Genomic DNA, 256397 nt, shown 5'->3' on the forward strand with positions numbered 1-256397 from the left:
AGCCCGGGGGGATCTCCCCCCCGCGCACCCCTGCCTCCTCCTCGCCGCTGGTCCCTTCTGCGCAGCGGGAGGTTGGTCCCGGCGAGCTTTTCCCAAGGCTGGGGATGTTCTCGAGATCTTCGGGTCCACCCCGGGTGCCCTGTTTCCCTCCCTGCATCCCTGTCCGTCCACCAGAACCTGAAGTCCTGTGGGATGAGTTTTCCACTTTCTTTCAACCAAGCTCTGCCTCGGAGCTCACCCCTCCTTCATCCTTCCCACCGACAAAAGCCACCCTGCAGCGTCTGAGAAGGGGCTTTGCTGTAGGTTTTCTTCCTCCTGCGTTCCTCCTTCTGCCACGACCTTAAAAACTGACCTACGACAGGGCAAACGGACGCAGTCACCCATCACAAGGATGCTGCTACTCCTCTGTGCTTACGAGTTGCATCTCTGCTTCCCTGCCGCCAAGGAAAAGCTGCCCGGTCTCCTGGTGGCATCAACCCGGCAGCCGTCGGGTGGTGAGAAGGAGGCAACGGAGGCAGATGCTCCCTCGCTCCCGTCTGCTGGTTTGGAAAAGGCGGGTACAGGCTGTGCTTGCTTTTTATAGCGGCTACATGCCTCTAACTGCCTAAAATATCTTCAGACCATCTCAGTATATTTTTTTTCAGTATTAAAGATAACTGTATCGAAAATCTTGGGTATTTTAAGGCTGCACTCAACTGTAAGGACCAGTATCTAAATGAGGGAGCTGGTTTGTCCTCCGGGTTTAGGACGGTCTCTGGGGTGTCTCAGTAGGCAGTTTCGATCCACGCTGCCGTGGCGGATTCAGAAGCCCGCCACGAGCTCTGCCTGCCTCTTGCCAGCCCTGAATGAGGCCAAGCGAGCATCCTCCGGCGGGCGAGCAGGTCACAGCGGAGCCTCTGGAGAGCACAAGGGCACTCGCCTGTTTTCTAGCTGTGCTGGCCTGGGGTTTTCCTCAGCTCTTACTCCTTCCACACCCAACCACCAGCGAATGCCGACACCTCGGTGGCTCCAGCAGCGAGGCGATACGGGCAAGCTTCTCTCCTCCGGCTTTCCTAGTGAGTTTTCAAGTCGAGCGGTCGGTGTCTGGGCAGCACTACAACACGCTCCCGCGACCGACAGCTGCAGCACGCATCGCCGCTCAGCCCCGCGCTGAGTAATTCCAGCGCCAACAGCGAGCGAGTGAAGAGGTCCTCAGCCCTTAAAAGCCATCTCGCAGCTTGTGACGGGAACAGATACTGGAACGTCAACCAGAACCCTTTGCCTGGCGACCGTGGGCTGTGCTGGGAGCCCTTTGATCTCTCCAGCAGAGCAGAGAAAGGCATTCACCACCCCTTGCCGTTGTGGATGGGGACAGTATTCCCTCGCAGCGTTTTGATTTCATAGAAGAGAATTATAGAATCATTTAGGTTGGAAAAGACCCTCAAGATCGTTGAGTCCAACAGTAAACCTAATGGTTTATCTGCCAGGGGAGTGTGACCCCTTCCCTCTCTGGATTTAACCCCTCAGGCAGCTCCTCTGGTCTCAAAATCACAAATAAAGCAATGATTTGCTTAAAACTGGGGGAACTTGGTTTGAGTCATTTATGTTCTTTCAGTTTACCATGGAAACTTGAGTTCATAAAGTGTTACATGGTGCCATTCGCTATGTTCACGCGCGTGTGGATCCTGATCAGCAGTACGAGGGAGACGTGGGTTAAAAAAAAGAAGAAAAAGGATCCTGCTTTCTTTGCTCTTAGCTATAAAATCACTCACTTGCTCATGGATCTGAGTAACTGATCCTACCGCTGCAAGATACTCCCTGTTGTACCCTTCTTAAGGTACGTTCAGGTCTAAGCTCAATTCTAGCTGTAATAACCCCTCCAGGGCTGAGTGGCCCAAGACATTTTTGGTTGTGTTGGTGCTGAGAACCAGCCAGCAACAACCCCAACAGCAACCCACCCCCGTGCTGGCGCTGCGGGTCTCAAAACATCAAGACAGAAAGTTTCAGATTGTTTCAAAAGGTGAAATCACAGAGGCGTGCAGATCCAGCCAGGGGAGGAGGGGAAAAGCGCCCAGTGATAACTAAACCTGAAGCATCAGAAAAGCTAACCAGCTTTTTCAGAGCTGGTCCAGAGCGATGCTAATGCTCCGTGAATGACAGTGCTTTGCAACCGATTTGTAAAGCAGGGCTTATTTTGTGAGGCTGAAATAAACCAAGTCATCAGCAAATACTTGTGCACGCCAGGCAGTGACGGCCGGTGCGCTTTTGAGGGAGAAAAAGTTCTGTGTAATGCGCAGAGGAGGCAATTGCTGGGCAGAAAGCAGTGACGGCCGGTGCTGGGCTGCCCTCCAGAGGAGTTTTTAGCAATATCCCATTGGCAGCGACAGCCGGTACCGTGCAGTTTTCAAGTCTTGCGATGTGGTGGTAGAAAAACCTCACAGTGATTTTGATATTCTCTGCAGTAAGCGGAGGAAGACGGCTTCCTTCCCAGCGAGCCCCCGGTGCCCTCTTCTGCCCGCCCTTACGGCGCTGGGAAAGTAAACTTCAAAGAGATTTCTCTTGCAAAGCAAAGCAAACGGCTGCCTGGCATTTCAGCATCCCTGTCCCGTTCAGATTATCATAAGCTGGATGGTGATCCTGTCCTGTAGTGGGGTTTCTGAAACCGGCTCTGCAGTGCCTTGCACTGCTTCCCATCGCCCAGTGGGAGCGGTGTAAAATACAGGGTGTAAAATCTGAGGGCAGCCAAAGCGATGCTGGTGGCATCAATCTACGTCGCAGCCACCCTCCGAGTGACTTGCTGAGGTGACGGGGCATGAGGAAATGTTCGCTCTGCGTGGGTTCTTCTTTTTTGATACTGAAAAATGTGATCAAAAGCATATGATGGAGGCTGCGTGGACTGCTCACCATTGACCTCAGTGCCAGATCCGTGGCTCTGGGTAATAACGACAAGTCAAAGCTACACCTAGAAGCGGTGGCATCAGGTTGAGCTCTGGCCACGACAAGGCATGAAGCACCTTGCTGGTTCTGTGCTCTGCTCGAGGCCTTAATGTCAGCCTTGAGGCTTCTGGCTTCCCCCTTCATGAGCAGCCCAACGGCTGCAGCTGCTGAAACGTTTGGGCAGCGAAGGGCCTGTGATGTTCTCACGATGAAGTAAAGGTGAGGGAAGGTCTGTGCCCTCTCCACCCGATGTCCGTGGCTGCCAGCCTTGCCACCACCGCCGCCAGGCAGCGGGCGCCGCGTCGCCTCCAGCGCTGCCAGCAGCGGCGCGCCGTCCTGCTCGGCGCTCCCGCCTCGCGCACTACAGCTTTCCAGACTTCCATCGCTGCGACTGCACAACTGTGCCTTTCCCGTCCCTCTTCCGTTAGAACATGTCCCTGTTTGGTTTCCAAGGAATCCAACGTACAACACGCATGCAGGGACGCTCCCCCCGGGATGGCCCATCGCCCACTGCACCGAGAGAGCTTTATCTGCCCGTTCCCCGTGCTCCGAGGACCCCGGCACTTCATATTCCCCCACAGTGACAAAGAAGCTGATCTGCAGTCCGGGTTTCAGGTTGCCAAAATTATTTGAGTGCCCTTTTGTCAAACTGAAGATATAAAGATGACCTGCTTTTTCTTGGATTCAAAGCTCTTGGTGAATATTTGTAACAACTCCCCCCAACCTGAGGGTCTGCCCCCTTCCCAGTGCTCCCCCTCAGCAGGGACACAGAGAGATCCACCATCAAGTCATGGCCAAATAGTTACTGGAACACCTTATCCTCATCAGTGACTTACTGTTAACGGCCTCAAGCTGTTACGACTAACAGGAGATAACTAGTCACCACGTGGGAGCAGTGAGTCCAACGGCAGCTGTTGACTGAGGAGCGGAGGGTCACGCTGACATGCCAGAGGCTTCTAGGAAGAAATTTGGAAGGTCCCCCAGAGGCCCTGCTCTCGCAGCAGGTACAGTCCTGTAGTCTGTCGCACAGAGCAGCCGCTGCTTCCTCGGATATGGTGTTGGTTACACCGTATGCTCGAGTGTGCTGGTGACTTGAGAAGCCTTCAGCAGTCTCACGGTGTCCGGAGTTTATCCGCTCCTGCAGACTCAACAGCGCTGCTCGTCTCTGGAGCTTATCAGCTCTTGGGAGGCTTTCACCAGCTATCTCTCAGCACACACACCTCTCTTGAGCCAGCTGCTCTCCGGGAACTACTTCACCCGTCCCAGCAGTACCCATCCGCAGGGAAGGCACCTTTACAAAATAAGAGCTCAGCGCTGAGCGGGCGCCGCACCGTGAGACAGGTACCACCCCGGGACAGATGCATCGGGGGGTATGGTGCAACCCCTCGTCCCCTCTCAGGCTAGGGGCGCAGAAAGCCCGTTCGTTAGCGATCCTCTTGACGCTGCAAGGCGTAGCGTCTGTTACGCAGTGAGGCGCACGAGCCGAGCCACGGGCTCCCCGCTTGCAAACAGAGCAAGACACCAGCATTGCTGGAGCACACGCCCGCTCCCAGGTGCCAAGCATCTCCCCACCCCTCAGCGCGGCAAACCAGCCCAGCCCACCTCCGACTGGTCCAGAGAGGAGACCCCGAGGAACGGGGCCGCCGAAGGGCAAGTCCTGACACAGGGAACTGTGGCCGGGCCCCGCCTGCCTTGATGGTGGCTTCTCTTGAACCTTTGCTCCGCACGCTCACGCCCAGCTGCCTTCGCTCGGTTTGGTGCGGGGCCGTTTCTTTTCAAGAGGCCCCTGCGGGCTGCAGGAGCTGTTTGCCTGGGCCAGGGCGACCCCCTGCCCATGGTGGGGAAACCAGAGCATCCTTAGGAGATCGCAAGGCAGCGGCATAAAGCTCAACAGGTGAGCCCTCCAGCCCCAGCTCCATAAAACTTGCTGCCAGCTCAGCAACGTGCAGAGCTAGACTGGAACACCAAGGCCTCACACTCGGACCCAAACCACAAGGCTTGGGGAGGGAGGGATAGGCTGTTCCATTTCTCTCCTTTTCCTGGAGGTATTTAAAAGACATGTAGACGTGGCATTTCAGGGCATGGTGTAGGAGACATGTTATTGTTGGGTGGACGACTGGACTTGATGATCCTATAGGTCTTTTCCAACCTTAATGATTCTGTGATCCTCGTAGGAACTGCTGTCACCTCCCCTGTTAGAGGCGGCAGCGGGAGCAAAGGGCAGGCACTGGTCCATGGCCTGAGCTCAGCCTGTCCCAGTCCCTCCATCGCCTACTGCGCCATGGAGCCAGGGCTCCCCCGGGGTGCATCAAACACACCCCTGGGGCACGTCAGGTGAGGTCCATGTGATGGAGCCATTCCTGTGAGGCCACAGGGGAAGGCTGCTTCAACACTGTGCTGGGGTACTTTTCTACCAAGCAACCAAGGACCAAGCCCAGTATGTTTTCTTCACCCCTTTCCTCCTCTTCCCTGCACCCACCACAGGCCCCAGGGGAACCCAGGCTCCTCTGGGGACATATTTCTTGCCTTCGGGGCAAAGCAGCAGTTCCTCAGGGTCAGTGCCACAAGCATGGGGCTGCCCCACGGGAGGGAAGGAGGCAGCCATGGGGCCTTGGAGCCCTTAGCAGCCTGGGAGGTGCAGGACCACCCTGGGCCCAGCTCCCCTATGGGACCAGTTTGGCGCATTGGTGCATCATTCCACCATGGGGCCCCCCTGGTCCTTCACTGGCATCAGGAAGCCAGAGGCTGTGGCCACACATGGCAACCCATGCCCTGGGGTGTCACCCCACAGTCGCTCCCAGCTCCCTGTTCCCTCCTGCATCCTCTCACCAGGTCCCTCCTGCTGGAATATTGTCCTTGTCTCTTCAAGGTATGTCCCCTTTATCCCACAATAAAGCCAGTCCTAGTCAGGCTTGAAGGGTTTTAGTTGAAGAGCATCCAGCTGACGGGAGGTGGCTCCTGGGGTCAGTGGGTGATGAGTTTACGGTGCGCATGGGTCACATTGGTCCCCTGAGGCCCTCAGGTAGAGCACTGGTGGTGCAACTGTTTTTGCATGTGACTGGATCCCAGATGATGCTCGGCCTCTTCCCAGCTGTCTAGGCAGAGCAGGGCTCCTGGGAATCCCACTCTGGAGGCCACAGAACCTCACCCAAACCCTGGCCCAACCCCAGCCAGAGCAAAGCACAAACCCTCTCAGCTCCCAGCGCATATCTCTGCTGGGAGGGCTTCCACCCTCACCCTAAACCTAGCCCCAAGGGTCTCCCTCACCCCAGTGTAAACTTCTTGTAACCCTGGACCTAACTAGACCTCATTTTCCTGTCTGAAACACTTCTCCAGCATCACAGCATTGCCCTGAGGTTTACCTCTGTCCAACCAGAAGAGGAACGTAACTTAACTACAGCATCAAAAGTGTCCCTGGTCTGAGCGGCTCAAGACTTTCCCTGGCTCCCAAGGTCACGTGAACTCCAATGGTTATAGATCAGGCAAGCCCTAGCCTTACCCCAACCCTAAGCAAAGCCCTAAACCTATTCTTGAACCTTACTCATAAACCAAAACTTAAACCAACCCCTAATGGAAACCTACTTCGGTGTTTTACATGACCGCAAACCGTTTCCCCACGGTCACCAACTTCATCCAAGCATGCTGAGGACACCCAACCTGCTTCCAGCAGAGAGGACCCAAATACTTACTCTATCACAGCCTTTATAGTCACCCTAATCTTATTGCCAACCCCACCCCTAGTCCTAAACTAAAACTAACCCTAGCTCTAATCCTACCTCCATCATAATTCCTAACCACTTGCCAAATCTGCACTCCCAAACCTCAACCTACCGAAAATCCTAGCAAAATAATTTTACCATGGAAACTAATAGGGGTGGGGGGTGGTATCGACCCTAAAAAACTTCCCTAAAGCAAATCAATTGACCCGAGAAAGCTCCAGCTAAAAATGATACGACTATAACCTTACATGGAAAATCAACGTTAACCCCCACCTAAATGACAAACCTCACGTGGGGGGGCCTGGGCATGGCCGAAAGGTTCTCACGGCCGCCAAGTCACCCCCAGTGGTGTGAGCACCGCCTGGAGCTTCCAGGAGGAGCCGGGCTGTGAGGACCCGAACCGCCAACACTCAGTCTGCAGAGGCGCTCCCACCCTACGCCGAAGCCCCCGGGGCCGTCCGTCGGCAGCAGCAGCCCCAGCCCCGCTCCGACTGCCCGGCCGCCACGCACCGTCAGAACCTGCATCTCAGGCCAGACTCTGACCCGCACCCCCCCGGCCCCAGGACTGAGCTGGTGCCCCGGCCCCGGCCAGCACCCGCCGCTCCCCCACGCGGGAGCATCCCGCCAGCCCGAAGGCCCCGGCCACATTTCCCCGTACCTCCCATCCGTGGACCGGCTCTGGATGCAAAGCGCTGATGGAGCTTCGGTCCTCCTTTGAACATCCCCATCCCTCCTTGCCCTCCCTGAGCCACGGTTCTGCCAAACACTCCAGCCCGGTTTTCTTTTCAAAAGCACTTTTTTTTATTTTTCAGCCACTTTTGGAGGGGAAGTGCTGCCAAGCCCTTCAGCTTCTACCCAACGTGCCAGTGTAAACAGAAACATTTTAAACCACAACAAGAAATAAAAAGCAACTCTGCCCGCACGTCAGCGTACGGCAGCTGTGGCGAGGAGCTTGTAGCAATGGGCCGGGAACATCTACGGAGATAAATTTCAATCCGGTCTCTGCAAAGGTTGAGTCTGGGGGAGTTTCAGAGTCATACATGAAACCAGACAATTAAATCCATCGTGGAACAGCGATTTCTGTCACGTGAGAAACTCTGCTGTCTAAATACAACCCAAGATGACAGACAGATGGAGACCAATGGAGCAACAAAAGGAAGCAACTGCAAAGCTAAACTCTCCGTGCCCTGAGTTTTTTGCCAGACATTTTTGCCACAATTCACAGAGAATAAGCAACTCTCTAATCATCAGAGTGTATTTCTTGGCTTCTCCAGAACAAAAGCGATGGATTTGCAGCTGATTTCAGGTGGTCCAAACAAGAGGAGCTGCGACACCAGATCCATCTGCCCCCAACACTAAAAAACCCTGGCATAGCTCATTCCTGTCTTCTTTCCGCCCCGCTGCTCTCCAGCACTACCCGCCTTCCTCCCCTACTTGTCTGCCCTAGTTTTCTACACCAGCACTCTTCTGGGCACCAGTTCATCCCCCATGACGTCCCCCACCAGCTTCCCACCTGCCTGCCCTCTTCTCGGCACTCTTCAACTGCATTTCCTTGGAGGTAAGAGCCAAACTGTGAACATGCCAATTGGCATTTCAAGCCAAGGGATTATAAAATACACGATCTCTTTTGCTGTCTCTTCGTCTTTGACTTCCCCTTCCACGCACACTGACTTTTCGGCCTCCGTCACGCTGGCTGCGGCTCCGCGTGCTGGACCAGCCCGCCCGAAGCTGAGCTTTCTCCAGAGCATCCCTCCCTGCACCACTGTTTCACCCAGGGGCAACCCAGGCCACGGCGGCTACTGGGTAAGGGGCCGCCAGCCCACGTCCGGCAGAGTAAACGGAAAGAAAACAACAGAAAATATTTGCTGATAACTTTCATTCTGCCATCCCGGCTAGCAATGCACATCTGCACATAACTGGCAGTGACTTCCAGTGCCTGAGCAGTAGGAACAAGCCAAACCAGGCATTTCTCAGCCAAAGATCATGAAAAGACACCATAATCCGTCAAATACATTAGAAGATCTACTTAGTAATTATTAACTCCAGGAAAATTGAAGTTTATAACCCTCAGAGTATATTGTTCCCTCCTGCTACACCAGCCATACATTTTGGGGTTGATACAGCGGTTTCTGTCTATAAAATGAGCAGTTTGAAGCCTGGGTTCAGAGAAGAAAGCTGTGATTCATTCTGAGCCCGGCAGGCCAGGTGTCTTTGCCTTGCAAGGATGGTGAGGTTGCCTTAGCTCCACGGGCGTTCCTGTAGGTCCAAGAGAGCTTTCTCTCAACACACGCCTGCGATGCAACTACACACGGTAAACGGGATCCCAAAGCACCAGCTGCACCAAGTTGAAGCCCATTCCCCATCCTCACCGCCCTGCTAACAGTCCCCATCCACTTGTGCCTCCCAGTCTGTGCCGGGGGTCTCAGCCCCAGGGCGCTGCTCCCCGCCGGCCCCACCAGAGCCCAGCGAATGCCTGGAGGCACACCGCATGGGGTCTATTTTGGACCTCCGAGTCCCGTCCACCGAGCACGGCACGAGGTGTCAGACACCTGCGTGCTGCTCCACAGCTCGCACCAGTTCGCTGCCCCAGTGCACGGGGCTGGTGGTCATTCGGAAGGGAGAGGTCGTCCTCGCCGGGCAGGGATGCCACGAAGCCAGTCCCCGCCTGCGCTGCCACGCAGCGTGCTGCGAACCCGGAGCCGTGAGCTCACGCACGGCTCTGGGGGCAGAAATCTCACGCCCCGATCTCCTGCGAAGCCGCGGACCGCGGAGGCAGCGCTGCGCGGAGGACACTGCAGCCCTTGCGCCCTGCGAGCGGGCTACAGCACGCGCCAGCGGCTGCCCGGCTCGCTCCCCGAGCACGCTCCCCTTGGCGCAGCGCTGCCTACGCAACCACACGCGCACAGCCGCTGCACGAGCACGCGGGCTTCTTGGTTGCCATCTGGCCACAAGCCCCTGCGTGGAAAGCCTTTCTGTCGGCAACCTGCAGCGCCTCTCCTGCTGTGGGTCTGCCTACACCAGAACGACGCGCCGTGCCTCCTGGCAGCAAAGATGCTCCCACAGGCACTCACGCTCCCTTCACCTCTTCGCTCCTCCAAAGTGGGGCAGAAGACTTAGTTTTGCTGGGGAAAGGTGGCCCAGTTTCATCTACAGAAGGCAGTGCGGAGGGCCTGGCCCAGGCTTGCTAGATGCTGACGTGCAGGTTTAGGAACGAGATGCTGCTGTACAGCTCTGACGAGAGCGAGCCGCTCTCCAGGATGCTGGTCCGACCCGGCTGCGGGGACGGCGCATGCTCCTCTGTTGAATCCTCACTCTCTGCGCTCCTAGGAAAGCAACAAAACAGAGAGAGGTGCTGTTTGCAAAGTGCTTCTGTTGCCAGCTTACGTCCGAATGGCCTCTAGCAGCGGCCCCGAAGGTTTGCTATCTCTTTGGACAGTCCCAAAAGGAACATGAAGACAGACAAGGAGCCGTAGCAAAGAAGGCTCCTGAGGTCTGTGCTCCAGGAAACCACGTCGCACAGTGCAGCCTGTGTCTGCTGAAGGAATCACCAGCCCCACAAGGAGACCAAAGGCTGCCGAGCCCACCCTGCTACAGACCACAGGGGAGCGAAATACCCGTGTTACATGCCATGATCATGGGGCCAGATCACGGGGCACAAGGCCCTTTCACCCCACCTTCTTTAATCACAGGGAAAGGCATGTGCTCAAACTCTGAGCCTCTATGGCTCTATCCTATCCTGCAGCCAGAAAGCCAGAAAGCAGATGCACAGACATAGCTGGCAGCCACATGCACACACAGGCGCACACGGATGCACACGGGACAGGCAAAAAAAATGCAGAGACATGCAAACAATGCCAAGGGTGAAGAAAATTTGGAGGAGGCTAGCGATGGAGCTGAAAACGGAGCAGGCATCAGCGTGTGATCCCGAGAGGCTGGAGCAGTGGAGGGCTCTGGGGGTGCGGGAGGACACGGGCTGTGTAGGTGCGCACAAAGAAAGGAGGGGAGTTCTGGTGTGGGGCAGGTGTGGGGAAAGGAGAGAGCATGGCACAGGCTGGGGTGGGAAAAAGGAGAATAGGGAGCTTCAAGGGACAGAAAAAGCTGGGATGCTTCAGCTAAGCGTTAGCACGGAAAGTGAAGAGTTTTAGCTGGGGAGTTCACGACAAAGTGGTGGAAGGAAGAGGAAAGATGGGCAGGAAGATCAGCAGGATTTGCCCGTCACTTGCCAGCTGCGTGGCGAGTGCTGCCGCAGGAGGCTTTGCCCCCCGTGCAGCGAGGTGCCCTCCAGCAGCACCGCGCCTCGCGGGGACTTACGGCACGGCGTTGAACTTCCTGCGCAAAAGGTAGTCGATGACATCGGGGTCTGTCTGAAATAGCCTCCGTAGGATGTTGTGTTGCATTTCTGGAGAGACCTGGGCGGGACACACAGACACACTCGCTCGTGGCATCTCCTCCTCTCTGGAGGAAGATGAGCCGAGGCAGCCAAGGAGAGCAAAAGGACTCAACGTCAATAGTGCTCACAGACCCACTGTGTTGGTGTCGTGTCCCACACAGCTCCCGGGGTTCTGAGCAGGATCTCAGCCGCTGCTTTCCTCGCACTAACCCCCGTCCTTTGGTTCCCTGGAGACCTGACAATTGCTACCAGGCTTTTGGGGGACCTGAATCGTCACATTCCCATAGTCCCATAGGAAAGGGATGACACTGGTCCTTCTCGGGAATTTCCCAGGTCCTCTCCTAAAGCCAGGGCCAGGAGCACCGCTCAGCGTATGCTCTTGCTGATCCAGGGAGTTTCTGCCAGTGTCCCAAAAGAGCTGCACAGCCTCCACGGGGTTGTCCCTGTGGAGAGCAGCTATGTGACTGCCTGGCACCCCCCTACATCGCATCCCTTGGGGACTGCTTCAGAGCGCCCAAGTCCGCACGAAGCACCCGTGGGCGCTCGGAACGGCACCTCGCTGCATACCCGCAGGGCTCTCCTGCTCAACCACCATGCTCACCTCCAAGCCTGCACTGAGCAACCCCGCCTCGTCACACATTGCACCGCTCTCATCCTTCTCCACCAGCACCTCCCACAGTGGTAAAGAGAAGCACAGAGCCTGGAGAGGCATCCCCAGCCTGTCATGCTTCCCTGGCACCTGTGCTGCACAAGGGCAGAGCGGAGAATGCAACGGTGAAGGCTTGAAGTCCACCTGGGCAACCCTGCAGAGCAGGATCCAGCCAGGAGAAGATGCAAGAGGCTCCTAGTGCTGCCTCCAGGTGCCCCGTGGGAGGGTGGAGGAGGATGGAGCCAGGCTCTTCCTAGAGGTGCCTCGGCACAGACCGAGGCGCAGCAGGGATGAGCTGCAGCAGGGCACTTCTGACAAGGAGAAGATTCTTCCCCTGAGGGTGGTGCAGCCCTGGGACAGGACCCAGAGAGGTCAGAGCTCGCCGTCCCTGGACACAGACCTGATCTAGCTTTGAAGTGCGCCCTGATCTGGCTGGTCTGGACGCCCCAGAGGTCTCTTCCCATATGAACCTTTATGTGACTCTAAAAGACACTTCTGGGAACCCCAGGTCGATGCATCCTCTAGGACAGGTTGAGCACTCCCTGTCTCACACTGATGGTCCAAATCATCCGCTGAAGAGCAGATCTGAAGTGATGCCATCCTCCACTGCCCTCACCAGCTCTCCCCACTGTTACAGCCTCCCCACATCTGCCTGAAGCTGTGGCACCTCTACCCCAACCCACCGCTTCCAGCTCCTTCCCTCTTCTAGGGTCTCCCATTTTTTCCTCCTCTTTCCCCCCTCACTGGGACTTTAGGGGAGAAACAGTACGGAGGTGCCACTCCTGCCGTTGCTGTTGGCCAGTTGCTTCCCGCCCCAAATGCGCTCGGTCAGACGTCACCGGGCTGGAAAGTGACAGAGAAGACGGGACCTGTTCATGGCATGACCCTCAGCTCTGCCTTTACGATGCCACTAACAACCCACCCCGAATTAATATTTACACTTGCCCCAAGGAATGATTCACATTTTCACAAGCCGCTGCTAAGCGGGGCTGTGAATACATCCTTCCTCCTGCTGCCATTAGAAGAGTTCAGAGGGGAAGGAACGGCCTAGAGAAGCTGCCCTGAGAAAGCCTCACCTACCATGAACAAGGTCTGGTGGTGCTCTATCAGCCTCTGGAGCACCAGTATGATGGCAGCGCTGTCTTCAAAATTCACGGCACCAGCGTCTTTCTCCCCAGGCTTCTCCTTCTGAAGGATGTTGGGACCAAAGATGGTGGCCAAGTTTGAAACTGTCATTTTATTCCCAGGAATCTAGCAAGCAAGCGCAAAAGGAAACGGCAGGTTACAGAGGCACCGGCATGAGATGTCCCAGGACAGCCTCACTGCCCCCAGGATGGGAACACGAGCCGCTGAGTGAGGCCAGGGTTTGATCCAGTCTGGTCCTCCCTGAGCCAGTGGCAGGGCCAGCGTGAAGGGTTTGTGGTGCTGGAGCACGTGCTCATCCCCTCCTTCCATCAGGCCTTCCATCCCCATCTACCTCTCTTTCACAACGCCTACCAGAAGGTAACAACCAGTATTTCTCTATGATCTTACAATATGGGCAAAACCAGTCTCTCTGAATCACAGAGAGACTTAGAGCTTGGATTGTCCAGAGAAACCAAAATCAACCTCAATGCACGATGAAAAGTCCTTCATGAAAGTCGGAGGTGGAAAACCAGAATTAGTCCACAAGAAACGCCCCCTGCGCTGCCTACAGACACACAGCCAGGGCTCCCTGGGGTTCCTGCAACCCAGAAAACCACTTCGCTGGGCTGAGAGCAGCCCAGACCTGCCACGGGCAGGGGGAGTTACCAACGCTTCGGTTTAGCCAAAGGATTCACCCAGGCTTGCTTGCAAGAAGCTCTGCTTGGTTTTAACCAACGAAGCTTGAGCAACCCTTTCCTCACGCCGTCGACCCGCTGGGGCCAGCCTTACCTCCTGGCCGTCGGGGCCCCAGGAGCTCTCGGCGTGCCGGGCCACCTCGCTGAGGAACCGCAGGAGCCGGTGCAGCGTGTCGCTGTGGCAGGGGGGCAGCAGGAAGAGCAGCAGCTGGAGGGTGGCCAGCTGCGCCGGGCCCTCCATGGCTAGGCAGAGAGCAGCCCGTTAATTAGTGCGGTTCCCAGCCCGCCAGGCACTTCCACCTTCATTTACTTCATTTACACCCGCGGTAATGAGCTCCGGAGGCGGCCAGACTGGTGTCTTACCCTTCACCCCATCCACGCAGGGATAAGCGCTCTGGGAAACCCCAGCAGGAGCTGCGATGTGATTGCATTTGGTATTGTACAGCCCCATAGTCAAAGACTGTCCTAGACCAGAGGGTTTATAATCCAATTATTTAAAAAAAAAAAAAAAGCCCAGGCTGCAGCAGCTGCGCGTGGCGGTGCCGGGCAGCACACCGCTAATCCCTCTGCTGCCGAGCAAAGGGGGGGTTCACGTGCACACCGGGGCCGTTCGGCCTTTTTATTAACAGTGTCAGCAAGGGGAAAGGAAGTCTCCTCGCCGCAGAGAGAGATGCTGAGCTGGCAAGGGAGGACAGGGGGACAGCAAGCACTGAGCCAGCCAAGGCTAGAGAGGGCGCCTGAAAAAAGAAGAGGAGGGTGTGATGCAAGAGGGACGTTCAAGGCTCTGTGTGATGGGTGACAGGTGAGGGAGGAGCGGCGGATGGGGGACCGCGTGGTCCCGTACCCCGCTCTGCCGCTGGCGGCGAGGGGAGGCTCCTTAGATCTTATATTGGGAGAACCGGCAAGTTCTTCTCGTTCAGGTGTGAGTGTCACAAGGCCAGCGTGAGCTGAAGATCCACTCCGATCACACGCCCCAGCCGTGACAAGAAAACAGGCAACGACAGCGGCCTTACTGTATATGGGTCTTACAAAACACTGAAGGAGCTGGGAGCTCAAATTATTGTTGATTTGCAAAATAGCTGATGTGGAAGCTCATATCAAACTTAATGCAGATTCCACCTCTAGGACTCTCAGTAAAAGACACCAAAGTGAAGACAGCACAGCCACTTCCAGCTGGATGCAGTACTGGCCTGCTTTTCACCTGGGAGGCCATCTTCTGTTTCTCCCCTTTGACCCAGGTCTCTCCTGCCCCTGCAGAGATGCAGGTCCATTGCACAGCTAGAGAAGACGGGCGCTGCAGCCTGCCTTCCACCTCCACCGGCTCCCCGTAAGGTTTTCCTGCTCCCCCTAAGGAGACCAGATGCTGAGACGTGCCCCAGCGTCAGGATATCTTTATCCCCAAGAAACTCAGTGCTCCATGCCCACAGCTAGATGACACACCTGTAGCCCCATGCCTTTGCTCTGGGGTGATTCCAGCAGGGACAGGTTGCTTTACTCGCCTGCTTTACAGTGCACGTGTGCTGTGTGCTCCAATAGCTGAGCTGGAGGGCAGGAGATTGCCTCGTACGTCCCCCAGGTCCCTGTACACCTCCGTTCCCCCCAGCACAGGCCCTCCCTTGCTCCCCGCCACGGCACAGCCTCATTGCAAGCCCACCGGTGTGTAGCTGCTCGTTTTTGATGTGGAAGCAGGGATTCGGGGACTTGGTATTGGAGAATCAAATCTGAGGAGAGAAGGATGGCAAAAGGGAAGCAAAGAGATGGTGAAGGAGGCCAAGAAAGAGTGATGCCGGAAGCAGTAGAGGCTGCCTAAAACCTCAGTCACCCAGAATGCGGTGGGTTGGGGGACCTGGGCAGAGGGTTCGCAAAGACACCCTTACGGGCCGCGCCAACTGCTGGGCTGAGCTCCCGCGCAGCGCGCTGGCTCGTGCTGGGACCCGCTGCTGAGCCAGCCCATTGCACAGGAAGAAAACTCCCTTTTTTTCCTTACAAAAGCAGAGGCGGTGGGTGGACTGCGCAGAGCGGGAACAAGGCACCCCAGGTACTCACAGGCGGTGCCGAGGAAGGCTGCATAGAGCTCTCTGGGAATCAGTGAGTCCGGCATGTCCCGAAGAAACTCTTTGAGCAGAGCAGCCACATCATGAACGCTTTGATGCTCATCCAGGAAAACATCCAGTCCTCGGTCAAACTCTTCCCTCAGCTTAAAGATGGAAGAAAAGAGAATAAAAGCAACAGTCAGTTCTTCCTCTTTATGAGAGTCATGCTGACAGGAACTGTGCCTGTACCGAGCTACTGCAATGGCAGGACAGGAGGGCTGGCTGCTCCCAGCGTCCCCCTGACGCAGGCACCCCCGGAGAAGGCACGCAGAGCCCAGGAGCCTGCTGCTGCCCACAGGATGGCCCGCAGGACCAGAAGCAGCTGCCGGCTGGTGATGGGAGCCTGGGGGAGGTTCTGAAGTGCCAGCCAGGGGAGGGAGGCTCATCTGTCAAAGGCAGCTTGGAGGGACGAAGCCTGCTCTCCATGGCTGGGAGAAGGCCCCAGCAGCAGGTTACAAGCTGTGTGTGATCCAGCATGTGCCTGTGATATTTTAGACATCTCCACGTCAACGTCTGCTTTATTCCTTCCCCACCCGTGCAGGCGTCTGTCCTCTGGATGCAGTACTGCTACCAAGGATGCAGTAAATGTCTCACTTTACCTGCTGAACTCTTTTCTTGGAGCTCCCAACCCGGAAGATGCCCACCGTTCGGAGACCTGGGAGACGGGCAGGTTAGTGCTCTGCATTTCCACAGCCCCCTGCCACCCCACCTGGTCCTTGGAGCACCTCAACCCCATGGAAGTGGTTCTCTTGCACTGCATGCGAGGCAGTGCATCCTTCCTTAAAAAGAAGGGTTTTGGAGCCATAAGATTTTCCGGGGTTGACTGTCTGTGGGTCAGGGAGGAGAGCTCACCTGTACAGCCACTCTGAGCTAGACGCTGGATTTGCAGGGGGAGTCAAGGCCAGAGCGCACCAGGGGATGGGTCACTGATATGCACAGTGACATTCACTTCTCAGCCAGATGCTACGCCCAGCCCAGAGGACTCTCCCCGGGCAGCTTTTTGGGAGCATGCCCTGCCCCGGGAGTCAGCTGCCTCCTCCCGTCTTGGGGAACGGTCAGGCCAGACTGCCCCAGCCCACCACATATGATGGGTTTTACCAACCTACTGCGGGAGCTGCCATTTGCCCGGAGAGACGTGCGTATTTACCGTGTGTTTCAATGTGTTTGCAACATCTGTCCACAATCCGCGGGACCTGCTGGGTGATGGGGTTGAGGCTCAACATCTTTTTCTTGCCCAGGCTTCTCCGTGCATCCAGCTCGTGGGGGTGTGACAACTGCAGTGCCTCCAGCAGCCTGGAAGTGTTGTCGCTCAGGTCGGTGATGCAGTCCACGGACATTGCCCCCTGAGATGGAGCAGAGGTGATTCACAGGGTGGCAGGAACTACCCCACAAGATCCCAGTACACCGTCATCGCTGTGACCTCAGAAGTTTGTGGGAAAGGGAGGCATCACCTCCAAAGGAACACAGAGGTCTACAGAGCCCATCTGGGGTTGCAAGAGAACCGCAGAGAGGCCTTTCATCTCCCATGCACTCGTTTATGTGCACTGCTCCTAGCGAGAGGTGTTTCTAAACACAGCCATCTACTGGGGCAGACCCTAGACTGCACACAGGCATGGGGGAAGGGGAAACATCCCTGCGTCTTTCACCTTTGACCATGCAATATACTGGCTTTAGTCACCTGTATTGGAGCTGCTTTACACCAGGGGTTACAGGCACTTAACAAGAGGCAGGCGTGGGTCTCTACTCCAGAGAGATGAGGCAAACCAAACCCAGCCTCACACCCACCTCCCCTTGCAGGAATCAGGACTAAAGCCAAGGCGGTGGCCAAGGCTGACCGGCCACACCATCTTCCCTGCCCTTTGATGCAAGGGTAGTCAATACCGAAAGCAGACTCGCTCGGCGGCACAGCCGATGCCCCCACAGCAGCGAGGGGCCTCTCCCTGCCGCGTGGCCAGGGAGCCAGCACGACCGGCCACCGATGGCCACAACTTCTGGTGGGAACTTCGCAAGCGTGAGGCTCGGTCTCCAACCGCGACATTGCCAAAAAGGAGACGCTCTTTCACGAAGTCATGTCTGCTCACAGTGCTGCTCAGCAAGATGCGATCAATGGAGGAGCAGAGAAATCCCCACCGCTAATGATGAATCTCCTCCTACCCCTACGGACCCCTATGGGCCTGGCCATGTCCTTCTGGTAACCTTGGCTGAGCTAGTAAAGCTAGTAGAGCTGAGCTAGTAAAGCCTGTCCCACCCCTCACAGCCCATCTCTTGGGAGAAGTAGGGGCATCCCATTTCCCTAGGGGCGGACCGGGACCGACCCAGCCTGCAGCACGAATAACTCGCATCAAGAAAAGACCCTGGGAAACCGTACGTATTGCTGAAGTCAGAGCCTCCCCCAGCCTGCCGCACCATCACAGCGCAGCCCGTGTTTGCAGTCGTACCCTTCGCTGGCTCCAGGAGCTGTTGCAGACGAAAGCTGGGGAAAGCGGCTCCTCCGGGAAGACCCAGCAGAGTCCCAGCCCGAAGGTCCTGCTCATCGGGCACCTCTTCTGCCTCTGAGCCCGAAATCTTGTCACTGTCGCTTCCACCTCCAGGCAGAGCCGGCGGCTCTTCTTCACTGCTTCCTGCAGCTGCTTGTAGGCGCGGTCATTGGCGATGACTTGGAAGAGCGGGATCCCGAAAGTCTGCGGAGAGCAGTCTGGGGAAGAACATGGGAGAAACGGAAAAGCATCACTAGCAGGAAAACCAAGAGGGAGCTGCACTAGCACAGCCCAGCTGCCGGGGGCACACGTGCCCACCTGGATAAAATAATTAACCAACAGAAGGGACTACGAGGGTACTGTAAAGGAAACCGCCAGCAGGAGAGTGAAGAGGACAATGTGTAAATCCGTTGACAAGGAGACCTGTAGCTTGAACCCAGGACGGCACTCCTGTAACTATCAGAGCCGTCGCATGCCCTGTCCCCTCCTGCTCCTGCTCCTCCTCCAGCTCCCCAGGCGCCACGAAGGCCTGGGCTGGGTGGGAAGAGCATGACCCTCGGCAAACCCAAAGGGGAGCTGCTGCTCCAGGAAAGCCCCGGGGCATTGCGTGGTGGGAGCCAGGGTGCCGGGCAGTCAGGGAGCTGAGCCGGGAGGGCGCAGCGTGGGAGCTGGAGGAAGAGGCAAGGAGACGCAAGGGTGCTGGGAAGAAGGCAGGAAAACTGGCCTCCATCAACGTGCTTGTTGCAGCCTGTCCCAGCTTTTTCTTCCTGAACTTTCCTTCCTTTTATTGGTTACAGCCTCATGAAGATGCCATAGCGTCTATGGAGACTTCATAAATCACCAGAAGTATTTGATAGAAAAGATTCTTACCAAATGATGAACTCCAGTTTTCCACAGGGTTTGTGTCAGCTATGTCTGTTCAAGAGTACCTGTCCTGGTATTAGTGGCATTTTTCCCAAATAACCCTCCCCCTCCACAGCGCCTTGCAGATGCAGGGAGAGCTCTCCTTACTTCCAGCCTCCACACCGCCCTGGGCCAAGGGGCTTGGCAACCGGAGTCCCAGGCACAAACCCATTTTGTAAAATATCAGGCTGCAGCTCAATAATTTCCCTGAGCGGACTTTGTACTGGTGTGAAGAAAATTAAGAAGTGCTCGTTCCCAGCTGGCTGTGCTCCTCACTCTGGCTGCCCCAGGTTTGTGGCTGACGTCCTTCAAGGGACAGTGAAACAGAACTCGCAGCAGCGAGACCCAGAGTAGAATGGGCAGATAGAAATATCCGTATGTGTGCATCCTTACAAAAGCCGTTCGCGCGCGCACACGTACGCGGCCCTTCCAGGCTCGCTCACGGTTTTGCACGTATCGTTACACCCCCCTCCGGAGAACAGCAAAACAACACGGGACAAAGCACCTTGCTGAATTCGGGCACCTCCCAGCTCAGCCCCATCAAAAATCACCAACTCCGTTTGAGAGCAGGGACCAAACCCTGGGTAAAAGGGAGGCTGCTCACCTTTCTTCTCCTTCGAAAAGCTCTCCAGTTTCTGGCGGATAGATTTACTGCCTTTAGGTCCAACTACGAGGAGGAAAGAAAGCAAAGGTTCTGCATCATTAGGCTGTTTTAGCACAGTCTCCCCTTACAGAGGTTGGCCTTTCGGCACCCTCGCGGGCAGAGCACGGCTGCGGGCACCTCCCGCGGGCAGAGGGACGCCGGGGACCGTGGCCCAGAGACGATGCGTGAGGCCGCGTGGGGTGGCATGGTGGGCATCAACCGGGGGGAAACAGCCCCAGAGATGGGCCGCCATCCTCCCCAGGTGGAGGAAGGCACCCCTCCACACCCAGGCACCTGGGCTGGGGGGGTCCCATGGCACCAAACCAGAGCTGTGGGTTAAAGACAGCCCAGCTGCGGGATTCGCCCCACGCGGCTCAGACCGCAGCCCTACAAACCTCCCTCCATCAGGGCTTACTGATGCCTTACTCTCCAGGCGTGTAATCCTGCAACGCACAAAACTGCAGGTGAGAGCCTGTGAGCCGTCAGGCAGCCAGCAAACGAACTGCTGCCACAAAGCAGAGTCAAAATGAGCCGCAGCTGGTCTTTCTGGCGGCATCCTCGCTTGCCGTGCCCCGCCAAAGGAAACGCCTGATGCTGCAGGAGCTACCAAGTGTGGTCTGTGCTTGGGGCGTGCGGGGAGGCTGTGCTGAGTGGCCAAGACCAGCCGCCAGCAAACGGATTCTCACACACAAAAAAGCAGTGGAAAAAGCCTTAGCTGTCCAAACGCTGTAGCTTAAAACTGTTCTGGCCACGTTTAAATTCTGTGTCCATGACTCTGGATTAATGATGATGTCCTAGCAATTACTTAATGGCTCAGAAAACGACCCTAACTTGTCCTCAGAGGTCTGGTCTCGACACTGGAAAAACAAATACAGCCCCAGAAAAGGTTTTGTGGCAGTTTTACAGAGCATAGACGAAGTTAGACAAAACACATACCACCAGAAACCCCGTACCGGTCCCAGAGAGGCAAGCCCCGCTCCTAAGCACTCCCCACGCTGCACACCCAGGGACAGCAGTCAGCAGCAAGCAACTGAAAGCTCGCTCACTGCCTGCCCTAAATCCTTCCAGGACACATCACCCTGTTCTGGCTTGTGCTCCTTATTCCTGAGGAATTCTCTTCCTAGAAGCATCTTATTTAATTGTTTGGGTTATTCTGTAAGATTTAGAAGAAAGCTATGAGAGTCGGTATGAGCAACATATGCATCAAAGAGTAGCCTACATTAGCTATTCTGCAGCACCATACGGGTCGTTTCAAATGACCAGACGGCAGGAAGATGAACAACAACCTGGAGACAAAACCCACGCAGCTAAGGAGACGAAAGGCCAGCAGATCTCCCCTGTTTCAGCACAGAGGCAGGAGGGGTGACAACGTGCTGAGGCTGAGCGTCAGCATAACTCTCCACTCTTAAAGCTGTGCAGATGGTCTTCAGGGAAGCAAACCACGAGGCAGCGGATGGTAAAGAAACCACCAGGATCCCCCTGCCCAGAAAGCCTGAGCCGGTACCTCGATGACAGAGTAATGCATGTCATCCACTACCAACCCAGGAGATGAGGACAACTTCTCTTCACTGAGATGCATTATGGCAAGCCCGACGCTGTGCATCCTTCAAAGCTTTCATCTTTCACGGTCATCTCCTGCTCGAACCACAGACTCAGACAAAATGAGATGTCGTGCCCAGGACGTGTTTGCTCTGTAGCCCAGAGCATCGCCCTGAAGGAGGGCGTTTGCTGTAAGGTCCAGGGTGCTGCAGAGGTTTGTTGGGATTGAGTGAGGTAAGGACTCTGGGAAGGAAAACTGCAGCCCAGAGGGTATCGAAGCTGAAGGTTACCCCAAAGGATGGTTCACGAGGGGACACACACCCCGTGATCCTCCTCATCTAAGTATCTGGGATTATGAGGATTACAAGAGGTGCCGAACACCTTCTCCTTGAGGACAATAACAACTGCGCGATGGCTGTTTATTAAGGAAGGCAGGAATTTCACGTGGGTAGCTGTTGGGGAGCACGTACAGACGGGGGGGTGGGCCCAAATGGAGGCCGTGCAGCCCACACGTAGGCATTTCCAAACATCACAAACTTCCTTTTAAAATGCTGGGATAGGAAAACGATGTTGCAAGCGCAGTAGTTTCATAGCTAATCCTCAGCGTCTTACATTGTCTCCCAGCCAACTAACCGCAAAAAATGCAATTAGCAGGTAGAAATCTAAAGGGTACAAAGACGGACAAAAGGAAGGAGGGATTCCCCGACAGCAGCTGCTTCCTTTGAAAACCAGGTGAGCACGAGAGCGATAGCCAAAATACACTCAAGGATGAGACCAGGACGCTGCAGACCCCTGCACTTACCCCGCAGCAAGAGAGGAGCCCAGCGGACAAAATGCAACACTTAACAGCAAGGAAGGAAAAACTTCCGTGGGTTTTTTGCACTGCACTGTTCCCTAGAGAAGCTACTGCTGCGGGGTATCACTGAAACTGGGATCACAACAGCTCAAAATAAGAAAGAAAAGGAGCCAGGATGTTTGTGGTTGTTGTCGCCCAGGGACTTAGAGGCAGTCTGTGGCGGCTGATGCTGTAGCCCTGGGGCAACTTGGAGTTCTGGGAGTGAGAGGGGGCTTTCTCTCTTTTATTCTTCTTGAAGCCATTTCGCTGCATGAAATCTTCCAAGCATTAACTAAGAGAGGAAACCAAACTTGGATGTCACCCCGAGTAAGTACTTGCTGTCCAGTACAAGGTTGAGCATCAGGAAACGCTCCCTCCCTGGGAGAGGTCCCCAGAGGTGTGTGAGGCTCCATCCTTGGGAGGTCCCAGCCCCAGCCGCCCCAGGTTGGTGCTGGCGACAGCCCTGCTGCAAGCGGGTGGTGGGGCTGGAGACCCCCGAGCTCCCTGAGCCCCCGCACTGCTGGTACCACGCGACCCGAGGGCTGGTGAGCTGTAGGCATCTCCTGCCCTACTGGGATGCCAAAATCCAGCCCAGGGCAGAGGAGGCATTTCAAGGTGGTCTGTCCACTCTTGAGTAACGGGTACATTTGGGATCCCCAACTCACTGCGCTTGCCTGTTAGATGTGTAGATGAGGGGGGACGCAGGCAGCTGTGGGAACCCAGACAACGCCTGTATGTCTACGTAGGCCAAGACAGAGGAGCTCAGTCCCTGTAGAGCTTCTATACTTATTTGCTCATTAATGTCATAGCATGCCGTCTAGCCTTGCATAACCCCCATCCCAGCAGCAGGGCTCTGTGCCGGACATTAATCCAAAAAGCAAAGCCTGTCCCATCCCAATGGCATTAAGATAGTCCCAGTGGAAGACCTTGCCAAGTCATTTTGCAGCTGGTTTGGATTAGAGGGATCAAATGCAGACAACAGGCAAGGTCATATTCTCACACTCTTATGGACACACAAGCCCTCCTCAAAAGGCTGATTACCCCTTCGAGGCTCAGACCAAAGCAGGAAAGAAAGAATAAAAGGGACCAATATGTGTCATAAATGTCTTTCCATAACCATCACCCTGTGTTACGAAGTGCAGGTGTGGGGTGAGTAGCAATAACGGCTCAGACCTCTGCCCTCCCTCAGAGGAGCCCTCCTCTCCCATCCCCTACCTTTAGCCAGGCTGAGGTCTCCAACGAGCAGCTTCTCCTGCAGCTGGTAGAGAGCAATCTCTTGCAGAGTGGCTCTTTCCAGCTCCGAAAGGCTGTGCAGGGGCAGGGGCTGCATTTTGGTGCTTTATCCTGGCAGAAGAGCTGAGATAAAGGTCCTCTGAAAAACATATATATATATATATATATATATAAATAGAGTCAGGAGCACATCGCAGAGACGGCTGTTTAGGAGAGAAGCTGCTGAAAATGCCACAGGGTGTCTTTGCCAGTGCCGGAGAGGTGCAGGACTTGGCTCTCTTTCACCCCTCCGAAGCGCCAGCTGATCTGTAGGCGTCCCCGCCACACCATCTCGCTTTGACCTTCCAAACAAAGGCCTTGGGGGCATCAGGGAGCACGTGAGAGACCTCAGCCCTGGCTCCCAAGACCCCGCAGGCTCCCTGAGGCACCTCTGTGCTTGGCAGAGAGCTCCCTGCCCAGTTCTAGTGCCATCTGTTTCCACATGAAGCCCAACACCATCAGGCTCACGTACACAAGACCGGGCACATCCTGGCTAGCCAGAGCAGGCGCTGTGGTCCTGGTGCTGGGACTTGGCCATTCTTCACCATGGGAATATAGTTCCTGGCTGGCATCAGCCTCCAGACCACGCTCCATGTGAGCAAAGTCAGGGTGGAGGCAAGTCCGGCCACCTCCTTACCAAGCCTAGAAGGCACAACGTGTTCCAAAGCGCCCCAAAAGTGCATGTGAAGGAAACCGCAGTAAGCAGCGCTTCGCCCCGCTTGGCCCGACACCTTATCTAAGATGCTTCACTTTGCACCTGGGAGCTGCTCCGCAACAACAAACACATGGAGCCAAGGGCTCCATCGCGGCGCATCCTCACGTTGCGCCCACAGACCTAACCCTCAGCTGCAGGAACTGGCGGCTACGTTGGGATCAACGCTGGAGACATTCACACCTGGACTTTCTTCATGCTCCTGCCCCCCCAGAAGTGGCACCCAACAAAAACCTCCTCCTGGCTGCTGTGGCAGCCTGAGCCCGTCCCAGCCCCCTCCAGACACCTGCCTTACTTCCCCCCCGCCTCCAACAAACTCCACCAAGTCAGGGGTCCTGAAGCTTTTGGCATGACGTTAGCAGGTCCCAGCACCCATCCTCATACAAATCAGCTGAACGCTGCTCCCAGCCAGCCCCCGGTGGCAGCTCATCCCGAGCAAAACCATCGGCTCTGGGTGGAAAGGGCTCGGGATGAGATCCCAGCCTCAGCCTGGTCTTTGGAGGGTGCTGCGCAGATGCACTCCCCTCCTCTCCTTCACCCACATCCCGCCACGTGCTGGATGCCAATGTAACAAGGAGTAACCAAGGAGCGGTGACTCCTGAGAGAGCCCCGAATGGCTCTGACTCAGGCTGGTTTATGGGGCTGTTCAGTGTCGGGATGCTGGGGCTGGACAGATGCTTCCTATGGCAGAACGGAGGGTGTAGCAGTTTCCCTCCAGGGCGGGTGAAGAGAAGAGCTTTGGGGTTTGGGTTTTTTTAGTCCTGTAAACCTTCTAAAACCTGAGAGGCAGCGCACGTCCCACTAAATAAGATGTACGCCATTCACAAGCTCTTCCCCCCTACCTTTTTCCCCCATTTTAAACTGATTTATTCTTAATTTAATACTTAACACCAAGCTTCATCTCTTGTAAATCAGACGCTTCCAGCACCGACCAGTGCTGCCAAACCCTCGCCAATGCCTTTATCCCCAGCACAGGCTGGGCTGCAGCCCACAGCCCCCCGCAGGTCATGGCCAAACGCCCCATCCCCTCTCCCGCATCTTTGGCGAGCTCTCCCTGTCGTTTGCAGCCTCCTGGAGAGGCCGTGCCGGGACCCGCGCCGGCTCCCGGCCCCTCGCCCCGCACTAACCTGGGTGCCCGCTCCGGCGCCGAGGGGCTGCGGCCGCTCCTCCTGCCCCCAGCCCACCGCAGCCTGCGCCCCGCAACGCCTCCCCGGCACCCGGCGAACCCCGCCACGGTCCAAAGAGCAAAAAGCAGCAGTATATGAAAAAGAGGAGCAAGGTTATGGGCATGCACACAGAAAAGATGTGGTCAGAGTACAGGCTCTGAAAGGAGCACTCCCAAGGAGGGCTTTAAGGCAACAGTGAAAAATAAATGCCTGGAAATCGCCTAGAGCCGGTGATAAGGGTGAGAACACCCCGGAGTGCGACAAGGCAGCCCACGCAGGCTCTTGTATCAGCCTCAGCACAGCACTGACTGCCCACCTCTGTCTTTTGGCCAGGTTTTCAATTTCTAAAGATATTTAGAAAGTTACAGAAATTTAAAAAAAAAAAAAAAAAAGAGTTGTTATGAAGTCCCCAGAAGGGCCCACCAAAAAAGGAATTCAGCTAACGGCAAAGATATTCTTGAAACATTGGGCATTTATTACAAAAACCACGTGCCTCAGCACGGACGTGGTGCCAGACGTGGGATGCAGCATAGCCTGGCACAGCTCAACACCTTGGGACGACTAAAACCGGGGTACCCAGGTGCCCACGACTGTCTCGCACACTGGACTTGGGGGTAAATCACCCAGGAGGGGCTGGTGCAACCCTGCTTGCCTGGCAGCTAATCCTGCAGGCAGCCAGGCGTAGCACTGACCCCCCCGGGGTTTGGAGCTCGGGGGGACGCGCCAGCGAAGGGGCCAGAGAATCACAATACCCACTTAAATTTTAGGCGAGGCACAGCCCACGGAGGCATTCATGTCTTGCGTGAAAAGGGGCTTCTTCATTATTAAATTATTAAACAACTTCAGAAGCTTTTCTTTAGGCTCTGCAGCTCGCTTTGGCCGCCCCTCAGCTTTCTGCCCCTCCACGCGCTCCCTCCCAAGCCAGGCTCCGCCATCAGCCCCGAACGCAATACAGGGCTTTTTATAACTTTCAACCTGCAGGAAAAAAAATTCTACGGAAGGAAGAAGCAGCCCTTCAGGACCATATTTCATTTACTGTCTCAGCGGTGCTGAATGCAAGAGGTCGGTCTTAAACTAAAATAACTAACTGGTCCTACGAAGCTTTGCAAGCAGAGATCCTGGGCCAGGAGCGCCCCGGGACAGCCTGGGTGGGGAAGGGCACAAGTAAAATGCTGGTTTAGAGAGGCAGGAACGCCTCCACTCGCCAGCGACACCTCACGCGTTTCTGCCAGACCAGAAAGGAGGGACGAGCAGATGCAGTGCCTGAGCAGGACCCTCCCAGCAGGATGGGCGCAGCTCCGCTGCCAGCCGATGCTGCCGATGGACAGACAAGCCCCTGGGACAGACACACCGAAGGAAGTTACCCTTCTGCAGGCGAAGCTCACAGCTCTGGGCAGAGCCCACATTCACAGCCCCTGCCTGAGCGGGAGGGATGGTCAGAGTGGAGTCGCGGAGGATGCGGCTGCTTTGGGGCGAGGAGGAAACCTGGTTAGGAGAGGAGGCAGAACAGAGGGAAAGCAGGGAGAAGCCAGGGCAAGCCGCTGCTTACCTGGCCCTGCTGTAAGCGCTACGAGAACAGCCCTACAAAACGCCACCGTTGTTAGCTTTCCCATCAACTCGTGCTTCAGCTGTCAACCCTGAAAAACCTGGCCTCATTTCCCACAAGAAGCATGTGTTTATGCTCGTGGGAGCAAGCTGGGTGGGGACCACCACCCACAGCTCCAGACCCCCTGATGGGAGCGCGGCGGCGCGGCGGGCATCCCTGCCCTGAGACGGGCGATGCCCTGCAGAGCCCCAGACGGCAGCGGGGCGGGCAGAGCGCGGGCAGAGCGTGGGCAGAGCACGGGCAGAGCTCGCTCCAGCCTGGGCAGGCACCAGTGCTCCCCACGAGGAGGAAAGCGCCCATTCGCAGCGGGGGCAAAAGCAAATCCAAAAGTAGCGCAAACCCTCCTTCGGAGGGGGATGCCGTAGAAGGAATCTGCTCAAAGACAGAAATAAAATGCCTTTTTCTGGGAGCGTTAACATGGCACTTCCTCTCTGCAATGACTTTCCCCGCTTATTTTTAGGACTAGGGCTTATTTAAGGAAATCTCATGAGGAAGGTTCAGCTCAGCCACCCCTTCTATTCCCAAGGAGCTGCAGTTGCTCCCGTTTTCAGCAGCAAAGCCACCCTCTTCCCAGACAGAACGAAGGGCTGGCATTTACCTTCCTCGTGTTCTCTCGCAGCACAGCCAGTGGCAGCCTGGGCTCCCTTCTCTTCCCTCAAGGGGATGGTTTTCAAGCAGCTTCTCCACCGTGTCTCGCGCAGCCCCGTAGGGCGGCTGGGAGAACCTTCCCTGCCTGCTGGCGGGAGGAGAAGCAGAGAAGTGACGGAGAGGAGACGCTGCAGCCGAACACGGCCGAGGGGAGGAGAGGGGTGATGAGAACATGAGTTTTCTGCCAAAAGAAATGAGAGCCAGAAACACTGTGCGGAGAGAGAGGGCAAGGTTAGATGGAAGGAAGAGCGCTTCCCACGCATGACAGTGCTCGTGCCTTGGCAGGGGATCGATCATTGCTCAATCTACCCTCCGTCCCCATGCTTGTCCCACAGTCTTACCCGGCAGTAACTAGGACACCTCCCGAAGCATCAGCTCTTCTGGCAGATGGAACCTGAACGGGGAATCTGCTGCCTGGGTGCTGGTCGATGGGGGCCAGGGGATGGTTCTCACCTCGCCTCAGCACGCAGACCTCTCAACCACTCCATCGCAGCTTCTTTACACTGACCAGACCTTCAGCGCGGTTGGGCATGGGCAGGCTGGGCCAGGCACGTGGCGGCCCTCCGCACCCACGATGGGTCTGGGGGGGGCCACAGGGGCGCCCTGCAAAGCTCTGGCGTTGAAGACCTGGCGGCATAGATGGACACCCAGCATCTTGTACGACGTGCTGAGTTACAGACCCAACAGAGCCCTACAAATCTACAGCAACCCGCAAGACATCTGTTAACACCCAAAACTGGCATCTCCTGGCATGTTAACATGCCCAGAGCACCTCGGGGAGCGCAGCTGAGCTCCTGGTCCGTGACACGGTGATGCCCGGGGTGCAACAGCGCATTCCCTGGGCAGAGCCACACTGCCCCGGCTCTGCCCAGCCCCGCTGCAGCCTTGGCCACAGCTGGGGGAGAAGCTGAGCTGAGGACGTGGTGCAGAGCCCTGTTGGTTTCGGACCCGGCTCTGCCGCTGCCTGCTGCCCGAGGGATCTCTGCCTCTCCTGAGCCAGCGGGCACCGGTTGCCACCACCCGACCTGCTTCCTTCCCCGCAGCAGCTGAGTTTGGAGAGACCACAGCCAGGCTTGCAGCTTCCTCCGACACGTGCAGCCATTGCACGGGAACCCCCTTTGCAGGCTGTTGCACCTTTGTGGGGGCTGCCCAGGCCCCGTTTTCTCCGTGCCTCGCCTCACTGCCCGTCTTTGTCACCAAGTATAAACTGGTGCTGCCGTGCTGCGCTAGACATCCACGTCAAACACTGCCATAATTAGCAAACTCCATCTGCTCTGAAGAAGGAAGGAGGAGGTCACGGACCTTGAATTCATTGCCTATTGAGTAAAACATCAGAAGAGGCTGGAGAGGAAGCACGGAGCGTTTCGTAGCTGTTTGCTGCTGAGCCCTTGCTGCCATGGTATTTGTGAACGTTCTAGAAACTTACTACAAGGGCAGCGAAGTCCCACGTGGGCACGGGACCTGGGGTGGAGCACCCCCTTTTCTCTAGCAGGCAACACAAGCTAGGTGAGAAAACAAAGCAGCAGGGCCAAGATTTGCCCATTAAAAAAAAAAAAGTTTATTCCTTAAAAATACAACGTCCACCCGCAGTGACACAACTATTTAGAACATTTCTTTGGAAGAGTTCTCATCTGCTTCCAGCGGAGCAAGCCTTCAGTGTCAGGAGCAAGGGGGGCAGGCAGCCCAGTCCCAACAGGAAGGTTCCTTTCACCCGTTCCCACTGCCTGCACCCAAGCGAGCTGCTCCTGCTCCAGGAGGCACCCGCTCCCAGGGCTCCCTCTGGAGCCAGAGGGGGTTCGGTACCTGCAGCGGCGCCTCACTTCCATCCTCGCTGTCCAGGGAGCCCATCTGCAGAACCGATTTCTCCTGGTGGCAAAGAGCACACAAGGTTTCAGGGAAACCTCAGTCCCGCTGGAAGGGCCTTGGTAAAGAAAGCCTGGAGGGGGAAAGAAGCAGGACCCAGGACTCATCTGGCCCTTCCTTGCTTTCCCAGCACAGAGCCATCGCTCCGCAGGTCCCAGCTCCACTCCCTCCTGCCGCCCCACAGAACAACCTGCCTGGCCCACCGTGAAACCGCACCAGAGCCTCCGCCGCACCCCAGAGGGCTCCCCCCAGCCACACCAGCTCCCCCAGGATGGGTCTCTGGCCGGCCAAGACGGCCTGTCCAAATCACAGCTCCCACCCTGCACCCCACGGGACTGGAGCTACGAGTCCTTCTGCTGCATTAGCTCCCACATTTTAGGTTAAATCCAGCAGATCTCTGGCTGCAGAGCCAATGACGTGCCTTTCCTGACTCCAGTTTCTAAAGTTTCTTTCCTCGTTTTCCTAGGGAGAGGTCCCTGCTGTACAGACCCTGTCCTCTCTCCACCTGGCTGAATGCGGTGACCGATGGGATGGGGGCAGCGGCGACAGGTTCCTGCCCGGCCCAGCAGGCGCGTCTCCCCCGTGCCCACCCCGCCTTCCCGGGTGCCCTTGCACCATAGGTACAAGGCTCTGCAAGCGGAACCGAACAGTAATGAGGATGGTTCACGTCGCTTGGAGGTGTTGCTGAGGTTAAGTCGGTCTGTGCCTGGCCTCAGAAATGCCTCCAAAAAGAAAAAACGATGGGTCATTGTCATGCGAGACTCTCTCCCAAGGGGAACAGGAGGCCCAATATGCAGACTGGACCCACTTATCAGGGAGGTCTCCTGCCTCCCCAGGGCCCGGGTTAAAGATGTGAAGAGAAAGCTTCCAACCCTGGTACGGCCCTCAGATTACTGTCCATTATGGATTTTTCAGGTAGGCAGTGATGAAGCTGCAAGAACAAGTCCAAGGGCAATCAAGAGAGACTTCAGGACCTTGGGACGGCTGGTTAAGGGAACAGCAGTGATCTCCACCCTTCCAGTTGCAGGGAATGATGAGGGGAGAAAGAGGAAGACCCAGCAGATCAATACCTGGCTCCGAGCCTGGTGTCACCAGCAGAATTCTGGGTTTTTTGATCATGGGTCAGTCTACACAACACCAGGCCTGCTGGCAACAGTTGGGGTACGCCTGTCTCAAAGGGGGAAAAGGATCGTTGCACAGGAGTTAGCAGGACTCATTGAAAGAGCTTTAAACTAGGTTTGAAAGGGGAAAGGGATAAAACCAGGCTCACTAGAGATAAGCCTGGGGGTGGCATGCCAACATATGAGGGACGGTGTGCTAGCAGGGTCCTTCCGTCTGCCCCACACTGTGCTGAGTACACTGGAGTGCATTTGAAATGCCCCTGTACTGATCTGCGCAGCACCGTAGCCATCTCTGTGGGGGCAGGGGATGGAGACCCACACGGCAGCAAAGACGCAAAGGTTGTCGATGTGTTAGAAGCCACAGCAGTGCCTGAGGACAGTCGCATGGGAATCAGGGCTTCTCCCTGAAAAAAAGGTGGCAGGGTCAATAGCCCAACTGAAGTGCACCTGCAGCAACGCACGCAGCACGGGCAACGAGGAGGAGCTGAAGCCGTTGTGCAGCTGGAGAACTATGAAAGAGCTGCAGTCACGGAAACCTGGTGGGCTGACTCAGTGCTGCAGAGGATGGCTGTAAACCCTTCCGAAGGGACAGGCAAGGAAGGAGGCGGTGGAGTGGCTCTGTGCATCAGGGAGTGTTTTGACCACCTAGAGCTTGGCAATCCGGCTGGCGGCCGGTCACGAGCGGGTTCCCCAGGGCTCAGTGTTGGGGCCGGTTCTGCCTAATACCTTTATCAACGATCTGGATGAGGGGATGGAGCGTGCCCTCAGTGAGTTTGCAGGTGACACCGAGCTGGGCGGCAGCAGGAAGGCTCTGCAGAGAGATCTGGGCAGGCTGCCATCGATGGGCCGAGGCATTTTACCCCACATCTTACTAACCTTCCGCAGAGGGGTGGGGAGGAGCCTGGCATTTACTGAGAACAAGAGGAACAGCCTTTGGGAAGATTTGGGAGGAGAAAAGTCTGTGCTGCTTGTAGCACTTCCAGAAGCTCAGGCTCTGAAGCAGGTGGGTAAAGAAATTTGGCGGTATGCCATTACTAAAACAGAGGCCTGATGTAGGCTCTCTGCTCCGCCCAGATCAACAGAAAATTAAAATACCCTTCCCATGTAAAAAAATTATTTACAGACTGAGTCTGCAATGCAGAGACCACCAGTGGCACTGCCAGAATCACACGCGGCTCCTAGTGATGCTGCCTTCATCTTGGCTTAACCACTAAACCATTAGTAGAGAAAATAGCATGAAAAAGAACCAATTGTTTGGCTCAGAGAACTCTGAGCCATCTAAATCTTCTGTTTAAACATACCTCAGTTTTTAATCATAGAAATGTCTTTAAAAAACACCTTTTTTTCCCCTTTTGGTGGTTCTAGCAACCAGAAAACGTCTCTTTGTTGTTGCTTTGGAGGACAGTCTACGGCTGTTCCTACCGGTAAAAACAAGGTACAGGATGAGAGATTTGGGCACACAAAACACGTACAACATTGGCGAAACATACAGTCAACACGCTGTGCTTAAAAATATCAGACATGAGCTTTTTCCACAAAATATATTGAACAGCACTTGCCTATTAACAAATAACTGATCAAAGAAGCTACAGAACTTGAAGTTTCTTCCAGTGCTGCTCTGGACTTACACGTTATACCACCCGAGTCCGTGACATGGGCAAGATAATCATCAAGAACAGAGGTAAGAGGCATCCCAGGTTTCCTTGGCGTATATACCCTGCTGTTGTTTTCAGCATTAAGTCAAAGCTCAAGTCATTTTCAATCCATCAAAGCCACAAAACTTCCACCTTTTCTCTAGGCTGGCCCCAACCCCACTCAGCTCCTGCCTGAACGTGTTCTGGAGTCGAGTCATGAGAACTTCCACTTCCGCGGTGCAAATCTGCGAAGACAGAAGGAAAATGTCACCAGAAATGAAGACGCTTTTGGTTACAGAAGCCCTGTAACGACTGGCAGTATTCAAACTCAAACACGTTTAATTGCTAAAGCACACCTAGGCCTTCCCTAGACGTCCTGTCCAAACACTCGTGGCGATCATCTTGGGAGGGTGAGGGTTGTGCTACCGTCACACCTCGGGGCGAGATGGCTGCAGATGTGACAAACACTAGAAATAAGGCTAAAAGGATCGTCCTAATTTTTTCCACTGTGAAATGCAAGAAAATGAATTAAAAACTTGCCAGCATTTAAGTAACTGAACAGTAAGTGCTTTTACCGCCGCTTCAGGAACAGCACTCTCAGTTACTGGGTACAGAAATTAGGGACATGGGGAATTCATGCCCACATTCTGAACAGTCACCAGCATTCACCTACAGTGCAGCTACGTGTCCCCCACAGCACAGGAGCTGCTCAAACAGAGCTAAGATACAAGATCTGGAGGTTACGCCGCTGCAGGAAACAAACCTAAATACATAAGGTGGACAGGTTTGCTAGAGCAGGTCAGACCAAAGGCTTGTGAAGGCAGGCTCCTGTTTCAGGTGGGTGACCCATGGGGGAGAATGAGCCCCCCAGCTCCTGCCCCTAAGCAGACCAGAGCGCTGGCACAGCCCCAGGGCATCGCCCTGCTGCCTTTCAAGATGACTGGTGGCACCTTTCTTCAGGAAGCACCCTCCACGGTAGCTTCTTAGGCTTTTGTAACATGCCCAGTGGCAGGAAGAATAACGTGTTACATGGTTTTCTCATACAGCCAAATCTTACTTCTAAAAACACTGGCAAAGTTGAACCTTTTCTCAACGCTGTGCCCTGTAAGAGATGAAACTAAAGCGTCTGTAGTGTTTTCGTGGGCTTGAAGCAGTGCACGTACCCGCCAGCATCGTTACCCAGTCACACACCAGCTATACAATTTGCATCAGAAGTCAATCACACATCGGCGGGCAAGCCCATAAATTTGACTGCTCAGGCATTCAGTAGATACAATTAAAGTTCAGCAAGTGAAAAAATCCTTAAGATGCTGCAAGTTAACAGTTTCAGGCCATATAAAGAGCACAAAGGCCATGTCCATCTTATATTCAATTGCCCGCGCTGGTTTTCTTATGGCAGCAGAAAAATTAAAGCCTTATTTGTTATATTCAAAAGAATTCCAGATTGCTTCTGCTGTGCATTTGGGACTGCTGTGACACATGTTCAGAGCTGTCTCTGCACAATAACCTCACCCACCTGCTGGTTAGGCAGAGCATTAGGATGTATTTTTGGATGAAAATATGGATCTTTTCCAACAGCGCAGCGCAATGTGACATCCTTCAGATACGTTCCACTGACCTGCCACGGTCACAGCCTCTGTTTAGCTCCCCTTACCGTCTGCAGGGTTTGCAGCTCTATAGCCGCAGCGCTGGGAGTTTCCAGGGGATGCGCTTTAAGCCAGGTGCGTATCGACCACGCGCCTCAGCGCCGCTCCCTCCTGCTGAAGTTTCGTCTTCACCCCTGCCACACTGGACTCGGTTTGACTGTTTGGTGATGTCAAGCCTGACCCCACTGCATGGTCTCCAGCACAATGCGTAACTGGATTTTCCAGGAGATAATCTTGAGTCACTTCCCCTACCGTCCTTCTGAACTCGTGTTCGACTCTGACCGTCTCAAGGAGGCGTTACGTTGTTCTTTTGATGCACATATGTTCTGTGTACGGCAGCATGAACTAGAGCTTTCAGCTAGCACCTCGCTAGGGAGAAAAGGCTTTTACTTCCAAGAGCGCACTTAGCACTTCCAAGGGTGCCGCTTACCGCTGGGAAGACCACATACACAGGAAGTCTGTTCGCTTTTAAGCCTGCATTAGTGCACGAGTGAAATCCCTTTGGCGGGAATGGCAGGGCCGCGGTTTTCAAAACGCGCCCAACACGCGAAAAAGATCAAGAGCACCTCCTTTGCAAGGTGGATTTTTCATTTGGTCAATGCGCTTTTGTCACCGTGCTGTTTCGCAATCAGGCAGAAACAACAGTCCAAATTTTGGGAGAGACACAGAAACCGCACAAGCTCAGGATGGCAACGGGTTTGGTAAGGCAGAGGTCCAACCCGAGACATGAAGCAGAGAGCAGACGCCCCGGGAGGAGCATCACCTACACTCCCCAGCACCTGCGATGCTCACAGTGCGACAGAGGGTTTCTGTAAGGACCATTTCATGGCTTCAAATGACCCTTGATCTTAATTTCTGCCCCCTCTGCTGACCTGCTGGCCACCCTGACTGACGGGCAGGGAGCAGGAGAAAGACATTGCTCTTCCTTTCCTGCTGGAAGCTTCATTTCTTGAACGAAGGTTTTCAAGGTTCTGCTCTCAAGCGCTCCCCCACTCCTATCCCACCTTAAGCCCAAAGATCTGTTAGATGCTAAAAGCAACACCCCCAGCTAATACCTAGCTCCTGCAATAGTGAAGAGGGAGACAAAGGAGCTAAGATGTAACGTGAAGACCAAATGAGAAGACCTCCTTTCAAGAGACCAGGCCCAAGAGACCTGTGCAAGTCAGCAGGCTGATGCATTTACCTGAGTGTTGCGAACAATAAAGACGACAGATGCCATTGCAAAGGTCAGAGGATACACTTTTCACAGGGCTTTTCTGCTCAGCTGGTTGTAGAAACTTCCAGTAGCCCTTTTCTACACTGTAGATTCCAAAGAGGAAGGGCCAGAAGTCAGGTGAATTTTATGATGGCATTTTTTAGCAGCCCCAAACAAAAATAAAGGCAGCTGTTCACCTTATAGACAAGTTCAGAACTGGAATGAGAAGATAAATTACTAGATGTGTCCTAAAAGGGCTGCAGCAAGCCTCAAAAGAGGCCAGCGAGCTGTGCTTTCTCAGAGTGGGGAAAATTAAACAGTAAGTTACAAACAGAAGCAGCTGAAAAAGTCCCAGTCATAAGAGATGACTCCCATGCTGGCAAGTCTCCTGTTCCTGGGGCGCTTTAAGACAGCCGAAGAACGGTATGGTAGAGGAGCAAGATGTAATTTCCTTGAACATTCAAAAGCCTTTGCGCAGTCCCTCGGAAGCCTGCGACACACAGAGATACTGCAGGAAGCAGCAGCTTCTTGTTGTACTGAGGAACCTGCGCCTTATCTTGACCCCTACACCCAGGACGTGATCCCTCCACTTAGCACAGGCCCCTCTAGCAGGGACTGTGACCCAGTGCTGATGCTTTTGTAGCAGAAGGCCCTGGCACAGCACCTTCCTAAGGATGACTTCACTGACAGTATCAAAACAGAGACAGAAAAGGCTCAGCGAAGGGCTGCAAGATCCAAAACATGGAAAAACTTTGCTCAGAGACACAAAACCAGTATGACTGTTCAGTTTGGAGAGAATGTATATAAACAGTGGCATGGCAGATGTTAGAAGATAATAAACAGTGTGCAAGAGGCGGATTTTTTGTTCTTTTCCTTAGACGTCATAAGGATGATGGAAACAAAGGCAGGAAACTTAAACAGAATAAACAAAAATACATTTCAGATGGAGATTTTAAAGATGGGATTCACTGCTGCAAAACACAGCTACCATCAAAGTGCGTTCTTGAATTACGAGCAGGATTACACATGAACATCTGCAGTAAGACCACCATCTTCAGCTCTGTATTTATGTTAACATGAAGCTGTGTAAGGGCTAAGCCAGAAGCTGGGTCGCTTTGAGCAACCTGACCTAGTGAAAGCTGTCCCTGCCCTTGGCAGGGGGCTGGACGAGATGGTCTTTAAATGCCCCTCCCAACCCAAACCGTTCTGTGATCCTAAGAAAGCTCACCCCTTCCCTCGTTCGCTTCCGGCAAATTATTCCCGTCAATGCACAGTTCTTACTGTCCAACCCCTGCACCGTTCCCAGGGAGCGGGTGAAGCTCTCTACCAGCCCCACAGAGCAAACACACTCGGGGCACAGACACACCGCCCGGGCTGGCTCAGGGAACACCTACTTTGCTGTCCAGACGCTGCAGGTAGGAACAGATGTACTCTATGCTTGCTCCAAATGGGTGCACGTGAAGAAACGTTGAAATTATTCCTGGAGGAAGGAACACCACAAAAGTCATTCTCGTGAGTCAAGAACCAGCTGAGAAGACCAGCTCTCTGTTACTACCAGCACAGCATGTGCTCCTTTCCAGCTCATGGCCAGGACTGCATATCAAAAAGACTGACTTGCATTTCTGACCATCACCTGCAGAAAAAGGCCATGCCTTTGGTTTTCCCCAAAGTCCCTTCCCTCTCCATGCAGAAACCACCACGTGATCTGGCACAAACAGATCCATCTGGGTAAAAATACATGATTTATTGATGCAGAGGGTTGGCTAAGGAGAGCTTGGCTGAGTGACAATAAACTAAAGAAATTGCCTTGTCCCATCAAGACAAGGACTTCTGTTCCTCCTTTTCAAGACTCCAGAAAATCCCCAACTACCCAGTGCTTTGGGCTGAAAGGCCGTAGCATGCCGTGTTAGGTTATTTTTCAATATTACTAGGAATGGCAAGGGGAAAGGAAATAAAAAGGGTAGCAGATGCACCTGCCCTGCAAATCAGTGCTCACCAATCCCTTTGCGAGCATCCCTTGAAAACGCTGGCAATATTTCTCAACCCGTTGAGCCTAGCCTTCTCTCCCTGCCACTTTTCTCCAGCCTTCCTTCCTCTCTGGCTACAGCTTCTAAATCTAGAAGAGCCTGTCTGCTCGGGGTCCACGGCACAGCATGCCTGACCTAACGGTGTGCCTTACTGCTGTGAGAGTCCACAAGGGTCATCCACACCGTGAGGCACTGCAGTGCTCAAGCTGACTAAAGTCTCGGAGCCTCCGACACCGCTTAGGATCCTGTCAGGTTGATCAGGCTCTAACCGAATGACGACAGACCCTCCTCTGTAACTCACTACCTTCAGCGATGCCTCCCAGAAGAGCAACTTGCACTCCTGTATGTGCCGACCTGGACTGTCACTGCGCACAAGCCCCCTCTACACACGTGTGGTTTTGACTGAAAGGTGCACGGCACAAGATTTCCACACCAGCACAAAGTGAAACCCTGACCCCACCAAAGCTCGAGGCTCTCCTTGGTTCCAGGACTCCCACCTCCACCGGCATAACCAAGAGGCGGCCAGCGGGAGCTGCGAGGCCACCCTGAAGTATGTCCCGCTCAGTTCAGGTCTCCAGCACCGTCACCGAGCCCACCAGAAGAGCTTACCGACTAACAGAACTTCTCGTTCAGATTTCACAGGGCTATTGCTCAGTGTCTTCTCAGCTGGACATTCCTTCTCCTGGCTGCACGCACAAACTCTGGCGGTACTGCTCTCCTGCAAAAAAACCACAGGGCCGGTTCCGCACCCCAGCAGCACAGCAGGCACGCTGACACATCAAGCGGCCGCTCGGTCAGGCTCGACAGAGCCTGTATTTTTGTTTTCCTGTTTCTGTGAGTCATTCCATTCATCGCATTGCTGTATGTACTGTTTATTTCGCAAAACGCTTCCAAAGTACAGCTATGTTCATGCCGCTGTGTCTGAATTCGCAAGTCAGACCAAAAGCCCGCGAAGTTAAGCGGGATGCCACAACGCGCACTTTATCAGACCTGTTCGCCGGTTGACGTCTGCTCTAGAAGGGCCTTATTTTAAATAATAAAAAACAGACTAGAAAGAAAGCCTTGCAGTGACTAATGCAGATGCAGATGTTTATTTTTGAGATGCCTAAACTGAGGCAAAACAATTAACCAAGAGCCCAACGGCTGCAAAGCGTTTAGGATCTGACTGTCCTTGACTGGAGTTTGTGGTATGGAAGTAAAACACAATTTTGCATAATTTATTATCCCCAAAAATAAACAAAAGACTGCCGGTGATGCAAAGACTTAGTGGGCGCACTAAAAGCAGGATTTTCTTTTTTTTCCAAAGTTTTATGCGGAATTCCAGTGGTCTGAGAGCTACTGACAGCTATAATTGGAAACAGCCTCCAGTCATTAGTGAAGTTGACTGGACTTGGGCCAGTAACAGAGACAGAATTAAACGGTCCCTCGGGTTTGCTTTGCTGCCTATGCCAGTGCAATTATCAGCCACGCAGGACTGAAACTGTGCAGTCCTGGCCTAAGCAGGTTATAATTTGCTTTTGCAGGAGAAAGTAAAGGTCTGCACTGTGGTAAGGGAGCTAGCCTCAGGCTGGCACAGGGACAGCAGCTCAGCCAGCAGTGTTACGCTGGGAACGCACCGCCCGGTTTCTCTCGGAGAGCCACCAGATGATTTTGAAGGCCAGTTGAAAGAACGGCACAACAAATTATCCTGCACACCAAAACCCATCTCTACACCACGGCGCTGCGACTACCTGCTGTTCTTCCAGCCAGAAGCTGCTGGCAATGGACGACTCGAGGATTTTAATTTGTACATAGAGACAGTCTGTCCGTACACACTTACACGCTTCACAACAAACAGGCTTTAAAAAATTGCTCATTTTACAGCAAAGCATCATTACTGCCCTCAGTAAGATATTCTGACTGAAGTAGCAGAAAAGAAACTCTTGAGACTTACGTTGCCTTGACAATCAACCGCATCTCTCTCCTTGTCCTCTTCATCTGCTATGCTTTGCTACACAGAGGTAAAGAAAAGGAAAGATTACTGAAGATAGTCCGTTATTTCTGTTCTTTGATATCAGGCACTGAAGCTCCTGCACTGAGGATTACTGGGACACAGACATTCTTAATTACTAGAAAGACGTTTATTATCCTCCCAGCTCATGGCACAAAAAGGTGGTGCTAAAGGTTGAAAATCTGAGACAAGAGGTAGGATTCGGCTCCATGGGCCTCAGTGAGAAGTGCTGCGTAACATTTCTTGTCTACCCTGTACAACTGTGACTGTGCTACAGAGGAGAGGACCAAGCAAGTTTAAATTCATGCATGGGTCCGCAATCAAAAGACAGAGTGGATCACACCTGAGAAGAAACGGTATGTATTTATCTTTAGAATAAATCCAGCAAGCACAAGAATATTATAACACTGACAAAAACTTCCAATTCAATAGTGTTTTATGGAGGTCCGATCAAACACATCCCTAAAATGAAAATCTAAAAATCAATGTTTGATAATTGAATCCATTTTTCCTTATCTTTTAAAGCTCAGGTTGCAGAAAAACACATTTCAGCTGCAATACCGCTGTACGCTATAAAATGAAAGTTCATCTTTTATTTATACAGCTGCTTATGTAGGTTGTCTCGCTGGCACATGAAGCAATCAGCAAGTTCATTACCGACAAACATCCTCCAATTTGGCAGGTAATTTCTTCTAGCTTTCCAAAGACAACTGCTCCTAAGCCAGGGTTAGGCATCTTCTACACTCTGTCCTTCACTGCACTCGTGATGGACCATGAAATCCAAGGACCGCATTTACTTCTGAGCATAAGGAAGCCCTGGGATGGCACATACCTGCTCCTTCAGGTTTTCTAATAACGTTTCTATTTTTAGTTTGTCTTCTCTCACTTTTTCTAGCTCAGCTTCTCTCTTTTTGTATTCATCTTGTACTTTCAAAAGATGCTGGAAGAGAAAAGATAAGCTCAGTTCTTAACCTGCCTTTCACCTCCTGCTATTTAAAAATTATACAATGAATAAGGGCTTTTCCATGAAAACCAGACAGATCATACTCACAACAATTAAAAGGTTAAGTATACAATGAGAAGAAATCTTTTCTACAATGTACCTTAGAAACCCCTTTGCCTATTAGCATACAAAAAAAGCATGACTTTGTAAACATGGGGCAGTAATTCCGTCATCAACAAACCTTCACTGTCCCTGAAATAAAGCATGTGGTGTGCGCTAGCCTGCGGGCCTGACCCACGTTAAAGCTCACCCCTCCTTGCCACCAGTCCGGCTCACGCTGTGGCCGTACAAGCAGCCAGCGCATGGGAAAGAGCAGCACAGAAACCAGTGACCTGGGGAAGTCACCTTAAAGTCTTCCTGGATCTCCAGCCCCACGTTAATACAGAGGCATCTTGCAATTTAAGAAAATACTCTGAAACAGCTGCTACGTAAGGAGATTTGCACCTATTATTTGCACAATTCCACGTGGCAGAAAAACACGATGACGGCTCCCCACACTGGGCACCAGCCCAGAGGTGCAGGGCGCTTCCAGCAAACACCACAGCAAGCTGGGCACCCCCCAGCTAGCAAGGCTCGGGGGAAAGGCTGGCTAGTGAGCCACAACCCGCACCTCAGAGGTAAGCGGAATGACATTTTCAAGCGTGACCTGGTATCTATCAAGGAGAACCGAGCTGCGGTTGTGGGTATAACCGTCCGCTTTCAGAGCAAATTTGCACTCCTGAATGCGCCCACAGGGAAAGCATAAACTTAGCTGAACAAAGCAACACAGGCGACAGAGGAAAGGTGTGACTGATCTCCCGTTAGAGCCAGAGAAAACAGTGCTCAGCAAACTGGTAACAGCACTGGGCCTCCCAGTGCTCGAGTCACCCTGGGCCTCCCTCAGATCACAAGAAGGAGAAAAACTTAAACCCTAATATGGCAAAGGCACTGGCCTAGCAGCTTTCCTCAGTCACCAGGATACATAAACATATATCTATTTCAGTGAATGTTTTCTTCCATGCTTAAAACACCCCCAATCAGTTGTTTAATATTTTTCTCCCTCAACTAGAAGGAAAAAAAAATTCATAATCCTATTCATTAATAGTTACAAAAAACCAGCATCTTTTTTCATCAGGAGTATTCTCCCAGCACCATTCACCCTGGCAGCGGCGTAAAGAGAAACTTGACCTGCCCGACACCTGCAAAAAGGGAAATCTTGTGTCCCGCAATTCCTGCCATTTCCTCCCATGCTGAAGGCGGACAGTGACCACAGAAGGCTTTTCCTGCCAGCCCCCACATCACACACACCAGCGCTGCCAGTTCATATGTCAGGTTCATCCAGAGTACGACCACAGCCTTCAAGGCACTGCTGGTTCTTGCTTTAACAAAGCGCTTACCTGAACTGTTAGATGCTCTATACGCTTGGTTATCAGTCTGCTTTAATATCCCAAGGGCTGCTGTTAAGGTTTACGAGGACCCAAACCACTTGATATTCAGCCCAGGGAAATGCCAAAGAACAAGACGTGCCCTACACATTTCCGTGAGAACGAAAGCCCAGTAATGTCAAAGCAAGCTTGGGGTTTCCCACTGTCTTGCTCATGCCAGTAACCAGGATGTCACACGGTTACGGAGCGGGTAAGCACAGACTCGGTACTTCAGAAGTCACAGTGCAGTCGAGCAAAGAGCACACAAGGAATCCATAAACTATGTGACTGATCAGTTCATACACATACTATCACTGTTTGGAATGTTTGGATGTTTGGCATTTTTTTGGCCACACTGGAAGTGACAGCAAGCTGCTCCCATTTGCCAGTTTTGATCCCACTGAACAACAAAATGCGTTTGCTTGTGTTTCTGCTCCACATCACAGCCCCCTTGCCTGTGTAGCGAGGCCATAGCTATAGAAAAGTCTGGGCCCACCTTCTGCATCCCCTGCAGAGCCTGCTGGAGAAGCTTCATCTGCTGCTCCTTGGTGGTGTCTTCATCCCTGCTCGCTTTGCCTTGCTCCTGCTTTAGCAGCTCCACCTCATTCCGGTAGGCGTCCAGCTGCCAGCGCAGACTGTCGTTTTCTTCTTTCAGGGCTTCCACCTGTGATACCAGCGCTGGAGAACAAGGCAGGCAGGGATCAAAAGTCAAAGAACCAGGGGCAAGAAGTCCTTGGGTGCTCTCCCCCGGCGCACAGTGGCTCCGTAGCTCCCACTGCCCAGCTACAAATCAAGAGCACCAAAATGAATTTCTCCCAAGCACCCTTTGCAGCGTCTGTTTAGAAAAACAAGCTGCTCTGGACAAAGAGCAACTCTCAGTGGTGAATGCAGTATTTCGGTTGGACGGGAAAAAAAGAGAAAAGAAAAAGCAGCAAAAGAACATACTGGGGTGAAGTGGCCATGCTGGCAAGGAAACAGGTTTGCTGACCAACACCACCAAAAGTCTTTGCGACAGGCTCCACTGGCACCTTCAGCCAGAAGAACGTCCCCATCAAGTCACAGGATGAAACACCTGCATCAGTCTAGTGCCCACACAGGGCTTGATAAATTCAGGAAGGGGTTAGGTTTTATAACATCGTGGCTGCAAAGACAGCTTCGGCAGGTTCCAAAACACACCCACGATGTGGGGGGCACAGCCTGACATCCCATAGCCCTGTTAGTATCCTCCCGTACTTGGGCCATGGCCAGAGCACGGGGAGGTACCTTTGCCTGGGACTCACACACTGTATCAGAAGACAGGGAAGCCAGACAAACCACGCTGCGTGGGCAAAGGGTGGGCTTTGGGGGGCTTTATCTAATTGCCCCGACTCATTCTCCCAGCCAGGGAATATGTGTTGGACACCACAGCTACACATTTCAAAAGGAAGGACAGCAGGCAATATTCAGTAGATCAAAACCTGCTTTCCTTGTATCAGAAAACCAAGGTGGAAATGAATTAACTCCCTAAAATGGATCTGGACAAAAAAGGCAGTTTCCAGGGTAAGCCCTTGCTCTTTAGGAAGGCAAAGAACAGACAGATTTTGCCTGGTCATTTGGCTGTCAGGTCTACTCATGGCTCCCACTCACCATCTGGCCACACAGCAGGGCCAGGAGAGGAGACTCTCTAAGCTTCCACTACAGCTGAAAGAGAGACACACGTAAACAAGCCTGTATGCTGCTCTGGCAGGTTTAGGAACAACGAGGGAGAGGTGAGACCACCGTCAGGCAAGAAAAGCCTTCCAATGACAGCCTATAAATAGCCTCCCTAGCACAGCCCAGGCCATGCGTGCCTGAACATCACTGAAACACTCGGGGTAGTCAACGAGATCGGTGCCCGCTTGCCAGTGAAACGCTCAGTACCAGCAGGAAAAAGTTGCTGTGTTTCTGAGAGTGCAGGTGTCTCAGCAAGGCACCTTTTGAGACAGTGGAGGTGTCCGAGCAGATGCCCTGCTGCTTATTCCAGCAAAGCAAATTCAGAAGGAAGAAAAGACTAGATGTTTTTAGCAGAAATGTTTGGAGGGAGGGGCCTTTCACAGTTCGCTGAGGCAGAAGACAGCTTACGGATAAACTACATTGCTTAAGACAAACATAAGGACCCTGCTGCTTCTCCTCAGGTGATCTAAGCAAAGCATGATGAGCAAGTCAGAGCATTTAGAGTCTGGTAAAATAGACCACAGAAAAATTTTGCTTAGATGGAGTCAGGGGCTGGTGGAAAAGGGCACCTGGAAAATGCCTTGAAGGCATGAAAATGTTAGTTCAGCTTGAACAGAAAGGTCGCTACAGCAGGCTCACCCCAGGTTCTCATCCTCTGAGAATAAACTGGAAGCAACCTTGACCAAAGACTTTTCTAACTCCACTGGCGGCATGTGAGAAGCAACAGTTGGAAGCAGCCCTGGAACAGCTCACCGACCGCGGCACGCAGCGTTGCCAGCCTCTGTCCCCTCAGACGGACAGCATGGCCCTCAGCGGGGTGCTTACCAGAGTCACAGCCAGGGCCGCCCACTGATGGCCTAGAGACCAGATTCAAGTCTTTTAAGAAATTATAGCAGGAAGAGAGAGAGAATGGGAAAGTGAATAAATCTAAACAATTCACAGAGGGGAACAGAACGGAGAGGCAGAAGATCCTAACAGGTACCACAAGGCAGAGCCCAAACCAGTAGAGGCTCACCAACCTAGAAGGGACCCAGAGGGCATCAGGAGGACTCAAAAGCTGGTGTCCCTTGTCCTCCATGACACCCGAAGGCATCCCGGACAGATACAAGTGTCTTGGCGCCTGCATGCTGGGCAGACCATTTGGAGACACATCCTGGTGTGTCTCCAGACATCCTGACACATCCCGACTACTGCACAGGCTGCTCGGGGACGCGTCTTAATGCTTGTGAGTGTACGGCTGCATGGCATTTGTGTGAACCAGTACAACCAGTTTGGCTCCACTTTTCTTCCTCCCCTTTATAACGAGTTGGCATTGACACTGGCTATGTTGTTGTTACTGGAACGTAAGATTTCCCAGACAACCTTCACGATGGCTTTTCCTAAGCTGCATGTTTGACTTTGTAACCTCAATATCCAGGAAAGACCTCCAACGCATTTCTGTACTACTCATCTTTTATTTCCTGCAGACGAAGGGAGAAGAGGCATTTGGCCAGTTCTTATGTTAGTCCCAGCCACGGGCACGGGCATTCCAAGCTGTACGACACAGGAGCACTCAGCTCACCGCACAGCCCCGCGCTAAGGCTACAGCCACATCTACCACCGCCCACCCCTGCTGCTCCCTCACCCGGCGCTGCTGTTGGCCCAGCTGCCGCTCAGAGTACCACCGAAACCCAGCGCCTCGGGACGGGGATCTGCTGCTGGGTAAACGTGCCTCCAGTGCTGGGCAGGCATCGGCGGTGCAGTGAAACGGGAGAGCTCGGGTCAACGGCGGTGTAGCTGCAAAAGCAGGGTGCTCCGCGCAGAGCGGCTGTGCAGAGGACCTCACGCCAGGCACCGAGGGGAAAACAACTTAGGTAACTGCAGTTGGTTTTACTCTGCCTGTGACAATTCTGGGCTACAAAACAGTCAGAATGGGGCTCCTGAAAGATACCACTGAAGAGACAAGTACTTCGTTTATGAGCTGTAAAAAGTGATTTTACCTGATTCTTCCGTTTCTTTCATCTCTGATGGATCTTCTATTTCTTCATCAGACATTTCCATTTCCTCCTCTCTTCGAATACCCATTAGTTCATCATTATGAATGTTACGAATTTCCTAAGGTTCAGAAAGTAGAGGGTTTTTTAAAATACAGATTACAAGGATCAGAGTGGTTGGATAAAAAGATGCTGAAATCTAAGTCTGCAAAATGCAACGCCATGACACAAGAAAGGGGAAATGATAAAAAGAACTCGGCACAGACTATTAGGTCAAGGACAATATCTAGCACCAGCCAATCTGTCAGTGCTATTGGTACTACTAACCCTTTGGTCTCCCTCCTGCTCTTTGCCCCCGGGCAGGCAGCTAGCCTTGCCCACGGTGCAGTTTCTCGGTGAACCCTCTTCCCCGCATCTGCCCTGCCTCTCCTACGTTCAGCGCTGCCCAACCTCGTAACCTCCGCTGGGTCACCACCTCACGTCTTCTTGCTTGCAGCACCCTTCTAGACTAGACCAAACTAAAGCCGCCACAGCTGCACGCCCGCACATACACCAAAGCGGGGTTTGACTACGCGCCCAGCACTTGACACTATAAATACCTGCAGCCCCCTGAGCTCACTGAGCTCTCCGCTACGGCAGCAGGCTGCACAGCGGTGGTCTCCCTTGAACGGGTACACCTCTCAAGGTTACTCAAGGCTGAGACACCCAGCATCTCATATCTACGATGAGTTAAGTGACATTTTACGTTACGCCTAAAAGTATATTGTGTGCTAGCAACATTATTTTTATATAGGTGTACAGTTAAAGCTTAATTATTAGAAGCGTAGTAAGCAGTAGAGTGTTTGACTGCCATCTAATCGCTGTCAAATCACCACCGCTGTCAAATCACCGTTTAATTACCATTCAATTATTGCTTAATCACCATTTGATTACCATTTAATTATAAATCAATCATCAGTTAATTATCATTCAATCATAGTTTAATCATCAATAAAACCCTCTTAATTAACCTCACAACAATGACTTCTCTTAATAATTAACTCCGAGAGCGCCTCCACCGGTGACGTCCCCTCCTGGCGCACGCCGCCTGGCTGCTAGCTGACTCACCTCCCTGGCATTTCTTTCTCCTGCCATCCAACATATCCTGCCCGGCGCCCGCTGCTACCTCGCCGCGTGCCTCCTTGCCCTGCCGCAGCCTGGCCGTACCCATCACCCGTAGCGCTGCCCGCTCCGTTCCTTCCCGCTCCACGTCTCCTCCGTGCAGCTGCACAGCTACAGCAACAAAACCTACCTGCGACAGAGGCCGTGCCAGTTAGAAGCAGGAATTGCAAGTACACAGACAGAGGCCAGAGTCTGCCCAGGCACCTCCTGACCCTTATCAACCCTGGCATGTTTTGAAGCTTCTCTCCCCGTGCCAGCGCCCGGCGCTCAGCCTGCACTACTGCGAGTCTCCCTCCAGCTGCCGGGATCCTCTCCACTCTCCGTCACAGCCTTCGTGTACGTCAGGGATCAGAAAGGAACGGAGATGCTACCTCCTACGCTGGTCCCTGAGCCACCTCAGCTCCCGCTTGTGCGTGTCCTTTCCGCTCCGTTTGCCTTGCCCAGGCAGAACCAGCCAACCCCACCTGCTCCCCCAGACAAGATCCCCTGCTCCGGCCAGCTCGGTCTGGGCAGACAGAGCTCTGCACAGACACGCATCAGCCCGTCTGCAAGGCCAGGAAACACCTAGAGAGCTCAGCCTCTCCATCCCCTCTGCAGGGCAGGACAAGCAACATTAGAAAACAACATCCAGTTATTCAAGGAGATGGAGATGTCAATACTTACTAGAGGCTAGCACAGGCAGCAAGTGTCCCTACCCAATGCCAATTTACCACACCTTCACTTGGATTACACACCCCAGAAACAGCCACAGGAGAAAAGATATAGAAGATTTGCTTATGCAATAAAATCAATGCCCAGCTTTTTGTAGATTTTACTCTAGTGGCCTGAAACTTTCAAAAACTCTGCCTGCCAGCACTGGCACACCTCCACCAAGAGCAGCCAACAGGGAAACCAGCCATGCTTTCAGCTTGAACGAACAGACACCCTGGGGACAGCAATGGGGAAAGGGCAAGAACAAGGCAGGTCCCAGTGCGATGGGCAGCACTGGCTACACTTCCAAAGCAGCTGCTGCCTACGCTAGGGACCACCCATAAAAAGGCAACTGGGTTGAAGATCAGAAGAAAATCTTCCCACCATCTTTATCTGACTCTGCTCAACAGCTGAAAGCCTAAAGTGGACTCGAAGCTGGAGAAGGCTGCGCACAGTATGGCACGCAGAGGGGCCAGGCTTGGCTGGGCTGCACAGCAGGATATGCCATGGTTCACCAGTGCCCTGACTGCGTCCAAGGGGGAGCCCTTGATGGGAGAGGAAAAAGCATCAGAGAAGCCAAACTCTTGAGTTAGGCCCTTCCTAAACAAAGGAATATGCTGGCTAGTAGCTACCATAGCATGGTGGCTCACCAGGTCTCAAGCTTTCGTGCCTTCTTAACGAGCTTCCTGCAGCTACAGGACCTGCCAACACCGCCTGGGAAAACCACCTTAAGTCACCATTGATAAAAGTAAAACCCTGGCCTAGCCTAATGACTCGCCAACACACACCCATGCCCTGAGCTGCCCGCCAGGCTCTCCTCCAATGCGGTGATCCACAGGATTAACTTCTGCCAAAAGCTGTACCAAGAAGATGCATCTTGCGGGTCCACCTTCCTTTAAGAGAAGGCCCTAAAGCTGGGGGAGCCCAGCAGGCTGTCCTCCTGCAGCAAGTACTCCTGGAAGAGGCCTCACCAGTGCTCTCACAGCCTCTTCCCACCGGGAGAACTTACCTTGGAACAAAAGACAGCTCCAAACGGAGAGAGTGCTCCCACCCCAGCCATAGTAAGAGATCCGAGTAAGCAGGAAAGAACAGGAGCACTAGGACTCAAAGTAGAGGCATAATCTGAATCAGACTCTCCACCTGGCTTATCAGGTATGAAACTAAATGTTAAGTCCTCTAACTACTATGAAAGGTTTGACTCAGTGGGATTTGGAAGGGAAGTCCCAGAAGTGCAGTCTCATGGGGAGATCACAGCTGGAAACGTCCCAGGAACACAGTGTCATTTAGAGTTTTCCAACATTGTGGAGGATCAATCACCAGAACGCCCCTGGCTGGGTATTACCCACCGCTACAGATTTTTCTCAGGCAGCGATGCGGGAGGGTGGCCTGCGTGTACCCAACATAGCGGCAGTCACAGATCACCAGCCTGTCAACTTTTTCCAGATTTACTTTTGATGTTAAATTATCTTAAAGGTGAAAGACGACTTCTGGCTTTGCTGGGATAGACTTGTTTTCCAAGTTTGTTATAAGGAACTTGATACTTTAGAAAAACTCAGAACCACAGGAAGATTTACGCTAGAGGGAAGGCATGCCAACCAGAGGGACCTCGGCAGGCTGGAGGAGGTGGGCGCATGTGAAGCTCATGAGGTTTAACAAGGCCCAGTGCAAGGTCCTGCATCTAGGTCAGGGCAACCCCCAGTACAGGCTGGGGGATGAAGGGACTGGGAGCAGCCTGGCTGAGAAGGACCTGGGGGTAACTGGTGGATGAAAAGCTGGACATGAGCTGACAATGTGCACTCGCAGCCCAGGCCAGCCATGTCCTGGGTGCATCACCTGCAGGGCGGCCAGCAGGTGGAGGGAGGGGATTCTGCCCTTCCACTCTGCTCTGGTGAGACCCCCCTGGAGCCCTGCGTCCAGCTCTGGGGTCCCCAGCACAAGGAGGACATGGACCTGTTGGAGCGGGTCCAGAGGAGGCCACAGAAATGGTCCAAGGGCTAGAACCCCTCTGCTATAAAGAAAGGCTGAGGGAGTTGGGGTTGTTCAGCCTGGAGGAGCCTCCAGGGGGACCTTACTGCACCCTTTCAATATGTAATATGCAGAGAGGATAATGTGTTACTGAATTTGTACTCCTCACAGTGGCCTTTCAATATATAAATGGAGCTTACAAGAAAGACGGAGAGAGACTTTTTATCAAGGCCTGTAGCGACAGGACAAGGGGCAACAATGGGCTTAAACTAAAAGCGGGCAAGTTTACGTTGGACATAAGGAAGAAATGCTTTTCCACGAGGGTGGTGAGACGCTGGAGCAGGCTGCCCAGAGAAGCTGTGGACGACCCAACCCTGGAAGTGTCCAAGGTCAGGGTGGACGGTGCTTTGAGCAACCTCACCCAGTGAAAGCTGTCCCTGCCCACGGCACAGGGGTTGGACGGGGTGGTCTGCAAAGGTCCCTCCCAACCCAAACTGTTCTGTGGTTCTGTGCATAAGCAGCCTGGAAGACAAATCTTGTAAGAGGCCGTATGAAACTCCTAACATAAATAACCTAACAGAAAACTTTATCCTGTTTCTGCTTTGCAGACAAAGGTCAATGCTCTTTATTACTATATCATGAAGGTTAAGAAAGCAAAGCCCATATAGCTCTTACACGTGACCTCTTTCTCTATAGAAACAAGAATGACACATGTACAATCTCGTTCCAGAAAAGCTATTTCTCCTGCCTATAAATCACGTTCTTCCTTCAAATCTTGTCATTTATGCCTTTGCAGATGAGATCTATGGAGAGAGGCTTAAATCAGCTGCTTGACACACTTTTTTTCTCTTGGTTAATGTTACATATACACAAGAATATCAATGGGTCACCATTTCATTGAAGATTAATGTTGACACGTACATGAAAGTAAGGATAACCTACATCTTGCTGGATTAATTACCATTTCACCAAAAGCAACCCTGTAAGATCCCTCCTATATGCAAGCATATAGTGACCTGCTTCTTTCATTCCCATACCCTGGCTGAGACAATCCTGTGTCTTTCACAGAAAGTAACATGCCTCAGAGAGTAAGAGGTTTCTTTTCAGACGCTCACTATTACAGACTCAGTAAAAAAAAAAAAATAAAAGATGGTATTTTAACACAGTTAAGACTAACAACCCAGACTAAGGCTCTCACGGGTTGTTTAAGCAAACCTGTTCTGTTTCACACTGGGACAAGACCAGGGGGATCCCGTGGAGCTGAGACCTGTGCCTAGTACTGCATGAGGAAAAGGGGATAGCTTACAGAGCACCTCGGAGATATGGCTGGTGATGTTCTGTGAGCCTGGTGTTCTTGCAGAGTTGTAGCTACCTAGTGAAATCACTAAACTCTTTTAACACTGTAATGTTCAATACAAAGGTATCGGAAACATAATATTTTAAAACATTTGCGTGCCATTTCTTTCCTGTCTGAGCACTGTCAGGAAAGAAGTAATCACAAAAGTAATTTCTTCCAGGCGCATCAGAATACCCCGCCTGGCACTAACGTGCTGCACAGGCGACTTTAACGTAGCCTGGCCTTCAAACCCCTCACAGAAATCAGCGTACATGCCTGATGGACCGGCATGCTGCAAGGATTTGGGTAGAATATGTGTGTTCTTGGCTTCAGCCTCTAGTTTTGAGACAGACACCTAAATATTGCAGAAGAGATCTGAGAAGGAGTAGCTGAACAGGACTTCAGCATCGTACCGAAAGTGAGTGAACAAGACGCTGTGGTTGCAGGTTAACCTTGCTCTTCATTTGCTACTCTACGGCTTGCCCACGAGAGTCCTCTTTCCTAGGAGTAAACAAGCACGTCAGAATACACTTGTCTTTTACCACTGCCTTCACCTGGGTAGGTGTCATGAAGCATCTCCACTCTCAGCTCTGCCTAATCTACACAGACGCAGGCACGCTCCCGCAGGATGGCTGCGTGCTGGAAGTACTGAGGGCAATCCACGACTGGGAACCAAAAAACCTGGTGTTCCAGAGAATTACCGGGCAGCATTAGGCAAACACTTCTTCACGCTGTGCCTTCCCCATCTCAAGAGGGTACATTCACGACTGGCTGCACAGAGCTCTGGAAAGCGACACGATGAAGTCCAGCAGTCAGCAACCTTTGCTTTCCAAACAAGGGAGCCAAAACAGATCAAAATGAAAATCCGAAGCTATCAGGCAGAGTAGGATTTCTCGCCCAAACCTGACTAATCAGCAGTGCGCGCAGGCAATAACCTCTTGGATGTTTACACGTCTGTCATGGGAACGCTTAGGCAACAGTGCCAAATGCCCAACTCCTTTCCGGTCCCTAAAACAAGTGCCACGTTATGCATCTGGACCGGTATTCCCAGCTTGGCTTTGCTGAACACCAGCGACCCACTGGGCTGGAAACCTTAAGGTTATGCTGAGATGAGAAAGCATCTGTTTGCTTTATTTCTGACACATAAATGACAAGATCAGCTCCAAACTGCTAGCGCTTCTGCAGTGGATAAAGAATATTTCCAAACACAGCAGAGTTTCCCTAGATTAGGATAAAAGGCAGGTATTTTTCATAGCAGCTCTCTTCTGCACTGCAGATCTGGGTCCTCTACTTCAAAGATGTCTTTATTGCCAGTGGTAAAAACGGATTCAAACTCCACCCTACTTCAAAAGCTTGATGAGCAAGATACAATTTCTTGCTCTTTCCTTCAAAACTATTCATACCCCAGGGTGACAATACTCCTGTAACCACTTTGAGCATTAACCTTTCCAGGGAAGGGGCACAGAAGTGAGACTCCAGGGGAGGCAAGCTCTGACCAGGAGACCCCCACGGGGCTCATCCGCCACTCCTGGTAGCCCTCCACGTTCCCAGGAGCACAGCTATCTCCTCCTGTCTTCCTCAGGCCAGACAAACAGGCTCCACTGCCAGATGCAGCCAAGCAACGTGACATCCCTACCATGCAGGTGGCATGTACTTCATCACAGAATCTGGAACAAACATCTCCCAAAACCATCACTTCCCAAGAGACAGCCTCTCTCCACCTTAGCTTTACTTTTTCCGACGTGCCTGACTCCAATAAGATTTGATAAGACCAGATAGGGGACTGAGAACTGTTCTTCCTCTTGCAGGAGGAGCGGTTTGAGTGACATGCCTTCTTCCATCAGCCCCATCCTTGTCACCGCCTTTAAACCCCGTATTTCACTAGCAATGTTGCTGCATGGGATAAAGACATAAACATGAGAACATCCTGCCTCAATTTTCCAGACTGTCCAGCTGTGATTGTTATCGACAGACTTGAGAGGTGGAAATAATGCGATAAAACAGAGCTCTGATGATGCTTAGGGTTTGTTTGGGGTTTTTTTAACATCTCTCTAGAAATCCCTCTTTTTAACATGAAAACCAGCAGAAAACGGATCAACAGTTACTATTGTTCTTGTGCACAACTTCAGTCAGCATACAGATCTCAATGTACTGCTGCTAGTAACACAAATACCAAGAGAAAATTTATTACCTGTAACACAAGAGACGACTGAGTAATCCCCATCTCATACTGTGAATTAAGGTGTTGTTATCCACGCGAGCATTGTGCAAACTTAACATCAATAGCCTGACAAGAAAGAGACTGAGCTGGAGGATCTAACACAATAAAAAATTACCAACCTCTGCTTGTTTGCACCACACGCTGATGTTCTTACGCTGAGCTTTCGTGAAATGGTCCCAAGCCTTTTGTTTGGAGGCAGAATGGTACACGGCCACTATCTGCTCGACTGTAGTATCAAATCAGCAGTCAAATCAGGGCAGAATATCATCCAGAGAGGGCGAACAAGAGGAGTAAAGGAGTAAAAAAGTGGAATCAGGCAGGTGGTTTGGCTAACCTTTTCTTATAACACTGTACTGTGCTGAAGCTATGCTCAGGAAAGGGACTCTGTGCCTGGAAAGAAAAGGGTGGACTTCACCAGGCCAGCGTCAAATGCTCACAGAGTAACAATCAACCGGGAAAACGGCATCTGCTCTCAAGCGAAAAAAAGGAAGGCACACGCTGTGCTGAAAAATATTCGAATACGCAGCGCAACGCTGCCTACGAGTGTCGCAAGTACAGCTGGGCAGCACTCGCCCTCTAAAATGGGAAGATTAAGTACACCCATGAAAGCTGGCACTTCGGAGGCTCCTCCGTCCTGTGGGTGCAGGCCCAAGGAACTGTGCCACGGCCAGAGCTCGGCCGCATCCCGCCCCTGCACGCTACAGAGAAAGGGTCCTGGCATCAGCCACCAACTTCTTCCGCTCCTGAGATCTATTCCTTCTATTTCTCTAGAAAATTTGCAGCGGGTTTTGGAAATACAAAGCGCCGCTCCTCAGATGAGAGCTCACCCAACAGCAGAAAGCACGTCTACCTGAGGTTTTTTTTATGCTTGTGATGTTATAGTAGGCATAATTCTCACAAAATAAGATCAGCTCTCTGCTACTTAGATTAACCAAAGAGTGGCTGAGATATCAGTGGGTGTTTTATTGAGCGGAGTTGCATGCTGCTGTCTATTACTACTGACTCTGCAGTGCTTACTGTATTTCCCTCTGGACCGTGTGCCCGTGTTTTTTACCACGAACAGAATTTAAAAAAAAAAAATTTCAAAAATCAAGTATCAAACAAGTAACAGCCAAAATTACTGAATATAAAACCAAAAATTAAAGAATGTTTACAACCTAGCCAAGGGACTCAGGGAGACTTAGTACAATTGTGGAGAAGGTCCTCTTAAAAGTAAAAAATTCAGACTTACTAAAGAAAGGATGTGTAAAAGGCAACGAAAGGTTTGAGGGACTGTTAAAGGTCACATCTTGGAGCTAATATAGCCCACGCTTCTCCCTTGATTTCGTGGTTTAACGAAGTACGGGGATTTGAAAGACCCAGATGTGAAAAAGGTTAAAAATGCTGTTCTGCAACAGGTTTTCAGTTGTGACCGAGAACAGGCCGTTGGGAACACTCTGCTGCATCCTACCTTTGGTATCCTGTACACTTCGCTGAGGCACCAGATTACCAGGAACTTACCTTGACTGTGCACAGAAGTGGAGTTGAAAAGATGACAGAACTACTAATAGACTATAATTAAAAGAGGAAGAAAATTAAGAATTCATTCTCTCCTCCCCCCGAGCTGGGGACTCTTACTCCAATAAAAAGTACCACAAGAAACTTTTGCCAAGTTAATGATACGTGCTTATAAATTAACTGTAGCTGCACAGAAGCAATTGCTACTTCTTTTCCCGGAGCCCTTGTAGGGTGGCCCCTCCAGACTCTGGAAACTAAGCGTCTTCCCTACAGCAACAGACAACCAACGCGGAAACACTACTCACACTGAACCAGAATCCCTGAGAGAGCAAGCTTGAATTTCTCTTTAGCTTCTTCCATCTCTTTCTCATGAGCGGCTTTCTCGTTCACTAGTCTGCGAATGTGGCTGTTGGCCGACTGGATCATGGAGTAGAAGTTGTTGGCAGTCCTCCTGTTCACTTCTCCACGCTCTATCCAGGTCAGCAAGGTCTGGATGGCTTCCAAGAACTTTGTGTCATCTGCAGCAAGAAAGGATGCCTTTACACCACACAAGTACGGGGTCCCCTGCGCAGCTTTTAGATCCTTTACACCCTTCTACATGAACAAGGATGGTTTGGAAGAAACTGTTGTACTCAGGTATGGGCTTGTTTTTACAAAAAGGCAAACAATTCTGAAAAAGAGATGGTTAGGAGAGCCGCCAGGCACGGGGCTGAGGGCTCAGTCTGAAGGGGCTCTGCAAGGTTCAGATGGCACCATCGTTTCAGTTCAGCAAGACGATCACTGGAGAATACAGATCTCTGGCCCAGGATCTGCCCAGGAGGGTGGCCGCCACCTGCAGAACCACTTACCTTTCAGCTTCTCAGCGACAATGCTGCACTCGTGGTCGGAGTAATGGACGACGGGAGGCGGGGAGGGCGGGCGGAAGCGCTCCTCTTCCAGCCTCCTACGATGGCGCTCCTCTCTCGCCAGCATCCGCTGCTTACATTCCCACTCGTACAGATCATCCCGAGCCTGAGCAAAATCCACATGTAGGCGCCCGGTATCCTTCTTGTCAGTGCTGGAGCCCAGCCTGATGCGATAGCCTGGCAGCGATGACAACAGCGATCAGACAGGACAGGTGACTTACCTTCGGCTCCAACCACCCACCAGAGCCCGTGTCTCATTCCTGCAGGGCAGAAAGCCCCTCAATGGAAGAGTTGACTGAAGAGCATAGTGCACAGAGAGTGATGCTGGAGAAGGAAACATTGTTAGGGGGTTTGCTGCTTTCTGCCTGTGTTTCGCACATGCCAGGCGAGACCTTACATGGGCTGTTCCTCCTCTAAACATTAGCAGGTACTGGGTCTCGAATAGCAACTGTAATTGGACACAACCTCTCAGGCAGTGGGACTAAGCCCAGCTGTTCACACGGGGGAGGCAGAACTGCCTTGGCTCCACACGTTCGCAGGCTCCAGAAGTTGGGGATGGGAAGGGAGGAAATTAGAGGTGAGACACGGCAAAGAGGGCAGCAGCTGGATGGTGGTAATCTTTGGAACAGCCCCCATCACCCGGTGGGAGCAGGAATAACGTGAGCAGATGTGCACGTCTGCTGCATGGGAAGTCTTCTCACCACCACAGTTTGCAGGACTCTCTCTGGAGTTTCACAACAAACATGCTGGAAGGCTCTCCTCCATGGCTGAGAAAAGCACAGGTGGGATGTACGGAAGGAAATCTGAACTACGTACGAAGAGCAAACCCAGGAACAACGCTTGTGTGGGGAGGACACTGATGGCTCTGCACATGACCATGGCTTGGGGCAGGAGGAACTACAAGCAGAGAAAGCCTGCAGCTAGAGGCTGGTTTGGCTATGTAGGAGGGGTGACTGCAAAGAGACGCTGCTCTCACTAATGGGGCACTGCAAGTCTAACCCGATTCAACAGCCTCTGGAATGAGACACAATGCTTACAATCAGTCAGAACAGGCTACAGAAAAGTTTCCATTATTTTAAATAGCAAAGATCGCTTCCCACACTTATCTTGACAATCTCATCTCTCTGGAGAGAGTACGGGCTTCGGAGGCTGTGCACTGGTTTGTTAATGTACTGAAAGAATGAATTTGGAAGGGATTTTAGCATGGAAATAGAAAGTATTTCTGTATTTTTCTAGAATGGTAACGGGTCAGGTGGAGAGCCCAGGCTGCTCAGGGCAGGCGTAACCAGCTCTGCAAACATGGGCTTGGCTGGGAACACACGCTCTGCCAGCCAGGCAGAGTCTGCAAACACCAACCACGAGGTGCCTGTCCACCACAAAACAAACCTCTTAAAACTCCACGGATGCAGAACAGGGGCTCCTTAGGCAAAAGGAGGCCAGCCCAGCTCTGACGACTGACAGAGAAAAACATATCGATGCAAGCCAAGCACACCATCCAATTAACAAGTGATTGAGAGCACCTGCAAAATTTTATAGCACCCTAAAGCATTATCTGCAGAATCAGCTGGACATTCTTCCAGGTACCTCATCCCAATATTTTGTAGAGGTCTGCAGTACTCAAAGTAAAAACTATTGCTATCTTTCCTATCAGGAGCTGCTTTCAGAAATTGAATTAGACAGCAGAAAAAGAGGAGAACTGACACTTGCAACAAAGCCTATCATTGTAACTATAAAGAAGTCTCTGTCCCAGAATTCTAAGCTACCACCTGAGACAGAGATACACCTACCAGAAAGGTAGAGCGCCTTGTCCACCATGAACTCCTCAGCAAAGCGGATATGACAGAAATTCTTCTTACTCTTTCGAATAGCTATGACTTCCCCACACTGTTCAAACACTTCCATGATGATCTGCTCGGTTCCGTTTTCCGGCAGCCCTCCAACAAACACCGTCTTACACCCTGGGGGCCTCTGTCTTGTTGCTGGAGGGGGAAGGTCTGAAGAGAGCAAGAGAGAGCAGAGCGGGTTAATTTTTGGTTTGTCAGCACAGGTTCCTTTCCTCTGCCCACCGCTCCCGAGAGATGACCATACCCTCCTGGCTTCCTTCAGATGTACACCTAGCTCCGCCGCATTCGACCTTACCAAGCAGACGTATAGCACAGCTGAGCTGCTACATGCAAATAAGCACATTTACCGGCCTCTTTCCAAACACGAGCACTCAGGAGCCTGAAGCCCTCCAAACCCTCTCCCTAGCACAAGCAAAGGCTCACTGAGCTCCTGTCGTAGAACATAAGCAGCACCAGGACCTCAAAACTTTAGCATGAGAGCTGCTATACAAGCACAGCTTAAAGGACTGTCCTAACGTAAAGAATATGTAGAAAACATATACGAGGATCCTAAAGGGCAAAAAGCTATACAGCATCTGTAAAGGGTACAAAAGTATTAACATTAAGGGAAGGTCATGAACCAAATTTAGACTAAAAGGATATTATGGAAGGAAGAGATGAAGGAAATGGGTATAGCCAAGAGGTGTAGAAGGAATTAGTAGGGTGTTTTTTTTTTCCACATGTATGGCTGAAATGAACCACAGAACATAACACGGGCTGGAAGTTAAGTCTGGTTTGCCAGAAGCAGGCTGCTGAGTAGGCTCGCTCACCCACCTGTACCGCTGCAGCACACAAAAAAGACTCCGTGAGGCTGCTGTGACTTGGAGAAGTGTTTCTCCAGCACTGAACTCGTTTCCATGCTCAGGTGCCCACCTGGCAAGTGCAATGAGACCCTCCCAACTCAGTACATGAAGGCTGAGAAGGATTATGCGCTTGTTACCCGGTGTTTCTTAACTGGGTTTCTTAGCTGGGAAATCCTAAATGAATTTCCATGCTGAGATGCATTGCTCATGGTTAAGTTCACAGAATTACACTACTTACATATTTATTTAATAAAATCGTTGTTCCACATTCTTTTAATTCTTTGGCATGTCTCCAGGAAAGTTCTTCCAAAAGCAATTATTAGGATTATTTATTTTTTTTTTTTGAAAGAACTCCTTTTCGTTCCCACATCGAGCCTGACCACTGACTTGGTACAGCCTTACAAAACAGCATCCTTAACGTTCTTTTCTGTAAACCCAAGTTCTGCACCAACAGTTCCTTTTAACGCCCTACTCCTACTCCCCAGGAACAGAAGCTGCAAGCCAGCGCCTGGCCAGGAGCTCGCCCAGCCCAGTGCAGCTCGTGGCAAGGGCCCCCAGGAAGGGCTCAGAAGCGCTACGAGATGCTGAGGTTGCCCTCTCAGGATAACACTGACCACAACTGTTAGGTTCTCCCTGAAAACCAAGTCTAATCCCCTTTCCAGTACACCTCCGTAACCTTATCAGACCTTCCCTCTGCCTACTTCGCTATCAATACCAATTTTTCTTGGAAACTTCCTAAATTGCCAGCCCTGATCACATCTCGACAGCAACCTCCACAGTCTAACGTTTGTATCGAACAAAGTTTTGCACCGACTGTATCTCAGATTAAAAGACAGGTGTTAGGTCTGTGGTAAGGACACGAAACACAAGGTAACAGCTGTAACAGAGGATGTTCAACCCACCCTATCCGCATTTTGCAAAAAATATGTTTTTAAGTCTTTAGGTAAATAATGGCAATAGGAGTTCCCTTAAAATGTTCTGCTAGACTAGCTCAGAGGAAGAGAAATTGCCTCCCTGGCAAATATCCCAGGCAGATGTTTGGCAGGAATTAACATTTCAGCTGGCATCTGTTCGCAAGGCCACACTAAAGGAGGGATTAATGCAGTGGGGGAACCAGAAGAGGACCAAAGTCCCAGGGAAACAGCACTCAGCACGTCTCACACAACTGAGAACAGAAACGCCCGGGTCTGGATGAAGTCAAGAGCCAGCTCGTTACAAGAAGGGAAGGGAAAGGTCTTCAAAGCAGCTGAACCATCACTGGAAGTCACCCGCAGCACCAAGAAATGCCAGCAGCTCTGATGGATGAGAAAGGGGGAGCACAGAGAGCACAAACACGGGAGAAGGGGAGCAGGAGGAGGCGTGCATGCAGCAGCACCCCGGAGGGAGATCGGTCTGCACCACGCACACAGACCTTAGGTTGAAAAGCCACTGGGAACGTGGCTAGAAGAAACCTGGGAGGAGCACATACCTTGAAAGCAGTGTCTGAGTGGTTCTGTGACTGTTAACTTGTTTGCCAGGATAAAGATGCACTATTTTGTTACACGTCCAGAGCTAGAAAGGGACTAACAGTGCACCTCCCTTCTAACACAGCGTTTGAAATTCTTGAACTCATCAATGAGTATTTAAGCTAAAAACACCCACCACCACCCCCCAAAAAAAACCAACACCCCCCCCCCCAAAAAAACCCAACCCAAAACTGTTTCCATGACAGCGAGACAGGTTTTCTTCTGGGGATGGTGAACCAAGAGATAAATCATCAGTCCGGGCATGGCAAGAGTTTTATTTAAAATGCTGGGCATGGGAGCACGACATCTCCCGCTGCTGGAGCCCATCAGGCTTGGGTGCCATCTGCTGGCACCTCTGCATGAATTATATACAGACACGCAGTTACAAACATCTCCCGCAACTTCTCTGCGTTCTGAAAAAAATGAAGTCCCTGTTTTTCCAGGGGCCCCGACACCACGGCTGGGCTGCGCAGGCACTGCAAGGAGAAGCATGCCGAAGACTGCACTTACGCTCCTACCTTCCCCAGTCTGTGCTTTCTGTCAGTTTTACACTTTAGCGTTTATCATTAGTGCCTGATGGGGTAGAACACTTCTCACCCCCTTGTCTGGCAATAAGCACAGCTCATGGGATCTGACTACTGCTTCATCTCTGACGATAACAAGCCAAGGAGAGCCCTGTTTGCAGGCAGAGCTCTGGAGAAAAATGGAGAAACAACTGCACTTGCTTCAGTTACAAACCTAAATGGGAGTATTTAAACCTGCTAAAGTAGGACATAGAACAAAATTGTTGTTGGAAGGAAAACAGGCGAGCTTCAAATGAAGTGAGGCCAGGGTATGCGCAGGAAGGACTGAAATCAGGGGTATGGCTTTGCAGTTCAGCTGTGAGATACAGAGAAAAAAGAATACCACGGATAAAATCAGAAGTGACTTGGACCACAGTGTGCCGTGCCTAAGGAGAGGATTTGGATAACACTAGAAACGTTTAAATGTTTTTTAATATTCTAAAAAGACATCATGCTATGAAGAGCTCTGCGACTACGACATCGAATTTCTCAGACAAAAGCTGAAGAACAAATGTGTCAATAATGATATTGCAAATGACCAGTCAATACATTTCATCAGGTAGTTCTTGAGCCCATAAGAAGTGACACCTGAAATCCACAGGGCAGCAGTCTGTAAGTATTAAGGACATTAGAGATCAGCTAGTGCTAAAACAAATAATCTTGCTGGAGCAACCACAAGATGATCCACTTTAATTGACATTAAAAGCTAAAAAAGCAACGTTTTTGCTGCGGGTTTTGTAACTGAAGGGGCCTTTATTTCATAGCAGCAACTTTAAGAAATTAAAAGGAACTGGTCTGAAAAGTTCTAAGGACTTGAATGTAATTGAAGCTTCCAATAAATGAACGAGAACCTGTATGGCAAAGCAAGGGAAAATAAAGCGCCTCGCCCTGCGAGCCTGGCGGGATGAGTAATGACTCCGAACCAGACTTCGGAAATACAGAGCCTGCAACAAACGGGAAAGGAATCGATTACCACAGAAATGTGCACCTTAGAAGCAGAAAGAGTAAGATTTGACCAAAAAAAGTAATCAAGCTGATGCAGAATCTTTTAATGGAAATTAATACAAGTACCAAGAAGTCCCTCAGCCAGAAAAATCCCAGAAGTCCAGAAAACGAAGAACTGGGACAGACCGGGCGCTAAGATGTAACCGATACAGTCCCTCCTAACAGCAATAGCTAAGGATATCCTCCAGTGCCAAGAAGTGAAATCTCCTACTTATCTCCACCACATCTACATCTTGTTGGCTATTTCATTGCCTTCCTCCTCCACTGCACAAGCCCAGCCAACTGGCAGGTAACGATGTATATTCCCCCCTCTGGTTTTTATTATAAAAGTGAGAAGAAAGGGTCAGCCAGCTAGTTTGAAGAGGAACCTTGTTTCCTGCCATAACCTGGTGAGCCCTGACTGTTTCTTAAAGTTTTCTGTCTTATTTTCAACTGCCTCTACTCACCTTCCATCACATTCTGCAAAACCCAGGGCACAGACTCAGCACGGACCACGCTGGCTGACCCAGTCCCCTTACCTCCAGGAGCCTGCTGTCTTCGAAGGCTTAGATGATACATGCAGGAATCACGCCATGAAGATTAGAGTTCAAATATCCAGGGACTGGAACGCTCTCTTTCCCAGCCCTTATCAGTCTGACAACCGAAAAGGCTATTTACTGAAAGGGCACACACTCAGTGACAGGAATAGGCTTTTCCTATTGCTCTGCCACCTGCTGCCAGCACCTAGTCATAGTGACTCACCCCAGAGCAATGTAATGGCTCTTCTCTTGTATACAAATATATATATACACACACACAGACACACGTATTCCTGTACAGACAGACAGAAACAGGAGAAAACACAAACAGACGGTTACGTGGGTTAGGCGGGAAGAGAGTGCAGCTTTTGCAGTGAATGATCTCCTTCACGGCAGGCATGTCCGGAGGGATGGGAGGTGGGACTATCCCCAAGCCTGGCATCATGGGGTTGATCGGGGGGATTCCAGTCATCATCCCAAGAGCAGGATCGAAATCTAAATGGGGGAGAGAATAAGGGAGTCAGGTAGTGGTTTGGACCCATACAGTGACTGTTCGCTCAGACAGCAAACTGAGTACTCTCCCCACACGTGCCAGTGAAAATGAACGAATAAACAACGAGAGAGGGAACATCACAGTACAACTCACCAGGACTTTAGATTTGTGTCCTTAAAACAACTTTTTAAAAGCTATTTTATTGTTGATTGCCTCAGCCAAATACATTTTCTCTATTCAAATAAACCACTTCCTTTTCTACTCTGCAGACACCATCTCCCATCTAGTGTCAGAACCTTCCTCAGTAAGGTTCAGCCACATGAAGAAATCTGGCGTATGGGAACAGTGTAGAACCTAACCCAGTCGGGTTTCATTACGTAGTTTAGCAGCGCAGAGCGCCTGTGACACGGGGTGAAGGGCATCACCTTGCAAACTAGACAAGTCCCAGTTTTCCTTTGATCCTAAGCTGGCATCACTGCAGATGCTACTCATACCCCCGAGGCAGGCACACAGGTTTGTGTTCCTCTCTTCAGAACTGCTACTTACAGCGATGCGGATGCAAGGTAACTTTTAGTGCCCGGATTGGATGTTTGAGTTTGGTAGCTCAATTTTGTTTTCCTTTGTATTTTGAAATATTTTGCCTGGGGCTACATTTCTACACAGCTCAGTATGTCGCTTTGCTTGCCTAACTTTGATTCCCTTGCACTTGGTACAAGTGTTGCTGTTCCTTTTGCGTCACACGTGAACGGTCACAGTAAAAGCACAGATCTGAGGCAAATCCTCTGCCATGAAACAGGCCTTTCAGAGGAAGGCACGAGAAATCTTCCCATAGCCAGCTGTGAAACATGGGTGTAGGAATACATGTGAACTGTACCCTTTTCCATGCCCGGCTGACGCCTGGTCTATGACACCTGGCTTGGAATGCATTACATTAAAGTTGCAGAATTTTAATATTTAAGCTTTCATTAGTAGATTTCAGAGGTGATACCATCAAAAAGGTCAGGCAGACAGCACTGTTTTCAGCTATTTCAAGCAGCATTTTTACCTGTCTTAAAAAATAAATAAAAATTACGCAAGTCTATCTTTAGGCAGAGCCCCGTTCCACAGCACAGGCAGCCTCACTGCTCCCTGTGATGGTGCTACCCGGCCCCCCAGACCACACTGCATACACATTTTCAAGGAAATGCGCTGTAAGGAATGACGAGGGTTGGCCTGAATGATCGAGGCGATACCTGTACGACTGCTATCTCAGGGCACAGAGGTCTTTGAGCCGGGCTTGGCTCATAGGCTCGGACCAGTCAAAAGAGGATGGGGAGAGGCTACCCCATCCCAGATCTCTGCGGTTTAAATTCACGTGTTGCTAAGCTGAAGTCTGAGATGAAGGTCACCTCGTGAGTGGCTGTGACAAAGCCCAGTGAAGACATGAAGCAGCTGGAGAAAAACTGCAGGACATAACCCTGAGCAAGTAACATCCTGATCCACCCTGCGGCAAAGGTACAGCCACTGGAGGCAAACCGAAGCGCAATGAGCACAGCACAGCCCCTTTCCTGAAGGCCTGGAAGAACGCTTTGATACTGTGAGTCAGCAAATATAAGAACCCTCTAAAACTCAATTGGTAGTTCTAGAAAGCAGGCCTTCTTTATTACAGCGCCAGGCACACAGGGGATCGCTCCACCTAGTGTGTGCCCGGAGTTGCCCTGCTACAGGGGTTACATGCAATCAAAATAGACATATTCATTACATTTCTATGAAATAATTACCATATTCATGCTATTCTTTGACCTTATTAATATATGCAAATGTCCTTAATGCATGCACTTTCACATTCATTGGTGGTCTTCCAGGGTCCGCTGGTGGTCGTCAGTCTTCCTCACCGTGTCCGCTGGTTGAGCTCAGTCTCTGGACGTGGTCAGTTCATTTTCGGCTTGGTTACACAATTCTTACTGATACTAAACTGGCTTATTCTAGTACATTTCCCTTATTTATTCTTTTCAAGGATACAGTGCCTCCAGACTCCCTTCTGTCTAATCACATTTAGCAACTTCGAAGACTATCTTATTCACAAAGCATTCCAAGTATGTCAGACTTAGCTGTGTTGCTCCAATTACAGGGGACTGTGTGTTCTTTTTGAAGCCGTTATCAGGGGTCAGCTTGCCAAAACCAGCATCCTGGCCTCCCACTTAACAATACATCTTTCAGATTGCCTAGGTTTAGGCTGGGATGCTCATTACTTCCCTCCCTTTCAGCAACATCTGTGCCAGTGAGCTCCAAACCCAGCTGTGAAGCATTAGACCAGACTCACAAACACTACTGGTCTGGGCCAGCCAGCCGTTGGGCACACAGCAGGTACTGGAGCAGGCCCTGAAGTGCCCCCCTAAGCAGCACAGAAGCCACCCCAGGACACCGGCTCTCCACATCCCGTTATCCTCCTGCTAAAGCACCCTGGAGATGGTAAAGAAATCCTTTGTATTCCTGGAGCTGTACTCCAAAATGTCAGCAGGAGGGATCTGGACCTTGCCCTACTGCTGCCTATCGAGAGCAACTGGAAGGAAGAGGAATCGCCAAAGCTCTCACTCTGAGACAGCAGAGGATGGGAGACACACGGAACACACAGTGATCTGCTGGAAAATGCAGAGACCATTCCACACGTCCCTGTGTTAGAGTCCAAGACCCCATTTGTCTTCCCAGCACAGTATGACATAAGTACACCCAAGAGGTCAAGAGCACAACCTCAGTGCTGGCAGCAAGAGGGGCAGAACAAGGAGCATCTCGGCCACCTCCCCGCTATCCTTGGCAGGGTGGTGGCTGTTCTTCCCAGCCCTAAGCCAGAGGTGCCAGGGGTCACGCTGGGCTACCTGCCACATGTCAAGGAACAGTGAACCCACTGCTACAACTTTTTCAAGCCTCTAAATTCAGTCCCTTCACATTTTATAATTCTTCATGCCAGTGAGAGCAGTCTCACCTTGCCCTGGTAATTTGTTACTGCTGCGAGGTTAGCTGACAGCCACGGGTGTGGATGCCAGTCAGAGAAAATCCTTAATGCAGGAACGGAGGAGCTTGGGGAATCCGAGGGAGGAGAAAGCCAAGATGGGTGTTTCTTTGATTAAGCAAGACTTACAGCTTTCTAAAAGCATGAAGGGATGCAATTATCAGAAGGAAAAGAACTAGCAGGGTAGTGAACTATCCCATTGTAATGAAAAGTAGAAAGTGTGTGTGCAAGGGCAAACAGAGCCGTGGTTTTTCCATTTGTGGTGAGCCCCACTGTTTGTTGCTCAACCAGCAATGCGTAAGACAACTTGCCAGCCTGTGCAGAGACCTGCTTCTTCCGTTAAGAAGCTGAGCCCATGGCTGCAGGCCAGCATCCAAGAGGCTTAGGAAACAGATTCAAAAGAGCCAGTCTCCATTTTTAAGAACAGGAAAGAAGAAAAAAGTCCTCAGGGACTCTAAAGAGTTCAAAAACAACACGTCTGGCCATACTTCTCGGTGAAAGCTGTAATAACCTTTTCTATACAAAGCTGGCAGTGGTTGGATGGAGGGAAAGGTGCTGCACATTCATTTGAGACATTGAGGTCCTTGTAAAGCATCTCACAACTATATGCTTTACTTCATCTGTAGGAACAGAAATTGGCTGGTAAATTCTTAAGCATTTTTAGACAGTTTTTCTGTGACCTACAACTTTAGTCCCACCCAGCTTTCAGCAAAGATGGCCCAAAGCACGTCAGGCTTCCACTGCCACTCATCTTTAACAGATACTATAAATATGGCTGGTCTAAACTTCAAACCATCACTGTGCTTGGGAACTGATCCATATTCACCAGAGCATCCTGCTTGCTTGCAGCCAGATCAGAAGAAAATATTTTGCCCCTTCTAAAGCATTGAGTCATGTGTGTTGGGTGTAGACCTCCTGATCTCAAAAGGATCAAAAGAAACATCACTCGGAAGTCTTCCACTATTCTTACAGCAGGGAATAGGAGACTGGCTTCAAACTTGTGTGCTCTCCTAAGACAGACTTCTACTGATTTTTACTCAGCAGAAGCATGGGAGCAGGAGAATGACATGAAAACACCACCCCTACAGCAAAGACAAATGTGGAACAAGGCCTAGGGGACAGAAGAGTACAGGCTGCGTGCAAAACTTACAGCAAGTTAAGTGAGGTTCTTAAATACACTATCAGCTGCACAGCAAACTACCTGCTCTATGCCACAAGAGCAGAAATAGGATTGTAGAGCACTGCCAGCACAGACACTCCCTCCCCAGGTGAGCAGGCAATTATTCAGGCAGGAGACGGCATCCTTCTCAAGTGCTTACTGCAGTAAAGCACTGAGACAGTAATTTCATTTCAGGATTCTGATGCACAGGCAGCCTGCACTGCCGAGAAATCAGGTACAGCACAGCCCTCTTCCTCCAGGAGCTCTTTAACAAATCCTGGGTAGGACGACTCACCCATGCACACGCACTCCAGACTACAAGGTGGCCATTTCTGGAGCAGAAGCCTCCATAAACTTCTGCCATATCCATTTCGCTGCCTTATTGCTTTCCTCTCCATCTCCCTCCCACCCTTCCTTTTAAGCAGTCCCAGTTCAGCTTAGAATAATATATTACTTGATGTCACTGATTTCCTGAGCTCTGCATGGGACCCTCCTCCTGCTGGCCCACTGCACAGTATCTAGAGGTACTCCACAATAACCACGGTTTGCATCAAAAAACATGTATTCTCATTTCCACCAAAACCAGTTTTAAAACACTGACTTCTAAATAAATCACTTGCAGACGTTAATGCATTTCAAACACAGCTTATTAATGGTTCTAGTACGCGACAGACATTTCTCTAACTCAACTGAAATAGGCTCTTCCCAAAGACACGTTTGAAAGAAAAGGTGGGCACAGCCTGGCTACGCTCACATACCGGGCAGGAGGGGCTGTCCTGTCATCCCCATGGGAGCCATCCCTAGGTTGTTCATCGCAGTGGTCCAGGCAGTTGGGTCTGACATTGGCAAGCCCATCGGAATGGAGTCGAGGCTTAGATTTCTGCCACCATCTGCTGAGAGGAAAAAAAAGAAAAAGACGTGAGGAAGAGCTTAGTGCATACCTTAACTCTTCCTCGCTGGGCACATGTTGCCCAGCAAGGCTCTGCAGTGTCAGCATCCAAACCCAAACTGGAACCTAACACATAGGAAAGAGCCAAATAACAAAAAAAAAAAAAAAAAAAAAACCACCACAAAACAAACCAAAATCCAGTCCTGTCCCTCTCAAGTAGATGACATTTATAAATTATGCTTTATCCACTACAGTCAACAGCTCTAAGGGGCTCTAAAGGAACACTGATTAAAGGTGCAGGGTACACTGATTCCTCCCAAGAGATTTATGAACGAAGGACAAACTTTCACAGGTATAAATTGTCATAATTGCCCTGGATGTGACAGAGATGGCCAGTCTGTTCCAGCAGAGGGTACTTCCACTGCCATTTGAAGACATTCATCCTCCATCCTAGAAGGGGAAATAATGCAAAGAACAACGCCATGCTGCTCCCAGCAGTGTTAATTACTCAAGGTCTATCAGAGGTTTCTGGCAACCCAGGTGGAACTATCAACACACAAACATGTAGACTAATTAAGCATTCAAATCTTCTTCAGTGATTTGGCTGGGTCAGCCATGCCTTTAGCTGGTTACTTCCATGCACCATGAAGACATATGCTTTTTCTTTTGTTTGCACAGGTTTTAATTAGAGGTGCCCAAATGCAAAATATCTCATTTGAAAAAGGAAAAAAAAAAATGCTTAGCACAAGGTTGAGTCTGCACAGGGGAAAAACACAAAACCAAAAAACAATCCCCACACTAACTTTTTTTTTCTTGTGGAAAAAAACACAGAAGGAGCTATCCAGATGAAAAGAAAGCCAACAGCCACTGCCCAGGGCACTCTTCTGCTGAGGAGGAAAGCCAGCGCTTGAGGCAGTTGCCCAAATCAGAGCAGGGACACCAGACGTGGCCACCTGCAGCCACAGAGCAGTCTCACATGCCGTCTTCCTGATGAAGCTTTCATAAAACAAATGCTCGTTTGAAAGAAAATCTGACTTCAGCAACAGAGAGGTGGGGAGAATGTCATCAGCGGTACTGACACGAGCTGTATGAACAACTTCCTGGCTCTAAGCTGAAACTCAGCAGAGTTGATATTCTCCTATCTCTTATAACCCAGGACACAACGCAGTGCACAGATTCCCAAAGCTCTCCTGAAGCTCTCCATAACATGCCAGCAGGAGGAAATTTATTGACCATTTATCTCACCCTGTGATTTAAAGGTTCAGCATTTCCATTCCCCACCCTGTTCTACCACACGTCTCTTCTTGGCCTCAGAGAGGGGCCAAGAGATCAGTTCGCCTTCCCAAGATGCCACCTCTGTGCCCCTGGTGAGAGGTCTCCCACCGCACTGACCCATCTCCTGCCACCCACCCACCCCATGTATCGCTGGGGCCATCTCCAAAATCCTCATCTCCCACGCCCAACTTAAATGAAGCCCTGCCAAGGTCGAACATCTAGCCTTGGCTTCATCTTCCCTCCTGCCACTGCCCGTCCCACCACCCTTCGCAGCACAGTCACCCGCCTCACTTTTTACATTAGCCAAGCTCTACGCGCTAGCCCAGTGCCTACACCGGAGGTAACCTACGCACAAAATGCCACCTGCACACCTCTTTTTTCCTTATCTGACACACCTTATTGATTGGGGGAAAACAGAACATCCTTCGAATAGCTCAGACTTGACGCTCACTAGTCAGCAGACTTAGTCAAATCAAACGTGAATTAAAGCAGCACGAATAGAACAACATCGTACCACAGCCCCCAGGAAGGAAAACTCAGCTCTCCAGCTGTCAGTGATGAAATCTAACATCAAGCACGGTTTCTGGAATAAGACTGTTCTAGATTCATAGCAATGTGTTGCAATATGGTTAGAGAGATGGCAACACGACAGGCAGGACCTACGGCACATCGCAGCCCGCGAGCGAAGGAGACGGGTCCTCAATTACAGTATTTGTTCACCAGTTAGGGGCAGTGAACTCAACATTATCTTGCATTTTATTATGACAACATGCTCAACCACTGCTTTTTAAGTGGAAAGAACCTGCACAAGAACATCCATTTTGCCTCAACATAAGAGCACTAATGAATCTACTCCTTTCAGACTTGTGTAACTCTAATCCTCGGCACTATCTACCTACTTAAAGGGGGCTGATAAAGATGGGGACAGACTTTTTAGTAGGGCCCGTAGCGGTAGGACAGGGGTGACGGTTTTAAACTAAAAGAGGGTAGATTTAGACCAGGTATAAGGAAGACTTTTTTTACTCTGAGGGTTACACTGGTGCAGGCTGCCCAGAGAGGTGGTCGATGCCCCATCCCTGGAAACATCCAAGGCCAGGCTGGACGGGGCTCTGAACAACCTGATCTAGCTTAAGACATCCCTGCTCACTGCAGGGGGGTTGGACTAGATGGCCTCTAAAGGTCCCTTCCAACCCAAACTATTCTATAAATCTATAATCTCCCTCAGTGTGTTTCAAACCATCGGCTCTTGTGGCCTGTGGCCCATGTCTCCTGGGCAGGGGGGACAGAATCGATGCTGAGCTGACCCAGTTTTGTAAGTCCTTTGTCTCAGGAGATCTGGGACAAGCCCAGACTTTAGTTATCACCATTCATCTGTCAACATGACAGTGCTCAGGCTACCAGGTCAGGCACAAAGAGAGAGAAACAAAGGATACTGGGGAAGAGAAATGGGATTACCAAGTTGGCAGTTGCTAGTTTAAAAGAAAGAAATGAAATTAAAAATTAAGAAAGGAAGCACAAACATGAAATCCAAAATACCCTGGAGAAGGCAGCAATGCAGTGAGATCACGGATCATCCCACTGCACAAGGGTGAAAACCTGACAGTAAGTGTCTGTCCAGAAGAGACACGCAAAACAGTGCTTCGCCTACCTATCCCAAGCATACCTGTCCCAGCCCAGAACCGTATGTGTTATTCAACAAAGAGAATCACCACATGTTATTCAAGGTGCACAAGGTCCTGGTCTCACATCTCAGTGCCTAGCTGCCCAAATGAAAACCACATTTTGATTTCGTGATCACAACGTGGGCGGCTGAAGGTTGGGCCAGAGCAACCCACAGGCCTGCTCCTGCAGCTGCGTGCCTTGCACATCGCCTTCCCTCAGCGAGACGGCCTTCTGCTGCTAAACGGCACCTCTGCTTCCAGCCCAGCCGAGCCCTTCCCCTCCTGCCCCTGGCATCCCTCTATGGAAACGCCGCACAACTAAGTCCCACAGACCACTTCTTACATGATGTAACACCTTGTCTTTGTGGCATGAGCAGGTGCCACGTTTCCCCAGTCACACTGGTGGGATTGCAGTTTTCAACCACAATTTAATCTGCAAATACATGCTTTCGCCTGGTTTTTTTCCAGTCACTCTGTGAGAAATACAATAAAAATTTCTTAGATACCAGCTTCAGTAAGACTCCTAGATCTGATATTACAACATCATAACCGATTATGGTCCATTTAGCAATTTGCTTTTATTACATTATCTTAAAAACAAATGTCTCCAGTCATTCAGGCTGATCTGCCTTATTACGCTGTTCATTATGGTTGTGATTTTAATATTGATATATCATCCAATTAGAAAGAAAGGATAAACCTACTGGGACAGGTACAGAGATCCTACAATGCTTGACAAAAACATATACACAACAGTTGCTTTCGTTATGCACAGAAACTGCAGCGAGCACTCGCCCGAAGCCAGGCAAGCACGGAGCCACGGACACTGGTCTGACCGCAAGCGGCGGCAGACCACGACTTCATTTCCACCTCCACCCTCCGCATTAACACCTTAGCACAGCAGCTGGTTTCGGTCTATGCTTAGGTGGATGCCTTCCCTGTCGCCAGCCACCGAGCTGCTACTCGGCTCACCTGGAGGAACATTTGCTCTCTTCCTCTTCTTGCCCGGATCACTTCCATTCTCAGCTGCGCTTTCCAGCACCTGCGGGCCGGCAGCGCTGCCGAGCTGCAGAGATTTGCTGCTGCTGGCAGAATCAAAGGACAGATGGTTTAAGCCTAAAAGAGAAAAATACACTCAGAGACTTCCTTTAAATTGGCTTGTGATGCTTCAGGATCACAGTAATAAAAGAAATGCCCAGGCCCACACAGAAGCAGCCTTTCAGGCCCCTGGAGGAACTGTGCCTCCTGGTTACTGTCCCCAGCTACGCCTGATCTTAATGTCACACTGAGACCACTTTAAAATACTGCTCACAGACATTAACCCCAACACCCACACAAAGCAAACTGATACTGTAAACTAGGGGTGCATCTCCCCTGGGTTGTACAGTGCTTCATGTTTGGAAACTCAAGAGGAAACTCATGTTTTCTATTCCTTCCAGTCCAGGAATACATTTTTAATAATTACTTAAGCTTCACCCAATTCGTCACCAGCTGTGAATTCACCTGGAATTATTTACCAGGAAAAAACCAAGGCACATCTTGGATGATCTTCAAAAACATAAGGTACTACTGCAATTTTTATTCAAGGAGTTTGGCGAGCAGTTGCCCCCCTTCGTAGCCGAGGAAGGGTGCTCTGCGACGTGCATCCCCAAAGAGGGGAGCTCACAGCCCCAGCTGACTGGGCCAAACTCCTCCTCAGTCAAGGGACGGATCCACTATCAGAGTCCAGACAAACTTCTTCAGCCTCGGGGCTCAAGCTCCCTCTCCCCTAACCCGCAGCACAGGAACAGGCTTTCCTTTGCGGGCAGCAGCTTGTCTCCGATCCCTACGCGGTCGGTCCTCAGCCACACCACCGCCGCCCGCCCCACCGCTGGGCGCAGGCTAACGAGAGCGCAGGAGATGCTGGCAGCGCCTCCAGATGCTCATTTTAAGAGCTACAGCACTCAAAGACAGGGCACCTTGAGTCCCGTTGCTCAGAGCTTGTAACTGATAGAGCAGATCTACCGATGACTTAGGTTTACTCAAGAATAAATTTGATTGACCCATACCAATTAAGTAAATCTAAGGTAAAGGTATAAGCCTAGGACAGTTAAGATGGTACGAGCCACCGAGACCCCCTTTGCCTGACAGCACACGGCATGTTGGCTTTGGATAAAGCTGTCCATGTTTTTAACAGCCATCATCCACCTTGTGAGCTGGTATTACAGAAGCCCAGCCGTATGGCTCAACAAAAACAAGGCAAACCCTGACCGCTGCACCGGAGCTGGGGAGCAGAGGGAAGCAACCATCACAATTTCAAGCTGTCTCCCATTCAGTCACGTGGGAGACAAAAGGCTTTAATAGACAATTCACAAAACCGGGCAAAATTCGGGATCTTTAGGGGATATCATGAAACGGGACAAAAAGGTAAAGAGATCCTTAAACAACCAACTACTATATTAGTAAGAAAAGCTATTTATGCAGATATGAGTCAGAGAGGATTGAAGACAAATTGTTTTGCAGCTTCCAGTGTATTTCCCATCCATTTCAGGGTAATTCTGTGCTAAACCGTCACTTAGACGATCACCCTCCACAGATCGGTGGTGGACAAATTGCAGGCGACGGTCAACTCATCGCAGTTATGTGCCAGCGGAATGCCAACCATTCCTGGGGCTCTAAAAAGTGTCTGTTTCTTCAAACTACAGGTAAAAAGAAAAAAGTACTTTGTAAACAATTCCAAATTACCAGAGGTTTCAAACATAAGGTTCAAGTATGCAATTAATCACAGCAAGTTTTAGAGAGGTGTACTGCCCTCAGCTGAGCACTGGGTTCGTTATTCCACCTTCTCTCATGTTCAGCACTTGCAGGGATGCAAGACTGAAGGGACATTAAAACGTCCAGTTTGATTTATCTTTGTCTCAGCAAACTCACTCTGAACAGTCAGTGGAAAAAAAAAAAAAGTCTTTTTTGTGGACCTATATAAAGTGATAAAAGTAGCGACATTTCTGCGGAGGTACGCCTGTGTTCCTGGGGTGGAAAAACCAGCAGAACTACAGGAGTACCAAAGACAACAATTATGCCGACTCAACACACTGATGGGCCAGGGGTTTGTACCAAACCCTCCTCTAGACACACTGCCACGCCGCGATTTCTATTCTAGAGGATTCCACTTCCAAGAACTTGTTAATAAACATGGTTGCTGTGTACAGCTGTAAATAGACAGGAGAGTGGATACAGAGAGCCCAAAGGGGCTCTTCTCTTGGCTACTGAAAGGTGAGAACGCAAGAAGCCGCCAAAAAAATAAGTACTATTCAGCTGGCAACAACAATAGTCACGCCCGACTACACAAGATGCCTACAATGCTGTTTCTTAAATACCCCAAAGTCAAAATATCACCGAGGTCATGAGGGCTCAGGAAAACAAGTCTCAAATGCAGCAGGTTAAAAATAGAGAGGCCGTGCGTAGCACAGAAACAGGGAGAACAGAAAAGGAGCGATTTTAAGATTTACTTCTATTATTATACAGCTGATGGAAAAGGCAATGTTAACCTTCAAAGTGTGTTTTCCCAGGCTCTGGCGTAGGGAAGGACGCCGCCAGGCAGCGATCCAGCCGGACGCTGGTGCCGCCAGGCCTGAGACGGATGGACGCCCTGCCCTGGCTGAAGACGATACGCCACGCAGACACGCGGCATTAGCCAACACCTGAACCTTAATGCACACCACTCAGTCGGTTGCTTTCTGACTCACTGAAGAGCAAAGGCAGCCACTTACGCCAATTATTTCCATCATCGGTTTGAGCTAGGATGCTTGATTACGCTCTGCGGTGTAGAAGGAGCACTCAGATGCTGCACCTGCTCTGATGATCGTGCTGGGGGGGTAGGCAGCCAGCTCCAGCAGAGGTGGGCTAACAAGGAGTGAAAAACTACTTGCGTTCTTCACAAAAAAAAAAATTAACATATTTTGGAAAATAACCCAGATTCCTTAGCTACAGGACAGACGCTGGGGTCTACAGGAAGCAAAGGAAGTTCTCACAGCTGTACAGCCAGCAGCCCTGCCAGTTAGGTCATGAGTGAAGCCCTCAGAAAGTGCCTGCACCAACCGAACAGCTGATGCCAGCCCAGAAGGGAGGCAGCCTGCTCCTTCCCAGCTGCCCAACACACCCTGTACACCCATGCCAGCCCTGGAGACCTCCGGTGATCCGATTCAGCTCACACACTGGGCAGAAATTAATGCAGCGCCTGGGAAGTGGATAATGTTCTGCTCAGATTAGTATATCCAAGTTGCTGACAGAAGGCTCCAACCCTGACCTGACGTGCATAGGAAGGAGCAGAAACAGACCTGCAGATGCTCTCAAGTCTTCAGCGTCAGGTCCCATGACCCTGACTATCCACCGCCTCCCCATGGCAAACGAAGCACCCCAGAGCTGCAGACCAGCAGGCAACCTGCTGCAGCCCAGCTGTGAGCCAGCAATGTCTCTCCTGCTTTCGGCATGCAGATTAACAAAAGACCTATAAAAGGAGGAGGAGAAAAGACCTTGGTGACAGAGAACTGAACAGTAATTAATAAATACTTGTTTATCTTCTTGTCCTAAATCATTTCTACCTAAACATCCAGACCTGAGGCGCTGGCATTAAACACTGCCCCAAAGGCAGCTACCTGAAAAGCAACTAAAAAAGAAAAAAAAAAAAAAAAAAGATATGTTTGTGGAATTCATCAAGCCCTGTGAAAAGCCAGAAAGGCAGCTCAGTGATTAAAAGCATTCCTGAGGAATTCTCCTTCCAGTTATCTCCTGCACCAAAAGGTCAACCTGCTCGTGAGAACTTATTTAAGTAGCTGGGGGAGGGGAGCAAAGGGGAAGGGGAGGCTGGTGCGATTGCAAGTTGAACACTTGAACAGGCACAGGAACATGACTGCTGACTTGGTGACCCGACAGACGCTGTCCCAAGGCTCCCAGAGCCGTTCTCAAGTTCAGGTGATCAGCAGCAGCAGGCTAAGCCTACAGCACAGTCTCTTCCAGGCATTATATGTCAGTAAGTCAGGAAATCTCAAATCAGCCCCTCGGTCTCTCCTTTCTCGGCTGACCCTCACCATAAGTCTCACTACTGCTCTAAGAACCTGTCAGATCTGCTCCGCAGCACAGGCGTGACTCTGCAGTGGTGGCACCAACCTCCAGCAGGGCGAGCGCACCGGAGCCACTGCACGTGCCCAAGGACCGGCAGCAGAGCTTGGAACACACCCTCCAAAATGAGAACTGCAAAGTTTGAAGCAGGAGCAGTTGCCTAAAGGGATGAAGTTCATCATCTGCAAGAGGGTGAGGTGGATGTAAGCTACAACCCGACAACGAACGCAGAGACATGTTCACCTGGTGTTACCTGCCAACGTCGCGGGCTGCGCAGCAGGCCAGGAGTCGCTGGGTGCCCACCCACAGAGTTGACTTCTTCAAAGGAAGAGTCACACAAGAAAAGGCTGCAGTGAAGTAAGAGCCAGTTCTTCATTTGGACCTGCACGTATCAAAGCAGTCACACAAGTTTTTAATCTGATGTCACTTAATTCAAGCCAATCTTCCTCACCAGCAAGAAAAGGCCTATTGCAGAGCTAAAACTGTTAGGTTACAGGATAAAAGCTCATCTGCACACGCAAAGGAGCAGAGAGAGACAGTGATGGGTGGGGGAACCTGAATAACACCCGACTCTGCTCCCCCCAGGCCCATCACAGGAGAGCCATCAGCCCACCGAAGCCCATACCCACAAGCCCACGGCAGGTGGGAAGCCAAATTGCAGACGCCCAGGAAGGACACCCTGATGGATCCTCTCGCAGGGCTGTCCCAGGAGAGCCTTAGCCCCAGCACCCAGGCATGAAACCCATCCAGATGAGTCAAAGCCAAAGCAGCTTTCAGACTTGGGCACCAGATGGCCATGCCATCGTTCAGAGGGACCTAAAGGGCGGGTCTCCGGACCTTCGAGGCAGCTACCTCTCTTCGTACAATACAGAGGGAGCCTGGATAATCACCTTTTGAACAGCAAGACTTAAAGTCTCATCTTCTAACACCACTTCAAAAGTTGATAGCATGTTGGACATACTCCACCGTGCTGCTCAAACACAGCCTTAAACCTTAAGGTGAGAATGCCATCTTTAGGAGAGGGGCTCCTCCTCCCACTTGGACATACAGGCATACCGACTCTAAACTGTGTCAAAGCTAGTGCTCTGCTCCAAAAAAATAAATGCTATCCAAAAATAGGCAGCCATCTGTAATGCACCTCACGTCCTGCCGAATAACTGGGGGCCTGCGTTTGTGACACTCAAATTTCCCACCACAGCGTCTCATGTAGTTCCCTACCTACAACTTCAGCGACTTTTCCCCACATGCAAAGGGATTCCAAGGTCTCCAAGAAAAGAGTTGTTCTCACCAGTCACACAGCTCCGAAGGCCTTGACAAAACACCTGTCCCCTGTCATACACCAAATTACACCGTACACGCGCTGACGTCTCCTCCCAATGCTATAGCCCTGGGTTTCACTGTGATTCTTCCTCTCTACTCTCCTCAGAGAAGCTGGGGGAAGGCTTAATTTGGGGGCTTTGTTGTTGTTTTTAAACAAAGTAAATTCAGGAAACTATTCTTCTATTAGATTTTATGGGGTCACACTACCACGGATGAGCTGTGGTGTCCGGACACAAAGTGTGTTGTGTCAGGGTCATGCTCTCCTGAACGCTGTAAGAAGTCTCGTAGGATGAACTCTGCAAGTTGGGCTAATGCTTCCAAGCTTTCTAATTTTGGACAAAAACAAAAGACCCAGAGCTCTGCAGTTACATGGTTTTCTGCTCTTCTAGATGACATTCTGTGGTCCTACAAATCTTCAAGATCATCTAAACATTAACACCTGAAGCCAGCCACCGGAGACTTCTGCAAGCCATGGTAGCATACCTGCGTATTTTCCCTGCAGAGAACACTGCTGCCCCATATACTTCTGAAGAACTATAAGAAACAGCTTGCCAGCATAGGGACTGAGGCTTCAACTGCAAGCTTACGAAGCTGACTTAATTTGCTACTTAATAGGAAGCAAATAGAAAAGAATGCTAAACAGGCATAATACGATCACAGCGCGCCATGCCAGGAATGTAATGTGCTGCTGCAGTCCACGCAAGCCATGGGCAAGAGTCCTGCTGAAAGCCCCTGTGCACCAGAATTACAATAACCAAGTCATGCCATCAAAGGGGGATGCACTCACACCGGCTGTGACATTGCCAGGAGAAATAAAACAGCAACCTGAACACGTACAGCTGGAGCTTTCGGAGCCCCACGTAGACACTGGAAAGAGGCAGCTGTTACAGAAATACCATAAAACTCAAAGCAAGACTCCTACCCAACAGTCACAGAACAGGTCTCAACCAACGTTGCAGCAGAGGATGGGGTCACCCTAAGCTCCCTGTAGAGGGGGGACAACAGTCACCCTCCCAGCCAACAGCACTCTGCACAGAGCTTAGAGTACAATTCCTCTCACCTCGGAACACTTCCAACCAGCCCACGCTTGGTCACAGACACCACGCCACTGCCGGTGGCGACAACTCGCCATCCACTACAGAGCAAGGCACAACTGGCCAGCTCGGAGTTGCTGCCTCGGGGAGAAATGAATCCCACACCTGCAGTGGGGCACCTCAGAACAGCAAAGCTGCTGCAGGACAGACCTGCTGTGACGCGTGACGTGGAGCTGAACAGCCACAGACTTCTGCTCGGTGCGAACAACGGGAGGACACGACGCGGCTAATACTGTTCCAACAGCTCACCAAAAAACACAAAGCACAATCCTCGGGACAAGAAATACACATGGCAAAACCGACAAAGAATTGCCCTGGGTGTCATGATCTTTGATAAAGAAGCAAAGCTGAACAGAATATTTTGGACCACATTGCAATGTCTTGCATTTCATCAATTAACTTTTGTGTTCAAAATAGGCTCGAAACTGCTGGGAATATCACCAGCAGGGCCAAAGCTCTCTTGAATAAAGCAAAACTGCTCAAGAGTCCAGATCAGAACAGAGAGGTGAGTGGAGACTCACGGGGAAACCTAACCATTCCCTTCTCTGGAAGCAAATCACAGAGTATTTCTCACTGAAGTGATCTCTGGTGATCATCCAGCCCAAGCCCCCTCCTGCTCAGGCAGTGGCAGCTCAGGGCACTGTCCAGCTGGGCCCTGAGTATCTCCAAGGCCAGAGACTACAGCACCTCTCTGGGAGCCCATTCCAGGCCTTGACCACTCTCACAGCAAGCAAAATATCCTCGTGTTGAGTTGAATTCCCTGTATTTTGATGCGTGCGCTTTGACCTTTCATTGGGCACCACTAAGACTCTGACTTCATCTTCTTTACTCTTTCCCATCAATGCGTATTTGAACACACTCTGCACTGACCCCAAGGCTTCTCTTCTCCTGGTTAAAGAAGCCCAGCTCGCTCAGACTCCCCTCACTGTCAGATCCTCCAATCCCTTCATCACATTAATTACCCTTCATCGGGCTCCCCCTGGAACATCCATGACACTCTGGTCCTGGGGAGCCCAGAGCTGGAGACAGCACCCTAGGCATGACCTCACCGGTGCTGGGGGAAGGATCCCCTCCCTGGACCCGCCAGCAACGCTCAGCCTAAGGCAGCCCAGGACGCTGCCGACCCCCTTTGCCGCAAGGGTACAATTTGGCTCGTGTTCAGCTTGATGTTGACCAGGACACTCAAGATGTTTTCCACAGAGCTGCTTTCCAGCAGTCTGTCCCCAGCGCGTGCTGGTGCACAGGGTCATTCCTCCCCAAGCTGGGGGACTCTCATCATAGGAACTGCCTAAGGATGACAGTAATGTAAGTTAAAGTTCAGTGGCGTGGTTTTTGGAGGAAGTCAGGTGAAGTCCAGTGTGAGATCAACAACTGCCTGAAGGATGAGGATGTGTTCAGCTCAGCATTACTCCAGCAAACTCATTTCTAACTACCAACATGCACTACCTGTGAGAGACACAGGCTAAATCCAGCAAAAGCATCGTAAAGACAACCAGAGACACTCCTGGGAGAACAGACCGTGGATTTGCACCAGCCACTTCATTAATATCCCACTTCCAAAAAAATGTATTATTTATGGGCTCTCCATTAAACGTAATCAGATATGCTCTCTAACAGATGCAACACATGAGCCCCAGGCGTGAATGCAGCAACATTTTTTTGTGCTGGTACAAATTCACGGTGTCAGATTAATGCTCAAAGGTGACCACACAGGGCGTGATTAAGGCACCAGTCCCAGGAATCCAGGTCCAGGCTCACTGTCTCATCAAGCCATCACGTAGTTCATCCTATTTGAGAAACCACACCAAGATCAGCAAAGAGGTCAGAGTTAAAACCCTCGTTTTGCTCCCTCTGGAGGATTCGGTTTTGTTTTTAACCTCAAGCCCCATAACAACAGTCATGTCTTACAGAGCAATCCTAAAACGGCCACAGCAGTACAACGAAGGGACAAGAGTATGAATAAAACTGAAAATTATTATATTTCCCTCAGATTTCTGCAACAAGTGATTGACTTTCCTCTAGCCTTTTTTCCAATTGATACCTCACGGGCCATCGATGCACTTTGAGGCAGCGCTGAGTCCTTTGAGCAAGGATTCCTTCCTGTGAATCCCTGCATTAGGACGGAATATTTAGAGAGCTAAAATGCAATTGCTTCAAATCAAGCTTCGTGTCCGAAAACATTACCAAACTGCATGAAGAAAGGAAGAAAGTTTGCACCCCTGCTGGGAAGCTTCATTCCAATTTGAAGTCTTTTTTCTTCCAAGTCAATTACTTCTCGACGCAAGAACTGGTTTCAAGCTACCCTTCTGATTTGATAAGCTTCCCCAGAGTGCCTAAACCTTTTCAAAAGGTAGAAATAGGCCTTTCTTGCTTTTAAAGCTAACCCTCTGCATTTACAATTTCATTATGGCATGCAGAGCACATGGTACAAATGCTCTGGAAGAGAATTCTGCTGTTGGCCTTATAGAGCCTCAGACTAGAATTCCACAAGTTGGAAATATTCAGAAGTTACAGAAAATGGAAGTTGATGAGATCGTGAAATGCAACATATTCTTCTTTGCAGGCACAGGCTGGGAACTGAGTAGCTCCTTCACAAGCCATAAACAAAAACTAACATATTTTCTGGGTAGTGTTGTCTAGAAACAGCACTGGAGAGGATGCAGTTATTCTTAGTCCCACTCACACAAGGGGTCCTGGCAGCTCCTCCAACAAGGACTTCAGGATCGCAAGACCTACTTCCACAGGCACTTTGCCCCGTCTTCCTCCAGACTCTGTGAGCTGAGGAAGCCAGGAGCTACTGCTTCCTGTGACGGTCTGTGACCTCTGTGACCTTCCTGTGACCTCTGTGACGGTCACAGAGTCGCCTTCATCTGCAGAAACTCTCATTTATTTAACAACCCGCGCCCAGGCCTCTGCGAGGGTGGTTATGGCGAGCAGTAAGAGTCCCTGTGCGCAGCCGCCTGTCCCGAGAGCCTGCCCACAGCCAGGAGCAAGGTACTCGTCAGCCACCAGCTGGAAGGCTCTGGGTGGAGGCACCCATGCGACTCGGCACAGCCAGACCTGTCCTTGCCTGCAGGTCACCAGGGCCCCCCCAAGACGGGACGAGCCCCCATCCCCAGGCAGGTTATGGCACACTCAATACGGAGAAGCAAAACGTCTTGGGAAAGCTTTGCTCTCACTTCCCCAAGACGGAGAAAGAGTAGATGACCCACGAAAGAAAGGGTAGTACTGAAAGCAGGCAATGGAAGCGGTACAAATAGCGGGCACCTTGATCGCTGCAATCTTGCAGCACGGAGTTTGCTCCAAGAATTCAGCCAAGCCGGAGTGAAGATTTCCAAAGCGCTTTAGAGTAAGAAACCCCTTGTTATGTCAGATTTCCCACCCTAATATTGGTAAATGCCACGGACAGCAGCCACCTTCAGAACCGATTGTCTCTCTTCCATCATTTCTGCGAACAGCGGTTCAGCTGGAGCTCCAGCCACATCCCACTGGATACAAAGCACAGGCAGAGAAGGCGGCTGCAGAAAAACTTCTCTCCTGGGCACAGAGCAGGATAAGAGCTGATAGAACCAGCCAGTACGGCTGTGAGGCACGAGCACGAGCACTTTTCCTTCACTTCAACCTTAACAAAGCATCCTTGGCTATTTTGAGCTGGTCTCAAGGGACCAGGGAGGGAGGGACCACCGGCACAGGAGCAAGCCTCAGGGTTTTACTCAGCTTTACTGAGGCTCTGTGAAGAGCCAGCCATGAAAGGCAGAAATCAGCAGATTTCTGCATTTGCAGTGAAGGGCTACGCAGAAGGTAAGGGGAGGGGGAGAAAAATTATGGCTCTCAGTGAGGGTCAGACCAGCGTCAGCATTTCTAGACAGCCATACACGGCACAGGCGTTAGCGTGCCCTTCACCTCCAAGCACACCCAGTATGCGTCTCCAGGGATATTTCAGAAGAGGGAATTTTTAGGGCCAAGGTATCAGAATGTGCCATAATGCAGCAACTAAAAATTTAATAAATAAATACATCAACCTGGACTAGAATATTCCTCACTAGAAAAAAATGGATCAGGGAAAACAGTGAAGATGCTTAAAGATGAGCAGAAACGACTACCAGCAAGTCCTCTCACACAGCAGCAGCAGGTTGCCGTGGGTGGTCTTCGCCTCTGGAAACAGATGCTGAGTTGCGCCTTAGGGGAAGACGCACGGCAGCCGCCCGCTGTCCTGAGCGGCATGAACAAAGCACAGCCCCACCGGTCCCTTCGGGTAGGTGTCGATTCGGGTCTGTGCTGACGCTATATATGGCTGCAGCTTTCACAGCACGCGTTTAGAAAGGGCCTGGAAGAGACAGGAAAGATCTCAATGTTCCAGGCATAAATCATGGGAAGTGTCTACCCTCACCAGGTGCCGTGCCAGACTCTGGACAGGACTTCATTTTCCAACCACTAGGTAACTGCTAACCTGGCCATTTGCCTTAATGACACAGTGAAAAAAAAGAAATTAGGAACAGCCAAAAACACGAACTGAAAAGCACTGTTTCACAGACCATTTCTATTCCCAAGAGCCAAACAAGCTTGCCATGCTCCTACCCACAACGCGGATTTGCACAGCTCAATTGTGCGGGAAAACAGCACCCAACAGAGCTTCCACTTCAACATTTTTGCAAAATCTTCCCTGCTGCGTTTATTAATGTTCAATCAAGTGACAAAGGAGCTCCTGCCCACAAGCCTAGCACTGCTCGAGGCGCACAAACCGGTTCACCCAGGGCCAGGCGAGGGAACCGCATGCTCTGGCAGCGCCCTCGCACTGCTGCTGGTCAGACACTCGAATGGTTTTCTTGATGTCCAACTAGTTCATAAAAAGCAGGTACACAAATCTGTCCCCAGTAACTCAGAGAAAAAGAAAAAAGCTAGTAACAGACCTCTGACACTTTCACACGCCTAAAAGCATTTTAATGAACACATTAAAAAGCCTGGGTCAATTATGCCCACTCTTCAAACTTCTCTCTTAGCCAGCATCAAGAGGAACCTAAGCAATGGGCTGACACAGGCTTTGCTATAAATACGGATTTACCTTTTGCCAACATTGGCAAATATATGAAATAAGCATTGCTCAGCCTGAACAGGGGGCCCTCTTCTTTTCTGCCTGTTTAGAAATGCAATTTAGAAATAAACTGGATTCCAGGATACAATCTGCCATCTGATTGCACACTGCTTGTTTTCAGCTCTAAAGAGACACACTTCAGAAGAAACCGAGTACAGAGCATCTGCAGCAACCAGTTAGAGAACACAGAGAAAGCAGCAAAGAAGGGAAAGGAGAGAAGATACAGAGGCTTTCAAGTTACATTTCGATACCAACCATTTGCTTTCCAAGACTAGTTCCCAGGTTCAAAAACTATTATTGGGCTTGTGCACCCTTTTCTGCTGTATTCCTGGCTTAAGCGTCACAGTTAGAGATTTATAATCACCAGCTTGATCCAGAAGCTGCCTGGGCACACTGATGAGACCAGCAGACTTTCAATAGTTACTTCTGTCAGCTCCACACAATCCTTCCTGCTAACACCACTAACAAGGCATTATCGGAGAAAGGTGCTTTCAAGAAAAGCGCACAAGACGTACTTTACCTGCGTACTGCAGGAGAAACATGGCGAGATGCTGATCATATTGCAGTATTTCAGCCAGTTTTCCTGCCTCTCCCAGCTTGTTTACTTGTTTAAAAGATGGAGTCCAGGGCTGAGCTCCCACGCCTAGCGCGGCTCCGTGCAAGCCTCCGAGCACGAACAGAAAGTTGGGTCCTAATGACACTAAAACCACCAGCGCGCTGCCCCGCGGGCGGGCGGCCACAGCCCCGGCATCGGGAGCGCAGGCTGGGACTGGAGCTGGCAAACGGCGGCTGCATGTGTCACCATCCATCTCCAGTGACTGACACCGATAGGCGGATTCTAGGACGTGGGGGACAGAGGTGGACGAGCAGGTGGAGAAGTGATTAGCAGCAAGTACATCTGAATTTGCAAGGGATTTCATACATCAATGCTTTTAAGTGCTGGCACGCAGTTAAATAAACCCTGCTTGCATGCCTGCGATTAGTTGCCTTTGCACAGAAAGATTAAGTTCTGGTAATCCTCGACGGTAAGAGGCACACCGCTCACTTGCTTTGATCCTGGAAGCTTGTACTCAAAAGAAATATTAACTTCAGACAAGCTAATTATTCTGGCAGGACACCATTTAAGAAAAAAAAAAAAAAAGAAAAAAAAGAAGAAAGAGACACAAAGAGTCCCTTTCTTCTTTGACCCTGAAAACACAGCATTCAGCAATACCAAAGGGATATCTGCAGTGTTTTCATGCGAATGGCATATTCTCACAAATACGTATCCACAGCAGCAAAAACACTGAGCCTTGATCAAGTCGTGTATAAGCTGTGCCATTTGCTCACCGTTGTAACCCAAAACAAAGGAAAAAAATTCTTTAGCAGCGTGCGTACGCACCTCTGTGGGTACGCTGGCACAGACCCAGGCGCTCGGCCGCCGTTGCCTCCCCACCGGCAGTCCTCAGCAGTCCTCACCACCCACCCCAGCCATCACACCAAACCACTAAATATTCCACGGAGTGTTTTTAGGACACTAACAGGGCTCTCAAACCGCCTTCCCTCTTGACCCAATGCCTAAAATAGTTTTGGGCTACAACTGGGGCTCACAGCTCGTCCTCTATTGCCCGGGGTGCGGAGCAGGCGGCTGCGGGCTCAGAGGGGATGTGCCGGGCCCCAGGCAGCTCACTGCTCACACCCCTCCCCATCCTGCCAACCTCACTTGCAGCATGCCTGGGAAGCAATACCTGCCGCTTCGTAACAAATGCTTGAAAGCTCACGTTTTCAGAAATATATTTTTGAAAGGCTAGAAGAGGAAACCTGCCAGGCAAAGGGACGCAGGATGAACCATACAGACCTACTTGGGTGGGGATAAAAGGAAGAAGAAAGAAAGAGAAGAAAAAAAGAGGGAAGTCCTAAAGAAAACTCCAGCAGAGGCATCACTCAGGATCACTGGAAAATCCTAGTGCAAAAACCTGGACCAAGGGGCGATGAGAGGCTTGCAGAGGGGCAGCACCAGCACGAGGACCAACGGCTCCGTCTTGGCCACGAGCAGAGCAGCTGGATGCAGTGGGAAAGCGCCGCTTTGGGACAGACACGTTGGCACTGGAAGAATGTCAGCAGAAAAGTGGGGGATTAGGGGAGAAATCTCACACCATCTTTGGAAGGTGCACAGAATGCCTCTCCAGCAACACCTTATCTTTGAAATCACTGGGAGATTGAACTTCACCCCTTCTACGAGCTCAAGTCACCCATACCAAAAACATGACCTTAAACTAAGAAACCTGACCTTACAGTGGCTCAGACAGAGCTTTCAACAACTTAACACAAGGGGCTTTTTAATTAGATGTTACAAAAACCCTCAAACAAAACAGGAACAGAAAAACCAACCAGTCAGCTTCCAGAGCGGGAAGGAGGTAAAAGGCTAGAGTAAGAAGGAAAGCAAGTTTGCTGGACAAACTCCTACCCCAGGCTGCCCTAGCATTTTACCCATCCTCTCACAGCTCTGCTGCAATGCTCTGCAGGCCAGAAAAATATGGTGTCTAATTATTGTAGCTGTGCAAGTGAAGCACGGGGGAGCTGGACAGCATGTGGACTAATGAGTAATCCGCCCAAGGGCTAACACGTTTGGGTAACGAACACACGGCACTAAGGAACAAAAGCATTTCTACACAGCATGATCCAAACGTAGGTTGCTGTTAACAGCTGGACCTCGCACACACACCCAAAATATGAGCAAAATAATTAAGATGGTAAGAAACACATATAGAAGCTTTAGTGTAATGCTTAAGGAACCACAGAAATGTGCGCATGCGAGTATATATGAATCGTAGCCAAAGGATCTTTATGGAGCAGGGCTGTGGGAGAGTCACAGCCCACTGGTAGCTGTGGTTACTGGTGTGAGCGTGCCCAAACCTACCCGCACGTCCTACGTACAACCTGGCTGCAGCAGAACGGATCCAGCGCAAGCTGAGTCCCACGGCCGGGCCTGCCTGGTGCTCAGAGAAGAGGGAACACAACCAGTCACACCCAGGGGTGAAGCTGCTCTGCCACCTTTATGCCCCGCCTTTGGAAACCTACCACTTTGGGGCGTCAGAATCACAGAATCCCAGGGTGGCAGGGGCTGGAAGGGACCTCTGGAGCTCATCCCGTCCCACCCCTGCTTGAGCAGGGACACCCAGAGCAGGGGCACAGGGCCGCATCCAGGTGGGGGGTGAATATCTCCAGGGAAGGGACCCCACAGCCTCTCTGGGCAGCCTGTGCCCCTGCTCTGGCACCCGCACAGGGAAGGGGTTTGTCCTCATGTTCAGGGGGAACTTCCCGTGTTCCAGCTTGTGCCTGTTGCCCCTTGGCCTGGTGTTGGGCACCACTGAAAAGAGCCCGGCCCCATCCCCCTGACACCCACCCTTCAGATATTTATAGGCATTGATGAGACCCCCCTCAGCCTTCCCTTCTCCAGGCTGAACAAGCCCAGGTCTCTCAGCCGAAAGGGAGATGTCAGCTCACGAGGGAGATGCTCCAGCCCCTGATCACCTCCGTAGCTCTCCGCTGGGCTTGCTCCAGCAGCTCCCTCTCCTTCTCGAACTGGGGGGCCCACACCTGGGCGCAGCCCCCCAGATGCGGCCTGCGTACGGTCCGTTCGACCCTTTGCTGAAATGCGGCTCATTTCCCCTCCCTCCTGTAGTACCACGTCGCGACATTTCAGTGACCGCTGAACCCGACGGGCAGCCTGGAGGCTTCCCACCCGAAATAAACCGCTCAAAACAGCCGCGGGGCCGCCCGGGCGCGGAGCCTTAAGGGCAGCAGGGCCCTTGGCGCTGGGTGCGCCGCTCAAAGGCGCCCCGCCGCTCGCGAGCCGTGCGGGCCGCACCGGGGGAACCGGCCGGGGAGGGCCGGCACCCCGCTGCAGCGCTCCGGGCCGAAACCGCAGCCGCCGCTCCGCTCCCCACAACCCGCCCGCCCTGGGGCGGCTCCCCCCCGCTCCCGGCCCCGCACTCACCGCCCGCTCCCGCACCCGGCCGCGGCCCTCAGCGCACACCCGGTACGGCCCACCGGCCCCTCCTCGGCCGCCCATTGGCTGCCGCCTCGCTAAGGGGCGGGGCGCTGCGCGCACAGCACGATGGGATGCTGGAAGACTTCGCCGGCGGCGGGCGCGCAGCGGCAGCGGGGGTCTCCCCGTCCCGGTCCTCCCGCTCCCGCGGTAGAGGAGCCGGTGCCGGCGCCGGCCCCCCCCACCCCGGGGCGGCAGCAGCAGCACCCCCCGGCTGCAGCCCCGACCTCCCCCGGGCCCTCAGGAACAGAGAACAGGCTGCCAGAAATGCACTTTATTGGGCTGAAGGGCAGCAAGCAGGGAAAGCGCTCCTCATCCTTCCCTCCTCTCCCCTCGGAGCAGTAATAATCCATCCCTCCTCGCCCCGAGGCCTCGGATGCGCCCACGCGTGTCCAGCCGCGCTCCTGCGGCGCCTGGGCGATGGGCGCCCTCGGCACGCGCAGTCACGGCGTGGCGGGGGCACAGGGACGGGAGACGAAAGCAGGCAGGGTCTCACGGGGAACGGCTGCTGGTCCACGCCGTCCCGCCGGGATCTGGGGGTGTCCTGCAGGAATGGAGCCCCAGCTGCTCCAGCCTGTTCCCAGCTGCACCAGCCTGTTCCCAGCAGCACCGTGTCCTGCGCCGCTGGCCGGCCCCGCGGGCAGCGGCAAGAGGCCCAGGTGCAAAGCATCTCTGTTCGCACTGGGTACCCGCCCGCGATGTTCCCCGCGGGAAGCATGTCGGAGGGAGGCAGAGGATGGCTTTGGTGTCATCAGAGGCTCAGCGAGGTCAGCTTTGCCAAGCAGCAGCCGGCGGAGCTCAGGCTTCACCGAGGATAGGCAGCAAACGCATCCTACAGACAGATGATGCGTTGATCCCCAGAACTGAGTCCGACTGGATCCACCCCCGAGGCATCAGTCCGCCCACAGAGCCAGCGCTGCTCTCTGGAGGCCTTCTCTCGGGCTCGGTCCGTGCGGTACGGCTAGGAACGGCACCTGCCCTGCCATGTTTGGTCTCGGGCCTTCCCCAGGCAGAGGTGAAAGCTACGGAGGACCTGTTTGGGTTTGTTTTTAAAAGGCGCTTTTATTTTTGCCTCTGCCTCTAGGATGGGGAAGGACTCAGGACCAAGGCAGGTTCTGGATGCGTATGGGCCTTGAGCCTTCATGTCTACCAGTGGTGCCGACAACAGAGGTGGCAACACTGCTATTTTATGTGTAGCACGCTCATTTTCATTTTCAGATTAGGATACGTTCTTAGCTAAGAAACCTTTCTAAGGGAAATTTTCTTGCCACATTAATTAAATGTACAAGATTTTATGGGAAGCAATTAAATATCGTAGCCTCTGGCAGGGCCGGCAGTCTGGCTGCCGCTGCAGTGTCGCAGGGCGTGCAGAAGTGCTGTGGGCTCCCATGGGAAAAGTCAGCATATAGGGACCCTCGTGGTCCCAAATCCAGCCCTGGTGGGACAAAGCAGCCCCCCTGCATGGGGTTTTGCCTGGCTCCAAGGCAGCCGTTCCTCCTGCTCCTTTGCCACGGGCTCAGCGTTCAGCCAGTTACTCATTAACTCACTTTACAGCCCAAGCCAAACAGCAACAGCAGAGCCTGCGCTGCCCTGCACCTCTCCCAGGAGCGCAGCACCTGGGGCTGCTCCACGCTCGCCCTGCCAGCTCCGGTGCAGATACAGCTGCTGCCAGGGAACAGTGGGAGCCCCTCTGCATCCCCGGTGCCACAGCAGAGCACCCAGAGCCCTCGCCTCTGCCTCGGGTGGGTGCAGCCCGGAGCGGGGGCGACCCTGCCACATCTCTGGCTGCAGGGATGGGTTCAGGGAGCGGCTCAGGCTGCAGGTATAGGACAGCGAGTTTGGTTTAGGAGGGGCAGCGACTCCCAGGAAGGTCACCCAGGTCCCAGCCGCTGCTGCCTGTGCCAAGAGCCAAAGGCGACAGAGCCAACGCTGTGCGAGTGTCCCTGCCCTGGGCGCCTGGGGCTCGTCGGCAGCGCTGGCACTGCAGGCAGAGGGGAGGGCAGGAGCATCCCAGGTCTGGGCAAGGGAAGCCGGGCAGCAATGGGTAAAGGATCTTAGCCTGAGCGAGTGCTGAGGGCTTCATCCCAGGAGACACAAGGCTGCTCTTGCTGAGGCTCTCCAGGCAAAATCTAATGCGTGCCATGCACCCGCAATTTGGGGTGCCTGGGGCTGGTGCGAAACAGGCTGTGCTGTGGCTCTGTGGGGAAGCTGGAATGTGGCCACGCTGATGTCTGGGAATTAGCATCCAGATTAGTCCCACCCCGTCTATGATCTCCACAGCTGGCAGGCCCCAAGTTCATGGTCACGCTGATGCAGGAGATGAGCTGGAAAGCCGGTGCCAGCCGCTCCTTACCGTGTCAGTCCTGGAGCCGCAGGCAGGACACGGTGGGGAGAGACTTGGTGCCTCTGCCAGGGAAACGGCGGCCGTTCCCCAGGTGAAGGAAGACTCTCCTCTTCACGCCTGCAGCCAGCTGGGAGAGCTGCAGCCGCACGTCCTTCTGCCAGCAGGAGTAGAGCAGGGGGTTCAGGAGGGAGTTACACAGTCCCAGCAGCCAGAGGTAGTTCTCAATGACTCTGTAGGGGAAGCACTTGGGACAGACAGTTTGCACGATGCTGGCGATAAAGAACGGCAACCAGGACAGCGTGAAGCACCCGATGAGCATGGCAACGGTGCGCATGGCCTTCATGTCGCTGGTGGTGTGGGATGGGGGGCAGCCCCCTGCCAGCCCTGCGTGCTCCACTTCTCGGATGTGCTGCACGTGCACAGAGGCGATTTTCAGCATGTCACAGTAGAGATAAATGAAGAGAAAGAGCGCTGGGAAGAAGCCGACACAGAAGACCGTGAGCATGTAGGTGGGGTGGAAGACTGCAAAGAAGGAGCACTTCTCATGGGTGGTGATCTTCTGAAAGCCCGGGATGAGGACTGGGAGGAAGCCGATGATGGCAGCGACAAGCCAGAGCCCCACCAAGCGTACCCCAACCCGCAGGCCTGTCACCAGCTGGAAATAGTGGAAAGGCTTCCTGATGGCCAGGTGCCTGTCGCATGCAACGAGAATGAGAGATAGGATAGAGGCAGCAGAAGAGGAGGTGACGAAAGCCATTCGCAGGACACAAAATATCTGGGGAGGATAAAAGGGCTGGGAAAACTCATCTACGACCAGACCCATGACTGTGAAGCCAACCATGGCATCCGCAACGGCGAGGTTAAGGACAAAATAGAGCCCCTTGGAGCCATTCTTCTGGATGAGGCGAAGGAGAGCGATGGCCACCAGCGTGTTGGCAGTGATGATGAGCGAGGCCAGCACAGCGAGGATGGTTCCCAGGACAGAGCCAGCCATGGCTGTCCCCTGTGGGGCACAGCCCAAGGACGGCACGTCCCCAACACGATTCTAGGGCATCCCTCACCTGGGGCTTCTCGGCTGGTACAGCTCAGCAGCCAGGCAGCGGGCAGCAGCGAGCACAGCCCCTCGCTCTCCGGCGGTGCAGCGAAAGCCCTGGGTGTAGTGGTGTCTCTCAGGCTGGGGAGCCGAGCTCTGCTGAGCAGCTGCCTGCCGGAAGGGACCGGTGCACTCACAGCACCCGCTGTGCCCACAGAGGTCCCTCCCCTCCAGCCACGTTTCCAGACAACCCTGGAGCAGGGGAGTGAGCAGCGAGCGCCTGGGCAGGAAGCTGCCACGATGGCACACGGGGTGGTGGACATCCCCCAGCCAAGCACCAAGGACCCAAGCAGAGCCAGCGCCCTGCTTTGACATGGGTGCTGGTAGCAGGGAACAAGCAAAGAGAGTCCCCGACGCCCAGCCCCACTGGTGGGTGTAGGCGGCACAGCTCCTGGGGCTCCTGCGGGGTCACAGCCAGACCCAGGGCAGCCTCTTCCTGCAGGCACCAAGGGAATGACGCTGCTCCCTCGTCAGAGCAGCAGCCGTGAAGGCGACCTGGTTATAACAGGGAAAAGTACTGACAAGGGATGGCTGCTAAAATACAGAGGGAGAAAATGTCTGCCAGCCTGGGAACCCAGCGCATCCTTGGCAGGCGCGGGTGGGAGACCGCGACACCCCTGAAAAGCACAGCTGGGAACCCAGGGTGTCCTCGATATGCCCAAAAAAAGAAAGTGCAATAACCTACAAAGGGGCCTCCTAAGCAAGCAGAAGTCAGCAACAGCTGTTCCAGGAGCTGGTGTCCTCTGCCTGCTCATGGAGCCACGTAAAAGTAACTGGCCACCCACCCAAACAAGCCCCTCTCTCTCTCCGAGAGCTCCCCCTGTGTGCCCTTCTCTGCGCAGTCCCTCGCCCCACCGGGGACACCTGGCTGACTCGGGGCTTCGTGACATGGATCATCTCCAAGGAGAGACTTTAGACATCACGGAGTGACCTCTCGCCTGGGAGCAGTTCGGTGAACTGTACTTTAATACTTTGAAATAGATACACTTGCTACTAACAAAAAAATATTACATACACACACTCTTGCTTTACTAATCATAAGTGTATTTACCTTACTGATAATAACTTGTAAAAAAAGAAATTAACGGAAACAAAGCTTCCACAGCCTTGTGTGTTACAGAATCCTACAAACCCACTGCACGTCCTTTACGCTCCCGCAGGGTGGGCGGCCCTCGGGGGCTGTGACCATGACTGCTCCATCCCTTTAAACAAAGTGCCACAAACCACCTCTCCTGCCTCATGAGCTGGAAAAATCCGAGCTGCCAGGAAACAGGGCAGGCTCAAGCCTTCCTCTGTCAAACAGTAACCTGCGGAGCGCGGGCGGACGGGGGGAGGCGGAGAGCGGGGCCCAGGGCAGGACACGGGCACTGCGGTGGGGGGCAAAGCTGCATCAGATGTACCAGTTGTGGCCCCTCTGGATGGAGCTGCGGCGTGGGGAGGCCCCTTGGGAACACCCTGGGTCAGCATCGCAGGTGGCCACGGGACGGGCTTTGGTGGCCTTACACCTCCTCCTCTTTTGTTTGCTCAGGGAGACATCTGGGGAGCCTTAGCCCTGATGGGGGAGAGGGTCCAAACCCCACAGCTTGAGATCAAGGCAGAGGGGAGGCTAGCCAGAGAGAGGAGTGGCAGATCAGCTGGGGGAAGCACAAGTGCAGCCTGGAGTGCTGCCTCTCCGTGAGCACATCCTTGCCCCGTCCCATACGCAGCGCTGCAGTAGCTCACTGTGACAGGGCAGTCCTGCTCCGCAGGGGCTCCTCCATCCCACCTCACCAGGACTGAGCAGGTACTTCCACAGGCCCATGGCTCAGCAGCAGCAATGCCCACGTTGCGAGGCCACAGCTAGTTCCACAGCCGTCACTGGCAGCAATTTCTCCTTCCCACCGCACCACTTCGTATTTCTACTTCACCATGTCCCTCTGCAGCTCAACACCCCACGATTTCCCAGTTACATCCCAAATTCTTCAAATCATGACCTTTATTACACACCAGCAGCATTTCCCTTTTATCCCACATCAGTCTAGCTGCTTTGATGGCTTTCATAGAGGATGTAATCAAAAGCCTTTTGGAAACCCAGACAGACCACATTAACCCCAGCTTCCTGGTCCACATACTTGCTGGCTCCTTCAGAAACCTCCCAGCAGATCTGAAGTCTGGATTCCTCCTCTTCCTCATCCATCGGCCCTTCCAGCACATCGTAGTCATTTATGTCTCAAGTCTTCATCAGAGTTTCTACCAGTGCAGCAAAGACATCGTGGTCACTGGCTGGTAGCTCTCTGAAAGCAAGCCTCCTTTTGAAGCCCATCCACACTTCTGGCACTTCCCAACCCTAGGAGAACTCTAAATGAGAGGCTACAAGCAAGTGCTTTGGCCTTTTCATCCTCAGGGCCCCCAACAATTTGGGGCGCAGGCCCAGCCTCCTGCTCATGTTCACTGAACGCCCTGTCCTACCACCTGCTCTGTCGGCGTTTCAGCTCGAGACCTACCCCCGAGCCTCCCCGGGAAGTCTCCAGCAGAGAAAGCTCTCTGAGCTCTTCCAAGTAAAACCAGATGAGTTTCAGCTTGTCTACTAAAGGCTTTGCTTTTTTGAGCAGTCCTTTCATTCCTTGATCGCCTGCCAGCCCCAAGGACTCCCTGGAAGGCTTCTCCCTTCTATCTGAAAGAGGACGTGCCCTCAGACTTGCGGTTTTATCTTGGTGAGCAGATGTCTATGGTCCCTCTTTCGGTTTTGACCAGGTTTACTGCCATTTTTATATTTCACTTATCAGGGATATTTCTACTCTCCACATTTGTGTAGGACTTTGTTTTCCAGGGTGCCTTGACGTGGCCACCTCCACGTCCAAGTTAAACCACGTGGACCTTTCTGTGGGTGCATGGGGAAGGTCCCTTCCAGTGTCCGTCTTTGACGGGGTATCTGTTTACCCTCTGGACTGCAGACTCTAACACTCACGCCTGCACTGTCCTCCAGTGCTTGCAATCATTTTTCGGCCACGGAAGGCCGCAAGACGTTAATGGCTGCAGGCAGGAACACAGCCCACGTCGCTGGCAGCGGGGCAGCGCTGGCTGCGGGAGCTCGGGTTCCGCCGCCTCCTGGGGCGGAGCAGGATCTGCCTCAACACGTGCTTGACATAACTAGGTACGCGGTGTGCTCAGCTACACTCTCCCGCGTTACTTGGCATGGCACAGAAAAGGTTAGAAAGAGAAGCGCGTAAACTTGAGCACATAAGACAAACATGTTCAGGGAGCGCTTCCAGGAAGGACATCCTGAGGCAACGACCTCCGTAGGAGGTGCCGATCTCCAGCAGTGCCACCCCCTCGCACGAGCGGTCAGAATCCTGTTTATGGGTTGGGATTTTTGTTTTTAAAACACCTAGCAAAATATTAGTCTTCCACTGAGAGACCCAAAGTGACTTGGCTCTTCCCCCCGTTGGCTGCAAAGGCAAGATGCTTTCGGGACGAAGGGCTTTAGGACCACCTTCAGGAAACAGCCAGCAGGGTGCTCACAGGGGGGTGCTCGCAGCCAGCCATCACCTCACCGTCACACCCGCAGAGATCGCCGCCGCCGTGCACGTACCTGCCGTTACTATTGACAAAGCGAGGCAGGGACACACACGGCAACACCTATGTCAGCCAGTGCAGTCACAGCTCCAATAAGGGGCGTCTCCAAGGGCTGGGACTGCTCAGGCAAGCACCAGGAATATCTCCAAAGCCAGCAAACGGGACGAAGAAGAGGGGAAAGACGAACCTCTCACCAGCACCTTACAGCTGAGAAATGCAAAGAGCAAACCGGCCGTGGGGACGCGCTTCGGTGTTGCTGAGGAGCTCCTCGTAAGAGCCTGAAGAACATGGCCAGCGTGGCAGCTGCAGATACCAAAGAACCGTCAGAGGCTCAGTCCAAAAATTAACAGCAGCAGCAACGTCCCGTGGAGCTGCACAGAAGAAACGGCTCCAGAACTGAAGAAAGCCAGAATGTAACGAATCGTCGTTAAACTACATCTCTCAAATACCACCACATAAGTATTTCTTTACTCTGTAATATTTAGAAACCATCTTCAAGAGTAAAGCCAGGCGAGACACGTGAACCTTTTCCGCTTCCAGTCCACCGCTCCCCATTTCTGGTAGCTTGTAAGTATAGTTTAACTCTGAAAACGATGCTCCCAGCCTACTGAGCTGCGGCCCTGTAGCAATACCTCTGTTCCAGGCATGATTTAAGCCGGAGTCACCTTCCGTATGCACGCAGCTGGTACAGGCAGCTATGCCTTTGCAAAACCGCAGCAAACAATTCTCTCCCGTTTGTCTGGGCTGGATTTTCCTGAACGTCCCTCGTGCGATTTGCACAGAGAGAATCTCAGCTTACAGCACTCCCAGACAGGAAGCGCTGCCGTGTGTCACGGGGGACCTTCATCCAAGCTAAAGCCACCCCATAAGGAGGAAAGGAAGTAGGAACATAAGAGCTGTTTGCTTTTGTAGCCTTACGCATTAAAAAAGAAAAACCAAAAACAAAACAGAAGAGGATGACCAAAGTTCTTGCTTCATGTTCTGCTTAGCACCAGCAATGTTAGAGCCACCATTTCAAAGCAGCAGGATGTCTGAGTTCAGCTTTAAATCACGTTATCTTGCTCTAAAAATGACACAAGCAAAAATATGAGCAATAAGGTGAAGAGACCGAGGTCTTGCAAAACTGACCTAAGAGTGCAACACCACAATTTTCTGACACTAACAGTTAAACTTTGGTTTAGGAACGTTTCCACTGTAATGAATCCTAAAGATTGCTTTTATATATATATATATATATATATTTGGGGAAAAAAAGATATGTATAGTGTGCTGAAAAAATAGCTTCTGTCCTCTCCAAGGGCAGACACACCATCTGCTCTGGAATATACCTGCAGTAAACCTGCACAAACACAAACTCAAGCCATCCGGTCAATAAATAATTTAATGAGGTTATGGTTCCGCGAGAAAACATGACAGCACCCCTTCCCAGCCTCCAGCCTCACCCCGCAGGCATGGCATTAAAACACACACGAGCCAAACAACAAACCACAGCTGCACCAAAAGGCCACTGGAATGCACAGATCTTCACAGAAGATATTGCTTCAGGCCCAGACACTTGCAAACCATTAATATTTGCCTCCACGTGAAAAAACATGCAGCGCCTCTCATATATATATATATATATATATAACTGGCCTCCCAGTTATACTTCAGCCAGATCATGCTCCAGGGACCGTGCATTTGGGGGAGAGGGAGAGCCCAGACCCACATCTACCAACACATCAAAATATGGGGATGGTGAAATGAAGGGGAAGGCTGCGGCAAAGCTCTCCGCTGCAAGTCTTGAAGATGACTCATGAAACAAAGCCAGCTGTCAGAATGGAAGTCGCTTCAGCTGCTCGTATGTGATAAAAAACTGAAGAGAATGTCAAGGAATTGGGCCAAATACACAGGGCAGCTGCACTGGGCCTCCTGACGTGACCAGGCCACGCCTGGCAAGGCGAGGCAGGGAGAACATCAGCACAGTACAGCTGAAGGCCACCGTGGGGAAGCCCCTCTGCCAGGCAGCGTAAACTGAGCTCCACAGGTAGAAGAGAGCCCTGCGGGACAAGAGCTACCTGGAGGGGGAAGAGGCTGGCCCAGAAGAAAACTGGCCCAGGCTTGCCTAGACCACTGAGAAAGAGAGGTGCCTCTAACCCCAGACTGGGACTTTTTTAAAATAAATTGTGCACACAGCTCCAGAGGGCAAGAAGGATCTAGAACGGCAACACAGCCGCGCTGGTTCTGCGGAGGTCAGCACCCGTCTCAGAGCAGCAGAGCGTTCCCCAGGCTTCCCTCATGGAACAGAAGCCGATCCAGAAACCGCAGCACCTCCAAGAGCTCGGGCCAAAGGGGAAGTCTCAGGCCAAGCACTTGAAAGCACTCACTCTGCAGGAAAACACCCATGCTGCTGCACTGGAAGCCCCTGCACTGGCCACCTACAGAGCTGTTAGAAGCAGTGGTCAAACCAGTGGCATTTTTTGGTGCTTGAACCAGCAGCAGCCACATCACAGCTTACATCTATCCAAGCAGGACAGGGTTACCCACAGGGAAGACGAAGAGGTGCCCCATCAAGGCCTCTGCTCTGCACTTCCCGCTACAGCTTGGTTTTCCCCTGCCTGCCCATACCCACGACCTCCCAGCAGCATGCTGAAGGATACAATGATGTTCCAGGGACCGAGCCGAAGCCAGTTGGGCCAGAAACCTTTATAGAGTGCAAAGAAGCCCTCGCTCTTCCATGTCTGGGAGGAGAGAAGAGACAGATCAATTACACGACACACCAGGTCCACGCTCTGCCCATCTCCCTAATGCCACCTGTGATATGACGGATGTTTACAGCTGCTGCAGTAAGCAGACAGGCCAACGGAGACGCAGCTCAGTTGTGTGAAGTGTCACTTACAGCATATGAACCTAATCAAACTGCATCACTGACAAAGTTTTGTCCTGTAAGGTTGGGAGGATGCTCAGGCCGACGGCAACCTCAGGAAAGCAACTCTAGGCCCTCCTCTGGTTTGTCTGAAGCTCCCAAGGGCAAGCATGTTCTGTCGCTGTAGAATCTAACGGCTCCTATCAGCGCCGCGTGGTGCTGGAATCTGGCCAGCCTCCTTACGACAGGGATTTGCCCACCTCTCTCAGCTCCTTACCTTCACAAGGCCATCCAGAGTGCCCTTATAGAGCTCTGTGCTGCCCACTATCGCCCGCTGGTTCATCATCCGTGTCCGCACCACATCCACAGGGTTGGAGGCAATGGCCCCAGCCAGCCCACACGTAAAACTGGAACTATATAGACACCAAAACAGGAGAGAGGAACAGTTTTGAACACGGCCATTCTGGCTCAGACAGGCCTTGACATAAGCACAAACGAGTATTTTTCACTGGATTTTGTAAAAGGCAATAAACATAAGCTGCAGTACCTGTTCCTACCCCGAAAACAGGCAGAGGCAGGACTCATACCACCTCAGGGCCCCCAAGAGCTGGGCGGGGAGACGCTCACCTCTGCCTAATCAACACCCTCGTCAAAGCCCACTGCTGGGTCTCCGCAGGGGCAGCCTGCACTCCAGCAAGTGTCTCCGGGAGCTGTCAAGGTGACACAGACCTGAAGGCAGCCTCTTGGAAGCGCACATCCTTCTCACCAGAGCAAACATTTCTTCGGGGTGGGGAAGGAGGGAGGAAGGCCAAAGGCAGCAAGAGGGAGCATGCAGCTGCTAGTCTCCTCCCTCCATGTATGGTCTAGCGCTTGTCACCTCCAGCCCACAGCAGGCAAACCCAACAGAAGCACTGCACCGCCTCCAGCTAAAGTGTCTGCCAGAAGAATAGGAAAATGTAGGTGAAGAAAGACCTCAGGAGGTCTCTAACCCACCCCGGACTCAGAGCAGGCTGACTTCAAGACTTGGTCAGATTGCTCAGGGTCTTGTCAGCTTTGCAAGTCTCTGTTCATCTCTCCAAGCTCTTGCAGCAGTGGCTGCAAGCTGACAGCGTCTGTACAGACGAGCACCTAGGACGGAAGCAGCTTTCAACTGCTTGCTACAGGCAGTCGCACGCCCAGAACTCCTGCCTTGTTCACAGCAGGGCACAGACACGGAGCAACAGCATTTCTGGCCATCAGCGAGCTGGAATCAAGCTGACACTTCAAATCACCACAGGATTTCTGCCAGGTTCCTTCTCCAGGGAAGTGTCTCTGGGGATACTTCATGGTCTCTGAGCTGCTCCGATTGACACAGCAGATCCCTCAGAAGTACCAAGCCTGTGCTCTGCAGCTCCAAATCCCCTGCTTTATAAACAGTTCTCACCCCAAATCCCACTTGCTCCTCTGCTTCACACACCCCTGCCAAGCCTGGAAGATGCAGCAGCTGCAGCAAATACTCACACAAAGTGGGCAAAGATGGTGTCACCCATCAGGCCGGACAGAATTAAGTGCTTCTTGGTGATGTCGTAGACTGGCAGTTCCACCCCGACCACGATGGCAGCTCTCTGAGCTGTTGGCACAACACCCTATAGAGCACAAACGTGAGTCACAAGCTCAAGCTGCTGCCTGGGGACTGCAGCCAGTACAACATCTCCCCCCAGATTCCTCTCAGGGGCCTTTTGCTGACAATCTACCTTGTATCCTCCTTGCCCTATCTTGCAGCTGTAGCTCTTCAGACAGACCAGCTCACTGTCTCCCAACGTTACTCCAAAGCTAAGGAGGATTCCTCCACCCTGGCAGCATTACCCCAGCTAGATTCTCTCCTCCCAGCCACTAGCACACAGGAATCAGGCAGGAATCCACTCTTCTTCCCCCACTGAACAGCACCCACCAATTTCAATACCAGAAAGGATCCTCCACCGCAAGAGCAGCAGCTGTTTAAGCAGCCAGGTGGGGCTCGGGTCCCCCTTGCTACATAACAGGAGAGAGTCTCCTTTCTTAAGGTTTTTGATTTAGATTTTCATCTATTAAAAGAGCTGCTGCGGGCAGGACATTGACCTGGGAACCGGCCAGACAATTACTGGAACAACTCTGAGCTTAGGCTGGGGGAAGCAGCTACCTTCTGTCTGAGAAATGTCCCAGCAAACCCCTCATCAGGAACCAGATTAAAATATGTGCAAATTTTTATTGGCTCGCAGAACAAGGAGAACATGGCAGCAATGCAGAGCTGGGCCACTGCACAGGAACTGTAACACCATCCAAGTAATTCAGGGAGACCCAAGGTGTCACGAGAGAGCTCCCTGGTCACTGGGATGGGGAGTGACCCTTCGGTGTGGCTGAATTATGAGCCAGCCCATCAGGACAGCCAGCTTTCTCACCACACAAAACCAAAGCAACTGTAAGAAGTGAAAGTACTTTTCAGGTTATGGCTCCTGCTGTCCCCACCCCGCTGGGCTAACGCGGCGCCTGGCAGCCTCTCCTGGGTTCCTGCCTAACCCAATGCCGGCGCAGCCAGCCCAAACATCCCCGTGAGGTGAATGCCAGAACTGGTGAGACTGGTGAGCACAAACGTCTTTGCCTCAACCTGAGGGAAGACTGGAGGGAGGAGGCAGTGGTTGTCCCAGACCAGAGAGCAGTGAGACTACCTTGATCACTGGAATCTACCTCGAGACTGATCTGTCTGTGCACCGTGTCCTGTCTGCAGCACACATCAGCAACTCAGCGGGTTTCATTTCTTTTCTAGTCTCTCTTCCCCTTGTGTCTTTGTCTAGAGAGCAGAAATAATCTCAAAGTAAATATTGTGTCAACACTGGCAGCTGATTAACTCCTCCTCGCCTTCCCACACAGGACACTGCAACAGCTCTCTCTCTGTAAAGGACTTCAGTGTCCATAAGAGGGAAAAATCGGACTCTTGACTGGAAAAAAGCATTGGGATTCTGTAGTTCCCATACCTGACCTCGCAACTCAGCAGACTGCTGGATAACGGAGCGCACAAACCCTTGTAATGGAAGGACAAAGCAAGGGTCTCTAACAAAAGTCAAAGGACCACTGCTAAAATCCAAGCAGTAAGGCTTGAGCACTGGTAACTCATCTGCCTTCAAGCCCGAGAGCGTTGCATCACCAGCTTCCCCAAAAGCCACCACTCTGTCACACTCTGCATACTCAGAGGGCAAGTTTCAAGGGGTCTAACACTGGGTGGGGGGGGCACAGGGCAAATTTGTCCCTTTGGAGCTTCAGACAGCTACTGTACGTCATTAGTGTCTCTCAGGTTACTTGGAAGAATTCCTCTTCCTCCACGCGAGGAGGTGCTCAGCCGCTCACACTCAGAGGGAGGTAACTCGCCCTGCCGACTGCGTGCAGGGTCGCCTCCAGCTGACTCCAGGATACACCGGGCTGAGCACCCTTCCTAAGGCAGGCCATGGAGAGGGCCCAGCCCCCAGTACCAGTCCATTCAAGGGACACTCATGTACTTGAAACTTTACACACACCAGTTTCAGTCCTGGAAACCAGGTCTGCCCAGCCCAGTGCTGACGCTGCCATAGCACAGCCCCAGTCTCCACCACAGACGTGCTTCTGTTTGTCTGGTAACCAGAAGCAGAACTTTGCTACTACTCTTGGCTCACCGCTCGCTGCAAGAGCTGCACCTGGGTGTAGGAAAAGAGCCAAGGCGGCTGTTAGTTCCGCTACTAGTGGGGCTTCCAGGAGCTGGTACTCACCCTCCAGAGGCCTCGGGTACCCTCCTGCTGGTAGATGTCGATGAAGCTGCCAATCATGCCACCCTGGAATAAACTGCCTTGAGCCTGCATTCGAATCTGAAAGAAACTGAGAGTCAGCGGGACAACATCGGTGCCTGCCCAGGAGGGCAGAGACGCCAGCTCAGGGGACCTCCTGGTAGAAGGAACAACGGAATGGCTCGGAGCAGACACTGCCATCCACGTGCCCTCTCCCTGCAACCCGTGCGGCAAACGACGACGCAGGCAAGGAGCAGGGACAGCAACAGTGTGGAAGCACAGTGCAAAAGTCAGACAAGACGGAGATGTGACAGGCAAGGCCGCCCCACTCTGAAAGCAGTCTGAGAAGGCGATCTACACAGGGAGAAGCGTGGGAAAGTTCTCAGGCTCTCTTTTCTCAGAGCAGAGCTACCTGGACCCCTGTAGCCCGCAGTAGGGAATGGAGGGGACCAGGCAGTCCCCGCTGGACCCTGGTCACGCCACGTAACAGGCGGGCCTTGCGGCAGCGTCAGCAAAGCACAGCGCAGTGACCAAAGGGAAAGGAGCCGGAGGTCTGGCAAACAGCTGGCGACCACCCCGCTCACCTCACCCAGCAAAGGTAACACAGCCTCCACCCCTTGCCGTAACACGTTTCATGATCTTTAAGAGCTGCATTTTTAAAAACCTGTTAATTGCTCTGGGCTTCTCTTCCCATTCATAATTAACACAGTGGCTCAGAGAGCACCTCTCTGCAGCTGGGAGAGATGCACCTTCCCTGGAAAGTAGCAGCCTCCACATGTCAAACCACAGCCAGCCAGAAGCTGTCTCTGGCCAGGTAGACTTCTTACCTTCAGCACATCTGTCGGATTGGCAATTGCAGAGGAGATCACCCCTGAAACCACTCCGCAGATTACATTGATTAGCAACGTTTCGTCTGCAATTGAGAAAAGAAAGTCAGGTCCTAAAGGCCGAAAGAGAAGACACACAGATTGTACTGAACAAGCAAGCTCTGGGAAGAGCAGAGAAGCTCAGTTTGCAAATCACGTGGTGAAGCTGCACAAGCAGAGGCTGGCCAGCTACCATCAGCTCACAGCACATCTGTCCCCACATCTGCCAGAGACAGAAAGCACCAGCTGAAACGCTCAGCAACACGCTCTCAGAGAGAAGCGGGTCTTACTGATGACTCTAGCTGATCAGACATGGAAAAGACCGTGATACTTGAAAATTTTGAACAATTATCTGAGATTTCAGTGTCCAGTGATGCATTTCTCATGACGGAGACAAGCCAAGACAGAGGAAGAGAAAGAGGGACAACCCAATGCTTCTCAAGGCAACCTGATACGAATTTGTTTTGATCTGGAGCCCCAGCTGGCCGCACTCAGAATACGCAGCCGCCTTGAGAAAACAGAGAAGAGGCGACCCAGGCAGAGAAAGTTAGATGCAATTAGTTCCGAGGGGCGGGTGGAATAATCCAAGACTTCCAGGCCCAGTATTAGGGTGATGGTTACATTGGGAAAAGGCACAGCCCTTTGCTGGTACTGACCACAGCACTTCCCAGAGGAGACCAGGCCACTGGCTGCCCCAGGCCTGTAGGGAGACAAACATTCAGACAACGGTACTCACAACTGGAAACGCTGCAACAGCAAGCGAGGAGAGACATGCGACCCAGCCGTACAGGCACACAGAACGACGCACGGGCAGGGGTGTTACTGGAGAACAGAGCAGCCTCAGGAAAGAAGCTCTAACATGCTGCAGTTCCCAGTCCTCTTGCTGGCCTGCTGACCGGCCCCGACTGCCCGTCTCACTTCCCGGGTCGGGACAGCATTACGATATTCACTCATGTTGCACCAGGGTTTAAAACCGGGCATGCGGATCTTGGTGCTCCTTCAGTGAACGTGTACTAGGCTTCTGATGCTCCACCCGCCAGGCAGGAGCCGCAGAGGCCCTCGCCACCAGAGGCATACAGGTTGAGAGCATTCACGGTATCCCATCGCTGCGGTTGGGCCAGAGATAAAGAGCTGGACAGCACAATCCCTACCCTGGCGTGCCGTGTTCGGGCACAAGGGCTCAAAGGCTCCAGCTTGAAGACAGGAGACACTCACTACCGAAGCTTTCAATCCACGTACCACATCTGATGTACAGATGGGACGTGATGACACCAGCCAGAAAGAAGAGGCGAGCCTGGGACAGCAATGCCTCTTTTTTGGGCTCTGATGTTGCAAAACAGAGATAAAGGCTGGGGAAAGGACAGACCCGGCCGGAGGGGGAGGTGTTTGGCTAGGAACTGAGGGCAGTGCCAAGCAGGGTGAGATTCACATCTGTACTGAAACCTAGCCTTGCTACTACTGTACAAACAAAGCCACAGCGTGAAGTAACAAGAACTCCGTTTCTGTGGGAGTTTATAGCTGGGAAGGACAGAGAAAGGAATGAGCAAAACCACACAGCACAGAGAGCTCGAGATTTCACACCGCACCTCTGGGGAGGCATGAGGTGCCTGCACGGACACGTTTACTGACACTGACCTTCCATGCGATCTACAAACAGCCGCTTCAAACTCTGGTAAATGCCAATCTTTATAGTGCCATAAGATGCCTGCCTCAGCAACGCAGGGGCGATCCTGAGAGGGGGAACAAAGGAAAGCATTGGCCCCTGCCGGTGCAGTAGTCCTCCTTGCAGGCCCAGCACAAGTTGCTCCCCGTTGGCCCCCAAACTGCGAGGGGCAGAGCTTGGGCCCCACACACCCCGGCCGCGGCTCAGACGCTCCCAAAAAGCACAGCTCTGCCAGGCGCCCAGGATGACAACCCGGGTGCCCGAGAAGCACCTCAGATTGTCCCCCCCGCACCCCCCAGCGCGGGAGGCTGGCACCGACCCAGCCCTTGGCTTTGCCACACAAGTCCGTCGCTCCCCCCCTCGGGAAAACAAGGAGTCTCCAGGCTGCAGCAGCGCCGTTGTCCCTGCCCCCGGCTCTCCCTGCGGGGCTCAGGGCTGGCTGGGAACCCCGGGGGGGCTCGCAGTGGGGTGTGGGCGGGGAGGGGGACCCGGGGAGGGGGACCCGGGGCGGGCGGAGGAGGATCCGGAGCGGGCAGCGGGGTCCCGGGGACAGGTGAAAGAGGAGGACCCGGAGCGGGCGGAGAAGGGGGGGGCCCGGGGGCGGGCAGAGGGGGATCCGGAGCGGGCAGTGGGGTCCCGGGGGCAGGCAGGGCGGGGTCGTCCCGGAAGGGGGGGGGGATCCCGTCCTGCCCGGCGCTTACCCCGAGTAGAGCGCTCGGCCGCCCTCCTCACGGCAGATGCGGAAGAGGGCGTGGAACATGCCGCGGTACCGGACCTCGCGGAAGCGCGCATCGGCGCTCTGGCCCTGCACCTGCAGGCGCGTCTTGGTGAGGTCCACGGGGAAGGTGCCTGCGGGGAGAGCGGCCGTCAGCGCCCCGCCGGCACGGCACGGCACGGCACGGCCCCCCCGCCCCGCCGCCTCACCGAACTCGGCCACGATGGAGGCGAGCCCGCCGTACACGAAGGGTTTCCAGTTCAGCGCGGACATGGCATGGCGGAGCGGGGCCGCCGGCGGCGCACCGGACCGGACGCCTCCCTCGCCGCTGTCAGCCCGCCCGGAAGCGGAAATGCAGACCGTCCCCCGCCGGGCGCGCGAGCGCCCCCTGCCGGCCCGGAGCCGCCCCCGCCCCCCCCCGCCCCCTTTTGGACCCGTCCCAGCCCCTCAGGGGGTGAACACCTCCGCACCCCCCGGCTCCCGCTCCCGCCAACCACCTGGAACCATAACGGATCCCATCCAGGCGTGTTTATTCCTCCCAGCAACCGAATCCGGCTAAACCCCACCCCTCCCTCCATCACCGGTTGCGTCTCCGCCGCCCGTGGTTTTCTGGTCAACTCAGCGTGACCGCGGGGTTAAGAAAAACACGCACCTTGTGCAGTTACAGGGAGATAGCAAGGCCACTCCCAGAGCTATCTTCCGGGAAAGAGATGATTTTTATTAAAACAAACCCAACCAAACACCAGTAACTCGCAGCAGTGCACGTTGGGATCCACCACAGACACCAGGAGAGATCCACCACAAGCCACCCACTGGTCTCTCCCCTCTCCCCACAGCGCGAGAGGGGGACACCCCCACCGGGGCTGGGGGAATTGGGCGGTTTTGGGAGGGAGAGCGTCCCGTTGCTCCCAGTGACCACCTCCACGCTGCGGTGCAGCGCCCCAGCACGCCTGCGAGTCTCAAACGCTGCAAGAAGGGCTGACGGAGGCAATAAAACTCATGTCCTGGTCCGCAGCGCAAGCAGCAAGAGGAGCCCTGCCCAAGCACGGAATGCGAAACCGAGCAGGAGTTGTTGGAGGTGAACGGTCTGGCCGCAGATCCCCATCAAGAGGCATGGGGAGGCTCTGCACAGGTTTTTGGGCAGGCTCGGGGTCTCTCTTGGCTCCTGAACCGCTCGCCCCGGGGCTCAGCTGCGTTTGGAGCCTTTCGTGGAGCCCCACTCCCTGTGCCTGGCATGGGGCTCCCTGGCGCTGCGCTCCCGGGATCTGCCTCCCTCAGGACACTCTTCTCGCCGGCTGCCGTGCCCGTTGCCCTTCCTGCCAGCCTCCTCTCTCTTCTCCCTCTCTTCCCACAAACCACTTTGTCCCCGCTGCTCCTGGCAGCTTTTTTCCCCTCTTCTCTCTGAAGGCCTCTGGTGCCTCCATTCATCATCTTCTCGCTGTGTCCTGCTCACAGGTTTCCTCTCGGAGCCCTTCAAGAGCTGCTGGCTCCCGCTGGCATAGCGCTCGTAGGCAGGGTCCTCCTTCTCCTTCTTGATCTTGATCCTGGGGTGCACCTCCTCCGCCGACACCGCCCTCTTCGCAGCCTGTGAGCTCTGCTTTTGCCGCTCCTGTCTACTCTTCTCCTTATCTGAAACACAAGGTTCATCTTTCGGGGCGGCCAGTCCTGCAGGCACCACCTCACCTCCCCAGTCTCTGCCCAGCACTGCTGCGCCCTTCCAACTCCCGTTTTCAGCTCCCCCGCCTCGGCCCAAGCTTCACGGCCTGTTCCCCCCCTCAGAGAGATCCTACTCCACTTCCAAGGCCGACACTTTTCTCCTCCGGCATGAGCCATCCTAATTCCTTCTTTAACACTTGCCACATCGCATCCTTCCCAGCAAGGCTACCCTTGCGTGCACTTTCAACACAGCTTGGAATATCGAGCACCTTCCTTTCACTCTCTTTCCTCAGTAAAATCTACACAATAAGAACTGTGATCCTCTCTATGCAAATTCACTTCCCCAGACCCAACGATCCTCCTCCCTCTTCCCTCTCCTTCACATCCCTCATTTTTGCACATCTCCTTGGCGCTCTGGAGAAACATCTTGTCCCCACCCCTAGTTTTGTTGCCTATTTTCTTCCCTCCAACCCTTCTCTCAAGCCCGTGCTCTAGCCTGGCTGACATGCCCCTCTGCCCCATGCTAAGGACCCATCCCTCCCGTGTCCTCCTCCACACCACACAACGCTGAGACCCCTCTCGATGGGGGTGGGAGTGAAAAGGCAGGTCTCGGACCCCTGTAGCTACAAGATGGCCCCAAATACCTGCTAACACCCATCTGCCACGGGTAGAGCCTGGCTGCGGGCAGGAACGTTCCTCGGCGTGCGACGCCTCAGCTCCTAGCTAGCTTCAGAATGCGGGACACCCCAACCCCAAGGGTGCTGCACCTAACAGCTCATCCTGAGAGCTACAACCCACCTCCGGCAGACACCACCTGGAAGCCTTTGCCGTTAGCAAGCCACAGTAAGCAGCTCCTACCTCAAGTCACTGCTTCTAGCACTCTGCTGGCTCTGACAAGGGTAACTTCGCAAGATCTTTGTGGCACAGATGGAATAAACCCTAATGGTTTCTTAAAAATCCATCAGTATAGCTGCACAGGGTAGTCCTTTACGTGGCACGGTCATTCAAGTTCAATTTGGATGTACTCTACAGCACTCTAGTCCTACAGTACCAGATTTTAAGATTAAGTGGGGCTTTCCCTAAGCCTTCCCTCTCCCCATCCCCTGCAGCGCTGCTCCCCCTGCAGTAACACTGCAGCCTGGCAGGCTTTTTTCCAGGAAAGGTGCTGTTATTGCCTGCAAGATACAGCTCTTCAGAGGCTGGGGGAGGACACTCAAGGTGAGGGCTAAGCACAGGCACTCAGGCACCCCTAAGGAGATCACAAAGTAAAGCATTAGGGCTGTGTCCCTTCCCAAAAGCAGACCCTGTCCCTGGCACTCCCCCGAGCAAAGGGCCCTTGCGAGACAGAGGGCTCCGTGCAGATACTCCCACCCGGGGTCAAGACCGGCAGAAACACACCTCACCTTTCTGCTTTTTTACAGGCACATCATCATCTTCCGACAGCGAATCGGATGATGTGTGAGGTGGTGTTTTAACTCCACAACCCTTAGCATGGAGGGCTTTCGTGACGTCATCTAAGTCATCAGACTCTTTGGGGGGCCGGTAGTTGGCGACGTGGTCCACTCGAATAGTCCTTCCTTTGATCTATGAGAGGAGTCATGCTGTTAGTGAAGGCACCGAGCTGCGACCCACGCTGCTGGGGCTCCTGTTTGATGTGAGGCAGTAGCTCAGGGGCCACCACAGTGTTGTAAATAACTGGAGTTAAACGTGCCACCTGAGCCATTATTAACCTAAGCCCACATCCTATGAAATACAAACAACTCAGGGAGCCAACTTCTGAAAGGTATTCAAGGTTCATGAGCTGAGAAACTTCAAGGACCAATAACAGAAAGAAACATTCTCCTGCAAGGAAGCCAGAGGAATGCCACAACCATGAAACAGTGAAAACAGCAAGTAACAGGGATGGGGGGGAAAGGTAATTCCTGCAGGGGAAGATTGCAACCTCCGATTCAAATGAGGGACAGGAGGACTAACCCCCCCCGCTCCTTTTGAGCATGCGCAGTGAATTAAAAAAATCACACTGTGGCTTTAAATATAAATTTAAGCAGGGAAATACAGACCCAAGGAAGAAGGGGATGCCCAGCCAGGTCAATGATTATGTATTAGACAAGCGTGATGTGTCATGTATAAATGTCAAATTGAACTCCAGTAGGTGTGCAAGCTAGGAGGAGAGGTCCCGCATGCACCAGGCACCGAATAAAGTCGTGTCTGCTCTTTAACACGCCCAGTGTTACGGAGTTTTAATCCCGGTTATGGTGGCAGCAGGAAGGCAGGGCCGCGGCCCGGCCGCTTCGCTCACCTTGATCCCGTTGAAGTTGTCCACAGCGAGAATGGTGCTCCGCTGGTCCTCATAGCAAAGGAAGCAAAAGCCTTTGGACTTCCCGGTCTTCTTGTCCCGCACCAGGTTGATGTTGACGACCTCCCCGTACCTGCAACGCGGTCTTAGCACCGGGGGGGCGGCGGGGGTGGGGGGGCGGAGAGGCGGGGGGGGCCACGGTACTTACTGCGAGAACACGCAGATGACATCCCCCTCCGTCAGCTCGTAGTGCAGCCCGCCTGCGGGGAGAGGGAGAAGAGGGAAGGGGGCACCGGTCCCGCGAGGGCCCGGCCGGGCCCGACCCCGCCGACATCCCCCCGCCCGCCCGGCCCGTACCGACGAAGATCCAGGCGCTGTCCTTGTACTCCGCGTGCCACGAGACCGCCTCCTGCACGCCCAGCTCCGCCTCCCGCGCGTTCAGCTCGTTGATCAGCTTTACCTTCGTCAGGGGGCTGGAAGTGAGGGCACGGTCAGCACCGGGAGCGGAGCGGGGCGGGGGGGGTTGGGGGGGGGGGTGGGGGGTGGTACGGGGCCGGGCCTGCCCGTCCCTCCCGCTCTCCGCGCCCGCTGCCCTACTTCATGGTGGCGCCGCCGCCGCCGCCGCGCACTACGCATGCGCCGGTGCCGAGCGGAGCCGAGGCGGAGCCGAGCGGAGCCGAGCGGAGCCGAGGCGGTGCCGAGCCGAACCGAGCGGAGCCGAACCGGGCCGAACCGCGCAAAGCACCACCCAGAGCTGACTGGAACCGCAGAGACTTTATTGGGGTGACCGTGACAGTGGGCGGCGGGAGCCCTGCTCAGCACGGGCAGGAGTTTTTACCATTGGCGTCGTGCGTTGGCTCCAGCCTGCGGGCCTGGCCCGGCCGCCCCTCCAGGTCCCGGCAGAGCAGTGACCGCTGTGCCTTCAGCCGGCAGGCCAGGCACATGAAAATGGCGTCCACGTTCTGGCTCTCCTTAGGGTCCTTGGCCGAGGTCTCAAACAAAAGCATGTTGTGAGCATCGGCGAACTTCAGGGCCATGCTGGATGGCACTTGGATCAGGTCTTTCAAGTCACACTTGTTCCCAACGAGCACCCTGGGGACAAGGGGGGGCACCGCGTGCCCGTTGCACTCCTCGATCCACATCTTGAGGTTGGTGAAGGAGGTCATCTTGGTGACATCGTAAACGAAGACAACAGCATGCACGTTGCGATAGTAATGCTCTACCATGCTCTTCCGAAACCTCTCCTGGCCAGCAGTGTCCCACACTTGCACCTAGGAAGCAAAGCAGACGAGAAGGAAGGCTACAGGAGCGCTGCGTGTCCACCCCGGGGCAGGGCCTGCTGCCCGAGGCTGGCTTGGTGAAACCCCCGCAGGAAGGTGCAGGAGGCCATAGCCCCGAGGCAGGGCGCGGGCGAGGTGAGCCTGCAGGCAGGGGCAGTCTCTTGTTAGATGAACCAGGATCGATGGAGGAGTCGCACAAGCTTTTCGGCCTATGCTGACAGTGCCCAGGGCTGTACAGGCCAGTGCACGTGCTTGTGTAATTCAACCAAGTAAGCCCAGCTCATCTACTAAGAGAGATCGTGTCAGCACTTCCATTCACTTTCGGTAGTCACAGGCAAGTGCAAGGCTCTGCACAGCATATCCCGTTTCTCAGCCACTGCAGCCGATCCTATATATTCAAGAGAATCAGCAGCACACTTTTCAGCAAGAAAAGTCCCTGCCTGATGACTTACCTGACTTTGTAACACTGTGCCAGGCAGCCCTCCCACAGCTCTCTGCTGCTGGACCGCTCCCTGCTTCTCATCCTCTTCCCGATGCACTTGACCACCATCCCCACCACAGAAACGAACCGCACAAAGCACTTCTCATTTCACAAACATTCTTGCGCCAGATCAGGACATTTTTCCACCTAATCCTACGCCATAAAAGAGAACCCCGACAATTACACAGTGGTATGTACAGAGGAGTCAGGGCAAAGAGAAGATGGGGAGGGGGAGCGACCCGGTGTGTAAGAGAGCAGCGGGAGGGCACGGAGCTGCGGGGCTGGGTGAGGAGCCAACTGAGAGCTTGCAGGTGAGGATTAAGGAGCAGACCGGCACGGGTGACATTGTAGCGGGTGTCTGCTGAAGGCTGCCTGACCAGGAAGAACAAGTGGATGAGGCGCTCTGTGGACAGACAGGAGCAGCCTCACGTTCGCAGGCCCTGGTCCTCGGGGAGGACTTCAGCCACCCCAATAGCTGCTGAAAGGACAACACAGCAGGGCACAAGCAATCCAGGAGGTTCCTGGAGAGCACTGATGACAACTTCCTCACCCAAGTGACAGAGGAGCCAACATGATCCTGGGCTGGATGAGCAGACCGTGAGGCAGACTGGGAACTGGCTGAACGTCCAGGCCTAGAAGGTGATGATCAGTGACACAAAGTGTAGTTGAACACTGATAACTAGCAGTGTACCCCAGGGGTCAATGCTGGAGCCAGTCCTGCTCAACATCTTCATTAATTTTCTGGATGGTGGGGCAGACTGCACCCGCAGTGAGCATGCAGGTGACACCAAACTGGGAGGAGTGTGGCTGGGATGCAAGATGCTTGTGCTGCCATCCAGAGGGACCTCAACAGGCTGGAGAAATGCACTGACAGGAGCCTTGTGAAGTTCCAGAAAGAGAAGTGCCAAGTCCTGCCCCTGGGGAGGAACAACCCCAGGCACCAGGACATGCTGGAGGATGCCCAGCTGGAAAGCGGCTAGGCAGAAAAGGACCTGGGGGTCCTGGTGGGCACCAGGTTGAACATGAGCCAGCAGCGTGCCCTCCCAGCAAAGGCAATGACTGGTAACCTGGGCTGCATTAAACAAAGCATCACCAGCAGGCCAAAGGAGGTGATCCGTCCCCTTTATTCAGGGCTGGCGAGGCCACACCTGGACTCCTGAAGTCAGTTCTGGGCTCCCCAGTACAGGAGAGGCATGGACTGGAGAGAGTCCAGCGAAGGGCCCCGAAGATGATGAAGGGACTAGAGCATCTCTCCTACAAGGAAAGACTGAGAGAGCTGGGACTGTTTAGCCAGGAGAAGAGAAGCCTCAGGGGGGAATCTTACCAATGTGTGTAGTTACCTGAAGGGAGACCACAAAGAGGATGGGGCCTGGTGCTTTTCAGTGGTGCCCAGTGCCAGGACCAGAGGCTGTGGGCACACAGTGTAATGCAGGAGGTTCCCTCTGAACATCAGGTAACACCTTTCACTGTGGGGGTGACTGAGCACTGGCACAGGCTGCCTGGGGAGGCTGTGGAGCCCCCATCCTTGGAGATATTCAAAAGCCATCTGGACGTGGTCTGGGGCAACCTGCTCTGGGTTTCCCTGCTTCAGCAGCCGGGCTGGAGCAGATGGCCTCCAGAGGTCCCTTCCAACCCACACCTTGCTGTTAGTCTGTCATTCTGTGAGTTCTGCTGGCTGTTGTAGGTAACGTCTTGAAGCCTGGAACTGGCAGTTTCTAAACAAGTGTCTGTGGTTAATCCAAATCACCCTGTACCCCACTGAGACAGAGCCTGCCCCAGAGTCTGTTGGAGTGGAAAAACGCTGGCAAAGAAGAGCTGCTGCTCATTCGCTTCCCTGCCGGTCTGTCCTGGGCTGTTCCAGCTGGGCAGAGCAGGAGAAGGAGGGTCCCTCTCCCACCTCTCACCTCCCATGTTGGACACATGGTCCCAGGAAAAGGCCAATTTGCTGCACTGCCTCCCACTCCTGCCTGATGGAGCACAAATAATATCCAAAGGTAGAAAGCCTGGCAAGGTTTTGCGGCTAGCGGCTGTAAGACAGGCTTCACGCCAGCCTGCACTACAGCTTACAACAGCACAGCTATGCGCGTTGGATGGAGCTGGGGAAGGCAGGGGGGAAATGAGCATCTCTCCTCTTAAAGGAGAGAGAGAAAAATGTTCACGGACAGTTTAAAAGCACAACTAAAGTTCTTACCCACCAATAGTAGCTCTAATTTCACGGTGATTCGTCACTCAACTTTTGGTCACCGTCGCTCAGCAAAATAGCAATATTTGCTTCTTCCGGCAGTCAGTCCTAAGCACGGACGGCTGCCGGTGCTGATCCACCTAACCGGGCAGGCCAAGCTCAGCAGCAAACTGTGCTCCCCAGGCTGCTTCCTACCGGCTGCTGTTGATGTGCAGATCTGCTCCAACAGATCAGCCAGAGCTCTTCAGGTTTGGGCTGATGCATTTCTTATGGGTGTCACACTGGCCTTCGTACAGCAAATTCGTCCTATTCTAGTTCTGCTGAAATTGCAGCCTCCCAGTGCTCGCTGACAGCAGCCTTCAGCATTAATATCGCAGCTGCCAAGCCCACTGCAACCAGCTTCTGGCCTTCCAGCGCAGCCACTGCCAGCCTACAACCATCTGCTCCCCCGAAAACCCGCTGGTTTCTGCATACAGCTCCTTCCCCCAGCTCCCTGCGTCTTTGCCTCTCTTTTGGTCCAGCTTCTGAAGCTGGAGGCTACCCGGATGCTTTGGGGACCCGGTTATGCTGGGTGTCAGGAGAGCAGGAGGGCAGCAGCACTTCACCCCAAGCTATGGTCTCAGCCTGCCTGCAGACTCAAGCAAACCGCATGAATAGTGACAACGCAGCGGTGACAGGTTCCAAAAGCATCTCCGCAACGTGGGGACAAGAAGCCTTCCCCTGTTCCCCTCCCTCAAATCGGACTGAAAATAGAAAAGCCCCTGAGAGGTGTTTGGGGTGCAAAGACGCAGCCTCGGGGCAGGGGCTGGGGCAGGGACAGGCTGCCTTCGCTGCCCAGGGCCGCTGCCGGCCAGCCCGGGCGGGTGCGGGAGCTGCCGGAGCCCACCTTGATGCGTTCCCCCTCGATCTCCACCGTCTTCTCGCGGAAGTCCACGCCGATGGTGGCCTCGGTCTTGTCGGGGAAGGTGCCCCCGCAGAAGCGGAAGGTCAGGCATGTCTTGCCCACGTTGGAGTCTCCGATCACGATGATCTTAAAGATGCGGGTCTGCACGTAGGGCTCCAGGGAGGAGTCAGGGCCCGGCGGCCGCCCGCCGCTGCCCGCCGCCATCCCGCACCGCCGCCGCCTCACCAGCTCATGGGGCCGCACCGCCCCACGCACCGGCCGCGGCCCCGCACGGTCCCGCCCCACGCACCGGCTGCGGCGCAGCGTGGTCCCGCCCCACGCACCGGTTACGGCCCCGCACGGTCCCGCCCCACGCACCGGCTGCGGCGCAGCGTGGTCCCGCCCCACGCACCGGTTACGGCCCCGCACGATCCCGCCCACGCACCGGTTACGGTCCCGCCCCACGCACCGGCCGCAGCCCCACAGGGATGGAGCTTCCCACGCTGGTGCTGGAAGTGGGACGTGCGGCACCTCCCAGTGATGAAGGGCCTCCAGCCCTCCTCCCTGGCTCCGAGGGCCGTGCCGACGCTCCCGGGACGTGGCCTCTCTTGTCCCCGTCCTTCGTGGGCACCTCATCCCACGCTGTGAGCCAGCACCCACAGCACGAGGGCACGGAGCCCCACAGCGCAAAGCGTGCTGTGGGGATGGCAGGAGCGAGGGGTACCGGGTGCGACCACACAGGGAAGAGGAGCGCCAGCCCAGGAGGGGGCTGGGGGACCTAGATTTATTCTCTCGAGTAATATGAAACAGGCTGGACAGCGTGCTATGACATGGGGAGGGCATCACTGAGAACCCCAAGGGCAACAAGAGGGAGAAGCAGCATGGCCCATCCTTCCCTCTGTGGAGACCCACGGTGCTCTGAGGGGGCCGCGCTGCCCCTGCAGCTCCAAAAGGGATCACAGCCCCCTAAAATGGGCTGCCAACACAAGAAGACTCCTGCAGTGCAGGCACTTGGTGCCAAGGAGCCAACGGCTAGGCAGGGCTAACCAGAGCTCCCCAAGTGGTCGCGACTGCGCCAGGGTGCCAGCGCTCAGCTGCCCGTTTCCAGCGGCACTGAAATGACACAAAGCGGGGGCAATAAACCACGCAGCAGGTGGAAAAGCCTCACAAAGCTGAGTCCGCGCCTGAAGCACATCCCCCTTTGCAATTTTGGTCATGTCTGCAGGTCAGCACAGCTGCGTGAGCCCACCCGTTTGGCCACTGACCACCCCATCTCACCGGACTGCCTCCGGTATTAAGAGCAGAGTCACACAGAAGGGATCCCCCCCTCATCAAGGCTCACGCAGACAGCAGCTGAACGGAGGCTTTGGCCCATAAAGGAAGCTCATCTGATGGACCCAACAGATCCACTTGGACTGTGTCCCAGAGGTGTTACCAGGAAGCCATTTCTGAGGGCCTCCAGCTACTTCTGGCCTGGCCGAAAAACTGCAGGACAAAGGCAAGGATTGGTCAGGACACCTGCTGCAGAACTGCTGCTCCGCCCTCTCCCCATATGAGTATAGACAACGCTGTGAAGGCCCTGGGAAAGACCTCCCAAATGCTAGCCTGAGGAGGAATTCCTGGAGCGAGCAAGCTGGAGAGTTGCTGTCTCTGGAAGAGACTGGTGAGCAGATTGGCTGCCACATTCAGGTTTAAAATGTCCTCAGCAGAGCACCTGACCCGCTCCTCACATCAGAAGAGACATGGTAAAGGGGCCGGGGGGAAGATATGAGACATAGGCAAGAGGGCTCTCTAGCAGAGCCCCAAGAGTGTATAGGAAGAGTTCTGTATTTTAAGGGGATAAATATCTGCCTCAGCCCCATTTTATATATTTTATTAAAATACATCAGGGGAAAAAAAGCAGCAATATTCAAACCCCAGGCTGTTTCTTCAGTTCATTCTGTTACCAACTTAGCTAATTAGGTGTTCCTTCAAGGGCGTTACCTGAGCAGCTTTCCTAGCTCTCGGCCCACGTGTCTGCTTCCCCAGTCAGGCAGAGACCTCCACCAGTCACCCAGGCAGGACAGCACAGCTCTGCTCTGTCCGGTTCTCCACTCATCCACTGTGTGCCACCACCAAGAGGTGGGACGAACATGCTTTTAACAAAGACAACATTTTCCGGGAGTTGCCGGAGGCTTTTATTTACAGAAGCTGTTTGTCAGAGACTAGTGCTCCCTACTTTCTATCTGATGCTGTCTTGACTTCTCTAGCCTGTGAAATAAGACGCCGGTGTCAGGTCCAAGCTGTCTCCCTTCAAAGGGGCACGGCTTCCCATTGTAGCGTGGCAGAAACGTCAAACCTGAGAGGCCTCTCTCTTCTGGCTCAACAGCCAGCCTGGAAAGCAACTTGTCTGCAGTGTGTGGGATCACGGGCTGCAGGAGGGTCCCGTAGACACGCAGGCATTCCAGCGTAACGTGGATGATGGTGTCAAGCCAGGGCTTCTCTGCAGGGTCTTTTCGGTCGAGTTTCCAAGGCCTGTGTCTCTGGAAGAAACTGTTGGTCTGCCTTACGCACAGGGCGATACATTCTAAAGCCCTGTAGATCTGGAAACTTTCAAAATAGCTAGCCACCCGCAGAGGCAGAGAAGCCACTGATGCCACCAACTCATAGTCTTCGGCACAAGCCCTACCTGTGGCTTTCATTTCCCTGTAATCCAAGATCTTTGGAAAGCAAGACTCTGAGAAACAAGGGTAAGTGTTGCTGGGGTTAATGCTCAGGGCCGTTGACCGATTCAGAAGCCCCCCAAGAGCATCTGCCAGCTCTGAATTCACTAGCTTAACCACCTTCTCATCATAATAGTCACAATCCCGCTCAGGTACACCCTGCCTCAGCAGGAAGTACCGAAATCCATCTACCGTGTACTGCCCAATACACGCAAAGGGGTCAACCACGTTGCCCAGGCTTTTGGACATCTTCTGCCCACGAACCGTCCAGTGGGAGTGCACAAAGATCCGCTCGGGGGGAGCCAGCCCTGCTGCCATCAGCAGGGCCGGCCAGTAGACAGCATGAAACTTGAGGATGTCCTTGCCCACAACGTGGTGCGCAGCAGGCCACCACTCCCCGTGCGCCTCAGGGTAGCCCACCACGCTCAGATAGTTCACCAAGGCATCTACCCACACATAAATAGTTTGTGTTGGGTCACTGGGAACAGGGATACCCCACTGCAGCCGGCTTCTCTCACGAGAGACGGACAAGTCTGGCAAGTCCTCTTCCAGCCAGCGGAGCACGTGCTGGTAGAATGGGTCAGGGCAAATGGCGCGTGGGTTGTCCCGGAGCCAATTCCGCAATGGATCCCGGAACGCTGAGAGCCTGAACATGTAATTCTCCTCTTTGGTCCAGTGCACCTGAGAAGGCAGGAGAGAAAAGAATTACAGCCCAAGCGCTCTGCAAACAGTTTTACAATTTGCACGCAGCATTCTCAGCGTGGGGTTTGTGGCACGCTCCCTCCACGCCACGTGTGAAGCCCCTGGTCTCTTTCCACAACTAGCAGGAACCTCCTCTCCTAAGACACCACCTCGCTGGGTTCCCCGGGGGCACTTGGGATGGCTCAGCACTCTGCTTTACAGATGCTCGTGTCCCCAGGGGAGGAATACCTTTCTACCTGCCAGACTTATGTGTCATCAGGCAAGACTTAGGGAGGCGAGAATACACTTCCTTAAAAACACAGTTCTGTGATAGTAGTAGAAAATCATGAAAAGACAAAATGACGTTGTTAATTACTGCCTTAATAACAATCCTGGTGCATGCCTTTGCTTTTCTCCTAGGTGCTACGTTCCTCTTTTTCCCCAGTTTAAGCATTAATGCATCTTAGTTGCTAACTTTACCTGTAATCGCATTAAAGTACCGACACCACTTCTCCCACACATTCAAATTCATTAAATGACACACGTAGCTAAATCAATTAAAACTTTGTGGGTAGATAGGGTATAAGTGAGCTGTGTAAATGCACACAAGGTGTCTATGGCTAGGTCAAGAATTCTTACCTTTTAAAGCTAAGTAAGGCTCTAGGATAAGAAAGTCTAGGCTTTGGCATCACAGAGGAGTTTCTGTTTCAAGCACTGAACCCAACAACTTCTGGCTGAGCCATAAAGTGCCTCAGTCTCCACTCAAGCAGTAAAGAGCCTACCACAGCTCAAGCTGAGATACCCTAAGGAATATCTCGTCCTAGTGGTATGAAACCCCTTCCAGCCCGTGACGCTTTATGAGGTAGTTGAATTTCTCTGATTTCAGTAGCAGCCAGCAGCAAATACTACCTTTGCCTACTTGATTAGAAGGTCACCCCAAAAGAAATATTCCTCCCTACACAAATCATAAACAAGTTACAGAAAAATGTTTTCCCTCCTCCAGCAAATTCTTTGTTTTTCCATAATCTTTTTCAGTTTCTGGGTGCGAGCTCTCAGCACTCTGTCCAGGAGTAACACTTCACACCAAGCCAATCCAATATTCCCCTTTACACAACCCAGTGGTACTTCTGGTGACAACTCAGGACACAAAAACCAACTCAAAGTGGGACCTGCAATCATTTTTTCTGAAACGCTGACCAAGCCTTGTGTTTGGCTCTGAAGAGCCCACCTCACATCATTTGCCAAGTGATAAGTGCTGAGCCACCTGCAGAAAAGGTGGCTGACAGGTGAGTAGAAAGCTGATCAGTGGGAAGTGGAAAACAGGTTAGAACTAGGCTGTCTCCTGAGAACTGCTAAGTTAGAGCCTGGAGCATACAGAGGCCGCAAAACCAGCATCTTTGTTCAATGCTTGCCTGTGAACAGTTACTGGAACATCTGCCCTGCAGAGAAACCTTTGTCCCATTGTCTCTCCTGACCTTCAAACAGCCCAGGCCTCAGGAGCACAGGATAATTCAGGAAGTCTCAAGTCCAGCCTCCTGCTTGTGGCAGTCACTTAAAGGGTCAGAACTGGTTACTTGGGACTTCAGCCAGGCACATCTTGAAAAACCCTAAGGATGGAGGCCGCAGAGCTTTCCCAGGCAGCCTATTCTGCTGCTTGGCTGTCCTCATGGGGAAAAAATTGCTCTGTAAATCCAGTCTGAACTTCTCAACTTACGCCCATTCTCTCATCCTCCTGCCATGTACCATTAGAAGAACCTGGCTCCATCTTCTTGACGGCCTCCTCATAGCTATTGGGGAGCTTCTGCCACTAGGACCTCCCAAAATCCTGTCTCCTCTAAGGTCAAAGAAGCCAGCTCCCTCAGCCTCTTCTCAAATGGCAAGTGCTCCAGCATCCTAACCACCATGGCGGCCCTCCACTGAACTCTTCCAGTTTCTAGACTGTGTTTCCTGTACTGGGGGATGGAAAACTGGATGCAGTACCTAGATGTGGTCATTAGAGTGCTGAGTAAAGGGGGATAATCACATCCCTTAAACAGGCCTTGCTCCTGTTCATACAGCCCAAGAGAACCCCATGGGGGGCCTTTGCTGCCAGGGCACACTGCTGGCTCACATTCAGCTTGTTGTTTACCACCCCCCGCAGGGCTTTTTCAGCACACTCCCTGGACAGTCAGTTCCCAGCTCCAGCTCATGTCCTCGCCCCACCTCTTTTCCCCATCAGAAAAAGGATCCCCGCAGCCTCACGTGTGCCAACTGCCTCCCGACTGGACCTGAGCAATGAATGCAATGCTTCAATAAATGCAGCTCCCCTCCCAGCGAACACAGAACAGCACAGTTCCTGGTCCTGCAGTGGAGCACCTGCTCGCTCTACAGGTAAGCTAATCCACCCCCCACGCTACAACGAACCCATAAAACGAGAGCAGCGGAGGTGCGACGGGCCCACCGCCTCCCTGCAGCCCCACAGCCTACTCATAGCGGGGCTGGCACCACCAAGCGTGACCGGAGCTTTACCCGGCTGAGGCTGGGGCTCCCCCACCTCGCTGGGGACCTGCTCCAGGACTGCACCGCCCTCCTGGGCAGAGAGCTTATCCTAACACCCTGCCTGATCCCGCAGCACAGCTTGTGGCACCACCACCCCTTGGTCTAGCACATCGCACCCCCAAGACGCGCATGGCTTTGTGCTCTTTGTAACTGCCCTGCAAATAGGTATAGGCTGCCATTAGCTCGTCCCTTCACACCCTCTTTGCCAAAGTAAACTGGCTTAGTGCCCTCTACTCCCTACCCTGATGGAGCCTCTGGTGCTCCCCTCCAGCTTCTCTGTGCATTAGATGACACAGAAGCATAGCAACAGAGTGAAAAAGGAAGACCATTTCCTACAGAACAGACCCTGATCTTTCAGTGTTCAAGGAAGACCTGAAGAATATCACTCAAAGGTGAACCATACATTTTCACCCCCAGGCTTTACTGGATACCAGAAATCAGAGACTCACCAGAAGTATGGGGTCTATAGCATATTATAAACTCCCCCTTTTCTTCCACAAAACCCTCAGGCAACAAACTACCCAACTGCCTCTTTCTGGTTGGAGCTGAACACCTACCACCTCTTTCCACCACACTGCAAGATCTTATCTGCATCGCGTGCGCTAGCATTTCTCTCGGACAGCTTAATATGCAGCTAAGGCAAGTAATTGTTCCCAGGGTATACATGACTTTGAAGCCTGCTGACTGTACCTCAGATCTAAAGAAAGATTTCTTTGCCTGGGAACTTAACTTTTCCCCAACTACGTTCAGTGCTTTATGAAGAGATATTATTTGCCAACATAGCCCTTTCTGTGTGAACCAACACTCCTACGCCCCAGCCTCGTACAAATATCACAGGAGCATAACCTCTGCTTAGCTCTGAAGCATGATTCTCTGCAACTGCCAGATTAAACCACGTAACTCCTGATGCCTCACAGAAGATGCAGCAGCAGAGAGACTCTCGGTCAGCTACCACACGCCTCATCCCACCGCTATTCAGCCATCAGACAACACCGCAGGCAGATGATGTTACAGTGTTTTACGTAGGGCCAAAACCCACGTAACAAGACTGATGAAAAGTGTCCAGAGGCCAAACTGAATTGCCTCACAAAATCAGTCTGAAACCGCGTGCGCCCAATGAACGCCTCAGTTATAAACACCTTTACCCTTCCGTACAGCTGAATTCTTTCTTCACTGCTTTAAAGCACCGTTTCCAGGCCAGCAGCCTGCGGAACCCAGCAGCAGCCGAATCCTTCCCACGGCAAGCGGCTGAAATTTGCATCAGCAGCTGGGGTTTTGGTACACCCTCCCTTGCTCAGGCAAAGGGGCCTTCTATGAAATACAGGTGAATCTCAGCTGATATTAATTACAAACAGCTACAGGAAGCATTAAGCACCCCCAAATTTGGCCAGAGCACAGCAAGAGCTGAGCATGCAGCACTTCTGCCCTCAGCATCCCGGTGCGGGTGCCGTTACCTGATGGCCGGTCTCCAGCGACACCTTGCACGGGCGCCCCTGGGCGTCCCTGCGCTCGGCCAGCTGGCTCTCGGGCAGGAAGCACTCCTCGGCAGTGCAGTACCAACCCTCGTAAGAGCCTTTGTAGAGAGCCCCGCCATCCCGCAGGGCGCCCCAAAACCAGCACACGGCTCGCTGGTGGCGGGGCTCGCTGGTGCGGGTGAAGTCGGTGAAGGAGACGGCAGCCCGGCTCAAGGCCTGGCGGAAGAGGCCCGAGACCCGCTCGCAGAGCTCCGGGGGCGACGTCCCCGCCGCGGCGGCGGCCTGTTGGACCTTCAGCCCGTGTTCGTCGGTCCCTGAAACGGCAGAGAGAGACCGTAGTGCGGCGGGGGCCGGACCCTCGTCCCTGCGGGGACACGGCGGGGCTCGGGACGGGCCTGGGGAGGCGGGGGAGGGGGGACAGCCCCGGGGGGTGCGGGCTGAGCGCGGGGCCACAGCGCCCGGCGGACCCACGCTCACCCGTGCAGAGACGGCCCGGGCCGGCGCCGCGGAGGCTGCGGTGGCGGTGCAGCGCGTCGGCCAGCAGGGCGGAGTAGAGGTGCCCGATGTGCGGCGGCCCGTTCACGTAGAAGATGGGGGTGGAGAGCAGGAGGCGGCCGGGTCCGGTGGCGGTGGCGGCAGCGCGGCGGGGCAGCCGCGGGAGCCGCAACATGGCGGCGGCGCCACCATAGAGACGGCGGGGCAGAAGGGACCGCCCGGAAGGGGTGGCCGGAGGCGCGGCGGCGGCGGGCAATGGGGAGCGGGCGGCGGCGCATGCGCCATGTGGGGTGGCGGGGTCGGACCAGCGGGGCCGGGAGCGGCGTGAGGCGACCGGCGACATGTTCCGCTGCCGCGTGGCTGCCGCCGCCGCCGCGGGGGGCCTGGCGTTCGCCCTGCGCCCCCTCAGCCCTGCGCCGCGGGGACGCGCTGCCGCCGGTGAGTCGGGGCCGGGGTTGGGGCTGGTTTCCCCCGGTGCGGCGGGGCCGGGCCCAGAGTCTGGGGGGGGTGGCGGCTCCGTGTAGGGGTCCCGCCGCTGGCTCCCACCCGCGGCGGCGGGCCTGTGCGGGGCTGCCTGGAGCCCCCCCAAGCCCGGGAACCGCCGTTTCCAAAAGCTCGGGGGCTCCCGGCTCCGTTCGCCGGGCAGGGCCCACCCGCCCCGCGGGGTGAGGAGGTATATTCGGTAAAGGCGCTTTTGACGGCGGAACGGTGGCGGGGCCTGGCGCTTCCCGCCGTGCCCCCGGGCTCCGCTGGCGGCCACCTTGGCGGGGGCTGTGGGTGGGGATGGAACGGGCCCGGGGCGGCGGGGAGGGGGCGGGGACGCTCGGCGCCCGGGAGCGGGGAGGGAAACTCCCGTGTTTTGAGAAACTGTAAGTCAGGTGGAGCCCTTCGTGTTTCCATCCGTTTGGAGGGTTGTGGTTCTGCTGCGGGTTTGTATCGCGGGTCGGTGGGTTTAGGCAAAGAGACCGAAGGGGGTGCGTGGCCTGGGCCCCGGAGGAGGCGAAGGTGTTTCTGCGGCAGGTGGGATGCGTTCTGCAGGAGAGCCCAACCGCTCCTGCCAGCTCCAGCTCCTTCCAGCTCCGGCTGGCCAGCCATGCTATAAACGCAGCTAGAGATCTGACTGGGGCAGGTGACTAAACTATAGTAAAATAAAACGTTGTGCAGCTGTCCAGCTTGACACACTTGTCTTGCTCGTGTGCTGGTAGGTTCCTTCACCCGCATTGGCAAACCTCGCTACTCCTTCTCGTTTGGGACGCCCTTTCTGTCAGCAGAAGCCTCGTTTACCTCAGTGGGATAAGCTGTGTTGGCAAGAAGTCCCTTTGCCAGCTATAACTGTACCTGCTGCTTGTCCTAACGAGGTTGCGCGAGGCTCTGCTCGCGCACGGTGGAGCAAAGCGCATCTTCAGACCAGCGCCTGCCTCTGACAGAAGGGGCCGGGAGGAGGGTGTGAGAACAGCAAACGCACAGTACGTGCGCGTCTCTGATGTACTCTCCCAGCAATACGTGGCTTGAAGGCTCCTTCAGCTGGAGGCAGTCTTTCTAGCTTCCCCGTAGATGTTCCTGCTGTTAATTTGTTGAGTTACTCTTTGATCCTACAGATGTTTTTGGTATCCACAACTGCCTGGAGCCGTTTGTTGTGGCAGAGAATAGTTCACTACAGTTACTCAGATGTGGTACTGGGCTTTTCAAACAAGTAGCTTGTTTACTTGGTTTCAGAAATTACTTGGTCTCTAAATTTTAAAACATAACTTTCTATTGATGGTCTTTTCTTGCTTGTTTTTTTTTTTTCCTCTAATAAATTGTATTCCTTAGGCAACTTGTTGCAGCGCTGGAATGTTCCCATAAAACTGCAGCTGAGCAGACAAGTGGCTAGCGCTGGTGTGCCCGGGGGCAAAGGCGATAGTTCTGTTTTTGTCCTTATTGTGGGCTTATCAACGTTAGGAGCGGGTGTCTATGTAAGTAGAAAGGTAGTTCATGGAAAGAAGCTGAATACATCTCTCCTGTCAAGCATTTGCTGTATTTCAGCTAACTCTACTTAGCTTTTTATCTCTGTAGCTCTTTCTTCCTTCAGAAAACTTCAAGGGGAGCTAACTGAGCTGGCTGGAAATTAACTTCTTATGATAATTTTTTTTAAACTGTAATTTCAGTTACCTTTGAGGTTTCTTTTATAGTAAAGGCACTATTTTTTTACATACCATGACCAACCACAGCTCTGTCTGTTGTCTTGTACATGATAGTAGCATATAGTTCAGGGAGAGTTGGATGGCATATGCTTTTAATGCCAAAGTAAACCATGCTTAGCCAAGTCTCAATTTAGAACATCAGTGTTTCACTTGTCTTAATACTTAAATACTTAAAGTATACCAAACCAACCCCAAACTTATGGGTTATTTATGTCCTACTCAAAAGATTCAAAAGGATAAAGCGTTTCAGCCCAACTTGGAGAGCAAATCACATTCCCAGGGAGCTGAAGAGTAGCAGCGCTGCCTAGGAGTGGATGGGTCCTAAGTTCACATCACACAAATCTTTGTTTCAAAATCCTCTATCTTAGAGAATTGTATTAATGAAAAGTTCTGAGTCCTTTGTTTCTCCTCATGAAACTCTTCAGAAGCAGAAGCCTGCTGGGAAATAATAAAAAAAATTCAAAACAGTGTGCGGAGGAAAAAGGTCTTTTCCTATTCCCGTTAAATATTTTTTACTGTGCCCCGCTGTACTTTTTTTGACAGACAAGGTAACTGAAATTACAAAGCACATTCTGCTCTTCCCAAGATCTGTTTAATCAAGAGTCCTTCTTAATATTCAGCTCTTTCCCTCTCTTCTCTCTCATTGCCTGTCTTCACCTACAGTTTTGCAATGTCATCACCTAAGATGCCCTTCTAGATCACTGACGTCTTCAGGTGTTCCTGGCAAAGCTGGCAGCAACCTATTGTTATACTTAATTGTAGGAGGAACGGTCACTGGGACAGGAGTTTATGTAAGATGCTTAAATAAATGTGTTTTAATTGGGTAAGAGGGTGGAGGGATGGTGCCTTTCTGTATGTCACACCAAGTTAGCCATTTACTTTAACTAAACTGTCTTTGTGCCTCAGATACTTGATTTCAAGGGACACTGTCAAATAACTTAAGTTTACAAATTTGATATTCTCAAACAGTGTAGTTCTTAGTGGGAAGAGTTGCCTGAGAATTAACTTTTCCACATTAAAGAAATCTAAAACCAAAACTGGACATCTTCTGTTTGTAACCATGAGAAAGGCACAAATTAACGCATCTATTCTGATATAAGTAACGTTGGTGTACAAAAAAGGGAATAATCATCTAAATGTAAGTATGCTACAGGAAAGAAAAGCAAACCTGTATAACTCTGTGATTCCTTCAGAGAAGAGCGCTGAAGTATGACTCCGTTATCTGGCCAAGTACACAGCCGTGTGTTTGACTATAATGTGGCATTGTCCCTTTGGAAAAAGTTTATCCTGAAGGCCTGATCTGATACTTTGCTTATATATCATAGTAATTGTTTTTTTTCCTAAGGGATCAGATTTAGTTTGCCCTATGCTGCCCTTGAGACTCACTTAAAAACTTCATGGCTCTCCTTGAAAAAGCAGAGGTAGTTTTGTTAACCTTTACTTTTATATGTTTAAGCAAAAGGCTTCAAAAATACCTTTGTCTTAATTCTTTTCAACACTGAGGAGTTCTTGTCTTGTGATATTTTTGACATTGTTTCAGTTCCCTGGATATGCTTTTGTCTGCCTGTGCTCTTTTTCATGCCTGGCATTAAATTCCTCAGTTCTTGTTTGACGCTATTGGCTACGTTATAAAACACCTAATTGCGGAGCTTGGTAAAACACAGCACGTCTAGGGAGTAAGAGACTTCAGTTCCCCAAACGAGTTAACTTTTGCTCAAACATAGTTTGGATGTCAACACTCGGTTAGCTAACAGCAAGTGGCATGGCACCAGCTGCAGCCTTCCCTCTCGTGCCGTTACATTTAGGCTTTTATTTCTTGCTGGAAATGTTCCAGTTTTAATATTCTTTCACAATTCAAAATACAGTAATTGGATAGATGGTTGTGTTTCAGACTGTCTTGATAGTTTTTTTTTCTCTTTTTATAAACAAGGCAAAATGGAAGTGAACGTTGTGCACATGTGATATGGATTACTAACCGGGCTAGGTTTTGCCTTAAAAAGTATTTTGCTTCCCTCTAATTTGTTAACTCTGGGGGCAAATATCATACTGTGACCTGCTTCCAGCAGTCTCATTGTCTTTTGCTTCTCTACATTACCAAGTTTTCTTGGAAGTTAACGTGATGTCTTAAAAGATGTTCCCTCCTCATCTGTCCCACTAAATTATATCCCCAGAACATGCAGGCCGTGCTTGTACTGCGTCCTGGGTTTCACGGACAAAGAGAAGGTCAGCATTCAGGCACGGGACTCTCCTCTGCCTGAAGGCTGTTACCAAGAGCTCCCGTGTCGGAAGAGCACTGCTACCATCATGCCTGCAACAGCTGGCCTAAAGAAAGCCAGGGAGGTCGTTTGCTTGTTCTGTCTGGCTGCTCTGGGCTTTTGAAGCTGGGAGTTGACTTTTTTTGCCTTGAACGTGCCTTCTTTTTCTGCAGCCTTGTGTCGTGCCGTGTGCCATGGCCTAGCTTGCAGATAGCCTTGGGGTTGGTTCGACTGCGTTTCCTTTGTTGTACCTGGTTCCTCTTGAAACAGGTCTGCAGCCCAAAGGCCAAACATCTGCAGAAAGGTTGATTGCTTGCTTATGGAAAGCAACCAGAGAACTGAGATTCATCACATCACATGTAGAGCAGGTTGTTTTCCGAGTGTGTTCTTCTTGTAGCTATATATGCATACCTTTACAGGCACCTTTTTTCAGTGAGGTGTATTTTGGTCTGTGTGCTTTAATTGAAAACAGATGGCTTTTCTGAGCAAGCAGGATAGACAAAAGCCTGTCGGGGGGTAGAAGCCGAATGGTGCCTTGATGCTGTAAGGTATGCAGGGTAAATATCTCCTTGTCTGTCTCCAGGTATACAGAACATTGAAGGAAAACAAAGAGCGATTCACCAGCCGTGTCACAACAATAACTACACGATCTCAAGAAAAAGAATCTCCTTCAGGTGGGTACTCGCCTGCTAGTTCTAGGTTTAGGTGGGTTTTTCATAAGCTGCTAACTTTGTTTGCTGAAACAAATGGAACAGAGCCCTTTGGAAAACACAGATTAGCATAAGCTGTGCCTTCACGGCATTGTCACTTCTCGGTTCATTCTGTTGTTTGTGAATTCCCATCTCTTCCCAGCGTAGAAGGCAGTACTAGCTTTCCATGACCCAGAACAAGGCTCTGTTTTATGGGTAATCATGAGGGTAAAGTAGATTGTCTCTTGGGGCTGCTTTCTGCCGTTTATGCCTTCTGTGATAAAAGGAGAAACAAGTTAGCCCTGCTTTTGGCTTTTGCCCTTACGCCATCTGGCAAAGGCACTGCGACTCCAGAGGGGTAATAAGCTCTGCCAGCACAAAATCTCCGTGCTGTGCCACATCCCTGTCCCGTGCGTGGCGGGCTGGGCATGCGAGAAGTGTCATGCTTGGGCCATGTGCAGAGGGAGGAATCGGCACAGTTAGTGAGGCTCTTGATGATGCTTTCCAGGCTGTATGTGGACCACAGGTTGCTCATTGAAGGTCTCTCTTAGTTTGAGATCTCAGTGCAGTGCTGAACTGTTGAGCTGAAGGATGATATATTTCATAATAACAGTGGCTTTAGATCATAGAAGATAGGGTGTGTTACATCACTTTTCTAGGAAACCAAGAGAAGCAGTATCCCGCAGACAGGACAGAAAACTGATTGCTTTGCTTTGAGGGAGAGGATAAAACACATTTATCAGGGTTAAGGCTGGAGGGCAGAGAGTGGAACAGGCTGTCCAGAGAGGCTGTGGGGTCCCTTCCCTGGAGACATTTACACCCTGCCTGGACGCGGCCCTGTGCCCCCTGCTCTGGGTGTGCCTGCTCAAGCAGGGGTGGGACGGGATGAGCTCCAGAGGTCCCTTCCAGCCCCCATCGTGCTGGGATTCTGTGAGTGAGAGCCTAAACACTGAAGCAGAGGTCTTGGTAAGTCTACATTTCTGGAGGCTCTGTCCCCTTATGGTGGAGAGCTTGTTAATCCTATGGTCTCCTTGAGTCTGCCTGGAACTCCAGCTTCCTAACTGCAGTATCCTTGATAGCCTGTGCTTTGCTGAATTAAGTCAGTGTCTTTTCTTTCAGATACAGATGCTGCTTCTCAGGGTGCAGCAGGTGAGTCTTGATGGGAATGTTTAACTGACTGGTTTATTCCTACATATGGTTTAAGTGCATGTTGCTTAGAAACAGGACCTGCATGTGGGAGGAGAAGCATTCTGGTAGGAGCTCAAAAGTTGGTCTCCTTTCAGAATACAATTAGAATAAAATATGCATTGGCATTTTAGGGAACTTTTCTTTCTTATCAGCTGCTCACTGAATAGCCAGTGCAGAGTTTTGGTCTTGCTCACAAGTTGATTTGTGTTCTTAAAGAAGACATGCAGCTAGATCAAACATTTTGCGGTTCATATTTTCCAAATAATTTTGAAAATTGCTTTCTGATCTGAATGACACCCAGGCCATGTCTCTTCTCCTGGTGTTTGAGTAATCTTTTGGCTATGTTCCTCTTGCTAGCTCAGCAAACTGTCACTGTAAAACCTGAATGTTGGATCTCCAGCGCGTTGTCTGGCCAGAGTAGAGGCCAAGTGTCTTCTTGCTACCCTGAATCTACTGTATAGAGAAAGTCCTGACCTTATATGAAGCTTCTGAAATTGTGTATTGAATGCTGGAAATTAAATTTGTGGGTGTTTGACTTTGCAACCGCTTCACCCAGCTTTGCAGATGTGAGCAGAGTTCTTAAATAGATCAATGTATAAAATTAAGCCCTTGGAGAGTCTGCTGGACAAGTAGCACCTGTTCAGAGTAAGGCTTGACACCTGTTAACAGGCTGTCCGAATAGCCGTGCTTCAAGCTTGTTATGTAGATCATTCTTATTCTTAACACCTTAAACCAGAGAAAAGTAGATCTGTAACAGAGGAGCTAAAGCCATGTGATAAAAGCTGTGCTACCGGCCTATTCCTAAACTCCGTGGTTGCCGTTGAGCTCAGCTGTGCAGATCTAGCTTAGAAAAAAAAACATTTGCTGAAATCTGACAGTTTGATTTATGCAGGGAGCCAGCTTTGAGCGAAGCAGCAGCGTGGTTCTTGGGAAGTATATCGGGGTGGAAGGGAAGGGGAGGAGAAGGTGTTTGAAGGGCAATTTGCCGGAGGAAGTCTTTGCATGAAGGGCATCTGACGACCTACTCTGTTCTGTGGGGCTGGGCCGTTTTCCCTGCTGTGTTTGCAGTAAGCTGTCCCGTCTGTCACCTGCAGCTCCGGGAGCTCGCCCTGAGGTCCCATCTCATGTTCCTTTCCTGCTGATCGGTGGAGGAACTGCTGCTTTTGCTGCTGCCAGATCCATTCGGGCTCGTGACCCTGGTGCCCGGGTAAGAGATGCCCCGTTCAAGAGCAGACTTGTGTGGGTGACTGAATACTGTGCTTGCTTCAGAGCCTCTGTCGTATGTTTTGCCATTTGCCTGGCATTGGTACAGTTGATGTGTTTAATGACCAATTAAAGGTGCTGATTGTGTCTGAAGATCCTGCCCTGCCCTATATGCGTCCACCTCTTTCCAAAGAACTATGGTTCTCAGATGATCCAAATGTGACAGAGACTCTGCGGTTCAAACAGTGGAACGGCAAGGAGAGGAGGTATGTGTCGCTTACGAGTAGCAAGGGCGAAGCAGAGTGTTTAATGAAAAGTTGACAGTGATCAAACTGTTATTGTGAGAGCCGCTGCAGAGCTCTGAAGGACCCCAGAGCTCTGTGAGGACACGTAGATTTCCGTGTTCGTGCCTGCTAAGAAGAGAGCCCTGGGGTGTGCGTGTGTCTGTCTGCATTGTTACTAGGCTGATGGAAGAGGGGACAGAGCATTGCCTGCTGTGTGCAGACCCTGTGGGTTGTTTCGCACTGGAGTAGCTGACTGACTACCCTGTGGAGTCCGCGAGGCTCCCTGATGCAGGCTGTGGTCTCGTGGAGCGTGGCTTCCCAGAGAGGCAGAGGTGTTACAGACAAATCAGTCGAGCATTAAGGGGCAGACCGAGAGGTGTGGCGGTGCCAGCAGTTGTCGAGAGGAGTGCTGCTTCGCACGTGAGAGTTAGCTTGGTACTTAGTACCTCTTGAGTATTGCTGTGATTCCCGTAAACATATGCCACCACTAGAAGAAATCCTGTGAAATAAGTTCATAGTAAAGGTGAGGGTACAGCTTCGCAGTTTAGAGCAGAGCTCCGGGGACCCTGGATCACGTTTCATTCCTTTTATCACGTTTGTGATAAAGCCTTACTGATCTAAACCCTTGAACTTCAACAGTGTGAAGACCCTAATTCTTAAAAATAGGTACATAAGAATTCTGGAGCTTGTCATGGATGCATAGAGTTATCTTTGTATCATTGGTAATTGCTGAACAGCTGGTATCACAGAGAAAGTGGAACCCATTTGATAATGGAGCTTTTTTCAGTATATATTTCCAGCCGCCGTCATTCTATGTGCCTGTTCGTGATCTGCCTTTTGTAGAAAATGGTGGAGTAGCAGTACTCTGTGGCAAGAAGGTGGGTACAGCACTGGCTGTTTGTTGTTCTGGCATCATACGGTTCTCCCCAAGCAGAGCCTGCGCTCTAAGCTGAAGCTAAACAACTGTAGATGGTGGTGTGGTGGGTGGGCTGAGGAGGAGAATCAGTCCAAGTCTGGGAACAGTGTATATGATGAAGCAGGGACTACGGCTAACCTTAAGGACAGCGTGAGACAGTGCAAGTGAAGTTTGAAAATGGGAGAAGCCATGAGAAGTAGTAGTGAGCTGAGGGAAGATGAGGAGGGAAGGATAAGTCTAGAGTTTTGGCGTGGGACAAGAATAAGTATAGCTTAGAGACAGGGAGTGACAGAATGGGAACTAGGCTATGACCGGTGTCAGAGGGTGAGGTAAGGAGAGTAGAGTGATCTGAGTAGTGGGTTATAATGTGAGCAAAAGCATTGTGCAGAAGCAGCAGGAAGGTAGAAAAGTTAATGGTGAGGCTTCTAATATATTTGCTTCCTCAGTTTTTAATATGTTGCTACAATAAGATTCAGTGACTCCTCTTACTGCTGAACTACACTCGGTGCCTGAGTCCATTTCTTAAACTCAGATCCTGGGAAAATCATCCTGATCTATGATGGCTGCCAAAGAAGTTGTCTCAGTTCCTACTTCCAGTATTCTCCCTTCCCACCCTCCCTAAACGTAAAGCGGGGAGAATGTTACTCCCAAGTTTGCTTCTCTAATGAATAGTCTATGCACTTTAACTCGGATGGCCTACAGTGCATGGAAGCTTGAGCTCTCCTGCTTGTTTAATTTTGCAGGTTGTGCATATGGATGTTAGGGGCAACATGGTGAAACTCAGTGATGGTACCCAGATATCCTATGACAAATGTCTAATTGCCACTGGTAGGTTGTTGGTTTTTTTCCTCTTTGTTCATTGTCTTGTGCCAGGCTTTTTATTTCAGTGGCATTTATGTGACAAGGAAGTTTCTGTTGTATGTGTCAAACGCTTGGTTGAGCAGTAGCATGAAGGGCAGTCGTACAGACAGCCATGCCGTTGGGTTTTTCACCTGCCTCGCATCAGCCAGCTTCTCTGGGATGTTCAAACTTTTGCCCTGTGAAAATCAGCAGGGAAGGAGGAAAAGGTGACTTCCCTGGCAGCTCAGTAAAGGAACTCCTGTACAGGCCAGCCTCTTCAAAGCCTGCCTGTAGCAGCAGCAAGCAGAGCACTGCTCCAGCATCTAACCCTAGTCGTGCTGCAGCCCTCAGTGGTTGGAGTGGAACTGGCTGCCTCCAGCCAGTGGAGCAATGTGTATAGCATTAGATCTTTTTCCCTGGGTGATTTTTGGGTCGCCTGCTGCTTGCACAGAAGGTCTTTCATGTTAAAAACTTGGGCAGCAACAGGGAATAGAGCATATTGTAACAGTCTGGAAAGCACAGTCCAGATTAAAGATAGCTTTGCATTGTCTGAATAGCCAGTGACATGGCGATGGTATCATTAGTCTCTCTCTCTCTCCCCTCTTGTCCTCAGGTGGTTCCCCAAGGAACCTACCCGCCATCGAAAGAGCAGGAAAAGATGTACAACAAAGGCTAACGCTGTTCCGAAAGGTAATCTCGAGGTGCTGCTAGTCCTGGGGTGAGGTTGAAAAAATCAGAGCCGCTGCCACTATTGTCAGCTTTTTAACTCTTCTGCTTTGGGTCCAGGACAGCCTTGCCTTGGCAGCTGCTTCCCTCGCCTGGTAACCAGGAGTCCATTTGCTATTTATTCCTTTTCCCCAGGCAGGTAAATAGGGTGGAGCCTACTAGACCACTCATCTGCTTGCCTCAGGCCCAAGAGCTGTAATAATGTGTGATCTTTTTTAAAAAACTTTTTTTAAAGTCTCCCTCCTGTATGACTTTGCTGCACCTTCCAGGCCTTTTAAAAACATGAGCAATGTAAGCTCTGCAAGTCAGTTTGGACCATAAGCAGTGTGTGCCTTCAGGACCATGAGCAGACACAGGAAGCTCACAGAGTACCCCAGCCTGACACCCCCTTGAGCAAGTGTGTGCCACAGTTCTGCAGCACATGGGCAAGAGGTTGCCCTTTGGCCTGAGACAGGACAGAGGCTTCTCTCATGCTCTGAAATTTTAGCTGAGTATGAAGTTGAGTGTTCATGTTAGCTCTTGGATTGGCTTAAATAGTTTTCTGATGAACGAATAAACTATCTGTGCCACCGTCATGGCATTTCTTCACCATCATCCTCTGCCTTGGGACAAAGTGAACAAAAGACGTGGAAGTTGGTCAATGGTCTTCTGGTTTTCGCTGTAGAGTTGCTTTTTGTTGACATACTTGGCTTTCCTGAAAATGTGGGATTTAGAACAGGCACGCAACCTTCTCCTTAGTCTAGTTCAGGGAATGAATTGGGAATAAGCTTTCTGCTCTGTGCTGGACTTCCCTTAAGGTCTGGTCTGCTCAGCTGTGGGAAGGGGAAGGTGGATGGTGTGAGCTGTGGCATCCTTGTGGTACTGTATGTGCTGTAGTACAATTGTGTCTAGAAATTTCATTGTCATTTCTCTTGGAAGTTAGGGCAAAATGCAGGAATCTGAGATTGCCTGGACAGGGAAAACCTTGCAGAAACATTAGGAAGCCAGAGAGTTTTTTCTGTGCAATAGACGAACAGAAGGAAGGAGAAGCATGTTTCCCTTTCTAAGCTGGGCAGAGTGTGCTCTTATTTCAAAGGGAGAAATTGGAGAAGAATATCTTCTGTTGCCATTCCTGTTTAAGGATATTTAAAATGGGAATAAATCTTTCAGATTGAGGACTTCAAGAGTCTGGAGAAGATTTCAAGAGAAGTCAAGTCCATCACAATTATTGGTGGTGGTTTTCTCGGCAGTGAGCTGGCCTGTGCTCTGGGAAGAAGAGGTAAGTGTGCTTCTGCGGGCAGCTTGTCTTCAGCTGGCACCTCGACAGGAGTGATAGACTTTGAATGTAAGCAGCCTGGCATTATAAACTTCCTTTTCATTGCTGAACTGCTGAGTGTTTGCACAGGCTTGTGGTTTGCCTGAAATAACCTTAATGCACGTGTGTTTTTGTTGGCTATACGGCCTGACCTGCTTTTCCATTTTCTCTCTCGTTAGCTGTCAAGCAGCCCCTGACCACAAAGGTTATTGTAAATTGGGCTCCTGGAAGCTCTGCAGGCCAGTGCATGTTGCAAAGTCATTCCACCCTGTAAAAAGTTACGTCTGCTCTCTCAGTGCTAAAAGCCACCCTAAAACTATTATTTCAAAGAGGTTGTGAACAACTGCATTCTCACGGCCAAGTGTGTGCAGCTTTTTGAGTAGTGCCTTTATGGTAATTTGTCCAATATGGAAATTTTCTCCAAAATTCTAAGCATTTTACTTAGAAGTCTGCTGTCTGTTCCCCTAGAATTTGCAGCTATATGCGATACGGTGGCCAGTCACTTTGTGACGCCTGTGGAGAATCTGGGAGGCAGAGCTTCCAGTTTTGGAAACTTCTGTCAAGCTCCTTGCATAAAGCGTATGTGTGTGTCCTGAAGCCTGTTCTGCTGCTCTCCCTCCATGGGTTGTAAGAAGCCTGCTCTTTGCTTTCCTTTCAGCACGAACCAGAGGCCTGGAGGTGATTCAGCTGTTTCCAGAGAACGGCAATATGGGCAAAGTCTTGCCTGAATATCTGAGCAACTGGACCACAGAGAAAGTGAGAAGAGGTGAAGCTGCACTTCAGTGCTCCTCCTCTGCGAGTGGCAGGGGTGTGGTGTTTAGGCTGTCGTATAGCCCTTCCTTGGGAAATACAGCTCTCTGCTTGTTTTGTCAGTGGAGTGTCAGGAAGGCTGAGTCCCTGCAAGGTGGCACAGCTGCAGAACAGAGCAAGGTGCAGTTCAGGCAGCTTGCGTAGCACCGAGCTGCTGTGTCCCTGGCTTCTTAGCGGTTCCTCTGGGAAAGCCAAGCAAATACGCGCACTGATGCCTGTGAGGTTTTCCCTCTGGCTGTTCCTGCACAGCATGATCCCTCTGCTGTACTTGAGAGTCGCTTTAACGGCCTCTGGGATCTGGAACCAAAGTTGTCGTACGATAACTGCCTGTTCTCTCCCAAGCTGCTCTAGACTCAAATTATTTTACTTCTGACAGCCTAATGCAGTAAGCCTAGAGCCACTTTGAGGGAAGGGTTGCGTAGCCCCGTGCCTTATGCGTACACCTCTGTAAGGGCAGCTGCTGTAGTGTTTAGCCGATGAAGTCGGTACGATCCGAGATACCTTTTTCCATTTGCTGTATTAAGTGCAGGATATATTCTGTGCATCGGTAAGTGGAGTGGGGATGAAGGGAGGAGGAACGCAGTTGGGGCTGAGATTGCGGGGCCTGATAACCCACAGATCTGAGTTACTTGTTTTTGTTTATGGAAGCTGCCTTGTCAGACCTCTGGGTCTGGCTGTGACAGAGCAATAGGTAATCGAATGTCCTTCGTGCCTGAAAACCTGCCTGGGGGAGTTCTTTTGGATGTGACCGTGTCATCATATGAGACCTACCTTTGATTGCCATTTAAGTAGCTCTTGCAGACTTTTTAGATAGGTTACTTTTTCCTCATGCTTCACTCAAAACTACTGGCACATGAGGCAAAGACAAGGTGGTCTCTCTCGGTTCCTAACCTGGCCCCTGCTCTGCCTGCATCTGTATGCACCAAAGATGTCTGCTTCAGCTGAAATCTGTCTACCCCTCAGCACGCAGTTATGTTTCCTATGTTTGTTTCCAGAGGGTGTTAACGTCATGCCTAACGCTGTGGTCAAGTCTGTCTCTGTCAGCGGCGGTCGGCTGATGATTAAACTGAAAGATGGCCGAAAGGTAAATTTAAAAGCAGGGAGAGGGTAAAGTTTGCAGGGGCATTGAGAGAATGAAGGTAATAATTCTGAATTTCCAAACAGGTGGAGACGGATCATATTGTGGCTGCAGTAGGGCTGGAGCCTAATGTGGAATTAGCAAAGTCAGCTGGGCTGGAGGTGGACTCTGACTTTGGAGGGTTCAGGGTGAATGCGGAGCTGCAGGCACGCTCCAATATCTGGGTGGTGAGTATGTGCAGAGGAGTCTTCCATCTGCTGGTTCTGCTGATGCAATCAGATTACAGAGAGTTAGTGGGGCTGGTGTACCTTGATTAGGTGAATGGGGCAAAAAACAGCCAGTAGTGAGACCAATTGTAGTGCAGATCCTGCTGACAGCCACGGAGTCTGTTCGTGCACCACAGCACGCTTTGTTGCTGTGGTAACGACTGCAAGTTTTTGAATATTTATGCTGTGTAAGAGGAGTTGGGGTAACCTAAAGATAGCACAGATTACTCTGTTGCATAAGAGTCCCTTTGGTGAGAGTCAGGACTTTGATTCCTCTGGAAAAACATACCTGATACTGTCTTATTTTTCCAAAGATTGGTAAAAAATGCTGAGAAACCGGGACTTGTGTAGCCTGGGGAGTAGGATAAGGTGGTGGTGGTGTTCGGGGTTCGTCAAAAAAAGTCAGTTCATAGTTCCACTTTGTTCTCTTCCGATGCCTTTTTTTTGTGTGTACATTAATTTAAGCTTTCGATGTCAATGTTCAGTCCTCACTGAATGATTCTTTTTAAGGCAGGGGATGCTGCCTGCTTCTATGATATCAAACTAGGTAGGAGACGTGTGGAGCACCATGATCATGCTGTTGTGAGTGGAAGACTAGCTGGAGAAAACATGACAGGAGCTGCGAAGCCCTACTGGCATCAGTCCATGTTCTGGTAACATTGACTTCTTTTGGTATTTCTTATTCGGCTACACTGCAGGAGCTGTGACAAGGTACGCCTTGTAAAGGTTTCTGTTTTCTGAGTGTAGTGAAACTACTTCAGCAAATACCTTGTACAGCTGCTTGTTCCCAGAAGCTCAGGCAACAGGAGGGCATTTGAGCGTTCGCTGCTCTGCCCTGACCTCTCTGGAATGTTTTCCTTTCCTGCAGATCCCAGCTTTTCCCTGAATGAGGTCCATTCAGCGAAGCAAGTAGCAACAAAAAGCAGCCCCTTCCTCAAAGCAGGCTAATTTATAGGTTGAACTTAGCAGCAGCTTTTCCGTTACAATTATCTAAAGTTCCCCCCCACAGTCTGTTGGTTTCGGTTGTGTTGCACCTTTGCTGATTAGCTTTAGCAGCAATGCATCCCTGCATCCAGGAGTGTACATGAGCTGCTTGTTTCCCAGAGAGAGGTATTGAGAAAGCGGGCAGTTCTTCTATATCTTTTTGAAGTTCTTTTTAAAACAAAACCCAAACCCCCCAAAACAGACAAAAGATAACACAAAAAAAATCCCAAAGCCTGATAGCTCAAGATCAGAAATTTAAAGTTAGCAGGAGTTTAAATATGGGGAAAGGAGTTTTTACATTTCTGGGAGAAATCCCCTCAAATAGTTAGGACTTGCTGTGGTTTACCAGAACACTTCGTCTACACTGCATGGGCTCAGGGCCCAGAAGAGTTTCTCGCTTCACTTTTAAACAAGGACACAGAAGCAGCCATTTCAGGGGTGTGTTTTTCTTTAGGATGCTCTGCCTGTGACACAGATGCAGGCAATCGGGGGACTGTGAGCTGCAGCCTTGTGTTTCCTTGGCAGGTGTTAACTGGGGGTTTGCCAGCCCTTGCTGAGTGAGGCTTCCTGCTCCTGCACTAAAAAGCGGGCAAATGGCAAGAACTCCTCTTGTACTTTTTCAGGATGTTCAGGATCCCTCCTGAGCTCTGACTTGCCTGCTGCTGGGTGCCTAGTCTGGTTAGCTGGCATACTGCTGGTATTCCTTGCAGTAACTGCAGTCTGTGCTGGAGGATTCTGGCCAGAAAGGTGGTGATGTACATACAGAGATGTCCAGGTTGTTTTGTGGGATGTGTTTATTTCCTCGGCGTAGTGGGGAGTGCTTTTGACACCTTGTGCTTACTGGGCCCCGAACCCCAGCTGCTTTGACTCCTCTAAGCACCCCAGTTCAAATTCCGCTGGTGCCCATTTCAGGGAGGTGTTACAGCAATGTGTTCTTCTCTTCAATGTCCCTTAAATGCCTTCTCTGAAATATACGCTGAATAGCTGCCTATGCTGCAAAGTCTAGTGCTTGTAACTCAGCACTGCCAGAAGTTTGGTCTGATGGTCTTGTTAGGACCCGGAGGAACACTTGCTTGTGCCCTGACTCTGTCTCCTAGGCACGTTGGTGCTAAGCAGGCAACACAGGAGGTTTTTGCGAGTGCCTGCTAACCACCCCGATACTCACGTTTGAATGCTGAGCTCAGATGTGTGACTTGCTAAAGGGTTGAGATCCATGCAGCTCTTGAAAGCCACTTTCAAGGGAGCAGGCCTTAAGTATTTTGAGTTTTTGTTCACTGAACTGGTTTCTTCTGAAACTGATGGCTTTAGACTTGCTGTGTCTTGAGTCCTTGTGCCACGCTAATGTATGCAGAAGAGACGGACCTGTGTCAGCCAGCCTGTGGACCGTGATCCCTCTCCCACAGCACTGTCATTAAGGATTTGGGGCTGGGTGGAATTGCCTTGTATTTGTCTCACTAATGCTACAAATGATGAGGTTTTTCCTGCTTCATTCCTAGGAGCGATCTGGGCCCTAATGTAGGGTATGAAGCCATTGGCCTTGTTGACAGTAGTTTGCCAACAGTAGGAGTCTTTGCTAAAGCAACAGCAAAGGACACACCGAAAAGTGCAACGGAGCAGTCAGGTAGGGCTGTAGCCATGCTCGGAGCGGTCTCCACGCATGAAGGTTTTTGTGCCTCGCTGTGTAGCTGCCACAGAGGCAGTCTGATCTCACTGGAGAGCACTAGGAGACATCAGTCTGTTTGCTTCTTTTCTAGACCAAGCTCCAGAGGCTGTTCTTTGATATTGAAATGTGATAAAAACATAACATTCCTCCAAAAAGACATCACTTAACTAATTTACCAAAATCTAAAGCTTCACTGGGAAAAAGTTTTATTCCCTCCAGAGCTATAAAATGGTCAGGTTTTGCACAGAAGAGATTGTGTGGATCTAAGCGTATTTATTGTACGAAGTACAGTGTTCCTTCTTTTGCATTTGGTGATGGAAGCTGGGAACTGTCAGTGTTGTGGTTCATGTTAGGATTGCTTCATTCTCATGTGATTGAAACGGAACTTTTGCTGGGTGCAACTCAAAGAAAAGCACCTCAGTCTCTTACGGAACGCTGCCCTTTAGTCTGCTTTCACTATCACAGGCAAGTAGCTGCTGCTTTTTCTCCGCGCTGGATGTGTGATACCTCTTATCTTTGTGTTAGGGACCGGTATTCGGTCAGAGAGTGAAACAGAAGCAGAAGCCTCAGAAGTTCACATTTCTCCAAGCTTTTCACCAACACCTCAAGTTCCAAAGCAAGGAGAAGATTACGGCAAAGGTGTCATTTTCTACCTCAGGGATAAAGTTGTGGTAGGAATCGTATTATGGAACATCTTCAACAGGATGCCCATTGCTCGAAAGGTCAGTACAGGGCTAGTATGCTGAACAGCGAGGCTTGCTTAGCGTGGGGGTTCTCGTGTGGAAAAAACAATCTACCAATTTAAAATGAGGATAAATGCAGGTGCTCTGGCTGGAGCAGAGCTGTGCTATATGCAGTGGTGGCCCTGCCTCAGATGAATTATGGGAGATGGGCTTTTCTGTGTGTTCGTTCAAAATTCTTACAGAAACAACTTGAATCAGGTTTATGCTTTGAGCCTTGCCTCTGCACGGCTGAAATTTCAGGTCAGTCATAAGTACAGGCAAAAGTCACGTGCAGCTGAGCATCAGAGTGAAATGTCCTATTTTTGTGCTACTTTGTCTAACATACAAGCGTCTAAAACAGTCTTAGACACCTGTCATCCTAGATCCACAGCCACAAAAAGTCAGGGTTAGAAGCGGCCTTGAGTAGGTGCTTAGTGTGTCTCCATCCCCCATAGTGTGTGTCCATCCTCCAAGGTAAGATCAGCTATGCTTAGGTCATTTTTTAACATCTTGGCAGAATTTCAGCAGTTTAAACTATGAGAGTGATTCCACGCTGCCCCCAGGTGATCCGTCCAAAAACGAACTTCTTAATGTTGGAAGTTTCCATTGGTTCTAATCTAATGAAAGCTTCTAACCTGAAGCTTTCGTGAAGCAGTTTAAACCTGTTACTTCTCCTGCCCCCATGAAAGAGAGATCTTTTCCTTCTCGTCACCCTTCCTCTAAATCAGAGGGCCAAGTATGTACAGGATCCTTGGCCTCTTAGTCTTGTTGCCTAAAAGACAGGTTTGCAAGTTTAAGCCACTTATACTGGCTCCTCTTAAGTCACTGTGAAGAGACTGGCTCATCTTCTCAGAGCTGAGATGAGTCACTTTTTGAAGATACTTGTTCTCCCCAGCTGTAAAGGGAAACCCAGACATCGGAAACAAATCCTCCATGGACAGAGAGGTTGCTTTTAACTCCAGCCATTCCTGTAGGCAGGTAATGTAACATTTGAGAGTCCCGTATAAGCTTGGCTGCAGTAACTACTGTTGCCACGTTGTGGACTGCCTAAGTCGGTGAGTTGTCAGCAGAGCTTCAGAGAGGATCTAAGAAATTAATCTTGGTGGCTGGTGACCGTGTACAGTCTTGCAGCACTGGGTGTTTATAGTATGTGTGGGTTTTAATGCTGCCTTCTTTCCTTCAGATCATCAAAGATGGGGAGGAGCATGATGATCTCAATGAAGTAGCAAAGCTTTTCAACATCCACGAAGACTAAACTCCAGAATGGGGACACCGCAACAGGAGTGAGTAGGGCAGCAGGGGCTGCTGGCTGCACGCACCCCTTCTCAGACAGCTTCCTCTGAGCACCTGTGAATATCTCCAGTCACCTAGAGTTCTAATGTTTGCACCAATAAAGTCAGATTGTTCTAAGTTAAATGCCTCTTCCTGCACCTGTGCATTGCTAGTTTTGAAAGGGAAGTATGCTGCATGCTGTTGTCAGTTTTTTCCCTTTTATCAACAATGGAGGAGCCTGCAGGGCTGCCTCTTTGCTTGCAGCACTTCCCAGCGGGTGAGCTTGCAGCCCTGCTGGTTAGCTGTGTGGAGGGCTGTGCTCTTGGCAGCAAGCGCTGCCTGCGTGGGAAACGTACATCCCAACAGGATGAAACGGTATGTGATGCAGTGGCTCCTGTGGAAGCTTGCGTTTGACACCAGGTGTGTGCTCCAGCCTAGTGCCCGGTATAAGATGGGGCATAGAAAGGATGGGGAGAATAAGGAGAGAGGCTTAAAGTTGCTAAGGCAGGAGGCAAAGGACTAAATTATGAAAGCAATAGAGGAAGTGCACTAACACAGGTTTGGAGAGCACAGTCTGAAGTGGGTGGAGAGAACCAGTCGGTGGTGCTTGACCCAGGGATGAAACAGTACGAATGATGTCAGGGGCATGATATCAGCTCTGCAGCCACCGCGTGGGAATTTTGGTGCTTTCTGTTAGCACTGAGCTCTTGGCTGTGCGTGCCGGGCCAAAGGGATGCAGGAACGGGCCACAACACTGCACGGTGGGGTGGGAGTCGGAGGGAGAGGCGGCGTTTCACTGCGCACTTGGAGGCAGGTTGACACCTTTGGCACATGAGGGAAAGGGTGTGCAGTTGAGGGTCTGCAGGCTGCCCCTGCTTCCCTGGCCACAAGGAGTGCTCTGGTGTTACCAGAAAACTCATGCCATGGTCTGCGAGTGTTTCTGCTTAGGCTGGAGCATCAGCTTGAGAAACCGAAACATCAGCTGCGGGGAAGGTGAGTGCTGCAGACCTTCAGCCAGCGGGGAGTGGACTGTCCCCTGGCTGCTACCAAAACTTCTCTTTCTTGAGGAATATTTCCTGTTGCAGGGAAGGCACTGAGCCCGAAGGCAGCCGTCACGTTCAAGACACACTGATTGTCTGCTCCTCTTGCATATGCAAGCACTGGAGGAAGTGAGTGAAAAGCTGACAGTGTGCAGAAGCAGAATTGGGAGCGGGAAGTAGACGGGTGACCCCACTTAATCCTCCCCTTCCCAGCCTGCAGCAGCCGAGCCACTGAGCACAGGGGTCCTTGCAGCTGCCCTGAGGGATGCCCTTGTGTCCCCACAGCTGCGGCAGGGGAAGGACAGGGTCTTGTGCGAGAACATGGACAGAGCTCTTGATTCATATTTATGTATGGGAGATCACCTCGTGCTCCTGTCTATTCTGTGTATGGCTGGCATGAGAAGCTAATCAGTAAAAATGGAGCAAAGAGGGAGCGACTTAATCTTGCTGGAAAACAACTCTGAAGATTGTCTCTGGGAAGCTGTAGTGTAGCATGAGTGTGTGCATACCCTTGGCTTCCCTCCCTGTCCCCATGGGTACAGCTGCTTCCTAGGCTGGGGTCCCTGGCTGCAAAGACAGACCATCCCCTGAGCCCCAGGGTCGAAAGGCAGCACCACGGTCTGCTGCACCTGAAGGAGAAGAGCCAGGCTGTGCATACACAGGTGTCTTGAATTGGGAGGAACAGGAACAAGGGATCTATGCTGCCCGTTTCATAGGGAGTTCAACAAAATCGTTTAACCAGACAAGGGTCATAACCCATCAGAGTCTGGATAAATGAAGACATGGTGATCCTACAGTTTCTCTGGGACTCACTAACAGTGCATGATCCACCATCACATGGGAAATATTCTCCTTAATCGCTAACTGAAACTGCTTCTCACCCAGATGGGTGCTTCAAACAAGGGTCCGGCTCTACCCTCTCGCTGTTCTCCACTCCTCGTGCAAACCAGCAGGCAGCAGGAAGATGCCTCATGCGCTCCTCCAGGCTCTTCCTGTGCCTCCACTGCTCCGGCATCCTGCTCCAGGACCCTCCTCCTGGATGCTCGCCTCCACCCCTCAGAAGCTTTAGAAAAACACAGGGCTGCTCCTTGAAAACGTGCCCGTTGGTAACTGCTCGGATGCTTCCCCTTCCGCGAGCGGCCAGCCCGGAGCAGGCAGGAGCACAGGGAGCAGAGCCGGCACTGAGGCCTGCACTGGAGCTTCCCTGCGTGACAGGGCCTGCGGGGCTCCCCTGCGTTCCTCTGCGCGCGCGGGCGCCGCAGCACCCCCAGGCCTGGGGGCCCTGTGTGGCCGCAATGCCTGGGGACAAGGCCGCGGCGGTGGCACCCGGAGCGGCTGAATGCACGCAGGACGGAGCTCTGCAGCGCCCGCTGCCACCGGGGCTATGTGGGAGGTGTTGGGTCGGGCCTGCCGCGGCCTCGCAGAGGGCAGAGCAGGGGCTGTCCCGGGCCAGGCACAGCCGGTCCCAACCAGTTCCAGCCGGTCGCAGCCGGGCGTGGGCATGGGCGTGGGCGTCTCCATAGGGACCCCCAAGGCTTTGTGATGCGGGGGCCTGGTGGTGCCCACCGGCCATTGTGACAGGGGTTCCCCGCGGTGGCCCTGGGGGTATATAAGGAGCGAGAGCCCTGGGACACCCACTCCCAGGAGAGCACCTCCCTCAGGGCGCAGCATCTTCCCTGGGTGCCTGCCCGTGGCAGGTCAGCGGCGACAATGCCGAACACACCCACCGATGAGGAGGCGAACGCCCACTCCCAGCCCGCCAAGGGGCTGCTGAGCCTGCGGAAGAGGAGCCAGGTGAGGGACATGGGGCAGGAGGGAGAGACCGCTGGTGGGACGGGGCCGCACGGAGCTGCCTTGGTGCCGGGCTTGCCGGCACTGTGGGGGCCGCTGTGCCAAGGCAGCCGCCTCCATCCTACGCCTCCTCCTCCTTCTCCTGCCCACAGGAGGGACGCATCCAGCCGCACGCAGCACCCCAGAGCAGGCAGAGCCAGGCCTCGTCCCTCCATGGGGTCAGGCTGCCACAGCTCCCCGGCCGACAGAGCTCGCAGGCCACCCGGAACCACCACACACAGGTAGGCAGCCCGACAGAGACGCGGCCGAGCGTCTTCCCCGTCCCAGGAGCTGCCGACGGGCAGGCGGGAGGTGCAGGACGGGACCGGCAGGCCAGGAGCCAGCTGAGCCCCCCGTGCTGTGCCCACCATGCTGCCCGGGCATGCCAGGGGTGCTCCCGGGAGTCACCGTGGGCCGCTCAGGGCCCAGCCCTCTTCCCAGCCAGCTCTGGGAGCAGGGCAGCAGCCGCCTGTGGGTCTGAGCGCTGCCCTGGGGGCTGGCAGGGGAGCGCGGGCACAGGAGCTCTTCCAGCCGGGGTGTGGGGACAAGGGCCACCGTGACACGGCCTCTCTGCTTGCCTTCTCTTGCAGACAGACAGCCTGCTGCCCTGCAACAGGGTGACGTGGGAGGAGACAGTCCCTCTGCCAGCCTTGTCGCGTCCCCCCAGGCAGGCAGCGGCTCCCGGCCACGCACCCGCAGCTCTGCCACCAGCACCTGCCGGCACCTGCCGCAAGCTGCCGCCTCTGCCGGCAGCCCCCTCCGTATCTTCTGCCGGGGGCTGGGAAATGGCCATCGGCACCGCAGCCAGCAGCCACCGACAGCTTGTCCCGTCCGCTCGCGGCGCCTGCCGTGACCGGCACACAGCCGCGTGGGCGGAGAGCTGGAGGCCTGCCCCGCACAGCCCTGCGGCCGATGCCGCGGCTGTGAAGGACACAGCCCGGTGCCTCGTGGGCAAGGTCCTGGGCCGGCATTTGACGGGGAGCCAGCCACCCAGCCAGCAGCCAGCGGCCTGGTGCGACCAGGCACACGGCAGCAGAGCCTTGGTGTGGCCAGTGAGAACAGGCGCGGTCAGGGCGGCCGTGGGCAGCAACGCCCATGCAGATCAGCCCGCACCTGAGCGCCATGAACCTGCGGGCACCAGTGCTGCTGGCAGGGCGCTGGCACCACCATCGCCAGGCAGTGCTTCAGGGCCAGGACACCGGCCACGAGCGGCAGAGCACGACCCAGCAACGGCGGCAGCGCGCTTCAGGTGCTACCACCTCAATGGCAGGGCGTTGCAGGTGCACCCCGAGGCTCTTGCGGAGCATCTGCCCAGCCTGACCACCAAGATGGAGCCCCTGGAGGAGCTGGAGAGGAGCCGCCTGGTCCAGCTCAGGAAAACCGTCATGCAGCGGCAGCAGGACGGCGAGCCGGCTCTGTACGACACCGCCCAGCACACCGTGACGGAGGTCGTGGGCAGGGCGGTGGTTGTCATCCAGGGACTGGGGCAGCAGTCGGAGGAACAGCAGGCCCTTGTCTCCACGGCAGTGGGTGAGGTTGAAGCGGCTGCTGCACTGCCTCAAAACCCTCCGGCGGATGCTGGCACAGCCCACCTTGCCCCGGCAGCGGATGACGGAGCAGAGGCAGCGGCTTTTCCCCTGGCTTGGGAATCTCGGCACCAGGTGAGGCAGGCGCGCATGGCCGGCACCGCGTGTGTACGGCAGGGAGATGCCTGGTGCTCTCCGTGTCAGCCCGCTGACACCCCCGCCCTCCCCTACCTGTGCTCTCGCTCTCCCCTCGGGAGGAAAGGCACTGAAGAAGAGCAGCCCCTGAGGGACCTCCCCACTAAGCAGCCGCCACCCAAGCTCCGAATGCCGAGCGCCACCACCCCGCCAGGGCCCAACCTGGCCTACGCACCCCCCACCCCTGGCCACTGGGCACGCAGCCACAAGGGAGAAGACACCCCACATTTGGCACCCACACAACTAACTCCCGGCACCGAGAGAGACAGACAGCGGGGAGAATGGCTGGGGGGAGCCCCCTAGCTCTTGATGGCGCTGCCGCGCGTCGGGCTTCCAAGGCAGTGGCTCCCGGGGACTTTGCTGGCCTTCCCACAACAAGAAGCCTCTTTTTCTGCCCTGGTTCAGACCAGCGTTACCAGCAATCTTGGACGCTCTGCTGGTACTGCCCCAACCAGAGCTTCTCCCTCAAGACACCCTCTTTGGTAACTCTCGGGCGATGGGCTAAAGCTCCTCCGCAGCCCCACGCAGGGGCTCAGAGAGACAATGGCTCGAGGGCCAGCCCAAACCATGCTTGCTCACCTCCAGTCAACGGGGACCTCCCCAGAGAGACAGGGCTGCTCATAAATGATGGAAAGTGGCTTGCTGAGCACTTCTGCCGCTCTCTCAGCACCCTTGCGTGGATCCCATCCACCCCATAGACTTGTGTGTGAGTCAAAGGGGTGTGGCAGGGCGCTCACCATTTCCCCCTGTGTTTGGGGGTCTTTGTTCCATCCCCGACCCTGTCTGCCAGCTCAGCACTGCTTCCCGGTACCCCGGACACAACTGGTCTTCCTCTTAAAGGCTGAGGCAAAGAAGGCATTAGAACCTCAGTCCTTTCCTCACCAGTTCTCACTACGTTTCCCCCCACAGCCAGTAAAGAGGCAGATTCTCATTCGCCCTCCTTTTCTTTTTAATGTATTTGAAGGAGGAGGCAGGGGCCTTGGCCGAGGAGCAGAAGTGGGAAGGCGACAGCGACAAGGAGCTGTCCCAAGGGGAGGACACCATCATCTCCCACACCGGGGTCAACCCCCGGCTAACAGAGTGTTTGCAGGACGCCCACCCTGGTCCCCAGGAGCGGCCCCGCTCGCCCAGCACCGTGGGCACAGAGGCAGCCGGCGACCCGCAGAGCACGTCTCTTGCCCCGGTAGGTGCCACAGGTGCTGAGCCGGCACCTTGTGCCCTCTCCGCAGCTCCCAAAGCAGAGGGGCGCCACTCGCCACTCGCTCCCGCGGCACAGGAGCAGGCAGAGGCAGCAGCTTCTCCTGTCTTTGCCAAGCAGGCCACAGCAGCACAGGCGGACAGCCAGGCACCTGCCCCGCACAGCCCCACAGACAGCGAGCCGGCTCTGTACGACACCGCCCAGCACACCGTGACGGAGGTCGTGGGCAGGGCGGTGGTTGTCATCCAGGGACTGGGGCAGCAGCCGGAGGAACAGCAGGCCCTTGTCTCCACGGCAGTGGGTGAGGTTGAAGCGGCTGCTGCACTGCCTCAAAGCCCTCCGGTGGATGCTGGCACAGCCCACCTTGCCCCGGCAGCGGATAACGGAGCAGAGGCAGCGGCTTTTCCCCTGGCTTGGGAATCTCGGCACCAGGTGAGGCAGGTGCGCATGGCCGGCACCGCGTGTGTACGGCAGGGAGATGCCTGGTGCTCTCCGTGTCAGCCCGCTGACACCCCCGCCCTCCCCTACCTGTGCTCTCGCTCTCCCCTCGGGAGGAAAGGCACTGAAGAAGAGCAGCCCCTGAGGGACCTCCCCACTAAGCAGCCGCCACCCAAGCTCCGAATGCCGAGCGCCACCACCCCGCCAGGGCCCAACCTGGCCTACGCACCCCCCACCCCTGGCCACTGGGCACGCAGCCACAAGGGAGAAGACACCCCACATTTGGCACCCACACAACTAACTCCCGGCACCGAGAGAGACAGACAGCAGGGAGAATGGCTGGGGGGAGCCCCCTAGCTCTTGATGGCGCTGCCGCGCGTCGGGCTTCCAAGGCAGTGGCTCCCGGGGACTTTGCTGGCCTTCCCACAACAAGAAGCCTCTTTTTCTGCCCTGGTTCAGACCAGCATTACCAGCAATCTTGGACGCTCTGCTGGTACTGCCCCAACCAGAGCTTCTCCCTCAAGAGACCCTCTTTGGTAACTCTCGGGTGATGGGCTAAAGCTCCTCCGCAGCCCCACGCAGGGGCTCAGAGAGACAATGGCTCGAGGGCCAGCCCAAACCATGCTTGCTCACTTCCAGTCAACGGGGACCTCCCCAGAGAGACAGGGCTGCTCATAAATGATGGAAAGTGGCTTGCTGAGCACTTCTGCCGCTCTCTCAGCACCCTTGCGTGGATCCCATCCACCCCATAGACTTGTGTGTGAGTCAAAGGGGTGTGGCAGGGCGCTCACCATTTCCCCCTGTGTTTGGGGGTCTTTGTTCCATCCCCGACCCTGTCTGCCAGCTCAGCACTGCTTCCCGGTACCCCGGACACAACTGGTCTTCCTCTTAAAGGCTGAGGCAAAGAAGGCATTAGAACCTCAGTCCTTTCCTCACCCGTTCTCACTACGTTTCCCCCCACAGCCAGTAAAGAGGCAGATTCTCATTCGCCCTCCTTTTCTTTTTAATGTATTTGAAGGAGGAGGCAGGGGCCTTGGCCGAGGAGCAGAAGTGGGAAGGTGACAGCGACAAGGAGCTGTCCCAAGGGGAGAACACCACCATCTCCAACACCTGGGTCAACCCCCGGCTAACAGAGTGTTTGCAGGGCCCCCACACTGGTCCCCAGGAGCGGCCCAGCTCACCCAGCACCGTGAGCACAGAGGCAGCACAAGAGGCAGCCGGCGACCCGCAGAGCACGTCTCTTGCCCTGGTAGGTGCCACAGGTGCTGAGCCGGCACCTTGTGCCCTCTCCGCAGCTCCCAAAGCAGAGGGGCGCCACTCGCCACTCGCTCCCGCGGCACAGGAGCAGGCAGAGGCAGCAGCTTCTCCTGTCTTTGCCAAGCAGGCCACAGCAGCACAGGCGGACAGCCAGGCACCTGCCCCGCACAGCCCCACAGACAGCGAGCCGGCTCTGTACGACACCGCCCAGCACACCGTGACGGAGGTCGTGGGCAGGGCGGTGGTTGTCATCCAGGGACTGGGGCAGCAGCCGGAGGAACAGCAGGCCCTGGCACAAAGCGTGGACATGGCACACCACGATGGAGAAAACATGGCTTCTCCCATGTCTGGAGTCTATCAAGAAGACGCCGGCACAGACATTGTCTCCGCGGCAGTGGGTGAGGTTGAAGCGGCTGCTGCACTGCCTCAAAACCCTCGTGCGGATGCTGGCACAGCTCACCTTGCCCCGGCAGCGGATGACGGAGCAGAGGCAGCAGCTTCTCCCTTGGCTTCGGACTCTGGGCACCAGGTGAGGCAGGCGCGCATGGCCGACACCGCGTGTGTACGGCAGGGAGATGCCTGGTGCTCTCCGTGTCAGCCCGCTGGCATCCCCACCCTCCCCTACATATGCTCTTGCTCTCCCCGTGCAGGTGGCCTCCGAGCACAGGGGCAACACACAGCCCTCCTCCGCCTCCAGGGACATGCCCGAGGATGACGCAGGTACATCCCGAGTCAAGCAATGCCCCGACCAGGGCAGGCCTGGACCAGCCGTCCCGGCGAGCGGCACCCAGGCCAGGCTGGCAGCACTGTGCGCGCGTCAGCTGGCCCTGCCCCAGCCACCCCTCCCTGGGGAAAGCCTTTGGTGGTGGGGACAGGCAGGAGCTTGCCCGGCGCCCAGCCAGACCCTCACCTACAGCTCTCCTCTCCCCACAGGCATCGCTGCCCTCCCACAAGCACTGGCTTCACGGCGACGGCCCTCCCTCTTGAGGAGGGCGCTCAGGGCTCTGTGCTCGGCTTTCCGCTTTACCTGCATTGTGGCACAGGAAGAGCAGCACCACCACGATGCCAGCGCCAGGCGGGTCCCGCGACACGGCAGCTGGCCCTGAGCCTGTGTGGCGTCCACAGGGAGCGGCACGGGGAGGCACGCAAGGGATGGGTGCATGGACGGCGCCCCCGGCATTCGGCTGCCATGAGGACATCTTGCTGCCAGCCTCTACTCAGCCATGGATGCTTTCCTAGGCCAATAAATGATGACCGTTTCCCCCCAGTGCTCATCTCTGCCTGCTGCATCTCGGGAGAAAGACGGGTGCAGGCATGGCCCATGCCGGCAGGCAGAGCTCGAGGGCCCCTCTGCTCCCTCTGCTCCAGGCGAGCAGAGCCCGTGCCCTTGGCCTCTGACCCTGCCTCCGGCGCTCCAGCTGCCATCCAGCTGGGGTCTCTGCTGGCCTCGCTGCCCACCCCTGCCCACCTTGGCCTCCAGGGCCTTTCCCACAGCCACGGCTGCTCTCCAACCACCCGGCCCCGGCCCTACCTCCTGCGGGGCATCAGCCCATCCCTGGGCCGCCACTTGGCGCTTGCCTTTGCTGGACTCCATGGGGTCCCCGGCAGCCCGTTCCTCTGCCCTGAACACTCCCTCCCAAAAACTGCCCAGCCTCCAAGACTCCCACTGCCACCCACAGCGTGGGCACCTGCCCTGTCCTGCCTGTCGGCGTGATCTCTCCCACGCTCCACCTCTGCAGGAAAGGTGCTGAAGAAGGGCCGCCCGGGAGGGACCTCCCCACTAAGCAGCCCCCAGCCAGGCTCGCGATGATGAGCACCACTGCCCTCAGAGCCCAACCGGACTGGCCAACGCACCCCCCACCCCGGGCGCTGGTCACAGAGCCTCCCCTCTCTGCCCAGTCCCACGGCCAGGGGCAATCCCAGAGGGCCTCCAGCCTGCCTGGCACCCTTGGCCCTGGGGAGAGCCCACCTGGCTCTTCCCACACCTCTGCTCCTCTGGCACGGCCCTGGGAATGACGTCCAGCAGGGTTTGTGACATCACCTTCCCGGGACACTTCAGAGCAGCCTGGAGGTTCTCCCACCGCTCCTCCTTGTCACAGAGTCTTAGAATCTCAAAGCCCAGGTTGGAAGGGACCTCAGGGATCACCTAGTCCAACCTTTCTGGGAAGTGCACAGCCTAGACAAGATGGCCCAGCACCCTGTCCAGAACACTCTTAAAGGTGTCCAACGTGGCCGAGTCAACCCCTTCCCTGGGGAGATTATTCCAACGGCTGACTGTCCTCAATGGGAAAAATTCTCCGCTGATGTCCAATCGGAATCTCCCCAAGAGCAACTTGTGTCCATTCCCCCTTGCCCTCTCCGTGGGACTCCGTGTAAAAAGGGAGTCTCCATCTTCTTTGTAGCTACCCTTTAAGTACCGGTACATGCTGAGGAGATCCCCTCTGAGCCTCCTTCTCTCAAGGCTGAACAAACCCAGCTCTCCCAGCCTATCCTCATATGGCAGCTTCCCTGTCCTCTGATCATCCTGGTGGCCCTTCTCTGGGCCCCTTCCAGCCTGTCCACATCCTTTTTGTGTAGCAGGGACCAGAACTGGACACAGTACTCCAGGGGTGGCCTGACAAGTGCTGAGTAGAGCTGGATGATGACTTCTTAATCTCTGCTGGCAATGCCCTTTTTGACGCAAGCCAGCATCCTGTTGGCCTTCTTGGCCGCAGCAGCACACTGTTCGCTCATGTTGAGCTTCCTGCCCACCAGGACCCCCAGGTCCCTTCCCACAGAGCTGCTCTCTCCAGCCAGGTGGATCCCAGTCTGTGCTGCACTCCTGGATGATGTTTTCCCAGCTGCATGATCTTACACTTGTCCTTGCTGACCTTCATAAGGTTCTTGCTGGCCCGCTCCTCCAGCCTACCCAGATCCCCCTGCAGAGCAGCTCTCCCTTCTGCAGTGCCTACTTCCCCGCTCAACTTGGTGTCATCAGCAAACTTCATCAGGCTACGCTTGATGCCGGTATCCAGATCACTTATAAAGATGTTGAATAACATTGGGCCCAATATCGATCCCTGGGGGACTCCACTGGTGCCAGGTTGCCAGTTTGAGAAAGAGCTATTTACCACACACCCCCCTTTGGGTGCGGCCTGTCAGCCAGTTCCCCACCCACTGCACAGGCCGCTTGTCTAGGCCATAACACATCAATTTCTCCAGGAGGAGACTGTGGGGGACCCTATCAAAGGCCTTGGAGAAGTCTAGGTAGACAATGTCCACTGCCTGCCCCGTTGTCCTCTGGAAGATGGCTCTGCCACAGTTGCTCCCATCGCCACAAATCTCCCCACATCAGCACGCCCTGCCGCAGAGCAGAGCGCGGCTTTGCGCTGGCACGGCACGGCTCCCCCCAGCCCCGGGATGCTCCCCAGCCAGTCGCACAGTCGTTTGGTAAACAGTTTAATTAATACACTGAAAGGACCGCTGCCGGCCCCAGCTGGAGTTCACCCGCTGCTCTGCTTGGCCACCGCTCTCTCGTCTCTCTCTTCACCAGTGCTCAGATGGGTGCCCTTTCCACGGGGCAGGGAGGCCCAAGCCTTGTGGCCCTGCAGCAAGGGACAAGCAGCCGCCTCACCGCGTGACACCCGGACAGGGGCAGAGCTCTCCCTCTCGGCGGGGAGCAGCAGCAGGTGCCAGCCCCTGCCCATGCTGGGCCACGCACGCAAGGCCGCCCGGGGCAACGGCCCAGCAGGAGCCCCTCGGGAAGGTGCCCAAGGTGTACAGGCCTACACCTGCCTCTTCCGCTCTCCTCCGTGAGGAACGCACCGCAGCCAAAAGGGAAACACCACCCCTTTGCGACCGGGACACGAGAGCCCAGCGGGGATGGCGGGCGAGAGAGCAGAGGCGCTGGCGGGGAGGGCGCTCTCCCTCGGAGAGAGAGATCACATCAGGACCTGAGCACTGCGCTGCTCCCACCCCTCAGAAGCTTTAGAAAAACACAGGGCTGCTCCTTGAAAACATGCCCGTTGGTAACTGCTCGGACGCTTCCCCTTCCGCGAGCGGCCAGCCCGGAGCAGGCAGGAGCACAGGGAGCGGAGCCGGCACTGAGGCCTGCACTGGAGCTTCCCTGCGTGACAGGGCCTGCGGGGCTCCCCTGCGTTCCTCTGCGCGCGCGGGCGCCGCAGCACCCCCAGGCCTGGGGGCCCTGTGTGGCCGCAATGCCTGGGGACAAGGCCGCGGCGGTGGCACCCGGAGCGGCTGAATGCACGCAGGACGGAGCTCTGCAGCGCCCGCTGCCACCGGGGCTATGTGGGAGGTGTTGGGTCGGGCCTGCCGCGGCCTCGCAGAGGGCAGAGCAGGGGCTGTCCCGGGCCAGGCACAGCCGGTCCCAACCAGTTCCAGCCGGTCGCAGCCGGGCGTGGGCATGGGCGTGGGCGTCTCCATAGGGACCCCCAAGGCTTTGTGATGCGGGGGCCTGGTGGTGCCCACCGGCCATTGTGACAGGGGTTCCCCGCGGTGGCCCTGGGGGTATATAAGGAGCGAGAGCCCTGGGACACCCACTCCCAGGAGAGCACCTCCCTCAGGAGGCAGCATCTTCCCTGGGTGCCTGCCCGTGGCAGGTCAGCGGCGACAATGCCGAACACACCCACTGATGAGGAGGCGAACGCCCACTCCCAGCCCGCCAAGGGGCTGCTGAGCCTGCGGAAGAGGAGCCAGGTGAGGGACATGGGGCAGGAGGGAGAGACCGCTGGTGGGACGGGGCCGCACGGAGCTGCCTTGGTGCCGGGCTTGCCGGCACTGTGGGGGCCGCTGTGCCAAGGCAGCCGCCTCCATCCTACGCCTCCTCCTCCTTCTCCTGCCCACAGGAGGGACGCATCCAGCCGCACGCAGCACCCCAGAGCAGGCAGAGCCAGGCCTCGTCCCTCCATGGGGTCAGGCTGCCACAGCTCCCCGGCCGACAGAGCTCGCAGGCCACCCGGAACCACCACACACAGGTAGGCAGCCCGACAGAGACGCGGCCGAGCGTCTTCCCCGTCCCAGGAGCTGCCGACGGGCAGGCGGGAGGTGCAGGACGGGACCGGCAGGCCAGGAGCCAGCTGAGCCCCCCGTGCTGTGCCCACCATGCTGCCCGGGCATGCCAGGGGTGCTCCCGGGAGTCACCGTGGGCCGCTCAGGGCCCAGCCCTCTTCCCAGCCAGCTCTGGGAGCAGGGCAGCAGCCGCCTGTGGGTCTGAGCGCTGCCCTGGGGGCTGGCAGGGGAGCGCGGGCACAGGAGCTCTTCCAGCCGGGGTGTGGGGACAAGGGCCACCGTGACACGGCCTCTCTGCTTGCCTTCTCTTGCAGACAGACAGCCTGCTGCCCTGCAACAGGGTGACGTGGGAGGAGACAGTCCCTCTGCCAGCCTTGTCGCGTCCCCCCAGGCAGGCAGCGGCTCCCGGCCACGCACCCGCAGCTCTGCCACCAGCACCTGCCGGCACCTGCCGCAAGCTGCCGCCTCTGCCGGCAGCCCCCTCCGTATCTTCTGCCGGGGGCTGGGAAATGGCCATCGGCACCGCAGCCAGCAGCCACCGACAGCTTGTCCCGTCCGCTCGCGGCGCCTGCCGTGACCGGCACACAGCCGCGTGGGCGGAGAGCTGGAGGCCTGCCCCGCACAGCCCTGCGGCCGATGCCGCGGCTGTGAAGGACACAGCCCGGTGCCTCGTGGGCAAGGTCCTGGGCCGGCATTTGACGGGGAGCCAGCCACCCAGCCAGCAGCCAGCGGCCTGGTGCGACCAGGCACACGGCAGCAGAGCCTTGGTGTGGCCAGTGAGAACAGGCGCGGTCAGGGCGGCCGTGGGCAGCAACGCCCATGCAGATCAGCCCGCACCTGAGCGCCATGAACCTGCGGGCACCAGTGCTGCTGGCAGGGCGCTGGCACCACCATCGCCAGGCAGTGCTTCAGGGCCAGGACACCGGCCACGAGCGGCAGAGCACGACCCAGCAACGGCGGCAGCGCGCTTCAGGTGCTACCACCTCAATGGCAGGGCGTTGCAGGTGCACCCCGAGGCTCTTGCGGAGCATCTGCCCAGCGTGACCACCAAGATGGAGCCCCTGGAGGAGCTGGAGAGGAGCCGCCTGGTCCAGCTCAGCAAAACCGTCATGCAGCGGCAGCAGGACGGCCTGGAGGAGAGCGAGCTCCAGCTGCAGGAGTACGAGGAGCAGTGTTTCTCCCTGATGCCGTCGGGGCAGCTCCATGTCTCACGCAGGCAGGTGAGTGCCAAGGAAGGCACGGCACGGCATGGCATGGGACAGGACAGGGGGCTGAGCCTCCCTGGACCTGGGGCCAGCCGCTGCACCACTCTCCCAGCAGCCGCTGCTCACCAGTCCCCAGCAGCCAGTCGCTGGGAGGAGACAGGCTACCTTTACAAATGCCCCTCGCTCCTTTCAGATCCACACAGAGTACGCATTTCACAAACCGCACCAACCACGGCTGATACGCGTCAAGCTCCTGAAGGGCACTACAAGCAAGCAGGAGCAGCTGGAAGCCCATGCCCCTGGCAAGCAGTGGGTGGAGGCAGCAGGAGGGGCAGTCCTGCAAGTGCCAGAGGACACGGCAGGGGCCTTGGCCGACGAGCAGGAGTGGGAAGATGACAGCGACAAGGAGCTGTCCCAAGGGGAGGACACCATCATCTCCCACACCTGGGTCAACCCCTCACTAACAGAGTGCTTGCAGGGCCCCCACCCTGGTCCCCAGGAGCGGCCCCGCTCGCCCAGCACCATGGGCACAGAGGCAGCACAAGAGGCAGCCGGCGACTCACAGAGCACGTCTCTCGCCCCGGTAGGTGCCACAGGTGCTGAGCCGGCACCTTGTGCCCTCTCCGCAGCTCCCAAAGCAGAGGGGCGCCGCTCGCCACTCGCTCCCGCGGCACAGGAGCAGGCAGAGGCAGCAGCTTCTCCTGTCTTTGCCAAGCAGGCCACAGCAGCACAGGCGGACAGCCAGGCACCTGCCCCGCACAGCCCCACAGACAGCGAGCCGGCTCTGTACGACACCACCCAGCACACCGTGACGGAGGTCGTGGGCAGGGCGGTGGTTGTCATCCAGGGACTGGGGCAGCAGCCGGAGGAACAGCAGGCCCTTGTCTCCGCGGCAGTGGGTGAGGTTGAAGCGGCTGCTGCACTGCCTCAAAACCCTCCGGCGGATGCTGGCACAGCCCACCTTGCCCCGGCAGCGGATGACGGAGCAGAGGCAGCGGCTTTTCCCCTGGCTTGGGAATCTCGGCACCAGGTGAGGCAGGTGCGCATGGCCGGCACCGCGTGTGTACGGCAGGGAGATGCCTGGTGCTCTCCGTGTCAGCCCGCTGACACCCCCGCCCTCCCCTACCTGTGCTCTCGCTCTCCCCTCGGGAGGAAAGGCACTGAAGAAGAGCAGCCCCTGAGGGACCTCCCCACTAAGCAGCCGCCACCCAAGCTCCGAATGCCGAGCGCCACCACCCCGCCAGGGCCCAACCTGGCCTACGCACCCCCCACCCCTGGCCACTGGGCACGCAGCCACAAGGGAGAAGACACCCCACATTTGGCACCCACACAACTAACTCCCGGCACCGAGAGAGACAGACAGCGGGGAGAATGGCTGGGGGGAGCCCCCTAGCTCTTGATGGCGCTGCCGCGCGTCGGGCTTCCAAGGCAGTGGCTCCCGGGGACTTTGCTGGCCTTCCCACAACAAGAAGCCTCTTTTTCTGCCCTGGTTCAGACCAGCGTTACCAGCAATCTTGGACGCTCTGCTGGTACTGCCCCAACCAGAGCTTCTCCCTCAAGACACCCTCTTTGCTAACTCTCGGGCAATGGGCTAAAGCTCCTCCGCAGCCCCACGCAGGGGCTCAGAGAGACAATGGCTCGAGGGCCAGCCCAAACCATGCTTGCTCACCTCCAGTCAACGGGGACCTCCCCAGAGAGACAGGGCTGCTCATAAATGATGGAAAGTGGCTTGCTGAGCACTTCTGCCGCTCTCTCAGCACCCTTGCGTGGATCCCATCCACCCCATAGACTTGTGTGTGAGTCAAAGGGGTGTGGCAGGGCGCTCACCATTTCCCCCTGTGTTTGGGGGTCTTTGTTCCATCCCCGACCCTGTCTGCCAGCTCAGCACTGCTTCCCGGTACCCCGGACACAACTGGTCTTCCTCTTAAAGGCTGAGGCAAAGAAGGCATTAGAACCTCAGTCCTTTCCTCACCCGTTCTCACTACGTTTCCCCCACAGCCAGTAAAGAGGCAGATTCTCATTCGCCCTCCTTTTCTTTTTAATGTATTTGAAGGAGGAGGCAGGGGCCTTGGCCGAGGAGCAGGAGTGGGAAGGCGACAGCGGCAAGGAGCTGTCCCAAGGGGAGGACACCATCATCTCCCACACCGGGGTCAACCCCTCACTAACAGAGTGCTTGCAGGGCCCCCACCCTGGTCCCCAGGAGCGGCCCCGCTCGCCCAGCACCATGGGCACAGAGGCAGCACAAGAGGCAGCCGGCGACTCACAGAGCACGTCTCTTGCCCCGGTAGGTGCCACAGGTGCTGAGCCGGCACCTTGTGCCCTCTCCGCAGCTCCCAAAGCAGAGGGGCGCCGCTCGCCACTCGCTCCCGCGGCACAGGAGCAGGCAGAGGCAGCAGCTTCTCCTGTCTTTGCCAAGCAGGCCACAGCAGCACAGGCGGACAGCCAGGCACCTGCCCCGCACAGCCCCACAGACAGCGAGCCGGCTCTGTACGACACCGCCCAGCACACCGTGACGGAGGTCGTGGGCAGGGCGGTGGTTGTCATCCAGGGACTGGGGCAGCAGCTGGAGGAACAGCAGGCCCTGGCACAAAGCGTGGACATGGCACACCACGATGGAGAAAACATGGCTTCTCCCATGTCTGGAGTCTATCAAGAATACGCCGGCACAGACATTGTCTCCGCGGCAGTGGGTGAGGTTGAAGCGGCTGCTGCACTGCCTCAAAACCCTCGTGCGGATGCTGGCACAGCTCACCTTGCCCCGGCAGCGGATGACGGAGCAGAGGCAGCAGCTTCTCCCTTGGCTTCGGACTCTGGGCACCAGGTGAGGCAGGCGCGCATGGCCGACACCGCGTGTGTACGGCAGGGAGATGCCTGGTGCTCTCCGTGTCAGCCCGCTGGCATCCCCACCCTCCCCTACATATGCTCTTGCTCTCCCCGTGCAGGTGGCCTCCGAGCACAGGGGCAACACACAGCCCTCCTCCGCCTCCAGGGACATGCCCGAGGATGACGCAGGTACATCCCGAGTCAAGCAATGCCCCGACCAGGGCAGGCCTGGACCAGCCGTCCCGGCGAGCGGCACCCAGGCCAGGCTGGCAGCACTGTGCGCGCGTCAGCTGGCCCTGCCCCAGCCACCCCTCCCTGGGGAAAGCCTTTGGTGGTGGGGACAGGCAGGAGCTTGCCCGGCGCCCAGCCAGACCCTCACCTACAGCTCTCCTCTCCCCACAGGCATCGCTGCCCTCCCACAAGCACTGGCTTCACGGCGACGGCCCTCCCTCTTGAGGAGGGCGCTCAGGGCTCTGTGCTCGGCTTTCCGCTTTACCTGCATTGTGGCACAGGAAGAGCAGCACCACCACGATGCCAGCGCCAGGCGGGTCCCGCGACACGGCAGCTGGCCCTGAGCCTGTGTGGCGTCCACAGGGAGCGGCACGGGGAGGCACGCAAGGGATGGGTGCATGGACGGCGCCCCCGGCATTCGGCTGCCATGAGGACATCTTGCTGCCAGCCTCTACTCAGCCATGGATGCTTTCCTAGGCCAATAAATGATGACCGTTTCCCCCCAGTGCTCATCTCTGCCTGCTGCATCTCGGGAGAAAGACGGGTGCAGGCATGGCCCATGCCGGCAGGCAGAGCTCGAGGGCCCCTCTGCTCCCTCTGCTCCAGGCGAGCAGAGCCCGTGCCCTTGGCCTCTGACCCTGCCTCCGGCGCTCCAGCTCCCATCCAGCTGGGGTCTCTGCTGGCCTCACTGCCCACCCCTGCCCACCTTGGCCTCCAGGGCCTTTCCCACAGCCACGGCTGCTCTCCAACCACCCGGCCCCGGCCCTACCTCCTGCGGGGCATCAGCCCATCCCTGGGCCGCCACTTGGCGCTTGCCTTTGCTGGACTCCATGGGGTCCCCGGCAGCCCGTTCCTCTGCCCTGAACACTCCCTCCCAAAAACTGCCCAGCCTCCAAGACTCCCACTGCCACCCACAGCGTGGGCACCTGCCCTGTCCTGCCTGTCGGCGTGATCTCTCCCACGCTCCACCTCTGCAGGAAAGGTGCTGAAGAAGGGCCGCCCGGGAGGGACCTCCCCACTAAGCAGCCCCCAGCCAGGCTCGCGATGATGAGCACCACTGCCCTCAGAGCCCAACCGGACCGGCCAACGCACCCCCCACCCCGGGCACTGGTCACAGAGCCTCCCCTCTCTGCTCAGTCCCACGGCCAGGGGCAATCCCAGAGGGCCTCCAGCCTGCCTGGCACCCTTGGCCCTGGGGAGAGCCCACCTGGCTCTTCCCACACCTCTGCTCCTCTGGCACGGCCCTGGGAATGACGTCCAGCAGGGTTTGTGACATCACCTTCCCGGGACACTTCAGAGCAGCCTGGAGGTTCTCCCACCGCTCCTCCTTGTCACAGAGTCTTAGAATCTCAAAGCCCAGGTTGGAAGGGACCTCAGGGATCACCTAGTCCAACCTTTCTGGGAAGTGCACAGCCTAGACAAGATGGCCCAGCACCCTGTCCAGAACACTCTTAAAGGTGTCCAACGTGGCCGAGTCAACCCCTTCCCTGGGGAGATTATTCCAACGGCTGACTGTCCTCAATGGGAAAAATTCTCCGCTGATGTCCAATCGGAATCTCCCCAAGAGCAACTTGTGTCCATTCCCCCTTGCCCTCTCCGTGGGACTCCGTGTAAAAAGGGAGTCTCCATCTTCTTTGTAGCTACCCTTTAAGTACCGGTACATGCTGAGGAGATCCCCTCTGAGCCTCCTTCTCTCAAGGCTGAACAAACCCAGCTCTCCCAGCCTATCCTCGTATGGCAGCTTCCCTGTCCTCTGATCATCCTGGTGGCCCTTCTCTAGGCCCCTTCCAGCCTGTCCACATCCTTTTTGTGTAGCAGGGACCAGAACTGGACACAGTACTCCAGGGGTGGCCTGACAAGTGCTGAGTAGAGCTGGATGATGACTTCTTAATCTCTGCTGGCAATGCCCTTTTTGACGCAAGCCAGCATCCTGTTGGCCTTCTTGGCCGCAGCAGCACACTGTTCGCTCATGTTGAGCTTCCTGCCCACCAGGACCCCCAGGTCCCTTCCCACAGAGCTGCTCTCTCCAGCCAGGTGGATCCCAGTCTGTGCTGCACTCCTGGATGATGTTTTCCCAGCTGCATGATCTTACACTTGTCCTTGCTGACCTTCATAAGGTTCTTGCTGGCCCGCTCCTCCAGCCTACCCAGATCCCCCTGCAGAGCAGCTCTCCCTTCTGCAGTGCCTACTTCCCCGCTCAACTTGGTGTCATCAGCAAACTTCATCAGGCTACGCTTGATGCCGGTATCCAGATCACTTATAAAGATGTTGAATAACATTGGGCCCAATATCGATCCCTGGGGGACTCCACTGGTGCCAGGTTGCCAGTTTGAGAAAGAGCTATTTACCACACCCCCCCTTTGGGTGCGGCCTGTCAGCCAGTTCCCCACCCACTGCACAGGCCGCTTGTCTAGGCCATAACACATCAATTTCTCCAGGAGGAGACTGTGGGGGACCCTATCAAAGGCCTTGGAGAAGTCTAGGCAGACAACGTCCACTGCCTGCCCCGTTGTCCTCTGGAAGATGGCTCTGCCACAGTTGCTCCCATCGCCACAAATCTCCCCACATCAGCACGCCCTGCCGCAGAGCAGAGCGCGGCTTTGCGCTGGCACAGCACGGCTCCCCCCAGCCCCGGGATGCTCCCCAGCCAGTCGCACAGTCATTTGGTAAACAGTTTAATTAATACACTGAAAGGACCGCTGCCGGCCCCAGCTGGAGTTCACCCGCTGCTCTGCTTGGCCACCGCTCTCTCGTCTCTCTCTTCACCAGTGCTCAGATGGGTGCCCTTTCCACGGGGCAGGGAGGCCCAAGCCTTGTGGCCCTGCAGCAAGGGACAAGCAGCCGCCTCACCGCGTGACACCCGGACAGGGGCAGAGCTCTCCCTCTCGGCGGGGAGCAGCAGCAGGTGCCAGCCCCTGCCCATGCTGGGCCACGCACGCAAGGCCGCCCGGGGCAACGGCCCAGCAGGAGCCCCTCGGGAAGGTGCCCAAGGTGTACAGGCCTACACCTGCCTCTTCCGCTCTCCTCCGTGAGGAACGCACCGCAGCCAAAAGGGAAACACCACCCCTTTGCGACCGGGACACGAGAGCCCAGCGGGGATGGCGGGCGAGAGAGCAGAGGCGCTGGCGGGGAGGGCGCTCTCCCTCGGAGAGAGAGATCACATCAGGACCTGAGCACTGCGCTGCTCCCACCCCTCAGAAGCTTTAGAAAAACACAGGGCTGCTCCTTGAAAACGTGCCCGTTGGTAACTGCTCGGATGCTTCCCCTTCCGCGAGCGGCCAGCCCGGAGCAGGCAGGAGCACAGGGAGCGGAGCCGGCACTGAGGCCTGCACTGGAGCTTCCCTGCGTGACAGGGCCTGCGGGGCTCCCCTGCGTTCCTCTGCGCGCGCGGGCGCCGCAGCACCCCCAGGCCTGGGGGCCCTGTGTGGCCGCAATGCCTGGGGACAAGGCCGCGGCGGTGGCACCCGGAGCGGCTGAATGCACGCAGGACGGAGCTCTGCAGCGCCCGCCGCCACCGGGGCTATGTGGGAAGTGTTGGGTCGGGCCTGCCGCGGCCTCGCAGAGGGCAGAGCAGGGGCTGTCCCGGGCCAGGCACAGCCGGTCCCAACCAGTTCCAGCCGGTCGCAGCCGGGCGTGGGCATGGGCGTGGGCGTCTCCATAGGGACCCCCAAGGCTTTGTGATGCGGGGGCCTGGTGGTGCCCACCGGCCATTGTGACAGGGGTTCCCCGCGGTGGCCCTGGGGGTATATAAGGAGCGAGAGCCCTGGGACACCCACTCCCAGGAGAGCACCTCCCTCAGGAGGCAGCATCTTCCCTGGGTGCCTGCCCGTGGCAGGTCAGCGGCGACAATGCCGAACACACCCACCGATGAGGAGGCGAACGCCCACTCCCAGCCCGCCAAGGGGCTGCTGAGCCTGCGGAAGAGGAGCCAGGTGAGGGACATGGGGCAGGAGGGAGAGACCGCTGGTGGGACGGGGCCGCACGGAGCTGCCTTGGTGCCGGGCTTGCCGGCACTGTGGGGGCCGCTGTGCCAAGGCAGCCGCCTCCATCCTACGCCTCCTCCTCCTTCTCCTGCCCACAGGAGGGACGCATCCAGCCGCACGCAGCACCCCAGAGCAGGCAGAGCCAGGCCTCGTCCCTCCATGGGGTCAGGCTGCCACAGCGCCCCGGCCGACAGAGCTCGCAGGCCACCCGGAACCACCACACACAGGTAGGCAGCCCGACAGAGACGCGGCCGAGCGTCTTCCCCGTCCCAGGAGCTGCCGACGGGCAGGCGGGAGGTGCAGGACGGGACCGGCAGGCCAGGAGCCAGCTGAGCCCCCCGTGCTGTGCCCACCATGCTGCCCGGGCATGCCAGGGGTGCTCCCGGGAGTCACCGTGGGCCGCTCAGGGCCCAGCCCTCTTCCCAGCCAGCTCTGGGAGCAGGGCAGCAGCCGCCTGTGGGTCTGAGCGCTGCCCTGGGGGCTGGCAGGGGAGCGCGGGCACAGGAGCTCTTCCAGCCGGGGTGTGGGGACAAGGGCCACCGTGACACGGCCTCTCTGCTTGCCTTCTCTTGCAGACAGACAGCCTGCTGCCCTGCAACAGGGTGACGTGGGAGGAGACAGTCCCTCTGCCAGCCTTGTCGCGTCCCCCCAGGCAGGCAGCGGCTCCCGGCCACGCACCCGCAGCTCTGCCACCAGCACCTGCCGGCACCTGCCGCAAGCTGCCGCCTCTGCCGGCAGCCCCCTCCGTATCTTCTGCCGGGGGCTGGGAAATGGCCATCGGCACCGCAGCCAGCAGCCACCGACAGCTTGTCCCGTCCGCTCGCGGCGCCTGCCGTGACCGGCACACAGCCGCGTGGGCGGAGAGCTGGAGGCCTGCCCCGCACAGCCCTGCGGCCGATGCCGCGGCTGTGAAGGACACAGCCCGGTGCCTCGTGGGCAAGGTCCTGGGCCGGCATTTGACGGGGAGCCAGCCACCCAGCCAGCAGCCAGCGGCCTGGTGCGACCAGGCACACGGCAGCAGAGCCTTGGTGTGGCCAGTGAGAACAGGCGCGGTCAGGGCGGCCGTGGGCAGCAACGCCCATGCAGATCAGCCCGCGCCTGAGCGCCATGAACCTGCGGGCACCAGTGCTGCTGGCAGGGCGCTGGCACCACCATCGCCAGGCAGTGCTTCAGGGCCAGGACACCGGCCACGAGCGGCAGAGCACGACCCAGCAACGGCGGCAGCGCGCTTCAGGTGCTACCACCTCAATGGCAGGGCGTTGCAGGTGCACCCCGAGGCTCTTGCGGAGCATCTGCCCAGCGTGACCACCAAGATGGAGCCCCTGGAGGAGCTGGAGAGGAGCCGCCTGGTCCAGCTCAGCAAAACCGTCATGCAGCGGCAGCAGGACGGCCTGGAGGGGAGCGAGCTCCAGCTGCAGGAGTACGAGGAGCAGTGTTTCTCCCTGATGCCGTCGGGGCAGCTCCATGTCTCACGCAGGCAGGTGAGTGCCAAGGAAGGCACGGCACGGCATGGCATGGGACAGGACAGGGGGCTGAGCCTCCCTGGGCCTGGGGCCAGCCGCTGCACCACTCTCCCAGCAGCCGCTGCTCACCAGTCCCCAGCAGCCAGTCGCTGGGAGGAGACAGGCTACCTTTACAAATGCCCCTCGCTCCTTTCAGATCCACACAGAGTACGCATTTCACAAACCGCACCAACCACGGCTGATACGTGTCAAGCTCCTGAAGGGCACTACAAGCAAGCAGGAGCAGCTGGAAGCCCATGCCCCTGGCAAGCAGTGGGTGGAGGCAGCAGGAGGGGCAGTCCTGCAAGTGCCAGAGGACACGGCAGGGGCCTTGGCCGACGAGCAGGAGTGGGAAGATGACAGCGACAAGGAGCTGTCCCAAGGGGAGGACACCATCATCTCCCACACCTGGGTCAACCCCTCACTAACAGAGTGCTTGCAGGGCCCCCACCCTGGTCCCCAGGAGCGGCCCAGCTCACCCAGCACCGTGAGCACAGAGGCAGCACAAGAGGCAGCCGGCGACCCGCAGAGCACGTCTCTTGCCCCGGTAGGTGCCACAGGTGCTGAGCCGGCACCTTGTGCCCTCTCCGCAGCTCCCAAAGCAGAGGGGCGCCGCTCGCCACTCGCTCCCGCGGCACAGGAGCAGGCAGAGGCAGCAGCTTCTCCTGTCTTTGCCAAGCAGGCCACAGCAGCACAGGCGGACAGCCAGGCACCTGCCCCGCACAGCCCCACAGACAGCGAGCCGGCTCTGTACGACACCGCCCAGCACACCGTGACGGAGGTCGTGGGCAGGGCGGTGGTTGTCATCCAGGGACTGGGGCAGCAGTCGGAGGAACAGCAGGCCCTTGTCTCCACGGCAGTGCGTGAGGTTGAAGCGGCTGCTGCACTGCCTCAAAACCCTCCGGCGGATGCTGGCACAGCCCACCTTGCCCCGGCAGCGGATGACGGAGCAGAGGCAGCGGCTTTTCCCCTGGCTTGGGAATCTCGGCACCAGGTGAGGCAGGCGCGCATGGCCGGCACCGCGTGTGTACGGCAGGGAGATGCCTGGTGCTCTCCGTGTCAGCCCGCTGACACCCCCGCCCTCCCCTACCTGTGCTCTCGCTCTCCCCTCGGGAGGAAAGGCACTGAAGAAGAGCAGCCCCTGAGGGACCTCCCCACTAAGCAGCCGCCACCCAAGCTCCGAATGCCGAGCGCCACCACCCCGCCAGGGCCCAACCTGGCCTACGCACCCCCCACCCCTGGCGCTGGGCACGCAGCCACAAGGGAGAAGACACCCCACATTTGGCACCCACACAACTAACTCCTGGCACCGAGAGAGACAGACAGCGGGGAGAATGGCTGGGGGGAGCCCCCTAGCTCTTGATGGCGCTGCCGCGCGTCGGGCTTCCAAGGCAGTGGCTCCCGGGGACTTTGCTGGCCTTCCCACAACAAGAAGCCTCTTTTTCTGCCCTGGTTCAGACCAGCGTTGCCAGCAATCTTGGACGCTCTGCTGGTACTGCCCCAACCAGAGCTTCTCCCTCAAGACACCCTCTTTGGTAACTCTCGGGCGATGGGCTAAAGCTCCTCCGCAGCCCCACGCAGGGGCTCAGAGAGACAATGGCTCGAGGGCCAGCCCAAACCATGCTTGCTCACCTCCAGTCAACAGGGACCTCCCCAGAGAGACAGGGCTGCTCATAAATGATGGAAAGTGGCTTGCTGAGCACTTCTGCCGCTCTCTCAGCACCCTTGCGTGGATCCCATCCACCCCATAGACTTGTGTGTGAGTCAAAGGGGTGTGGCAGGGCGCTCACCATTTCCCCCTGTGTTTGGGGGTCTTTGTTCCATCCCCGACCCTGTCTGCCAGCTCAGCACTGCTTCCCGGTACCCTGGACACAACTGGTCTTCCTCTTAAAGGCTGAGGCAAAGAAGGCATTAGAACCTCAGTCCTTTCCTCACCCGTTCTCACTACGTTTCCCCCCACAGCCAGTAAAGAGGCAGATTCTCATTCGCCCTCCTTTTCTTTTTAATGTATTTGAAGGAGGAGGCAGGGGCCTTGGCCGAGGAGCAGGAGTGGGAAGGCGACAGCGACAAGGAGCTGTCCCAAGGGGAGGACACCATCATCTCCCACACCTGGGTCAACCCCTCACTAACAGAGTGCTTGCAGGGCCCCCACCCTGGTCCCCAGGAGCGGCCCAGCTCACCCAGCACCGTGAGCACAGAGGCAGCACAAGAGGCAGCCGGCGACCCGCAGAGCACGTCTCTTGCCCCGGTAGGTGCCACAGGTGCTGAGCCGGCACCTTGTGCCCTCTCCGCAGCTCCCAAAGCAGAGGGGCGCCGCTCGCCACTCGCTCCCGCGGCACAGGAGCAGGCAGAGGCAGCAGCTTCTCCTGTCTTTGCCAAGCAGGCCACAGCAGCACAGGCGGACAGCCAGGCACCTGCCCCGCACAGCCCCACAGACAGCGAGCCGGCTCTGTACGACACCACCCAGCACACCGTGACGGAGGTCGTGGGCAGGGCGGTGGTTGTCATCCAGGGACTGGGGCAGCAGCCGGAGGAACAGCAGGCCCTGGCACAAAGCGTGGACATGGCACACCACGATGGAGAAAACATGGCTTCTCCCATGTCTGGAGTCTATCAAGAATACGCCGGCACAGACATTGTCTCCGCGGCAGTGGGTGAGGTTGAAGCGGCTGCTGCACTGCCTCAAAACCCTCGTGCGGATGCTGGCACAGCTCACCTTGCCCCGGCAGCGGATGACGGAGCAGAGGCAGCAGCTTCTCCCTTGGCTTCGGACTCTGGGCACCAGGTGAGGCAGGCGCGCATGGCCGACACCGCGTGTGTACGGCAGGGAGATGCCTGGTGCTCTCCGTGTCAGCCCGCTGGCATCCCCACCCTCCCCTACATATGCTCTTGCTCTCCCCGTGCAGGTGGCCTCCGAGCACAGGGGCAACACACAGCCCTCCTCCGCCTCCAGGGACATGCCCGAGGATGACGCAGGTACACCCCGAGTCAAGCAATGCCCCGACCAGGGCAGGCCTGGACCAGCCGTCCCGGCGAGCGGCACCCAGGCCAGGCTGGCAGCACTGTGCGCGCGTCAGCTGGCCCTGCCCCAGCCACCCCTCCCTGGGGAAAGCCTTCGGTGGTGGGGACAGGCAGGAGCTTGCCCGGCGCCCAGCCAGACCCTCACCTACAGCTCTCCTCTCCCCACAGGCATCGCTGCCCTCCCACAAGCACTGGCTTCACGGCGACGGCCCTCCCTCTTGAGGAGGGCGCTCAGGGCTCTGTGCTCGGCTTTCCGCTTTACCTGCATTGTGGCACAGGAAGAGCAGCACCACCACGATGCCAGCGCCAGGCGGGTCCCGCGACACGGCAGCTGGCCCTGAGCCTGTGTGGCGTCCACAGGGAGCGGCACGGGGAGGCACGCAAGGGATGGGTGCATGGACGGCGCCCCCGGCATTCGGCTGCCATGAGGACATCTTGCTGCCAGCCTCTACTCAGCCATGGATGCTTTCCTAGGCCAATAAATGATGACCGTTTCCCCCCAGTGCTCATCTCTGCCTGCTGCATCTCGGGAGAAAGACGGGTGCAGGCATGGCCCATGCCGGCAGGCAGAGCTCGAGGGCCCCTCTGCTCCCTCTGCTCCAGGCGAGCAGAGCCCGTGCCCTTGGCCTCTGACCCTGCCTCCGGCGCTCCAGCTGCCATCCAGCTGGGGTCTCTGCTGGCCTCGCTGCCCACCCCTGCCCACCTTGGCCTCCAGGGCCTTTCCCACAGCCACGGCTGCTCTCCAACCACCCGGCCCCGGCCCTACCTCCTGCGGGGCATCAGCCCATCCCTGGGCCGCCACTTGGCGCTTGCCTTTGCTGGACTCCATGGGGTCCCCGGCAGCCCGTTCCTCTGCCCTGAACACTCCCTCCCAAAAACTGCCCAGCCTCCAAGACTCCCACTGCCACCCACAGCGTGGGCACCTGCCCTGTCCTGCCTGTCGGCGTGATCTCTCCCACGCTCCACCTCTGCAGGAAAGGTGCTGAAGAAGGGCCGCCCGGGAGGGACCTCCCCACTAAGCAGCCCCCAGCCAGGCTCGCGATGATGAGCACCACTGCCCTCAGAGCCCAACCGGACCGGCCAACGCACCCCCCACCCCGGGCACTGGTCACAGAGCCTCCCCTCTCTGCTCAGTCCCACGGCCAGGGGCAATCCCAGAGGGCCTCCAGCCTGCCTGGCACCCTTGGCCCTGGGGAGAGCCCACCTGGCTCTTCCCACACCTCTGCTCCTCTGGCACGGCCCTGGGAATGACGTCCAGCAGGGTTTGTGACATCACCTTCCCGGGACACTTCAGAGCAGCCTGGAGGTTCTCCCACCGCTCCTCCTTGTCACAGAGTCTTAGAATCTCAAAGCCCAGGTTGGAAGGGACCTCAGGGATCACCTAGTCCAACCTTTCTGGGAAGTGCACAGCCTAGACAAGATGGCCCAGCACCCTGTCCAGAACACTCTTAAAGGTGTCCAACGTGGCCGAGTCAACCCCTTCCCTGGGGAGATTATTCCAACGGCTGACTGTCCTCAATGGGAAAAATTCTCCGCTGATGTCCAATCGGAATCTCCCCAAGAGCAACTTGTGTCCATTCCCCCTTGCCCTCTCCGTGGGACTCCGTGTAAAAAGGGAGTCTCCATCTTCTTTGTAGCTACCCTTTAAGTACCGGTACATGCTGAGGAGATCCCCTCTGAGCCTCCTTCTCTCAAGGCTGAACAAACCCAGCTCTCCCAGCCTATCCTCGTATGGCAGCTTCCCTGTCCTCTGATCATCCTGGTGGCCCTTCTCTAGGCCCCTTCCAGCCTGTCCACATCCTTTTTGTGTAGCAGGGACCAGAACTGGACACAGTACTCCAGGGGTGGCCTGACAAGTGCTGAGTAGAGCTGGATGATGACTTCTTAATCTCTGCTGGCAATGCCCTTTTTGACGCAAGCCAGCATCCTGTTGGCCTTCTTGGCCGCAGCAGCACACTGTTCGCTCATGTTGAGCTTCCTGCCCACCAGGACCCCCAGGTCCCTTCCCACAGAGCTGCTCTCTCCAGCCAGGTGGATCCCAGTCTGTGCTGCACTCCTGGATGATGTTTTCCCAGCTGCATGATCTTACACTTGTCCTTGCTGACCTTCATAAGGTTCTTGCTGGCCCGCTCCTCCAGCCTACCCAGATCCCCCTGCAGAGCAGCTCTCCCTTCTGCAGTGCCTACTTCCCCGCTCAACTTGGTGTCATCAGCAAACTTCATCAGGCTACGCTTGATGCCGGTATCCAGATCACTTATAAAGATGTTGAATAACATTGGGCCCAATATCGATCCCTGGGGGACTCCACTGGTGCCAGGTTGCCAGTTTGAGAAAGAGCTATTTACCACACCCCCCCTTTGGGTGCGGCCTGTCAGCCAGTTCCCCACCCACTGCACAGGCCGCTTGTCTAGGCCATAACACATCAATTTCTCCAGGAGGAGACTGTGGGGGACCCTATCAAAGGCCTTGGAGAAGTCTAGGCAGACAACGTCCACTGCCTGCCCCGTTGTCCTCTGGAAGATGGCTCTGCCACAGTTGCTCCCATCGCCACAAATCTCCCCACATCAGCACGCCCTGCCGCAGAGCAGAGCGCGGCTTTGCGCTGGCACAGCACGGCTCCCCCCAGCCCCGGGATGCTCCCCAGCCAGTCGCACAGTCATTTGGTAAACAGTTTAATTAATACACTGAAAGGACCGCTGCCGGCCCCAGCTGGAGTTCACCCGCTGCTCTGCTTGGCCACCGCTCTCTCGTCTCTCTCTTCACCAGTGCTCAGATGGGTGCCCTTTCCACGGGGCAGGGAGGCCCAAGCCTTGTGGCCCTGCAGCAAGGGACAAGCAGCCGCCTCACCGCGTGACACCCGGACAGGGGCAGAGCTCTCCCTCTCGGCGGGGAGCAGCAGCAGGTGCCAGCCCCTGCCCATGCTGGGCCACGCACGCAAGGCCGCCCGGGGCAACGGCCCAGCAGGAGCCCCTCGGGAAGGTGCCCAAGGTGTACAGGCCTACACCTGCCTCTTCCGCTCTCCTCCGTGAGGAACGCACCGCAGCCAAAAGGGAAACACCACCCCTTTGCGACCGGGACACGAGAGCCCAGCGGGGATGGCGGGCGAGAGAGCAGAGGCGCTGGCGGGGAGGGCGCTCTCCCTCGGAGAGAGAGATCACATCAGGACCTGAGCACTGCGCTGCTCCCACCCCTCAGAAGCTTTAGAAAAACACAGGGCTGCTCCTTGAAAACGTGCCCGTTGGTAACTGCTCGGATGCTTCCCCTTCCGCGAGCGGCCAGCCCGGAGCAGGCAGGAGCACAGGGAGCGGAGCCGGCACTGAGGCCTGCACTGGAGCTTCCCTGCGTGACAGGGCCTGCGGGGCTCCCCTGCGTTCCTCTGCGCGCGCGGGCGCCGCAGCACCCCCAGGCCTGGGGGCCCTGTGTGGCCGCAATGCCTGGGGACAAGGCCGCGGCGGTGGCACCCGGAGCGGCTGAATGCACGCAGGACGGAGCTCTGCAGCGCCCGCCGCCACCGGGGCTATGTGGGAAGTGTTGGGTCGGGCCTGCCGCGGCCTCGCAGAGGGCAGAGCAGGGGCTGTCCCGGGCCAGGCACAGCCGGTCCCAACCAGTTCCAGCCGGTCGCAGCCGGGCGTGGGCATGGGCGTGGGCGTCTCCATAGGGACCCCCAAGGCTTTGTGATGCGGGGGCCTGGTGGTGCCCACCGGCCATTGTGACAGGGGTTCCCCGCGGTGGCCCTGGGGGTATATAAGGAGCGAGAGCCCTGGGACACCCACTCCCAGGAGAGCACCTCCCTCAGGAGGCAGCATCTTCCCTGGGTGCCTGCCCGTGGCAGGTCAGCGGCGACAATGCCGAACACACCCACCGATGAGGAGGCGAACGCCCACTCCCAGCCCGCCAAGGGGCTGCTGAGCCTGCGGAAGAGGAGCCAGGTGAGGGACATGGGGCAGGAGGGAGAGACCGCTGGTGGGACGGGGCCGCACGGAGCTGCCTTGGTGCCGGGCTTGCCGGCACTGTGGGGGCCGCTGTGCCAAGGCAGCCGCCTCCATCCTACGCCTCCTCCTCCTTCTCCTGCCCACAGGAGGGACGCATCCAGCCGCACGCAGCACCCCAGAGCAGGCAGAGCCAGGCCTCGTCCCTCCATGGGGTCAGGCTGCCACAGCGCCCCGGCCGACAGAGCTCGCAGGCCACCCGGAACCACCACACACAGGTAGGCAGCCCGACAGAGACGCGGCCGAGCGTCTTCCCCATCCCAGGAGCTGCCGACGGGCAGGCGGGAGGTGCAGGACGGGACCGGCAGGCCAGGAGCCAGCTGAGCCCCCCGTGCTGTGCCCACCATGCTGCCCGGGCATGCCAGGGGTGCTCCCGGGAGTCACCGTGGGCCGCTCAGGGCCCAGCCCTCTTCCCAGCCAGCTCTGGGAGCAGGGCAGCAGCCGCCTGTGGGTCTGAGCGCTGCCCTGGGGGCTGGCAGGGGAGCGCGGGCACAGGAGCTCTTCCAGCCGGGGTGTGGGGACAAGGGCCACCGTGACACGGCCTCTCTGCTTGCCTTCTCTTGCAGACAGACAGCCTGCTGCCCTGCAACAGGGTGACGTGGGAGGAGACAGTCCCTCTGCCAGCCTTGTCGCGTCCCCCCAGGCAGGCAGCGGCTCCCGGCCACGCACCCGCAGCTCTGCCACCAGCACCTGCCGGCACCTGCCGCAAGCTGCCGCCTCTGCCGGCAGCCCCCTCCGTATCTTCTGCCGGGGGCTGGGAAATGGCCATCGGCACCGCAGCCAGCAGCCACCGACAGCTTGTCCCGTCCGCTCGCGGCGCCTGCCGTGACCGGCACACAGCCGCGTGGGCGGAGAGCTGGAGGCCTGCCCCGCACAGCCCTGCGGCCGATGCCGCGGCTGTGAAGGACACAGCCCGGTGCCTCGTGGGCAAGGTCCTGGGCCGGCATTTGACGGGGAGCCAGCCACCCAGCCAGCAGCCAGCGGCCTGGTGCGACCAGGCACACGGCAGCAGAGCCTTGGTGTGGCCAGTGAGAACAGGCGCGGTCAGGGCGGCCGTGGGCAGCAACGCCCATGCAGATCAGCCCGCGCCTGAGCGCCATGAACCTGCGGGCACCAGTGCTGCTGGCAGGGCGCTGGCACCACCATCGCCAGGCAGTGCTTCAGGGCCAGGACACCGGCCACGAGCGGCAGAGCACGACCCAGCAACGGCGGCAGCGCGCTTCAGGTGCTACCACCTCAATGGCAGGGCGTTGCAGGTGCACCCCGAGGCTCTTGCGGAGCATCTGCCCAGCGTGACCACCAAGATGGAGCCCCTGGAGGAGCTGGAGAGGAGCCGCCTGGTCCAGCTCAGCAAAACCGTCATGCAGCGGCAGCAGGACGGCCTGGAGGGGAGCGAGCTCCAGCTGCAGGAGTACGAGGAGCAGTGTTTCTCCCTGATGCCGTCGGGGCAGCTCCATGTCTCACGCAGGCAGGTGAGTGCCAAGGAAGGCACGGCACGGCATGGCATGGGACAGGACAGGGGGCTGAGCCTCCCTGGGCCTGGGGCCAGCCGCTGCACCACTCTCCCAGCAGCCGCTGCTCACCAGTCCCCAGCAGCCAGTCGCTGGGAGGAGACAGGCTACCTTTACAAATGCCCCTCGCTCCTTTCAGATCCACACAGAGTACGCATTTCACAAACCGCACCAACCACGGCTGATACGCGTCAAGCTCCTGAAGGGCACTACAAGCAAGCAGGAGCAGCTGGAAGCCCATGCCCCTGGCAAGCAGTGGGTGGAGGCAGCAGGAGGGGCAGTCCTGCAAGTGCCAGAGGACACGGCAGGGGCCTTGGCCGACGAGCAGGAGTGGGAAGATGACAGCGACAAGGAGCTGTCCCAAGGGGAGGACACCATCATCTCCCACACCTGGGTCAACCCCTCACTAACAGAGTGCTTGCAGGGCCCCCACCCTGGTCCCCAGGAGCGGCCCAGCTCACCCAGCACCGTAAGCACAGAGGCAGCACAAGAGGCAGCCGGCGACCCGCAGAGCACATCTCTTGCCCCGGTAGGTGCCACAGGTGCTGAGCCGGCACCTTGTGCCCTCTCCGCAGCTCCCAAAGCAGAGGGGCGCCACTCGCCACTCGCTCCCGCGGCACAGGAGCAGGCAGAGGCAGCAGCTTCTCCTGTCTTTGCCAAGCAGGCCACAGCAGCACAGGCGGACAGCCAGGCACCCGCCCCGCACAGCCCCACAGACAGCGAGCCGGCTCTGTACGACACCGCCCAGCACACCGTGACGGAGGTCGTGGGCAGGGCGGTAGTTGTCATCCAGGGACTGGGGCAGCAGCCGGAGGAACAGCAGGCCCTCGTCTCCACGGCAGTGGGTGAGGTTGAAGCGGCTGCTGCACTGCCTCAAAACCCTCCGGTGGATGCTGGCACAGCCCACCTTGCCCCGGCAGCGGATGACGGAGCAGAGGCAGCGGCTTTTCCCCTGGCTTGGGAATCTCGGCACCAGGTGAGGCAGGCGCGCATGGCCGACACCGCGTGTGTACGGCAGGGAGATGCCTGGTGCTCTCCGTGTCAGCCCGCTGACACCCCCGCCCTCCCCTACCTGTGCTCTCGCTCTCCCCTCGGGAGGAAAGGCACTGAAGAAGAGCAGCCCCTGAGGGACCTCCCCACTAAGCAGCCGCCACCCAAGCTCCGAATGCCGAGCGCCACCACCCCACCAGGGCCCAACCTGGCCTACGCACCCCCCACCCCTGGCCACTGGGCACGCAGCCACAAGGGAGAAGACACCCCACATTTGGCACCCACACAACTAACTCCTGGCACCGAGAGAGACAGACAGCGGGGAGAATGGCTGGGGGGAGCCCCCTAGCTCTTGATGGCGCTGCCGCGCGTCGGGCTTCCAAGGCAGTGGCTCCCGGGGACTTTGCTGGCCTTCCCACGACAAGAAGCCTCTTTTTCTGCCCTGGTTCAGACCAGCGTTACCAGCAATCTTGGACGCTCTGCTGGTACTGCCCCAACCAGAGCTTCTCCCTCAAGACACCCTCTTTGGTAACTCTCGGGCGATGGGCTAAAGCTCCTCCGCAGCCCCACGCAGGGGCTCAGAGAGACAATGGCTCGAGGGCCAGCCCAAACCATGCTTGCTCACCTCCAGTCAACGGGGACCTCCCCAGAGAGACAGGGCTGCTCATAAATGATGGAAAGTGGCTTGCTGAGCACTTCTGCCGCTCTCTCAGCACCCTTGCGTGGATCCCATCCACCCCATAGACTTGTGTGTGAGTCAAAGGGGTGTGGCAGGGCGCTCACCATTTCCCCCTGTGTTTGGGGGTCTTTGTTCCATCCCCGACCCTGTCTGCCAGCTCAGCACTGCTTCCCGGTACCCCGGACACAACTGGTCTTCCTCTTAAAGGCTGAGGCAAAGAAGGCATTAGAACCTCAGTCCTTTCCTCACCCGTTCTCACTACATTTCCCCCCACAGCCAGTAAAGAGGCAGATTCTCATTCGCCCTCCTTTTCTTTTTAATGTATTTGAAGGAGGAGGCAGGGGCCTTGGCCGAGGAGCAGGAGTGGGAAGGCGACAGCGGCAAGGAGCTGTCCCAAGGGGAGGACACCATCATCTCCCACACCTGGGTCAACCCCTCACTAACAGAGTGCTTGCAGGGCCCCCACCCTGGTCCCCAGGAGCGGCCCAGCTCACCCAGCACCGTGAGCACAGAGGCAGCACAAGAGGCAGCCAGCGACCCGCAGAGCACGTCTCTTGCCCCGGTAGGTGCCACAGGTGCTGAGCCGGCACCTTGTGCCCTCTCCGCAGCTCCCAAAGCAGAGGGGCGCCGCTCGCCACTCGCTCCCGCGGCACAGGAGCAGGCAGAGGCAGCAGCTTCTCCTGTCTTTGCCAAGCAGGCCACAGCAGCACAGGCGGACAGCCAGGCACCTGCCCCGCACAGCCCCACAGACAGCGAGCCGGCTCTGTACGACACCGCCCAGCACACCGTGACGGAGGTCGTGGGCAGGGCGGTGGTTGTCATCCAGGGACTGGGGCAGCAGCCGGAGGAACAGCAGGCCCTGGCACAAAGCGTGGACATGGCACACCACGATGGAGAAAACATGGCTTCTCCCATGTCTGGAGTCTATCAAGAAGACGCCGGCACAGACATTGTCTCCGCGGCAGTGGGTGAGGTTGAAGCGGCTGCTGCACTGCCTCAAAACCCTCCGGCGGATGCTGGCACAGCTCACCTTGCCCCGGCAGCGGATGACGGAGCAGAGGCAGCAGCTTCTCCCTTGGCTTCGGACTCTGGGCACCAGGTGAGGCAGGCGCGCATGGCCGACACCGCGTGTGTACGGCAGGGAGATGCCTGGTGCTCTCCGTGTCAGCCCGCTGGCATCCCCACCCTCCCCTACATATGCTCTTGCTCTCCCCGTGCAGGTGGCCTCCGAGCACAGGGGCAACACACAGCCCTCCTCCGCCTCCAGGGACATGCCCGAGGATGACGCAGGTACATCCCGAGTCAAGCAATGCCCTGACCAGGGCAGGCCTGGACCAGCCGTCCCGGCGAGCGGCACCCAGGCCAGGCTGGCAGCACTGTGCGCGCGTCAGCTGGCCCTGCCCCAGCCACCCCTCCCTGGGGAAAGCCTTTGGTGGTGGGGACAGGCAGGAGCTTGCCTGGCGCCCAGCCAGACCCTCACCTACAGCTCTCCTCTCCCCACAGGCATCGCTGCCCTCCCACAAGCACTGGCTTCACGGCGACGGCCCTCCCTCTTGAGGAGGGCGCTCAGGGCTCTGTGCTCGGCTTTCCGCTTTACCTGCATTGTGGCACAGGAAGAGCAGCACCACCACGATGCCAGCGCCAGGCGGGTCCCGCGACACGGCAGCTGGCCCTGAGCCTGTGTGGCATCCACAGGGAGCGGCACGGGGAGGCACGCAAGGGATGGGTGCATGGACGGCGCCCCCGGCATTCGGCTGCCATGAGGACATCTTGCTGCCAGCCTCTACTCAGCCATGGATGCTTTCCTAGGCCAATAAATGATGACCGTTTCCCCCCAGTGCTCATCTCTGCCTGCTGCATCTCGGGAGAAAGACGGGTGCAGGCATGGCCCATGCCGGCAGGCAGAGCTCGAGGGCCCCTCTGCTCCCTCTGCTCCAGGCGAGCAGAGCCCGTGCCCTTGGCCTCTGACCCTGCCTCCGGCGCTCCAGCTCCCATCCAGCTGGGGTCTCTGCTGGCCTCGCTGCCCACCCCTGCCCACCTTGGCCTCCAGGGCCTTTCCCACAGCCACGGCTGCTCTCCAACCACCCGGCCCCGGCCCTACCTCCTGCGGGGCATCAGCCCATCCCTGGGCCGCCACTTGGCGCTTGCCTTTGCTGGACTCCATGGGGTCCCCGGCAGCCCGTTCCTCTGCCCTGAACACTCCCTCCCAAAAACTGCCCAGCCTCCAAGACTCCCACTGCCACCCACAGCGTGGGCACCTGCCCTGTCCTGCCTGTCGGCGTGATCTCTCCCACGCTCCACCTCTGCAGGAAAGGTGCTGAAGAAGGGCCGCCCGGGAGGGACCTCCCCACTAAGCAGCCCCCAGCCAGGCTCGCGATGATGAGCACCACTGCCCTCAGAGCCCAACCGGACCGGCCAACGCACCCCCCACCCCGGGCACTGGTCACAGAGCCTCCCCTCTCTGCTCAGTCCCACGGCCAGGGGCAATCCCAGAGGGCCTCCAGCCTGCCTGGCACCCTTGGCCCTGGGGAGAGCCCACCTGGCTCTTCCCACACCTCTGCTCCTCTGGCACGGCCCTGGGAATGACGTCCAGCAGGGTTTGTGACATCACCTTCCCGGGACACTTCAGAGCAGCCTGGAGGTTCTCCCACCGCTCCTCCTTGTCACAGAGTCTTAGAATCTCAAAGCCCAGGTTGGAAGGGACCTCAGGGATCACCTAGTCCAACCTTTCTGGGAAGTGCACAGCCTAGACAAGATGGCCCAGCACCCTGTCCAGAACACTCTTAAAGGTGTCCAACGTGGCCGAGTCAACCCCTTCCCTGGGGAGATTATTCCAACGGCTGACTGTCCTCAATGGGAAAAATTCTCCGCTGATGTCCAATCGGAATCTCCCCAAGAGCAACTTGTGTCCATTCCCCCTTGCCCTCTCCGTGGGACTCCGTGTAAAAAGGGAGTCTCCATCTTCTTTGTAGCTACCCTTTAAGTACCGGTACATGCTGAGGAGATCCCCTCTGAGCCTCCTTCTCTCAAGGCTGAACAAACCCAGCTCTCCCAGCCTATCCTCGTATGGCAGCTTCCCTGTCCTCTGATCATCCTGGTGGCCCTTCTCTAGGCCCCTTCCAGCCTGTCCACATCCTTTTTGTGTAGCAGGGACCAGAACTGGACACAGTACTCCAGGGGTGGCCTGACAAGTGCTGAGTAGAGCTGGATGATGACTTCTTAATCTCTGCTGGCAATGCCCTTTTTGACGCAAGCCAGCATCCTGTTGGCCTTCTTGGCCGCAGCAGCACACTGTTCGCTCATGTTGAGCTTCCTGCCCACCAGGACCCCCAGGTCCCTTCCCACAGAGCTGCTCTCTCCAGCCAGGTGGATCCCAGTCTGTGCTGCACTCCTGGATGATGTTTTCCCAGCTGCATGATCTTACACTTGTCCTTGCTGACCTTCATAAGGTTCTTGCTGGCCCGCTCCTCCAGCCTACCCAGATCCCCCTGCAGAGCAGCTCTCCCTTCTGCAGTGCCTACTTCCCCGCTCAACTTGGTGTCATCAGCAAACTTCATCAGGCTACGCTTGATGCCGGTATCCAGATCACTTATAAAGATGTTGAATAACATTGGGCCCAATATCGATCCCTGGGGGACTCCACTGGTGCCAGGTTGCCAGTTTGAGAAAGAGCTATTTACCACACCCCCCCTTTGGGTGCGGCCTGTCAGCCAGTTCCCCACCCACTGCACAGGCCGCTTGTCTAGGCCATAACACATCAATTTCTCCAGGAGGAGACTGTGGGGGACCCTATCAAAGGCCTTGGAGAAGTCTAGGCAGACAACGTCCACTGCCTGCCCCGTTGTCCTCTGGAAGATGGCTCTGCCACAGTTGCTCCCATCGCCACAAATCTCCCCACATCAGCACGCCCTGCCGCAGAGCAGAGCGCGGCTTTGCGCTGGCACAGCACGGCTCCCCCCAGCCCCGGGATGCTCCCCAGCCAGTCGCACAGTCATTTGGTAAACAGTTTAATTAATACACTGAAAGGACCGCTGCCGGCCCCAGCTGGAGTTCACCCGCTGCTCTGCTTGGCCACCGCTCTCTCGTCTCTCTCTTCACCAGTGCTCAGATGGGTGCCCTTTCCACGGGGCAGGGAGGCCCAAGCCTTGTGGCCCTGCAGCAAGGGACAAGCAGCCGCCTCACCGCGTGACACCCGGACAGGGGCAGAGCTCTCCCTCTCGGCGGGGAGCAGCAGCAGGTGCCAGCCCCTGCCCATGCTGGGCCACGCACGCAAGGCCGCCCGGGGCAACGGCCCAGCAGGAGCCCCTCGGGAAGGTGCCCAAGGTGTACAGGCCTACACCTGCCTCTTCCGCTCTCCTCCGTGAGGAACGCACCGCAGCCAAAAGGGAAACACCACCCCTTTGCGACCGGGACACGAGAGCCCAGCGGGGATGGCGGGCGAGAGAGCAGAGGCGCTGGCGGGGAGGGCGCTCTCCCTCGGAGAGAGAGATCACATCAGGACCTGAGCACTGCGCTGCTCCCACCCCTCAGAAGCTTTAGAAAAACACAGGGCTGCTCCTTGAAAACGTGCCCGTTGGTAACTGCTCGGACGCTTCCCCTTCCGCGAGCGGCCAGCCCGGAGCAGGCAGGAGCACAGGGAGCGGAGCCGGCACTGAGGCCTGCACTGGAGCTTCCCTGCGTGACAGGGCCTGCGGGGCTCCCCTGCGTTCCTCTGCGCGCGCGGGCGCCGCAGCACCCCCAGGCCTGGGGGCCCTGTGTGGCCGCAATGCCTGGGGACAAGGCCGCGGCGGTGGCACCCAGAGCGGCTGAATGCACGCAGGACGGAGCTCTGCAGCGCCCGCCGCCACCGGGGCTATGTGGGATGTGTTGGGTCGGGCCTGCCGCGGCCTCGCAGAGGGCAGAGCAGGGGCTGTCCCGGGCCAGGCACAGCCGGTCCCAACCAGTTCCAGCCGGTCGCAGCCGGGCGTGGGCATGGGCATGGGCGTGGGCGTCTCCATAGGGACCCCCAAGGCTTTGTGATGCGGGGGCCTGGTGGTGCCCACCGGCCATTGTGACAGGGGTTCCCCGCGGTGGCCCTGGGGGTATATAAGGAGCGAGAGCCCTGGGACACCCACTCCCAGGAGAGCACCTCCCTCAGGAGGCAGCATCTTCCCTGGGTGCCTGCCCGTGGCAGGTCAGCGGCGACAATGCCGAACACACCCACCGATGAGGAGGCGAACGCCCACTCCCAGCCCGCCAAGGGGCTGCTGAGCCTGCGGAAGAGGAGCCAGGTGAGGGACATGGGGCAGGAGGGAGAGACCGCTGGTGGGACGGGGCCGCACGGAGCTGCCTTGGTGCCGGGCTTGCCGGCACTGTGGGGGCCGCTGTGCCAAGGCAGCCGCCTCCATCCTACGCCTCCTCCTCCTTCTCCTGCCCACAGGAGGGACGCATCCAGCCGCACGCAGCACCCCAGAGCAGGCAGAGCCAGGCCTCGTCCCTCCATGGGGTCAGGCTGCCACAGCGCCCCGGCCGACAGAGCTCGCAGGCCACCCGGAACCACCACACACAGGTAGGCAGCCCGACAGAGACGCGGCCGAGCGTCTTCCCCGTCCCAGGAGCTGCCGACGGGCAGGCGGGAGGTGCAGGACGGGACCGGCAGGCCAGGAGCCAGCTGAGCCCCCCGTGCTGTGCCCACCATGCTGCCCGGGCATGCCAGGGGTGCTCCCGGGAGTCACCGTGGGCCGCTCAGGGCCCAGCCCTCTTCCCAGCCAGCTCTGGGAGCAGGGCAGCAGCCGCCTGTGGGTCTGAGCGCTGCCCTGGGGGCTGGCAGGGGAGCGCGGGCACAGGAGCTCTTCCAGCCGGGGTGTGGGGACAAGGGCCACCGTGACACGGCCTCTCTGCTTGCCTTCTCTTGCAGACAGACAGCCTGCTGCCCTGCAACAGGGTGACGTGGGAGGAGACAGTCCCTCTGCCAGCCTTGTCGCGTCCCCCCAGGCAGGCAGCGGCTCCCGGCCACGCACCCGCAGCTCTGCCACCAGCACCTGCCGGCACCTGCCGCAAGCTGCCGCCTCTGCCGGCAGCCCCCTCCGTATCTTCTGCCGGGGGCTGGGAAATGGCCATCGGCACCGCAGCCAGCAGCCACCGACAGCTTGTCCCGTCCGCTCGCGGCGCCTGCCGTGACCGGCACACAGCCGCGTGGGCGGAGAGCTGGAGGCCTGCCCCGCACAGCCCTGCGGCCGATGCCGCGGCTGTGAAGGACACAGCCCGGTGCCTCGTGGGCAAGGTCCTGGGCCGGCATTTGACGGGGAGCCAGCCACCCAGCCAGCAGCCAGCGGCCTGGTGCGACCAGGCACACGGCAGCAGAGCCTTGGTGTGGCCAGTGAGAACAGGCGCGGTCAGGGCGGCCGTGGGCAGCAACGCCCATGCAGATCAGCCCGCGCCTGAGCGCCATGAACCTGCGGGCACCAGTGCTGCTGGCAGGGCGCTGGCACCACCATCGCCAGGCAGTGCTTCAGGGCCAGGACACTGGCCACGAGCGGCAGAGCACGACCCAGCAACGGCGGCAGCGCGCTTCAGGTGCTACCACCTCAATGGCAGGGCGTTGCAGGTGCACCCCGAGGCTCTTGCGGAGCATCTGCCCAGCGTGACCACCAAGATGGAGCCCCTGGAGGAGCTGGAGAGGAGCCGCCTGGTCCAGCTCAGCAAAACCGTCATGCAGCGGCAGCAGGACGGCCTGGAGGGGAGCGAGCTCCAGCTGCAGGTGTACGAGGAGCAGTGTTTCTCCCTGATGCCGTCGGGGCAGCTCCATGTCTCACGCAGGCAGGTGAGTGCCAAGGAAGGCACGGCACGGCATGGCATGGGACAGGACAGGGGGCTGAGCCTCCCTGGGCCTGGGGCCAGCCGCTGCACCACTCTCCCAGCAGCCGCTGCTCACCAGTCCCCAGCAGCCAGTCGCTGGGAGGAGACAGGCTACCTTTACAAATGCCCCTCGCTCCTTTCAGATCCACACAGAGTACGCATTTCACAAACCGCACCAACCACGGCTGATACGCGTCAAGCTCCTGAAGGGCACTACAAGCAAGCAGGAGCAGCTGGAAGCCCATGCCCCTGGCAAGCAGTGGGTGGAGGCAGCAGGAGGGGCAGTCCTGCAAGTGCCAGAGGACACGGCAGGGGCCTTGGCCGACGAGCAGGAGTGGGAAGATGACAGCGACAAGGAGCTGTCCCAAGGGGAGGACACCATCATCTCCCACACCTGGGTCAACCCCTCACTAACAGAGTGCTTGCAAGGCCCCCACCCTGGTCCCCAGGAGCGGCCCCGCTCGCCCAGCACCGTGGGCACAGAGGCAGCACAAGAGGCAGCCGGCGACCCGCAGAGCACGTCTCTTGCCCCGGTAGGTGCCACAGGTGCTGAGCCAGCACCTTGTGCCCTCTCCGCAGCTCCCAAAGCAGAGGGGCGCCACTCGCCACTCGCTCCCGCGGCACAGGAGCAGGCAGAGGCAGCAGCTTCTCCTGTCTTTGCCAAGCAGGCCACAGCAGCACAGGCGGACAGCCAGGCACCCGCCCCGCACAGCCCCACAGACAGCGAGCCGGCTCTGTACGACACCGCCCAGCACACCGTGACGGAGGTCGTGGGCAGGGCGGTGGTTGTCATCCAGGGACTGGGGCAGCAGCCGGAGGAACAGCAGGCCCTCGTCTCCACGGCAGTGCGTGAGGTTGAAGCGGCTGCTGCACTGCCTCAAAACCCTCCGGCGGATGCTGGCACAGCCCACCTTGCCCCGGCAGCGGATGACGGAGCAGAGGCAGCGGCTTTTCCCCTGGCTTGGGAATCTCGGCACCAGGTGAGGCAGGCGCGCATGGCCGGCACCGCGTGTGTACGGCAGGGAGATGCCTGGTGCTCTCCGTGTCAGCCCGCTGACACCCCCGCCCTCCCCTACCTGTGCTCTCGCTCTCCCCTCGGGAGGAAAGGCACTGAAGAAGAGCAGCCCCTGAGGGACCTCCCCACTAAGCAGCCGCCACCCAAGCTCCGAATGCCGAGCGCCACCACCCCGCCAGGGCCCAACCTGGCCTACGCACCCCCCACCCCTGGCCACTGGGCACGCAGCCACAAGGGAGAAGACACCCCACATTTGGCACCCACACAACTAACTCCCGGCACCGAGGGAGACAGACAGCGGGGAGAATGGCTGGGGGGAGCCCCCTAGCTCTTGATGGCGCTGCCGCGCGTCGGGCTTCCAAGGCAGTGGCTCCCGGGGACTTTGCTGGCCTTCCCACAACAAGAAGCCTCTTTTTCTGCCCTGGTTCAGACCAGCGTTACCAGCAATCTTGGACGCTCTGCTGGTACTGCCCCAACCAGAGCTTCTCCCTCAAGACACCCTCTTTGGTAACTCTCGGGCGATGGGCTAAAGCTCCTCCGCAGCCCCACGCAGGGGCTCAGAGAGACAATGGCTCGAGGGCCAGCCCAAACCATGCTTGCTCACCTCCAGTCAACGGGGACCTCCCCAGAGAGACAGGGCTGCTCATAAATGATGGAAAGTGGCTTGCTGAGCACTTCTGCCGCTCTCTCAGCACCCTTGCGTGGATCCCATCCACCCCATAGACTTGTGTGTGAGTCAAAGGGGTGTGGCAGGGCGCTCACCATTTCCCCCTGTGTTTGGGGGTCTTTGTTCCATCCCCGACCCTGTCTGCCAGCTCAGCACTGCTTCCCGGTACCCCGGACACAACTGGTCTTCCTCTTAAAGGCTGAGGCAAAGAAGGCATTAGAACCTCAGTCCTTTCCTCACCCGTTCTCACTACGTTTCCCCCCACAGCCAGTAAAGAGGCAGATTCTCATTCGCCCTCCTTTTCTTTTTAATGTATTTGAAGGAGGAGGCAGGGGCCTTGGCCGAGGAGCAGAAGTGGGAAGGCGACAGCGACAAGGAGCTGTCCCAAGGGGAGGACACCATCATCTCCCACACCTGGGTCAACCCCTCACTAACAGAGTGCTTGCAGGGCCCCCACCCTGGTCCCCAGGAGCGGCCCAGCTCACCCAGCACCGTGAGCACAGAGGCAGCACAAGAGGCAGCCAGCGACCCGCAGAGCACGTCTCTTGCCCCGGTAGGTGCCACAGGTGCTGAGCCGGCACCTTGTGCCCTCTCCGCAGCTCCCAAAGCAGAGGGGCGCCGCTCGCCACTCGCTCCCGCGGCACAGGAGCAGGCAGAGGCAGCAGCTTCTCCTGTCTTTGCCAAGCAGGCCACAGCAGCACAGGCGGACAGCCAGGCACCTGCCCCGCACAGCCCCACAGACAGCGAGCCGGCTCTGTACGACACCGCCCAGCACACCGTGACGGAGGTCGTGGGCAGGGCGGTGGTTGTCATCCAGGGACTGGGGCAGCAGCCGGAGGAACAGCAGGCCCTCGTCTCCACGGCAGTGCGTGAGGTTGAAGCGGCTGCTGCACTGCCTCAAAACCCTCCGGCGGACGCTGGCACAGCCCACCTTGCCCCGGCAGCGGATGACGGAGCAGAGGCAGCGGCTTTTCCCCTGGCTTGGGAATCTCGGCACCAGGTGAGGCAGGCGCGCATGGCCGGCACCGCGTGTGTACGGCAGGGAGATGCCTGGTGCTCTCCGTGTCAGCCCGCTGACACCCCCGCCCTCCCCTACCTGTGCTCTCGCTCTCCCCTCGGGAGGAAAGGCACTGAAGAAGAGCAGCCCCTGAGGGACCTCCCCACTAAGCAGCCGCCACCCAAGCTCCGAATGCCGAGCGCCACCACCCCGCCAGGGCCCAACCTGGCCTACGCACCCCCCACCCCTGGCCACTGGGCACGCAGCCACAAGGGAGAAGACACCCCACATTTGGCACCCACACAACTAACTCCTGGCACCGAGAGAGACAGACAGCGGGGAGAATGGCTGGGGGGAGCCCCCTAGCTCTTGATGGCGCTGCCGCGCGTCGGGCTTCCAAGGCAGTGGCTCCCGGGGACTTTGCTGCCTTCCCACGACAAGAAGCCTCTTTTTCTGCCCTGGTTCAGACCAGCGTTACCAGCAATCTTGGACGCTCTGCTGGTACTGCCCCAACCAGAGCTTCTCCCTCAAGACACCCTCTTTGGTAACTCTCGGGCGATGGGCTAAAGCTCCTCCGCAGCCCCACGCAGGGGCTCAGAGAGACAATGGCTCGAGGGCCAGCCCAAACCATGCTTGCTCACCTCCAGTCAACGGGGACCTCCCCAGAGAGACAGGGCTGCTCATAAATGATGGAAAGTGGCTTGCTGAGCACTTCTGCCGCTCTCTCAGCACCCTTGCGTGGATCCCATCCACCCCATAGACTTGTGTGTGAGTCAAAGGGGTGTGGCAGGGCGCTCACCATTTCCCCCTGTGTTTGGGGGTCTTTGTTCCATCCCCGACCCTGTCTGCCAGCTCAGCACTGCTTCCCGGTACCCCGGACACAACTGGTCTTCCTCTTAAAGGCTGAGGCAAAGAAGGCATTAGAACCTCAGTCCTTTCCTCACCCGTTCTCACTACATTTCCCCCCACAGCCAGTAAAGAGGCAGATTCTCATTCGCCCTCCTTTTCTTTTTAATGTATTTGAAGGAGGAGGCAGGGGCCTTGGCCGAGGAGCAGGAGTGGGAAGGCGACAGCGGCAAGGAGCTGTCCCAAGGGGAGGACACCATCATCTCCCACACCTGGGTCAACCCCTCACTAACAGAGTGCTTGCAGGGCCCCCACCCTGGTCCCCAGGAGCGGCCCAGCTCACCCAGCACCGTGAGCACAGAGGCAGCACAAGAGGCAGCCGGCGACCCGCAGAGCACGTCTCTTGCCCCGGTAGGTGCCACAGGTGCTGAGCCGGCACCTTGTGCCCTCTCCGCAGCTCCCAAAGCAGAGGGGCGCCGCTCGCCACTCGCTCCCGCGGCACAGGAGCAGGCAGAGGCAGCAGCTTCTCCTGTCTTTGCCAAGCAGGCCACAGCAGCACAGGCGGACAGCCAGGCACCTGCCCCGCACAGCCCCACAGACAGCGAGCCGGCTCTGTACGACACCGCCCAGCACACCGTGACGGAGGTCGTGGGCAGGGCGGTGGTTGTCATCCAGGGACTGGGGCAGCAGCCGGAGGAACAGCAGGCCCTGGCACAAAGCGTGGACATGGCACACCACGATGGAGAAAACATGGCTTCTCCCATGTCTGGAGTCTATCAAGAAGACGCCGGCACAGACATTGTCTCCGCGGCAGTGGGTGAGGTTGAAGCGGCTGCTGCACTGCCTCAAAACCCTCCGGCGGATGCTGGCACAGCTCACCTTGCCCCGGCAGCGGATGACGGAGCAGAGGCAGCAGCTTCTCCCTTGGCTTCGGACTCTGGGCACCAGGTGAGGCAGGCGCGCATGGCCGACACCGCGTGTGTACGGCAGGGAGATGCCTGGTGCTCTCCGTGTCAGCCCGCTGGCATCCCCACCCTCCCCTACATATGCTCTTGCTCTCCCCGTGCAGGTGGCCTCCGAGCACAGGGGCAACACACAGCCCTCCTCCGCCTCCAGGGACATGCCCGAGGATGACGCAGGTACATCCCGAGTCAAGCAATGCCCCGACCAGGGCAGGCCTGGACCAGCCGTCCCGGCGAGCGGCACCCAGGCCAGGCTGGCAGCACTGTGCGCGCGTCAGTTGGCCCTGCCCCAGCCACCCCTCCCTGGGGAAAGCCTTTGGTGGTGGGGACAGGCAGGAGCTTGCCCGGCGCCCAGCCAGACCCTCACCTACAGCTCTCCTCTCCCCACAGGCATCGCTGCCCTCCCACAAGCACTGGCTTCACGGCGACGGCCCTCCCTCTTGAGGAGGGCGCTCAGGGCTCTGTGCTCGGCTTTCCGCTTTACCTGCATTGTGGCACAGGAAGAGCAGCACCACCACGATGCCAGCGCCAGGCGGGTCCCGCGACACGGCAGCTGGCCCTGAGCCTGTGTGGCGTCCACAGGGAGCGGCACGGGGAGGCACGCAAGGGATGGGTGCATGGACGGCGCCCCCGGCATTCGGCTGCCATGAGGACATCTTGCTGCCAGCCTCTACTCAGCCATGGATGCTTTCCTAGGCCAATAAATGATGACCATTTCCCCCCAGTGCTCATCTCTGCCTGCTGCATCTCGGGAGAAAGACGGGTGCAGGCATGGCCCATGCCGGCAGGCAGAGCTCGAGGGCCCCTCTGCTCCCTCTGCTCCAGGCGAGCAGAGCCCGTGCCCTTGGCCTCTGACCCTGCCTCCGGCGCTCCAGCTGCCATCCAGCTGGGGTCTCTGCTGGCCTCGCTGCCCACCCCTGCCCACCTTGGCCTCCAGGGCCTTTCCCACAGCCACGGCTGCTCTCCAACCACCCGGCCCCGGCCCTACCTCCTGCGGGGCATCAGCCCATCCCTGGGCCGCCACTTGGCGCTTGCCTTTGCTGGACTCCATGGGGTCCCCGGCAGCCCGTTCCTCTGCCCTGAACACTCCCTCCCAAAAACTGCCCAGCCTCCAAGACTCCCACTGCCACCCACAGCGTGGGCACCTGCCCTGTCCTGCCTGTCGGCGTGATCTCTCCCACGCTCCACCTCTGCAGGAAAGGTGCTGAAGAAGGGCCGCCCGGGAGGGACCTCCCCACTAAGCAGCCCCCAGCCAGGCTCGCGATGATGAGCACCACTGCCCTCAGAGCCCAACCGGACCGGCCAACGCACCCCCCACCCCGGGCACTGGTCACAGAGCCTCCCCTCTCTGCTCAGTCCCACGGCCAGGGGCAATCCCAGAGGGCCTCCAGCCTGCCTGGCACCCTTGGCCCTGGGGAGAGCCCACCTGGCTCTTCCCACACCTCTGCTCCTCTGGCACGGCCCTGGGAATGACGTCCAGCAGGGTTTGTGACATCACCTTCCCGGGACACTTCAGAGCAGCCTGGAGGTTCTCCCACCGCTCCTCCTTGTCACAGAGTCTTAGAATCTCAAAGCCCAGGTTGGAAGGGACCTCAGGGATCACCTAGTCCAACCTTTCTGGGAAGTGCACAGCCTAGACAAGATGGCCCAGCACCCTGTCCAGAACACTCTTAAAGGTGTCCAACGTGGCCGAGTCAACCCCTTCCCTGGGGAGATTATTCCAACGGCTGACTGTCCTCAATGGGAAAAATTCTCCGCTGATGTCCAATCGGAATCTCCCCAAGAGCAACTTGTGTCCATTCCCCCTTGCCCTCTCCGTGGGACTCCGTGTAAAAAGGGAGTCTCCATCTTCTTTGTAGCTACCCTTTAAGTACCGGTACATGCTGAGGAGATCCCCTCTGAGCCTCCTTCTCTCAAGGCTGAACAAACCCAGCTCTCCCAGCCTATCCTCGTATGGCAGCTTCCCTGTCCTCTGATCATCCTGGTGGCCCTTCTCTAGGCCCCTTCCAGCCTGTCCACATCCTTTTTGTGTAGCAGGGACCAGAACTGGACACAGTACTCCAGGGGTGGCCTGACAAGTGCTGAGTAGAGCTGGATGATGACTTCTTAATCTCTGCTGGCAAGGCCCTTTTTGACGCAAGCCAGCATCCTGTTGGCCTTCTTGGCCGCAGCAGCACACTGTTCGCTCATGTTGAGCTTCCTGCCCACCAGGACCCCCAGGTCCCTTCCCACAGAGCTGCTCTCTCCAGCCAGGTGGATCCCAGTCTGTGCTGCACTCCTGGATGATGTTTTCCCAGCTGCATGATCTTACACTTGTCCTTGCTGACCTTCATAAGGTTCTTGCTGGCCCGCTCCTCCAGCCTACCCAGATCCCCCTGCAGAGCAGCTCTCCCTTCTGCAGTGCCTACTTCCCCGCTCAACTTGGTGTCATCAGCAAACTTCATCAGGCTACGCTTGATGCCGGTATCCAGATCACTTATAAAGATGTTGAATAACATTGGGCCCAATATCGATCCCTGGGGGACTCCACTGGTGCCAGGTTGCCAGTTTGAGAAAGAGCTATTTACCACACCCCCCCTTTGGGTGCGGCCTGTCAGCCAGTTCCCCACCCACTGCACAGGCCGCTTGTCTAGGCCATAACACATCAATTTCTCCAGGAGGAGACTGTGGGGGACCCTATCAAAGGCCTTGGAGAAGTCTAGGTAGACAATGTCCACTGCCTGCCCCGTTGTCCTCTGGAAGATGGCTCTGCCACAGTTGCTCCCATCGCCACAAATCTCCCCACATCAGCACGCCCTGCCGCAGAGCAGAGCGCGGCTTTGCGCTGGCACGGCACGGCTCCCCCCAGCCCCGGGATGCTCCCCAGCCAGTCGCACAGTCGTTTGGTAAACAGTTTAATTAATACACTGAAAGGACCGCTGCCGGCCCCAGCTGGAGTTCACCCGCTGCTCTGCTTGGCCACCGCTCTCTCGTCTCTCTCTTCACCAGTGCTCAGATGGGTGCCCTTTCCACGGGGCAGGGAGGCCCAAGCCTTGTGGCCCTGCAGCAAGGGACAAGCAGCCGCCTCACCGCGTGACACCCGGACAGGGGCAGAGCTCTCCCTCTCGGCGGGGAGCAGCAGCAGGTGCCAGCCCCTGCCCATGCTGGGCCACGCACGCAAGGCCGCCCGGGGCAACGGCCCAGCAGGAGCCCCTCGGGAAGGTGCCCAAGGTGTACAGGCCTACACCTGCCTCTTCCGCTCTCCTCCGTGAGGAACGCACCGCAGCCAAAAGGGAAACACCACCCCTTTGCGACCGGGACACGAGAGCCCAGCGGGGATGGCAGGCGAGAGAGCAGAGGCGCTGGCGGGGAGGGCGCTCTCCCTCGGAGAGAGAGATCACATCAGGACCTGAGCACTGCGCTGCTCCCACCCCTCAGAAGCTTTAGAAAAACACAGGGCTGCTCCTTGAAAACGTGCCCGTTGGTAACTGCTCGGACGCTTCCCCTTCCGCGAGCGGCCAGCCCGGAGCAGGCAGGAGCACAGGGAGCGGAGCCGGCACTGAGGCCTGCACTGGAGCTTCCCTGCGTGACAGGGCCTGCGGGGCTCCCCTGCGTTCCTCTGCGCGCGCGGGCGCCGCAGCACCCCCAGGCCTGGGGGCCCTGTGTGGCCGCAATGCCTGGGGACAAGGCCGCGGCGGTGGCACCCAGAGCGGCTGAATGCACGCAGGACGGAGCTCTGCAGCGCCCGCTGCCACCGGGGCTATGTGGGAGGTGTTGGGTCGGGCCTGCCGCGGCCTCGCAGAGGGCAGAGCAGGGGCTGTCCCGGGCCAGGCACAGCCGGTCCCAACCAGTTCCAGCCGGTCGCAGCCGGGCGTGGGCATGGGCGTGGGCGTCTCCATAGGGACCCCCAAGGCTTTGTGATGCGGGGGCCTGGTGGTGCCCACCGGCCATTGTGACAGGGGTTCCCCGCGGTGGCCCTGGGGGTATATAAGGAGCGAGAGCCCTGGGACACCCACTCCCAGGAGAGCACCTCCCTCAGGAGGCAGCATCTTCCCTGGGTGCCTGCCCGTGGCAGGTCAGCGGCGACAATGCCGAACACACCCACCGATGAGGAGGCGAACGCCCACTCCCAGCCCGCCAAGGGGCTGCTGAGCCTGCGGAAGAGGAGCCAGGTGAGGGACATGGGGCAGGAGGGAGAGACCGCTGGTGGGACGGGGCCGCACGGAGCTGCCTTGGTGCCGGGCTTGCCGGCACTGTGGGGGCCGCTGTGCCAAGGCAGCCGCCTCCATCCTACGCCTCCTCCTCCTTCTCCTGCCCACAGGAGGGACGCATCCAGCCGCACGCAGCACCCCAGAGCAGGCAGAGCCAGGCCTCGTCCCTCCATGGGGTCAGGCTGCCACAGCTCCCCGGCCGACAGAGCTCGCAGGCCACCCGGAACCACCACACACAGGTAGGCAGCCCGACAGAGACGCGGCCGAGCGTCTTCCCCGTCCCAGGAGCTGCCGACGGGCAGGCGGGAGGTGCAGGACGGGACCGGCAGGCCAGGAGCCAGCTGAGCCCCCCGTGCTGTGCCCACCATGCTGCCCGGGCATGCCAGGGGTGCTCCCGGGAGTCACCGTGGGCCGCTCAGGGCCCAGCCCTCTTCCCAGCCAGCTCTGGGAGCAGGGCAGCAGCCGCCTGTGGGTCTGAGCGCTGCCCTGGGGGCTGGCAGGGGAGCGCGGGCACAGGAGCTCTTCCAGCCGGGGTGTGGGGACAAGGGCCACCGTGACACGGCCTCTCTGCTTGCCTTCTCTTGCAGACAGACAGCCTGCTGCCCTGCAACAGGGTGACGTGGGAGGAGACAGTCCCTCTGCCAGCCTTGTCGCGTCCCCCCAGGCAGGCAGCGGCTCCCGGCCACGCACCCGCAGCTCTGCCACCAGCACCTGCCGGCACCTGCCGCAAGCTGCCGCCTCTGCCGGCAGCCCCCTCCGTATCTTCTGCCGGGGGCTGGGAAATGGCCATCGGCACCGCAGCCAGCAGCCACCGACAGCTTGTCCCGTCCGCTCGCGGCGCCTGCCGTGACCGGCACACAGCCGCGTGGGCGGAGAGCTGGAGGCCTGCCCCGCACAGCCCTGCGGCCGATGCCGCGGCTGTGAAGGACACAGCCCGGTGCCTCGTGGGCAAGGTCCTGGGCCGGCATTTGACGGGGAGCCAGCCACCCAGCCAGCAGCCAGCGGCCTGGTGCGACCAGGCACACGGCAGCAGAGCCTTGGTGTGGCCAGTGAGAACAGGCGCGGTCAGGGCGGCCGTGGGCAGCAACGCCCATGCAGATCAGCCCGCGCCTGAGCGCCATGAACCTGCGGGCACCAGTGCTGCTGGCAGGGCGCTGGCACCACCATCGCCAGGCAGTGCTTCAGGGCCAGGACACCGGCCACGAGCGGCAGAGCACGACCCAGCAACGGCGGCAGCGCGCTTCAGGTGCTACCACCTCAATGGCAGGGCGTTGCAGGTGCACCCCGAGGCTCTTGCGGAGCATCTGCCCAGCGTGACCACCAAGATGGAGCCCCTGGAGGAGCTGGAGAGGAGCCGCCTGGTCCAGCTCAGCAAAACCGTCATGCAGCGGCAGCAGGACGGCCTGGAGGGGAGCGAGCTCCAGCTGCAGGAGTACGAGGAGCAGTGTTTCTCCCTGATGCCGTCGGGGCAGCTCCATGTCTCACGCAGGCAGGTGAGTGCCAAGGAAGGCACGGCACGGCATGGCATGGGACAGGACAGGGGGCTGAGCCTCCCTGGGCCTGGGGCCAGCCGCTGCACCACTCTCCCAGCAGCCGCTGCTCACCAGTCCCCAGCAGCCAGTCGCTGGGAGGAGACAGGCTACCTTTACAAATGCCCCTCGCTCCTTTCAGATCCACACAGAGTACGCATTTCACAAACCGCACCAACCACGGCTGATACGCGTCAAGCTCCTGAAGGGCACTACAAGCAAGCAGGAGCAGCTGGAAGCCCATGCCCCTGGCAAGCAGTGGGTGGAGGCAGCAGGAGGGGCAGTCCTGCAAGTGCCAGAGGACACGGCAGGGGCCTTGGCCGACGAGCAGGAGTGGGAAGATGACAGCGACAAGGAGCTGTCCCAAGGGGAGGACACCATCATCTCCCACACCTGGGTCAACCCCTCACTAACAGAGTGCTTGCAGGGCCCCCACCCTGGTCCCCAGGAGCGGCCCCGCTCACCCAGCACCGTGGGCACAGAGGCAGCACAAGAGGCAGCCAGCGACCCGCAGAGCACGTCTCTTGCCCCGGTAGGTGCCACAGGTGCTGAGCCGGCACCTTGTGCCCTCTCCGCAGCTCCCAAAGCAGAGGGGCGCCGCTCGCCACTCGCTCCCGCGGCACAGGAGCAGGCAGAGGCAGCAGCTTCTCCTGTCTTTGCCAAGCAGGCCACAGCAGCACAGGCGGACAGCCAGGCACCTGCCCCGCACAGCCCCACAGACAGCGAGCCGGCTCTGTACGACACCGCCCAGCACACCGTGACGGAGGTCGTGGGCAGGGCGGTGGTTGTCATCCAGGGACTGGGGCAGCAGCCGGAGGAACAGCAGGCCCTCGTCTCCACGGCAGTGCGTGAGGTTGAAGCGGCTGCTGCACTGCCTCAAAACCCTCCGGCGGATGCTGGCACAGCCCACCTTGCCCTGGCAGCGGATGACGGAGCAGAGGCAGCGGCTTTTCCCCTGGCTTGGGAATCTCGGCACCAGGTGAGGCAGGCGCGCATGGCCGGCACCGCGTGTGTACGGCAGGGAGATGCCTGGTGCTCTCCGTGTCAGCCCGCTGACACCCCCGCCCTCCCCTACCTGTGCTCTCGCTCTCCCCTCGGGAGGAAAGGCACTGAAGAAGAGCAGCCCCTGAGGGACCTCCCCACTAAGCAGCCGCCACCCAAGATCCGAATGCCGAGCGCCACCACCCCGCCAGGGCCCAACCTGGCCTACACACCCCCCACCCCTGGCCACTGGGCACGCAGCCACAAGGGAGAAGACACCCCACATTTGGCACCCACACAACTAACTCCCGGCACCGAGGGAGACAGACAGCGGGGAGAATGGCTGGGGGGAGCCCCCTAGCTCTTGATGGCGCTGCCGCGCGTCGGGCTTCCAAGGCAGTGGCTCCCGGGGACTTTGCTGGCCTTCCCACGACAAGAAGCCTCTTTTTCTGCCCTGGTTCAGACCAGCGTTACCAGCAATCTTGGACGCTCTGCTGGTACTGCCCCAACCAGAGCGTCTCCCTCAAGACACCCTCTTTGGTAACTCTCGGGCGATGGGCTAAAGCTCCTCCGCAGCCCCACGCAGGGGCTCAGAGAGACAATGGCTCGAGGGCCAGCCCAAACCATGCTTGCTCACCTCCAGTCAACGGGGACCTCCCCAGAGAGACAGGGCTGCTCATAAATGATGGAAAGTGGCTTGCTGAGCACTTCTGCCGCTCTCTCAGCACCCTTGCGTGGATCCCATCCACCCCATAGACTTGTCTGTGAGTCAAAGGGGTGTGGCAGGGCGCTCACCATTTCCCCCTGTGTTTGGGGGTCTTTGTTCCATCCCCGACCCTGTCTGCCAGCTCAGCACTGCTTCCCGGTACCCCGGACACAACTGGTCTTCCTCTTAAAGGCTGAGGCAAAGAAGGCATTAGAACCTCAGTCCTTTCCTCACCCGTTCTCACTACGTTTCCCCCCACAGCCAGTAAAGAGGCAGATTCTCATTCGCCCTCCTTTTCTTTTTAATGTATTTGAAGGAGGAGGCAGGGGCCTTGGCCGAGGAGCAGGAGTGGGAAGGCGACAGCGGCAAGGAGCTGTCCCAAGGGGAGGACACCATCATCTCCCACACCTGGGTCAACCCCTCACTAACAGAGTGCTTGCAGGGCCCCCACCCTGGTCCCCAGGAGCGGCCCAGCTCACCCAGCACCGTGAGCACAGAGGCAGCACAAGAGGCAGCCGGCGACCCGCAGAGCACATCTCTTGCCCCGGTAGGTGCCACAGGTGCTGAGCCGGCACCTTGTGCCCTCTCCGCAGCTCCCAAAGCAGAGGGGCGCCACTCGCCACTCGCTCCCGCGGCACAGGAGCAGGCAGAGGCAGCAGCTTCTCCTGTCTTTGCCAAGCAGGCCACAGCAGCACAGGCGGACAGCCAGGCACCTGCCCCGCACAGCCCCACAGACAGCGAGCCGGCTCTGTACGACACCGCCCAGCACACCGTGACGGAGGTCGTGGGCAGGGCGGTGGTTGTCATCCAGGGACTGGGGCAGCAGCCGGAGGAACAGCAGGCCCTCGTCTCCACGGCAGTGCGTGAGGTTGAAGCGGCTGCTGCACTGCCTCAAAACCCTCCGGTGGATGCTGGCACAGCCCACCTTGCCCCGGCAGCGGATGACGGAGCAGAGGCAGCGGCTTTTCCCCTGGCTTGGGAATCTCGGCACCAGGTGAGGCAGGCGCGCATGGCCGGCACCGCGTGTGTACGGCAGGGAGATGCCTGGTGCTCTCCGTGTCAGCCCGCTGACACCCCCGCCCTCCCCTACCTGTGCTCTCGCTCTCCCCTCGGGAGGAAAGGCACTGAAGAAGAGCAGCCCCTGAGGGACCTCCCCACTAAGCAGCCGCCACCCAAGCTCCGAATGCCGAGCGCCACCAGCCCGCCAGGGCCCAACCTGGCCTACGCACCCCCCACCCCTGGCCACTGGGCACGCAGCCACAAGGGAGAAGACACCCCACATTTGGCACCCACACAACTAACTCCTGGCACCGAGAGAGACAGACAGCGGGGAGAATGGCTGGGGGGAGCCCCCTAGCTCTTGATGGCGCTGCCGCGCGTCGGGCTTCCAAGGCAGTGGCTCCCGGGGACTTTGCTGGCCTTCCCACAACAAGAAGCCTCTTTTTCTGCCCTGGTTCAGACCAGCGTTACCAGCAATCTTGGACGCTCTGCTGGTACTGCCCCAACCAGAGCTTCTCCCTCAAGACACCCTCTTTGGTAACTCTCGGGCGATGGGCTAAAGCTCCTCCGCTGCCCCACGCAGGGGCTCAGAGAGACAATGGCTCGAGGGCCAGCCCAAACCATGCTTGCTCACCTCCAGTCAACGGGGACCTCCCCAGAGAGACAGGGCTGCTCATAAATGATGGAAAGTGGCTTGCTGAGCACTTCTGCCGCTCTCTCAGCACCCTTGCGTGGATCCCATCCACCCCATAGACTTGTCTGTGAGTCAAAGGGGTGTGGCAGGGCGCTCACCATTTCCCCCTGTGTTTGGGGGTCTTTGTTCCATCCCCGACCCTGTCTGCCAGCTCAGCACTGCTTCCCGGTACCCCGGACACAACTGGTCTTCCTCTTAAAGGCTGAGGCAAAGAAGGCATTAGAACCTCAGTCCTTTCCTCACCCGTTCTCACTACATTTCCCCCCACAGCCAGTAAAGAGGCAGATTCTCATTCGCCCTCCTTTTCTTTTTAATGTATTTGAAGGAGGAGGCAGGGGCCTTGGCCGAGGAGCAGGAGTGGGAAGGCGACAGCGGCAAGGAGCTGTCCCAAGGGGAGGACACCATCATCTCCCACACCTGGGTCAACCCCTCACTAACAGAGTGCTTGCAGGGCCCCCACCCTGGTCCCCAGGAGCGGCCCAGCTCACCCAGCACCGTGAGCACAGAGGCAGCACAAGAGGCAGCCGGCGACCCGCAGAGCACGTCTCTTGCCCCGGTAGGTGCCACAGGTGCTGAGCCGGCACCTTGTGCCCTCTCCGCAGCTCCCAAAGCAGAGGGGCGCCGCTCGCCACTCGCTCCCGCGGCACAGGAGCAGGCAGAGGCAGCAGCTTCTCCTGTCTTTGCCAAGCAGGCCACAGCAGCACAGGCGGACAGCCAGGCACCTGCCCCGCACAGCCCCACAGACAGCGAGCCGGCTCTGTACGACACCGCCCAGCACACCGTGACGGAGGTCGTGGGCAGGGCGGTGGTTGTCATCCAGGGACTGGGGCAGCAGCCGGAGGAACAGCAGGCCCTGGCACAAAGCGTGGACATGGCACACCACGATGGAGAAAACATGGCTTCTCCCATGTCTGGAGTCTATCAAGAAGACGCCGGCACAGACATTGTCTCCGCGGCAGTGGGTGAGGTTGAAGCGGCTGCTGCACTGCCTCAAAACCCTCCGGCGGATGCTGGCACAGCTCACCTTGCCCCGGCAGCGGATGACGGAGCAGAGGCAGCAGCTTCTCCCTTGGCTTCGGACTCTGGGCACCAGGTGAGGCAGGCGCGCATGGCCGACACCGCGTGTGTACGGCAGGGAGATGCCTGGTGCTCTCCGTGTCAGCCCGCTGGCATCCCCACCCTCCCCTACATATGCTCTTGCTCTCCCCGTGCAGGTGGCCTCCGAGCACAGGGGCAACACACAGCCTTCCTCCGCCTCCAGGGACATGCCCGAGGATGACGCAGGTACATCCCGAGTCAAGCAATGCCCTGACCAGGGCAGGCCTGGACCAGCCGTCCCGGCGAGCGGCACCCAGGCCAGGCTGGCAGCACTGTGCGCGCGTCAGCTGGCCCTGCCCCAGCCACCCCTCCCTGGGGAAAGCCTTTGGTGGTGGGGACAGGCAGGAGCTTGCCCGGCGCCCAGCCAGACCCTCACCTACAGCTCTCCTCTCCCCACAGGCATCGCTGCCCTCCCACAAGCACTGGCTTCACGGCGACGGCCCTCCCTCTTGAGGAGGGCGCTCAGGGCTCTGTGCTCGGCTTTCCGCTTTACCTGCATTGTGGCACAGGAAGAGCAGCACCACCACGATGCCAGCGCCAGGCGGGTCCCGCGACACGGCAGCTGGCCCTGAGCCTGTGTGGCGTCCACAGGGAGCGGCACGGGGAGGCACGCAAGGGATGGGTGCATGGACGGCGCCCCCAGCATTCGGCTGCCATGAGGACATCTTGCTGCCAGCCTCTACTCAGCCATGGATGCTTTCCTAGGCCAATAAATGATGACCGTTTCCCCCCAGTGCTCATCTCTGCCTGCTGCATCTCGGGAGAAAGACGGGTGCAGGCATGGCCCATGCCGGCAGGCAGAGCTCGAGGGCCCCTCTGCTCCCTCTGCTCCAGGCGAGCAGAGCCCGTGCCCTTGGCCTCTGACCCTGCCTCCGGCGCTCCAGCTGCCATCCAGCTGGGGTCTCTGCTGGCCTCGCTGCCCACCCCTGCCCACCTTGGCCTCCAGGGCCTTTCCCACAGCCACGGCTGCTCTCCAACCACCCGGCCCCGGCCCTACCTCCTGCGGGGCATCAGCCCATCCCTGGGCCGCCACTTGGCGCTTGCCTTTGCTGGACTCCATGGGGTCCCCGGCAGCCCGTTCCTCTGCCCTGAACACTCCCTCCCAAAAACTGCCCAGCCTCCAAGACTCCCACTGCCACCCACAGCGTGGGCACCTGCCCTGTCCTGCCTGTCGGCGTGATCTCTCCCACGCTCCACCTCTGCAGGAAAGGTGCTGAAGAAGGGCCGCCCGGGAGGGACCTCCCCACTAAGCAGCCCCCAGCCAGGCTCGCGATGATGAGCACCACTGCCCTCAGAGCCCAACCGGACCGGCCAACGCACCCCCCACCCCGGGCACTGGTCACAGAGCCTCCCCTCTCTGCTCAGTCCCACGGCCAGGGGCAATCCCAGAGGGCCTCCAGCCTGCCTGGCACCCTTGGCCCTGGGGAGAGCCCACCTGGCTCTTCCCACACCTCTGCTCCTCTGGCACGGCCCTGGGAATGACGTCCAGCAGGGTTTGTGACATCACCTTCCCGGGACACTTCAGAGCAGCCTGGAGGTTCTCCCACCGCTCCTCCTTGTCACAGAGTCTTAGAATCTCAAAGCCCAGGTTGGAAGGGACCTCAGGGATCACCTAGTCCAACCTTTCTGGGAAGTGCACAGCCTAGACAAGATGGCCCAGCACCCTGTCCAGAACACTCTTAAAGGTGTCCAACGTGGCCGAGTCAACCCCTTCCCTGGGGAGATTATTCCAACGGCTGACTGTCCTCAATGGGAAAAATTCTCCGCTGATGTCCAATCGGAATCTCCCCAAGAGCAACTTGTGTCCATTCCCCCTTGCCCTCTCCGTGGGACTCCGTGTAAAAAGGGAGTCTCCATCTTCTTTGTAGCTACCCTTTAAGTACCGGTACATGCTGAGGAGATCCCCTCTGAGCCTCCTTCTCTCAAGGCTGAACAAACCCAGCTCTCCCAGCCTATCCTCGTATGGCAGCTTCCCTGTCCTCTGATCATCCTGGTGGCCCTTCTCTAGGCCCCTTCCAGCCTGTCCACATCCTTTTTGTGTAGCAGGGACCAGAACTGGACACAGTACTCCAGGGGTGGCCTGACAAGTGCTGAGTAGAGCTGGATGATGACTTCTTAATCTCTGCTGGCAAGGCCCTTTTTGACGCAAGCCAGCATCCTGTTGGCCTTCTTGGCCGCAGCAGCACACTGTTCGCTCATGTTGAGCTTCCTGCCCACCAGGACCCCCAGGTCCCTTCCCACAGAGCTGCTCTCTCCAGCCAGGTGGATCCCAGTCTGTGCTGCACTCCTGGATGATGTTTTCCCAGCTGCATGATCTTACACTTGTCCTTGCTGACCTTCATAAGGTTCTTGCTGGCCCGCTCCTCCAGCCTACCCAGATCCCCCTGCAGAGCAGCTCTCCCTTCTGCAGTGCCTACTTCCCCGCTCAACTTGGTGTCATCAGCAAACTTCATCAGGCTACGCTTGATGCCGGTATCCAGATCACTTATAAAGATGTTGAATAACATTGGGCCCAATATCGATCCCTGGGGGACTCCACTGGTGCCAGGTTGCCAGTTTGAGAAAGAGCTATTTACCACACCCCCCCCTTTGGGTGCGGCCTGTCAGCCAGTTCCCCACCCACTGCACAGGCCGCTTGTCTAGGCCATAACACATCAATTTCTCCAGGAGGAGACTGTGGGGGACCCTATCAAAGGCCTTGGAGAAGTCTAGGTAGACAATGTCCACTGCCTGCCCCGTTGTCCTCTGGAAGATGGCTCTGCCACAGTTGCTCCCATCGCCACAAATCTCCCCACATCAGCACGCCCTGCCGCAGAGCAGAGCGCGGCTTTGCGCTGGCACGGCACGGCTCCCCCCAGCCCCGGGATGCTCCCCAGCCAGTCGCACAGTCGTTTGGTAAACAGTTTAATTAATACACTGAAAGGACCGCTGCCGGCCCCAGCTGGAGTTCACCCGCTGCTCTGCTTGGCCACCGCTCTCTCGTCTCTCTCTTCACTAGTGCTCAGATGGGTGCCCTTTCCACGGGGCAGGGAGGCCCAAGCCTTGTGGCCCTGCAGCAAGGGACAAGCAGCCGCCTCACCGCGTGACACCCGGACAGGGGCAGAGCTCTCCCTCTCGGCGGGGAGCAGCAGCAGGTGCCAGCCCCTGCCCATGCTGGGCCACGCACGCAAGGCCGCCCGGGGCAACGGCCCAGCAGGAGCCCCTCGGGAAGGTGCCCAAGGTGTACAGGCCTACACCTGCCTCTTCCGCTCTCCTCCGTGAGGAACGCACCGCAGCCAAAAGGGAAACACCACCCCTTTGCGACCGGGACACGAGAGCCCAGCGGGGATGGCGGGCGAGAGAGCAGAGGCGCTGGCGGGGAGGGCGCTCTCCCTCGGAGAGAGAGATCACATCAGGACCTGAGCACTGCGCTGCTCCCACCCCTCAGAAGCTTTAGAAAAACACAGGGCTGCTCCTTGAAAACGTGCCCGTTGGTAACTGCTCGGACGCTTCCCCTTCCGCGAGCGGCCAGCCCGGAGCAGGCAGGAGCACAGGGAGCAGAGCCGGCACTGAGGCCTGCACTGGAGCTTCCCTGCCAGACAGGGCCTGCGGGGCTCCCCTGCGTTCCTCTGCGCGCGCGGGCGCCACAGCACCCCCAGGCCTGGGGGCCCTGTGTGGCCGCAATGCCTGGGGACAAGGCCGCGGCGGTGGCACCCGGAGCGGCTGAATGCACGCAGGACGGAGCTCTGCAGCGCCCGCTGCCACCGGGGCTATGTGGGAGGTGTTGGGTCGGGCCTGCCGCGGCCTCGCAGAGGGCAGAGCAGGGGCTGTCCCGGGCCAGGCACAGCCGGTCCCAACCAGTTCCAGCCGGTCGCAGCCGGGCGTGGGCATGGGCGTGGGCGTCTCCATAGGGACCCCCAAGGCTTTGTGATGCGGGGGCCTGGTGGTGCCCACCGGCCATTGTGACAGGGGTTCCCCGCGGTGGCCCTGGGGGTATATAAGGAGCGAGAGCCCTGGGACACCCACTCCCAGGAGAGCACCTCCCTCAGGAGGCAGCATCTTCCCTGGGTGCCTGCCCGTGGCAGGTCAGCGGCGACAATGCCGAACACACCCACCGATGAGGAGGCGAACGCCCACTCCCAGCCCGCCAAGGGGCTGCTGAGCCTGCGGAAGAGGAGCCAGGTGAGGGACATGGGGCAGGAGGGAGAGACCGCTGGTGGGACGGGGCCGCACGGAGCTGCCTTGGTGCCGGGCTTGCCAGCACTGTGGGGGCCGCTGTGCCAAGGCAGCCGCCTCCATCCTACGCCTCCTCCTCCTTCTCCTGCCCACAGGAGGGACGCATCCAGCCGCACGCAGCACCCCAGAGCAGGCAGAGCCAGGCCTCGTCCCTCCATGGGGTCAGGCTGCCACAGCTCCCCGGCCGACAGAGCTCGCAGGCCACCCGGAACCACCACACACAGGTAGGCAGCCCGACAGAGACGCGGCCGAGCGTCTTCCCCGTCCCAGGAGCTGCCGACGGGCAGGCGGGAGGTGCAGGACGGGACCGGCAGGCCAGGAGCCAGCTGAGCCCCCCGTGCTGTGCCCACCATGCTGCCCGGGCATGCCAGGGGTGCTCCCGGGAGTCACCGTGGGCCGCTCAGGGCCCAGCCCTCTTCCCAGCCAGCTCTGGGAGCAGGGCAGCAGCCGCCTGTGGGTCTGAGCGCTGCCCTGGGGGCTGGCAGGGGAGCGCGGGCACAGGAGCTCTTCCAGCCGGGGTGTGGGGACAAGGGCCACCGTGACACGGCCTCTCTGCTTGCCTTCTCTTGCAGACAGACAGCCTGCTGCCCTGCAACAGGGTGACGTGGGAGGAGACAGTCCCTCTGCCAGCCTTGTCGCGTCCCCCCAGGCAGGCAGCGGCTCCCGGCCACGCACCCGCAGCTCTGCCACCAGCACCTGCCGGCACCTGCCGCAAGCTGCCGCCTCTGCCGGCAGCCCCCTCCGTATCTTCTGCCGGGGGCTGGGAAATGGCCATCGGCACCGCAGCCAGCAGCCACCGACAGCTTGTCCCGTCCGCTCGCGGCGCCTGCCGTGACCGGCACACAGCCGCGTGGGCGGAGAGCTGGAGGCCTGCCCCGCACAGCCCTGCGGCCGATGCCGCGGCTGTGAAGGACACAGCCCGGTGCCTCGTGGGCAAGGTCCTGGGCCGGCATTTGACGGGGAGCCAGCCACCCAGCCAGCAGCCAGCGGCCTGGTGCGACCAGGCACACGGCAGCAGAGCCTTGGTGTGGCCAGTGAGAACAGGCGCGGTCAGGGCGGCCGTGGGCAGCAACGCCCATGCAGATCAGCCCGCGCCTGAGCGCCATGAACCTGCGGGCACCAGTGCTGCTGGCAGGGCGCTGGCACCACCATCGCCAGGCAGTGCTTCAGGGCCAGGACACCGGCCACGAGCGGCAGAGCACGACCCAGCAACGGCGGCAGCGCGCTTCAGGTGCTACCACCTCAATGGCAGGGCGTTGCAGGTGCACCCCGAGGCTCTTGCGGAGCATCTGCCCAGCGTGACCACCAAGATGGAGCCCCTGGAGGAGCTGGAGAGGAGCCGCCTGGTCCAGCTCAGCAAAACCGTCATGCAGCGGCAGCAGGACGGCCTGGAGGGGAGCGAGCTCCAGCTGCAGGAGTACGAGGAGCAGTGTTTCTCCCTGATGCCGTCGGGGCAGCTCCATGTCTCACGCAGGCAGGTGAGTGCCAAGGAAGGCACGGCACGGCATGGCATGGGACAGGACAGGGGGCTGAGCCTCCCTGGGCCTGGGGCCAGCCGCTGCACCACTCTCCCAGCAGCCGCTGCTCACCAGTCCCCAGCAGCCAGTCGCTGGGAGGAGACAGGCTACCTTTACAAATGCCCCTCGCTCCTTTCAGATCCACACAGAGTACGCATTTCACAAACCGCACCAACCACGGCTGATACGCGTCAAGCTCCTGAAGGGCACTACAAGCAAGCAGGAGCAGCTGGAAGCCCATGCCCCTGGCAAGCAGTGGGTGGAGGCAGCAGGAGGGGCAGTCCTGCAAGTGCCAGAGGACACGGCAGGGGCCTTGGCCGACGAGCAGGAGTGGGAAGATGACAGCGACAAGGAGCTGTCCCAAGGGGAGGACACCATCATCTCCCACACCTGGGTCAACCCCCGGCTAACAGAGTGCTTGCAAGGCCCCCACCCTGGTCCCCAGGAGCGGCCCCGCTCGCCCAGCACCGTGGGCACAGAGGCAGCACAAGAGGCAGCCGGCGACCCGCAGAGCACGTCTCTTGCCCCGGTAGGTGCCACAGGTGCTGAGCCGGCACCTTGTGCCCTCTCCGCAGCTCCCAAAGCAGAGGGGCGCCGCTCGCCACTCGCTCCCGCGGCACAGGAGCAGGCAGAGGCAGCAGCTTCTCCTGTCTTTGCCAAGCAGGCCACAGCAGCACAGGCGGACAGCCAGGCACCTGCCCCGCACAGCCCCACAGACAGCGAGCCGGCTCTGTACGACACCGCCCAGCACACCGTGACGGAGGTCGTGGGCAGGGCGGTGGTTGTCATCCAGGGACTGGGGCAGCAGCCGGAGGAACAGCAGGCCCTCGTCTCCACGGCAGTGCGTGAGGTTGAAGCGGCTGCTGCACTGCCTCAAAAACCTCTGGCGGATGCTGGCACAGCCCACCTTGCCCTGGCAGCGGATGACGGAGCAGAGGCAGCGGCTTTTCCCCTGGCTTGGGAATCTCGGCACCAGGTGAGGCAGGCGCACATGGCCGACACCGCGTGTGTACGGCAGGGAGATGCCTGGTGCTCTCCATGTCAGCCCGCTGACACCCCCGCCCTCCCCTACCTGTGCTCTCGCTCTCCCCTCGGGAGGAAAGGCACTGAAGAAGAGCAGCCCCTGAGGGACCTCCCCACTAAGCAGCCGCCACCCAAGCTCCGAATGCCGAGCGCCACCACCCCGCCAGGGCCCAACCTGGCCTACGCACCCCCCACCCCTGGCCACTGGGCACGCAGCCACAAGGGAGAAGACACCCCACATTTGGCACCCACACAACTAACTCCCGGCACCGAGAGAGACAGACAGCAGGGAGAATGGCTGGGGGGAGCCCCCTAGCTCTTGATGGCGCTGCCGCGCGTCGGGCTTCCAAGGCAGTGGCTCCCGGGGACTTTGCTGGCCTTCCCACAACAAGAAGCCTCTTTTTCTGCCCTGGTTCAGACCAGCGTTACCAGCAATCTTGGACGCTCTGCTGGTACTGCCCCAACCAGAGCTTCTCCCTCAAGACACCCTCTTTGGTAACTCTCGGGCGATGGGCTAAAGCTCCTCCGCAGCCCCACGCAGGGGCTCAGAGAGACAATGGCTCGAGGGCCAGCCCAAACCATGCTTGCTCACCTCCAGTCAACGGGGACCTCCCCAGAGAGACAGGGCTGCTCATAAATGATGGAAAGTGGCTTGCTGAGCACTTCTGCCGCTCTCTCAGCACCCTTGCGTGGATCCCATCCACCCCATAGACTTGTGTGTGAGTCAAAGGGGTGTGGCAGGGCGCTCACCATTTCCCCCTGTGTTTGGGGGTCTTTGTTCCATCCCCGACCCTGTCTGCCAGCTCAGCACTGCTTCCCGGTACCCCGGACACAACTGGTCTTCCTCTTAAAGGCTGAGGCAAAGAAGGCATTAGAACCTCAGTCCTTTCCTCACCCGTTCTCACTACGTTTCCCCCCACAGCCAGTAAAGAGGCAGATTCTCATTCGCCCTCCTTTTCTTTTTAATGTATTTGAAGGAGGAGGCAGGGGCCTTGGCCGACAAGCAGGAGTGGGAAGGCGACAGCGACAAGGAGCTGTCCCAAGGGGAGGACACCATCATCTCCCACACCTGGGTCAACCCCCGGCTAACAGAGTGCTTGCAAGGCCCCCACCCTGGTCCCCAGGAGCGGCCCCGCTCGCCCAGCACCGTGAGCACAGAGGCAGCACAAGAGGCAGCCGGCGACCCGCAGAGCACGTCTCTTGCCCCGGTAGGTGCCACAGGTGCTGAGCCGGCACCTTGTGCCCTCTCCGCAGCTCCCAAAGCAGAGGGGCGCCGCTCGCCACTCGCTCCCGCGGCACAGGAGCAGGCAGAGGCAGCAGCTTCTCCTGTCTTTGCCAAGCAGGCCACAGCAGCACAGGCGGACAGCCAGGCACCTGCCCCGCACAGCCCCACAGACAGCGAGCCGGCTCTGTACGACACCGCCCAGCACACCGTGACGGAGGTCGTGGGCAGGGCGGTGGTTGTCATCCAGGGACTGGGGCAGCAGCCAGAGGAACAGCAGGCCCTCGTCTCCACGGCAGTGCGTGAGGTTGAAGCGGCTGCTGCACTGCCTCAAAACCCTCCGGCGGATGCTGGCACAGCCCACCTTGCCCCGGCAGCGGATGACGGAGCAGAGGCAGCGGCTTTTCCCCTGGCTTGGGAATCTCGGCACCAGGTGAGGCAGGCGCGCATGGCCGGCACCGCGTGTGTACGGCAGGGAGATGCCTGGTGCTCTCCGTGTCAGCCCGCTGACACCCCCGCCCTCCCCTACCTGTGCTCTCGCTCTCCCCTCGGGAGGAAAGGCACTGAAGAAGAGCAGCCCCTGAGGGACCTCCCCACTAAGCAGCCGCCACCCAAGCTCCGAATGCCGAGCGCCACCACCCCACCAGGGCCCAACCTGGCCTACGCACCCCCCACCCCTGGCGCTGGGCACGCAGACACAAGGGAGAAGACACCCCACATTTGGCACCCACACAACTAACTCCTGGCACCGAGAGAGACAGACAGCGGGGAGAATGGCTGGGGGGAGCCCCCTAGCTCTTGATGGCGCTGCCGCGCGTCGGGCTTCCAAGGCAGTGGCTCCCGGGGACTTTGCTGGCCTTCCCACAACAAGAAGCCTCTTTTTCTGCCCTGGTTCAGACCAGCGTTACCAGCAATCTTGGACGCTCTGCTGGTACTGCCCCAACCAGAGCTTCTCCCTCAAGACACCCTCTTTGGTAACTCTCGGGCGATGGGCTAAAGCTCCTCCGCAGCCCCACGCAGGGGCTCAGAGAGACAATGGCTCGAGGGCCAGCCCAAACCATGCTTGCTCACCTCCAGTCAACAGGGACCTCCCCAGAGAGACAGGGCTGCTCATAAATGATGGAAAGTGGCTTGCTGAGCACTTCTGCCGCTCTCTCAGCACCCTTGCGTGGATCCCATCCACCCCATAGACTTGTCTGTGAGTCAAAGGGGTGTGGCAGGGCGCTCACCATTTCCCCCTGTGTTTGGGGGTCTTTGTTCCATCCCCGACCCTGTCTGCCAGCTCAGCACTGCTTCCCGGTACCCCGGACACAACTGGTCTTCCTCTTAAAGGCTGAGGCAAAGAAGGCATTAGAACCTCAGTCCTTTCCTCACCCGTTCTCACTACGTTTCCCCCCACAGCCAGTAAAGAGGCAGATTCTCATTCGCCCTCCTTTTCTTTTTAATGTATTTGAAGGAGGAGGCAGGGGCCTTGGCCGAGGAGCAGGAGTGGGAAGGCGACAGCGGCAAGGAGCTGTCCCAAGGGGAGGACACCATCATCTCCCACACCTGGGTCAACCCCTCACTAACAGAGTGCTTGCAGGGCCCCCACCCTGGTCCCCAGGAGCGGCCCCGCTCACCCAGCACCGTGAGCACAGAGGCAGCACAAGAGGCAGCCGGCGACCCGCAGAGCACGTCTCTTGCCCCGGTAGGTGCCACAGGTGCTGAGCCGGCACCTTGTGCCCTCTCCGCAGCTCCCAAAGCAGAGGGGCGCCGCTCGCCACTCGCTCCCGCGGCACAGGAGCAGGCAGAGGCAGCAGCTTCTCCTGTCTTTGCCAAGCAGGCCACAGCAGCACAGGCGGACAGCCAGGCACCTGCCCCGCACAGCCCCACAGACAGCGAGCCGGCTCTGTACGACACCGCCCAGCACACCGTGACGGAGGTCGTGGGCAGGGCGGTGGTTGTCATCCAGGGACTGGGGCAGCAGCCGGAGGAACAGCAGGCCCTGGCACAAAGCGTGGACATGGCACACCACGATGGAGAAAACATGGCTTCTCCCATGTCTGGAGTCTATCAAGAAGACGCCGGCACAGACATTGTCTCCGCGGCAGTGGGTGAGGTTGAAGCGGCTGCTGCACTGCCTCAAAACCCTCCGGCGGATGCTGGCACAGCTCACCTTGCCCCGGCAGCGGATGACGGAGCAGAGGCAGCAGCTTCTCCCTTGGCTTCGGACTCTGGGCACCAGGTGAGGCAGGCGCGCATGGCCGACACCGCGTGTGTACGGCAGGGAGATGCCTGGTGCTCTCCGTGTCAGCCCACTGGCATCCCCACCCTCCCCTACATATGCTCTTGCTCTCCCCGTGCAGGTGGCCTCCGAGCACAGGGGCAACACACAGCCCTCCTCCGCCTCCAGGGACATGCCCGAGGATGACGCAGGTACATCCCGAGTCAAGCAATGCCCCGACCAGGGCAGGCCTGGACCAGCCGTCCCGGCGAGCGGCACCCAGGCCAGGCTGGCAGCACTGTGCGCGCGTCAGCTGGCCCTGCCCCAGCCACCCCTCCCTGGGGAAAGCCTTTGGTGGTGGGGACAGGCAGGAGCTTGCCCGGCGCCCAGCCAGACCCTCACCTACAGCTCTCCTCTCCCCACAGGCATCGCTGCCCTCCCACAAGCACTGGCTTCACGGCGACGGCCCTCCCTCTTGAGGAGGGCGCTCAGGGCTCTGTGCTCGGCTTTCCGCTTTACCTGCATTGTGGCACAGGAAGAGCAGCACCACCACGATGCCAGCGCCAGGCGGGTCCCGCGACACGGCAGCTGGCCCTGAGCCTGTGTGGCGTCCACAGGGAGCGGCACGGGGAGGCACGCAAGGGATGGGTGCATGGACGGCGCCCCCGGCATTCGGCTGCCATGAGGACATCTTGCTGCCAGCCTCTACTCAGCCATGGATGCTTTCCTAGGCCAATAAATGATGACCGTTTCCCCCCAGTGCTCATCTCTGCCTGCTGCATCTCGGGAGAAAGACGGGTGCAGGCATGGCCCATGCCGGCAGGCAGAGCTCGAGGGCCCCTCTGCTCCCTCTGCTCCAGGCGAGCAGAGCCCGTGCCCTTGGCCTCTGACCCTGCCTCCGGCGCTCCAGCTGCCATCCAGCTGGGGTCTCTGCTGGCCTCACTGCCCACCCCTGCCCACCTTGGCCTCCAGGGCCTTTCCCACAGCCACGGCTGCTCTCCAACCACCCGGCCCCGGCCCTACCTCCTGCGGGGCATCAGCCCATCCCTGGGCCGCCACTTGGCGCTTGCCTTTGCTGGACTCCATGGGGTCCCCGGCAGCCCGTTCCTCTGCCCTGAACACTCCCTCCCAAAAACTGCCCAGCCTCCAAGACTCCCACTGCCACCCACAGCGTGGGCACCTGCCCTGTCCTGCCTGTCGGCGTGATCTCTCCCACGCTCCACCTCTGCAGGAAAGGTGCTGAAGAAGGGCCGCCCGGGAGGGACCTCCCCACTAAGCAGCCCCCAGCCAGGCTCGCGATGATGAGCACCACTGCCCTCAGAGCCCAACCGGACCGGCCAACGCACCCCCCACCCCGGGCACTGGTCACAGAGCCTCCCCTCTCTGCTCAGTCCCACGGCCAGGGGCAATCCCAGAGGGCCTCCAGCCTGCCTGGCACCCTTGGCCCTGGGGAGAGCCCACCTGGCTCTTCCCACACCTCTGCTCCTCTGGCACGGCCCTGGGAATGACGTCCAGCAGGGTTTGTGACATCACCTTCCCGGGACACTTCAGAGCAGCCTGGAGGTTCTCCCACCGCTCCTCCTTGTCACAGAGTCTTAGAATCTCAAAGCCCAGGTTGGAAGGGACCTCAGGGATCACCTAGTCCAACCTTTCTGGGAAGTGCACAGCCTAGACAAGATGGCCCAGCACCCTGTCCAGAACACTCTTAAAGGTGTCCAACGTGGCCGAGTCAACCCCTTCCCTGGGGAGATTATTCCAACGGCTGACTGTCCTCAATGGGAAAAATTCTCCGCTGATGTCCAATCGGAATCTCCCCAAGAGCAACTTGTGTCCATTCCCCCTTGCCCTCTCCGTGGGACTCCGTGTAAAAAGGGAGTCTCCATCTTCTTTGTAGCTACCCTTTAAGTACCGGTACATGCTGAGGAGATCCCCTCTGAGCCTCCTTCTCTCAAGGCTGAACAAACCCAGCTCTCCCAGCCTATCCTCGTATGGCAGCTTCCCTGTCCTCTGATCATCCTGGTGGCCCTTCTCTAGGCCCCTTCCAGCCTGTCCACATCCTTTTTGTGTAGCAGGGACCAGAACTGGACACAGTACTCCAGGGGTGGCCTGACAAGTGCTGAGTAGAGCTGGATGATGACTTCTTAATCTCTGCTGGCAATGCCCTTTTTGACGCAAGCCAGCATCCTGTTGGCCTTCTTGGCCGCAGCAGCACACTGTTCGCTCATGTTGAGCTTCCTGCCCACCAGGACCCCCAGGTCCCTTCCCACAGAGCTGCTCTCTCCAGCCAGGTGGATCCCAGTCTGTGCTGCACTCCTGGATGATGTTTTCCCAGCTGCATGATCTTACACTTGTCCTTGCTGACCTTCATAAGGTTCTTGCTGGCCCGCTCCTCCAGCCTACCCAGATCCCCCTGCAGAGCAGCTCTCCCTTCTGCAGTGCCTACTTCCCCGCTCAACTTGGTGTCATCAGCAAACTTCATCAGGCTACGCTTGATGCCGGTATCCAGATCACTTATAAAGATGTTGAATAACATTGGGCCCAATATCGATCCCTGGGGGACTCCACTGGTGCCAGGTTGCCAGTTTGAGAAAGAGCTATTTACCACACCCCCCCTTTGGGTGCGGCCTGTCAGCCAGTTCCCCACCCACTGCACAGGCCGCTTGTCTAGGCCATAACACATCAATTTCTCCAGGAGGAGACTGTGGGGGACCCTATCAAAGGCCTTGGAGAAGTCTAGGCAGACAACGTCCACTGCCTGCCCCGTTGTCCTCTGGAAGATGGCTCTGCCACAGTTGCTCCCATCGCCACAAATCTCCCCACATCAGCACGCCCTGCCGCAGAGCAGAGCGCGGCTTTGCGCTGGCACGGCACGGCTCCCCCCAGCCCCGGGATGCTCCCCAGCCAGTCGCACAGTCGTTTGGTAAACAGTTTAATTAATACACTGAAAGGACCGCTGCCGGCCCCAGCTGGAGTTCACCCGCTGCTCTGCTTGGCCACCGCTCTCTCGTCTCTCTCTTCACCAGTGCTCAGATGGGTGCCCTTTCCACGGGGCAGGGAGGCCCAAGCCTTGTGGCCCTGCAGCAAGGGACAAGCAGCCGCCTCACCGCGTGACACCCGGACAGGGGCAGAGCTCTCCCTCTCGGCGGGGAGCAGCAGCAGGTGCCAGCCCCTGCCCATGCTGGGCCACGCACGCAAGGCCGCCCGGGGCAACGGCCCAGCAGGAGCCCCTCGGGAAGGTGCCCAAGGTGTACAGGCCTACACCTGCCTCTTCCGCTCTCCTCCGTGAGGAACGCACCGCAGCCAAAAGGGAAACACCACCCCTTTGCGACCGGGACACGAGAGCCCAGCGGGGATGGCGGGCGAGAGAGCAGAGGCGCTGGCGGGGAGGGCGCTCTCCCTCGGAGAGAGAGATCACATCAGGACCTGAGCACTGCGCTGCTCCCACCCCTCAGAAGCTTTAGAAAAACACAGGGCTGCTCCTTGAAAACGTGCCCGTTGGTAACTGCTCGGACGCTTCCCCTTCCGCGAGCGGCCAGCCCGGAGCAGGCAGGAGCACAGGGAGCAGAGCCGGCACTGAGGCCTGCACTGGAGCTTCCCTGCCAGACAGGGCCTGCGGGGCTCCCCTGTGTTCCTCTGCGCGCGCGGGCGCCACAGCACCCCCAGGCCTGGGGGCCCTGTGTGGCCGCAATGCCTGGGGACAAGGCCGCGGCGGTGGCACCCGGAGCGGCTGAATGCACGCAGGACGGAGCTCTGCAGCGCCCGCTGCCACCGGGGCTATGTGGGAGGTGTTGGGTCGGGCCTGCCGCGGCCTCGCAGAGGGCAGAGCAGGGGCTGTCCCGGGCCAGGCACAGCCGGTCCCAACCAGTTCCAGCCGGTCGCAGCCGGGCGTGGGCATGGGCGTGGGCGTCTCCATAGGGACCCCCAAGGCTTTGTGATGCGGGGGCCTGGTGGTGCCCACCGGCCATTGTGACAGGGGTTCCCCGCGGTGGCCCTGGGGGTATATAAGGAGCGAGAGCCCTGGGACACCCACTCCCAGGAGAGCACCTCCCTCAGGAGGCAGCATCTTCCCTGGGTGCCTGCCCGTGGCAGGTCAGCGGCGACAATGCCGAACACACCCACCGATGAGGAGGCGAACGCCCACTCCCAGCCCGCCAAGGGGCTGCTGAGCCTGCGGAAGAGGAGCCAGGTGAGGGACATGGGGCAGGAGGGAGAGACCGCTGGTGGGACGGGGCCGCACGGAGCTGCCTTGGTGCCGGGCTTGCCAGCACTGTGGGGGCCGCTGTGCCAAGGCAGCCGCCTCCATCCTACGCCTCCTCCTCCTTCTCCTGCCCACAGGAGGGACGCATCCAGCCGCACGCAGCACCCCAGAGCAGGCAGAGCCAGGCCTCGTCCCTCCATGGGGTCAGGCTGCCACAGCTCCCCGGCCGACAGAGCTCGCAGGCCACCCGGAACCACCACACACAGGTAGGCAGCCCGACAGAGACGCGGCCGAGCGTCTTCCCCGTCCCAGGAGCTGCCGACGGGCAGGCAGGAGGTGCAGGACGGGACCGGCAGGCCAGGAGCCAGCTGAGCCCCCCGTGCTGTGCCCACCATGCTGCCCGGGCATGCCAGGGGTGCTCCCGGGAGTCACCGTGGGCCGCTCAGGGCCCAGCCCTCTTCCCAGCCAGCTCTGGGAGCAGGGCAGCAGCCGCCTGTGGGTCTGAGCGCTGCCCTGGGGGCTGGCAGGGGAGCGCGGGCACAGGAGCTCTTCCAGCCGGGGTGTGGGGACAAGGGCCACCGTGACACGGCCTCTCTGCTTGCCTTCTCTTGCAGACAGACAGCCTGCTGCCCTGCAACAGGGTGACGTGGGAGGAGACAGTCCCTCTGCCAGCCTTGTCGCGTCCCCCCAGGCAGGCAGCGGCTCCCGGCCACGCACCCGCAGCTCTGCCACCAGCACCTGCCGGCACCTGCCGCAAGCTGCCGCCTCTGCCGGCAGCCCCCTCCGTATCTTCTGCCGGGGGCTGGGAAATGGCCATCGGCACCGCAGCCAGCAGCCACCGACAGCTTGTCCCGTCCGCTCGCGGCGCCTGCCGTGACCGGCACACAGCCGCGTGGGCGGAGAGCTGGAGGCCTGCCCCGCACAGCCCTGCGGCCGATGCCGCGGCTGTGAAGGACACAGCCCGGTGCCTCGTGGGCAAGGTCCTGGGCCGGCATTTGACGGGGAGCCAGCCACCCAGCCAGCAGCCAGCGGCCTGGTGCGACCAGGCACACGGCAGCAGAGCCTTGGTGTGGCCAGTGAGAACAGGCGCGGTCAGGGCGGCCGTGGGCAGCAACGCCCATGCAGATCAGCCCGCGCCTGAGCGCCATGAACCTGCGGGCACCAGTGCTGCTGGCAGGGCGCTGGCACCACCATCGCCAGGCAGTGCTTCAGGGCCAGGACACCGGCCACGAGCGGCAGAGCACGACCCAGCAACGGCGGCAGCGCGCTTCAGGTGCTACCACCTCAATGGCAGGGCGTTGCAGGTGCACCCCGAGGCTCTTGCGGAGCATCTGCCCAGCGTGACCACCAAGATGGAGCCCCTGGAGGAGCTGGAGAGGAGCCGCCTGGTCCAGCTCAGCAAAACCGTCATGCAGCGGCAGCAGGACGGCCTGGAGGGGAGCGAGCTCCAGCTGCAGGAGTACGAGGAGCAGTGTTTCTCCCTGATGCCGTCGGGGCAGCTCCATGTCTCACGCAGGCAGGTGAGTGCCAAGGAAGGCACGGCACGGCATGGCATGGGACAGGACAGGGGGCTGAGCCTCCCTGGGCCTGGGGCCAGCCGCTGCACCACTCTCCCAGCAGCCGCTGCTCACCAGTCCCCAGCAGCCAGTCGCTGGGAGGAGACAGGCTACCTTTACAAATGCCCCTCGCTCCTTTCAGATCCACACAGAGTACGCATTTCACAAACCGCACCAACCACGGCTGATACGCGTCAAGCTCCTGAAGGGCACTACAAGCAAGCAGGAGCAGCTGGAAGCCCATGCCCCTGGCAAGCAGTGGGTGGAGGCAGCAGGAGGGGCAGTCCTGCAAGTGCCAGAGGACACGGCAGGGGCCTTGGCCGACGAGCAGGAGTGGGAAGATGACAGCGACAAGGAGCTGTCCCAAGGGGAGGACACCATCATCTCCCACACCTGGGTCAACCCCCGGCTAACAGAGTGCTTGCAAGGCCCCCACCCTGGTCCCCAGGAGCGGCCCCGCTCGCCCAGCACCGTGGGCACAGAGGCAGCACAAGAGGCAGCCGGCGACCCGCAGAGCACGTCTCTTGCCCCGGTAGGTGCCACAGGTGCTGAGCCGGCACCTTGTGCCCTCTCCGCAGCTCCCAAAGCAGAGGGGCGCCGCTCGCCACTCGCTCCCGCGGCACAGGAGCAGGCAGAGGCAGCAGCTTCTCCTGTCTTTGCCAAGCAGGCCACAGCAGCACAGGCGGACAGCCAGGCACCCGCCCCGCACAGCCCCACAGACAGCGAGCCGGCTCTGTACGACACCGCCCAGCACACCGTGACGGAGGTCGTGGGCAGGGCGGTAGTTGTCATCCAGGGACTGGGGCAGCAGCCGGAGGAACAGCAGGCCCTCGTCTCCACGGCAGTGCGTGAGGTTGAAGCGGCTGCTGCACTGCCTCAAAAACCTCTGGCGGATGCTGGCACAGCCCACCTTGCCCTGGCAGCGGATGACGGAGCAGAGGCAGCGGCTTTTCCCCTGGCTTGGGAATCTCGGCACCAGGTGAGGCAGGTGCGCATGGCCGGCACCGCGTGTGTACGGCAGGGAGATGCCTGGTGCTCTCCATGTCAGCCCGCTGACACCCCCGCCCTCCCCTACCTGTGCTCTCACTCTCCCCTCGGGAGGAAAGGCACTGAAGAAGAGCAGCCCCTGAGGGACCTCCCCACTAAGCAGCCGCCACCCAAGCTCCGAATGCCGAGCGCCACCACCCCGCCAGGGCCCAACCTGGCCTACGCACCCCCCACCCCTGGCCACTGGGCACGCAGACACAAGGGAGAAGACACCCCACATTTGGCACCCACACAACTAACTCCCGGCACCGAGAGAGACAGACAGCGGGGAGAATGGCTGGGGGGAGCCCCCTAGCTCTTGATGGCGCTGCCGTGCGTCGGGCTTCCAAGGCAGTGGCTCCCGGGGACTTTGCTGGCCTTCCCACAACAAGAAGCCTCTTTTTCTGCCCTGGTTCAGACCAGCGTTACCAGCAATCTTGGACGCTCTGCTGGTACTGCCCCAACCAGAGCTTCTCCCTCAAGACACCCTCTTTGGTAACTCTCGGGCGATGGGCTAAAGCTCCTCCGCAGCCCCACGCAGGGGCTCAGAGAGACAATGGCTCGAGGGCCAGCCCAAACCATGCTTGCTCACCTCCAGTCAACGGGGACCTCCCCAGAGAGACAGGGCTGCTCATAAATGATGGAAAGTGGCTTGCTGAGCACTTCTGCCGCTCTCTCAGCACCCTTGCGTGGATCCCATCCACCCCATAGACTTGTCTGTGAGTCAAAGGGGTGTGGCAGGGCGCTCACCATTTCCCCCTGTGTTTGGGGGTCTTTGTTCCATCCCCGACCCTGTCTGCCAGCTCAGCACTGCTTCCCGGTACCCCGGACACAACTGGTCTTCCTCTTAAAGGCTGAGGCAAAGAAGGCATTAGAACCTCAGTCCTTTCCTCACCCGTTCTCACTACGTTTCCCCCCACAGCCAGTAAAGAGGCAGATTCTCATTCGCCCTCCTTTTCTTTTTAATGTATTTGAAGGAGGAGGCAGGGGCCTTGGCCGAGGAGCAGAAGTGGGAAGGCGACAGCGACAAGGAGCTGTCCCAAGGGGAGGACACCATCATCTCCCACACCTGGGTCAACCCCCGGCTAACAGAGTGCTTGCAGGGCCCCCACCCTGGTCCCCAGGAGCGGCCCCGCTCGCCCAGCACCGTGAGCACAGAGGCAGCACAAGAGGCAGCCGGCGACCCGCAGAGCACGTCTCTTGCCCCGGTAGGTGCCACAGGTGCTGAGCCGGCACCTTGTGCCCTCTCCGCAGCTCCCAAAGCAGAGGGGCACCGCTCGCCACTCGCTCCCGCGGCACAGGAGCAGGCAGAGGCAGCAGCTTCTCCTGTCTTTGCCAAGCAGGCCACAGCAGCACAGGCGGACAGCCAGGCACCTGCCCCGCACAGCCCCACAGACAGCGAGCCGGCTCTGTACGACACCGCCCAGCACACCGTGACGGAGGTCGTGGGCAGGGCGGTGGTTGTCATCCAGGGACTGGGGCAGCAGCCGGAGGAACAGCAGGCCCTCGTCTCCACGGCAGTGCGTGAGGTTGAAGCGGCTGCTGCACTGCCTCAAAACCCTCCGGCGGATGCTGGCACAGCCCACCTTGCCCCGGCAGCGGATGACGGAGCAGAGGCAGCGGCTTTTCCCCTGGCTTGGGAATCTCGGCACCAGGTGAGGCAGGCGCGCATGGCCGGCACCGCGTGTGTACGGCAGGGAGATGCCTGGTGCTCTCCGTGTCAGCCCGCTGACACCCCCGCCCTCCCCTACCTGTGCTCTCGCTCTCCCCTCGGGAGGAAAGGCACTGAAGAAGAGCAGCCCCTGAGGGACCTCCCCACTAAGCAGCCGCCACCCAAGCTCCGAATGCCGAGCGCCACCACCCCGCCAGGGCCCAACCTGGCCTACGCACCCCCCACCCCTGGCGCTGGGCACGCAGACACAAGGGAGAAGACACCCCACATTTGGCACCCACACAACTAACTCCTGGCACCGAGAGAGACAGACAGCGGGGAGAATGGCTGGGGGGAGCCCCCTAGCTCTTGATGGCGCTGCCGCGCGTCGGGCTTCCAAGGCAGTGGCTCCCGGGGACTTTGCTGGCCTTCCCACAACAAGAAGCCTCTTTTTCTGCCCTGGTTCAGACCAGCGTTACCAGCAATCTTGGACGCTCTGCTGGTACTGCCCCAACCAGAGCTTCTCCCTCAAGACACCCTCTTTGGTAACTCTCGGGCGATGGGCTAAAGCTCCTCCGCAGCCCCACGCAGGGGCTCAGAGAGACAATGGCTCGAGGGCCAGCCCAAACCATGCTTGCTCACCTCCAGTCAACAGGGACCTCCCCAGAGAGACAGGGCTGCTCATAAATGATGGAAAGTGGCTTGCTGAGCACTTCTGCCGCTCTCTCAGCACCCTTGCGTGGATCCCATCCACCCCATAGACTTGTCTGTGAGTCAAAGGGGTGTGGCAGGGCGCTCACCATTTCCCCCTGTGTTTGGGGGTCTTTGTTCCATCCCCGACCCTGTCTGCCAGCTCAGCACTGCTTCCCGGTACCCCGGACACAACTGGTCTTCCTCTTAAAGGCTGAGGCAAAGAAGGCATTAGAACCTCAGTCCTTTCCTCACCCGTTCTCACTACGTTTCCCCCCACAGCCAGTAAAGAGGCAGATTCTCATTCGCCCTCCTTTTCTTTTTAATGTATTTGAAGGAGGAGGCAGGGGCCTTGGCCGAGGAGCAGAAGTGGGAAGGCGACAGCGACAAGGAGCTGTCCCAAGGGGAGGACACCATCATCTCCCACACCTGGGTCAACCCCCGGCTAACAGAGTGCTTGCAGGGCCCCCACCCTGGTCCCCAGGAGCGGCCCAGCTCACCCAGCACCGTAAGCACAGAGGCAGCACAAGAGGCAGCCGGCGACCCGCAGAGCACGTCTCTTGCCCCGGTAGGTGCCACAGGTGCTGAGCCGGCACCTTGTGCCCTCTCCGCAGCTCCCAAAGCAGAGGGGCGCCGCTCGCCACTCGCTCCCGCGGCACAGGAGCAGGCAGAGGCAGCAGCTTCTCCTGTCTTTGCCAAGCAGGCCACAGCAGCACAGGCGGACAGCCAGGCACCTGCCCCGCACAGCCCCACAGACAGCGAGCCGGCTCTGTACGACACCGCCCAGCACACCGTGACGGAGGTCGTGGGCAGGGCGGTGGTTGTCATCCAGGGACTGGGGCAGCAGCCGGAGGAACAGCAGGCCCTGGCACAAAGCGTGGACATGGCACACCACGATGGAGAAAACATGGCTTCTCCCATGTCTGGAGTCTATCAAGAAGACGCCGGCACAGACATTGTCTCCGCGGCAGTGGGTGAGGTTGAAGCGGCTGCTGCACTGCCTCAAAACCCTCCGGCGGATGCTGGCACAGCTCACCTTGCCCCGGCAGCGGATGACGGAGCAGAGGCAGCAGCTTCTCCCTTGGCTTCGGACTCTGGGCACCAGGTGAGGCAGGCGCGCATGGCCGACACCGCGTGTGTACGGCAGGGAGATGCCTGGTGCTCTCCGTGTCAGCCCGCTGGCATCCCCACCCTCCCCTACATATGCTCTTGCTCTCCCCGTGCAGGTGGCCTCCGAGCACAGGGGCAACACACAGCCCTCCTCCGCCTCCAGGGACATGCCCGAGGATGACGCAGGTACATCCCGAGTCAAGCAATGCCCCGACCAGGGCAGGCCTGGACCAGCCGTCCCGGCGAGCGGCACCCAGGCCAGGCTGGCAGCACTGTGCGCGCGTCAGCTGGCCCTGCCCCAGCCACCCCTCCCTGGGGAAAGCCTTCGGTGGTGGGGACAGGCAGGAGCTTGCCCGGCGCCCAGCCAGACCCTCACCTACAGCTCTCCTCTCCCCACAGGCATCGCTGCCCTCCCACAAGCACTGGCTTCACGGCGACGGCCCTCCCTCTTGAGGAGGGCGCTCAGGGCTCTGTGCTCGGCTTTCCGCTTTACCTGCATTGTGGCACAGGAAGAGCAGCACCACCACGATGCCAGCGCCAGGCGGGTCCCGCGACACGGCAGCTGGCCCTGAGCCTGTGTGGCGTCCACAGGGAGCGGCACGGGGAGGCACGCAAGGGATGGGTGCATGGACGGCGCCCCCGGCATTCGGCTGCCATGAGGACATCTTGCTGCCAGCCTCTACTCAGCCATGGATGCTTTCCTAGGCCAATAAATGATGACCGTTTCCCCCCAGTGCTCATCTCTGCCTGCTGCATCTCGGGAGAAAGACGGGTGCAGGCATGGCCCATGCCGGCAGGCAGAGCTCGAGGGCCCCTCTGCTCCCTCTGCTCCAGGCGAGCAGAGCCCGTGCCCTTGGCCTCTGACCCTGCCTCCGGCGCTCCAGCTCCCATCCAGCTGGGGTCTCCGCTGGCCTCACGCCACATTGCTCACGTTTTGAGGCAGTCTCTGTCTGCAGGGTATACCAGCATTTGCTGTAGACAGCCTTCGGCTGGGTTTTGTTGGGAACCAGCAGTCTGTCTGGAAGTCCACATTCTCCATTGTCACCCAAATGTCCTCAGTTTAAGTCAAGGACGTTGAACATTTCAGATCTACCATAAATTTGGCATGATTTACCTAATGCTCGTACCACACTGCATTCCCTTGGTCTCAGAAGGAATGTCCTCATTGCAGTGGTGGTGTCAAAACTCCTACACGAGCCACGTGTCTCTCCATTTTGAAGACCCACCTCCACTTCCCTGGTACTCTCCCATCCACTGCAGTGATGGTGTCCTCCGGGCTCTCAGAAAGCCTGCTGGCTCTGCTGAGGGCCTCTGGGCCAGCCCCTCCTCCTCCGTGCCTTTGCCATGCTCCAGCAACACTTGCCTCCAGTATCGCAAATAGCTGAGCTGGCAAGTGCAGGCAATGACCGAGTTGCTCAGCCGTGGTCTTTCTCCTGCTGAATGTCGGCTGCTGGCTTGATTAGCTAGTCTTTGTTTTTCAGACTTCCTGCCCTCACCAGCCAACACCTTGGGCCATTTGCTACTCCGTTTTGCCACTGTCATTTCTCCTACTTTAGCTTTCTGTTGAGATATTTGGACTGCCAGTTTTCCGAAGTGGCTCTGATTGGTGCTGATGCCCTGGGAACCTTGTTGGGGAACCCAGCTTGTTTCTTGCACTCCAGCTTCCCTTCCCATTCTCTGCTCTCTTCTCCTTAAAGTCTCTTTACATTATTTCTAAGGACTTCCTAAGGGTCTCAATGGCTTTCTGCAGTGAATCACTTATTTTAAAATCAAATCTTTGATTCCTAAAATTCAGCACCCCTGGGGTAACCCTGATGCCCCTGCGCCCATGTTTGCTGAGGTCTCCACACCAGAGAAGCTAGCGAGCAGCTGTGGGGGGGATGAGGGGTGCAGCCAGCCATTGGGCCCCTGCATTGATGCTCTTGGGCTGCAGGACAGGCAGGGAGTCACCATGAAAAGTGCCTGTGGTTTAACCCTGGCTCTCCTTAAACGACCTGTTTGTGCAGATGGGCGTGCTCTCCTGCAGACACTTAGGAACAGCTTGTGTCCTGGGGGCAGCCCTGCCCTTTGGGGACCTCCCAGATCCCGCAGCCCTCGCTGCAGCAGCTCACACCCCAGGCCGACGGTTCCTGGGTGTTGCAGGCTCCTCCACAACCGTCCCCTTGTCATCCCTACGAAGCCTCTGACACTGCCTGCTTCACCGTTCCTGTTGGCAATTGCTTCTGCCTTCAAGATTGGCTCTGAAACGTTTGATGGCTATTTGCCACAAGCTGTGTTTTTGAAGCTGGGCGGAAGTTTAATTGGGCAGTTAAAACATGACGCTTGCAGGTAAAGGGGCTGGATGAGGAACGGCTACTTACCCACCGTGTAGCTACTGCCACAAAGAGCAAGCGCTCCTTTCCCCTTTACCTCCTGGATCTGGCATGCAAATACTCTGATCTTTCTCCAGCACTTGTAGGAAAATCCCGTTTACCCAAACAAGCGCATGTTCTGCCGCAGACTGAGCTTGTTTTCTGTGTGTACACAGACCCAATCTTACAGAGAGCCCTGCTTCTGCAAGGATCTCACGGCAGGGCTAGCCCCGTGCACCACCAGCAGCATCTGGGAGCTGCAACCAGGAGAAGCGGAGGAGCAGGGGAGGGATTGGCCGTGGCAGCTAGCTGGGGTACGGCATCTCCCACCAGTATTTCCTGCAGGCGAGTGCACAGGCACCAGTGTTGAGCCGGGCACAGCCGTGGTGGGGCCTCGTGGAGGGGATTGCTACCTGCTCCAGCACAAGAGCTCCAGCCCAGGAGAGCTCCAGGATGAGCTGTAGCACATACCTGTGGTGCCCTCGTTTGGGTCAGCAGGTCCAAAAGCAGAGTGAGCAGTGCTGCAGTTTTCCAGGCTGGGCTTGTTCACAGAACATACTCCCTTCTCCCCAGGGTCACTGGTTTGGCACAGAAATGTGGTGAGAAAGCACAGCTGGCAAGCAAAGCTGTCCAGACACTGTCCTGGGGAAGGGCCTGACCTGCTCCAGGGCTGCAGCTGGATCTCCCTCCTGCCCCTTGCAAGCCCTGGGAAGGCAGATGCAGCCGCTCCAGCTCCAGCGTGGGCCCACAGGGGTCCAACCCCAGCATGGGTGCTGCAACAGGGGTGCTGCAGGCGGGACCTCTGTGGCACCCGGGGGCCTGGCACAGCGGGAACCCCCCAAAGGGCTGGGGTGAACCTGGGCTGCAGAGCCTGGGGATGCACAGACACGCTCTCACACACGTGTTGCTGCAGGGGCCAGCTGCGCACGCAAAAGCACACACATGCACATAGACTCCCACTGCTGCCGGGGCCAGCTCTGTGTGTGCACATCCCCCCCAGCCCTCACTGCCACAGCCAGCTGTGCTCGTGCCCCCCATCACCGCTACCGCTGCACGCACCCCCAGCCTCACTGCCACAACCTCCCCGCGCACACCCACTCTTGTACCAATTGGTCTTCATTGTACAAAATCGTATGAACGTTCTTAAGCCATGGATTGTGGACCTCGTATTCTCCACAGCCAGGGTTCAGGCAGCGCAACTAAAGGACCCCAGCTCCCTGCAAGGAGGAGGACACCCACCCTCAGGTCAAGAACCTTTGTTTTGTGGAAGCTTAAAGCCATCTGCGAAGAGCAAAGGACACCCCGGGACGGCCCAGGTCACCCCAGACCCACTGGCACCTCTGCCAAACCCTCCCCTCATCTGGCATCCTGGGTCGACCTGCAGCAGGACCAGGGATGCCTGGGTCAAGACAGAAGCGGACAGATGATGACGCCATAGAATTACAGCTGCTTTGCAGAATAGTTGTGCGTGTCCGTGTGCACACCAACCCCCCACTGCCCCCAGGCATACAGACACCCGCCCTACACACGCCCCTCACCATCAGCACCGTGGCCCGGCTGTGTGTGCACCCCCAGCCACAGCCCTTGCTCTCACACACCCCTTCACTGCCTCCTGCACACGGGCTGACACTTCGGGAGGTGTTTTGGGGTTCAGGCACGTCCTGGGCACGTACGGAGGCTGAGCTGCCCTTGGAGGGCGCCTGGGCTGGGGACTGGGGGAAATGGGTCTTTCCAAGGCATGCTTCAAAGGAAAAACAAAAGGCAAATAAAACCCCAGCAGTGCCCCACGAGCCCCCTCTGCTCCTGCAGGGGCAAAGCCAGACAGGGAGCGGCTGCCCCATGGCCAGGGCTGCCGGGCTGGGGCTGGACACAGCTCACTGGCCATCAGCGGCAGCGTTTGGGCACAGCTGGGCTTGGCCGCAGAGCTTCCACGACCAGCTGGAGTCCAGAAGCAGGTGTCCGTGAGGAGCAGCCGTGGCCCAGCCAGCTTTTCTGGCTCAACGATGTCCCCCTGCTCCACGGTGCAAAACGCCATCGCTGCCGGCTGAGGCACCGCAGCCCGCGCCTGTCCCAGCGCCCAGCCCCGGTGCTGCTGGGGGCAGCTCTGGGCAGGCAGCCTCGCTGTCCCCCCGCTGACCCACAGGCTCGGGCCGTCACACAAGGAACCCTGCCCGCAGCAGGCATGAGACATGGGACAAGGAAGAAAAGGCAGGAGACAGGGGGCCTGATGCAGGTTTTTTCTGTACATCAGTGTTTTTGACACCACAGCCTGTTGCTGCTTATAATAAAACAGAAATCAGAAAGAGCAACCAGAATACACACCCAAAGGCAAAAAACCCTTGGCTTAAACAAGGTGCTGCCTGGCCCCCCGGGAGGGGAGGCTGGCGGCCGGGAGTCCAAGGGGAATGGGTAACACCTGCCCTGGCTGGGAAGAAACACAACACAAAGAAAAAAACGAACCAACAAAAAAACCCACCCAACGCTCCCGCTGCAGAGCAGGGGAGAGCCAGAAAAACCAAGATTGTCCCGCCCTCGTCCTGCCAGCACCTGTACAATAAAACTGTACCATCTCCCAGGAGCGGAGCAGCTCTGCCCCACGCCCGGGCGGCGGGCACCGTGCCCGCTCTCCCAGAGAACTGCTCCTGGTGCCACAGGAGAGGCGCGGGGAGCAGGACGAGGCCGAGCAGACACCGCACAGGGCAAGGAGAGGGCTTCGGCACTGGCAAGAGACCCTGGGGCGGGGGGACAAGCTGCTGGGAAGCATGGGGTGTGCCTGGGGGCCGCGGGCTGCGCCTGCCCGTGCGACAGCCGCCGGGGAGCGGGAGCAGCAGCACGAATGCGATGCAGGAGGGAGCCCGGTGAGAGGATGGAGGCGCGGGGCTGGCTCTGGGCTGGCGGGCGAGCACCTTCAGCAGAAGCCGGCTCCAAAGCTGAGGGAAGTGACTGTCCCCAGGCTCTGGGCGAGGTGCGAGAGCCCAGCCCTGGAGGGCCGTGTCCACCGGGGGCTGCAGCTGCGGGGCTGGCTGTGCCAGGGGGAGCGCCGGCCTTGGGGAGTGCTGGAGCGGGGCTGGAGGAAGCCCTCATCCCCTAGCCCGGAGCTCACCATCACAGTGATACAGACTCAGCAAAAACAAAGGAAATGTTACAAATTAAATACTAATTAAATAAATACTATGGAAGACGTTGGGAGGGGGAGGGCAAACAGAGAGGCGCAGTTCCATGGGGGTCAGGCGGGGAGGGGCAGCGGTGCCCACCACCCCTTGCTTCGGCGGAGCTGGGGCCGCCGCTGCCCCCCGAGCTCCAGCTCACGCAGCCCCATGGTGGGGGCTTCATCGCCTGCCATAGCTGGATGAGGCTGACGGCTGCAACCACCGCCGTGAAGGGACCTCGGGAAGTCCTTGGAGGCAAGGCTCCTCTCTCCCCAGCTGGAGGGGACTCTGAGGGGAGGAGGACTGGCTGGCCAAAGACACGGGTCCCTGCTGCTGGCGCTGAGAGGGCTGCTCCTGCTGGTCCTTATTATTGCCTCATGATGCAGGGAGCAATCTGTCCCCGTCAGCTGCTCCAGGCCTGGTACTCCACCGCCGAACCCAGCAGCTGCAGCAGCTCGGGCTCGTAGTGCACCAGCTCCACTGTCTCTGCTGTCCCCTGCGCCGGCTCCGGGCTCTCCTGCACCTCCTCCTGCGCCAGCACCTGGCTGAGAGAGACCTGGCGCTGGAACTCCGCCTTGGGCAGTGTGGCAATCTCGAAGTGCGGGAAGCGGGCCTGGAATATGCGGGAGGACAGCTTCAGCCGCTTCAGCACATCAGAGAAGAGGAACCAGTTGCAGGGCCTGTGAGGATGGCAAGAGGATGGCAGGTTAGGGACGGAGGGGTCTGCAGGCACGGTGCCCACCTCACCGCCTCCCGCCGCCATGCAGCGCCGCCGGTGAGGTCCAGGCACTGCTCTCCACGGGGTCATCCTCCGCAGCGACTGGACAGACCACACGTACAGGACATAGGCTCCGAGACGCGCCGGGGTTTGACCGCTGCTTTGCAGGTCACAGCTCTTTAAAGAGGTCAAAGCAAGACAGGGACACCAGTGTGGAAGTTACGCCTTAAAAGGTGTCCCAGCAGCATCCCCACCCAGCAATAGCCACACCAGAGGCTCCGTTTCCCACCCGGCCATTACTCCTGGGTGCTGCGTGTGTCCCTCCGGATGGGCAGAGATTAGCAGGCACAGAAATTTACTAAACAGAAAAGCAGCGGTTTTGCTGCTGCCTCTCCCGAGCCGCCCTTCTCCCTGCTGCAGTCCGAGCACACGCAATAGCCACAGTGTCACAGGAGGTGCGGGAGGAGGACTGCTCCACTGCTGTGACCCGATTTAGCCTTCCCCACGATGGAGGGGAAACCGTCTGCTCTGACCCATCAATGCAAGCTGCTGCTGACCGTCGCTGGAGAAAAACGGGGCCAGGAGCAACAATGGGTGGAGTGGAGAGGGAGGCTTGCTGACGGGCACGGCGCAGGGACACCACGCGGCAGCACTGCATGGGGAGACCCCTGACGACATCCTCCCGCTCACTGGGGCGGACGGGCCTGTCCCAGGCGCCGCAGCGGTGCTTCCCCTGCCGTCGCAGGGCCAGAGCTCTGCAGGAACACACAGAGGAACCCCGAGAGCTGCACGTCTCCTCACCATGTTCCTGCAAGGCCCTGCCTTCAACCTAGTGTCTCTAAGCCCAGTTTAAAGGAAAACCACCACCTAAGATGCACAAGCTGCTCTAAACCTCAAGGGGCTGAAATGAGCGGCGTGCTGCCACTGTGAATGGGGTGCCAGGGCTGCGGCCACCCACGGTACAGAACAGCAGCAGCAGGCAGCTGACACAAACCCAACTATCTTGTTGGCTTTGCCTGTGCTGCTTCTCGGTTTTGTTTTAAAACAAGTCCTTTCTTAAACCTGGCCATTATTAAACCAAAGGGGTCTTTTTCCTTGCTTGGTTCCCCCACGGATAGGCCTCCCTCACCTATCGTCCCTCAGTCTTTCTCCTCTTTTCATTAACTCCAGGGACAAGACCAAGGAAACAAGGACTGGAGGACTTCACCGGCTTTACGGTGTGCCAGTCCTCAGCCAACGAATCCCAGCACACCTATGCCACAGGAGCCCATCCAAGTGAGCGTCCCCCCCAGGTTCCTCCGCAGCCGCCGGAGAGCTGATCAGTCGCACCCAGGGGTTCATCTCAGCCTGACGTTCTCTCCTGCCCTCGATTGGGTAAAACCTGCTGACAAGTCTGTGCTGACTGAACAAGAGACCTCTGAGAATTAGTCAAACAAATTCCATCTTACCCTGCATCTTCCGCTTGCTTTTCTGACTTGGGGCTCACATTTTTCTAAAAAAGAGACTATGCTATGCTTCGCTATGAGATGGTGCATGCTGGGGAGCGTGCCACAAGAGGCAAGTCACTGCCTCAGCAGCAGCAATTTGCTCCTCACGGGGAAGCTGCAATAGATCCATTCCTCTGTGTCTCTACTCACAGAACAAGGACAAAGGTGTCTCCTCCTCTGGAGGAGCGCTTTGAGATCTACAGGGCACAAGTGCAACTCTATACGCCAGCCTCCTTAGCACGCGGTCACCTTGGGCTCTCAAAGTTTCTCAGGCAGGCATGAATGTTCCATATATGAACATCTCATGTTATCCCTCACCTGGAGGGCAGCCTAAGGCTTTCTTGTCCTGCCACTATCTTCACGAGTGCCAGGGCTCTGTTCTGTGATCTCCCCCTCCACCCCGGCGTTAGTGCCACCCAAGTGCTCTCTGCTCCAGGAAAAGATACTCACGCCCGAGAGACTGACACTTGGAGGTTATAGCTGGGAAGCAGTGGCTTGTCTGAGAACTCAAACATGAAGTTGTCTGCTTCTTGCTCCTCTTCTTCCTGGTCTGAACTTCCTGGAGGGTTGAGCAGAAGATCGCATCCAATGCTGTCTTTTCCCTCTGCAACAAGCAAAACAGACGTTGGCACTGGTCACAGCTCACACCAGTGCTCATCACTCCCTGGAGAACAGCTCTGCCCAGCCCGACCAGCTACCGCTGCAACCTCGCGTGCACCTTCCCACCACGTCACAGCAACTGAGAGCGCCAGGGGCGGCTCCTGCCTCCTTCCAGCCCCTCATCTCGGATAGACCGAGCGAGCGCTGGCTGCGCCGCACAGCGAGACTCCGCTTGGTGACCGGGTTAGGTCGAAAGAACATCTTATGTCACAGCTGCAACCTTCAGGTTTACGCTGACCCCGCACGTGAGACGAGGCACTGCCCGCTTGCAAAACAAGCCACTTCAACTGGCAGTCAGTCTTTCCTTGGGTCAGCCGCACGCTGACCCCCAGACTCTCCCTGAAACGGCCTCAGCCCCCTCTCCTTGGCCAGCACTGGAACAACCTGTGCCAGAGAGGAGGCAGGTGGATGTACGAGGTGCTTTGTCTGCACAGATCCTGTAAAGAAGGCGCTGCGCTCTGCTCGTCGAGTACTTCTCCACCCAGATCCCACACTCGACAACTGTCACCAGGTTATCTAGAGGTGCGTGCCAGCAACTGCGTCTAAATAAGGACCGCGAGGCTGTGCCACCAAACTGTGCAGCAGATCTAGAGACTAACACAACTAAACAACAATAAGCACAGCTTCAGAGAATTTCTGGCTTAAAGCTGGCTGTTCCAGGAGGTATCTGAGCTCCAGCAGGATTTGCTTCCATAGGAGATGGAGAATAGCACACTTGATCCATAAACCGTCTAAAGACAGTTAAATTTACTATTCACCAATCTGAAAAGCATCCGCTGAAAAAGAGCTTGCTGCCTGGATTTTATTATTTCAAGGTATGAATAGACTTGGGTTTGCAGAGTGTTTTTGTCCTGCTGAGATAATATAGCGTAACTCCAAAAACTTCCAGAAAATAGTTTTGATTCTACAGACAGAAGTCAGACCAAATGTGCTGGTGAGCAAATAAACCAATCATGCAAAAGTTCAACACCACGCACGAGAGAAAAGGCTGCAAAAAGTCTTACGGTGTGCTGCGTGAGAAAGCTCCATGCACCATACTGCTCTACGAATAAATGCAGCACGCGGAAAGAATGTTATTTTAAGAGACAAACAGCAGATGACAGAGACATGGGCTCAGACAGGGTCTCAGGAAAAAAATTAAATCATTCTTAGTCCTCCCAAGGGGGAAAAAAATTCCCTAAGAAACAGAAAAACAGGGTGCTTAAGCTTTCAAAACTTATTGTAGAATCGGACAAAAATAAGTGACATGGATATTGGTCTGATAGCACCGCTAGGCAAAGCTCAGATGCCATCATTGAAAAAACTCAAATTTCTTGAGCAACCCAGGAAAACAACAGAATTAAACTCTTTTAATGTGGCAACAATACGGTCCAATGTCTATCCTGAAAACTCTTCTCACTCAGTCCTGCCCATTAGCCCGAGTGAAGGCTGTGACAAGAACAGGAACATCCTGTACCACTGCAGAGAAACAGGCAGACAATCAGGCACAACAATGCTAGTCCCAGGTGTAGAACAAAGCCCCGGAGCGGGACTGTGCATCTGGAGCTACGGTAGCAAGAAGTGCAAGACGCTGATGACTTTACCAGGCCTCAGAGATCCCACACCCTGGCTTCCCTCATTATCTTTTGGTCCCCAGAGATTTGCAGGCCTAAAGGAAAACGTGGACAACGTTCCTGCCTCAAAGAATAGAAACAGATTGAGCAGGGGCCTGGGATTTCTCCTCCACCCGGAGGGACATGCAATGTTTTGTGCTTCAGCTGGTGGATCTGATGGAAAGGGAAACTCTGAAGGACTGAACTGCTGGAGGAGGAGAGCTGTTTTCTGCTGAGCTGGTTTTCTGCCTGTGACAGCTGGGAGCAGCTCAGTTACTCCACAGCAGAACCAGGTACTTCCCTGCCCTGGGGAGTATCTGCTCCTGGTCACCCAAGGTGACTGCTGAAGGTAACTGAGCCAAAAGGGCCCATTTCAAAACACTCAGTAAACATCACTGCTCAGAAACCAGCCCCTTGTCTCCGGTTTGGGCATCTTGCTCCCCCCTGCCGACTCGCGCAGTGTCCTGCGGCAGTGCCTGGCAAGGCACGTGTGACAGTGGCCTAACGCTGCATTTCACTACTGCTGCGAGCTGATCTGGGTGTGGATGAAAAGGAAGGTCCCTTTCTGTGCCCACCGAAAGCAGACCTGGCAGGACAAAGGATTTCTTCCCGGCTGGGCTCCTTCCTTGCCGCAACTGGCCACGCAGCTCCCAGAGGCAGTGCCAAGGGCAGCACTGGGAATGTTCCATGCGGAGGAGCGGCAGGACTGACCCTCTGACAGTGGCATGGTGGTGCTCCAGCTTGGGATCTCTGCCGTCCTCTCTCTGAGCCAGAGAGAGAAATATCCCACAAGCAACACCAAAGCCATGGGGTTTCAGAACATTCTGTGTAGCTGACGTTTCTCCAGGGATCACCACTCTCAGGTCTGGGAGGAAACTATGTTCTCCCAAGCGCTGTGCAGAGGTACCTGCTAAAGTCTGAAGCACCTGAGATGCAAGCATCAGCCCAACCAACACTGGAAGGATCTTTCCAGTGTGGCAAGGATGAAATGACATTTCGAGGGAAGGGTTCAGGCAGATAAACCCAGGATTCATCTGGCTCCCACCTTCAGGGAGAGAAGGAAGGCAAAACCTGACAGATGGCACCATGTGAATGACAGAGACCCAGTAGCAAACATCCACAGTGGCCAGGACTGTGTGAAGTCCCACTGGAAGAGGTAGGACATGTTTAACAGAGATGGTGGTCTTTTTCCACCCTCAAGTGAAGTACTCTGAAAAGCTCAACTAAGGTCCAGGGGAAGGAAGAGGAGTGCCATCCCCAGCACTCCCTGTGGAGATTTTCCGTGTGTTAACCAAGTGTCTAAGCAAGGCCCTTGTGAGCAGCGCGTCCCAATACCCCTCCATCCATGCAGGAAACACCAAAAGAGTCAGTGATGGCTTGCTTACTGAAAAAAATGCTCCCTTTCTTTTTGCCTACATGGGTGAAGGACAGAAATGTGGGAAGACATGATGCAAGACAAGATTTTTTCAAGACAAGCCGAGGGATATGGGAATGAAAGAACTGAAACAAGCAGCTAATTTGAACAAAACACAATCAGCTTGCTTTTCCAAGATCCACCCGTTTCATTTCAGGTGTTAGGGTATATGAAAAACAAGATGGCACGTTTCTACATTACTTGCCCGTGGCAACGAGTCTCCTAGAGGGTATGAGAATTGGCAGTCTATAACCCCATGTCATGATCAAGAGGAAAGGGCACTGATGAACGGGACAGAAGCAGATACTAGAACTCAAGCACATAAGCTCTCTAGGTAACCAAGAGCTCAGCATGCTGTAGTAACCAAAGAGAGACAAACTCTCCTACCCACAAAACCACACACAATTTTCCTTCCTTGTTTATCAGAGAAATCCAAGTGGGAATCAGTGATAAATCAAAAGGGGTAATATCTGTACTTTAAAAATATTGCAGTCAAAGAATAGCTATTCTTCTTGTAGTAAAGAGGCTTCTTCTTAAAGGACTGTGATAGCTTCAAGAGTGAGAAATTCAGAGGAAGGAGGCTGTGGTTGAACAGTTTCCTTGGCATGCCTGAGGTGCAAAAGCCTACGAACAAAGCGTTCTTAGGAGCACAGAATTGCTTCTGTTCCGACATGAAGAGACATCAGGGTCCTCCAAGGACAAGTCCTCTACCAAGGGCACCCTTCCATATGCATCTGTTTTTTTCATTTCTAGAAGGATGTCAGAAATGACGGACGTGAACAACGAAAATCAACAGCCTTTTAGCTTGCCAGCATAAATAACCCAAGTCTTTAGGAAGGGCTCGAGAGTGATGATCTGCTGTCTCAGAAGTGGTTGAGAGGGACGCCGCGGTCTGCCACAGGCCCGCGGCTAGATCCGGAACACCTTCATTCATGGATCCTGGGGGAACTGGAGCAACACAGTGAACAATCTGCGGACCTTGTGCCTCTATCATTTCAAGAAAACTTCTAAGCTGGTAACCACAATTTTCAGGAAGTGACAGTAAGAGGTACAAGTCATGCCTTCACTGGGAAACGCCTGGTGTTGTAAGAAAAGGACCTCCCCCAGATGAACGCCTCCCCTCCAAACCAGAGGAGAGGAATGGGCAGCTCTGGGAACCTGGGCGTTCAAGATTCTACACCTCGAAGGAAGAAGCATGTCCTCTGCCTTCCTTGATTTTCCCTTGATGACTGGTTAGCAGGGAAGTAACAAGAACCGCTAGAAGAATAACATGCTCTGGGATCGATACCCAAAAGGCCCTCAGGAATCACCAGCAACACTTGGAATCTATTCTTGCACGCTGTGCTCAGCCTACTTGGAGGGATCCACACATGCAGCGAGTCCCTTTCAGGAGCAACTCCCAGTACGTGACATTGCAAGATCTCTACCTAAGATGTGAGCTGGGAGGGACGCAGACAGACCTGAGTGAGTGATGTGTCATTACCTAGTGTTGCTTCTCTGCTCTGCTGCTGTAAACGGAAGGGCAGAGACTGAACTCACCTAGCACAGAGCTGCTGTAGAAGTCCCATGCTGTTCGAGGGTCTCCATCAGTGCGCCCCTGGAGATCCAAAAGGTAATCTAAGGAGAAAAAATTGACAGGCTTAATGCTCATCTACTGGTCAAAGCATGATCCTGGCATGAACATCCATTGATTCTGGGCGAGCCACTTCACCCCTGCTGTTTTTCCCCACTTTGCGGTTAGGCATTATGGCAAAAGCCGGACCATAACTTGCAAGGATACCCTCACTCAGGAGCGGACAACATGGCCCCGGGCCTGAGAACATGAAATAGAAGCTGAAACGGGACAACAACTGACAACACTAAGGGGTTGGAAAGAAAGGTTCTTAGGGTTGTCTTGAGTTCAAAATTACATCTCCAACACCTGCATGTATAGCTAAGTCTGGAGGAGCACTGACAGCTGGCAAACAAGGTGTTTTCAACACTGGAGATTTCCTGCCTTGCATCTACCTGGGAACCACCACTGCTCTAGCTATCTCTTTCCTTGCTGTTGTGTAGAAGCCACAACACTCATCTTGCTTCTACACAAACAGCCCAGACAGTGGGCACGCCTCACTCTCGGCCATAGGGACCTAAAATGGTCCTTTCTAACGACAGCAGGCAGCTAGCACTCGGGCAGAGCTTTTTTTGAGTAGAAGGCATCATTACTTGGAAGCAAAAATATGTTCACTTAGGTTGTGCGGTAGAACCAGGAGCTGTGGAACAGTATCTCCAAGCCTCACGCACAGCACTGTCTTTAGTTGTGTGACCACAGCATTGCCGTGTTCTTACACACTAAAGACTGAAAAATTACTTGTATCTCATTTGGAAAATGGTGTACAATTCTATAGCTAAAGATCAGGTGGTAAAACCACACATGCATGATGGGACAGAGCTAAAATTATTCAGTCACCTGCTGCTCAAGCACTTCTAAACCCTTTGACACCCAGATTTGGTTCCGTATGCTGCCAGACAGGAAGGATGGAAGCACTGCCACCCCCAGGCTTGGCACCTACCGCAGAGGAAGCGCTTCATCACTTCACTGGTGGCGAGCTTCACAGCTGTCTGCCCAGAGTAAGTGGCCAGAGTGGGATCAGCACCATAGGAGAGTAGAAGCCACATGGTTTCCAAGTTGTCATTTGCTACTGCATCGTGGACAGGCCTGCAAGGACAGAAGCATTGGCAGAAAAGGAAGCGACTGGAAGAGTTCACAAAGCAAATCTAGTAATGACCTACAGCTCATCCCGAAAAACACACCCTGCTCCCTGCCCCCATGCTTCTCGGTGCTTCCCCAGATGTCCCCCTCTCACTGGCTTGCCTTGTGCCATCCTGCGCGCTGCAGTTCACGTTGGCGCCGTGCTCCAGCAGGATGTGGAGGATGTCTATCCAGCCTCGTGCACAGGCTTCGTGCAGAGCCGTGTAGCCGGCGTTGTCGCGATGGTTCACGTCACTGCTCTTTTTCTGCAGGCAATAGAGCACTACGTCCTACAGGAAAGATCATTGCAGGCCTGGTTACTCGCAATCCCAGATGAGGCAGCACAGGGGACAAAGCAGCAACAGGCACCAAAGCTCACCTTGTAGCCCAGACGGGCTGCTCGCTGCAGAAGGGTCTCCCCTGCATTTTTGTTCACGATCAGCCGCCGAGCTCCAGGAGGAACATTCTGGGCCATGGGTAGTTCGGGGCAACTCCCTGGGCTGACCCGACGGGACTTACAAAGTGTCCACAAGTCCTGGGGCTTCTTCAGAGGGCGCATTTTGGGCTGGTTCCAGCAGCCTTTCCCCTGGAAAAGAAAGGAGTACAACTCCTTGGCACACGTGGCCCCTTCTCTCTCTTCTTCCCACAAGTGTTCCCCTCATCAGCCCAAGCCATGGAAGCCGTGGGCCAAAGCCCAAGCCATACCTTCCCCTCGTCACAGATCCCTGCCAGGTGTTTGGTTTTACATTTGCGTTTTCCTGATGGTTTCTCTAGCTCTTCTTGGACGGGAGAGCTGTCCGAGTGCGAGTGCTCCAGGAAGAAGCCATTCCGAAAATCTGGGCGCCCTTGAGATTTTCGGGGGGATGGGGAAAGCCTGCTCCTCAGTCGCAGCTCTGCGCCTTTACCCTGCCCAGACTCCTTCTGCTTCCGGTACCTAAAATCTAAAGGAGAAACAGGAATGAGGAGCTTTGAGGTACAGCACCGAAGGCCAGCAACCCACATCCCTGCCACCAGGCAAAACGATCGGCCCATCTTTGATGGCTGCTCATCCAGAAACCCAGACCCACGGCGGAGGCACTGCAGGAAGGGGAAGCAGAGTGAATCCGCAGATTCTCCCTGTCAGGAACACAAGACACCCAACGACAGGCCGCCATCCCAGTCTGAAAAGGCCGAGCCTACCAAGAGGCAGGGCTTGCGCACAACTGGTTAAGGCTTCTCCTTAGGTCTGACAGGGAACCCAGGATGAGATGGTCCAGCTTGTCAGCACGCTTCCCAGCAGTTTGGTAACTGCACACTGCCATATGGTGCACTCCACTACAGGTAAGGCTGAACTCACCCTTAGAGAGTGGGATACCCCTCAGAGAGACAGAAAATGCAGGAGGTACCCCCTTAAGCTGCCTGTGAACAGCCACTGGTTTGCTGCCTACAAAACCAGCCCCTGCCTTGCCCTCTCACACCTTCACCTTAAGTTAAGTAGCACATTAAAGTTTCAACTAATATGCGTGCAGGTAGGAAACACTAGGATGCCTCAAGGGAAGTCCAGTCTTTTCTTCCTCACATTACACAGAGCTGCAGGGTTGCTCACTACGGAGCCCTGCGCATGGCTCAAGGACAGGCACCCTGCTTCCCCAAAACAGCAACATCCCGTAGCAAGGACACGACCGCAAAGATAAAACAAAGTATGGAACAAGAAAGTAAAGCCCTGTGAACAAGAAACTGCCCGGACTTGTATGATGCCGTACGCCTCCCTCTGCACAGGCGATCAGCGCTGGAATAAAAGAGGCTACAAAGGAAGAGCCCTGTGCAGAGGGAAGGACAGAGAAGGCATCTGTACGCAGCATTGCAGAGTCTGAGTCTCTCAAGTCTGGCTTCTCTCCACAGCTTTGGGCACTTTGCTTGGGAACAAAGACTTCGCTTCATTTCTAGGTGAAGAGCTAGGAGATGACCAGTGGGTTAGCTCAAGGGATCAAGAGGATGAACTCCAGGAACAAAACTTTTCGTCCATTAGGGACACTGCTGCCGCTGGTACTGGGGCAGGTTTTGTAGATCTCCAGGAGCAGCACCTCCAGCTTCCACGTTATGCTGCGACTCCAGATCCTCCGCGTCAAGCACCACACATAACTTCCACTGAGGTCTTGCTATTGCTAGGAAGCAGAGGCCACAGATCTTGCACAGAAGAATGGGTTTGGCCAAGATACCATGGTAGAACCAGAAATAAAATCTCGAAGCGAGCATGCCTCAAGTACTGTGGTGCTGTTCTGGTCTCCTCACCTCAGGAAGAACGGAGTGGAAATGGAGAAAGGCAGCCAAAACAACTGAAGGGTGGAGAAGCTGCCCTACAAAGGAGGCTGGTACTCCACAGTCTGGAGAAGAGAAGGCAGAGAAGGATGAGACCAAAATTTGCAAAAATCATAAAAAGGTGGATCAGCTGAGTGGAGGAAACTTCTTCACCCAATCCTGCAGCACAAGACTTATGGGCACTCGATGAAATAAGAGATGAGTTAAAAAACAGACAGAAGAGAGGACTTTGCATAGCACAGAGGAACTTCAGGGCTTCACCACCACTGGAGGTGGTGCAGGCAGATGTTATCAGCAGGACCAGAAAGGATTTAGGCAAAAGCATGAAGTACAGACCCATAAGCGAGCTGTAGAAGGCCTGGGTAGGGGCAGCCCTAGTCCAGCTATTGTGGATGCTGTGGAAGCCCAGGCGGCTGAAGTCCAGGAAGCAGCTGTGCTCGAGCACTGGCCCTGCACAGCCTCTGCGTTTGCCACGGTCAGGAGAAAACTGTGGGCTAGACAGGCCCTGACAGAATGCAGTGTGCTGGATGTACTCAGGCAAGGAACAGGAGACCTCTCCTTGCTCTGAACAAAGCAGAACACGCCCACGGGACATGGTCTGGGACGGCAGTTCTGAATTCCCACCACACAGACATGGTATTTGTTTTTAAGCTCATGCACAAATCTCAGACTGTGATAAAGCAAGGGTTTAGCGATGATAGTTGTCACGAAGGCAGTACACAGCAATCACTAGCCTGCTTGCTGTTTTGGAAACAATCACCAGACAGAGATTTCTGCTGGACTGTCTGTAACACTGTCCTTGTCTTTTTTTACAGCATTGCAACACTCTCACAACTAAGCCAGGACAGTACGCAAGGACTTGAGACGCTGCTTCCCTGATATCTGTTTCCTTCTGCCAACATGCAGGGGCTCTGTGTTTTAGAGCAAAGCTTTTAAAGCAGCACATCACTGTAGTGTTAAATACACCTCATTTGACAGGACGTGCACCCACGCGTGAGAGAACACCTTCCCAGCAATGAACAGCACCTTGGGCTGTGGAGAAGCCAGGTAGGAAATGGGATGAACCTAGGAAAAGTCAGGAACGTGGCGAGGAAGACCCAAGTCTCTGACTGGTACTTGAAGAGAAAGGGGCAAAATGCTGACGTATCAGACAACATGTAGTGAACAGGATGGTCTGTGCTTGCAAACGGCACACGCCGACAGCCCCTGCACACCCAGCAGGAGGAAAACACAGCGACTCCATCGCTCCTCCGAGCACAGAGGTGCCTTCCTCACCAAAGAGATACAACCTCCTTCACCCACGCGCCTGCCCTGAAGCATAGGGGTCCTGGTGGTTTCTTAGGTGCACTTGATGATGACGTGGCATTAACAACATAAGATTGCTTGTGTTTACCCCTCTCCCGGAGGGGATCCGGCCCCCACAAGCCAGGTGTTTGTCAGTGGATACTGCAGCTCGTACCCAAAGACATCACAGATTCTTTAGCGAGCACAGGACACGGTGGTCTGTTTTCTCCAAACACGTGGGCTGCCCTCCTCTTCCTCCTCTGGCTGCCAGTCAGCTTACAGTCCCACTGTAACACCCAGGTCCTTATCTCCAAAGCCAGCAACGGCTCTAGGCCACTTCTGAATCCAAATCAGAAGCTCACGCATCTGAGGGCTGAGCAAGCAGTCCCTGAGGGAAACTGGCCTCCAGACAGAGGACAGACACTCAAGATGTGTGGTAAAGCTCCTGGAGAAAACCCTCCCGAGTGCTGCTGCACTCAAACCTCCTTCTCAGGCTCTGTTTGGAACAGGCATCAGCAAATACAGCCTGGGAGCGCCCGTGAACTGTGCAGATGCCAGGAAGCCCATCAGAAATTTTACTCCTGGTCTCACAGAGGCACCCAGACACTGCAGCAATAGCGTAAAACTGTGCCAGAGCAGGAACGTAGCTCAGGAGATCGGCTGGTGGGAGGGTAGCAGCCACCTCTACTACTACTCACAGCACCTCAGCAGCACCTCTGTCTCTCCTGAGGACTGTCGATCTGAGCACCAGTGTGGCAGACGGCAACAGGTCCGTGTACCCACCACATCATGGTTGGACTTGATGATCCTAGAGGTCTTTTCCAACCTTAATGATTCTATGATTCTATGATTACCTCCAAGAGAAAGGCCCAAGCACACAGAGGGCTGGCAGAAGCGCTTCCCCAACACTGTGGCTCAGACATGCTCTTCTGCAACCCTGACAGAAGTTCCCTGCGGGACACTCGGATGCAGCTAGAGCTACCAGCCAGCTGTCAGCACGCACCGAGACACCGATGTGCTGCTGGATGAATCCCAGCCTCACTTCCAACAGCCTCAAACTGCCCCTGCACAGACAGAGAAGGGACCGCAGAGACTGCTAAACCTCAGGGAAATGCAGGTCGCTGATTTAGTTTTGGCCACACAGTCTGGGCAGTTATGGGAGAAAAGGCAAGAGCAGAGGTAGAGCAGGGAGCAGGACACAGGCAGGTGGCACGGCCTTCTCCTCCCAGCAAAGCTGCAAATATGAACCACAGAGGGGGATTTCTCCATCGCTTGCAGACACTCTAGCTTTGTTAATCCTCTCGCCCTTGTGCTCCCTGGTGCAAGCCTGCAAGCTGCCTTAATAAAGCAAGACAAAGCATAAAGAAGCCCAGTTGAACTGTGATGTCTCCGTGTCCCTCTACTTTAGCCAGGAATGCTGAACACTACTCCCAGGGGCCCGTGCTTGTCCAGAAATATTTCACTGTGCTACCTCGTCCGATTCGCATTTTCCCACGCCCTCTGTCTTAATCTGAGGGCAAGATCAGTATCTAATTAGCCACATAAGCTGCCGTTTCCTACTCCAAAATTGACAGTAAATATTTTTGAAAGAAGAGATGATCAATTGAAGCAGCCCATACTGTGGACATCGAGCCATTAATAACGATGGAGATTCATCATTACAAAACACTCCCCAAAAAAACAAACAAAAAAATCCCCCACAAAACAAAACAAAAAAAAACATGTTGATCCCCAGCCTGGTACCAGAAACCCCTTTGCAGATTGTACCTGCTTTGGATTTTCGCCTCCTGTGGGGGTAGCCCCCTCGCTCCTCCTCTCGCTCAGTCAAATATTCCCCTGTTTGGTATTTCCGACTTTTCTGTCGTCTCCTTTTCTTCCTTTTGATGTGGCTGTCATCTTCTTCCTCCTCATTGGGCTCCCACAGCTGCCTGGGTGATTCTGCTCTCCAGGGCAGCTCCCGGGTCCTCCTTGTGTAGCAGCTGCTCCTCTCAGACAGAGACCTGTCCCTGGCCCTGCGACTGTGATAGCGTGATGTCCTGTGGGATTTTCGCAGCTTGCGACGTTTCAAGGACGTCTCCTCCTCTTCTTCCTCCTCCTCTTCTTCCTGATCCTCCTCCAGCAACGGTAAAATCTCCTGACAAATGAAATCACACTCTTCCGTCGCACCAGCAGAAGAGCCAGCGATGCTTCCTGCAAGAAAGCGGGATCTCTAGCTGACAAAAAAGCCAACAGTATCTACAAGAAAAACCCTGCAAGGCAGGACAGAAGACAGGCACAAGGCCAACCAAACAAGGAAATGCTCACAGTCCGTCCAGGACTCCCACCTGGGTCCCTTGGCACAACTCACCTGACTGACTGCGCGTCCGGCTGCTCAGCACCACTGGAATGAAATCCCGAAAGTTGTTCTTGGGCTTCTTCTCAAGGCAACCTGTGGGAAAAACTGAGCCTTGAGAAAACATGCCACAGACCTGTGCACGCACACCTGCTGGCCTGGGAAGGGCAGCCCAGCATCATGCTGCAGCTCAGTTTTGGATCCCAACCCGCTGCGGGAAGCCACTAGAGCTCCAGAGGCCGTTCAGCTTCAGGGGAGCTGCGGTTTGGCCCCACAGGCATCAGGGCGACAGGAACTGCTGCAGCCTAACCCCGCCAGAACACACTGCCATTCACAAGAGTACCTTCCTCGTGGCTGTCCCCACGGTGTGCCGGAGATGAGAACTCCGCCTTTGCTGGCCTCCTGCGCTTACGCTTTACCCTGAGGCTGTTGTGATCCTTCAGTGATCCCAGGCCGGTTCGGCCCTCTCGCTTGCCGAGTTCACGCAGATTGTCATGGTGTTTTCGCCACTGTGAATGGAGGGGACAGGCTGAAGCTTCAGCTGCCGACTGACTGAGCTGCAGTAGCAAAGCTGAGCCAGAGTAGCAAAGGAGAAGCGACAAAACGCTGTCCCCAACTCATCGTGCTGGTGCACTCCAGTGTTTTTGACACCCCAGATCCATTTTTGCTCTAGATAACCTGCAGACACGGGTACATTAATACACTGCCAGGTAATGCCAAAGAGCATGGGTGGAAGGCCCCGTGCACTCAGCTGCCCTCCCCCAGGGCAGCTCCCTCCTCGCCCCCAACCTCACCTGCTGACCTGTGCCGTAACCCAGCAGTCCCAGCCCATCCCACCCACCTTCCGGCCGTGCACACTCCGGCTCCCCGATTTGCTTGGGGACTCCTCGCCATCCTGGGCTTGGCACTTCAGTCTCTTGTGCGCCTGCCTGGTGTCCCCGTCATGCTGCCGCTTGGACTTGCAGCGCACGCTGCCCTCTTGCTTGATTTGGCCTGCTCCTTTGAGCTTGACCTCGGCAAAGGCCTGGGGGGCAGTCCCAGCTCGCAGGCAAGTCACAGAAGTAAATGACACGTCACACTCCACTCGCTCCTTCTTGACCCTGCACAGATCCACCTGAGGCACGCACTGGAGGGGCTCTGCGGCCAGCGGCTCCTGGGAGCCTTCGCAGTCTGGCTCCTGGCGTTGACTCTCTGTGGGCACACTGGGCACCTCTGAAATCATTCGCAGGCTCTGCTGTCCAGCTGCAGGCAGATCATGGGACAAATATGCCGCCAACACTTGGTTTTTAGGCTTTGTGTCCAACTGTTTGAGGCTACAGCTCCCCTGGGGAGCCTCAGTCTGTACACCACCCTCTTTAGTGGCATCAGCCTCAAGTTGATCACCCTCTTGACTCTTCTGAGGGTTGTCCAGCTTCCCCTTCCCTGCTTTCACATCCAAAGCACTGGTCTGAAGAGACGGATCTGCATCCAGTGGGACTGCATTGGCCGGCTCCTCGTAGAGCTTGGGCAAGGCCCGGCAGCTCTTGCTCTTGGCTGCAGCTTCCCGTTCCTGAGGCGGGAGCCTGGGCAGCCCCTCCGGCAGGCTCTGGGCGGCTGTGCTGGACTCCGTGGGCGGCACACTTGGGAATGTCGGGAGCTCACCTGCACCGGCTGGCTTGCAGGAGCTATTCTGGCTTGGGGGCAGCTGCCCTGCTGTGGAGATGCCAATTGAAAGCAGTGGTGTTTGATGATAAGGGGACCAGCCGAGAGGCAGAAGCTGAGGACTGGAAGGTTTTCCATTCACAGGGCATCGCGGGTACACACTTCCCTGGCCAGGATTCCAGGTGGAGATGTCCTTGGACTGACACAAAGGAGCTCCTGGAGCAACTCTGCCATGAAGAAGTCTCCTGGCAGGATCCTGCTGTCCTTCTGTGCTGACCTGGTTGGCTTTCTTTGTGCAGGGAACCCCAGCACTGCGAGGCTCTCCCTGATCGATGATAGAAATAGGCTCCTGCTTGGGAAGGTGGCGTGGGTCCCTGCTGAAGCTCACACCGGGGTCCTTGCTGAGCAGCAGCGAGGCAGGCACCGGGTTGGCAACGCCGACGTAGGTGCCGGGAATGGTGCTGATGAGCGTGGTGTTCTTCACCCAGGAGCCCTGCTCGCCGTTGCGCAGGAACTCGGGGAAGATGACTAAGGGAGGGGTGGTGCCGAGACACGAGGTGACGCTGCTGCCCGTAGTCTGGGCCGCGCGCTGGGACTTGGACAGGACCGTGGTGAGAAGCGCTTTGCCGCTGGTGTGCACGGGTGTGAGGATGGGCATAGGAGGCGTTTTGCGTTGACTGGGTGGAGGCAGCTTCTGACGATTGGACTTGGAGGAGAGATCAAGAGGCATCTCGCTGCACTCTGGAGAGAAGACCATCTCGCGCTCTAGCTGTGGAGGAGACTTCAGAGGAGAGAGTGAAGTGGCAGCCCCCGGTGCGTGCGGCTCTGGAGCTGCCGGGGCTCTGGCGTGCGCACCGGTGCCGGAAGAGGGAGCAGCGCTCCCACATGATGCTGCCAGCGGAGGCTGGCTGGATGAGAGGGAAGGGCCAGCGGTGGACGGGGGACCGCCCTCGGCAGGAGCCTGGGCACCGCTTCCGCCTGAGGGCGAAGGGCAGCTAAGCTGATTCACCTCCACAGACACCACTTTGGCATCTGAAGCCAAGGGTCTGGTGACGGAGAAGGTGTAGGGGTAGGAGCGCAACTCTGGGGAAGCGATAATGCCTGGCAGGCAACGCTCGTGTAGGTAGGAAGGCAGGACGGGGAGGGTGAGTGTGGAGGAGACCCCCAAGGTGGCTGGAAGCGTAGCCACACTGAGCGGCTGTCCACAGCTGGGTGGTGGGATGTACACCAGCGACTGGCTCGGGCTCAGAACTGCCCCAGCCTGAAAGGACAGGGGCATTTTTTGCATAGCAGGGGCCTGAGACGTGGGAAAGCACACTCTGTTCAAAGTAAAAGTAGCGGGAGTGGAGGCAGAGGTGTTGCAGCTGGAAACAACCACAGACAATGTCCCTTCTGCCAGCACACCTGGCCCTTGTGCTCCAGTGCTTAGGGTGGTTTTCTCCTTCCCAGCAGGCTCACTCTCTGGAGCCACAGAGCAGGCTGGAGGAGCATCAGCCTGCTTGTCACTGTGAGGATCTGCAGGTGTCCAGGCAGCATCAGCACCACTGCTCTCCTGCTCCGCAGCTCTGGGGGTTGTGGGCTCCTGCCCTCTGCCATCCCCCTGGCTTGCCAGAGGGCCCAGGGCATCATCTTTCACAGTCTTTCCCGTACACTCCGGGTTTGGGTTGGGATCAGGTGGCTGCTCTTCCAGTTTGGGCCCAAGCTTTTCCTCCACCTTGCCATCAGCATCCAGCCCCTGGACACTGCTGCCACCACCGCTGACTGCTGTGAGCTCCACCTGCAAGAAGAAGGGAGAAGGTGCTCCTGAGAGCTGTGCAAGTGGCTCCTAGTGAAGCAGGCAGGACCTTCTCTCTAGCCCCACGCAGGACACAGAAGCAGAAGTGGCAAACAGCTCTTGTCGAACTAGAGCGTTGCCTTGCCCTTACTGCACCTAGGTGCGCCCCACTCAAGAAGGAGCCCACAGGACACATTAGGGTAGATGCTCTTGCTTGGCCTGTTCTGTCAGGGAAAGGCCTTCTTGGGCCCAGACACGCACGCAAGGAGCTCACCTTGGAAAGGCTGCTGCTGACGCAAAACTCTTGAGACCCCAAGTGCTGGGAGCTGCTCGTTTTAGACTCCTCATCAGAAAGGGGGGCTCTCCTAGCCGAGGAACAAGATACAGCATTATGAAACCCCGAGATACCCTCCCAGCTCCCCACCCCTCCCTGTCCCTGCATGGGACAGCGGAGCAGCTGGCAGCCTGAAGAAGTGTGCTTGCTCCAGGTAGCCAGCTCCTCATCACCACGTTACATGGCAGGTACCAGCCACTGCAGACCGGGGGGGTGAGGAGCGCTGCGGGCCACCGCAGTCCTGCTCCTCCGCAGCTCTGCCCACTGGATAGCACCTCCTCACACATCAATGCTTACCCTATGGGCCCTACGGGCCTGACCAGGCTTTTTTTCCATGGCCCAATAGCTCTGCGCACCTTCCTTACCCAAGACCATTTTGACCTCCTCGGTCTCACTACGGTCCAGCCCAGCCCTCCCTGACTGCGCTGCATCACAGCCCGGCTCCACACACCCACTCCTGTCCCCTCCACCCCCCTTCTGCCCCACTGCACGTTTCCAGTCCTGTCCTCTCTCGAGCCCCATCCTGCTTGTCTCTTCTTCCACAGGCACCTCCTCGCTCCTGTTCCTCCATCTCCCAGCCATGCTCACACCCTGCCCTGGGACTGCCCAGCCCAGCCCTGCTGCTTCTCTCCAGCCTCAGGTGGACATCTCCCTCCAGCCCAAAGCTCTTCGGGCTCACACTGCCCAGGACGGGAACAGCGGGTGGCTGCAGCCACCCCGGTGCGCAACGTCTTGCTAGCCTGCACGCCTGACCCTTTCTCTTTGGAAAGCAGCTCCCGAGTGGAACGCCTGAATTCAGGACAAGGATGGTGAGCTCCAGGGAAACGGGGCGCACTGAGAAGACAGCTGTCCTTAGGACAGGAGGCAGCGCTCCTGTGTCCAGTGCCCTGCTCTGCGACGCTCCTTGCCCCAGCAGCATTCCCCCAGTGACGATTGTCTGGTATTTAAGGGTCGTTTATACAAGCTACTGGTGCCAGGATAAAATAGCTCACGTTGTTTCTGCTGATGACATGATTTCTTCTGGATTTGCCCCCCTACCTCCCAGGATTTCACAACGAAGGGACAGGCACAAGCTACGGGAGGGAGCTCCCGCCTCAGGCTCCCGCATCCCCAGCACTGGGACCACACTCCGGGCCGCCCCACGACCGCCACAGGCAGCCCCGGCCGACCCTCCGGAGCCCCAGCGACAGCCCGGGCCCTTTGAGGGGCTCCGGCCCTCCCGCCCCCTCGGCGGCGGCTTGGCAGGGCCCTCTCCCGCCCGGCCCCGCGGCCACAGCCGGCCGGAGAGGCCATCATTACTGCGGGGAGCTCGGAGGGCCGCGGCGCGGCTGAGCGGGCTCGGGGAGCGGCGCCCGGCCGCCCGGAGGCGGCAGGCCCCGGGGCCCAGCCCCGCGCCGGGGCCCAGCCCCGCCCCGCCGGCGTGAGGGGGCCGGACGGGGGTGCCGGAGCCATCCCGCCGCCGCAGCCCGGTCCCCCGCAGCCCTGCGGCGGGGCGGGCGGGCGGAGCGGAGCGGGGCCGGGGCCGAGTCCCCGCGGGCGGCGGCGGCGGGACGCCAGGGGGCGCCCGAGCGCAGCTGGCTGCCCGCGGCACCGCGGGCGAGCGGCCGGGAGCTGGACAGCGGGGCCCGGCGCGGCCCCGGCCCGCGCGGCCCGGCGCGGCCCCGGCCCGGCCCCCTCCCGCCCTCGGCCACCTGCAGGCTCGGCGGGACCGGACCGGACCTGCCCCGCAGCCGCTGGGCCCAGGCCCTGCCAGCAGCCGCCGGGACGGCCCCGGGGGCTGCCCCGCTTGCGGCGGCGCGGCCTGCCCGCCTCCGGCCCCGGCCCGCGGCGCGGGGGAGCCCGCGACACCCAGCCGCGGCGGGGCCGGGCAGAGCCCGCCCGGTGCCGCCCGGCCGGCCCTGAGCCGGGAGAGGGCCCGACCGCGGCCAGCCCCGAACTTCAGTGTTTATTGTAAACCGGGAGCAGCTCCGAGCGCGTTAGGCGAGGCAGAGGGCAGCGCCATCCCCAGCTCTTATCTGAGGGACGCACAGCGGGCCAGGCGGCTGCTGAGGGCTGAAGATGATCTCTGCCTGCGCTTCTGCCCCGAGCGAGCGCCTGAGCGCTTCCCGGTCCCTCCCGACCGGCCCTCGGAGGGCTCGCCACTGAAAAGCCTCAACACCCGCAGCGAGGAGCAACGGGCGCGCGCTGCCTTTGAGCCCCTAAAACTTCTCTGGCTACGGCAAGTGTGCTGAGCAGACGTAGTAGCCGCAAGGAAGCCACAAACCGATCAGTTTCAAGAACAAGACCCCAGAGCTGCGAGAGTAAAAAGGCGATGCAAAGACGCGGGGCGGGCCAGGAACTCGTCTTGATCGATTCTGCCTCCCAGCCACTAATCCTCCCTAATCTCCTATTTGGTGGCATGTCACAACCCTCCCATCTAATCATTTGGTCTACACTAACCCTCCTGTGTCACCGAAAGCTCTTCTTAGCAGCTTGGCTCGCAGTGGGTCAAGCTCCTTCCCTCCCATGCAGTTAAGAGCGCAGGTCTGGTGAAGCCAATAGCACAGGCAAGCAACCCTCGGCCTCGTCACCCACCAACGCCATGGAGGCAATACAGCTACACACACCCAACGGTTCCTCCGCAGAGACATCCAGAGCACTCTGCTTGCAGGCCCTCCTCGCTGGGGCACGGGAGGTGGGCACCGTCACAGAATGCCACCATTTGACCACACGTCCATCCCCTCCCTGCGGCTCTTTCAAGCCACAGGCCATTTTACACCCTAGTAAAAACAGGCTGAGCCAGCATCAGCTCCCTTCCCGTAGCCTCTCCAGATCCCTAACTCACATTCTCCACTCTCTTCCTCCATCCCCTACCACGCCGCCCACGCACCTCACCTCTCCTCGTTGAGGCCACACATGCGAATCCGCTCTGTGCTGGTCCAGTTGTGCACCCCGCTATAGAGAGGTGCTGTAGAGATCATGACAGCTGCTCGTCACCGACCGGGACCTGCTGGGGCTCGAGGGGCCGCTCTGCCTACAAAAGAAACACAGAGGATTGGTAACTCTCCCCAGGACGCTCACCTTCAACTACACTTCAGAGAGACCCATCCACAGCGTCACCGCCAGGCAGACGGGTTGCAACACCTGGAGATGCTACGCATCTGTCTGGAAGAGGGACAGAAGAAATGAGCAGCGCCTTGGGACAGAAGCCACAGTCTGCACATCCTCGTATTAAACAATTTTATTGCCAAAAAGCCTCTGGCTACCCTGAGAGTTTCACACGGACATCTTCACACACACACACATCCCTTGAAAGATTCCTCCACTTTTCTTCTCCCTCCAGAAAAACGTCCAGCACTGTGTAGCGAGCCACAAGACAGAGCTTTACCCAAGATGATGGTCTGTTAAAATGCTAACATCCCCCAAGGCCTCACAGGGCTTTCATAAACCAGCCCGTGGCGGGTTCAAAGGGGAAAGCCTTTTGAACAAGGAGGCAGCTGGGGGACCCTGAAGGGGAGCAGAGGTTTGCCAACAGTGCTGTCAGACGTGCTGACAAGCGATTATCCCCTCACTCTGTCGGGAAGGTGCTGGTATCGAGTGGAGTTACGGCTGGAAAACATGAGGAAATCCAGAGATCCGTGAGCATCCAAGACGCACCGTCGGCGGGGTGGAGCTTTCGAGGGAGAACGTTGCAGCCAATCGTGCAGCGCTGGGTGTTCAAGCATTAAGGCAGCTTTGCTGCTCAAGTCGTATCAGGGAAAAAGCAACGAAGGAAGAGAGGATCTACTCTGCTAACAAGTGGACGCGGCTGAACCAAGCAGGACTGACTGCACAAGGCAGAGAGAGGCCGTCAAAGAGGTTCTTCGTTCAGAGAAACATTAAATACCCAAAGGTAAAGCAGGCACAGGGCCACGGCCACGCTCTTGGTGCAGCGGGTGAGGGTGGGAAGAAGCTGAAAGTGACACATGATCCCAAATCTCTGTCGGTTTTCTTTTCCCTGACAAACTCCTGGCGACACAAGCTCTGAACAGGACAAGAAGCAGCTTGCACCATCCGTTTGTGCTGAAACAGCCGCCAGCAGCTCAAGGGATCGAGTCGTGGAATTGAGTGACTCCTCTGAACGCATCTGCTGCCAGGGACCCTCACCTCAGCCCTGATGTGCCCGTGGGGATGCTCTGGACAGAAAAGAAGGGCCAGGCACATGGGAGAAATCGAGGCAAGGCACCTTGTTTGCAAAAAAAGAAGCGACGGACGAAGGCACAAGTGAGCCAACAGGCTAAGGAAACCAGAGGTCAGGAGAGGAGGGGAAAACCTGCTCAGAGACACGTGCTGTAAAGTGGAAGAAATACCATATAACGAAGGGGGAGCCGGGCAGACGCTAAAACAGAGAGCAGGGTCATACCCAAAGAGAATGAGAGGTGGCTTGGAGCAGGAAGGGGAGGAGTCTTTTGGTGCTTGGAGAGAAATGCAACATAAAGGAAATAGGGGAACAAACAATCTGCGGGGATTTCACCATCTTAGGCTAAACTGAAAGAAGGGGAGGGGAAAGGTTCTGCCCCTGAGCACAGTGGCAGGACAGATGGTTAGGGAGAAATCAAAAGGAACCTTCTGTGCAACGGGGCACGGGGATGCATGCGGCTGCACGATGTGGAAAAGAAGTTTGAGACGAGCTGAAGCCTCAAACAAGCACAGATCAGGCATGACCCGAGAATAAGTCGGGCAAGGGAAAAGCGTTAACAGGGTAGTGTGAGGAGCCGGGAGAAACAGCACGCTTTGGGTACTCAAGTAAGAGCTGGTCACCAGAGGAGGCACGACGGCCATGAGACATAGCAACAGAGAGAGACGCTGTTTCATGAATTCTTGGCCTCTATCCTCTACGGACGATGTGGGACACGTGCCAAAGACAGGCATTTCACAGGGAACGAAGAACAGAAGAGAAAAAGAATCAAGATTTCAACCAAGAGAAGGAATAAAACGGGGGGAAAACAGCAGATGTGGCCTCATGCGCAGGCCAGAGCAAAAGAGCAGCATCCTTAAGAAGGCGGACCAGGAAGTTTATCGAGAAACGCAGGGATGAGCAGCCTCCCCATGCAATGCCGCACCAGAAGGAGCAACTGCAGCCTCCCTGGGTCAAGACACACTTTTAGTCAAGTCGACATAAGGAAACCGAGCAAATCTCTCATCTACACTGGTGCAGCTGGAAGCCACTTTAAACGGATGTAATTAAACAAGTAGGAACCCCTTGGAGAACACAACTAGGGCATGGTTCCACATGCCTGTCTTCGAGTAGAAGCAGCTTTTGAAGAAACTGTTGAAGCCCTTCTCTCCCCTCACACCTTCAGTCACGTCATCAAAACTGTGCGGTGTCTGGGTAAACTTGACCAGGGAGTTGATCTTGGTTTAAAACCTTTCCCCATCCCACCCCCCGGCTGGACTGGTTTTAACCCATACTAGCTCCTAGACAAGGTTCACCAAGAGGGAGAGAGGGCACAGGCTGGCAGAGAATCTGCTTAATCTGCTACGTCTGCCAAAGGAAGTGTGTATGAAACCACAGTCTTATTTTGATTTAGGTAAATAGGTGCCCAGCCAATTCTAGTGGACTCCAAAGAAAACTAGTTTAGAACAAAATAAGAACGTCGACACAGCATTTTGTGCGAAGAAGCTCATCGTGTGATATTAAAGCTCTTTCACCGCTCAAAACAAAATGTGCTCTAAGAATTGCAAACAAGAAAGGTGCTGAACATGCTCACCTCCAACAACAAGCCCTCAGGGAGATTTTCAGTGAAACTATCGTGGTGAATTAAAAGCAAGGGGGTTTTTGTTCATTAAGACAAAACCTCTCCTCGTTTTGCAAAAGGAGAGGATGCTACTCCGCAAACCAGTCTCTTCCAGGCTCCAGAAAAAGCAAAGCAGATGTTTTCCTCGTAGCAAAAGCACACTTTACTCAGGTTAGCGATGACTTAGCTACATGTGGAAGTTCCCTTGGATTAAGTCAAGAAATACCTTCTTCTCAAAAACCGCTACCCAGCCAATGGAAACAAGTTTCCCGAGATGAAATTTTTTGGGAATGGTATTTTCTAATAAGTATCTCTAGACAAATCCTCCCTGCACTAAAACCCCAACAGCACCAAGACAACCAGAGTTTCAACGCAGGCCGAGCTGAGGATGCCAGGACAGGCTGCCATTGCCTTCACCGACCAGCTGAAGAGAATTAAGCCCACATAATCTCCATGCTGACCCCTCTTAAAATCCTGCCTGCTCCCCAGCTCTTGAGGATCCTAACTCGAGCTGACGGAGGTAAGGCTTCCTCATTAAGTTTTCTGCTGCAATGCTGCCCCTCACACTCGCACCGCCCACCCCAACATTAATGCGGCAGAGGGGTGCAGGAGTTGCAAAGCGGAGTTGCAAGCTCTCCGTCATGTCCCTCCCTAAAAAACAGTCCTTCCTCAGCCGGATCAGCATCCTGACCTGACTCAACCCTCAGCTTCTCGAGCGCTTGCATTGGCAACTCCTCTGGGCTGCCACTGAACTTCCAGCCACAGGTAGCAAAGAGTTTGGTTTTTACCAGAGGGTTTGGTACTGCCGGTGTTTGCCCTTACAGATGTCACGTCTATGTTGCCGCCTGGTCTAACCCACTTTCGTACTGCTTTGATCAGGTCAGCCAGCGCCACGATCTCCTACCTCGGTGGCCGCTGGGGTGAACCCAGACCCACAGGTACAGAAAGGGACTCCTCACAGAGACAACCTGTGCCCACCACTTCTTCACGGCGCGGATACGTTCTGCTTTAGGACTGCACTGCCTTGACCCTGCCATAAGCTCTTCATGCATTTTCCTGCTCCGTACATTTCCGAGTACTAAAATAGTTTGGATCTCAAGACGCTGACCTTTCCTCCGCCCCGTCCCAGCACCAGCACGTGAGCTGCACGCCAACAGATCGCCACCGTCGCAGCTGTGCCCTGCTTAAGGAAGGCACGAGATGACGGGTACTGAAATGCCTGCAGCCAGTCTCCTGAACTCCCCCAGCACAAGGCTTCCCTCCGTTGGGGCTCGGGGCAGGCGTATCCCCCCTTGATGCAGGAAGGAGAGCGCCGCACAACGGCGTCGAGCGAAGGCCCGACGAGCGGTGACATGCACCATCGCCAGCAGCCAGGTTCAGACGATGGCACGAGCTCCCCCGGGGCGAACAGCGGCTTCGCCCTTTCCCCACTGCAGGAGTAGCAGCCACAAGGCTGAGGGCCAGCTCCGGAGATCCCACCATGGATCACAGCAGTAGGAACTGGTGGCAGGCAAAGCGATACACTCGCGTGGGCTCCGGGTCCTTTCCGGATGCCAGCGGTGCCTCCTTTCGCGCTGGCGGTGCTCTTGGGTGCTGCGTTAAGTGGGCCAGCGGTGCAGAGGAAGGAAAGGGAGACTTTCCAGCCTTCAGGTATCAGAAAGGAGAAAGCCCAACACATCCCTCTGCAGCAAGAGATCGGGAAAAGGCGGTTGCTCGCCTTTCCAAGGTGCTGTACGGCTCCTTTGGCCAGGGGGCACTGTGGAAGGCCGGGAGGGATGCACTTTGACCCTGGAAACACACCCGCAGGAGATACCTTTGTAACATTCATTCCCAGAGAGCAGCGAAACCTCGAAGGCAAGGGTGTTTTTTTTTTCCCTGGAGGGCTACAAAATATAAAACTATGTTGGATGCTGGAAACCCAAGCGGGACTTGGAGCGCATCGCCTGCAAGCCGGCTGCTTCGCCAGGAGTGAAAGCAAGGCAATAAAGGCGGCACGTGCCCCTGCGGCTCTCCAGCAGGGCTCAGGCGGGCCAGAGGGAAACGGTCTGCGTCGGCAGGAGCAGTCTCCTTCACTTGCGATAGTTCATTCACTTTGGCAATCTTCGTTGCCATTAGTAACACAGGCAAGAAATTATATTTGTTTTTATATGTGACTGTTGGGCATCCATTTGAGGTACAGAGGTCCAACGGGAGAGAGGTGCCAGTCCTGAGAGTTGCCCGAGATGCCTTTGAGGGATTCAGCTCTGAGCATTGCTTCAGAAAACCCTTTAAAGCAAACTGCTTGCAAAAAAATAAAAATTAAACTAAAAAAAATCATGACAGTCCTCTCACAGGACTCCCTACAGACATGATGCACAGCCAGGGAAAATTTTAAACAAAAAAACTGAAAAAAGGAAACAGTTTATCTTTTATCATGCTACCGCTCACGCAGAAGTCGGAAACCATAGCAGAATTGACCAGGAACAACCAGTGTGGAAGAAAATCCAGCAGGGACAGGCCCGGCCACCTCCACCGTGCGTCTCGGCGGTAGCCGGTGCCAGGCGCAGGGTCCGGCCCGTGGCCCGTGCAGCCGCCCCAAGCCCAGTTTGGATTTCCCACTGGCTGCACAGCAGCCCCGACTGCTGCGGAGCTGAGCCAGGCTTTGCCTACATGCATTTGCTTAAGCTGATTTAAAGACACAGTAACACTGCAAGTAATTATAGATACTCGGTGCGATGAATTGGAAATAAAAAAAGAGAAAATCCATCCCCATTTTTTTTTTTTTAAAAAAAGTTTGCTGCACATTCGGCAGCCCTTTAATAAGTCCCAGCTGCTGGCGACTGGTGTCACTGAGCCCCTGCTCGCTTGAGACAGCCAGGCTGTCCAGAGCAAAAGCCCACTGTCGCATGGGTTTAAGGACTGACAAAAGGAGAGCTGCTAAGGGAGGATCATGTTAAAAAATTCTCTATCTGAGAAGGCGCGCATCGTCCGAAATATGGCAACCAAGCGCAGCCTCTCGTCCCCAGGAGACAAGCGGGCATGCCAGAGCCCGGAGATCCCGAGGGCAGCTCCATTCTGAAGGCCAAACCACGCCAGAGTCCGGCCTCCAAAACCCTCCCAGAAACGTGTCTCGGGACCCAGGTGACAGCCACAGAGCCGGCACCGAGAGCCTCCAGCTCTGACACTCGGACTAGCTAAACCCAGAGGCTGGCGGCAAAAAAGGCAGGGTGGGGAAGGGATGGCTGATGCAGACATGTCCAAAAAGATGCAGACAAGCCGCACAAGGTGAGGGATGCAGCGGCCCTTCCTTCACACAGATCCACCCCCTGCTCTGGCCAGGACGATGGTGCTGGAGAGCGGACGCTCTGGAAGGAGGAGAAACTTGCTGCCTCTTTATTTTAGCCCGGGAGACCTTTTCCCCGGTGCTTTTTGGAACCAGCTTCGCCCGCGCTCGGGCAAAGGCACTGATGCTGCTCACCGAAGGGCCAGTGACGAACCTCCCGGGGACCCCCGCTCCATCCGAGGCACTTTGGTTCCCCCTGAAGCGAGGGCAGCGGAAAGCACCTCCTGCCCGCTCCTGCCACTGCCCCACCATCGCCCTGGTCACGGGTAGGGGCCCCGGTCGCCCCCCACGGCACCCATCCAGGGCTCGCGGGGCGGCGGGCAGCGACACGGCCCCGGCCCGCACCCACCGTGACGACCCGGGGCCGGCCCCACCCGGAGGCTTCCCCTGCCCGCGGCACGTCCCGCGCCCCACGGCCCCACGGCGCGGCCGGAGCCCCGCGGGGCGGAGCGGGGCGGGGCGTGGCGGGCAAGGCCCCCACCCGGGACACGCCGGCCCCCGCGGCCGCTCCGCCCTGGCGCCCCCGCAAGCGCGGCCGGGGGCTCCCGCAGCCCCCACCGCCGGCCCCGGCTCAACAGCTGCCCCCGGGGCCGCTCCCGCGGCGGAGCGCGGCGCCGCCGCAGCCCGTCCCGCAGCCCCGGTGGCCGCGGCCGGGCCCCCGCCTTGCCGCACCGGGGCAGCCCCGAACATGGAGGTGGCGGCGGCGGCGGCGGCGCTGCCCCCGGGGAGGGCTCTTCCGCCATCGCCCGGCGCCCGGCCGGCCGGCACCCGGAGCTGCTACCGGCGGGGCCGGCCCCAGGCACGGCGGCGGCCGGGGCGGGCTCGGGCCACGCCGCCGAACTCCGCGAGCTCCCGCCGCCGTCCCGCCGCCGCCGGCCGCCGCCCCGCGATCGCAGCGCTGCCGCCCCGGCGCCCGCCCCCGCCCCGCCCCGCCGCGGCGCCCCGGGACCCCCCGCACCGCCCCGGGAGCGGCAGGTGCCGCCGGTGCCGCCGCGAAAGGCAGGGCAGCGGCACGCCGCGCCGTCGCGGGGCAGGGAGCGGAGCGGAGCCCGCCGCCGCCCGCCCGTTACCCTCGGCCCGGCGCTGTCAGTGCCCGCCGGCCCCGCCGCTGTCCCGCCGCAGGACGTTGCCCGCCCCCCCCCCCCCCCGCGCCGCCACCACCCCCGGGGGGTGTCCCGGGACCGTTTCCATGGAGACTCCCGGCCGGCCGGGCGGGGGGGGCGGGCGGACGGGAACGGGCGGCCCGACCCCCCTCCTCAGCCCCCCCCGGCCCCGGCGGTGGGTGCGGGGCCGCGCGGGCCCGGGGTGCCCGGGCAGCGGGGGCCGGGCGTCGGGGCGTCGGGGCGGGGGGGGGGTGGGGGGGGGGCGGGCGACCGGACACGCACCTGCTTCCCGAGCCGTGTGAGCGGCGGGGGGCGGCGGGCCGAGGCGGGCCCCTGCCCGAGGCGGACGGGTCGGACACCGGGCGCTGCGAGCGGCGGTTCGGCGGCGGCGGCGGCGGCGGAGACACTGGCAGCGGCAGCCGGAGTGTGAGGGCGAGAGCGAGCCGCCGCCGCGGGGGCCGACGGGAGCTGTAGTCCGGCAGCCGCGGCCGCCCGCCCGCCGCGCCGCCCCGCGGACTGCGGCTCCCGGCGTGCCGTGCGGGCAGCCCTGCCCGCCGGGGGGGCTGCGCGGAGCCGGCCGAGTCCGGAGAGGGAACGGGCGGGGAGGGAGGGAGGGAGGGAGCGAGCGAGGGAAGGAGGGGGCTCCGGGCGCGGGGGGAGGCCGCTCCCGCCCGGGGAGGGGCCGCACCGCTCCGTACCTCCGGGCGGCGCGGCGCGGCACGGCACGGCGCGGCGCGGCGCGGCACGGCGCGGGGGGAGCCCCACGCACACGCACACACACACACACACACACACACACCCCACACGCCCGACCCCGCGCCGGGGCACCGGCGCCCGCACCGGGGAGCGGCGCTCGTTCCGCACCGGGGGGAGGAGGAGGATGGAGGAGGAGGAGGATGGAGGAGGCGGGCGCTTGCTCCACGCCCGGGCAGCGGCTGGGCGCCCGGCGGCGCTGGACGGGCAGCGCCGGTAGCGAGCGAGGGAGCGAGCGGCGCCCGCAGCCCCGGTGCCCGCCGCCGGGACGGCGGAGGTGGGCGCGGAGCCCCCGCCGCGGCGGCTATGGCGCTGGGTGTCCCCCACCCCCCACCCCGCCGCCCACCCCGGGCCCGGTGCCCCGCCGGGCGGGCAGCGCTGCGGGGCGGGGGCGGCCCCGGCCCCGGGCGGGGATCGAGGCGCCTCCCCCGCGCCATGCGGGGCACCGAGCGGCTCCGCACGACGCGGCGGCTCCAAGTTTCTCACCGGCCCCCGCCCGAGGCACCGGGGCCCGCAGGCCCGGCGGCCGCCGCACCCCACCGCGGGGACCGACGCGGAGCGGCCCCGGCGGTGCCCGGCCGCGCACCCGGCCTGCTCCGGCCCGGCCGCCTCGCCGGGCCCGCACCGGATCGCCCCGCACCGCACCGCCCCGGCGACTGACAGCTTCGCTCGGCCCGGGGCCGCGCCGCACCCGGCTCCCGCACGGGCCTCGGGGACCGGCGGCCCCGCAGCGCCCTGGCGCGGCCCCGCTCTGCCGGCACCCGCCGCCCTGTCCCCGCCTGTCCCCCCGGTCCCTGCCACGCCGCCCTGGGCCGTGCTCCGGCTGCCCGGCCCTGCGCAGGCACCGCCCCGCTGCCCTCTCCTCTGCCCCGCTGCCTGCACGGGTAGCGCTGCCTGCGCCCGGCCCCGCACCTCAGCCCCACACCCGCGCTCCGCACCTCGGCCCCGCACCTCTGCTCCGGCCCCGCGCCCCTGCCCCACACCTCCGCCCCGCAGCCGGCCCCGCACCCCGGTTGCCCCATCCGACGACTCCGGCCTGGCGGGTCCTTCCCCGGTCCCCCGCGCACCGCGGGGGGGAGGGGGTGGGGCGGAGGGGGGGCTCCCCGTTTCTGCACAGTACGTACGGGCAGGGAGGAGGGGAGGGTTGAATCCTGCCGTCCCCACCCCCCGAGCCGTGGTGCGGGGTCTGCGCGGGGACACACACGGGACGTGCAGCACCGGTTGTCCCAGGGCTGCGGGAGCCCCCAGGCGGGGCAGGGCCCGTCCTTCCGGGGACGAGCGAGGGGTCGCGCTGTCAACGCACGGGGACTGGGGGAGGCAGCGGCGGCTCCGCACTCCGGTGCCGGAGGCTGCGGTGGCCGTTCGGGACCGAGGTGGGGCAGCTCTGCGCCTGGGCCCCGGTAGGGCTGCGGGGTGCTGGGGCGTCAGGGTGGGTTGGGATGGGGGCCATGCTGCTCCTGCACCGCGGCCCCCCGGGCCTGTCGCGAGGGCCGCAGGGGCTGGCCAGGTCCCGCCCCCGTGCCCGTGGGGTCCCGGCTGCTCTGAGTCCCGGCAGCGTGGTGCTGCTCCAGGGAATGCCCCTGGAACCCACCACTCCGCTCCTGCGCCCGTCATCTCCCCCAGGTTCGGCCTGTCCGACAGCGAAGTCTCAGCTCAGCACATGTGGTGTCCAGGGCCCTCCAAGAGCTGGGCTTATCCCACAGGGCACAGGCAACCGTGGGGTCCCCCCAGCTGGCACTTCTCGGGTGGCACCACACCCTGGTGTCACCTGCCGCTGCCAGGAGCACCCTCCGCGGCCGCAGCACCAAACCTTCCCTCTGCCTGCGAAGGGGAAAACATGCCTTGCAGAGAGACCGAGCTCTTTTTCTTGCCAGAAAGGCCGCAGCAGCCTCGGGCAGGAGATGGCGCGTTGCCCTTTTGGGGATGCAGACGCGCTCTGGGAGCGGTTCAGGGCATGGGTCCGCAAGGGGATGGTGCTGAGCGTGCCGGGCGTGCGGGTTGGGGCAAGGTCTGGTGAAATGCAAGGGTCTGCCAGTGCTAGGGGAAGGCAGGGAGCAAGGGCTAAGCCAAGAAAGGCTGGGAGGGAGGAAATTCTTCCTGCAGAGGGGAATTACTTGCTTTCTCCCCCGTTATATCTGTACCTTCTCCTACCTGTTGCCTGTGGCCAGGCTGTGGGCAGAGAAGGTGCTCAGAGAGGCGTTCTGGAGGCTGGGTGGATGGTTAGGAAGCTAGGCTGGCACAGCCTGCAACAGGCAGGCGGGCCGGCCCTGGGTTTATAAGGACCTACCTTATTTGCATCCTGGTGCAATTAAAAACAGACGGTTTGAGTAATGGCCTCATCCTGCAGCTGGCCTCGCCCCATCCCTGCAGGAATTGCACTCGGGGATGCACGGTGCCAGCCGGGAGGGCTCTGCATCCCACCATCACGTCCTTTAATGCCACTCTGCTCCTTCCGGCTCGAATGAGACCCTGCTAACAATTTAACATCTTCAGGAAGGGGCAACCTGCACCCAGGGGATGGTGCTGAAAAGTTCTGTGGCTCTCATGTCAGCCTTCCAGGGAAACGGGAGAGTCTGGGGAATAGCGAGCATCCCTCATCAAGGAGTGTGGTTGATGAGACACCCATCAGGGGCTGACTGGCAGGAAGGCCAACGTGAATTATCTAGCGATATGCACTGCAAAAATGCAATCGGGAAGACCCACCAGTAATTCCTCAACAGAAAAAAAAGCCAGGCTGCCTGCTGCGGGTGGAGATGGAGGCTCGTTTGAACTCGCCTCCATCTCGGGGACACATCCCCCAAGGAGCCCGCCCAGCCACGGGAAGTGGTGGGCAGCCCGGGGCTGCTGCCTTGCCTCAGCGTTTCCTCCGCGCTGCCTGCCCAGGCAGCAGGACTCCTGCCAAACTCCATGGGTCCGATGGCACTCGAGAGCTGTCCGAGTGCTCAGGGTGGTCCCTGGACGCAAGGGCTGTGTGTCCTCTGCCCACCGCCGTCCCGTGAGCTGTCGGGGCTCGAGCACTCAGCTCTGACCTGGCCTGCAGCCGATGTTGCTGCTGCTTTTGCTGTTATTGCTTCATTTTGTTCCTTTTTTATTATTTATTTCACCCCTTCCCTCTGGTTTTTGGGCAGGATCCGCATTACTCCCCCCTTCCCAAGCCACAAACAGAATTGCCTTGGCGAACGCACCCAGCCAAGCACTGGCCGCAGCAACACCACTGGCGCATGGCACACTCCGCTCGCCGCCAGGCCGCGGGTGGGCATCCCTCAAACCCTGCTCGGGACCGTTTTGGTCTCTCTGCCCATCCCTGAGCAGCTGTCCACCTCTCCAGCCGGGCTGGTGGGCCAGGAGATGCAAACGCATCTCTCCAGCTCAGCGGGGCACCCCGGAGCCTTCTCCTCCCGCAAGGGCGGTGGCAGCTGCTGGCGGTGGGGGTGGCTTGTTGCTCCCGGTGCCAGGAGAAGAGTGATGGGGGTGGTGCTTGCCATGATGCCATGTCCAGCTGTCCACCCCACGACCTTCTTGTCTCCAGGCTGGTCCTGCATTGGACATCCCAGCTCCAGAGCTCTGGGCATTGCTGGGGAGGTGGAGTTGTGGCCAAGGAACCAGCCCTGAGGCCGGGGCAGTTTCCCTTTAGCACAGATGGGGTCCATTGCCACGGGGTCTGGTGGTCTCTGGGTTTCTTGGGATCTTCCTTCTGCTCGAAGGAGCCTGTGTGCTGCTCTGTCCGTGGTGGACAGACAGCTCAGCTGGGTTTTACCAATGGAGCAACACCGATGAGAGGTGTCACCTCTAACTACAGACCTGGTCTTCCCGCTTTCCATGGGCCATCCGTGCTCCAATGACAAACACTTCCGCAGCACGTTTGAAGGTGCAGCTGAAAGATGACAACTTCGCCGGAGCAGTCGCCTTCCCTGCCTGCCTGCTCATGCCTGGGGGACAGAGGCAGGGGGCAGGAAGGCCACGTGTCCTGCTGGGGATGCGATGGGCCAGGCTGCTGCCCACCATTGTGCTGTGCCTCTTCCTCTTCCCCCAGCTCCCCAAAGGGGATTGCAGTGGGAACTAAGGAGGGACGTGTGATGGAGTCCCACCTCCCACGTGAGAAGCTGCATCTCTTCGTTACGAGCTCGGAGACTGACATTTTGAACCCAGCCACTGGGGCAAAGCAGTGCTGCTTCTGCATTGGGAAGGGGTTTCATTGCTTGAGGCTTTGGGTTGCTTTACCTTGGACCTTCTGTGGGCACCACGAGGAGCTCAGGGCTGGCCCCTTCCTCCCCACATGCTCCAGAGGGCTTTTTTGGGACTCGCCTCCATGACGGCTGGAGAAGCGTGGAGAAATGAGGCATCGCCACTGGTGAGCGGTGCAGCCGGGAGTCATCAGTCCATGCGCAGCATCCCCAGGAGAAGCCCTGGGCTGGGAGGGCACCACTGACAGGCAAGATTTTGGGATCAGGGGGATAAGGTGGGGAGGGACCATGCTGTGCCTGGGAGCAGAGGGAAGACCTGGCAGCTTGGGCAAGGGCAGGCAGGGCAAAGGGATGGAGGGGAGAAGGATGCAGTGGGTGAGCAGAGCTTGGGGTGCCTGGGGAGCCCCAGAAAACAGGTGAGGACCCCAGCGTGGCTGGCAGGGGCGGGAGGGGTGCCCGCAGGAGCCCTGTCTCCCCTCCAGCCCCTTTCTGAGGACCGCGTGGCAGGAGGGTCCGGAGGACAGCTTGCTGCGGGCAGAGCTGGGCCTGCCCCTGTTCCCCTGCTGCCCCGGGGCTGCCGCACTGGACCTCTGGCTCCTTTATGGCCCGTCCTCTAGCCCCGAGCCCCCCAGGTCCAGCTTTGGGAGCTGCTGAGGGCTCTTAATTGTAACCGGAGACAAAGAGAGCCAGTCTTTGACCGCAGCGCTGACAGCCCATGCCTGGAGACGGTGAAAGCACTGCCGGCAGCCCCAGGGATGGCCAGGCTGTGCGGGGGCCTGTGGCCCCCCATGAGCTGAAGGCTGGAGCAGCCACCGATGCCCAGCCACAGGCATCGGCCCCCAGCTCCCGGTTGCAGCTCCCCACCGCCGAGCCGCAGCGGTGAGGGCAGCCACACTCCGCGCGGGGACGCGGGGAGGACCCGGCTGCCGCAGCTCGTGCGAGTGAGCAAAACCCGCAGAGGCTCTGGGCTGGCCTTGGGCTGGGGCAGGACGTGGGCAGCCGGAGGAAGGTCCGGCAGGGAGCGGAGGCAGTGGAGCGGGGAGCGCAGAGGGGGCCGAGGCAGGGAGGGGTGGTGGCGTGGGCTGAGCCAGCCCCGCGTCTCCTGCAGGCGAGGAGCAAGGAGCGGGCACGAGTGTGTCCCAGCGGTGCTTCCGTGCTTCTTGCTCCTTGTCTTTGCAGCTCGGGCTTGCTCTTAATCAGGATTTCGCTGTGTGCGGAACGAATGACTGCGACCTCTGCGGTAGCTGCGTTTAAATGAAAGCTGCTTTTGTAGCACCGGCCAGGATACACGTACCATGCAGCCGCCTGCCATGAGGACATCTGTCTGAACAGCCCCTGCTCACCCCCCTGGCTTTGCCTCAAGCCTCTCCCTCGGGGACCCTCATTCCTCCCCCCCCAGGACATTTTTGGTTCTGTGGTTCTGCTGGGGCCCAGCCAGGCATCCCCCAGCTCCAGGATGCTGCTGGTTCAGGGCTTGGCTACCTGGTGTCCCCAGCTGTGGGGGCCCAGGGTGGTGTCCCGCTCCCTGCTCGGAGGCCCTGACATCTCTTCCAGGCCCCGAAGTGCCCAGCACATCGCTGTGGGAGCTGCGGGGCGGCAGCTGGGACAAAGTCATCAGGGGGATATGGGGCCTTTCCCCCTCTCCTCCCCCGGCAGCTGGGGGCAGGCAGGGACCTGTCACCTCCAGGAGACCCAGGATGTGACATTACAGCATGACCCAAGTGACCGCATCTCCACCCCAGACAGGTGACAAGGCTGGCGGCTGCTCCAGCCCCGGAGACTGTTCAAAGCTGGCGGCTGCCCAGCGCCCCACGCCTGGCGCTGAACGAGGGGTGAGAAGCAGTTGGGTGCTACAGCGTGCTGCCCAGGGACCCCCTGCGGGGCCTGGCCGCCCCTCTCCGCGGGAATGGCCCCACTGCGGGTACAAGGGTCCCGGCTACAGCATCTCGGTGGAAATCTCTTGCTCAGGTTGTGCCGTGCTGGATACGGCATCTCCATGGAAACCCTCCCGCTCAGGCTGTGCGGGCTCGGGAGATGCCATCTCCACGGAAACGCGGCTGCGGCGGCTGTGCAGGCCGGGATGTGCCGGCCGGGCACCGGGTGCCCACGGCGGGAGGGTTGGGAGTGTCCAGGGTGCCCCTGGCTATGGGGTGATGGAGGGGAGCCTGACCAACCTCCAAGGCCGAAGGGGCCCAGGGGAGCAGGGAGCGGAGCGCAGGCCACCCCCATCCCTGGCACGGGAGCAGGAGGGACAGGGAAATTGGGGGGGTGCCCCTGTGCCTAAAATACCAACACAAAATCTGCCTCTCCTGCCCCATCCTCTCCGCACTGTGCCAAACACAGCCTCCTGCCTCCATTGCGTTCTGGGGGGGCTCACCCCCACTCCCACCTCAGGGCTCAGCCAGGCCCATGCTGGGGAGGGCCATTCCTTACGCTGTGGGGGCTGGAGGCGTTCAGGGACAGAGAAATCCCCCGACCGCAGTAAGTGAGGGTGCAGGACCCTCCTGATGGCCAGGAGGGCCCCATGATGGCCCCAGCGCTCGCACTTACATCCCGCAGCATGTGAGGCCAGAAGGCCAAGATTTCACCCTCAGAAATAGCCCAGATGAAATATTTTACAGGTTATTTATAGCCTGCATTTAAAAAAACAAAACAAAACAAAACAAAAACAAAAACAAAAAAGAACACACAAAAATACAACCACCAAAAGCCTTTTATTTGTTGATTTTAAATCTGCCTTTTACTTTCATTCAGCTCCCGCCAGTCTCCCAGGACGGTGGGCGGAGGAGCCCGGCCAGGCCCCCACCCCAGGGCAGCTCAGGGGGACGCCAGCGGAGGCTGTGCCGCTTCCTCGGCACAGCACCCAGCCCCGGCACGCCACAGCAGGAGAGGCACAGCCCCGCCACGGCGCTGACCGTCCCTGACCCACTGCCCACGACTGCTGCCGGCTCCTCCCAAGCCGAGCACCCACGGGTGCCGGCTGGGCTGGGCTGCCCAGCCCAGGAGCTGCCGCCGCCGCTCACGGCCGGGATTAGCCACCGCTTCCTGCTGGCACCGGGAGCAGCTCGGCCGCCCTCGCCGAGGCTCCCGGCTCTGTAAGCCCAGCTTTGACGTAGCCCAGAAAGTAGGCCAGTAAGAGCAAACTGCAGCCGCTCGCAGCTCTCTCAAGGGACACGGCGCTCGTGCGGCCGGGGGAAGGCATGCACGCTCGCACTGTGGCTCCCCGGAGGTTACCGTGCAGCCGAGGAGGTGGCTGTTGAGGAGGGGGAGTTTTTTCCCCAGCACCGGAGCTCCTGGTACCCAATGACTCACCCCTCGCGCGGCAGCTGGAGTCTGGCCCTGCTGCCGTGCCGGGAGGCAACCCGGGCTGGAGCATGCCATGGGAAGGGCAAGGATGAGGCCAGGGAAGTCCCCACGGGGAGCTGGTGCCCAGCCCACAGCAGCACTTTCTCGGCACCAGGGACCCCCGTGGGGCTCCCTGGCTCGTTTCCGCCCCACCGGTGAGCAACAGCCACCCTGCAAGGGGCTCCCCCAGCCACGGCTCCTCTTCCCCGCCTCCCCGCTGTCCTGGGAGCTGCCAGCGGGCATCCCCGGCACTCCCTGTTCCTGCAGTGCTTTGCAGACCTGGAATTGGTTTTTAATTTAAAAAATCTCAAGCACTGACTTCCCTATGCCCAGCGATTTTATTTCTGCAGGGAGATTGGAGGGGCAACCATTGCCCTTGATGCGGGAGCACGGCAGCTCTGGAGGAGCCTGTGCCAGAGTGGACGAGCTGGCCCGGCAGCCCGGAGGCGCCGGCACAGCAGCACCAGTGATGCCCTGCATCTGGGTCCCTCTAACTCATCCCCAGCAGCTCACACGGATGCTTTCTGCATTTATTTTTGAAGCACCTCTCAATACTGGAAGCCCAGTTCAAGCCCAGTCCAGCCCAGCGCTGCCCTTCCTCGCAGGACGAGGCATATCCAGCTCTGTGGTTTGAAGCTGTCCCCTCTCAGCGCTGGCTGAGCATCAGCCACGCTCACGCTGCAGGACCCACCAGCCAAAATTCAGCACAAGGCAGCCTCCGGACCGAGAGGTCGCGTGTCGGCAAGTCCCGCTCACTGCTTCAGCTGGTCCCAGCCTGCGACAGCCGTCACCTGCGGCCTGAGCTGGTTTCAGACCTGGTGGCCTCACTCCTCCATGGGATCAGCACCCCAGAAAAGGAAAAGTGCCCTTGTGCCACCATCGCCCCAGCCCCGGCGGGGAGCATCGCTCCTGCTCTGGGGCAGCTGAGGAGGTCCCAGCCCAGCTTGGGGCACAGCCAGACCCTGCCAGGCTGTGCTGTGCAGCCCTTCCTCAGGGGCGCAGGGGACAGCAAAAGCCTGGATGGGGCTTTGCCATGGGGCGGGTAGAACGTGGGGACAGAGGGCAGAGAGACACGTGAGGCTCGACATCCTTGCAGACAAACAGCAGAACGCCACTCGGAGGACCCAGCTCTGCTCTGACCTGCGTTGGGCCTCGAGGTTTCCCAAGACCTTTCCCACCCCAGGTACCCTCTGAGCATCCCAGGGCTGGGAGCGGCGCCCAGCCGGGCACCCCTGCACTGGGATGGAGGCAGGCAGAGTCCCAGGTCAGGGCAGATGAGGGAGGGCCCCCATGAAGAGGGACAGGGACGGTGGTGCCGCGGGGATCCGGCTGGCCCAGCAAACCTGCAGGGGAGCCCGGGGCTGGCTGCAGCAGACAGAGGCACAGGCAGAGGGGCTGCACCCACCCCACATCAGGCACTGCCTGTGCCCAGCTTCAGGGCGCTTCGGCTTTTACTAAAACAAACAAGAAATCCCCCCTACTCCTCTATGACATCCCCAGGGGCTGGGCGTGAAGGTTTCCCATGGCTTTTGGGGCAGGCAGGGCAGAGGGAAGCTGGGCTCCGAGCTGGGGCCACCAGCCCAGCGAGGGGCTCCCCAGTGTCACGGCACGGAAGCACTCTCCGCTTCCTTTCCTTTTTTTTTTTTTTTTTTTATAAACCCAGGGTAAATTCATGCAACGCAACCACAGCCCCATCGCAGGCGAGCGCTATCTGGCCACCCCAGGGCGCTGCAGGAGGCCAGCGCCAGCCAGGCTGGGTGCCTGCAAGGTCACGGCCCAGGAGGCACCCCGCCCCGCAGCCCCCCCGACCAGCGCCAGCACCCAGCGCAGAAG

The 256397-nt window shown here is 57.0% G+C and overlaps 12 protein-coding genes and 2 long non-coding RNA genes across 31 annotated transcripts; 6 read left to right on the plus strand and 8 right to left on the minus strand.

The window, feature by feature from the left end:
• Nucleotides 1-7412: 7412 nt before the first annotated feature.
• ARHGAP36 (Rho GTPase activating protein 36) lies at nt 7413-31740 on the minus strand. Of its 3 annotated transcripts, XM_075106408.1 has the most exons (13): nt 28815-31740; nt 27339-28704; nt 25096-26619; nt 23200-23356; nt 19572-19634; nt 18026-18282; nt 16735-16930; nt 16187-16242; nt 15541-15691; nt 13589-13737; nt 12755-12925; nt 10947-11044; nt 7413-9958 (listed from the first exon to the last, which is right to left on the minus strand). In XM_075106408.1, the coding sequence occupies exons 4-13, from the start codon at nt 23312-23314 to the stop codon at nt 9820-9822; spliced, it is 1395 nt and encodes a 464-aa protein (XP_074962509.1). In that variant the 5' UTR covers nt 23315-23356; nt 25096-26619; nt 27339-28704; nt 28815-31740; the 3' UTR covers nt 7413-9819. The 3 variants fall into 3 exon arrangements, with proteins under 3 accessions (XP_074962509.1, XP_074962510.1, XP_074962511.1); XM_075106409.1 differs by lacking the exon at nt 25096-26619; XM_075106410.1 differs by lacking the exon at nt 7413-9958 and having other exon boundaries at nt 10947-12246.
• A 156-nt stretch (nt 31741-31896) lies between these two features.
• Nucleotides 31897-86108, minus strand: ENOX2 (ecto-NOX disulfide-thiol exchanger 2). 13 transcript variants are annotated; one of them, XM_075106398.1, is made up of 16 exons: nt 86036-86051; nt 81068-81291; nt 70426-70569; nt 66387-66518; nt 61327-61482; nt 56498-56704; nt 54654-54887; nt 54111-54323; nt 52428-52534; nt 44942-45056; nt 41767-41948; nt 39697-39804; nt 38808-38864; nt 37484-37592; nt 36242-36327; nt 31897-32251 (listed from the first exon to the last, which is right to left on the minus strand). In XM_075106398.1, the coding sequence occupies exons 2-16, from the start codon at nt 81186-81188 to the stop codon at nt 32120-32122; spliced, it is 2103 nt and encodes a 700-aa protein (XP_074962499.1). In that variant the 5' UTR covers nt 81189-81291; nt 86036-86051; the 3' UTR covers nt 31897-32119. The 13 variants fall into 13 exon arrangements, with proteins under 13 accessions (XP_074962499.1, XP_074962501.1, XP_074962500.1 ...); XM_075106400.1 differs by lacking the exon at nt 81068-81291 and having other exon boundaries at nt 86036-86108; XM_075106399.1 differs by lacking the exon at nt 81068-81291 and having other exon boundaries at nt 66387-66521; nt 86036-86105.
• Nucleotides 86109-86351: 243 nt separating this feature from the next.
• Nucleotides 86352-89744, minus strand: GPR119 (G protein-coupled receptor 119). The gene has a single exon (XM_075106415.1). The coding sequence runs from the start codon at nt 89422-89424 to the stop codon at nt 88444-88446; it is 981 nt and encodes a 326-aa protein (XP_074962516.1). The 5' UTR covers nt 89425-89744; the 3' UTR covers nt 86352-88443.
• A 4697-nt stretch (nt 89745-94441) lies between these two features.
• On the minus strand, nt 94442-103290 carry SLC25A14 (solute carrier family 25 member 14). 2 transcript variants are annotated; one of them, XM_075106417.1, is made up of 9 exons: nt 103147-103290; nt 102924-103071; nt 102195-102289; nt 100521-100606; nt 99679-99774; nt 97424-97548; nt 96201-96336; nt 95718-95798; nt 94442-94933 (listed from the first exon to the last, which is right to left on the minus strand). In XM_075106417.1, exons 1-9 carry the CDS (start codon nt 103208-103210, stop codon nt 94892-94894), a joined length of 873 nt encoding a protein of 290 aa, XP_074962518.1. In that variant the 5' UTR covers nt 103211-103290; the 3' UTR covers nt 94442-94891. The 2 variants fall into 2 exon arrangements, with proteins under 2 accessions (XP_074962518.1, XP_074962519.1); XM_075106418.1 differs by lacking the exons at nt 94442-94933; nt 95718-95798; nt 96201-96336 and adding an exon at nt 96343-96858.
• A 344-nt stretch (nt 103291-103634) lies between these two features.
• Nucleotides 103635-107616, minus strand: RBMX2 (RNA binding motif protein X-linked 2). Its single transcript, XM_075106416.1, has 6 exons — nt 107487-107616; nt 107247-107362; nt 107098-107149; nt 106893-107022; nt 105997-106177; nt 103635-104566 (listed from the first exon to the last, which is right to left on the minus strand). The coding sequence occupies exons 1-6, from the start codon at nt 107489-107491 to the stop codon at nt 104124-104126; spliced, it is 927 nt and encodes a 308-aa protein (XP_074962517.1). The 5' UTR covers nt 107492-107616; the 3' UTR covers nt 103635-104123.
• Nucleotides 107617-107647: 31 nt separating this feature from the next.
• On the minus strand, nt 107648-112103 carry RAB33A (RAB33A, member RAS oncogene family). The gene is made up of 2 exons (XM_075106419.1): nt 111719-112103; nt 107648-108160 (listed from the first exon to the last, which is right to left on the minus strand). The coding sequence occupies exons 1-2, from the start codon at nt 111938-111940 to the stop codon at nt 107705-107707; spliced, it is 678 nt and encodes a 225-aa protein (XP_074962520.1). The 5' UTR covers nt 111941-112103; the 3' UTR covers nt 107648-107704.
• Nucleotides 112104-113868: 1765 nt separating this feature from the next.
• MARS2 (methionyl-tRNA synthetase 2, mitochondrial) lies at nt 113869-118890 on the minus strand. Of its 2 annotated transcripts, none has more exons than XM_075106413.1 (2): nt 118782-118890; nt 113869-115098 (listed from the first exon to the last, which is right to left on the minus strand). In XM_075106413.1, exon 2 carries the CDS (start codon nt 115069-115071, stop codon nt 113920-113922), a length of 1152 nt encoding a protein of 383 aa, XP_074962514.1. In that variant the 5' UTR covers nt 115072-115098; nt 118782-118890; the 3' UTR covers nt 113869-113919. The 2 variants fall into 2 exon arrangements, with proteins under 2 accessions (XP_074962514.1, XP_074962515.1); XM_075106414.1 differs by having other exon boundaries at nt 118776-118881.
• Nucleotides 118891-119858: 968 nt separating this feature from the next.
• AIFM1 (apoptosis inducing factor mitochondria associated 1) lies at nt 119859-138123 on the plus strand. Of its 2 annotated transcripts, none has more exons than XM_075106411.1 (17): nt 119859-120044; nt 121419-121561; nt 124628-124718; nt 125853-125882; nt 127016-127128; nt 127260-127390; nt 128196-128286; nt 129068-129152; nt 129778-129854; nt 131040-131148; nt 131843-131950; nt 132990-133078; nt 133159-133299; nt 133849-133991; nt 135819-135943; nt 136511-136707; nt 137891-138123. In XM_075106411.1, the coding sequence occupies exons 1-17, from the start codon at nt 119948-119950 to the stop codon at nt 137960-137962; spliced, it is 1842 nt and encodes a 613-aa protein (XP_074962512.1). In that variant the 5' UTR covers nt 119859-119947; the 3' UTR covers nt 137963-138123. The 2 variants fall into 2 exon arrangements, with proteins under 2 accessions (XP_074962512.1, XP_074962513.1); XM_075106412.1 differs by lacking the exon at nt 121419-121561 and adding an exon at nt 122453-122580 and having other exon boundaries at nt 119880-120044.
• A 2606-nt stretch (nt 138124-140729) lies between these two features.
• On the plus strand, nt 140730-146729 carry LOC142063224 (uncharacterized). The gene is made up of 8 exons (XM_075106673.1): nt 140730-140813; nt 141440-142510; nt 143535-143753; nt 143889-144200; nt 145225-145455; nt 145591-145992; nt 146114-146183; nt 146397-146729. The coding sequence occupies exons 1-8, from the start codon at nt 140730-140732 to the stop codon at nt 146567-146569; spliced, it is 2562 nt and encodes an 853-aa protein (XP_074962774.1). The 3' UTR covers nt 146570-146729.
• A 3879-nt stretch (nt 146730-150608) lies between these two features.
• Nucleotides 150609-154369, plus strand: LOC142063225 (uncharacterized). Its single transcript, XM_075106674.1, has 6 exons — nt 150609-151690; nt 151869-152258; nt 152394-152705; nt 153729-153959; nt 154095-154312; nt 154363-154369. Exons 1-6 carry the CDS (start codon nt 150980-150982, stop codon nt 154367-154369), a joined length of 1869 nt encoding a protein of 622 aa, XP_074962775.1. The 5' UTR covers nt 150609-150979.
• Nucleotides 154370-154376: 7 nt separating this feature from the next.
• LOC142063205 (uncharacterized) lies at nt 154377-155307 on the plus strand. Its single transcript, XR_012662693.1, has 3 exons — nt 154377-154496; nt 154618-154687; nt 154901-155307. It is a non-coding gene; the product is annotated as an uncharacterized LOC142063205 (long non-coding RNA).
• Nucleotides 155308-162879: 7572 nt separating this feature from the next.
• Nucleotides 162880-163798, plus strand: LOC142063221 (uncharacterized). The gene is made up of 3 exons (XR_012662694.1): nt 162880-162999; nt 163121-163190; nt 163404-163798. It is a non-coding gene; the product is annotated as an uncharacterized LOC142063221 (long non-coding RNA).
• A 5928-nt stretch (nt 163799-169726) lies between these two features.
• LOC142063226 (uncharacterized) lies at nt 169727-172080 on the plus strand. Its single transcript, XM_075106675.1, has 4 exons — nt 169727-169744; nt 170736-171503; nt 171625-171694; nt 171908-172080. Exons 1-4 carry the CDS (start codon nt 169727-169729, stop codon nt 172078-172080), a joined length of 1029 nt encoding a protein of 342 aa, XP_074962776.1.
• A 44830-nt stretch (nt 172081-216910) lies between these two features.
• Nucleotides 216911-246730, minus strand: BCORL1 (BCL6 corepressor like 1). Its single transcript, XM_075106420.1, has 14 exons — nt 246565-246730; nt 238976-239114; nt 236042-236132; nt 233194-235770; nt 232696-232861; nt 232368-232448; nt 231788-232210; nt 227144-227379; nt 226818-227024; nt 226562-226728; nt 226260-226405; nt 225247-225324; nt 220492-220645; nt 216911-218516 (listed from the first exon to the last, which is right to left on the minus strand). The coding sequence occupies exons 2-14, from the start codon at nt 239059-239061 to the stop codon at nt 218240-218242; spliced, it is 4689 nt and encodes a 1562-aa protein (XP_074962521.1). The 5' UTR covers nt 239062-239114; nt 246565-246730; the 3' UTR covers nt 216911-218239.
• Nucleotides 246731-256397: the final 9667 nt, after the last annotated feature.

Source organism: Phalacrocorax aristotelis, chromosome 11 (genome assembly GCF_949628215.1).
Source record: "Phalacrocorax aristotelis chromosome 11, bGulAri2.1, whole genome shotgun sequence".
In the NCBI taxonomy this organism is placed as follows: domain Eukaryota; kingdom Metazoa; phylum Chordata; class Aves; order Suliformes; family Phalacrocoracidae; genus Phalacrocorax; species Phalacrocorax aristotelis.

What these genes read in the sequence shown, in the direction of transcription:
- ARHGAP36 (XM_075106409.1), bottom strand. Translation starts at nt 23,314, where the DNA reads ATGCAGCCCCTGCCCCTGCACAGCCTTTCGGAGCTGGAAAGAGCCACT. An exon ending in CCAAGAAAAGAGTTCAGCAG is followed by an intron (nt 15,692 to 16,186) that starts GTAAAGTGAGAC and finishes TCCATCTTTAAG; the next exon opens with CTGAGGGAAGAGTTTGACCG. An exon ending in ACCACCAGACCTTGTTCATG is followed by an intron (nt 11,045 to 12,754) that starts GTAGGTGAGGCT and finishes TGTCCCGCCCAG; the next exon opens with GTCTCTCCAGAAATGCAACA.
- ENOX2 (XM_075106395.1), bottom strand. Translation starts at nt 85,702, where the DNA reads ATGAGCCGCATTTCAGCAAAGGGTCGAACGGACCGTACGCAGGCCGCA. An exon ending in GAAAGAAACGGAAGAATCAG is followed by an intron (nt 41,949 to 44,941) that starts GTAAAATCACTT and finishes CTTGTTCTCCAG; the next exon opens with CGCTGGTATCACAGGTGGAA. An exon ending in CGGTTGATTGTCAAGGCAAC is followed by an intron (nt 37,593 to 38,807) that starts GTAAGTCTCAAG and finishes GTTTTTTTGCAG; the next exon opens with GAGAGCAGTACCGCCAGAGT.
- GPR119 (XM_075106415.1), bottom strand. Translation starts at nt 89,424, where the DNA reads ATGGCTGGCTCTGTCCTGGGAACCATCCTCGCTGTGCTGGCCTCGCTC.
- SLC25A14 (XM_075106417.1), bottom strand. Translation starts at nt 103,210, where the DNA reads ATGTCCGCGCTGAACTGGAAACCCTTCGTGTACGGCGGGCTCGCCTCC. An exon ending in ATCCGACAGATGTGCTGAAG is followed by an intron (nt 99,775 to 100,520) that starts GTAAGAAGTCTA and finishes AGTTTCTTTCAG; the next exon opens with ATTCGAATGCAGGCTCAAGG. An exon ending in TCGGTCCCTGGAACATCATT is followed by an intron (nt 94,934 to 95,717) that starts GTATCCTTCAGC and finishes CATTCTCTTCAG; the next exon opens with TTTTTTATCACATACGAGCA.
- RBMX2 (XM_075106416.1), bottom strand. An exon ending in CAGCGCCTGGATCTTCGTCG is followed by an intron (nt 107,150 to 107,246) that starts GTACGGGCCGGG and finishes CTCTCCCCGCAG; the next exon opens with GCGGGCTGCACTACGAGCTG. An exon ending in ACAACTTCAACGGGATCAAG is followed by an intron (nt 106,178 to 106,892) that starts GTGAGCGAAGCG and finishes CTCCTCTCATAG; the next exon opens with ATCAAAGGAAGGACTATTCG.
- RAB33A (XM_075106419.1), bottom strand. Translation starts at nt 111,940, where the DNA reads ATGGCGGCGGGCAGCGGCGGGCGGCCGCCGGGCCCTGACTCCTCCCTG. An exon ending in TCGAGGGGGAACGCATCAAG is followed by an intron (nt 108,161 to 111,718) that starts GTGGGCTCCGGC and finishes TTTGCTTCCTAG; the next exon opens with GTGCAAGTGTGGGACACTGC.
- MARS2 (XM_075106413.1), bottom strand. Translation starts at nt 115,071, where the DNA reads ATGTTCAGGCTCTCAGCGTTCCGGGATCCATTGCGGAATTGGCTCCGG.
- AIFM1 (XM_075106411.1), top strand. Translation starts at nt 119,948, where the DNA reads ATGTTCCGCTGCCGCGTGGCTGCCGCCGCCGCCGCGGGGGGCCTGGCG. An exon ending in GCGGGGACGCGCTGCCGCCG is followed by an intron (nt 120,045 to 121,418) that starts GTGAGTCGGGGC and finishes TGTATTCCTTAG; the next exon opens with GCAACTTGTTGCAGCGCTGG. An exon ending in CACGCTCCAATATCTGGGTG is followed by an intron (nt 133,300 to 133,848) that starts GTGAGTATGTGC and finishes ATTCTTTTTAAG; the next exon opens with GCAGGGGATGCTGCCTGCTT.
- LOC142063224 (XM_075106673.1), top strand. Translation starts at nt 140,730, where the DNA reads ATGCCGAACACACCCACCGATGAGGAGGCGAACGCCCACTCCCAGCCC. An exon ending in CTTGGGAATCTCGGCACCAG is followed by an intron (nt 144,201 to 145,224) that starts GTGAGGCAGGTG and finishes ATGTATTTGAAG; the next exon opens with GAGGAGGCAGGGGCCTTGGC. An exon ending in CTTCGGACTCTGGGCACCAG is followed by an intron (nt 145,993 to 146,113) that starts GTGAGGCAGGCG and finishes CTCCCCGTGCAG; the next exon opens with GTGGCCTCCGAGCACAGGGG.
- LOC142063225 (XM_075106674.1), top strand. Translation starts at nt 150,980, where the DNA reads ATGGCCATCGGCACCGCAGCCAGCAGCCACCGACAGCTTGTCCCGTCC. An exon ending in TCCATGTCTCACGCAGGCAG is followed by an intron (nt 151,691 to 151,868) that starts GTGAGTGCCAAG and finishes CGCTCCTTTCAG; the next exon opens with ATCCACACAGAGTACGCATT. An exon ending in AGAGCACGTCTCTTGCCCCG is followed by an intron (nt 153,960 to 154,094) that starts GTAGGTGCCACA and finishes TTTGCCAAGCAG; the next exon opens with GCCACAGCAGCACAGGCGGA.
- LOC142063226 (XM_075106675.1), top strand. An exon ending in CTTCGGACTCTGGGCACCAG is followed by an intron (nt 171,504 to 171,624) that starts GTGAGGCAGGCG and finishes CTCCCCGTGCAG; the next exon opens with GTGGCCTCCGAGCACAGGGG. An exon ending in CATGCCCGAGGATGACGCAG is followed by an intron (nt 171,695 to 171,907) that starts GTACATCCCGAG and finishes CTCTCCCCACAG; the next exon opens with GCATCGCTGCCCTCCCACAA.
- BCORL1 (XM_075106420.1), bottom strand. Translation starts at nt 239,061, where the DNA reads ATGATCTCTACAGCACCTCTCTATAGCGGGGTGCACAACTGGACCAGC. An exon ending in TCAGCAGCAGCCTTTCCAAG is followed by an intron (nt 235,771 to 236,041) that starts GTGAGCTCCTTG and finishes TTCTTCTTGCAG; the next exon opens with GTGGAGCTCACAGCAGTCAG. An exon ending in CTACAGCAGCTCTGTGCTAG is followed by an intron (nt 220,646 to 225,246) that starts GTGAGTTCAGTC and finishes TGCTTGTTGCAG; the next exon opens with AGGGAAAAGACAGCATTGGA.